Consider the following 257021-nt stretch of genomic DNA (forward strand, 5'->3'; position numbering starts at 1 on the left):
TATGAACTAATATTACAACCACCAATCTCACTCGTCTCTCTCGATCTTTTCCCCCTCTTCTTTTCTCTCTCTATCTCTCTTTTATATCTTTTCTCTTCCATGATCTCTCCTCTTTCCATCGCGTGTCGGCAGTTACCCTGGAGTTAAGGTTCCGCCCTCCATCACTCCATGTCTCGCAGCGATTCTGAGCGGTTGAGATACATGGATCTGATGCAGTGCGACTGCTGCCCCCCGCCTATACATCCGGTCCCATTGTGCCCACTAACATCCTATGTCATGTATACGTCCTATACACATACTATGATGGATTGATTGGCTAATCTCCCTAGAGGGAGAAATGAATCATTTTTCTTATGTTTTAGTTTAGTTCTTTTTCTATCATGTTTTAGTGTAAATCTCTTATTGAGTTTTTTATTCATCAATTGCTCTAACACTCCTAGCGGAGGTTAGGGGATCTTAGAGTAATTCATGATTATGTAGAGCCAAATACTACAAACCTAGACTCTTTTCTTCTAGTTTTTAGTGTTCTAGTGTGATGATTGAATTTTTTATGGCACATCAATTAGTTGTATGACATCTCAATTAGTGTTCTATAATTGTATAGTTAATACCACATATGAATTTTCAATGACACCTAGAGTTGTATATTGAATGTCACTTAAAACACAATTTGGTTAAATAGAAGATATCATTGGAGATTGAAAAAGTATATGATGGAAATGTAGAAAGCAAGTTGAAAATCACATATTATCATTATGGTTACGAGCATAAGGTTTGCAAATATGGTGTGTTTCTATTGATGATTTTACTAAGCATGATATGTAGATTCATTAGACTAATTCTAATATTTTGGTGAATTCATCTCTCCCGAGATATTTTCTCTCTTGATTCATATTCATATATTTAATTTTATTTAGTTTATGCATAGTTTAAATCTCAATAAATCAATTCAACAGTTATTCATTAGTGCTTAGTTGCATTTTTTACTTGCATCTATTAGAGTAATTTAGATTAGAACATTCTATTATCATCAATTCATAATTAAGAGTATGATTGATACCTTACTAGCTACTATATTAATCAATATTTAATAGGCTAAGTAAGATTTGCAAAGAAACGTAAAACAAACAACGACATCACAAATAATTACAAGTTTTACGTGTTTTTCAATAGTGTCATTGCCCGCTCTAAATTGATTAGGTGGTAGAATACTTAATTTAGATTACCTTAATTTAGGAATTCATATAGTATAAATTTGCATATTTAGCATACTTAGATTAATTTAGCTTCGTTCAATTAGATTTGCATAGTAGAAAATATTTTCGTAAAGTTTGGTGTTATATCAACAGGAATAGTACAGTAAAGTAAACGTATTTTGAAATTTAAATTTTGTAAAATTCTAAAATTTTACAAAGTCGATATGTACTGTATCAGTAATTTACTGGGCGTTTTTTCAAATTTTTCGTACTTGTTTTATTTTCAGTACCTCGTTTTAAGTTTTCACGACGCACACTACAGAAAAAACACTCAAGCAGAGTTATTTAGACCTTTAGAAAAAGTCTAAAATTTTACAGGAAGATCCTTGATACGTCAAGAGCTTCCAGTACAAATTAGAATATTTTTCCCGATCCGCTAATATTATTGTTTTTGGAAGGTGAAGCTTCCCCTTTTTCTCTTCTCTCCTCCCCTCCTCCTCCTCAATTGTCTTATTAATTATCTACGTTATTCTTTTCATTTCTCTGTATATATTAGTATTACTATCATTTTTATTTTTATTTGTGAGGGAGGAAATTACCATTTCTATGTAATACTACTCAAACCTAGAGCAATTGTATCCCTAAAGCATAAACTTGTCACCATAGAGAATAATACGACAATAATACTAACGATAGTAATAAGATTGAATATTTAAAGTCTCTTTTTGGTTAATTATGAAACATCTCAATTATGTAAGAATTAAGCAATAGAAATTCGAATTAGTAGCATACCTGAGCTCCAAGATACGCAAGCTCAGATGCCTCATCAAATGTCAAATGTGGTACAGGCATTTTCATATATATTAGGATATCAAGTTAAAACCCCATCCACATCCTTCCAAACCTGCCAGGAATTGAAAAGTAGTTCATCAAACATAATTTGTGGTCTATTAATCTATTAATAGGAAACTCAAAAGATAATAGACCCTCACATCTGGGACTAACATACTATATTCTTTTTGGAGATTGGTGCAAAGCAAGATGAAGTCAGATCAGTTCAATCTAAATTGTGGGATGCACCAATACTTTTGAAGTGAAAAGGTATGATCCGAGGTGTTTAACTTGCCTCGGAGGTATTAGGGTTTGTCAAAAACTAATATAATTAAAATCAAATGATATTTGAACCACATCTGTAGTTACTACACAACTGAATTTCAAATTTACAGTTATCGAATACATGTTGAGGTAGAACAATGTAATACCAGTTATAGAATTAATCAAGTACTTTTTCTTTTTCTACATTTTTTTCTTCTCAACAGTGGGTTCTGGACCCAAGTAAGCGGTAAAAACTACCACAAACTTTACCAACAAACTATTGGAAAGATTAGATATGTCAAAGAACTAAGAACACAGAGTGGAAGACTTTTCAAGATTGTTTGAGGTGTAGATGATCAAGGATTTAGATATGTTCAAAACGTGAACATACATTTCCAGCAAAGCCAAAAAGACATTACCAAAAAATTTGTGGATGTATTTAAACTTGACCTGAATCTCTCGCACTCGCAAGGCTTTACCAATTGTTGTGGCGGTTAAATCACTACCACCTCTACCAAAAGTAGTAACTGCGCAAGATTTCGAACCCTACAATTGAGATAGCAGAACATACAACGCAATAGTCAAAAAATGACAAAAATCTCCATTGATGAAACAACCATCTCAAAGAAAAGATTTTGATAACTGGCAAAAGAAAATAAAATTTCATTTATTAGGAAGACCTTTCCAAGGAAGCCAGTAAGAACAGGAATGGCAGGATCAGTAATCCAATCACCATGCAACCTCTTTGCAACAGCAGGATAAGTTGCTTCTAAGATGTTCGCATTTGTAAAGTCATCCGTGGTTATAAAACCAATTTCAAGCGTATCATACTACACATGGGAGTGAAAGAATTAGCAAAACAGAAAAGGAATCAGCATGCAATACAAGCGAATAGTAGGCAGGATTTTCATAGAGTCAGAGTTAACATTCAAAGCAAACAACAAAAGAGAAAAGGATACATCAAACAATACAAACGAAGAGTAGGCAGGATGAAGAAAGCAAGTCGATGTTAAAAACAAACCTCCCAATGCAGCATCCCATGTTGTATGCAGATAAAAGAAAACAATAGAAGACAATGACGAATAATAGGTAATAACCAAGGCGCGGATTAGGCTGTCTTTAAGGAAAGATTTAAGCCCTTCCAATGGTGCGTAAAGGCAACAAAGGACGGCGTCTTCCTCACAGGATTCAATGGTTAACAACAGCCTGACTTTGCACTAGAACAGACTACCCTCTAGAACAGCAATATAACTCTCTCTGGCGGCTAAAGGAAGAAGAGAAGAAGAATAGGGTATGTAATGGTTTCTGTTTTTTCTGAGATGTGTTTCTAATCAATTGTGTCTGTTATGGACGCACATCCCCTGTATTTATAGAGGTAAGGTGGTCGGTTCCAGATAGGATAAGGACTCACACTTCTACTCTAAGTCGGTTTCAAACTCTAAGAGATAAAGACTCATCCTCAAACTATAAAGAGATAAAGACTCATCATCCTCATCCTCAAACTCTATTGGTGAAACCGACTAGACACCGAAACTAGTATTTAGAAATACTCCTAGAAATTCCAACAATCCCCCACTATTTCAAAATACTAATAGTCCCCCACTATTTTGGAATAGGATATTACAAAAGAAAAGGGTTAACGAAATGCCAGAGAGAATCGAAAAACCAATGCATAAGATACTAGTGCTTTTCGGGCTTGAACCAGTCATAGGGTAACATATTTTATAATATGTGAAAGTGGTGGATTAAAAAATCTTTGAACCAACATTCCCTTGTAGTAAAATAGAGCACATGCACCCACATTGTTCTTTCATTATATATATATCGTTACATTATTGTTGCTTTTTTGGCCCTCAGGTCTTTGTGTGTTCCATGAATGCTCTAGAGTACTTGCCTGAATACTCATAAGAACCGACCCAATTCTACATTCACGTAGGTGGATATTCATCAAGTGTACATAGCAGTTAGAATACACTATCTCATAAAAATAATGGACTATGGATTCCATTAAGAGTAAAATAACTCATCCTTTCTCATTGCAATTCAAGTTATACAAAGTATACAATAATGCTATCTAGTCACAAAGGGGGCGCCTCAAAGAAAGACAATAGCATACCAGAGCGACGAGGTGACTTGTTTTTCCCTTTGAACCTACTTCATGAGATCTCCAATCACATAGGTGGGGTTGCCATCAATGTCGCCCTCTATCTAAGGCAAAAGTCCCATCCCCCTCGACGTTTCAACCACTTGTCTCCTGTTAAGCGGTTTTGTCAGAGGATCAACTAAATTTAACTCTGACCTCACATAATCTAGAGCCACAACTCCAGATTCTAACAGCTGCTTTATAGACTGTAGTCTCATACGAATATGCATGCTTTTCCCATTATACAATTTGCTCTTTGCCTTTGCTATTGCGGCCTGACAGTCACAATGCATAGGTACAACTGGAGGCGGTTTTGTACCAATAGGAAGATTTGCCAAGAGGTTTCTAAGCCACTCACCTCGACTTGCTTTTTATCTAAAGCAATAAACTCGGACTCCATGGTTGAATGAGCTATCAAGGTCTGCTTAGAAGATTTCCAAGCGACTGCACCTCCACCTAGGGTGAAAATATAACCACTAGTGGACTTGATATCATGAGAATCAGATATCCAGTTTGCATCATAATAACCTTCTATCACAGGTGAAGTTTGTCTAAACCGTATGTCGTAATTCATTGTTCCTCTTAAATACTTGGCTAGTCTCTCTAAAGCACTCCAATGTTCCTGGCTAGGACAATGAGTGTATCTGCTTAACCTGCTAACTGCATAAGTGATAAAACATAAAAATGTAAAGTTTACCTACGAAATGAACGATGAAACTCAAAACATAAGTAAACTAAAACTTATTACGAGTCTATATTTATCAAAGTTTCTACTCTCAAATCTATCGAAATAGAGTGGAGTAACAAGTTCGTTCTACTCCTAGTTCTCTAGCATGGAATGATTTCATAGTTAACTAATCGGTCTTAAGTCTAATGAGAGGTTTACGAGGGGGAATTATACTACGATGCAACTACCCACAAGATACAAACTATAATTGATTCAACTATGGAAATACTACGTTGATTCTATAATAAGGAATTAGGGGGGATTGATTCCACCTTAACTCAACTTAACTCACTAACGACGAATCGTCGTAATCCGAATTGAACTGCTACGCAGAACAATTGGTTCTTCCTAATCCCTAATTACACATGATATTTCTACCAATTCATAACTAGCATGTGAACGATTAAACCCATTCTCATGGCGAATTAATCGTTTCTAGAGTGGAATAGAAATTACGACGACTCTACGATAATCGAAATCAAGCTTTCATCAAGGCTTCTCAACCCCTCTAATGGAGGTTTAGCCGAAATCATTCCGCAATTATTTCTATATGAATCTAAACTAAACATAATATCAAGATTCGAAATTTACTAATCTAAATTAAACAATAATTAAATTCTAATTAACAACAAAGAAATGGTAACCAACAATAATTAAAACTAGATCTAATAGATTGAAATAAGAAAAATCAAAATGACAAGAATAATAACTATTTTATTTATCTAATGAATGATATTCAATGATTCAAGAAATTAATCTAAAACAAGAAATGAAATTCTAAAACTAAGTTCTAAAACTCATTAATGGAGGCTAACTAATCTAATTCTAATCTAGGTCTAACTATCTACCATTAACAAAGAGCTAAGCTTTTGTTTTTATACTTTCAGATCCAAAAATCGTGCATGGGCTTGGAGCCATATTTTGGGCCAGAGAATCAGGCCCAAAACCCAATTTCTTTAGTCCAAAATGGGCTCTTCAGCTGCAGTTGGCTTCGACAGATGTTTCTTCTACTTTTGCTTCTCTGATTGGGTCAAGGCTTGGACCATTGGAAAGCCCTTTCCGAGCCGGTCATTTTGACATAAGGTAGGCCCAATTCCGAGGTCTGAGTCCAAAGATATGGTCTTCGGAAGTTCTGCTGACTTTGTGTGATGTTTCTGCCCGCGTTGACTTTGACTTTTCAGCTTTGACCGGGCTTTAGAAAGGCTTTGTCTTCTTGAATCTTGGCCTTTAATCACAAAACTCCTTAGCAACCAACCATTGCTCCTTTATCTCGCTAAAGTGGCACATTTCTGCACATAATGGACTTTGAAGCCTGAAAGGCATAAAAACACGTAATCAGTATTAACTCTTACTTATTATTCACATAATTGGTTTAAAAGTATGATTATTAAGGGGTTAAAACTACAGTTTTGGGCTCTTATCAATAAGCAATGTCAGGTCTAGTGCAATTCATCAAGTACATGAGACTACCAATAATTTAGGCATATCTAGACTGAAGGACACCATGTTGAGCATTTTTCTGAAGTTCACTATTTGCCTCATAAGGTGTCGACACAGGCTTACTATCATAAAAGTTAAACTTCTTCAAAAACTTCTCAACATAATGCTATTGTGAAAGCGTATAGCCATCATCAACATTTCTCGATGATTTTGATTCCAAGAATCACATCAACTTCTCCCCAAATCCTTCATTTCAAATTGGGAGGATAAAAACATCTTGGTGTTTCTCACAACATTAAGGCTAGGACTCATGATTAACATGTCATCCACATATAGACAGATAATCACATATGTATTCACATCAAAAGATTTAAAGTAAATACATTTATCAGCATCATTTATGTGATATCCATTAGACATCATGACACTGTCAAACTTTTCATGCCATTATTTTGGCGCTTGTTTCAACCCATATAAAGACTTAACTAACTTGCATACCTTTTGCTCATTCCCTGGTACCATCATACCCTCAGGCTGCATCATATATATTTCTTCATCAAGATCACCATTCAAAAATGCAGTTTTTACATCCATTTGATGAATAAATAAATTATGAATAACAGCTAGAGCCATTAGAACTCTTATAAAAGAAATCCTAGTTCCAGGAGCATAAGTATCAAAATAGTCAATGCCTTTTTTCTGGGAGAATCCCTTGACTACAAGTCTAGCCTTGTATTTCTCAATGGAACCATCTAGTTTCAATTTCTTTTTGAAGATCCACTTGTAACGTATAGGTTTCGCTCCAGGAGGTAGATCAACTATCTCCCATGTGTGATTATCTATAATCGAATCTAATTCTGAGTTTATAGCATCCTTCCAGAAAGGTGCATCTCGAGAACTGATTGCCTCATTATACGTCACAGGATCATCATCAAGAAGAAACATGTAAAAGTCATCACCAAAATTGGTAGATTTTCTGTCTTTTTTACTCTTCCGAATTTCTTGTTCAAAAATTTCAGGATCTGTTGATTGTTGTTCACTAGGAGCAACCAACCTCTCAATGCCAATTTTCAAAGGAAACAAATTCTCAAAGAAATCAACATTTTTACTCTCTATAATAGTGTTAGCATCGACAAGGTTATTATCAGATTTTACTACTAAAAATCTATATGCAGCACTATTATGAGCATAACCAATGAACATACAATCAACAATTCTAGGTCCCAATTTTCTCTTTTTAGGTTCGTTCACTAGAACCTTTGCAAGACACCCCCACATTTTGAAGTATTTCAGGTTAGGTATATGACCTTTCCATAATTCATATGGTGTCTTATTCTCTGTTTTCTTGTTGGGTATCCTATTCTGTATATGGCAAGCAGATAGGATTGCTTCCCCCCACAAGTTCAGGGAAGCTCCAGAACTTACAAGCATAGCATTCATCATCTCTTTTAGAGTTCTGTTTTTCCGTTCGGCTACCCCATTAGACTTAGGAGAGTATGGTGGAGTAGTCTCATGAATAATGCCATTCTTGTCACAAAGTCCCGGAAGGGTTAGACTCATATTCTCCACCCCTATCGGACCAAAGTCTTTTAATCTTCAGCTTAAAGCCGGTTTTCAACTTCACTTTTGTACTTGAGAAACATCTCACCGCTTCATGCTTGTTTCTAAGTAAATATACCATGGTGTACCTAGAGAAGTCATCTATGAAATGTAATATAATAAAACTTCCCCTCTAGACATGGTACTTCTCGATTCACCAAACCATCACGAATAAGAGTTAGCAATCCAGTTTATCTCTAGAAACAGTTTAAAGGTTTTCTTTGTGGCTTTAGTCTCAAAGACATATCTCACATTTATCATTAGAAAAATCAGAAATATTAGACAATAAACCACATGCTTTCATTCTTTTCATATACTGAACATTCACATGTCCTAGTCTACCATGCCATATATTAAAAGAGTCAAGCAAGTAAGCAGAAGCATATTCATTTTTATTAATAATAATGTTGTCAAGTACATTCAACATGAAAAGACCACTGTTATTACAATACCCTTTCCTAACAAAACCCTCATTTTTCGTCAGAACGAACTTGTCACTCTCAAAAGTCACCTTGACGCCAGCTTTTCCCAGTAAGGACACAGAAATCAAATTTTGACGAATCTCAGGAACATGAAGAACATTAGTAAGTGAAAGGGTTTTCCCTGAAGTTAACTTCAGAAGAATCTTGTCTGTTCCCTCAATAGGAACAGACCTAGAGTTATCCATATAGACCTTTTTTATCTTTCACTAGTATACAGTTTGAGAAGGCTTCAACATCACCACAGACGTGGCGGGTGGCACCAGAATCTAGTACCCAGTTTTTCTTCCCAGTGGCCATGAACACTTGTGACACCACAGCAGCAATAATACCATCTCCCTCAACTATATTAGCATTGGGAGGATCATCAGTGTCTTTCTTGTGTCTGCACTGAAAAGCCTTATGTCCAGGTTTACCACAAACATAACAATTTCCATTGCCAGTACCACTCTTTTTAAAAGAAGTGTCTTTGACCTTGAAATTTTTATTTTTGTTGTACTTCTGCTTTTTAGAGTTTTTGTTGGATTTACTGGGATTACCTTCAACGATATTGGCTTTGGAATGGAATTCCTTAGACAACACGTCATCCTGAGTCTTGTTCTTTTCCTCTATGTGAATGTGAATGATCACATCCTCAAGAGTCATCTGTTTACGATTATGCTTCATACTGTTTTTATAGTGTTTCCAAGACTCGGGGAGTTTCTCAATCAAACATCCAGCAACAAAGGTTTCGGGTAAATCAATACCCTCAGTTTTCAAATAATTAATCAGCACATGAAAATCATGGATTTGAGACGTTACATCTCTATCCTCTCTCATCTGAAACTTTAGAAAAGTCCCAATTGCATATTTCTGAGTACCAGCATCCTCTATTACGTATTTTTTTGTTCAAACTCTCCCATATGTCATGTGCATTCTTATTTGAACAATAAATATCAAATATTTCATTGGACAAGGTACTCAAAATAGCATGACGACATACCTTATTCCCATTGAGCCAAGCAGCGTGATTTCTTTCGAAATCATTAGAATCCTCCACGGGCGCTGTATCAGTGAGATACTTTGCATAGTTGAGTACATCTAGAGCTGTGAACACCCTTTCTCTCCATCGCTTGAAGTGTGAACCGTTGAAGGATTCAATCTTTGACACATTAGGTAAGTTGCGAGCATTCAGTAGAGGTGCAGCATCTCTCATAGTCGAAGTAATTTCCATGACTCCAGAATTGGTTTCTTTGATCGGCGTGGTGTCAACTGGTGTAGACATCTTGTTCTTTCCTTAAGATTGTTGTATGCAGATAAAAGAAAACAATAGAAGACAAGGACAGAATAACAGGTAATAACCAAGGCGCGGATTAGGCTGTTCTTAAGGAAAGATTTCGCCCCTTCCAATGGTGTAGAAAGGCAATAGTGGCGTCTTCCTCACAGGATTCAATGGTTAACAGCAGCCTGACTTTGCACTAGAACATACTACCTTCTAGAACAACAATATAACTCTCTATGGCAGCTAAAGGAAGAAGAGAAGAAGAATAGGGCATGTAATGGTTTCTGTTTTTTCTGAGATGTGTTTCTATTCAACTGTGTCTGTTATGGACGCACATCCCCTGTATTTATAGAGGTAAGGTGGTCGGTTCCAGATAGGATAAGGACTCACACTTCCACTCTAAGTCGGTTTCAAACTCTAAGAGATAAAGACTCATCCTCAAACTCTAAAGAGATAAAGACTCATCATCCTCATCCTCAAACTCTAAAGAGATAAAGACTCATCATCCTCATCCTCAAACTCTATTGGTGAAACCGACTAGACACCGAAACTAGTATTTTTAGAAATACTCCTAGAGATTCCAACATCCCAGTGATAGGATCGGCCAAGTTAGAGATAATGAAGTCCCTAATCCCGGTGTCCCAGACCTTGCAAAACTGGAGAGGCGGTTGGGAGCTCAATGGCTTCAGTTCAAGTCCGGGTGCCCCGGCCCTTTGATCCTTCATTCGGTTCTCCTTCCAGTCGGTGACATAGGTGGCAACCCTTCAAATTTTTGGTTCTCAATGATTCCCACACCGATACTTATAGTGGTTTATAACGATGGTGCTTTGTGGCGAATTAAGGTACTGTACCCACTCCTCAAGTGGAAGTGGTGAACTACGCTCAAGAGTGGTGTCTTGTCGAGAGCATCTAGTCGCACAATAGACTTGTGCCTCTCTCGGGCTCTGTAGCCTACAAGTGTACCCTACCATAACTCCCCGCTTGAAGGAGGTAGGCTTAACCCCCGAAGGTCCAAAGCTGTGGCAAACGGTCCGAATCTCCCTATTGTTTTTGAAGATGAAAATTTTGCAACCAAGGACCGGAGAGAATGACGACTGGGTAACCCAAGTTAATTTTCTTCGGCTATTAGCGATGGGGAAATGGGAAGTAGAAGAATTCATCGACATCCATAAACGCCACCCATTTGCATTCACGCCTTGCCTTCAAGATGCAATGCAAAACCCCGCTTCTTGGCTTTTGATCCATGGTCATACATGTCCGCTAACATTGAACTTTTCTTGATTGAGCTCTTCAATTACTTTCTCTATGCCATCGTTACTATTATTATCATAGATGAACCAACGCCCACGCCAAGCCGGGCATGATATACTATCCATTCACGTAAAGAGGTGGCCTGATTCCACAACATGGTACACGCACAAAGCTCATACTTGTTCTTGGCTTGTTCTTCGAATGGATTATCATTGCAATAGAAGGGATTGCGGGATCATACCTAATGGCTTCACCTCGACCTCTACTTCCAACAACATCCCCGACTAGGATGGGAAGCAATCGATAGAGACTCCAAGTCCATGAGCCATGGTAGGGTATTTTTAAGGCTAAGAGGCAATGAACACCTAATAATTTCTGCAAGCGATAAAGAACAACATTAGTGTTAAGTGCATATTTTCCACTCTTTTCTGAACCATTCCAAACGAAGTGGCAGCTAAATTGCGCAGGATCAGATACTCGATTTGGCTAGGCAGGATGAAGAAAGCAAGTCGATGAAATTAGGATTTTGCGTTTTCTTTTCTTAATTTTCTTTTTTGTAATTTTGGATTCGGTGATTAAATTGGGATTTGGAGAGGTTATAGAAAATTAAGAATATATTAGGGAAAAAATTTAGTTTCCTTCTATGGCTTTATTTTTTGCATATTGGTACAGAATTTGATTGGGTAAACCAAATCAATTGGTGTAAATTTTCTATGGTAGGATTATAGCTTCAAAAGTGGGTTGAGTCCATAATGGTCAAGGTATGTGCATAAAGTTTTATACGGATAGTAATCCTGTATCACATAAATTACCTCAATGTACAGAGTACCTTGAATGAACAACCACTCAAGAGTTTGCAATTCTACTACATACCAGCAGAACAATATCAAAACAAAAAAAAACGGTTCACTAAGTCTGACAGGTCTAATAGAGGTAAATGAATATTCTAAGAGAGAAAAAGGACAGGAAACATTACACTATAATCACCATAAGCTAGAAAATAATTTAACTGACTGAAACACACAAACTTGCAAAGTATCAAGACATATTACAATTTAAAAAAAATGCTCTCCAAAAACAAAAAAAACTAACACCAACTTTCTAAAACTAACAAAACAGCAGTTGGTATTTCTTAACAATATCCACAACTAGCTCAGCAGCCAGCATATGTCCTTCAGCCTTGGACTTTGTTATCCATTTATGTGTTTGCAACAACCACACATTTGTCTTCCCAATCCATACTTTAACATACTACTCCTGATGCAGGTTTACTACTAAACCTGTCAAATCAAACATATTATTCAATTCAGCCAAAATAGACATTAGGAGAAAGAGGAAGAAACGGCAAGTAGGTGATATAAGGGGAATAACCTAAGAACGTGGTTTGGAGGGTTTATACAACAACACGCACACACACAGAGAAATTGCAAGGGGAAAGAAAGCCTATCACTAATCCAATTTGTAACACGAACATTTTAGGATTGTATGGACCTAGATGTGACCACCAGCGGGTGTGTATGGTACATGTGTATGCATCACTAAGAATGTGAAGTGACTCCATACAGATCCTCACACACTACAAATAGGAAGGGCACAAGGAATAAATAAGCAAAAGACATGTTAACTACTTATGTTCAATTGCCAAAACACTTAACCAATTTCCCTGTTGGAAGTGGGAATGGATCAATAATCCCTTCCAATTGCCTAAAGCCATGTCATCGATATACAATGCCCTTCTCTAATGCATTTGTAAGCAAATCCAACTATCACACCTACCCCAGGGCATGACAACTCAGTTAAACAACAAACAAAAATAAATAACCTTCGGCTAATCAAGATCATGCACACATATCAGAACACCACCCAAGGATAACTTGAAGAACTACTCTAACCATCTTCAAGAAGTTAATCAAAACAAGTATCTAAAATATAAAACAAGGGACCAATGCAAGAAAACGTTGCCTAGAAGATGACCTAGAAAATACTTAGGTAAACTGACAAACACAACCAAAGCTTGAAAAAAAATAACATTGCTCAAGCAAGAAGACATAATCAAAACAATAAAAAAATAAGACCTCAATTGTAGTAACAACAACCTTAATTCCGCAAGAGAAAAAACTGCAATCATATAAGGTCTACAATTAAAGAGGAAATTGGTATATGGGAAAAGAAGTCAAGATGGGACACAAGAGCAGAATGTAGAACAATTGGGATGTTGGATGTGTAAAATAGCTTAACTGAAAATCCCAAGGGTTTTAAAGGTAGAATTAAACTCAACACTTTGAAATTAAAAAAAAAATAACCTAGAGAATGCTTTGTTAGACAACCTGAGACAATACTTAGTAAACATATTAAATAGTACTGAAGCATGTTCAACAAAACTTCACTGAAACCAAAACCGTCCCCCTACACTAAATCACATGTATGAAATTATATGTTCAAGGATAAGTAGACTAATACATACATACCATAGAGACTAAGCACTAAATCAGCATGTATGAAATAATACGTTCTAGGATAAGTAGACATAGACTCACACCTCAAGGGGTGAAACATTTGCAATTAATCAACAAAATAATTAACACTTGAATATAAATTTCATTCCAATTAATCCACGTTCTTAGCCAAGGTATTGACCTTAGCTTCAGTAGGTACGACATTCATGAACCAAAAATGCTCATAGGATATAACAACTGTGAATACTCTATTTATCCACGACTTCATATCTTCCCTTAACAATTTATAACAGTGTCCCATGCCTTACATGGCGTTGCGAATAACCTCCACAGGAAGCATAATACAATGGATTCCAACACATTCAAAGAATATAAAAAACCTAACTGATGAAAACATTCAAAGAATATAAGATAAATGGGAAAGCTCAGCCACTTGATCTATCACTGTTTTTCCAACAAAAAAAAAACAAAACTACTTTAGCAGTTAATTCATCGCCAATAATAGGCGATGTTGCTTTCTTAGGATAATTGGGATAATTGTTGTAACAAAGAAAAAATAGTAATGAGAATAATTTGATTCACAAAAATCAAAACACAAGGATTGATATAGACATTTTCAAAGGAAAAAAAAATTGTATCCAACTCATTCAAAAAAAAAAAAAAAAAAAAAATAAAAATCAAACACAAACAGACCAACAAAGTAAGCAAAATATATTGATTATTGATTAATCATCACTGCAATATAGTTTCATTGCAATATAAATATTACAAAAATAGTCATTATACAATTACTAGACTATGAAGTCAAAAACTAACATAAAGATGAAAAAAAAAATCATAACTACCAAAATATACAAGTCTGCCAGAAGAAGTTTAGAGCAAAATCAAACCATACAAGTTCCTATTTAACCCCCAACTTAAGACATACAAGAGACGAACGACACCAAAATAAAAGCATCCAAAATCACCATCAAAAGATTCGTACCACAGAGCATCCAAAATCTGTTCAGCTGAAAAATAAAATAAAAAAATAAATACACCAAAAGATATTAATTATACTATAAACAAAGTAAAAAAATTATATGATAAAAAACAATTACCCATCAACAACTTTTATTGCTAAATTCTTCTTGGTCTTTTTTTAGTATTCACATTCCGACCACTTGAACTTCCTTCATCATAAAGCTCTTGAATGCTCTTTGTTTTAAGATGAGGACAAACAACCTCTTCATCAGATTCATCCAAATTAATATACTTCGTAAGAACTTCAACCAAAAATTCCATACAGTTTAAGAAAGTTAATCCTTCAAAGTTTTTCTTATAATACTCGAGTAAATTACCCACTTCATTATTTACCCAGAACATCTTTATACCATACAAATGAACACGAACACTTCAAAAAATAGAAAAAATAAAAAAATAAAAAAAAAATAATAATAACATTATAAGTAATTAAATTATATATATATATATATATATATATATATATATATATATATATATATATATATATATATATATATATATATATAAAATAAATAAAAAAAAACTTACTCATCTAATAGGCATCTCATCCTGAGAACCGACTTTTGAGTTTCACTATTTGCATAAAAATTACATACACCACCATGTATACAACACCTCTTCTGCTTGATTTTTTTAATCAGATATTCAAGAAAACCAAAACAAGAATGCAGTCATAATTATATTGAACAAACGTTTCTACTAACCATTTGTCTTTTGGAGAACCAAAATAATTACGAAATTTACATGAACAATCTCTACAAAACATAAAAAAAAAATAGACAAAGAAATTAGTAATCATTAAAAAAAAAAAAAAAAAAACATTTCAACATAAAAATAAACAGATACTAATACAAAAATAACTCAACTTACTCTTCCATTTTGATAAAATTCCAAGATAACCTGGAAAAAAAAAATAGTGCATTAATCAATGACTTCCTTATTTGATGGATCATATACTTAAATTTGAAAACTCATCCTAGCAAGGTCTTGCCATGATAATAATTAGTAATAAGAGTTGGTGAGGATACACTCAAAAATGAAATTACTACCAGAGATCCAAGCAAATTGTCTAACTATGGATAGTTCATGTGTATTCAGAGAGCACATCACCCCAATATGCCTTTTGGTATAATAAGAAATTGCAAAAGGTGCTTTATGAAAACGTAGTACTCAAATAGGCAGCAATAGAAGACGCACGCATGATTTCTCCTTATGTCTTCTTTATCCCAACATAAACTCACCACTACACAAAAATTAAACAATGATAACTCTACAAGGGCGATTCTTCTCCACCGGTAAAAAAACAACAATAATTTGTCCATTTTGTGGAGGATGGAAATCCCAGAAAATTGTCTAACTATAGTTAGTTCATGTGTATTAATAGAACCCATCACCCAAATACAGTTATACATACAGACATATAGTCATGCATACATACTTAATAAAAAACAACCGAGAATCAAAACAAAAATTTGAAAGGGATAAGAAATCTAAAAGAATGCCTAGCGTTCCCATTGTTTGTGGAATCCTAGAGTGCTAGCTAACTGATCACACAGATACCAAGTAAGTATCGGTAATGTACTACAAAATTATCACAATTGTTAGTATGATTGCCGACTATCAAAATGAGTTAAGAAATTGTCCAGTTCCAACAAAAATGTTAAGTTAAACACATGAATCCAAAGAGACAAAGATTCAAATATTTTATCAAGGTACAATAAAATCAAATAGAGTACCCAAATGAAAGTCTAAACAAAAATTACATCAAATAGTTGCTAACTAAATTAATTAATTAGCATCAACTAAGTACCATTATAAAAATTGGAGAGTTGGGTGAGTATTTTTTTAAAAAAAATAAACAAAATAAAATTACCTCAAATTAATATGTAAAAACAAAATAACATAGCACAAGCTCAAGTCAACGTTGGAGAAGATAAAATTGATTAAAATCTTACCACGAGAAATATGTTCACACCTGTCAAGTTTCTGTCGAATGAATCAAACAAATGGTAAAAACCTCACCACGTGTTTATTATAACAAAACATGGGCTTTTGGCTTAACAACAATAATTTGTCCATTTTGTGGAGGATGGAAATCCCAGAAAACTGTCTATGGTTAGTTCATGTGTATTAATAGAACCCATCACCCAAATACAGTTATACATATAGACATACAGTCATGCATACATACTTAATAAAAAACAACCGAGAATCAAAACAAAAATTTGAAAGGGATAAGAGATCTAAAAGAATGCCTAGCGTTCCCATTGTTTGTGGAATCCTAGAATGCTAGCTAACTAATCACACAGATACCAAGTAAGTATCGGTAATGTACTACAAAATGATCACAATTGTTAGTATGATTGCCGACTATCAAAATGAGTTAAGAAATTGTCCAGTTCCAACAAAAACATTAAGTTAAACACATGAATCCAACGAGACAAAGATTCAAATATTTTATCAAGGTACAATAAAATCAAATAGAGGAGCCAAATGAAAGTCTAAACAAAAATTACATCAAATAGTTGCTAACTAAATTAATTAATTAGCATCAACTAAGTACCGTTATAAAAATTGGAGAGTTGGGTGAGTAATTTAAAAAAAAAATAAACAAAAAAAAAATTACCTCAAATTAATATGTAAAAACAAAATAACACAGCACAAGTTCAAGTCAATGTTAGAGAAGATAAAATTGATTAAAATCTTACCACGAGAAATATGTTCACACCTATTAAGTTTCTGTCGAATGAATCAAACAAATGGTAAAAACCTCGCCATGTGTTTATTATAACAAAACATGGGCTTTTGGCTTAACAACAAGCCTAGAAATATAACAGGTCCAAATCATAGGATGTTTTGCCTATGAATTAAAGTATAAAATAGGAAAACAAAATTGGTTATTTGTCAAAATATAATCAATTAAAAAGAGTCAATAGTTAAATTTGGAGTTCAATGACTTTTCCAATTTCAATTTGTGCATAAAATTAAAATAGATTATACTTTTAAATTTTAGGATTTGTCAATGCTTTGGTCATAAATCAAATTAATTATGTTTGTTGAACTATATTTTTCTTTTATAATTATATATTATTATGCGTAAACACCCTTTCTACAAACCGGTTGTTCTACAATGAAATAAAATCTGAGACACATTGAATATTTTAAAAAAAAAATGTTTTGTTCAAAACTGAGATCATTAAAATATTGATGTCACATTCTTTCTTCCTAACATGACCTTCAGTTATCAAGCCAGAAACATATTGAACAAGTAAAATGGATTCTACTTCTAAATTATAGGATTTGTCAATGGTTCAGTCATATATCAAATAAATTATGTTTGTTGAGCTATTTTTCCTTTAATTAATATTATAGCCCATGGTTGTAGAATTTGTGTTTTTATAAAAAAAACAAAAAAAAACATTATAATATTCTATAGTTAAAACTTAATATTTAATTCAATTGCATGACAACAGTCGATGTTGATATTTAAGATATAAACATGAAAATGTTATATCTCATCCACAATACAACCGGTTGTTCAACCAAATTTATTGACTTTTCATGTGATATTTTTACATTTAACCAAATGAACTTGGAGGAGTCCTATTACCAGACGCGCATGATTTCTAATTTTGTATAAAGCACAAACATGAGGGACTCATAAATACATGATTGAGAATGTTCTATAATAAGTATTGTGCTAATTGTCATTGACACAAGAATTCATAAGGCAAGGTCACTCATTTTGACATACACGAGTACACATCATCACTCTCTAACCACTCTCTGTTTTCCATAATTTGCATTTACCAGTGGTTTGGTCATAAATCAAATTAATTATGTTTGTTGAGCTATTTTTTCTTTTATTAATACTATGTTGTAGTATTAGTGTTGACATCAAAATTTGAAACACTACAATATTCTATAGTTAAAACTTTTTGACACATAATAGTTCATGAAAATGGTCTCTATTCGTTAAAAACGCCTGGGATCACCTAACCAACAAACCTAAACGCCGCCCTTAAGAGATTCCTAAGATGGGTCTGTTATTAAGTTTGTAATTCATAATGTATACCATGTGAATTGCTTCTGCAATTATAGATATGCTACTTCAATACATTAGTTCCTCCATAAATGATAGAGACCACTACTTTCAGTGTTTATTTATAATTGCATCACTTGTTTTCTAAAGCAACTTAAAAAGTTCATGCTATGAAAGGAAATGTCTAGCGCCTATCCTCATCTCTCACAGCATAATTGACAACCATGGGTTAATAGAACATTAGCCCAACTTGATTACTATAGGAGAGGAGGGCATGAGGACATCCGTTTTTATAGTTTTTCTGATAAATGTAATAGCAAACAGTAGAATATAGATTTCGTTGCACAAGATAGGAAGCATGAAGATTCTCAAGGAGGTTTTCAGCGCTGATACCATGGTGTGAGATAGGCTTATCAAACTTTTCTTTGTTATTGTACCTCTCACTATTTTCTGATAAATGTAATAGCAAACAGTAGAATATGGATTTCGTTGCACAACTGCACAAGATAGGAAGCATGAAGATTCTCAAAGAGGTTTTCAGCACTGATACCATGGTGTAAGATAGGCTTATCAAACTTTTCTTTGTTATTGTACCTCTCACTATTTAAATGCAAAAACTTTCTATGTTTGTGATGTATACGACAAAATTAAAATATCCTTTCATGGTATTTAATTTTAGTTTTTATTTCTCCCTTTATCATATTAAGCTTTCCATGCAAGTAATCAGGATTAATAACTTGACAATTTGCATGTTGGTGTTAATAACCTTGCAGATTAAGGAAACATGCAAACTCTGTTCTTCCATGCAGATGGATGAGATTCAGACCAAGAGGTTAGGTGTAAGCTTAACCTCTCTGAATCAGGGGCGGACCTAGGAGAGGGCTGGACCAGGCTTCAGCCCGGGGTCCTTTTGCTACAAAACAAAAAATACTATACTACCTAAACTACCTAAAGCCCAACTGCCCAAGGCAAAAAAGTCTGCCCACATACTTAGAGCATCTCTAGGTGGTAGTATCACTTCTAAATTTGCTTCCAAAACTCGGAATTTTGCGAAAAACCAACTCTAGGTGGAAGCAAATCTGGTAGTATCACCTGTTTAGCCGCATCCTTGGATGCAAATTTTCGATTTCGGATGTGGATGCAGTGCTACAATGGTAATGTCGCGCACCATTCCAAATGTCACGTGGGGTTTTTTTTTTTTTTTTTTTTAACTTTTTCAATTTAGCACGACATTCGCGCGATTGGGAATGTCACGTGGGGTTTTTTTTTTTTACTTTTTTCAATTTGAGACGACATTGGGAGTGTCGCACGACAGTACCAATGACGCGCGGGGTGAAATTTGCGGCCACCTAGAATTGGTCAGATTTTGAGAAAAGTTTTGTCAAATTTCGGAGGCAACTACCACCACCTAGAGATGCTCTTAGAACTTGGGCTTGAAGGATTACACAATGACATGGCTATTATCTTTTAGGCTTTTAGCCCGGAGAGAGTTGAAGTCCTGGGTCCGCCCCTGCTCTGAATGACTCTCAAACTGATGCTGTCCTTAGCTGTATTTCCATAATGAAGTGCGAACACAGATCTACTGTAAAATTTGTCAGGGGTCCTCCTGGGACTGGGAAAACAAAAACTGTGAGTACATTGCTCTGCGCCCTCCTCAGAATGAACTACAATATAGTTGCATGTGCCCCAACAAATGTAGCAATTGATGAACTATCTACACGAGTGCTGAAGCTGGTAAAAGAGCCTTATCAGTTGGACCCTGGAATGAGAAATTCACTTTATTCTTTAAGAGATCTGCTCTTATTTGGAAATAATGAATATTTGCAACTGGATGGGGATCTTAAGGAGATTATTTTGGATTATCGTGTGGATAAACTTGAGTTTCTTGATAGAAATAGTTGGAAGTATTACTTCATGAATTTGATAGATGTTCTTGAAAATTGTGTTTCACAGTATGATATTTTTATATAGAATGCGTCAAAAAGAGAAAGTGAAGCCGTGAAAGAAAGTGGAAGTGGAAGGTGTTCAGGTCATTCATTTCTCAAGTTCATAAGAGAACGCTACACTGATGCTGCGCGCATTACCACTGAAAAGGTACGGTGTATCACTACTTTAGGCACCTGTCTGACTGCAGATTTCTTATTACAGTATAATTACAAAAACATGAGCATTCTTCTCGGTTTGCTTGATTCTTTTGAATGTGTGTTATCTCGAGATGACGTGGTTGAGGAAGAACTAAAGGAACTCTTTGCAGAAGAAGTTCTAAATAAGAATGCATCACTTTCCTCCAGGGGTCTATCTGGGAATGAAACAGTGAAGTGCCATAGTTTAGACCGTTTTTATAAGATCAGATGTGAATCCCTCATTCTTCTAACATCGCTTTCTAATGATCTCAACCTTCCCGGACATATGGATATTTGTGCTGAATTTGGAAGCAAGCCACGAGAGTTTTTTAGGGTAGACCAAATGACTGCTTAATAAGTAACACAAAATGCTATTTATGAACTTGGCTGAATTCTTGAAGAGGTAAAAAAAAAAATGACAGGAAAGAGTAGTGAAAGTTTTAGACACATACAAGGCTATTATCAAAGTACCGAAAGGTATAAACTAGAAAGAAAGTCGGTTGTTAAAACAAAATCGTCTTTCATTATTCAGTGGCTCAGCTCACTCCAGGTTATGGCGGATATATTAGCTACAACCAAGTTGCTTCTCCTTCCAAATCACACTGTAAGTGTGTTCGTTATCAATTCATGCTTTGCCACTGCCATTATCTTTTACTGAAGTCGAGTTTTATAATATAATAACAATATTTTGCAGGAATTGACGGCATTTAAAAGGAGTCTCTGCAGCCATACTTTTAGTGATAGTAGTGTAGGAAACGGAGAGAATGGCATACAATGAGATAACCAATAAAGTTGAGAAAAAGAATTTGAGAATCAAAAGAAGAAAAGCATGATGATTCATTATAAGGTTAAAAACTTACTATTTATGAAAATTACTCACTATTGAAACTATTCTTTTCAATTTAAATTTAGTCTACCAAATTACCAAATGGAACTATGTCATACTCAATTAGCAGATAATATAATATTTTTAGATTATGCCAATCTGTTTGTTTCTGTATCCACTTACTTACATATTATTATTATCCTAAGACTACTTGGAATGTGAATTACATTCAAATCTTGCATATAATGAATTAGCTATATAGAAAGGATAGTACTCCACGAAGACATAGAAGACATACATATGGGTAAAAATTAAAAGTCAAAACACTTACTCGGCAAAATCAAATTCTCAATCCCGGCCACTTGATGTAGAAGTAATAAGGAATCCAGAAGTTCATGCCTGAAACGAATGAACTTGAAAACAGACGGACATTAACCCAAATGTATATGATTATACTAAGACCTATTCTAGAGTACCACTAGATTTTGAACCTGAGGGTATATACCCGGAGATCTTATAAATATTTTGCCTACTAAAACAGTTGGTCAGAGATGGTTGTCACATTGCTTGGAAATGACATATTTGTGACTTGCATTGTTTTGAAAGATGGTCTGCCGCATCATAATTACCACACTATGTCATCTTTCTTTAGGGTTGTCTCCAATGGGGAACATAAAATTACACCTTCCATTTGATATGGATCTTACTTCCTATCTTCATGTAATGCTATTAGGATTTTACACCTCTAAACTTTATATATAGTATTGTATAGCTTATAAATATCCACACTATATATACTTTGTCTCGGGTAAAAAAAATAGATTTTAAATTCGACGTCACTCCAAGTGACATCCCTTTTAATTTAAACCGAAAGGACGTCCGAAGTTAAAAAAATTACTTTAGAATTAGAAAGGACGCATCCAAGTGAACGTCCAAAAAATTATTTCATTGATTTGATTTGTTTTGTGCATAAGTTTTTTATTAACTAATATATTTTAGATACAAGTCTCTATTAGATATATAATACTTACTATTATCAAAATAACATATAGAACCCCACGATAGATCATTTTTTTACATATTTGGAATGAAAATTTCCACTCTATAAGGTTTACACCCCCCATTGGAGATGGCCTGAACATGAGTTGTAGTCTGCCTTAAGAAACAAAACATAAAAAGTTTAGAGCAGGCCTATTCCATTTGATATGGATCTTACTTCCTATCTTCATGTAATCTCTATGGGATAGAATCCTAGTCACTTATCAAACTACTTATATGTAACTTTGTCACCCCTTATTAGACTATAAGTATGTGTAATAATGTTTACTGTTGTGTAGATTTAGAAGGCCCATTTTTCATTGATTGAAAAAAAAATAAAAAATAGACGATATTTTAATTTTTTAAATACAGTGAAACAAGACCAAAAAAACTAGATGTTGTTTTAGCTAAAATTCCCAGCAAGAAAAAAAAGCATGTCCCTCTCATCAACCGATTCTCCTCTAATAAAAATAGCTTCGGCCAATTTCTTCCCTCCCTTTTGTCTATCCACAACAACTATTTGTAAACCTCTACTTTTTTCCGATGCCACGTCATCAAATTCATTATCTATTAATCCCGAATTAAAAGGTATGTCTACTAGATCAGCTGCGTTCCCTTCTTCTATGAAGATTGCCGGCCTTCATTCTAATGCTAATGGTGGCCCTGCATTTGTTGGGCAAGTTTTTAGTATGTGTGATATTTCTGGTACTGGTCTTATGTCTGTTTCTTCCCATTTCGATATCCCATTCCTTTCCAAGAGGTAATTATTATTATTATTATTATTATTATTATTATGTTTATACAATCGAAATGCATAAACTAGTCAATTGTTTTCTTTTGTGTGTAGAACACCTGAGTGGATGAAAAACATGTTTTCAGTATTCACCAAGAGTGCTAGTAACGGTCCCGTGTTTCGCTTTTTTATGGATCTTGGTGATGCAGGTATTAGCTCATTGTCTATTCTGTATATACTAGTCCAGAAAGTTTGATTGGTAATGAATAAGTTTCATTGGGGAAGTTAAAGGTTTTAGTGAACTGTGTAATTGTACTATACGTTACTAGGAACACTTGGCATTCTAACATGTTATATTATTTTGGTACGGGTAGTATCATATGTCAAACGTCTGAACATTCCAACTGGCGTGGTCGGTGCTTGTCGCCTTGACCTAGCATATGAGCATTTCAAGGTATGACTCGTCTTGATCTAATTTTCTATTTTAGTGAGATCATACGTTCCTACGTTTACTTGAAGATTGATTTTACTGAACTTCTTGGTGTGTTTTTTTGTCTATGCAGGAGAAACCCCATATGTTCAAGTTTGTTCCAAATGAAAAACAGGTAGCACACAGTGCCTGCCTCTTGTGTTGTTTCTCATTTCTATGGAAATACTTAGCAATTAGCTTGTTACTATGCAGGTAAAGGCAGCAAAAAATCCTTAAAAAAATCCCACATAGTGGAAAGAGAAGAGTCGATGGTGTTCCTGTTTTTACTGCTCAAAACTTAGATATTGCAATAGCTACGACTGACGGAATAAAGTGGTACGCTATTTTTACCGTACATTTTATCATTTTAAAGAATGTCTGTAAGATTCTGAAGTTGCTTACTTGTTGTATTGACCATAGTGCTCATACTATATTTGTCATGAAATCTAGAAATCTCTAAGTGTTTTTAAGAAATCACCTTAAAGGCTTAGGTTCGATGATATTAGTCAAATATGCTTGTCCCCTTCGATACTTACTCCTATACCTTTGCGATTTTATGTGCATCCATGGTCCACGTCTACATTTATTGTTGTTATGAAATTTTTATTAAGTTTTTCAATTGTTAGATGTCTTCCCATATCTTGTTCTCACCTTGTGTAGTACTCACATATAACTTCTGAAATACTTTGTTTATTCTTATCTGTTGCATATTTGATCTTATCTTGTGGTGCTTATCTCCCTTAGGTACACGCCATACTTTTTTGACAAAAACATGCTAGACAACATCCTTGAAGAATCTGTTGATCAGCATTTCAATTCGTTAATTCAGACTCGTCACATGCAACGGCGAAGGGATGTGGTTGATGACAACTTAACCTCAGAAGTGGTTGAAGATAATGGGGACAGCCTGTTTGAACCTCCAGAGGTACCAACAACTTTTACAACTAACAATCCTTGTTCAAAAAGCGTTAAAGCGTTCATATATTTACAATTAATTTAATCACATTACCAATCTTACCATGGGCGGTTGGAGCTCCGTTTTTTATTTGAGTGTCCTTTGTTCTGACAGGTTCAAGAAGTTCTTGATGAGATGGGATATCCTGGAGTTCCATTAAGCGTCATATCCAAGGCTGCTGAAGTGCAACTCCTTTATGCCGTTGACAAAGTACTTCTAGGGAACAGATGGTTAAGAAAGGCCACTGGTATTCAACCAAAATTTCCTTATATGGTTGATTCATTTGAGAAAAGGTATACACCTTATATTTTCGTTTTTCGTTTTTTTCTCGCCTTTTGCAATATTTAGGATGACCAATCAACCAAAATTCCAGTGAATAGTGGGTCCTATCCCAATTAGCAAGCAATTTTTATTTGGGGTCCAGCATGCATATGTACGATGAGAAATCAAGTATAGAACCATTATTGTCCACCTTCAATATTGTGGGCATAATCATTTCATTTACTAACTTGGTGTATGTGATTATCCTCTAATTGGTTAGTCGTGTTAAGTTGATAATGATAAGTTCAGTTGAACAAATCATTAGCTAGTGAAATTACCTGACCTTGTGTTCCCATTAATGCGTTCATGCCTAGAGTGACTTTTATAAATATATATATATTTCTGTTCCTGACAGTAGCTTAGATCACTGTCTAGGAAGAAACAAGTGAATGACTTTACCATATCATCTACCTGGCAACCTCCATAGTGAATCTTGATTGAATAATGGGATATAATGGATGTATGTTGACAAGAAGAATGGTCCTTTGGTGTAGGATAATATGAAACACCATTTTTGGTGTAAAAATTGCTATAATAAATGACTAAATTAGCTATTTACTGTTTCTAGTAAAATGATATTTAATATAATTAGTAATCCTGATTTTACTATTTTAGACAAATGAGGGTAGAAATCTTTATGTTTCTGTTCCGTTATAAAGTCGATTTTGGGTAGTTTGCAAGGGAACAAGTATTTCCAGTTGTTGCTTTGAAGGGAAATCTCATTTGCTTTGTTTGATGCTTTGCAGTAGAATGATTAGCTTAGGATCCTCTACAAGTTGGATCAAGTGAGGATTCTCGGGACAACCAAACAAAAAATGGGAAACGACACAGAGTGTTGAGTAGATTTCTTAGGGTTTTTTAACGCGAGAGTTCTACTTCTCAAGAGTGTTCCCGAGAACCAGTTCCAGAATGAACATAAAAATAAAAGACAGATGATTTGCTAATTAAAATTTTCAATATGATTAATTCTTGGGACATGATTTATGTGGTTACATTTAGCTGCGGTTTACAACAAAAAAGAACTTGTAGACAAAGCACCAAAAGAGAAAACTTAATACCTCAATGACCCAAGAATGAAGTCTAACACATTCTTCAATAAGTTGACTTCTAGTGCCTTATCTATGTGATGGTGGGCTGGGCGTTTGTTGAACTGAACACACACAAAAAACATGGGAAATGCTAACTGCCTTTTCCCTCGTACTAGGTTTAATTTTACCTGTTTGCTTGACTATTTATGTAGCTTTTATGTGGATTGTTTTTCCTCGGTGATATATGTTGCCTGGTTGCAGGAGTGCAGCCTCTTTTATGAAGGCTGCTGAATTGACCAACACTGCTGGCTGCAAAGAAGTGGGCTATGATAAAGACGAGTATGTGAATGACTCTGCGGAACGTAGACTACAGGGCAGTACCCAAGGTGGTCAAAAGCAGCAAATTCAGAATGATGATTTTCGACTTCCATTTGGGGACTGGTTGGCTAATTTGCAGTCTTTTCAGCAAAAATCAGACACGCAAATTGAAGCAGATACAAGGTGGCACTGATTCATTGACATATTGTGTATGAATCTTTTATGTACATTAATATATGTTCAAGTGTATGTTGTTTTCATTTCTTGAATTTGGTTATTGTTGTTATTTTCAGTCTGACAGACGCAAGGGATGATTACATCAACCAACAGTTGCCATTGAGTCCTCTTCTTCCAAAGATTACGATGGTTGGAATCTCAACTGGGGAAGCAGGACAGATGAGCAAGGCCAACTTAAAGAAGACCATGGAGGATCTGACGAAGGAACTGGAGCAGCCTAGTGAGAATGGTAGGAGTAGTAGCGGTGGACCTAGAAACAGCAATAGGGATCCTCTCTTTGTAGCGAATGTAGGCATTTAGTACTTCATGATTGGTAGACTGGTTCTACCTTCTACCTTGAGGAGGTAACCACTAAACATTGCCCCCCCTATTCCACATGACTCTTTTCAAGAGGTTGAAAGATTCTCAATCACGGAATTGACGCAAGCAAGCACGTCTTTAGCAAGATGTCTAGCTGATTGTATGCATGGATTGATTGGGAGAAAGGGCATTTGTCGTGGATAGCTCACTAGGTGTATAAATGTCCATCTAGTGTGATACGAGAGGGTCTATAAAGGGTTACAGTACCAATGGGCGGTCAATTGTTGCTTGTACAGAAAACATTTCGCGAAAATACCAATCAAGAATGTACCTTTCTAAGTTCATTTATTATTTTGCCCTATTCCTATTTACCAGTGAAATGACATAATGTTCAGGCAGTTCAGACTTCAGAGTTCAGAGTGAACGTTTTCGTTGTTATTAAATGGGAACGGTTCGCTCCACAGTGAATACCCAATGAAATGGTATAATTAAATCCTGCATTATGACTAATTGTTATATAGACTACAATGATAACTGAATCAAATCAAACTCCTAATTAACAACTTAAAAAACTGGAATTTTGCTACAATTGATGAATCATAACATATTCACAAAATATTACTCTCTTGATGGTTTCAACACCTTCAAGCTGAATCGAACTGGTGGCTGCGGCTATTTTCGTATGGGATATTGATGTTCTCTAACAGAAATGAGGCTGCCAACATGAACAACCGGCTGAAGTCCATTCGGACGTGACTGGAGTTTATTGATCAGAATGTGTTTAAACTCTTTTTTTTCTATATCATAGTAACCTTGACACTCATAACCTGGAATCAAGATACTCCCGTTCTTCATTGTTCTTAAAGTTTGAAAAGAAACTGTCTGTAAAGACCCAATCATTTCTTTCCTAATATTGAGTTCTCTAGTCCATGACTCTTCCACCCCATAACATTTCATAATCCATATGACCATGCAATCATTAAATTCATCGATCACACAAAGATGTTCACGCAGGGAACTCAAAGTTCTCAATTTGAGTACTCTATTGTCCAAGTCCATAGGAGGCTTTCTGAATGATCTGAATTTTTCATCTGCTATATTTATAGCTCCAATACAACGATCTTCCTCCCATACTGAGTTTTTCAAACTTATTTCCCAGTGTAAAGATCCATTTACAAACACTTGGCATGTTGGCAACAATGTGTACGTGGGTACAATCTCACAAGGAATATCTTCTTCTATCAATTTCCATGTCCCAGAGGCAAGATTGTATATCGTAATTACAGTTTGAATTCTCGAAATATTGTCCTTGTCAGCGAAGTACCAAGCAGAAACGACCTTGTGTGTGTTAGTTGTTGCATCAAAAGCAAATCCATATGAACTAGGAAACCAAATTCCTCCCTCTTTATATAAACTAGGTGCTCTGGGGAGCATCAATTTGTCTCTGGTAATAGGATTACAGATATAGAATTCACCATCGTAGGGACATGTATTCAGACAGATGAAACCATTAGACGAACCCACTAATTCTATTATGAGTGTCACCCTATCGAATTTGATTTTGAGGGGGTTCAATGAGGTACGAACGTTATTACTGGTATTATAGTTTCCATTGTCTAGCAAGTAAAGCTTGCTTCTATGTCCGTGACGATCAGATTGGCAAAGTACAAGGAAACTATTTCCTAAATCGCGTTTGTTTATTCGAGAATGGTGCAAATTAACTAAAGTAGGATTCATAACAAAATTATACCAATCCTTAGAAACGAACCTGCATTGAGAGAGGGATTGAACTGGTAATCTGGACAATATATCATGCATGATTTCTTCAGGAAGGTGATGAATGTGAGACATTGTACACAGTGTTACTGATTATTCAGCTGAGTCTGATATCTTAGATTGAGATGGTAAGTCAGTGGTTCTAATTCTTTCCTGCCTAATATATAAATAGGAGTTAGGAACCGAATTCTATTAGGACCCGGCCACCCACATTCGTCCAAAAGACTCCTTTGATTAATTAAAGACTCTTAGAGCATATTTAGGAGAGAAACAAAAAAAACACCAAATTTTTTAACCAAACCTAAAAACACCAACAATCTTTGGGAAAAACATCAAATTTTCGATATCAAATGATACGGTTTTAGATAAACCGCGCCATATAAAAACCGCGCCACTGAAACTCATCTGACAGGCCCAAGCACAAACGGTTTTGGGAAAACCGGGAGATGTGTCGCACATTAACTTTCTTATTTATTTTCTTTCCAAATCTCTCACGGAGTTTTGGGAAAACCGCCCCATAGAAGCCCACTTATAAGCCCAAACTCATGCGGTGTTAGAAAAACCGTGTGTTTGCGTGAGAGATTTGATACAACATCTGGAACCAAATTTTGGTCGATTTGGTGTTTGGTTTGGTGTTTTTTTGGTGCTTTCATCAATATATGACTCTCCTGAAGATGAAAAAACACCAAATTGTTGGAAATTTGATGCTAGAAAAATATCTCTCCTAAAGATGCTCTTAATTAAGTCTAATAAAAAATAATAATAATAAAATACCAACGATATGGAAGGTGGCTACATATTTTTGTGACCCAGAAACGGCTGAGACGATACCACGAAATCCATCACGAGTTCTCTATTAGAAAACCGACCAGAAGCTGCATGGAGAGGTAATCAAGTCGAGACCATATATATGGAAGGTTACTTCTCAAGACGGTGGGAATTTAGTTTACCAGGGTCAATAGTCGAGTCACCGAAGGCATATACATTGGATATGCCATGAGAAGCTACGCTGGAATCATTACTGGCCGGAAGGAGCAGCCAAAAGGGGAAGAACGTGCATGACATAGGAAGGATTGTATATGCTGAATGATGGCTTTGAAGGCCTTTCTTATAGAGCAACAAAGATTTGGTTCATGTATTGATATTTGGACGTAAGTCACGATTTGAGGACATATATCAAATTGATTCATTAAAAAACAATTTATATAACTAAAAAAATTACCTTTAAACAAGTGAAACTACATTTCAACCGTAGTAAACATTTTAAGCTCATCATCATCCACCCTGCAAAATTTATCATCCCTCAAGTAATCTCCCCTGTTACTTTGTAACTTATTTTTGTTATTTTACTTAATTATTTTATTGTTTTGAACTTTATCGATCTCTATTGTAGATGGTCATATTCGTTTCTGGGTTGTAAGTGCTTGTGTAATACTGCAAATGTTACTCGTCTTTAGTTTGCATCTTGAAAAACACATTACTCCTCATTAGATTGCTTGGTCAAGGACGTGCGATGGAGTAAAAAACAACTGGAGTTCGCTGAACCTCCAAACATTACACCAAGGATTCAAAAACAAAAACAAAAAACGCGCACACCGCCTAGACTACAATCTGTTTTGCTAGAAAAGATACAGGGTCTAGCATGATATATAGTTCTAGGTTTCAATACCTTTTGTACAATGTAATTGTGTACTAGTTATTTCGTCATTGACAGAATATTTAGCTAGCTAGTTTCTTCAAAATAAAAGGTGTGAGGCACTACATAAACTCATTAGCTACCACATGAAAACCAGTGATCATTGAAGGGACTCAAATATATGTTAACATTCACGAACACTTGTTACATCTATGAAAACATATAATGGTCCACCAAGTGCGACAAACAGGATTCTGCTCTCACCCAGCTAGTACAGAAGGGCGTCTCTTTGCAAAATCAGAAGTTGTGGTTTCAAGGCAAGGAGCTTTTCCATTGCGGTTACGTACATCCCCTTCTTCTTGAATGGTCTCCAATCTCTTTACAGAGCTAGGCCTTCTTTCAATTGATATAACCCGCTGTGGAACTGTTTCCGTAGCTTGGAATGCAGCATTTGAATACTTGGACATGTATCACCTGGTAACTATAAGGCTCCTTTCTGTGTGATGATGAAGGAATGTGTTGTGTACTATGAAAACAATGAAAGAAGAATTTATTTATATAAGCAAGAAAACTCCTTTTCTGCTGTATTTTTATTCCCGAAATTGATAGGCATGAATCCCTTCCTCAAGAATCTTATCCACTGAGAATATTTGTCGTCACAGAATGTTCTCCAATGCTTTATCTGCTGATATATATATATATATATAGATCATAATACAGAGGAGCATCTTCAACTCCATGTTGAGTGCGATATGGTCCATACGTACATATCTCCAATGACTACTTTACAATGCATTTGAGCTTCATGGTGATGTTTGAGTATATCTTTCAGGAACTTTTTCTAAAGAACACCAAGAGTTGAAAGGCATATGGCTTTAGCGAGTAAAGCAGGCCGGTTGGTTACAATCACTAAAGGAATAAAGGATTTAGATTCTCCTCTCCTAGCAGAGACTACCGTCATCCTGAAATATCTTTCTGAATAACAAGTTGGTTAAATTCACTGCTGTCCGCTGTAGATGATTAAAGTTTAAGGAACTCCCCTCGTGTAAATAACTTTGACTAGGAGAATTTGCACCAATTGGATCAGAGTTTAATTTCATGTGAATAGTTGAAAACAAAATGGTACTGATAAAGTTCCTGTCATGTTCATTGTAATCTATATATATAGTTTTCTTTTTTCCAACAAGCTATCCACGGTTATCATTCATATTGCCTAAATATAGATGTTAGCTATACTCATCACTCATGTGAGAATCTTCTAATGGAGTTGTATGTGCATGCATGAGGCATCTCTGAAAGTCTAGAATGTTGCCATACTTTATGGCTTTAAGTTAGATGGAATCGAATTGTATAAAACCTACAACCTAGTAAGCTACTTTTCGATCAGTAATGCTAGACCGACTCACTTATTTGACCTATTGATGTATCAAAAGTCTTAATCATTGATTTATATATGTGTATTGCAATGCAAACCAATGTTATCCAACTAGTGGGTCGCAATAGTAGGTCCGTGTAGACTACTTTATAGAAATCCTCAAAAAGGAAATGCAGGAAATAGAATATCCTTCAATATTGAATAGTTAAGAACATGATAGCGTTCGAGGGCTAATATCCTGCTGCTGAGAATTTTGTTGATTAGTTCAAAGAATTCTCTATCAATCAATTAGTATCTTGTTTTCAATGCTTATAATTCATCCTTTTTGGTAGACTACTTTTAAGTTAAATTTTTTTTCCTTTTTAAGGATCGGTCCTTCCACCATGTTAGCTAGCACGCGACAGGTCAAGGCCTATTAGTCGGCTACTGTTTTCTTTATCGGACTACTGAACATTTTATGGCTAACGTACAGGCAACATATAAGCCTGGCACATCATCTAAGTTACATTCAGTATAGTACTCTAGTTTACCAAGTACCTGACTGGCTGACTACCTGCTGGTTGTACTCTTTGTTTTGGGCTCTGGTCTTGATCCCTAATCAATAGATACAAAATTGTAAGAGCAGATATCACTAATTCACTGGTTGCAAGCATGAACGGACTCAGAGTATAGGCAGGGTATTCAAGTGAATACTCTCAAGTTTCACCCAAAAATAAATAAATAAATAATAGGTTTAAATGTTTAATATTTAACTTAATCTATTAGTATTTAGCCAAAAAAAAAAAATTGGCTCATTAGTTAATAATTTTTAACATTTTGGATTAAAGACTTTGTAAGACTGTAATGTAGGCCAAGTCCACACTTTTACTTTTACTCCAATGAGTAATTCATTTCGTTTTTTTTTCTAGTAAACTTTTCAAATATTCTCGATTTCTCAATCACTTTCTCTATTATTTGGACATTTTCTCCGATTCATTTATCAAACCATCTCGAATTCTCAATTCAATTTCTCGCGGGTATCATTTTGCTTTTTGAAATCATATGTTTATACTCGTTAATTTTTATTTATTTATTTATTTTACATAACACTAAAAAAAAAATCGTTATTGAATTTCCGACTTAGCTTGAATACCCTCAACGAAACTCCTAAGTCCGTCTCTGGTTGCAAGCATACTAATTTGTGCTATTGTGATTGTCCAATGGCTCCTTATCCCTTTAAAAGTAGTGTTAAAGTCAATAAAGTAGAGCTAAAGTCAACAAAATAAAACTAAAGTCAACATATTTTACTCTCTATTATTATTTTTCTATATATATATCTGAATTTTTTTTTCTTTCATTTTACTTCTATATATAAAGATAAATATATAGAAAAAAAATAGAGATAGAGAGTAGAATCATTTATATATATAAAGAGGAAATTAATGATAGAGAGTAAAATCTGTTGACTTTAGCTCTACTTTTAAAAGGATAGGGAGTCATCTGACTCAGCCTAAGTCCGTGCATATGAATATATGATAAACCAAAAAATTGGATACCTTGGCGGGCCAAATCATAAGTAGGCCCGAATGGCAAAACCCTGAGACTGAAATTCCTTGGACGTGTGAACTGACAAGGAAATAAATAGTCTCATCATGGCCTCACATGTTCGGCCTCAAGTAAGTTTTACTATTACTTCTTTATCATTCTCGTATTACTAGCCTCACATGTTCGGCCTCAAGTAAGTTTTACTATTATTTCTTTACCATTCTCGTATTACTAGATAACTGGATTAACTGTGAAGGTAGTGGAGGCGTATCTGAAGGTGGAGAAGAGAAAGAGAGAGATAAGTTTGTGGGTGGGAAAAGAGAGAGAATTAGGGTTTGGTTGAGAGGAGAGAGAGGAATAGGTGAGGACAGACAGAAACCTACCAAATTATTTTTGTCCCATGTACTCCACTCCTCCTAAAAACGTTCGCTCCGCTCACTTGATTAAGTTGCTAGTTTTTTAATCATATGGTTTAATTTGATTGATAATTTCTCTTAGTATTTTCCTATCTAATTTTTATAATTTTTTTTTGGCAGGCATTTACAAAAAAATCCAAGAATGAGAAGAAGCCTAAGATTACTACCGAAAAAGATATACTCATTTCCAGAAGAGATTGTGATTGAAATCCTCTCACGGTTACCAGTTAAGTCATTGTTGCAATGTAAGTTTGTTTCCAAATATTGGAATAGACTCATTGCTAGTCCTCATTTTGTTAAGTTGCATTTTGAACGTGCAAAAATGCACAACTCAAGAATCATTTTCACAACTACTTCCAATAGAATAAATGCACGTACAAGACTAAGTTCATTAGAATATGATGTTGCATGCAGTGTCGCGACAACTTATGAAATTTCTTTTCTGCCTAAACTCATAATGGTTGGATCATGCAATGGGTTGGTTTGTTTATCCGACTACAAAACATTTATGGCTATATGCAATCCATCTACTACAGAATACGTTGAAGTTTCATTCGGTTTAGTTGAACAAGTTCCTGGACGATGTTATCGTATATTTGATTTGGGATTTGGTCATGATCCTCTTACCAATACATACAAAGTTGTGAGAGTCGATATCACTTATAGCAAACGTACTGATGTTAGTATTGATGTAAATGATTGTAAAATCCTTGTGTATACACTAGGCACCAAAGAGTGGAGAAGGATTGAAACAACTTGTCGTTTCAGTACTAGTGGTGGCAGAGTGTATGTGAATGGAGCTCTTCACTGGTTTACGATGGCTGATTATTGTAGATGGGATGACAAGCACTACTTTTACAAATGCATCATGGCCTTTAATATTGGGAGAGAAGAGCTCTATGAAGTACCAAACGTGCATCGTTATCATGCTTCTAAGACTAAGACGACAGACCGTACTCATCATTTGGCGGTACTACAAGGATGTCTTTCCAAAATTACTCTTTATTCTGATAAAGGTTTCACTAATACTGATATTTGGTTGATGAAAGATTATGGTGTGAAAGACTCCTGGACAAAATTACTCTCTATTGCATTTCCAGTGGAGGTTGGTTGTAAGATTAAACCATTAGTTGTTCGACAACAGGGCGGAATTTTACTAGAACCTAAAATACGATATGGAGATAAAAAGAGATATTTGTATGCATATGACCCGATCACTTGCAGTGTTAATGAATATCGTGTTGGTGGTGTTGTTAATTGGATTAATGTTTCTACATATGTGGAAAGCCTTGTTTCAATTGCCTCCTTTTCCGATGGCACACATACTTATGAAGAGACAAAGGAAGAAGGCAACACAGAAGTGGGAGTGGAAAACGAGTAATTGCAACATGATGGTACGTACTCTTTTACTTGTTGATAGTGTGTGAGGGGTTACATACTTACGTTTTCACGTTTTGTTATGAACAATGATATCTGCAGTTCTCTACTTTTATTTATTTCTTAGGTTTGATGAGTTGAATGCAACTGATCATTTTAATTAGCATACAAATTCCATGTGTTACGTGGATAACAGTAGTCTAGCTACCGTTCAACCTCCCCCTGGCGCCCACTTGGATCTGCAACTGGAATCAATTTGTTTAATTGCATATCCGAAAAAACAATTTGCTACCAGTGTTTATAATTGCTTGGTTTAGCAGGCTATGGATACAGAGCGGCACTGAGCAGATATGGACACAGCAAACCTATATGATCGACATGAGCTGCCGAAATGAAAAACAAGACGTCTCTTGTTCGCTTTCACCCAGCAAGTACAGAAGGGCGTCTCTTGGCAAAATCAGATGTTGCAGCTTCAAGGCAAGGAGGTTTTCCATTGTGATTAGGAACGTCACCTTCTTCGTGAATGGTCTCCAACCTGTTTATATAGCTAGTTCTTCTTTCAATGGATATCACACGAGGTGGTGCTGTTTCTGCGGCTTGGAATGCAACAATGGAAAACTTTGACATCTAAGCCTAGTTTCTGTTTGGGATGAAGGAATGTGTTGTCTTAAAACAAGAACGAAGAATTTATTTATATAAGAAACAAAGAATTTTCTTCCCGAAATATCTTATCCACTGAGAATATTTGTCTCAAATGAATCTTCTCCAAGACCAAGACTCCAATGCTTCTAGATAAACTCTTTCAGAGTTGAGTCAGATGTAGTGGTCCATATCTCCTATGACTATTATATCTGTAGTAGATTTGAGTTCCCAGCCACCACGGCAATTTGGAGATGGATGCTCCATCAACAACTTGGATGAGGAAGTTTAATATATCTTTCAAGAACGTTCCATGAAGGGGACCAAGACTTGAAAGTCGTATATATTTTTAGTGAGTAAGACAGGTTTGTTACAATGTGACTACTACAATTATAAAGGAATCAAATCTATGACCTCTTTTAGCTGGGAGAAGGCATTGTAGAGTCGTTCTATATAGACCACTATATAGACCACGAACCAAAGGATGGAGAAGGATTCGGCATATGTGAAACTTGATTTTTCTTTTTTCTTTTTCCGTATGGTTACGTGAAGGCAGTTGATCATTTTAGCATATGATGCCATATCTTAATTGGAACTTTCTTGTGCCTTGTTCTCAAACCTCAAGAAACTTTAATTCGTCTGATTATGCTATTAACATTTCTATTTCTTAGAAGGCCTAAATCTCCCCCATCCCTATCTCCTGCAATGTTTGTCAAGTATTCTCAGTACAAGTTCTTGACTGGCTGTCAGAAGATTCTAATGGCGCTGACAAGAAATCCTAATTGTTGATCTTACCCAAGTCCTGATAAGAAATCCTAATTGTTGATCTTGCTACCATGGCAAATTCTATATGCATGTTGAAGAGTAGAAATCTTAGTAAAGCTGTCAAGCAGGTACAATTTGATCATCCAATGATCTTTGCCAAGCAGCCTCCAAGGTTCGTAATGCAGCATTATCTCCTTCGTAAGCTCCTGACAGAGTGGCTCTTGGCTTACACAAACCCGGAAGCCATGTACCGAACGCTGGACATGGTGCATAATATACAGAGCACTGTGCACAAAAGTTTATTCTAGTTGTTGTCTGCAAACCCGAAGTACCTAGTTGTGGGAGCCCCACACCTCTCATGCTAGCAACGTGCGTTTTTCACTTCTCTGTTCCCATCTCGCCCATAGATTGGGAAAGCCCGCTTCCAAGTTCCAACAAGACCATCTAATAATAGATAATGTCTACAAAAACTCACGCACCACAATACTGATCTTCAGATATTATACAACAAATTCACCAAATACAGTATTAAATATTTGACACTTAATTGTCACTGGAAGAAGAAAACATCACTTTCCGAGCTATGACTACAACAGTATTCTTTTTCTTTGCTCGGTATGAGTACAACACAATGATACAAGTTTCATGTTTGCCAAAAGATCAAGTCAACTTTCACTTTTTCATAAGAAGAACCACAGTGTGAGCTGCAATGCTTCGATTTTCCCCGAGGCTGTCTACCTTCTCATGAGTTTTAGCTTTGAGATTTATCACAGATAGATCTGCTCCAAGAAGCTCAGATAAGTTTGCCCTGATAGTTTCCTTGTGTGGGCTCAGTTTTGGTTTTTGTAAGATCAAGGTTGCATCCAAGTTTCCAATTTCATAACCCGCTTCATGCATGAGCCTCACCTGAATAAAAAATAACACAGCAAATGGGATGACTAAGTACCAAGAACCGGGATGAATAAAATAAACAAGCACCCATTGTAAAGAATGTTTTACTTTATTTTCTTTTATATTTGATAATTGAATTTTATTGATAAAAGGAATTAGTTACATTCATACATATGCATACCAACACACAATGTAGTGGTATGCCGTGGTGACAGAGAGGATCACCAACAGCATAAACAAGACAAAAGCAAAGAACTACAACACCTAGGGGAATACTCCAACCTGAAAGGACCATGCACCACCAATTACACTGCACTATTTATGATCCCCTGCCAGTTAAGTAGCAACTCCCTGAACCTGTAATCCCTCCTTTCTAGTGTCGTGGAAGACCAATACCATAAGAAAGCCTTGACTTCCATGCAAGCTCTTTCAGCAGCAGTGGTCTTGTTCCTGAAGACTATTGTTTCTTGATTTCCACAAGACCCAAATCACTGCATACGGTGTCATCCTCCAAAGGTTAGCACCAAAGCCAGCTCCTCTGAGTTTGGGCCATGCCACTAGTCAGTCCTCCAAAGAATGTTAAACTTGCCTTTTCTATCTATACCATGTCCTCACATTCAAAACTAACTATTGATATATATATACTTATTCACTATATGAGAGAATTCCTGGCACAACTTTTCTATGACCTATAAGATGTATACTTGGTTTTAGACCCTCAAAACCTATAAGGCTCCAAAGCAGAACATCCCAAAACTCCGAAATATAGTCATAATCAAATTCAAATATCTACCTAATAGACTTATGTAAACTTCGTTTAACTTCTAGTTGCCTGCGGTGGCTTAGACCTGCTGTTGTTCTTCTGAAAACGTTAGTTTGGCTCCAGCCTTCGTCCCAGAATCCTGTTAAGTTGAGTCACTTCCCCACTTCTTATCACACTTGCTCATTTCACTTGAAAACTCCAAATGTCTTTACTACCCCAGTCTTATAAAACCATTCAGCTTATGTTAGAGGAACCACAAGTAGAAAATAAGTTTGCAGACTTTTAATGCATTTCCAGCCCATGTTATCTCCTATGTCCATTCAATATTGTCTCTCTCTAGTGCTCACTTAGGGGAATTGCAAACAAAAGCAGTTGTATAAGTAAAACGGCCCACAAGATCTTGTTCCTTCAATTGGAAACAGCAACCGATCTGCCAGAAACAACCAGCTTCCTTGCTCTCCTATCATTACTAATTCAATTCAAAAGTCAAAACCATAAACTTTGCACAAACATATTACGCAGTTACTCATATAACACTTCATCTCGCATTGACATCACTTCGCAGCTTAAACAGGGACGGAGCTGTGTGTGGGTGGTGGTGGTGGTGTGTGTGTTGGGGGAAGAGACAAACAATTTAACGCTACTATGTTATGTTACTAGCTGTGCAATTTTCTGAAACTAAAAGGCTTTGGCCCTTCATTTGTTTTTTAGAAAGTGTACTACTGCTCCCTCATATATTTTAACCACCCACCCTCCCCTTCAAGCTCGTATTCCTGGCTCCGTCCCTGACCATAAACATGGTCCATCAATAATTCCATTCCATAATTAGAGTTCCCAACACAGATCTACGAGAAAGAACCAGGTTCCTTGCTCTATGTTAGAGTTCTTGTAAGCCATGACAGATGGAACACGGAGCCAATGAAGGCTTTCGTGGGGATTAAGGGGGGACCACGAACCAGATTTTTTTGGGCTTTCTATATTGTAAACAGACTATTTTCCTATATAAGAAAAAGTGTGAGGAGGCTGAAACCTAACTAAGCCGTCCTCTTTTCTCTCTCAACTTTCTTCTTGATTAGCTATAATAAAATTTCACTCTCTCCTATCATTATCAACTCAATTCAAAATCATAAAGTTTACACAAACATATTATGCAGTTCCTTATATAATATTTCGTTATGTTAACATCACTTCACAGCTTAACCATAATCAGAGCTCCCAAAAAACAATTTACAGTGTTGATGTAGCAGATATCATCATGCAATATATCTGATGTCAACGTATAATTGGCAGAAAAAGAGATAAAATATACACTAATATATATCTAAAAAACCCATTATCAGATTCTCTAAAACTCGACATTATAGTATAACAGATTAAATCATGGCCATATGTAGTACTTGGTTGGCAACCTATGATTAACTAAGATGTCACATTGCAAAATAGACCTTAACTAAAGAACAACAACCTAACAGTTAACACAAACACAATAAACAAAGAGAGTTAAATGAGTAAACTCACAGCTTCTTGAACAAACACAGAAGAGCGACAACCCTTCCACTTAGGATCATTATCAGGAAAAATCTGACCAATATCAGGTAATCCCAAAGCACCTAAAATAGCATCCACAACACAATGAAGCAACACATCACCTGCAACATACACCAATATCAATATCTTTCACCAAATTCTTCAAAAAAAAACAGTCAAAATTGAGCACACTTGGGGTCAGTAGAATTATTACCATCAGAATGAGCTTCACAACCTTTTTCAAATGGAATATCAATACCACCAATAATTAAAGGGTATCCAAGTTCTAGTCTATGAAGATCAAAACCATGACCAACTCTAAAAGGTAAAATCTTTGGTGTGTTCTTAACATTTTTCTCTCTTTCAATGTCCATAGTACTAGCTGCTGCATTTGCAGAAGCCATAACTAAACTTCTTTTTGAAGAAAAAGATTGGCCCTTTACTGAAAGTTTTGTGTTATTGGAAAAATGAAGAAAAGGAGATGAAGAAGAAGAAGAAGAGGGAGTTGACTTTATGGGAACAGTTGAAGAGAAGATAGTTGTTATTGCTGCCATGGCCATTTTTGAGACTCTTCTTCTTTTCTTCTCCAATGGAAGTTTCTTGTTATATATATTCTGTTGTTTTTCCTGATCCAGTGGAATACGATGTATTGTGTTATTGGTGGAGTATGAGTTTAGTTCGTTGATTTGAGATTGGTAATTGAATCAATGGTTTGGAATTGGTCTTTTGTATAGAGAAGTGAATTGAACGTTGGCATTTTTTATATTTGAACGTGGTTTTGAGTTTTGACAGATTCTCAATCTATAGCGTGGTAGATGTGATTAGTCTGAATATTGATTTTTGACTTTATATATTGTTGACCAGTAGGAAGGAAGTGCGGGAAATCATCTACACACCCTTTGGGGCAGAATGCTAATTGGATTACAAAAAAGATTTTGCGATATGAATGATGTGTCAGAATGCTAATTGGATCACAAAAATGATTTTTCGATCGGAATGATGGGTCAAAAAATTTTTCAAAAAAGTTAATTATTGATTTTTCAATTGTGTCTAAAATAAAAAAATAAACACAATAAAAACGATAAACGCAATAAACACAATAAAAACGATGAACGCAAAAGTACATCTTCCCTCTTCGTCCTCACTGAATTGATGATGATTGTGTCTGTTGTTCTTAAATTGTGATGGCCTGACCAAAGGTAGAAATATCTGATCTGTATGCATATATTACAATACAGATCAATCAAAGACCATCTTACCTATATTAATATCCATTCTCCGAGAATGCTCAAATTGTAGCTGACACCTGCATTTCTACTTGCTCTGACCAACTCTTCGATCTCATTGCATTACCGGTTAGCACTCATTTTATATATATATATATATATCTCCATGTTGTTGTGCTACATATAATATAATTGAGTTTGTTGATTTTTTCAGGGAGGAATGCCGGGTTCAGCGAGATTAAGAGACTGATATTTTACGCAATATTACTAGCAAGCAAGCGGAGGAGAAGAGATTGTATGGTGCTATATGTGTTGCGCCTGCCGTTACTCTTCGGCCTTGGGGACTTTTGAAAAGAAAGCAGGTAATTTAAATACGTTGTAATATTGGTTATCTACTTTTTGTCAAGTGAGCTTAACTGGTTATAGTTATTTTTGCAAGACTAAGACCATGCCAACCTTTATCTGCTGCTCTTCTAGGAAGGTATACATAATTCAATAATTATTATTTCGTCACAATTGATAATGCTGTTGTCGCTGTTGTTGTTGTTTTTGAGAATTTGGATTGCCCAACTTTCTTAATTAAGGTTTACTTACATTTCGTCTCTCTGAGAATAGATCACGGGGACGGTGATGAGGATGAGGGACGTACAAGTAATCCAAGCAAAAAGTCTTATAGTGGCCCTCCGGAAAAGAGTGATTGGGACATAGTTAAAATGTTTGTTCAGTTTCTCCAAGATTATTTAGAATCAACAAACAACATATTTGGGTCTAACTATGTCACTTCCGATATTTTGTTTCATGAGTTTATCACAGTGAGGAGTAGTTTGAAACAATTATGCGACTCTGGGGAAATCCATTTATGTGAAATGGGTTTGAGGATGGTTGAAAAGTTTGACATGCATTGGAGCCTCGAAAATAAGATCAACCCGTTATTGTTAGTTGCGGTTGTTCTCGATCCTAGGTTCAAGTTGGAATATGTGAGGTTTAGTTTGATGGATTTATATGAAGCCTCGAAGATCGATTCGATTGTAAGGAAAGTGAAGACTACATTACAGCGTTTGCATGAGTGGTACGATATGCTGGGAATAGCTCAAGTATGACATCACAGAATGAGAGTGAAGAAATTGTCTCTGACGATAAGGGTCAACGACTTTGCTACTGAATAGAGAAGGTATATCCAGAAGCAACAAAGGTTGGGGAGTGTGTCAGAGGTTGAGAAGTATTTGACATATCCTCTTGAAGAAGAAAGTGGACATAAAGCTTTTGAAATCTTGGGTTGGTGGAAGAATAATGCCACCGAGTATCCATTCCTCTCTCTCTCGGGCGCTGGATGTAATCGCCATTCCCAGTGACTTCGGTTGCATTAAAGTCTGCTTTTAGCACAACAGGTCGTATACTTGATCCATTTCACAGTTCCTTGCGGCCTAACACGGTTGAAGCCCTCATATGCATGCAAAATTGGCTCCGGTCTAATGCAAAGCCAATCAATCTTCAAGCTTCAATGAAAGAAATAGAACAATATGACGCAATGGATGCGAGTACACTTTTCAAAGCAGCCTTTGTATCGATATCTTTTGTTTATAGCTTTAATTGGTTATTTATTTAATCAGAATTGTTCGAAGCAGCAACTTCATCGTTATTATTGCAGACTTCTTCTTCTCAAAAAGTTGAAAGTTCCATCTAACTCTATTGTTTCTTTTCAATATAGCCTTCAAGCCCCTGCAACGTTTTTTACATCGATCAATGATAACTGACTATCTCATCCCCAAGACACAGTCAGCGAGAATTATTTATTGGGGTCTTGGGGACCATATACACAACCAAACGCAGGAAAAAGGCTCAAAATCTAAATCAAATTAAGGTATGTGATGAAAAAAGGCTTAAGATCTAAATTGAATTAAAGTATGTGATGAAAAAAGGCAAGGTCAATATTTGTTATTTGAATTATTGTGTTATCATTTTTTTTTTTTTCTCTTCTCTTGGTTAGTTATTTATGATTTTTAGTTATTTATTTTTTGTATCTATTTCAAAAACATGCATGTTATTGTGAGGTTCTTCTTTGTTTTGCTTCTGGTAATGACTTGACTCTGTTTTGGTGTCCTTTTTCTATTTGAAGAAATGCTTATTGAGATGTATTGAATTTGGGCTAGAAAGAGCATACTTCTTGATCTTTTTTTTTGTCATTTAATTGTTTTTTAAATTGATGATGAAGTATGTTTAAATTCTCCTTTTGTTTCTAATATATTTTTTCTAAAAACATTTGTTATGTGTTATCATTTTTATTTTTTGATGGAGAAATTGCGACACTAGAGGGAATTCAAGACATGAGGTGGAAGTTCAGTGGGCAATACTACCGAGCAATGGTGCTCTCAAAGTACTAAACATATATATGCATATTAATGTGTTTATAACAATATTATAATTAAGAGATGGAATAGGAGACAACATAGTGGATGACAAAATTTCTTAGGATTTAACTTCTCAAGCTCTTCCGGAACAGACAATGATACATACCATAGATTGTTGTAAAGGTGTCTAGAAAAGGAGTTGCTATAGTAACTATTTTGTCATTAGTGAAAAATCTAGCATTGGGCTAGCTATTATATAGAGATATAGCTAATCTGAATAAGCATTAGCTATAAGCATGACTTATTGTAGGTATTTATTTGCACCTGCCTTGAGATACCCTGGATCATTTCTCCGCGGCAATAGTGCAAGCATTGGGTAGCAAGATAAGGAGATATATATACCCTGCGTCATGAAAACCAAATGGCTAAAAAATATGGGATCACTAATTATCATGTACTTACCTCTTCTAACTTTTGGTGTTCACCTGTTTAAGATCAATAAATTTTAGCCTTGGGGCACTTTATTACAGTTTAGACTATGCATGCTCCTAGGCATTTCTATGCCATAAAACATCTTGCATTCATTATTTTTCACTTCTTCTAATACAATTGCTGCTACTATGCAACTCTGGAAGCAAATTTAAAAAGTTGGAAAAGGAATTTTATGCAAGCTTCATGTATGTTATGTCATCTCTGATTTTTTATTTTATTTTTTTGTTAATAGTGGTATATCCAAGAAATAAAGTTTGGAAGCAGTGATTGTATGACATGCAGCTTGAGAGGTAACTATCAATATTTCATCCAATATTAAATCATGTTGTTTTCTGATTTTTATAAATTTATTTCTTAACCTCTTCCAAATGAAATTTTGATTTTCTAATAAGAAGCGAACCTTGGCTACAGTACAGGTGTAGTTTTTCTACCGAATTTTTATCAACAGTTTTCTGTTGCACACCATCATGTTTTGCTCGAGGATGGGAGGGAAACGTGTCTGCAAGTGTGAGACCTTATTTACACATTTTGACATTGTACATTCTATTTCCTTAAATCACAAATTAAGTAGTTATTATAAGCTTCCCGCCTACCTAATTTATGTCTTCCACGATTTAAATATCGATAGTGTTCTTTGTTGAAACTCTATTTGAGACCGCCATGGTTCTATATGTCAAAACTGTAGAAATGGTTCTTTGATGGGTATTTTCGTAGCTTAGACTGTACATTAATCATTTAAACCAAAGATTAAATTGAATTTTCTATTATACATATCATAGTTGATGTTAATTGCTATTGTTTGAAATAGTTCCATACCTTTGTCGGTTATTGTCATGAAAATGTTATGTATCTTGGAATGTTTCTCACGCATTATAAACTTATGGAATGGTAGGAAGAATCTTAGTTTTACTTTTTATTTAAATAAAATTACATTAGACCTCAAAATCTTAAACTGGAATGCGTATGGAATTATATTTTCATTTGTTAATGTAACTTCTATTTCTCATCAAAATAGTATTATATTATCTGACCCGGGCAGTTGAATGCTTAGCATTTTCTGGAGCTCTTAGTCATTGCGGTAGCTTTTGGTTGTCCCTCCTAATAATTAATAATATAGATTTTTGCTTTCTATAAAAGTTTGATTTTTTTTTTCCTATTCTTTAGTCATATTAATGGCTATTTTTTTTTATGTGATAAAATGGTTTTAATTGTGAGTTTGACTGTTTGAGCAGTTGTCTCATAAAATGGTTTCATTGCACTTTGTTACCTATGCTTGGGATGTCGGTCAGTATATATAACAATGACAAATGTGATAATTTGTTTACTCTTGCATTTAAAATTTCTAATATTGTTTTCATCAATAATTTCAGCAGCTATAGAAGCTTATAAAATCGAAGAACCAAAGACACTCGCTTGGAGGCTCTAGAAAAGCTATACAGTGATTTGAAACAAGACCATTACGAGCCAACGACCAGCAAAATGAGTCCAACGGGCTAACGACAAGCAAAATGAGTCCAACATACCCTGCTTAACAAATATTATGGTTGTGATCTATATGATATATGCAGTCAGAACTACCACTAAATATATTAATTTGCATTTGGCAATATATTAGATATTCCATTCAAGGTTTACACTAGACATATTGGTAACAACATAATTTGGCACAAATACAAAACTGACATGTACACAATATGTATGTTTGTTATATATATAAGCACATAACTTAGATTTTTTGTATAGACTTTTGAATTGGTGTGGTATATTGACCTTTTTTTGGCATTGCACGACGAGTGGTAGAACAAACTCTAGGGATGCAAAGATTAGTGGTTAATCACATGGCCACTTTCAAGGTGCACAACAGATATGTTCATGGTGCACAACGAATTGCAACTATTTATGGTCGTACAAGTACCAAACAATGAAGGATCACCGCAGAAAACAATTATATTATGTGGTATACTATAGAGAGTGATTAGACTATGCAGATAGATTTTTTGTATGAAAAAGCAAAAAAATAAAATGTACACTTGAACGAGTTTTTGAAGTATGTGAGAGTTTAGGACTACTAATAAGATCATTTAGTTATGTAAATGTATTGCTCTCTATGTGAAATGTGAAAGAGAAATATAAAGTTGAACGTGCAGAATTTTGTCGTATTTTTGTGTCTATTGATATTTTTATGTATCTACTTATATACTGATATATTCAATGGCAATGACAGTTCATTTTTGTGTTTCCAATAATCATCTTCTCTTTACTTCTTCAAGCTTTTTAGTCTTCTTTTAATTTTATGTTCTTTTCAAGGCAAGTTAGAAGTTTGCAACTACTCTTCAACATCAAATATCTCCTCTTTCACCAAGTTGCAAGCATCACAGCCCTTACCTTATCTTTTGTTTCATGGCTGGGATTGCATCACACAATCATTAGGTGAGATTCTTTGGCTAGCTATGAATAAATAATAGGAAAATAAAAGATCATTGATCGATATAAGACCATGTTAATTTCTTAGTGATGTCTACGTCTTAAAAGTTATAACTCATGTAATTTCCGTTCACTGAGAAACTTTGGATACAATGGTTTGCTAACATTGTTAAATAATATAACATGTGAGAACTTTCTTACTCTTAAAATTGTTCTTCAATAACATTCATTTTTCTCCATTGTTATGTTAACAAGTTTAGGATTAATTTGAAAGGAATTGAACTTATAATCTTCAGTTAATTATATTTGTAACTTCATAATGTTACTGTTTCGACAAAAGCTAACACTAGGAACTATATATATATATACTAGGTATTACCCGTGCCGAAGGCACGGTTGTACTTACCGATTTTTTTACAACCCAATTTGTGCCTAGTAAGCAAGTCGTTGTCGTTCACAATTTTGTCTCGTCATGCATTTTATGAAATTGTGTTAATTGTCTCCAACTCTCCACTCAAGAAAATTATTGTATTACAAAATTTAATCAAACAAAAATTAATGAAGAAAAAGAGATAATATTTTAAAAATAAAAATAATGACAGTAAATAAAAAGGAGTAATGAAAATCCTCTCTTCGCTTAAACAATTGGATATGTACGTACAAACCTTTGTACATGTGTAAATAATAAGTGTTTGAACCCGACTACTTTCATTTCATATCCGCCTTCAATCAAGAATGACTGCAAACACCAGGCACCCACATACCATCTTTCCCAGTTCATTAGAAAGAGATAATAAACACTAGACACCTTGTTGTGCAGGCTAGCAGCCTAATCTGGCAGTTCAATTGTATTCTCCATTGTGTCTTTCTCAAGAAAAGTTTGTTGTTGCAATGACTAACCATTTCCTTGTTCTTTGCCTCTCCTTAAGCTTTATGTCTATGATGCATGTTGCATCCTTATCATTTGTCTTAAAGTACTACTCTTCAATAGCAGCTTCCATTAACCAAATATAAGTATAGTTGCATGTGCACATACGAAAAGAGAACCATGAATCTTGAAGTTTTGCAATACTAATACTCATTTACCTATAACAAAAACAAATTAAAGTTAAAAATGGAATACACATAGTGCCCTACCAACTGCAAAAAAGAAAACATAATATACAACAAAAAATGTGTACTTGTTAGGTTGAACACAACAGAGAAAGACATTTGGATATTCAACCAAGGAAGGGTAGTATAGGAAGGAAAATCCTCCATTTTTGCAAGTAAGTTTCCGGTGAATATTGTGTGAACACAATAGGTTATAAAACCATCAGACAAACACAATAGGTTATAAAACCATCAGACAAAGAAACATCGTTCTGCTCATTGTACACATAGAATTGACCATTTTCTTTCATAAGTCAAATCTGGAGAACTCCCATCCAGTACTTTAGCACTTTAGTACATTATACTTAAATAGTGTATATCAAATGTCAATACCTTGTAGACATATATTAAAGATATAAAAACCAATAATTTACCAAAGATAATAAGCCAAACAGAAAGTTATTCATGCAAATATAAAAAGAATAAGCAATCAGTAATACATGCCCATAAACTGAAATTCTAAGTTCACCCAAAAACCAAGGTTACCAACCATGATGATGGCTTAAGAAACATCTCAAGGATCATATCAGAAGTGTTGTGCACATTTAAATGTATACAAATAGCAGCTCTTTCATACTTCTGCGTGGGAAATGAAGTCTTGTTCTTCCATGGGAAAAAAAAAATTGTTCCTAATATTCATCACGACAAATACACCATAATGAGTTGGGCATCAACTTGTGAGATTAGGATTCCACCATTGCCTCCTCCATTTCCTTTTGTAACGGTCATGTCTATTTTGGCTAATTTGAGATATGAATATTAACTCCATATCCTAGACATATTTCTTGGTCGTAACTACAGCACTACACTACCTAATGTATTTTTCGGTTTCATTTCTCCGACTATATATCGATTTGAAAACTGAATTTAGATCCCAAAAACCAATAATACCTCAGTACATTATGCACATATCAAAAATAAAATTCTTTAGTTTACATCATAAGTACTTGAGTGAAACTGTATTTCTATTTTCCTTTCTCTGAAAATGTAAGGACAATAAAACTTTAAAATATATATAGGGTTTAGTCTACATTGACACCCCTTATACATATGCTTTCACTGAATCATGCATGCACATCCTTTCGTGGAAGATCAAGTAATGGGACTATCTAATGTGATAGCCGGATACTCAGTTATAGACCTGATATGGGCTTCTAATTGACAATTTTGAAATAGAATCCTAAATAGATATAGATGACAATCCAAATCCTAACATGCTTTGCCATCACTTATGCAACATCTTTTTGATAGGAAATGTACATTAATTATAAGGCATACCTCAGTTGACATTCAAAATGAAAAAGTTAGCATGTGCCATATGGTGTCGCGACACCCAACACACTCGTCTCCAACCAAAAACCAAATCCTAAAATGAATATAATACTTATCGAAGAATTCAACCTAGATGCCCTTCCCGTAGCTTTCGAAGGAAAGAAAGACGACAAAATAGAGCAAGGGCAATTTGTTTGAAGAAAGGAAAAAACATATTTAAACTAAAGTGAGAGGGAGGCAATCAAATCTTTGGTGTAATAGACACATGGCCTGTTGGATATCTATATATCATAACACTATTATACTGCATCTATATAAGAAAAACGTTAAAGATAGAATTAATTAATATATTAACAACAATACTAACAATACTCAAAATAGCGCAAAATCGGTAAAAGAAGATAAGGTTTTTGGTGTGTTAGGTATGTACCTTGAATATACAATAAGCAATACCATCTACATATGCAAAGGCCTAAGTTCGAAACATTTCATTAGGAGTGCATGAAAGCCTCAAGGCCAGCTGCCTCTGTGAAAGCTTGAGTCGAACCTCAAAGGTGCTTGAGGCTTAAAGAAAAAAATGGGATTGTTGATGGAATATTTTGGTTTCTAAGAGAATGAGGTGTTTTGATGCACAAAACATGACATTATAAGGAGCTTTTAATCTTTTTAAAAAGTTATATGTGGTTAATTAGTAACAAAAAAATATTAAATAAAAAGTAAGAAAATATATACAAATATATAAGCCTTAAGGTGCTACACTAATATAACTCTTAGGCCTCAGTGTGTATTCTAAACCTTGGAGGTAACCTACGGTAAGGTGTATAGCTCAATAAGGTTGCAGTCTACCCCTATAGGTACGTATAGTGGCAATGGCAATGGCAATTTCAGCATCAACAAAGCTTCTAACTCGCTCGCTCATTGGTTGGGATCTTGCCAACATAACTTTTACAATTACATATATAACATATTTGGTCTTTGAAATCATACACTATGCAAAGTGCGACCAACACTCATTATCGAAAGTAAACTATGAAACACTAATCCTAATTACGCGATGTGTCCTAAAAAATAATGAAAAAATAATCCAGATATTACTACACACCAAAACAATATTATATAAATAGCCCTAACTTTGAATGAAACTTATGAAAGAACCACTTCCAAAAAATACAATTAAATTTTTTATTGGCTTTTCATTTCGAGGTTGGAAAATAATGTAGAAGAAGAAATAAATAAACTACAATTTTTAAATTTTCCTACTTTGGTTATACCTCGAAGCTACTTTGAATGTCATCCAATGCATTTTGCATATTTGTAATAATGCTCAACATTGACACTCTCCATCGAGTTAAAAATGGGGAAAACATTAAAGGGAGCACCACAAAATGCAAAATGGATATAGTGAATGGAAGAAATTGTTTTAATATGAAAGTTTACCAACCTTAAATGAGACAGATCATATCTAAGGAATTGATCTCGCATTTGAACCCTCGATTCCCCAAAACCCATAATTGATCTTGTGCTTAACCTGCAAGTTAAAGTGCCAGGATCAAAAGACAAAACTTGGTTAAGTTGAATATACTCGTAATATACAGACATTGGCTTTGCTCGTTTTGGAACTACTGAAAATATACAGACATTGACTTTGCTCGTTCAGGAACTACTGAAAATAGTACATTTTGGTATTGAATCATCAAAAATTTGGTGAAGTTCTTCTTGTTAAGGACTCGGCAATGTATTCTGTGGAATAGAAAAGCCACGTCCTCCATTCGCCATATCTACATGGTCACAGTTCTACACATGGTTGCATTATCTAGAACAATACATATCTAATCGATGTCTCCCGCTCGCTCACCTTCATTGTAATTCATAACATAACAAATTTACAAAGATGCAAGAGTTTGTATCAAGTCATTGATTTAATTGTTTTTTGCAACTGTTTTCATGGTCAAAATGAATGTAGATTCAATCTCATAGAACTCAATCATTTAGAAATACCTAAGCGGATAACTCAAGACAAATAATAATAGAATTGAGAAAATCCCTTTACAGCAGAACACCCAATTAGACTTAAAAGAATACAAAATATAACTTATAAAAGAATTGGCGAGTGTACCAACCAAGTTCCATCATGCATGTGCTGGGAATTGCCATTAAGCATATAACGGTTTGGAGCAACTGTTTTGATACACGTCTATAACACGTACAATCAAGAAGTAGTGGAAGGGCATCGTTAAGGAGGCGCAAGCTTGCTGGTTGAAACCAATAGGTGAGGGATTAGTGATCAAAACACAAAGCTGCCCACAAATCAAAATTTGAACCTTAATACCCTAAATATCCCAGGCAATCATAAGCCATGGAGAATGCAAATTATATGATCTAATCACTTTATCGATTAATATCTATATGCATTTCAGACTGCATTCAATTCATTAGTTTAGTCCAACTTTAGAGGAATATAACCATATCGAAATACTCTTTTTGGATTGCCATAACTTCGAGTATGACTTTTTCATCCATATAAAGAGTACTCCCTTCAAGTCAAATTAATAATTAATTTAGTTGTTTTGATAGGTTGAAATAAAGCCTACCAAATATAAATTAGCAAAACTAAAATACCAGCAATCACATGGTCCTATCACTCCTAGGTTCTAATGTTTTGAAAATAGATCAATGGTACTCCAACCAGACCACAAAGACCATCTAGTTCAACCCTTTGTTCACACAGTCATTTTATCTAAAGATGCGAAACCGCCACAAATTCATCAAACCTGAAACAATGACCAAGATAATTATTAGGAGACGAGAGTTTGCAATTCAATAATATAAACAAATCAATTTTAAGTGACGCTAGATTTTGCAAAGGGGAAAAAAAATTGGGATGTCGATCCATAAGTCTGGTCGTAGAAGTTTCAAATTCCTCTCTTAACCACTAAGATCTTACATCCATCCATGCCTCATTTCGAAACCACGCTTCCCACTGTTAGCAAAGGACACTGCTAGCAAATCTTTTATAAGTCCACACCTTGTGCATGTCACAAATTATCACGTGCAAATGTTTTTGTACTGGAGTTGCATTTGGCAAATTGCACGAACTCATTATGCAATATTGAGTTCCAAGTCATGCATGGAAATATAAACTGAAAAATCCTCAAGAACAAAATCTTTTAAAAAATTGAAAAACAATTTGGTCTAGAATATTTCAATATTTAAAAAATAAATCGTTGATGAGAGAACATTTAGGGAATTAAGTTCAGGACTCCCCAATCACCTGCTTTAGATACCTAGAGGTTAATGCTTTTGAAATATCCAAGGTAACACACGAAATATCTTCACCTTCATCACTTTATGCCTAATTAGGTGTAAAAAGCAACATAACCAATCGATCACTTTTGAAATATTCACTACCATAATATTTGTAAAGTGGGTATACACAACTCACTTTCTTGATGGCGCTTGTGATGGATGGTCTACAGTACAACTTAAGTGATAAGTAGGCTTCAGGTTATTCTTTACACTTCTCAATTTGTTAAAATTCTTGATGGAAGCTAATAAACAGTAGACTATCTGTACTGCTGAAAATAAACAAAAGAAATGTATATGGTGTTGACTAACAACATAAAGAAAAATAGTAAGAAACATAGCAAAGCTTCATTTCCTTGAGAAAGTTGCCTGAGATTTGTTGGATTTGAAACGGAGAAAATATGCCTGATTGAAGTGGCCAGCGCAATTTGCCAGAAATCTTGGACAAACACCAAGAAATACGTCTAAGCAAACAAACTAATTTTCATATCTAGAAGATAAAGAAGCAAAATAGAGGGCATTTGCATATTATTCCTTACAAAAATATAGGTATGGCTAGAGGAGGCATGTTAGTTTGTACCTTGTGAAGAATTTTTCTACATGGTTCCACCAAGTGAAATACAACTAATGAGAGAGAGAGAGAGAGTGAAATCCGAAAGTTGTGGCTAGAGGAAGCCAGAGGAAGATGACAAATGGACTCAAGGTGATGGGTGAAGGGAACTATTTTCATTAATAAATAAAAGAGTCTCTTTCATTAAAACTTTTTAATTAGGAACATGAAACTTCATATAGGAGAGAATGAGGCAGTAACGGATGGGAAAGGGGGAGGAAAAAAGGGGTAGGTGTTAATGGCATTAAAGTTGAAGAAGCGACGGTTACAACAAATGTTTAAGGAGGCCTAATGTTACGCCATTTCTCATTTACTTTACACTAAAGCCCATGCCCGAAGCCCGCCTTTTAAACATTTTTAGGAGAGAAATTAAATAAATTAATTGGCATTCATTTTTTTGTTTTTTGGGAAAGTTTTGGTTATTTTTATGAATGAATTCATGACTAAAGTAATTAAGTATAATTAGTGTTTTAATTACATGAAGAGTAACTCATGGGAAATTAATTGAGGAATTCAAGCCAACATTTAAAGCGATCCCCACCGCACATCTGCCCTCATCAAACTCAGATCCCTACAAAATCCCGACCACCCTTTGTCTACCCATTTTGTTTTATTATAATAGACTAGGTATAACCCGTGCCTTCAGCACGGTTGTCTTTAGGTTTCTTAAAAAAACAAAGTTAATATATATAATTACTCAATATAATTTGTTTAATGTTCACCAAAAAAAACATATATTCCTATAAGACATGTCAACTTTAACATGTGTAGTTGCAGTTTTTGACTTAATTGAATAATTTTTAATTATATTAATATGAGCTCTTATGGTCAACACAGTACATATTTTTATTTAGATACTTTAGTAGGATTTTTTTAATAAAAAAATATAGTTAATTGTTAATGATGTTATTATATCCAATTGATCTACATTTCTAGTGGCCATGTTTGTTGGTATAGTTTTTTAAATCATGGAATATGTCTAGAAACTTGACAATGGTATATGTATTTTACAAAATAGACCTCTTTAATTAAATATATTGCATACAAAGACACAATATATAGTTAAGGAGCTACTTAATGCTTACAATTTGCAAGCAATGCAACTTGTACAACTATGACTCCCACCAAATATCACCTTCAATAAACTTCATTAAATATGTGTCTACTCTTTGTACAGATAAAAGTAAAAACTTTGATGAAATAAAATACACAACAATACAATATTAACCAAATATGCATTAAGTTAAACCCATTCAAAGGTCAACCACCCATAAGGTCAAGCTTCAGTGATGATCCTTCAAAAAATGCCAACTTTTACTTATACTTCTAAATTCATTTTGGGAGGTTCATCAATTTCCACAATCCACTTGTATTCGATGGACTATAAGGTTGGTGGTACCTTGTTGTCAAGCCAATACAAACACCTTATACTAATTTCTCTTGGGCATTCTTGATTGAGACGTGTTTGATGCAACTGGGTGAATACCCATTCCAATATATGCATTAGCTAGGTGTTGCAATCCTGTGGAAAAGAGTAATGTTAGACTTTAGGAGGCTAAATTTCTCATCTAGGATTATCGGGAAAAAAAGAGCAATTTAACATCGCTCGACTTTAAGCTCGATCAAGTCGACTCAGCTTAGTGAAATTTCCACTATTTGAAAGTACTTATAAAAACAGATCTAGCCATCAACTTAATCAAATCTCAAAAAGTCTGCACTACAATAACTGTTTTTTGTTCCCAGTTGATTCGAAAATTGTATCGATTTCAAATACCATAAGAATTCTATAATTCATAGATTTTTTCCCAGCTTTCTTGATAAGAGTCCTAGGGATTCTTATTGTATTGTGAAAAAGAGATGCATATGTGTACATTTAGTCCCAAATTAGGTATGGGGATTGTGAAAATCTATTTACGCTTACCTTCCTCAAAAATTTTGGTTCTACATGACACCACTCATGAAACCATTTAATCCAACAATGGAGGATGAGTAACGACAACAACACAAAAATGAAATCCTTTCAACAAATTTGTTAGCATATACGATAAAAAAAACATTCATTCCATTTCAAAATCTATAAAGAAAAGAAAATGACCTTTATCTTGGAAACCACTATTGTGGAAGTCACAAACATACCTGTAAAAAAAAGGGAAAATAAAAAGTCTGACTTCAAATAGTGAAGAGTGACTACAATGAATACACACAAATCATTCCCAAACCAAAAATTGGTTTTATAGACATGTTGCCATTGCTAGCTTCTTATATACGTCTAGTCCATATAATATTCTACTACTCAAAAAACCCTAGCAAGAATCATTAACACCTACCATGCTAGCCACTACTTCTTCCACGAACAAATTCTAACTAAATCAGGGTAAACTATTATGCTTATATGATGACCCTCAATGCAATTAAAATTGAAAACGTCTTTGACAAAGAAAACAAAAGTACTTCCTACCATTTTCTTGGATACATGCTATATAAAAACAAAGTCAAAACATTTGCAATTAATTTAGGATCATAACCCTATTCATCAATAATAGGTTGGTGCTAACCTCGACCGGATTACCGGGTATGTCAAGACTCAATGCATGAACACTTCGATTGTAATCTTAAGCACATACATAAACTATTATTCTTAAAGATGTGGACCTGAAAGTATAAGATTCAACAAAAGTTTAGAATGAACATCCACACAAAAAAAAATGTTAAACCACAAAAACACGAAGTACAAAATTGGTCATATTATGAATAAACAAATTCATTCTTCAACCATATATGAACCGCATAAACAAACTAATATAAATGACACCCAAATGCCTCAACCCCACTAAGCTATATGTATATTAGAAAATAACATATTGAGATAAGGAACAGGAGTATTTCTATCCAATATTATCAGGTGAAAGGGAATGCCTGGTGCTCTAGGCTCCCCAAATTGTGTTTTTGATAACAATTTGCCTACGGAGACCAACCGGTTCAAACATGAAACAATGGCCACTACAATTATTAGGAGATGAGATCGAGTATCCCTTGTACAACAATAATCCTCTCTTATTATCTTCCTGCTCACCCCGCTTAAGCTATTATTGTTTTAAGGTTACCACCCCATGCTTTATGTTGCCTCCTCCGCTTTTAGGTAGTATCGCTTGTATGTTTGCCAACCTTTTCAACTACCAACTTGCCTCTCATGAATACACAATTCAATATGCAAACACGACCACTATATACTATGGCAACCCAAAGGGCATAGTTTTTTTAGTTCAAACCATACTATTTTGCAAACAGATATAATTAAGAAAATCTGACCCATGTAGAAACAACACGACAAACCATGGAAAGTATAGTCTTAAGCATACTGGAAAAGAAAAATAAATATGAAACATAACAAAGTCTATGTAAGGATCAAACAACTGCCGGTTGCAAGACTTTGAGTCTACGTGTGACATAGTTTTTTTAGTTCAAACCATACTATTTTGCAAACATATATAATTAAGAAAATCTGACCCATGTAGAAACAACCACGACAAACCATGGAAAGTATAGTCTTAAGCATACTGGAAAAGAAAAATAAATATGAAACATAACAAAGTCTATGTAAGGATCAAACAACTGCCGGTTGCAAGACTTTGAGTCTATGTGTGATTGGAACAATTAAAATTAGAAATAGGATGCCCATACCATTTCTATGGAATAAAATAAAACCTAGAAGCCTATGTTTTCTTACAATGCTTCTTGTCTCGCTTTTAAGGCTCACTCAACCAACTTCTTGTGTTTTGTATTCTTTCAATGGCTCTTTCCTAAATATATGAAGTCAAAGTAATAAATTAAGGAGGAACATCTAAAATTAATGTCATCTTTCACTTTTTGCTTTTTTTCCAAATCTTTTGGTAAAGTAAAGGCTATATAGTATGTAATTTTTTCATGAGTAGTATACCTTGTTTAGAAAAAACCAAAGTTTAGAAAAATACTACAAAAAGAAAAGAGAAAAAAGAAAAACATAATTAAGAAACCGTAACTTAAAATGAGCAAGTATGACACTTCACCCCAAAGAAAATCTGAGATCCATGAGAACTGATGAAGTGGGATAAGACGCGTCTTCAACTCAAATAAAGTACAGTAAGAAATGAAAGTATATAGTCCAATTCATGCCAATGAAACATTAAAAATCTACCGAAGTTTAGTCCTTTCAAAAAGAAAAAAAAATAAAATAAACAGAAAAATTAGTGGTTTAGTAACTATGCAAGGGTTTGTAACGTGTGTTTTGAATTTATTATCCTTGATAATGCTACTTTTCAAGCTAACACTATAAACTCATTCCCAATTCATATTGTCTTCTACTCAGTCACCTACACCATCAACATTCATAACTACTCTGAAAATTAGCATGTACTAATTTTTTTAGCTAGATCAAATAATTGCTTATGGATAGTGATGTAAAATAAGTCACTATCACTATTTGAACAATGATGATAAAGATATTCTTAATAGATAAATTCAAACATGCACGGTCTAATAAAATTTCATGTGATGTAAGCGAGATACCTCGACAAACGATAGGAACAAAATCGCAAACTACATATTCAAAATTGATATGGCAAAACAATACAACAAAAACTCTATTTAATATCAAACCTGGGTGGATATAAATTATTTGCCATGGAGAGAATACCAAGCACCAAGATGTTTCAACTCGGGTTTTATCTCATCAAATTTCTAACCATTTATTGATTCGCCACCACAACTTGTACCCGTAGGATCTCCACCTTGCACAACAAAATCCTCAATAATGCGGTGGAATTTGACATTGTCGTAATAACCTCTTCGAGATAGCTCAATGAAGTTTCTACAAGTTCTTGGAGCATGTTTGTAGTACAACTTCGATAGTAAAATGGACCCATGGAAGTTTCTAGTGTGACCTCAGGTGGTCCACCTTCTACACATGTTGACTGTACTCAATCCCAACGTGTTAAGATCCAGTCCACAAATGCATGGTTCTGCCAGAGTATAAGTTGACCAACAATGGATGACCTCTTAAGCTTATTAATAGTTTCTACACAATGTAGCACTTGTACTAAAATAAATAGCATAATACGACAAAAAAAATGGAAAAAATACAATTAGTAAAGTACACACTTTTATATATATATATATATATAAAAAAAAAAGAGAATGGGTTAGAGTAGTTAGTTAGGCAACTAAATTGATGCATATTTCATCGGAGTCGTTGCTTGAAAAATTGTCCATATGTAATATTTTAGAAAGACATGTAATAAAAGGATGAATCATAGTCCAGATTGCACAAAGTCTGTATAAATAATTGAAGATCAATTTCATCAAATAGATACTAATCAAAGCAAAGGAAGGACTCAAAGACACCATAGTGCTAACCCACAATGATTGCAAATCAAGAAGAAAGAAAGCACAAGTGTTAGTATTCAACACAAACTAATTAGCCCATCTCTCATTTCTCTCTACCTTACTCTTTCTTTCCTTAAGTTTCTAGTTCCAACCAAACCTCAAAAAGGCCACTGATTTCTTGTGTTTTTTCTACCAATTTTGTTCCTAATTAAACATACATTTATGTCTCTTTTTACTTCTTGTCGTTCTTATCTTTCCCCTGTCTAGCTATTTAGGTAACTTCTCTTAGCATATTTTTTTTCTCAATGAGTGCTACATCAAATTATGGCAGAGTGGAAGAAAAAAATATTTGGCATTCGCCCACAAACCACAAAAATAATAAAAATCACATGAATCACAACCAATACGCACCCAAAAAAATATATTAAAAATGTCATTTAAAAGTTATGTGCAATGTAGGAACAAAAATACCCAAATCTATATGTACACCAGGTTTCCCCAAAAATCGGGTGCAAACATAAAGTCTTATGTTTCTTCCAGAACATCACTACGCATACCAAAAGCAATGGACAAAGGTGACAAATTGCCACAGTGATTTAATCTTCGATGTACAATCCAAGGACTTCCCTGATGTAACTCTCATTTCCTCCATTAGAACTGAAATTGTTCGGTAAAGGGAATAATGAAATTCCTACTTAATTGGAACAACAAAAAATATAAAAAGGACCAATCATGGAAACGTGTACATCGAAAAACAGTTTTCACATTTATAGTTATGTACTATCTTGAAACTCATTAGAATTTAGAAGGAGCTATGTACCAAAGAAATTCTGAAATTTGGACGAAAATAAAACAAAAGCACAATAATTATATCAAATCCCATAATATTGAACTACTTAAATTTAGGGAATACTTTCGCAATTTGTACCTTTTGAAGACCTTTCATGAGATGGTTACAGCAAGTAACTTTTTGGAAATCAAGAACAGATAGAATATCTCACTAAACATGAGAGTGATTGTGTAGAGGCTTATATTTATAGTGGGAGAGTTAAGAGACTCCATTAGAGGCGTTTTCGGTTTTCAAGTCAATAAAGAAGAAGTTAATAGAGATTAGAGAGGGAGTTACGGCAAAGAGAGTTTAATTGCCCAAGAAGTTCTCGGGTCTTTAAAATTGGGCGTCGGGGTTTCTTTTCTAAAATACATGTTTTACTCTTATCCAAGCCCAAGCCCAAGCCCAAGCCCAAGACATTCATCTCACTTGAATCCTCCATCATATCTTAGGCCTAAATCCTAATACAATCTTGGCCACCCATTTTGGAGAAGGCAATGGGAGAGATGAACAATTTTGGGGCTTTAAACTTGACCTCACCAACCTCCATAGTAATTAGATGGAGAGCATTGAGGGTTCAAAATATATTGTTTGAGAGAAAACTTTTAGATTTCAAAAGCAATTCAATTCATCCACCCAAAAAAATTCCATTGTATTATGGTGGAAATGGACGTTTCAAAATTTCTTAAATGGTGTAGAAATTTAAATATAACTATTAATACAGCTGTATTTTTTTAGTAATTGATTAACTTTTTTTAATACAATCCTTAAAAGCACTTAATAAATGTCATTAATACTTTTAAATGGCATTGAATAGGAGTTTCAAAATGTTCTAGATCGTATATCTGTCCCAATCTAACTCAGATCCCCACGCGATCCCGATCTCTCTTTGTCTTGCCATTGTGTTTTATTATAATAGACGTAAGGGTCTGAAATCGAAAACTAATTGAAGGGAAAGCAAATTGAATCATGTAAAGAACCTGTTGGAATCCTGGCAGTAAGAGTTCGGTTAGCTGAGGCCGAAAATCTAGAGCAAGAAACAAACAGAGAACATGAATTGTTAAATGAACAATTAGAAAAGATGGACGGTGATGTAAAGAAATAGGCATTAGTAATAGAAAAGCACCTCTTTGAACAATGCCGAAACTGGAGCGAGAGTTTAGCGATTTGTGAGAGGGCGAATGATCCAAGTTTTATACTGAGAGTAGAGGAGCAACGTAAGGGAAAAATCATTGTTGTTTTAATAGCAGTCAGTATTGGTTATTTTGGAAGGCCAAATGAGAGAGAGGAGTTACAGTATCTGTGAAATTAGTCGTTGAGGATAGGCATTTTTATGAGGATGTGAAATTAGTGGTTGTGAAATTAACTCATGCCGTTTCTTTGAGAGCTTGAAAGGTGGGAGCTTAGAGTATACTATTAGTGGGAGATGAAGTTGGATCGTTAAGCTCAATTTTTAATTTATCGTGCTAGAGTGTAGTGTGGTTGAAGCCCAAGCCCATTCAAATTAGATCCGGAAGTCAGTGTTTAGAATGTATATATTTGAGAAAGAAAACTCATAACTTAGTCGTTAACTTTGTTTTAAATGCAATAAATAGGAAAGAGCCAAATGGGAAAGAAGAGCAATTTGATTTATGCCCATTATTTTTTAGTAATTGAAAATTTGATAATATTAAGAATCCAATGTACAACCAATGCATGCATTGCATTGAATTTGCATTAAAAGAATTCCCTCATCAATTAATAAGGGCCAATGAAATTAAATTGATAATATTAAGAGTCAATTCTCTCATCAATTAATAAGGGCCAAAATTAAATTGATAATATTAAGAATCCAATGTACAACCAATACATGCATGCATTGAATTTACAACATTTAATTCATTAAATAAATCTGTTTAAATGCCATTGAGAATTAGAAACGGTTTCAAAATGATATAAGTCATACACGTGTCTCTCTTCAGATCCCCATGCACACCTAACTTCGGATCCCCACGATCCCCCTCTCTTTGTCCTCGCCATTGTGTTTTATTATAATAGATATATATAGCGGTTTCCCGACCACAGGTATGGCTAAATGAATACTTGAGTAGTTGAGAATGCTCCTGTGAACCCACGTCACCCCTTTTTTTCTAAGAAACAATAATTCGGCATAAAAAAAGTAAATCTACGCCATTTTTTGCCGATTTCAATTGTTCGTAACCCAAAAAAACCCAAAGAAAAAGAAAAGTCTAAAAGGAAAACCTTCACGCCTCTTTTCCTTTTGGACTTTCCTTTTTATAATTCACAATTGAAAAAAAAAAAAACAAGTTTAGATATAATTCGAATAATTGAGTGAAATATGTTAGTATGAAATTTGTAAAACCTGAACCTTAAACCCTAAACCCCAAACCCCAAACTAGCTTATGATTCACAATTGAAAATAAAAATAAAAATAACAAGTTTAGATAGAAAACAAATTATTATTTCGAATAATTAAGTGAAATATGTTGGTACAAAATTTATAAACCCTAAACCCTAAACCTCCAAACTAGTTTATGATTCACAATTGAAAAAAAATATGAAAAATAACAAGTTTAGATATAATTCATATAATTGAGTGAAATATGTTGGTACGAAATTTGTAAAACCTGGACTTTAAACCCCAAACCCCAAACTAGTTTATGATTCACAATTGAAAAAAAATAAAAAAAAATAAAAAGTTTAGATATAAAATAAATTATTATTTCAAATAATTGAGTGAAATATGTTGGTACGAAATCTGTAAACCCTAAACCCTAAACCTCCAAACTAGTTTATGATTCACAATTGAAAAAAATATATAAAAAAATAACAAGTTTAGATATAATTCAAATAATTGAGTGAAATATGTTGATACGAAATCTATAAAACCTGGACCTTAAACCCTAAACCCCAAACCCTAAACTAGTTTATGATTCATAATTGAAAAAAAAAAAAAAAAAAAAAAATAACAAGTTTAGATATAAAACAAATTATTATTTCGAATAATTGAGTGAAATATGTTGGAACGAAATCTGTAAACCCTAAACCCTTAACCTCCAAACTAGTTTATGATTCACAATTGAAAAAATATATGAAAAATAACAAGTTTAGATAAAATTCGAATAATTGAGTGAAATATGTTGGTACAAAATTTGTAAAACCTGAACCCCAAACCCCAAACTAGTTTATGATTCACAATTGAAAAAAAAATGAAAAATAACAAGTTTTGATATAATTCAAATAATTAAGTGAAATATGTTGGTACGAAATCTGTAAACCCTAAACCCTAAACCTCCAAACTAGTTTATGATTCACAATTTAAAAAAAAATGAAAAATAACAAATTTAGATATAATTTGAATAAGTGAGTGAAATATGTTGGTACAAAATTTGTAAAACCTGAACCCTAAACCCTAAACCCCAAACCCCAAACCCTAAACTAGTTTATGATTCATAATTGAAAAAAATAAATGAAAAATAACAAGTTTAAATAACAAGTGCACTCAAACTAATTTAGATATAAAACAAATTATTATTTCAGATTTTGGCATGTTTGATTACATGTTTTAACATGGTTATATAAATACTAGAGGCCAGATCTTCTCCGCCCGGGTGTAAAAGTGGCTCTTTTACACCTTACAAAAATATAGTGACACCTGTTCACCTGTTTAACACCCATAACAAAGAGGTCTAATGGTGTTAGATAGAAGATACCAAAAAAATCAAAACAAAATCGCTACAAATAAAGAAGAATAAGGCAAGATTCTGTACGTGGAAAATGGGGGGAGGGAAATCTCCACAATCTCGCCCTCTTCTTCAACTCTCTATCCAAAAAAAAAAATATATAAAAATATATATATATATATATATATATATATATATATATATATATATATATATAAATAAAATATAAAATTCATCTCTTTAACTAACAATGGAAGATTTGTTATATGAGGGATTGGTTTTTCAATCTGAGGAAGAGACATATGCAAGTTATAATTCCTACGCTCGTAAAATCGGTTTTAGTATTAGGAAGGACAAAATATATTATAGAGCAGATAGAACAGTGAGGAGGCGATTCTTTGTATGTTTGAAGAAAGGTGTGTATAAAAAGGATAAGCGGAATGAAAATGTGAAAAATGATCGTAACGAAACAAGAATTGGTTGCAAAGCTCGCATGGCTGTTTCGAATGTAAAAAACGAATGGGTTGTTATTGAGGTGGTACATGAACATAACCACGAGTTGGCAACCCCATACAAGACGTATCTGTTGAGGTCTCAAAGGCATGTTAAAGAGCCATAAGGAGCAGAAATTAGTAGTTTAGATGCTGCAGGAATTGCGCCTATTGATGGTTATAAATATATGACGCATAAAGCTGGAGGACTAGAAAATGTTGGTTTTACATACATCGATTATAAAAATTATCTCCGTAAGAAGCGTGAGCAAGAACTTGGCAAGCACGAAGATGGGAATGCAATTATAGAATATTTTAAAAGGAAGAAAGCCGAGAATCCATCTTTCTTTTACGATGAGTTGCGTGATGATGAAAATCAACTATCAAATATGTTTTGGACAGATGCAACGTCAGTGATGGATTATAATTACTTTGGAGATGTTGTTGTTTTTTATACGACTAACAGAACAAACAAGTATGGACGACCGTTTGTGCCATTTGTTGGTGTCAATCATCATATGCAATCTATTATATTTGGGGGTGCGCTTTTGATAGATGAAAGTGCCGAGTCTTTTAAATGGTTGTTTGAAACCTTTTTAAAAGCAATGTCAGGAAAACCACCAAAGACTATTCTTACCGACCAGTGTCCAGCAATGGCGAAGGCTATCCCAATTGTTTTTCCCGAAACACAGCATCGTCTTTGTTTGTGGCATATATATATATATATCTAAATGCCGGAAAGCACCTCCACCATGTATACAGAGTTCCTGGGTTTCTAAACGACTTCAATAAGTGTGTATACAATTGTGAGACAGAGGATATTTTTTTATCAAGATGGGACAAGATTCTGCGTGATTATGATCTTTTGGAAAATAAGTGGTTGGTTGAATTGATCAAAATAAAGAAGAAATGGGCATTAGTGTATGGGCTTGAGACATTTTTGTGCGCACATGACCACTACTCGGCGGGAGAAAGTACCAATAGTCTCTTGAAAAATTATGTGAAGAGAAAGTATAGTTTGACTAAGTTTGTTCATCGTTTTGAGTGTCTACTTCAGTCTCGACGACAGGCAGAAATTGAAGCTGATTTCAATTCATCTCAGATGTCCCAAAGGTTATTTGTCTCTACACCCATGCTAAAGCAAGCGTCTGATATGTACACACATGCTGTTTTTGAAATATTTGAAGTTGAGTATAAGGAACATCTTATGTATAACATCAAGGAATGCAGTGTTGATGGTACAATATACACATATGAAGTTACTAGAGAAGGGTCTATAAGAAAGGTCGCAATTGATATGTCTAACTTTCAGACTGAGTGTAGCTGCAAAAAGTTTGAGTCCCTTGGCCTTATTTGTCGTCACATATTGAAGGTATTTTATCATAATAATATACATACGATTCCTAATCAATATATACTACAGAGGTGGACTAAAGCAGTGAAAGTCGGAGTTGTAAGAGACAATGGTAGCAAACCAAATTTGTCAAATTGCAATGCAGTTCAATCTTTGCGATACAATGAGTTATGTCATTTGGCAATGAAGCTTGTGACAAAGGGCGCAGTCAATGAAAATGGATATCTAAAAGCTAAAGATGCACTCCAAAAGGGATTGGAAGAAGTTGAGCAGGTTGTACCAATGAAAGAAATATATCCAAGACAATGCTCGAAGTCCAAAAGATCTGGTGTTGCCACAAATGTTGAAGAAAATGATGACGAAGTATTGGTTGTTGCATCTGGATCTGAAAAAGGGAGACCAATGAACGGGACTCGACCGAAAGGCGTATTGGAGCTTAAAAAGAAAAAGAAACAAACGAACACAACACAAGTGCCTTCAAAAAAGATAAAGAGAAACAAGAAAGATTTGTCATAATTCACGTACATTTTTATTTTGCCCATATGATTGCATATATTGTCTCATTTATTTCTCATCTAACATTTGCCTAACATTTTAACTTGTCTCATCTTATTTTTTTTTTAAGAACAAGGTGATATAAATATTGCTCAAGGACTACCTGATTTAAATGAAAGTGTTCATCCTGAAGAGAATACTATTGGAACTTAATACAGTCAAGTATGTTTATCTTTATATCATTTTATTTATTGTTGCTGAAATGTTTTACGTGCCAATACTTATATTTTGGTTTTGTAGCAATGTAGTTTATACCAAATTGGAGGGCAATCACAATCAACCAATATGTGGGGACTACCTGATTTAAATGAATGTGTTCATCCTAAAGATAATACTATTGGAACTCAATACAGTCAGGTATGTTTATCCCGATATCATTTTATTTGTTGTTGGGATATCTCTTTTACGCCAATAATATTTAGATTTTCATTTTGTAGCAATGTAGCTTATATCAATCTCTTTACTAATATAGGCTTTCAAATTTGAGGAATATCAATTACATACGTAGAAGGTTGGACTTCAAAGAATAATGAATCAGATTCTCGGGGTTGAGTGGATCACCGATGACCTCGACTCATTTAGCTTTCAAGAACTCCTTGACGGAAAATTTGATTTGGAAGACTCTCAAATTGTCAGCAATAATGACGACAAGAAAAAAAGAGGCCAAAAGAAAATTGAAGAGAAAACAGAAAAAAAAAAAAAAAAAAAAAAAAAAAAAAAAAAAAAGATAATTCTAAAAAAATGAAGACCTCGAGCATAAGTGGGAAAATATTTTTGTGCGACTTTAATCCTTTGATCTGCGATATGATTAAAGATTTGGCTGAGGTAACCCCAAATGGGCATTGTGGTTATAGATCCATAGCTACACTGTTAGGATATACAGATGATTTAGCATGGCGGACAGTAAGGGGTCTTATGCTGGAAGAGTTGATGCAGTATGCAGATTACTATACAGAGTTGTACGGTAATGATGGGTTTGAAAACCACAAAAGAAACTTAGAGTGTACCAAGTCTTCTACAATGAATGAGAAAGAATGGCTTGATCTCCCGGACATGGGTTCCTTAGTTGCAAGTGCTTTTAATGTTGTTTTTGTCACTATAACGCCACCAAAATTATGTGTTACGTACTTCCCGTTGAGGACAGGTCCAGAAGAAATGTTCCGGATAATCGCTATTTGCCACATAAATGAAGGAACACATTTTGTGCCAATTGTGCTAAAGGATAATGCTCCTCTACCTCCGGTTTGCCCAGGTTGACAGTCTGTTAGATGGCCAGAAGCAACAATGTGGGAAACTGTTCTAAAAAGAAAGTTGGACAAGTGGGCTGGATCAGTTCCGACCAATATGCAGAAGCTACAATATGTTTATCTAGATTAGTTTTAGTTGTTGGAAAGAAAAAAAAAAATAGTGCTTGCTTTATATTTCATTTATGTAGGAAGTCTTGATTTGTAGTTAAATGAGAAAACTTACGTACTTACATTTTGTTTTTATTTGTTGTTTGTTTAAAATTCAGTGAACTTGTAAACTGAGTGTTTTCACTCTAACTCTTGTGTTCTTGAATTATAACAATGGTATTTTGGACAAATATGACTTGCCGATGATGTTATTATACTGCCTTGGGATGCTACTAGCTAATTAGTGTTTTTTACCTAAAAGTGGAGGGCAGGACAACTCGAGTATCAAATGCAAACGTACTTTTCCACTTACAGTATCTATTTGGTGTTCTCTCCAGCTCATAAGTCTGCAGGCCCTAAAATGGACATTGCTTTGGAAGAAGATGGGCAGCAGACGGGTTTCCTTGCTTCAGATGTCGATGAGTATGCTGATGCCATCCTCCAACTTCTGAGGTTGCCAGTAGCAGAGAGACTTAAGATGGCAGCAGCTGCAAGGAAACGTGCCAGCCGGTTTTCTGAGCATCTTCCCAATCGTGTCCTATTCCAAGTGAAGAGTGGGAAAATTGTAAACATATCATATCAACGTTTACATGAAGAGTAGACTAATCCAACTTGTTGCAATTTTTCTAGAAGAATGCGGTATGGCAGTATTTCAGATTCTCAAATGCTTTGCAATCCCCTACTTTCACTATTAAGTGTTCTTATTGGTGGACAATAATCTAAGTTTCTTTATAACTCCTGCCCCAGTTCGCACCTGAGATCTTTTTTCAAGTTAATTCTTACATTCTCAGGGTTTTGTAGCGTTTACCATCTGCGATCAACTTTCAGAGCTTCATTTTTTTTGTTTTGTTTTCAGTCTGCTTATGACCCATCAGTGTTCTTCACTGAATGCTGTGAAGATATCATTTTTTTTTTTTTGATAATGATATGATTATTATCATTATGTTTGCCTTGTTGAAGAGCACTATATTCATCTAAATACCTACCAGAAGCGAATTCTTACAATGAACCTCAAGTCTATACGGTTAGCAGCTTATACATAACTAGAATATCTACAGTAAAAGGACTACTAATTAATGATTTGACATTTTGGAATCCTATCATAATGCACGACTCCTATGGAGGAAATCATTTCAAGTTATAGCTTAGCTCATTCACTATCTATGCACACAGCTAATGCTACACAGAAAAAATCCAGGGTCTGCAATCCCATATAGCTTTCCAATTGCAGTATCGATAATTCCAAGAGCAATGTAGGTTTTCATCATTAAAAAAATTACAACACAAACAAGAAGGCAGCCACAGCTACAACTGAAAACCAAATTTGGAATTTCAGAAAGGTTTGCATCATTATTTGGACTGCATAGTTCCTAATTTGTCCTCGATTGACATATCAGAAAGTTCCATAGACATCCCTATTAACTTCCTTATAGGCATGAGCAGCAGCAGTTGTCCAACTGTGCAAGCACAAGCTCCAAAGAATTAAATTTCCACTTTAATTTAGCACCCCCTAACTTACTGAACAGCTCTCAAAGAATTAAATTTCCACTTTAATTCTGTCAAGGCTATCCGTCAGACACATCTCAACACCTTTTTTTTTTTTTTTTTTTTTATTTGATGAAAAAAAACTTTATTGATAAGAACCATATATATAAGCTATAATCAACTAATATAAAAGTGTTTAAACCAGGAAGGACAAAGATAACTTACCTATACCAGAGTCTGACAGAAAGGCCAAGTGAGGGAGATTTTCATAAACCCAAACCAACAGACATAACCCCCTGTAAAGGACCAACTCCTACTTTACAACAATCGCCAAGATTCACTGCGAGGACCCCAAAGCAACACAGAATCACTAACAATTCAACGCGAGCTATCAAGAAGCACAGTCCCTAGCTCCACGCCTTGGCTAGTTAGACAATCTTTCTACAAATCATTGAAGGATCTTGGTGGACTTGAACCACCATCTCTTGAGATACATTGGAGACATGGTCCAATTCTCAAGCGCTTTTTCCATTTAAGCTAAAGATCCATTACACATAGTTGTTAAGTACATAATTGTAATGCTACTGCGGCATTTACTATATTTTGTCTCATAAAGGAGAATGCCACTTTTTAACTAGTTGCTAATCACGCACTATATCACAAAGTTGCTCCAAGTTTTAGTAGTCAGGACCCTATATGGGTAACAAGATGCATCAGGCCAGTGAAATAACTATGCAAATTTAAGAAATATGGGGCTTCAGTATTACTATCATGGAAATATAGAACTAAGCACAATAGAGAACTTGTAACTGAGATCAACAAATTAATGACCAAAGTATTTCCAGATGGAACATGGGGGAAGTTCACAGCAAAAATACTAGATGTTAGCCAAGACCTCATTCAGGCAAATGTTTGACTTCTAAACGAACTACAATCAGAGTACCATGGGTAAACATGAAGAGAATATCATCTAAAATGGTACCTCTTATAAACCAGCATAATAAAGTATCGGACAAAGGTGTTGCTCCTTGCTCCCACACCTTCCTTTTCACATCAAATGAGAATTAGTTCTGTTCGGAGCACAAACACACAAAAAAGAAACCAATAATTAAAAAGGTACAAGAAATCTCAAGACATTAACAACCAAAAATAAAATCTTGCTGTAGTTTTGGGTTGGTTGAATATCGAAGTGAACATGGTAATATTGAATCCACTAATTCGCCGATCTTTCCCTTCTCCATCCTTTTCCTCTTCTTCCCTATTAAACCATTTTTGCAACAACTATCACAATTGGTATTCTCCAACTTCATTCTGTTTGATGGTGAGAGGGAGAGAAATTGGTCAAAAAAAATATAATTGGGGGATTGCTCGTTCAAGAGAGGTTTTATTTTCTTTGGAGTATGAATATTTTTTTTTTCTTTTTCGGATAGAGAGTAGAAGTAGAGAGCGAGAAGTCGAAGAGTTTTTTCCCCATTTTCCTTATTTGTAGCGATTTTGTTTTGATTTTTTTGGTATCTTCTATCTAACACCGTTAGACTTCTTTGTTATGGGTGTTAAACAGGTGAATAGGTGTTACTATATTTTTGTAAGGTGTAAAAGGGCCACTTTTACACCCGGGCGGAGAAGATCTGGCCTCTAGATACTATGTTATAACATATAAAGAGTGCATGTAAATGTGTTGGTGCAACTAATTGTGTTGTTCCTAACCCAATTTTTTTAATTGGATTTCAATTTTGCTAATTCAATTGGGGTGTGTTAATCATTGATCATTACTAATTCAATTTTGCAGATCATTGTTTAAATAAATTATTGTACAATTATAATCGATTAATGATTTGTATTATAAGAAAAGTGTTCGGTGTTTATGTATAAGAAAAGAAAAGTGTAATTGGAGTTTATGTAATCAATTTTCATTAGTTAATCGGGCTAATCATTGGTTAATCAGGAATTTCCTTGTTTTAGTCCAAACGACTACACGAGGTCGCCCCATAGAAGTGCCAAACGACCCAAGAGCTCTGTCTCAAACGACATGATAGACATCATCATGTCATTTGAGTGTACACTAAAATGATATAACCATGCCGTTTGGGTTTACACTCAAACAATATGATTGTACCGTTCGAGTGTACACCCAAACGACACTATCAAACCGTTTGAGTGTATACTCCACGATATATTATGACCGTTGGATGGTATACGTAAACGATGCGGTGAGACCGTTTGAGTGCGCACTCAAACGACTGGAGGGTTTCGTTATGGCGAGACCGGTTGAAATGGTTTTTGGGCTGGGCTTCGATGGCAAATTTGTAATATTTCTTTTTTCTTTGGGAGGCTGCACAATCCAATTCGTGTGGCGCCGGATTGAATTACCAAAAGAAAAGGTCGCAACTTTGAAATTGGAACGAAGTGTCCCCCCTCCTCATTATTAAGCACTACCGTTTGTCCACAAGGTCTTGAAAAGAAAAGATCGCAACTTTGAAATTGCGACGAAGTGTTCGCACATATGACTATATGACTTTTAAATTAATTAATACGAGCCAGTTTGTAATTATTTGCCACTTTCCTAGATTTTGAACCTATATATGCCATATGTTACCACAATTTTCGAAAGGAAACATAAATTAATTAAAGCCTTAAGTTCTGGGATATCCACTGTTGTATCAGAAGTTATTAATAGATATGAATAATCTAGTTCGGCGTGGTTCCACAAGTAACAACAACAATAGAGTTGTTCACGCGCCCGAGGTTTTCGAGTATTCTTGCAGGATCGGAGACAGGGTTATGGCGATGAAGTGTCCTGAAACAAGATGTCTGGAGCGCCTGATGAACATAACATACATTGAAAAATGCCAACGATGTCTGGAGTGTGTTACTGCTGTACATGTTGATGCAGGATGGGTTGTTAGGGCTCAAGCAGCAAAGTGTAGAGAATGTGACGACAATCATTTCTACCGTCGACTAGAGTATCAATGCAGCAATGGCCGTGAATGACCGAGTATATTTCCTCAGTCTGCACTTGTTCCTCGAAGGCTCGAACGAGAATATATATCAATAAAGGTTAGCTATATCCATAACCTGCCATGGTTTCCATTCTAATGTTTTTGGTCCCATGGTTTGGCGCGCCATTGTGTTTTGTTTGTTTTGATTCCCTCCTTGTAATCGTGGTTTCTATTGTATGTTGTTTGTTTACCAGGGAATCGGACTTGACATTGGCGCGCCATTGTGTTGTTTTATTTTGATTCTGCTTTCTCCTTGTAATCACTGCACTATGGGAATCGGTTTTATTTCTAATCCAAAAATAGGAAAATAAACTAAAAATTTTCTATTGTAGTTTCAAATCGATTCCATTCCAATGGTTTCAATCTTCTATTCCTAATTATTTCCGGTCTAAACCACTTTGAATAACAATATAATATGTAAAATAACAATATAATATAAATCAAGTAGGCTCTGTTTGGCAATGTGAATAGAGAGTCCATATTCAGGAATTGGTGACATGGCAGTCATGTTTATCTTGTATAGGTGTTTGGTCTGTTTAAAACGTGGATACTATAGTAAGCCCCTTGAATTACGGGAACACAAAAGTGTGGATAAACAAATCCAAAGGAAATGCCCATATTCGATAAAATATGTTTTCAATCCATGTGAGAGAAAAAAATAATAATAATAAAAAAATACGTAAAGAATGTTCTCTCTCTCTCATGGGAATCCTAGTAATGGAACCATAACCTTATGTATTTTCTCTCTCTCCGCCTTATTTATTTTCTCGCATTAATTTTTTTTTTTTTTTTTTTTTCCAAAAAGTGGTGTTTAAATCTTCACATTATTCATCAAATTGGGATTTTCCTTTTTTTGGGGATGTTTTTGTATAGATCAATTAGGTGCTTATGTATTCAGTATTTAATTAGAGGTTTTTCCTTTTATTTGTTTATGAGCTTTTATTTGTTTTTAAGTTTTTATTTGCAAATTTTGTTTATGATTTTTTTTTTTAGTTTTTTTTTGTATGATATAAAAAATGAGTATATAGGTGTGAATGTCAACCAAACAGTAGCCAAGTAAAACATGTGACAGGATAAGGAGCAAACGCACAAGTAGTTCATCTCATGACTTGTATCACCTAATCATAATTAAGTAATACAATATCTCTTACAGCCAAACAAAATCGTACTGAAATTAAGAAGATGATGAAATTTGGATGCAAATTTTTTCTTCAACACTTCAAATTCTTTGATTGCAATACTATTACTTATAACAGTTATAAGTCTCCATCATACATTCTTTAAACAATTTTTTTTTTTTTTTTTTCCATTCTTGAAAATCCACCTGCCATTACATAATACATAATCATCACGAAAGAGGTAGTACAATAAACCAACATATCTTACTATATTAGAAAAATATATATGGGGTAAGAGGAATAGTATTTTGGTGTCACGTTTGTGTTCGTCACAGGGGCAAAATGGTAATTATCTTATTTTCAAAGACTTAAAAAAACCAAAATTGATGGCATAACGGTAAATACTTGAATGTTTAAGTCTTAAAGATAAAAACAGTGGGCCAAGAATAATAGTGTCCATACATTTTTTTTTTTTTGTCATTTTTGGTTTTTTTTATCTCTTCTGTAGACCCTACTAGAATAAAATATATATAAAAAAAAAAAAAAAAACTTTTTTTTCTCTCTCTCCAATTGTGGACCCTACGTATTATAAATATATTTTTTGCTCACGTGCATAGCACGTGCTGTTTGCTAGTATTTTGATAATGGACTAGATTTAGAGGTCGTTTGTTTTACTAAGCCTCTGAATGCTGAATGTTGGATGCTAAATGACCTATCCTCTTAATAAATGCTAAATCATGATTGCTGAATTCTGAAAAACATGTTTGTTTTCTGTTAGAATAACCTGGCTCTGAAGGTTGAATATAAATCATTCGGACAATTTTATTCATGCTATTTATTTTAAACACTAACTTGATTTCTTGTAAAACAAAATATATATTATATTTGAGAAGGGGAGATGTATTATCGAAGAAAAGAAATGATAAATAAATTTATTTAAAATATGCTTTCACAAATATATTTTAACGGTTTATTTTTATATTTTGTTTACTTTCAGCAAATATATATGTAACTCTATTTTTAACAAAGTGGATATCATTCACCCAAAAAAAATGAAAAAAACCCGTAACGTCAACATCAAATTTTGAAGAACCTATTTTAAAGCCATAAAAGTCAATGTAAGAAAGTAGATGGGTTCTTGAGATTGGGTTCTTGAGATTGGGTTCTTAAGAAAGGGCAAGAAGGGACTTCCTTGTTCCAAATATTAGAATTCAGCATTTAGGAGAAATTTTGGTGCTGAATGTTGAAGGCTGAAAATACCACTAAATGCTTAACTACTAAAAAAAAAACAAGTTTTAAACCTCTAAATGCTTAAAACTTAAGTTTAAGAGGCTCTGAATGCTGAATTTAAAAAAAAAAAAAACAAACAAACAATCCCTTATTGTGTCATTGGTTCATTGACTCTTGTCAGATATTCACCATAAAAAAAAACTCTTGTTAGATATACTTTTATTTAGGTCTAACCTTGCATTGTGTATATGGCTCCCGACAGATTGAATTCCAGTTACTCAGGATATAACTAAATTACTTTGATACCACTTGGAAGAAGGGAAAAAAAAATCACTTCGATATATACCTATCGAAATTGTTAAGGTATATACTGTATGTGAACCTTTTCATATTCTACTGTTTCGATCTGTTCCACCAAAGCATAGTTGGATCACATTATAGGATTTGATATTAGATGATCTGATTGGTTGGATAGTACACTGTGGGTTGCTAAATTACATTAATTAATAGTGAATTAATCTTCTTGTATAGTATCCCATGGAATCTTTCACTAGGAAGCTAATTGTTTGGTTGAGGAAGAATCATCTTTTATCTAAGACCCAACAATATTTTTCTTTTTACCGGAGTCTGAAATCGTTATAGTGTTTTTCCAATGTTTAAAACCAACCATTAAAGAGATGCCTTCTAAAATCGCGGAATAATTATACACTAACCGACCTACTAACTTAGGAGTTAGGATTCTTGGTAGAGAATTATTTCACGTAATACCAATTTCATATTTGGCAACTACTCGCTTTACATACTTAGTTTCTAATACCAAAATACAAATCTCTTCTCTATTCAAAACACTCGCCACCATAGAAGTGTTGGAATCTCTTGATTGGTACATTACTATTCCCAACAGGTAGGGCCGGTTCTACCCTATAGCAAAATAAGCAACCGTTTAGGTCTGCGCAGCCCAAGGGGTCCAATATATCCTACCCCACCTACAGTCTTAAGTCCATTATTGTTTTATTGTAAAAAAAAACTCACTATTTGTTTTTCATTTATTTTAATCTGTTAGATAAATAGTTTTACATTAGAAAATTGGAAATTAGAAAATCGCATTAAACCCTTTCATTTCTCTCGCGTTTTCACCCTCTCCAACAAATAAACGGTTTTACATTGGAAAATTGGAAATTAGAAAATCGCATTAAACCCTTTCCTTTCCCTCGCGTTTTCACCTTCTCTAACAAATAAACATGCACACCTCCATAACTAATTAAATTTCTTCATCACCCTATGACAATTTATCAAATGTGAGGCATTGAAGCCAACACTTCAATTTTATCTCTATCATTCTTTTGCCTTATTTGGTTTTTCTATCTTGTTTAATTTTGTGTACAATTCTCTCTCTCTCTCTCTCTCTCTCTCTCTCTCTCTCTCGTGTAATTTTTTATTAAATAAATCTATTGAAATTTCGAGTTTGTGACCTTGTTGTTTGGCCATGATTTGCTACGGTGTTATAGATGTAGGACATTTTTTTATTCTTCCACTCTTCCTCATGTTATTTATGGTGTTTTGTCTTGGATCTCTCTATATGTGAGGACCTCCCTAAAAAAAAGGTTTGTGGAGAGACAATTCAAGAAAGAAAAAAGAAAATGGTATGATTAATTTTTACAATATTTGTTATATTCTAAATTTTTGTTATTAAAAAAAAAATTTTTTGTGAGGAGACTATTCAAGAAAGAAAAAAGAAAATGTTAGGATAAATTTTTACAATAATTAATAATTGTTATCTTCTAAATTTTTTGCTATAAAAAAAAAGTTGAGAGACTATTCAAGAAAGAAAAAAGAAAAGAGTATGATCAATTTTTATATAATTGTTATCTTCTAAAATTTTTGTTAGATAAAATAAGGGTTTGCATTCATATGAAATAACATAAACAAATCATGTCTATAAGATATAACAATTTTATTGGAACTTTACTTAAGGCCTACGATTGCCTTGAGTAGGAGTGACATTGGATCGGATAAAGGATTTTCGGAAAAAAATTCAATTTTTTTCAGATGACAATATCCTTTCCAAATCCGATCCAATTATTTTTCGGATGACAATATCCTTCCTGAATTCGGAAAGTTCGGACAATCGGAAAATTTTAAGAAATTTCAGAATCCGTAAAATATGGAAATAAATTAGAAATTTGAATTATATAATCGGATTCTCTTTTACAAATTAACATTTTTTTTATCTAGTTAATACATTCATTTAGCAATTATTTTGAAATATATTAATTAAGCAAACAACTTAGACATTTTAACATGTTCATTCAGCAAGTTTTTTCTTTATGTCAATGCATTAATTCAATAAATAGGAATATGGGATAAATTGAGACATGTACTAGAAAGACAATATTAATTTATTGAAGTTGTGAGAAACAATGTTCTACTTCTCTAAAGTTTTTATTTGGTTTGTAAACTATATGTAGTTTTAATTTAATAACTATATGAAATAGACCATTATATGTTAAAAATTCGGAAATTAATCGGAAATCGGATCGGATCGGATTTTGAAAACATATCCAATTTCGAGCCAATTATTTTTCGAAAAAATTGGATATCGGAATTTCGAATACCGGAACACAAATATCATTACAATTCGGAAAAATATCGGATCGGAATTTGGAAAAATTGGCTTTTCGGGAAAAAAAAAGACACCCCTAGCCTGCCGCCCCTGCCAGTAGGTTTCCTTATCTAGTTTGGAAACCGAGTTTCTACTCCAAGTAGGATTACTACTTTGTTTTGGAAACCAACCTTACCTCTATAAATACCAGGACTATGAGTCTATAAAATTTACTCAAAGAAATACCAAAATAATTACTGAAAGGACACGCTCGGCCACCATAGAAGTCCAATCAACAAGTGAAGATGAAGTTGAGTATAAAAGATGAATTTACGGTTAATTTTTTTGCTGAAGAAGAAGATGATCTTTGGTCAGTCTACAATCTTATTTGTCAAGGTGACAGAGTCGAGGCCGAGACATCAAGAAAAATGGATTCCAACGGAATAAAGAAGACTTCGGCAACGCGCGTTAAGGTTAAGGTAGAAATCAAGGTTGCGAAGACAAAATACGATAAAGTAGGATCCGTCTTGAATATTAGTGGCAACATTGTTTCATCGGATACTGCAAGTGTCAGGATAGGTGGTTCCCATACCTTGAAGATCAAGCAACAGTTATCCTTTGAGTTGACTAAAAACGTATGGAAAGAATCAATACTGGAACAACTTACTCATTCTTCATGTGGGTGCTACTAACTTCGCCGTGGTTACGATCACGGCAAGGATTAGCAGATATATTCTTAGTGGGAAAAAGTGGAGCTTCTTCAACAACTCATTGTGCCAAGGTTCAAGGTGAAAAACCATGGGGGAAGAAAAAATCAACTAAGAACAGTCCTAGTATTGCTACTGCAAATAGTTTTTTCAAGACTGTATTGAAAGCTTTCATCGAGCATGTTGATCTCAGCTCCTTAACATCTGTAGTTCTTGCAAGTCCTGGTACTTTAAAGGATGAGTTCCATCGGTATTTGATTCCAGAAGCGCGAAGTTTGCAATTGAAACCGATTGTAAACAAAAAGGTGCGTTTTGTACTCATCAGTTCAACTTCACAAAGTCTCAAGGAAGTTTTAGATAGTCCTGCTGTAAAGAAGTTTGTTAATGATCGTGGTGAAGTAGAAGACTCAAAAATTTTCAACGATTTCAATGTAGCACATTTGAGTGACATGGGTCATTCTTGTTGTAACATGAAAACACAACGATCAATAATAGACGGTGCAAGCTCTATAGCTTGGGGATAAACAATGTGCTTCTGCATGCCTAGGAGCGAAGAGTCTTATAAGCACGTCTCCCCCCACATATCATCATCTTTTCAACTATTGATTAACTATAATTAATAAATATATAGCTAAAGATTTATCATATTCTTTCTCTAGATCATTCAATTTTTTTTATTCACAAATATATTTTTTTTCAAATATTTAATTTTTATTTGTTTCAACAACATGAAAATATTTGTTTCAACAACATGAAAAAGTAACAAATAAATTAGTTGATTTCAAATTTGGCACTAACATTCACATCTATCAATATGAAAAACTCTTGAATTTTATATCATCCTTAAAGAGTTTATTAATGTAAATGCAATTACAAATTGCAATTTTATAACAAACAAAAATACTCATAACAATAGCTATAATGAAGCTAGAATTTGTTATCTTATAACAAGCAAAAATACTCATAACAATAGCTAATGAAGCTAGAATTTGTTACTTTTTTTGAAACTTTTTCATAATGGTAGTTGAAGTTCTTATTTTATTATATAATTTTTTTTTGTTTTTTTGTTTTGCTAAAAAAAAAATGAGAGATTTGTTAAATAATTTGAAAGAAAATGACATAAATCTCTAGTTAGATTTTTATTAATTAGTATTAATCAATAATTGAAAAGATATTAGATATGTCGTGGATATGTGCTTAGGATACCAATGCCCACCAATAAAAAGATATAAATTTCTATACCCATTTTTTAATATTCATTTTTATGTAAATTTGCCGCAACTTTAACAGTATGTTGGTTCAGACCACCTGTATTGGGCTTAATAGTAGGGCTGTTTTCAGATAGCTCGTACTCAGATCCAAGTATTATTAGATTTATTGCCGTATTTTCGTTATTATTAAATCAGTTAATTGAAATTGGTTTTATCGGGAGAAAAAGATAAAATACAACGTTCTAAACTTCTGATAACTCTCACAGTTTGGTACACGTGTGAAACAATTTATCGTCAGAGTAAAACAACATAAATCCCTAACCTCACGCGATATCTCGCGAATATTAATAAACATATATTTCCAATCTTCGCGATAAATTAAATTATTGGTAAAGTCTACCATTACCGATTATCTCTCGGCCGAGAACATCTCTCCTTTCGTCTCACTGTCTAATCGTGAGTTTCTCTTTTTATCTCTCTTCTATTTTTTTGTTCCCTTTTAACGTTTCTTGTTTGTTACCTTAAAAAGAGTTGTGTCCTGAAAATCTAATAACTGAATCTAGTATCTTTGCATTCCACTTCCAAAACTCAGCTCACTCTCTTCTTCTATGGACACTGAGCACCATGGAGACATACATTTACTTCATCCAGCATACATATATATATATATATATATATATATATATATATATATATATATATAGACTTCTTCAATGTGCATCACATTGGTAGACTCAATTTTGTTGCCTTTGATTTGGCATCTTTTCATTGAGAAAAATTTTCAAAAAAATTTGACTTTTGTGCAATACATCCTTTGGTTTGTGGATGAGGGTGTGGATTGGTGCACATTGAGTGCATTTGAGTTTTGGCGCATTGAATAAAATGTCATATATATATATATATATATATTGGACGTGGGCAATTTTATTCATGAAAATAAAAAACTAATCTTTTTTCGGTCTCATGCCTTCCCGCACAGATTTAACCATGAATGAAACTGTTGCTGATAGTATACCAAGTAGAATTATGAGGATGTGTTATTTGAGAACTTACATTGCCTCATTGTTCATGGTGTCTGTTGTATTTATAGGCCAGCATAGTGGGAAGAGGATAAAGCTTTTATACCACCAGGCATCAGTAAGTGTTTTCGTTTTTATATATCTCATGAACTGTACAGTGTCATATAGCGTGTTACTTAATTCCTAGAATGCTTCATAAGATAGTTGTGGCTGAACTATGTTGGACAAGCAAGTGTGTTAAACAGAATGGTGATAAATTGATAATGTGTGGTTGGTTGGTTGGATAGTAGCGCTATGATCTGTAGAGTACCCTCAGGTTTTGCAATTGCGTTTAACTTTTTATGGCGGACCAGTTGGAGGGGGGATCATATAACTCATGACCCATTGAGTTTCTACTTCAGCTTTTAGAACAGAGAATTGTGACTATTTATGCTAACACTCTCCATAACAATTCTGCCTACATATGCCTATAATGGTGGTTGATTTATGCATGCAATGGATTCTTCATGATTAAATTTCTCATCAATATCATCCTACAGGATGATTCAGCTGATTACTATTACGTGTATTTCGTGCAAACTTTAGTTTTGAGCATCTTATGCCTTCTGGTTTGGAAAATTCAAGAAAAAAGAAGAAGTTCAACTTCAGAAAGATTGATCTTATACTTTTTGTGTGGCAGTGGTTAGAGAGAAAGATGTGTGTTGGGAATACTGTGAGAAGTTAGATGGAAACAAGGTGAAATGTAAGTTCTGTTTTAAAGTTTTGAATGGGGGCATTAGTAGATTGAAGCATCACCTGTCCCGGTTGCCCAGTAAAGGTGTTCTTCCATGTAGTAAAGTAAGGGATGATGTCACTGATAGGGTGAGAGCTATTATTGCATCAAAAGAGGATGGTAAGGAAGCTGCTACTGCTAAAAAACAACGTCTTGCTGAAATGAAGCCACTTCTAAATATGCCCACAAATAAAGCTCTCATGTGTATGGAGCCATCTCCTTTGGCAAAAGCCTTTCCTTCTGGCATGCAGGTGGGAACCTCATCTTCGTATGAGGGTGAAGATGCAGAGAAGAGTATTGCTCTGTTCTTTTTCGAGAATAAGTTAGACTTTTGCATCGCACGTTCTTCTTCCTATCAGCTGATGATAGATACAGTAGCAAAGTGTGGTAGCGGATTTAGAGTTCCATCGTCAGAAGCCCTTAAGACCACATGGCTCGAAAGGATCAAATCTGAAGTCAGTGAACACTCCAAAGAAATTGAGAAAGATTGGGAAATTACTGGCTGCACAATTATAGCGGATACATGGACGGATAACAAATCACGAGCATTAATAAATTTCTTAGTGTCTTCACCCTCTGGGACATTTTTCCACAAGTCTGTAGATGCATCAACATATTTCAAGAACACGAAATGTCTTGCTGATTTGTTTGATTCAGTTATTCAAGATTTTGGGGCAGAAAATGTTGTTCAAGTAATCACGGATAGTGCACTGAACTATGTCGGTGTTGGAAGTTATATCATGCAGAACTACAGCACTATTTTCTGTACCCCCTGTGCTTCTTATTGTCTAAATTCCATATTAGAAGATTTTTGTAAGATTGATTGGGTGAATCGATGTATCTTGCAGGCACAATCTATTTCAAAGTTTATATACAATGATACATGGGTACTTGATCTAATGAGGAAATTCACTGGAGGACAAGATCTTGTTCGTACTAGTATAACAAAGTCTGCGTCCAATTTTCTCTCTTTGCAGTCCATGTTGAAGCTAAGGTCAAGGTTGAAGCATATGTTTAATAGTCCAGAGTTCTCGAACAATCCAGCACATGCAAACAAACCACAAACCATTTCGTGTATTGCTATTCTTGAAGATAATGAGTTCTGGAAAGCAGTTGAAGAGAGTGTGGCTATTTCTGAACCTTTAATGAAAGTATTCAGGGAAGTTACTGGAGGAAAACCAGCTGTTGGATCTATTTATGAGTTTATGACCAAGGCTAAGGAATCTATAAGGACATATTATATCATGGATGAAAGTAAATGCAAAACATTTCTAGACATTGTGGATAGAAGGTGGCAGAACCAGCTTCATTCACCTTTACATTCAGCAGCAGCATTTCTGAATCCTAGTATCCAATATAATTCAGAAGTTAAATTTCTGGGACTTATTAAGGAAGAGTTCCTAAAGGTTTTGGAGAAACTACTACCAACCCCTGAACTGAGACAAGACATCACGGGACAAATGTTTGTATTCAAGAAGGCACAGGGGATGTTCGGCTGTAACCTAGCTCGAGAGGCACGTAACACAATATCACCTGGTAAGTAACCATCAGATGAGTTTCATTCTAAACACCTCTAATTATTTTCTTTAGTTTTGTCCCTGCAGTTGACATGTTTTTATGAATGTAGTAAGAATAGTCCATTGAGAGCCCAATTGAGAAATATACATACACATAAATTACAAAGATGCAACAATTTGCATTCTTTTGGTGATGAGCCTCATCATCTCCTCTTATTCATGCTTTCAACCATATGAGTAGTTTACTTAAGTTTTAGATGACATTTAACCCCTAGACTCAGTTCCTGGCATGTAAACAACAGGAATTGGTTGAAATCGTGGTTCCAACATTACTAGACCTTGTAATACTTGATTGGGATCACTGGGGTTCGTGATTTCTGTTTGCGCTAAAATATCTTGTTGTTTTCACATTGTTGATCAAATGATAAGTGATAGGAGACTATTAATAAAGTTGAAAGGAGAAAAGAAAACAGCGTTGTTTTTGTTTTTGTTTTTTGTTTTTTGAGCTTGAACTATGGAGTCATCACACGAAAGGGGGAGAGAGGGAGAAAATGCTTATGCTATTTATTTGTTGGGATATGCAGGTCTATGGTGGGAACAATATGGTGATTCAGCACCTGGTCTTCAGAGGGTTGCAGTTAGAATACTCAGTCAAGTTTGCAGTGCATCTACTTTTGAGAGAAACTGGAGCACATTTCAGCAAATTCACTCTGAAAAGCGCAATAGGCTAGACAAAGAGACATGGGGTGACCTCCTATATATTAATTACAATTTAAAATTAGCAAGCACAATGAAAGGGAAACCTGGGGAAACTGATCCCATTTTAGTTGATGACATAGATATGACTTCAGATTGGGTAGAAGGGACTGAAAACCCTCTCCCAACTCAGTGGCTTGATCGGTTTGGGTCGGCTTTGGATGGTGGTGACTTGAATACAAGACAGTTCACCAATGCTATGTTTGGTGCAAGTGACCACATATTTGGTTTGTGATTATAGTATTATACTGTTTTTAGTACCTCAATTGTTTAGTATGTGCACCTATTGTCACTTCTAGTGTACTTTTTAGTTAAATTGTTTCTTGTCAATTTCCTGTTCCTTACATCAGTGTATTTTACTTGATGTTTGTAGTTGTATATTGGTAGGATTGTTGTTGCAACCATTGTAAGGTTTTTTTTGGAGTGAATATCATAAATTCAGAAATGAGCAAGCATATATGCTTTAAAATAGCTTTCTTAATTTTATTTTATATACATTATCTTGTCTATGGTAATATATATGAATCATAATCTATCCATCTCATTCTCCATCACTCTGACAAGTATGAGTTTAGATATAGATATCAATATTATGCGTTAGATTATTTATACCGCATTGTCCAGCATGTTCTGTTTACTTCACAATTCTTAGTTTCTAATGTTTAAATTCTCACCAGTCCTTAACATTAGACACTTTTATGAAACTTTGCTGTGGTTGAAATGTTTGAGTGAGCTTCTTTGGTCACTTATGATACAAACCTTTGTTGATGATTTTGTTCTGCACAGTGGTGCAGTGTCTTTTTAGTTATACTGCATTTTATTTATACCGCATTGTCCAGCATGTCCTGTTTTACTTCGTGTCTTTTTCTAATTTTAAATTCTCACCAGTCCTTAACATTAATTTGAATGCATTTTTTGTTGTTTTTTGTCACTTATGATACAAACCTGAAGATATCCACATGATTTTGTTGTTTGGTGCTCTGTCTTTTTATAGTTTTAAGTTGTCTTTATAATTTGAATGCATTTTTTTGTTGTTTTGTACTTGAGCATGAAGATATCCACATAAAGTTTCTCTCTGACAATATTTTGTAGGCTATTTTGTAAGCATGAAGATCCCAGTGCCTAATCCAAATGCTTTGCCTAATAGTATGGGGGGCTCCATAGGAGCTACAGTGCTACACATATCGTGTCTTTGTGTGTGTATGTGACTTTTAATTTTGATTGCCTGCGTCTCCGGACTCCCTGTGACACTATTTTACGTTCTCAGCTTCTTTTCTTTGCATGTCTCATAAGGTATTTGTCTGTGGATTTTTATACGTTTAGACAAAAGTGAAACTAGTTTAATTAAATAACTTCATATTCATAATACTAACTCAAAGCTACATCCAATTTATCTCTCAAAGTTGCATATAATTTATCTTAGTGAAAGTTTGTTATTGAACACTTAGTTACTGCAGTCTTCATTATGCATTACTTACTACTAATTTGTTTCCTGGAAATTTTATATTTTATTTTATAAGCAACAGGAACTTTTTCATGGATATAAACTTTCATAGTGCCTGCCATAGTTGCTCCGGACCTTGTACGGATTGTATTTGTTAACCTGTACAATCATATATGTTGTATTGAACTGGTTATGTCAATGTCTTTCAGATGAAAGTAACACAGAGAGGATGAGTTCCCTTCTTAAGCCTGTTTTTACATTTTAATGTTGCTGTTGGATCGCATCCTTACATGGAAGTCATTCATAGTAGAAGTTCCGGTTATGAAAAATTCAGAGCTCATATGCTCACAGTTGGGTCCAAATTTCTTTCGTTCCTTACTTTGTATGACACCTGATATTTTTCAACAGAACTAGCAATACTCTGACATGCCCATTTTACTGGTTAAAGTTTTCTAGATTGGGCACTCAATAGCTAACCACTGAGGGCCTAATGAATTTGGTAACTTCGATATTGTTTGGATGGATATCTTACTGCCTTATGCTCTCTTCATTATTTCCCTTGTCAATCAGAAAATAGGTTGCCTCAAGGAAGTTCAGAAGACAGACAGGCAGGTTCACTTGTTGTATACTTGTATCTGAAGAGTTTGTGCTTTCCGTTTTAATGTATGTTGGTTATGTCATATTACTTGAGGATCAAAATTGTATGTGTATGCATTGAAAGAGAGAGCTTCTCCAGATTCTGAAAGGTGTGCATTAAGATGAAGAATGAAGAGTATGTACTAAAGTAATCAATTATATACTTTAATGCGTTCCAATGAGTTCCAATGAAGATCCAGGAGCAGCAATTTAATGCGTTCCAATGAAGATCCAGGAGCAGCAATTTAATGCGTTCCAATGAAGATCCAGGAGCAGCAATTTAATGCGTTCCAATGAGAAGAATTATGGAGTATGTACTAAAGTAATCAAGATGAAGCAGTGAGTTGTTGGAAGTTGGAATTCCGAGCAATTTTAAGACTTAGCCATAGATTCTACCGAGATTTCATTAGACTACAGTTTTGTCGAAAGTTACAATTTTATTTTTTTAATGGGAGAAAATATTACAACACATGGATATTTCAAACTTTTGCCACATGACATTTTGTTGCCTGTTCTTAAAACATTTTAATACAAAGGTCCAAAATTCAATCTCCCATTTCCCAATGTATTATTATAATACCATAATAATAATCAGATCGTAGGTCATTCAACGCGTCCAAAGTTTGCAAACTCGTGTTACTTGGTTTTGGATAGGCAATGGAGCATTGAATCCCGAACTCTCTCAAAGACTTTTTATACTCTTTAGGGCATCTCCATTGGAGGTGTAAATAGATTTTACCTAGATGCTATTCAGGGGCGGAACAGGAGTTTCATCCAGGGTATTCAAGTCAAAAAAATAGTGTTATCTAACAAAAAAAAAAAAATAAATCAAAAAATAATTCTATAAAATCTTGAGGACACTAAAAATAGATGGTTAAATATAAACATATGATTTCAAAAGGTAAAATAATACCCACGAGAAATTGAATTGAGAATTCGAGATGGTTTGAGAAATGAATTCGAGAAAAGATCCAAATAATAGAGAAACTAATTGGGGAACCTTTGGAAAGTTTACCGAAAAAAAAACGAAATTAATTACTCATTAGAGTAAAAGTAAAAGTGTGGACTTGGCAAGTTAAATACTAAGCATTTAAGCCTACTACTTTTTTTTGGGCAAACTTGAGGGTATTCACTTGAATACCTTGGTTATACAGTGAGTCCGCCCCTGATACTATTAGGATTTTACAACTCCAAATACAAAATTATTATATAGCCCATAAATGTCCACTTTTTATTGTTCCTAAGGGTATCTCCAATGGAGGGTCTAAACCGTATAGAGTGTAAAGTTTACACTCTAAATATCAAAAAATTCTTTCCAATATGAGTGTTATACCGTAGATAATAGAGTATTAGTTGATAGAAGAGGTGTGGAATTTTCCATCTCGTTATGAGTTGATAAATAGTTCGAGCGACACTTTAACCAATGTCCGAACAAAAATAATTTCGGACGTCACTTTAAATAATGTTAATTTCTAATTCTAAAGTGATTTTTTAATTCAGACGTCCCAATTTAAATTAAAGAGGGACGTGATGTCTGAGTTTAAAATCTAATTTTTTTTACACTTTTCTATTGGAGAATATAAAGTGTGAATATTTATAGGCTATATAATAATATACAATTAGAAGTGTAAAATACTAATAGCACCTACTCAGAGCCTAGGTGGAGGTGCAATTTTACATCTCCATTGAAAATGCCCTAATTGAAAAATATAAAAAGTTTAATTTTAAACTCGAAAAGTGTTATTTGAGTTTAAAATTTTCAAATTGTGATTTTAGAAATAGATAAGAGTGACATTAAAACGTTTCTTTTGTTCATACGGGTATTCAATTGTCGCCTAAACTATTTATAAACTGATAACAAAATGGGAAATTATTTACCCTCTCTATCATCTAATAGTCTATGTTTAGCACTTTTATTGGACAAATTTTTTATTTTATTTTTTTTATTTTTGACAATTTGGAGTGTCCATAAACTTTCCCTATCTAATCTATCTAATCTGATCTATCTCTTTCCAAATTATAAAGATAAATAAAAATGTTTAAAAGAACAGGTCATGATGACAAAAGCATTCCTCAAAACGAGGCAGGGGGTCAACAAGTACCCGACGACCATGCGTTCAGAGCGAAAAAAGAGAAGAGAAAATGAGAGAGGTCGTTAAAGTAGGAGAAAAACGAGTTTGAGGATTGCAAAATTAGACGAATCCTATAATTATAAGTTTTATATGGGTGGTGGAGGACTTGTAGACGGATTCGTTCGATGGTTTCATCGTCATCATCGCTCTTCTTCAAACAACAACAACAACAACAACAACGTTCATAATTTCATAAGTGACACCAACATTATTATTAATAACACTGAACAACAAGATAAAGATACACCAGCATTAAACCAACAACAAGAAGAAGTAGTAGAAGAAGAAGAAGAAGAGTGTTTTCAGATCGAAGAAGATTTTTACATTTCTGGATTGAAGGATATTAAAGTGCCTACAAGGTTGAATACATTGTGTACTACTACTACTGCTACTAATCTTGATTCTCATAAATCCAAGGTTAGTTCTTTAGTTTGTATCCCGTTTGGATCTTTGATTCATTTTATTCCCTCTATGCATCAGACGATTGGATATATATGTTTGGTAGTTAAGATAATGTTCAAATGCCTGCCAGAATTGGAAGCAATGAAGCATCATAATATTCCCACCTTTAAAAAAGTGATCTTTGGATTTGTATTGCTGTTCCATCTATCTGTGATTGGATTGATGCAAAAGGAGCAAAAGGAGTTGTAATTGTATATGTGTTTGGTAGTTAAGATAATGTTGAAATGCCTGCCAGCATGGAAGCAATGAAGCATCATAATATTCCCACCTTTAAAAAAGTGATCTTTGGATTTGTATTGCTTTATGTTGTTTTCTGATGATGTAAAAATCGAACAAGTAGTAATAAAAGATTTGTTTTTTCCAGAAAATGCCTGACACGGAATTCTTCACTGAGTATGGGGAGGCAACTCAATTCCAAATTTACGAAGTCATTGGCAAAGGAAGTTATGGTGTTGTTGCATCTGCAGTCGACACGCATACTGGAGAGAAGGTAGCTATTAAGAAGATAAATGATGTTTTTGAACATGTTTCTGATGCCACACGCATTCTTAGAGAGATCAAACTCCTTCGGCTGTTGCGTCATCCTGATGTTGTAGAAATTAAGCATATAATGCTTCCTCCATCTCGAAGAGAATTTAGAGATATTTATGTTGTTTTTGAGTTGATGGAATCTGACCTTCACCAAGTAATTAAGGCAAATGACGATCTCACTCCGGAACATTATCAGTTTTTCTTATACCAGCTTCTTCGTTCTCTAAAATATATACATACAGGTTAGCAGTTTTGTATAATGTTACCAAGATTGTTGTATTCTTCACCTTCAATGGCTGTCGCCTAACTCTTTCCGATTCTTGCAGCAAATGTGTTCCACAGAGATTTGAAACCAAAAAACATTCTTGCCAATGCGGACTGCAAATTGAAGATTTGTGATTTTGGGCTTGCTCGTGTTTCGTTTAATGATGCTCCATCAGCTATTTTCTGGACTGTATGTGTTTCTTGTTGTGCTATTATTTATCACCTTGGCACATCTTGTTGAGAAATTTTGATCTAATTTTCTCTGAAGTATATCAATCCAGACCGTTTCTGTATTATTTTCATTGAAAGTCAATTTTCAGTGGTTTTTTTGTCTTAGGATTACGTAGCAACCCGATGGTATCGTGCTCCTGAGCTTTGTGGTTCCTTTTTCTCCAAAGTAAGTTGGTTCATATTGTATTTGGATTGACATTTTCATATGTGCTCCTTTATGGAAACCATCACATTTTTTCATTAACTATGATGAAATGATTTTGGTACTTTCAAGCTTTTGATATGTTTTCTTATTATACCTACTATGAAACAAAAATAAATCTGCATGTAGCTTACATTCTATGCAGTGCTGGCATGTCTTGGCTTGTGAAATGGCTGATTCATTGCCTTGGCATGTAGAACCACTGTCTGAATTTCAAATGATAATCCAGGGATCCATCTATCTATCCAGAATCTAATTGTCCTTTATTTTGCAGTACACCCCTGCAATTGATATTTGGAGCATAGGATGCATATTTGCGGAAATGCTCACGGGCAAGCCACTGTTTCCTGGGAAGAATGTGGTACATCAATTAGACCTCATGACTGACTTGCTTGGTACTCCTTCGAGTGAATCCATCAACAGGGTCAGTTCTATTTTTGCTGATTTCTTTCAGTTCTACCTAACATGTGAAAAAAAATCGGTTCTCATAAATATGAGTTCATATTTAACAGTGCGAAAGTCTTCATTATAATTTTTGCTACAAGTCCCAGGAGTTGTTTAATTGTGTTACTGCACTTGGCATTGTTTTGATAACTTGTTTTCTCATAAATGTTAATGTTCAATTACAAATGTAGATTCGTAATGAGAAGGCTAGAAGATATCTACTTACCATGCGGAAAAAGCAACCAGTCGATCTCAAACAGAAGTTCCCTAATGCTGATCCATTGGCTCTCGGTTTACTGGAGCGCCTGATTGCTTTTGATCCAAAAGACCGTCCGTCTGCTGAAGTGGTAAGTTGAAGATCTAAGTTAGTTTCTGTAGTTGAGAAGATGAGAGAGAAATTTTTTTTCCTGGCCCTCTCTAAGTAAATTCAGAGAGTTGTACAATATTATGCATTTATACATAGGAAAGATCTATTTGAAGAATGATTTATGGCTTAGTTTCTTAGTCAAACAGAGAGATTGCAAGAAAAAAGGCATCTTTGAGCAAAAAGAGAAAAAAGAAAGGCCTTCTATTTTTTAAAAACATATGGAGTCGTTAATTACTATTTTCAGAAGCTGTCTACACCATTTGTTCCGTTGGGGCGATCTCAGCTCTTAAAAATATTATGGAAGATTATGAAGATATGTCTCTGGTCCGTGTGTGTTGAGCTTAGGTGAACATGGGTATCTCTAAGGCTCAGGCAGTCAGGCACACCTGAAGCTGAAGCCTTGAACGTTTCCTCTGTTTTTAACTTTTTAGTCATACCCTACTAGCCTAGTCTTGCAGAACTTTTATTTCCCAGTCTTAGGTTTACTACCTGATCATTGTGTTTTCATATTTTACAGGCGCTAGCTGATCCATACTTTCAAGGTTTGGCAAATGTGGATCGCGAACCATCAACACAACCTATTTCGAAACTTGAGTTTGAGTTTGAACGGAGAAAATTGGCGAAAGATGATGTGAGAGAGTTAATTTATCGAGAGGTACAAACAGCACGATCCTTTTCTGATGTTATCATTGCTCACATCTATCAAAACTTTTACTTATAAGGGTTTTCACTGTAAAGTAAACAGATATTGGAGTATCACCCACAGATGCTGCACGAATATCTTCGTGGGGCAGATCAGACTAGCTTCATGTACCCCAGGTCAGTCAGTTGCTAAAATATCTAATAAACTATACTTGTTACTTATCGTGGATCAACAACACTGTTCTGCATGTTTTGTCATGATAGATTGATAGATGATCAATTATGTAGATTCCTTGTGTTTTTTACGGGTGTTAGTTTTCTCAAAAGAGTAAGAAAGAACATTTACTTTGGGATTACACAAGAGTTAGTTCTTATAGCTTACATGGGGTAAATATTGTTGGTTTAGAATATTGATATTAGTATATTACTCTTTCAGTTCATTAAGTATCTATTCTGAATGAGAGCTGATCCTTTTTCAAACCATCTCCAAAGGGTGTGATACTCCTTCACCCTAATTCACTTTCTCAATTGGGTAATTGGTGAATAAAATCACTGTCTAAATTTCCCTCTCTAGTTTTTGTGTTGTCAATTTCATAATGTGTTACCGGAAGTTGTAGCCTATCCAAATCATTGCATACTCATTTTCTGTCTATTGTGCTTTGCAATATTTAACCTATTTTGATGTTCCTCTAGTCCAGAGTAGAGATACCATGTTTCGTGAGATACTCTCAATGGTCACTCTCAAGAATGCTTGTGACATTATGGTGCTTAATTTATACTCTTTTTTGTCTTAGATTAGCCTTTGTCATTAAAATTATTCATCTCCTTGCTTAATTCCAGTGGAGTTGATCGATTTAAAAGACAATTCGCCCATCTTGAAGAGCACTATGGTAAAGGTGAGCGAAGCAAAGGTGAACGAAGCACTCCACTTCAGAGGCAACATGCTTCTTTACCAAGGTAAATTGTCGGATTAAGAAGGCTTCAATCTTTAATTACCCAAGTTTAATTCCACTTTATCCTGTATATGATACTTTTTATTCCTTTCTTTTCTTTTCTTCTAGAGAACGAGTATGTGCTCCGAAGGAAGAAACTGACACAAATAATAACATGGACAACCGAGGTGCTGCATATATTGCCCACAATACCCTTCAAAGTCCTCCAAGATTGAATGAAAACGGTGGATTGGAAATTGCAAATGGAAGCGGAGCAGCCATGCAGAATGGCCCAGGCAAAGATATCTATAGTCGCCGCAACCTGTTAAAGAGTGATAGCATCAGCGCTTCCAAATGTATAGTTGTAAAACAAAGAAGAGATCCAGAGGTAAATTGTAGTTCTTATCCGTTTCATATTTACATGTTTTTTCGTGTTGCATCATGGGAATCACAGAACACTTCGTAATAGTGATATTTTGACTATGGATTAATATGTGAATTGATGTATATAATCTTGACGTATATATATTTATACATATGTATATTTTGGTTCAAAAGCTTATCTGCTCCAGGTGGAGCTCATCCCAAAGATCAACTCATATACAATTTTTTCGTAATGTAAAGATGTAGGGATGCAATTATTTTGAGACAGCCTCCAGATGGTGGCAATCAGCGTCTTCTTAAGTCGTCTCCTTGTCGTGTTGTGAGCACGTCATTAAGTTGTCAGACATTCTGTTTATATGGTTTCATTTACATGACTGCCTACACGACTTCGATTTTTCTGGAAAATGAAGTTGGATTTGGATTTGTTATCTATTTATTTTCATTTTCATTTAATCAATACATGTTGGCGCCAATGTGCCATAACATCATTCTTGCTCTACTGTACGACTCAGAAAAGAGAAGGCCACACTAAGAAAATTCACTAGTAAGTTAGATTAGGTATCCCATTCGGGGGGTGGTTCTGAAAACTTTTTGTTTTCCCCATCAACAGGAAGAGTCGGCTGCAGATCAAAATGATAAGGTGGTGGAGGGGTTGTCTCAAAAAGTTGGAGCACTGCATGCCTAATTATTTACAGGAAATTGTGGATGGACTGGCCCCATTCTTTCATGCCCAGAGATATACGCTCGTGCAGATTGGAGGAGCTCTCTACGATTAGAATTGAATATTTTTTTACGGGTATTCAGGTAGATTTTAGCTTTTTTTGCTGAATCACTAGTGTATTATTGTTGTCATTTTTATTGATGAATCGATGTATAATTATTTCTTCATTTGTATTACCACAAATTACAAAGAAGGCAACTTATGTTTAATTTTGGATGGACTGTAAACTTCGTTTCCACCTTATTGTTTTTCGGAAGCTCAGAAGTAAGAGATTATTTTAGAGAAGTTGGTTTATCTGATGCTCATGACCATCTTTGGCCCTTAATTAAGTATTCAGAAGTTTGTATCATTGTAAATGCATCCTTGAGTTCTTGATTGCTGTGAACTCTTGTATGATGGATTGTGTTGATATGTCCAAAAAGATTAACCATTCTGCTACGGTTCCACATCCGCTCAAAAAATTGTATGCATATGATCCCTTGTTTTACAACTCAGACCCCAGGTTTTATAAGTTAAATGAAGAAATGGTTTAGAACTTGGCAAGTCAAAGGAGTTTACAACTAATCAAATTCAAAATGTCAAATTGGTGTACTCAAGTTCTAAAGCTTGTATTAGTGAATCTCCTCCTCAGCTAAGAGCATCCCCAATGCAGGGGATTATGAGGGGTTTGTAAAAAAGTTGCCAGTTTTTGGGGAAAATGGGTGTGCAATGCAGAGGTGAAAAACTGGTGACTATTTTCCCCAATTGATTTCAAGGTGAAACCTTTTACCGAGATAGTGGTTGATTTGTTTACTTCGGACGGGATGTTGGATTTTGTCTTGTGTTTTAAAAAAAAAATCGATTTTTTTTTTCAAACGGAATGTTTTCATTCTATCTCGAGTGTTTTTTCGATTTTTTTTTAACTTTAGATAAAATACTAGACGGGATGTTACATTCTGTCTCGATCAAAAAACCTCCAGACGGAATCCAACATCCCGTCCGAGATTTTTTTTCCACCTTTGCATTGCACAGCTTCACCTTGTTTTTCACCAAAACGGTGAAAAATTGGTGAATTAAAGGAGAGATTATTTTCACTTGCATTGGGAATGCTCTAATGGAGCCAAGCACGTTAACATCCTTTGCTGAATAAAATTTGCTAGCAGTATGGGGAGTGGGGTTGTTATTTGTTAACTCTGTACTTCTGTACAGGGGCAGACCTAGGAGAGGGCTAGACCAGGTTTCATCCCGGGGTCCTTTTGCTACAATTTTTTTTTTTACCATACTACCTAAACTACCTAAAGCCCAACTGCTTAAGGCAAAAAAGTATGCCCACATACTTAAAGCATTTCTAGGTGGTAGTATCACCTCCAAATTTGCTTTCAAAATTCAGAATTTTGCGAAAAACCAACTCTAGGTGGAAGCAAATTTGGTAGTATCACCTATCTAGCTGTATTCCTGGATGCAAATTTTCGATTTCGGATGTGGATGCGACGATACAGTGGTAATGTCGCGCGCCATTCCAAATGTCGTGTGTGTGTGTGTGTTTTTTTTTAACTTTTTCAATTTAGCACGACATTCGCGCGACTGGGAATGTCGCGTGAGTTATTATTATTATTTTTTTTTCCAATTTGGAGCGATATTGGGAGTGTCGCGCGACAGTACCAATGACGCGCGGAGTGAAATTTGCGGCCACCTAGAGTTGGTCAGATTTTGAGAAAAATTTTGTCAAATTTCGGAATCAAATCTGCAGGTGATACTACCACCACCTAGAAATGCTATTACAATTTGGGCTTGAAGGGTTACAAAATGGCATAACTATCATCTTGTAGGCTTTTAGCCCGGAGAGAGTTGAAGTCCTGGTCCGGCCCTGCTTCTGTAGGTGCTTCTGGCCAATATAAATAAACTACAACACATAATCCATCACACAAAAACACTTGACCCATTTTTTTTTTGTGGGACCCTTAGTTCTATCCATAAATAAAAGTATACGGATATATGGAGGGCCCTATCAACTTATCGAACAAATCAACATTTATTTTACCTTTTTACGCCAGAAAGGCCATGTGGATGCTAGAGTCACATTCGATTCATTGATGGAAACACAAAAGGTTAAAGTTATGAATACATGAATACAGGCATGGCATGGTGGCAACTGGGCATCCACATACATTCCACCTTTGGTTAATCTCATTTCATATTTACTTTTTTACTTTTATGTTTTTTAGCAACTTAATTAATTTATTGTATGATATTTTATTCACTTCCTCATTTTGTCTCTCTCTCTCCTCTACCTGGGTTTCCAAACAATGGTGTCTGAACCTCCAGCTCCCCCTCCTCCTCGTAAGTTTCTCCTCTTAACCATATACACTACTTACGTCTTCTTTCTCACTAGCTTCTTCTTGTTGCATGTTTTTTTTTTTTTTTTATGGGAAATGAAGTTCGTTGTGTTTGTTTTATACTCTTTTTGTTTGTTAATTTGACGAGTTAAACATCTTAGTGCCTAAAAATAATGCAACTTTATCTGTTTTTCATTAAAGTTAGTTTTTTTATTAGCAATTAGACCAATGGTCATCAACTCAGTGCAAAAAAGTTGCTGACTTGGATTTTATTTTTTTGTCTACCCTGTGGTCTAATCTAATTGAAGTCATGATGGACACAAGTAGTACATTCTCAACTTTTACATTGTTCAAATACTGGAAATTTATGTGATACTAATGCTAGAAACTCTTTTTGAGTGTTTGTGTAGGTATCCCAGATGAATGCATGCATAAGAACCGATTGCAACAGTATGCTCAGAAATCCAAATTGCCACTTCCGACCTATACTACCGAAAGCTTTGGAAAAATGGCCACAATTTAGATCTTCTGTTTTGGTTGATGGGGTAAATTATATGTCGGCTGAGACATTTCTACATAAGAAAGAGGCGGAACAGAATGTTGCTAAAGTTGCTCTGGAATCTATATTGAAGAAGATCAAAGACGAAGGATGTCTAATAATAGATGAGGTGCGTTGCATGCATGTGTGTGTGTGTGTGTTTTGCATGCGCACTCATAAGTTATATGACGATTAGACTGTTTCACTTGGTTGACATGTCTAAAATCCAAATCATAGTGTCGTCCAGTGGCCTACTGGTCAAGACTTGGGAGGTTGGTATCAAGGTCTTGGGTTAAGGACTTAAGGGGAATAAATAGAATTAAGAAAGAAAAGTTTTAACTATAATTGAAGGACATGTCCAAGTCATAGTTATGCTGTGACTTGATTTAATTAAGCCTTACTTATGCTATTTGATCTAGTTATGCTATAATTTATATCATGTTCTGTTATTCTAACATGACATATATTTTGTAATCTGTTATGATAAATACGTTAACATGAGACACCTTGTCATAAGAAAGATCACATTTCTATCTATGTGAATTATTACTTTTATGGGAGTTGTTTTGTTTTAAGTGATAAAAATAAAACTCATATGCAACTATGCAAGCTTGTAAATACTCTTCTGGTTAATGTTGATAAAAGTATGCATCTGTTTGCAGCTTGAGTGCCTAATTTTGTTTTCTTATTGTTTTAGATAAAACATGAAATATTATGTAGTCTTGTGTTGGTTGGGGATGAAAATGGTTAGTGTTCCCACCCACCCAACCAACAAAGAATGTCTGCAAATTTCTTGTGAGTAGTGCCAAGGTTGCCACTAGTAAATTAGTGAAGTATGTTTCGACTCTCAAGGAAATAATACTCAATAAACATTTATTTGAAAAAGTTGTCTGGAAAAAGTCAATCTTAGTTTTTGTATATGGTGCTCCACCGTGAAGTATAAACAAACACCATGTTCACATGTTACAATAATCAGTGGTTACGATTGAACTAATATTTGAACTATTTTTGGTTTGTTGAGTAATTTTACTATTATGTTAAATCCTGTTCCACTTTTTCCTCTTATGCAAGTTATTTTAATGAAGGCATGTTGGTGTTAAATTCTCTTCCAAGTATACTGTAGTTAGTACTATGTCAGTATGTTGCTGTCATACCATTTTTCTTTTGTGATTGTTCATTATACAGTTAGACTACCTTATAATAATACCTCCCCTCTTTTCTTGACTTCTTGATTTCATTTGCTTTCATTATAAGAATATTAGATTGGTAACCACCTAATGAAAATAGATGGTATTATTGGAATTTTTGTGGTCTTTTGGCTTGTAACTTTTTGTTGTTTCTTTACAGTTTTATTCTTTATACATTATTGTTGCACTTGGGAGATATTTTATTTTATTTTATTAATAGAATGAAAGATGTTTAAAAGGTCTAGAAGACTAGAATATGTTCTAATACAATTTTAGCCTAGGGATGCTATATTGATTTGTCTCTATTTAAAGTACAGTTGGTTATTATAGACTAGGAAGTCACAACAATCTTTAGCATTCAGCCAAAGTTTGTGAAATGCACTATAGTTCCTTGTGGCATCCTATGGTCTTTACTTTTTCTCGTAATAATCATATTTTATATTTTTGGTGGTTCTAGAGAGATGCATAATATGTGTTAATTCATAGTCACTAGAGACTTAAGCTTTGGTTGTCTGCTGGAGAATCGGGGTGATTGTGGATCATGATAAAGACATGAATGTAGGATTGATCGTTATAAAAAGGTAGATATAAATGCTAATAATTTACTTATTTTTGTAAGAAAAGTGTTAAACTGTTAATAACCACTCTTTATTTTTCAATCCCCTCACTGTTGAAGATACCATCGTCTTTGAATAGTTATTTTTTTGTAACCCAGCATCTGAAGAATCCGTTCCATCTCATTTAGGCTTATGCAATGAAGTATAATTTGTGTGTAATGAAGTATAATTAGTGTGAGAGAATGCCAGCCTTTGATAGAAGTACCTTATGCAACACGAACCCAAATACTTCCCCCCCAAATGACCCTCTTCTCTCCCTTTCCAAGCCCACCTCTCTAAGATCTGGTCTTCTCGGTCTTATGGGGTCATAATTTTTTTTTTTCTTTCAGTGACTCTGTTCCGCGTCTTTTTTCTCTTTTCCGGTGTGGTCTGTCTAGTTCTCTGGTATGGGAGAACTGCAAATTGAATCTAAGGTGTTCTGCGCTGACAAGGACTCCAAGGGCGCTGAAAAAAGGTTCAGAATTCATGAAAAAAAGAAAGGTAGAAGAGAAATCATGATTTTTACTCCAGAAGTGGTTGAATGGTTTTGTGAAACTTTGGAAGATGCAGTTAGACCAGGCATGTAGGACCAGCGAAGATGGAGGATAACAGATCATCTGCGGCGATGTTTTCTGGGGGAGATCATATCAAACAGGGCTGTAAAAGCTTTTAGGCTTACCGAGTTTACCTTAAGCAAAAGAAACAGGGTGTTAATTATCCCATACAATGGGGGTTATGGGTGGAAAAGATGGTTGAGTTCTTGGCCACCAGATGTAAGCTGAAGAGGAAGAGGGTGACTGGTTCAGGTGATTTTAACTGTGATCCCTTGGATTTCCCAGAACTTCTAGTGCCAACAGTCAAGTGCTTAAAATTTCCACCACAAAGTGTGTCGGCAATTACTGTAGAACCTCTCTCTACATGTACTTGGATTCTGATTTGGGGACTATCAACACATCTTTGGAAGCCAGGGGTTATTGAGAAATGTGGAAAATTACTTGGGGGTTTCATACAATATGAGATACGGAAGCAAGACGAATCCAAACCCCCTCTCCTCTATCTCTGTGTTTGTAAGATTCCTACAGAAATTCCTAGCGCTCTGCAATTATTCTGGAATAAGGTAACATATGATTTGAGTGTGGATCTGGTAATCAAGGAGGAAAAGATCAGCAGCAAGACGTCTGGTCGCAGATGGGTTGTTGATACCGTTCTTATGCCTCCTTTGAATGTAAAAAAGTTCACCGGAAAACAGACAGTCTCAGCGCCAAGGAAAATGGTGACTGATCGACGAAAAAGTGGGGTAGAAGTTAATAAGATGATCACGGAGCACCATAACGTGTTTGCTGACCTTGTGGATGGGGTTGACGTGGCAGAAGATAGAACTCAAATTAAGAACCCTATCGTATCTCGAGACAAGCAAGATAAAAATCATGAGAGGAGAGAGAAGGTCAGTAATGGTCAGACTGGGGCCAACTCTGAAATCGAGTTGGTAGGTACGCTAGTACCATACACCTCTATGTTGAACCAACAGGTTGATGGAGATGGGAAAGACTCAGAGAATTGGGTATCTGATTTCAAAATTCAAATGAAGGGTAATGCTGTAATGTTGGAAGTCGCGAAACAAGAACCTTGGAGTATCTGGAGATTGATGTGGACCCATTTCTGTATATGGGTTGGAGGAGATGAATAGACTCAGATAAATCAGCGTGGGCTAAGAACAGTGTGGGCTTTGATTTAAGTTATGAGCCCAATGGGTATGTAGACCCCAGTAAAAGGAAAAAAGAAATGGGTCTAATTTCTACAATCTTGAAGGCCCAGATAATTGATGGGCTGGAAGAAGATAGTTTGTATTATGATCTGAAGAATTGCAACGTGGGGAAAACAGGAGACTTCAGTGGGATTGCATGTGGCGAGTCATCTGGGCTTGAGAGTGAAGATATGCACGTGACTGTTTCTTCATCCCACGATTCTAAAAGGATCAAGAAAGACAGTTGCAGTTCTGGAAGTAAACAGAATGAGTGCAAGATGAAGGTCTACAAAGGGAGAAATCCATGTGATGGCACTGTTATAACTTATAAGGGAGTCACCACCGACTTGTCCTCCTCTTTCTGTCCCCCTTGATTCTGGTCTACCTATCGTAAAATTTGCTCTCAATTCTACTTTTTCTGCTCTTGATTTACATTATTTTAATCGGTTCACTCCCTTAAAGGATTTGGGAGCTGACTTCTGTCCTTTTTCCTACTGTACGATACAGGAGAAAACTGGTTTACTGGGATATCAATCTTCTAATCAGGGTATTGTGCCGGTAAGAGGTAAACAACTCGATGTCGTGCCATCAGTCGAAGCTAAAGCTTTGATGATTCCAATATCTGAAATGCAATGCGAAAGCCATGATCTGGAAATAAGTCCTCTAGCTCTAACCATGTATTCGAAAATTGAGGATACAAACTTAAATGCCAAGAAATGGTCAGACAGGTTGATTTGTGCCTTGGAATCTCTTTCTGGAGGTATGGTCTTTCAAGAGAATGACGTCTTGGGGGAAGGTGAAGAAGGGTTGGGTAGTCCGTCTGTTGTTAAACCCATTTCGATGCAGGGTTTGTTAGAAGATTCCATGGAGGAAGGGACTGTTAAATGGCTTTTGGAATGTGTGAATGAGTTAGCTAATATAGCGGGTCTTTCTTATGGTGAGAGAGAGCAAGAGGCATTGTCTCTACTAAAAAATATCTTGTGTAAGAATCTTAGAATATCCGAAGGCGCTCATACTTTGGAACGTGATCATGTTGTTTTGGGAAAGGCTGGTCAATCTCGGTCAGAGACAAAAGATAGTTGAGCAAGGAGTTGTGGAGGTTGTATAGTTCTGTTAATTATGGGGATGAGTTGTCAGTAGGTAATGGTCGTAGAGGGAGGGTGATTAAACTTAATAATGAATCATAAAATTCTCTCTTGGAATGTGAGGGGTCTTGGTGCGGAATCGAAACATCCCGCTATCAAGGATTGTATTCGTCGGATTTGGGCTAGTGTGGTCATCATTCAAGAAACCAAGTTGGAATGTATTTCTTCCCATTTGGTTAATGATATTTGGGGCATTCCTAATGTTGATTGGATTTTCCTTCCATCTATAGATGCATCTGGGGGTATTTGTGTTGTTTGGGGTAAGGATAAGTGTTTGAGTCCGCTACCGGTTCTTTTTCTGTGTCTATTCTATGTGTTTAAGGGTGAAACCCTCCATAAGGTTATCACTGGAGTGTATCGTCCTCCTTGTGGAAAGAACTTAGATATGTTTTGGGGTTAATTGGACGATACTTTTGCTTTTGCTAGCGGGTTGCCTTGGTGTATAGGTGGGGATTTCAATATTATGAGATTTTCCCATGATAGAAAAGGTGGGAGTTTTATTAGTAATAAGATGAGAAGTTTTGAGGAGTATGTGAATAGATGTGAATTCATGGACCTCCCTCTTATAGGTGGTAAGTATACTTGGTCTAACCATCAAGACAATCCAATTCTTTCAAAATTGGACCGTTTTGTGGTGAACATCGAGTGGGAGGAAGAGTGGCCTAGACTAATCTAGTCTATTGTCCCATGTGCAACCTCAGATCATCATCCGATTGTTTTTGGAGTGTGGGTGTGATGCTAGGAGACCTACCCCGTTTAGGTTTGAGCTTATGTGGTTCAAGGATCTGAGATTCATCATTAATATAAAAGATTGGTGGGATTTGTTTCATTTTGAGAATATGCCAGGTTTCATTTTTGCTAATAAATTGAAAGCTCTAAAAGAAAAGATTAAAGTGTGGAATAAAGAAATCTTTGGCCGGGTCGATCGGAAAAAAGAAGTTTCTTAAGGAGATAAAAGTCCTTGATTTGAAGGAAGAAGAAAATATTTTGTCTTCTCCAGAGAGGCGAAGAAGAGTTGAGATCAAGTTGGAGTTTGAGATTTTGGCTAGGAAGGAAGAGATTTCTTGGAGACAGAAGAGCAAAACTAAATTACTTGTTGAAGATGATCTAAATACGAGTTTCTTTCATCAAATGACTAGAGTTAGAAATATAATAATCCACTTAGAGTGTCTTAACATCAAGGGCAAAGATATTAGAGGGGAAGATTGCCTTAGAGAAAAAATTGTGAATTTTTATTTGGATCTTTATACTAAGCCGACTTAGGCACGACTTTTGGTGGATGATCTCCCTTTGGCGGGTATATCGCTGCAGGATAGAGATGAGATGGAAAGAGATTGATGAGGATGAGGTTTGGGCTGCCATTTGTAGTATAGGGTGTGATCGTTCTCCGGGTCCAGATGGATTTCTTGTAGAGTTTTATAGGAAATGTTGGGAGATTATCAGAGTTGATTTTATAAACATGGTTGTTGTGGATTTTAATCGGTCGGGTTTTCTTGCTCATACCCTTAATAACAGTTTTGTGACTTTGACTCCTGAGGTTGATGGGGTGGAAAACATTGGGGACCTTCGCCCTATCAGTTTAATTGGGAGTGCTTATAAAATCATTTCAAAAGTTCTCTCGTCTAGACTGAAGAGTGATCAGTTGTGTGATCTCCCAAGAGCAAGGAGCTTTTATGTATGATAGACAAATTTTGGATGGTATTCTTATTGTCAATGAGGTGATTGACGATCGAAATAGGAGGGGTGTGGGTGGTATTGTTTGTAAAGTGGATTTGACGCGTATGACCATGTGAGTTGGAAGTTTCTTGATTATGTCTTTAGATAGAATGAGATTTGGTATTAAGTGGAGAGGATGGATTAGAAAATGTATTTCTATTGCCTCTTTTTCTATGTTTGTGAATGGGTTTCCAGCTGACTTTTTTAAGAGTACTAGAGGTCTTAGACAATGAGATCCTTTATCTCCGCTCTTATTTATTTTGGTAGTGGAGGTGTTGGGTAGAATGTTTTCAAGGGCGAACGAGATGAGAGTATTGTTAGAGTTCAGAGTCGGTAGGGAGGATGTGCTCATTTCTCATCTTCAGTTTGCTGACGAGACGCCAATGTCTTTTTAGGGGATGATATTGGTAAGGTGGTTTAGGGGCATTCTCGGGTGTTTCGAAGCTGTGTCGGGTCTCTGTGTTAACCTCTCAAAGAGTAAGGTGTTTTCGGTGGGGGAGGTGGGAGACATTCGCGTTTTAGCCTCTGTGCTTGGATGTGTTTTGAATTGTTTGCTTTCTATGTTTCTAGGCCTTCCTCTTGGTGCTCCTTTTCGATCTAAGGCTATTTGGGATCCTGTAGTTGAGCAGTTCAGTAAGAAGCTTAGCGGTTGGAAGGCTAAGAATTTGTCTAAAGGGGGGCGTCTTGTACTCATTAAGAGTTCTTTATCCAACCTACTTGTCTATTCTTTGTCCCTTTTTTATGCGCCTCTGAGTGTTGTTCATAGGATAGAGTCGATCATTAGGAATTTTTTGTGGGATGACACAGACGAGCACCACAGGTATCACCTCATCAATTGGAATTTGGTTTGCTCGTCTAAGATGGATGGGGGCTTGGGTGTTCGGAGTATACATACTTTCAATCTGGTGTTTTTAGGGAAGTGACTTTGGAGGTTTGGTATAGAGAGGAATAGTCTATGGAGAAGAGTTATCGTGTCTAGGTTTGGTGAAACTCATTTTGGTTGGGAGAGTGGTCCTGTTTGCATTCTTTATGGGTGTGGCGTTTGGAGAGGGGTATTATGAAAGTGTTACCCATGTTTAAAAGAGGTATTAAGTATAGTTTTGGTTCAGGAGATAAAATATTGTTTTGGGAAGACACATGGCTAGGAGATAGACCTTTAAAAAGGTGTTTAATACATTGTTCAACATGTCTGAGCATAAGGGGCGCACAATTAGCGAATGCATGGTTAGATTTGATGGAGACATTTCTTGGAACCTTGGTTTTCGTAGGGTTTTCAACGATTGGGTTATCGATGAGTTTGCCTCTCTTATGGCTCGGCTTGGAGAGGTAAATCTCAACCAACAGGACTTTGATTCGATGGCTTGGTCCCCCGACAAGAAAGGGATCTACTCTACCAAGTCGTTCTATCTTGTTATTCGTTCTTGGTATCCCCAAAATAATGGGGTTGTTTCCATTTTCCAGGTTTAAGAATTTGGGGTTCTAAAGTCTCTACGAGAATTGTTTTCTTTGTTTGGTCTGCAACTTCAGAGCATATTCTTACTGTTGACAATCTCAGGAATAAAAATTTTAGGGGTCAAACTCTAGATTTTTGTCCCTTATGCTCGATGGTTGAGGAATCGGTTAATCATGTGCTTTTGCATTGTCTCTTTTCCTAGACAATTTGGTCTTGCTTTCATTGGGAGTCTGGTATGGTTTGGGTCAGTCCTAGTTGAGTGGTGGATCTCCTTACTCAGTGGTGCAGAAGGCCCTTTTCATCTAGAGGGCAGAGAATATGGAACATGCTACCTTTTGCAATTATGTGGGGTATTTGGTTGGAACGGAATTGACGTATTTTTTAGGGCAAAACTATGGTGATCCAGAAAGTCGTACTAGATATCAAAGGGCTCCTTTGGTATTGGAGTAAAATTTTTGTGGACCTAAGAAACATTCATTTTAAATAATTTGTAGCTAGATGGGAAGATATTATGTATAGAGAGTCTTGAGTAGGGTGGTTGGTTTATTTTTGGGTTGTTTTTATATTCCTGTTGTAGGCTATCTTGACCTACGTTTTCTTTGATTAATACAATTTAACTTTTACTGAGCAAAAAAAAAAAAAAAATTGTGCAACTTTGAAACTATTTTTGGTCCCCTTTAAAGTAAGCGGTTTCTCAACACACGTATCCATGTCAATGTAACTTAGGTTATATATTTTTATTTGTTTTTGTCACTCTTGCAGGATATGACCTATTGCAAATCCATCCTTAATGAATTTGCTGTGAAGATTGGTTTGGAAATGCCTATTTATACAACTACCGAGTCAAATGGTCTTATTCCAGTGTTCACCTCAACTTTGGATTTCCATGGTAAAACATATACCGGTACTCCTGCCAGGAGCAAAAAGGAGGCAGAACAAATGGGTGCACGTTCTGTTATCCAGTTCATTTTAGGTAGTTCTTTATGTTTTGATTCATGTTGATTAGATTTGAGGGTACATGGATTTTACTTTAACTACCTCCTAGATGATATTATCATGTAATTATACCTGTTTGTTGGAATGTTTTGAGTTGGCTTATTGAAGTAATTTGTAGGTACTGAGGCGGAATCAATTCTATCTCAAATCATCAAATCCAAAAGGAAATTTTTTGATGCATTGCCCAAAGTCAGTAAGAATGCAATGTTGCCAATAGTTCCGTGTTCAAAAAAATCTGCACAAATTAGAGATGCCTCAGAAATACATTCGGATGTCCAACCATTAAAAAGAGCAAAGTTGGAACATTTGTGTATATGTAGTACGGGTGTGGTTGAAAATTTAACATCTGACCAAACAGAACTAATTGGTGGCCTGGTGACAGCTGCTGGTACTAGCGGAAGTAAGCACCCTCGCAAGAGGAACAAAGAGAAGGGACAAAGGCAAATGATGACTGATGGATGGTATGTCTCTCTCGCTTTTTTAAGCGTGCAGTCCTTGTATGTTTCCATTGGAATCCAGTATGTGAGAAGTTATCTGATCCTTATTATGTCCAGACCATGGGTAATACTTTCATGTTTTCGACAGTTCTTTTTTTTTTACCTGTTGTGTGATGCGGGATCAAAGTACATTTCCCTTGAGATTGTTGATTAAATTGTTTAAGATTTTTTTTCCCTCTGTGCATTAGCGAAAACATTCTCTCTCTTCTTCTCTCCTTTTGAGCTTATATTCTGATCCGAGTTTCATCATCAGAAAAGTTGAATAAGTTTCTTCATAAAGATGAATACTTGGCAATCTTGATTGAGACCGTGTCATAGATTGTAATACTTTTAACTGTCAGCTCTAAATGCCTTCTCTTCTTGGACTCTTTGGTTTCTTTAAAACTTATTACAATCATTGAAATTTTACATTTTTTGTTTTCCCCTCATTCTATTGGCAGTGTTGATGATTGGTTGCCGTTGATTATCTACTAAAATCTGTCATTTTACATGCTGATAATTTATCTGAAAAATTGCAGTTTACAGCAGAATGCAGACTCCATAATACTGGCGTCACCATGTTCCATTGCCCAGTGATTGGTCAAGTCTTCATCAGGTTCTTTATCTGTTTTTGTGATGCGACTATACGGCGATGTTGATTCTCAAGAATGTGGTATCTGCTGACAATGTTATATACTTGCAAAGTGGTTGGGACACCAGTTATGTGTTTTCAGTTGGTTCCAAGTTTATTTATCTACCAAAGACCTTCCACGAACTTGTTTACTTTCTTGTCTGACTGTAAGATACTGATGTATAAAAAAACAGACTGGGTGGGCAGGGTCCGTGTTTTGCAGTTTGTGACACGCCCTTGAATGATGAAAGGTAATTATGATCAATTGACCCAGACTGCAGATGATTTTGTCATGATAGGCTTTCCATGTCATTTTTATCAAGGGAAAAAACACCCTCATGTTTGTGCTTGATCGTAGCAAATGATTTTTAAGTCATGTTCTATATGGAGGTTTGAGGGGTTTGCTCCTGCCTCCTGGTATAAGTTACAGGCCAAAAAGCCATCATTAAGTTCCAGAGGAAAACAAAAACTCGCTATATTTCTCTTAAGGTAAGGTCTGAGCTATGGCTCTTTCTTTCAACTCTTAAGGTAAGGTCTGAGCTATGGCTCTTTCTTTCAACTGTTTCTTCCTTGTGTTTCTCTGTGTTTTTGTTTCCTTTTCAACTGTTTATTTCCTTTTTTGACAACTGATAGACTGATAGGTGACTTTTTGTTTACTTTGTTCATGTCCCCATGGATGCCAGTTCAGATGTTGTCGGGTCACTGGTGGTAGCAAGTTTTATTGTAATAATTCTTTCCGCTGGTCGTGCTGAATTTAAAGGAGCACCTGGAAAGGCAGACTCAGAGCATTGCTTCAACTCTTGAATTTTGCCATAGCAAACTTACGCTTTCTTTTGGGTTGCTATATTAGAGATAACTTTAAATATGGAGGTCATCACCATTATCATCATTGCCAATTCTAAAGCCTTTCTTTGCCAGTCTTGGGGAACTTCACTTATTGCCTGCAACTGCAAGGGAGCTGGCTAAGGCTTATGTCCCACTTTGGTGACTGTTAGATGCCCTCACGTGTTGCGAGTCAAAATTTTATTACTTTCATTAGATAAGTAGGACAAATTAGTGCACAATAACCACATGCTTAGGAGATAATGGCTGATTTTTTGGTGAAAGTTATTTCAGCATATTACAAAGTTACAAACACAGACAGAAAACTTGAGATGAACCGGAACTACAAAGTTAGTTGGTATATTACATTTCTGTTTGTTTTTTTTTTTTTTTTTTTTTTCGTTTGTTTGTGTATACTACAATTTGGGTTATATCCAACAATGAAGGCACAACTTTGAAACAGAATACTTGTAAGAAAACTAGTATCAATTGATCAATTTAAGACTAAAAGGGTATGCCCGTGCCCGTGCCGTACGGCACTGATACAGAGTCTTGCGGCACTACCTATGTAGAAGCAGCCTAAACCACCCCCCCGCACTGATATAGTCTTGCGGCACTACCTATGTAGAAGCAGCCTAAACTTGTACCCCCCCTTTTGATTGTATTATATTGGCTATTGTTCCATTCATGGTCAAGAATGAATATGACACTAACTTGAACCGCCTGAGGGGTAATTTGGACTGAACCTCCCCATTATTTGACGACTTTCTAAGGCAGTATGTCAAGGAAGAGTTCACCTTTCACAACAAAAAAAAGAAAAGTTAACAGACATCATAATATTGCTGCACACATTAACAAAGAAGTTGTATATCAACCGTCTTCTTGACATGTTTTACTCAATAACACATTCAACAGTTACACCAATGAAATTTCAAGAAAAACCTTTCAAGTCGATCAACTGTTACATAAATAGAGATTGGTGACTTCTAGAGGTACACAAGAACGTAGGATTCCCAAATGGAATAAAACTACATCTAAATGTCCTCGGAGTAGACTTATTTGTAGAAATCGAAATCAGGTCCGATTTCTTAACATTCGCCCCAGATCCCTTCTCAAATCCTTGGGAAGAATTACATATCGATTCTTGTGGGCAAAGATGCATACCAGACTTCTTGACAAATGGCGTAATCTGCGTTTCATGTGGAAAAGTGAAGTGTTACACAAGGTGATATATAAATCATAAAGGATAAGATAGAGCCAAAACAACAAAGGATCTCTCTAATTTGAAAGTACGTCAAGCTAGAAAGCAAACCAACATACACGCACCCTTGAATATATTAGGTGAAAGACTTGCATACAAGACAATGCAGGTACTACTGATCAATACAGAAGATACCACTAAGTAACTTAAAGAAAAGTGATTCACTGAATAAATTAAAGGTGGTTAAGAGCTCTCTTAATGGTACAAGAACACAATCCATTCCACACCCCTTCATTGAGTTACGCATGGCTATTGCAAAGCATTGGGAATGACTTGTGAAAAGTCAGTGACATAGTGCCTAGATGGTTAACTTGTGAAGTGTCAATTCCCAACCAGCCAACACACGCAATAAATAATTTCTTATGTTTATGCAGGATGAATTTTGTTAAACTTGGAAAAAATTTAGTTTGAAAGTGAAGAAACTTCATGAAGACAGAACTGGAGGTCCTACACCAAGGGAGCCTAGAGAGTTTCCAAAGCTGGAGGAGAGTTTCTACGCTAATCCGTATCCAGGATGTATATGTGAAACAACATAAGAAGTTAAGTAAAGACTGCAATTACACGCTCTGTAATTTTTAGTGATGGCTTAGGCCTTGCTCAAAGTCGAGGATTACAGCAGTTCTCGCGTTGCTGCAAAGCTCGTCTGGCGATATACTTTAAGATTAATAGCCAAAGAAACATCAATTATTTCCATCCGATAAGTATTTATTACCAAAAAGAAGAACAGATGCTTTGGGCAGTTTGGGGGCACATTTAATTCTAATTCTCCATTGATTTCTAACAAAATAGATAGTAATAAATACAAAAACTTGCGCACACACCTTTTTGTGCCAACTGCATCAATTTCATCGATAAAAACAATAGAAGGCGAAAGATCATCCGCGACTCTAAAGAGTGCCCTCACTAATTTTGGACCTTCTCCTAAGTACTTTTGAATCAATTCACTCCCAACAACATGCAAGAAAGTTGCTGATGTTGAGTTTGCTACTGCCTGGGGAACAAAAAACAAACTTCCATGTCAGCACATGCCAATAGTCCAATACCTAATACATATATCTGGAAAATGGAAACAACTAAATTGTATTAATAGACGTGAAGAAAGAGCAAATGGAAAAAGTGAAATGCCCCACTCAAAGAGGATGCTCAAACATATGATAATACAGTACTCCAAGCTATAAACAATGTATTGATAGCTATAAACAATTCTCATAACTATAAACAATTCTCATAGCTATAAACAATGTATTGATACACATGCTTCTAAGGGAAACCTACATCCCCCTAAAACCAAATCTTAAAAACAACACTTTCTTTTTAGCGAAACATTGACTGGAGTTAACATTATCCTCAAGTAGGAATAAACTTACAGGTTCTGGTCGAGAAACGGTATTTCGAGATCCCGTAGCTTTGTAGAGTTCACAAAGCTCCGGTCATCGGCGTTCCATAATGATGTCTAACTCTTAAAAAATGTGGGAGTGACGGCGGCAGGAAGGATAGGGCATACATAGTTTGTTTGAAGAATAAGATCCAGTAGATCCGAGTGTTAGGGCTTAAGGAAGCATACTCTTTGGGATTGGCTTATTTTGCCATGTCACAACTTAGAAAAGACAATAACAACCATTGGATGGAGGCCCTACGGGCCCCACACCATTGTTTTTTATTAGATAGATGGAGCATGTTCCGTTTACCACATTTTTATACCATAGTTTATATCATGTCTTATAACATTACCTACAACGTGAATTATAACCTAGTTTTTTGTAGATGTGTTTAACTAACTATGAAGATCACCTCTATACAATTCGAAAATGTTTAACTATGTCAAAAGATTATAAATTCGAAAATTTTGAGCCGTTCAAAATTAACAACCATTTTTAACTAGGTTAGAGATTTTCAAATGAGATTATTTTTTGTAGAGATGTTATCTATGGTTAGAAGATCATCTCCACAAATTATTAGCACTTCACTCATCTTGTAGGGGGGTGTAGTATAAACTATGGTGTAAAAAGTGTGGTAAACGAAACTTGCTCGTTCATCCGGGGGACCTAAAAACAAGATTGTCTGTCCTGAAGTAAGCTACTCATACGGACCATGCATTGTGCTTAGTACCCATTGTCGGAGATTGTTTGTCCTGAAGCAAGCTGTTTCCTGATTAAGGTTTCAGCAACAAAATCCGTAATATATTCAAACAAACCAAGCATTGAGCTCAGTACCAATTGCAGTAGTTTTCCTGATTGTTTACACGAAGAGGGCCTGAAAAATTATGATTGAAGAACACACTTAATCTCTACTCATGGAATAAGATAGTCTGCAACAAAGTTTAGTAGTAGGACTTACTGATCAAAGGATAGGTGGGTGAGTTCATTTCAGTAGTTCTTCCTCAAGACTTGATGAATCAGACCTCATAGCAGATCTGAAATTACAAATACTACTTAAAATGGTCTAAATACACCTGTCCACTGTTTCCTTTTTCTACATGCGCACCTCAAGATATTTGAAAAATTCTCAAGTGAAACTCGATATTCATGATTTTATCTTCCTACGTGCTTTGTGATCACTAATTAACTGTCATCCTTGATACACAATCCAGTTCTTTCTCTAGAGTGGTACTCGAAATCCAGATTTGAACCTGGTGCAGATTGGTTGACTAAACTTTCCCATCCCATCAAGATAGCAAAAACCATCCATCCCTTATCTGTTATCTTTTTAAGTTTCCACTAGAGAAATCAATTTTTTTCTCTTTTGAGTCCAGGCAATGCTTGTAGAAAAAACCCATTTCTCGGCTTCCACTGCAAGAGTAGCAGAATAGGCACCCTGATCTTCTGCTAGGATTCACAAAGCTAGACATCTTGCATTAATGAAGGACAAATACACATGGAGTGGAGCCAAAAGCTCAATGGAACATGGAAGGCTCTCCAATTGGAATCTTGACACGCTTTATCGTCCTTTCATCTCACCAAGAATCCCCACACGAACAGGAACCACAATTGAAATGGTGGAAACGGTTGGAATCTCTTAAAATAATTAGCCTTCCAACTATCTTTGATATGTATTTTATAAGCGTTATGACAATCTTCGCAGACCCTTAGGTTCTTGATAACTTCGGATTGGTCTCCCTGTTTGGTACAATCAATAATCCATATGCCAACGCTATTTTTTCACTATGGTACTTCAAAGCATATGCTCATTCTCTTCCTCTTCAACATCATGCAAAACCATCTTCGTCTTAGAAACATAGCCTTCTTTCTTCAAGCGCCGATCCAAATCTTCTAGGAAAGCATAAATTTTGTCCTTCTCTGGATGCACGGAGTCCCCTACCGAAAACGTATGAACCTTGTTCTGTACCTCAATCCAACTATATCCAGGAACCTTCTTTACACCTCGATCTCTCATAACCACTCTCATCTTTCCAACATCACTCCATCTACCTAAATCCGCATATAAGTTTGAGAGGAGCACATACATACCTGAATTATCAGGCTCCATTTTGAAAATCTTCTCTGCCGCCTCCTCTGCTAGTTTTGTATTTCCGTGAACCCTACTTGCACCAAGCAGTGCTCCCCATGTTGCTGCGTCAGGTTCAAAAGGCATGTTTCTCATAAGAGCTTCGGCTTCTTCCAAAGCATACGATCTGCCTGGAAGATCAATCATGCAAGTATAATTAATGTCGGCTTTAGCTGTTATACCATATTCTTGACGCATTGAATGGAAGTATCCTGTGCCTTTATCAATTAAGCCAGAATGACTACACGCAGATAGAACACCAACCTGAGGATATTTAAAACCAATTCACAAAAGAAGTTAAGAGATGGCATTTGAGGGTAATGATGTGTGTGTTCGCGTGCAAATTTTCCATTGAACCTATTAAACGTTTACCTCAAATAGTTGTTGGTTTTGTACTCTGCATAACTAGGGAGAACCCACTTCGTAATAGAAACATAGAGCAAGTTTCCTAGTCCTAGATGAACCCTTTGGATTCCTCACTCATGGCACACATGATCCACAATTTAAGTGCCACAACATATTGCATTTAGCACACCTAATTCAGGAAGGATAATCTTTTACCATTCAAGTTTAGAGGTCCCAAGGTGAGGCGGTGAGCACAAACGAAATAGATGAGGGAGTGTGGACCAGGCAACAACGCCTGGTCTCTAATGCTTAAAACAGAGAACTAGGAGGAAGGCAACAGGGGTCGCTGAAATAGCATATAGCACCTAAAACTTTCCAAAAATTCAACGATCTTTGATCACTGCTAGAGTCATTTGAGGATCGGGGACATTGAATACAGGAAATCACATGGAAACCATCCTTTCCCCAACAACAAAAGCACGTGAAACAGTGAAAGGACAGAATGACACGAGATCCATTTTCCTGAATATATCCCAACCATGGCCAGACTTTAGTCTGACTATTCTTCCGTGTTTCAATCATTCTAGAGTAATGTCTTCGTTCGTTCTCTATAATGCTTATAGTTTAAAATAAATATACAAATTAGTTCCCTTCTAAATTATCCCTATAGAGACAAATTTCACTAAGCTGAAACTCATTTTACGTCTTAACAAAATTATAAGTATTCAAAGTGACGTCAGGTAGAAAAGAAAAAGATGATGGAGGGTTACCATAGTGACGTCGTCCGGTTTAATATCCTTCATCGTCATTGAGTCAAAAACTTTTAAGGCCTCCTTGCCAAACCCATGCTTGGCGTAGCATGTGATCATTGTGTTCCATGTGACTAAATCCTTCTCTTGCATCGATTCAAAAACATCATAAGCTTCTTCCACGCTTCCACATTTTCCATACATTAGAACAAGAGCATTACCAACATAGCAACCCATTTCATATCCTGCCTTTACAAGCCTCCCATGCACTTGCTTGCCAAACTCCAAAGCTGCCATATCAGCACATGTGCTCAAAGCACAAGTAAATGTAGATCTGTTCATTCTTTCTCCATCTCTCTTCAACTCGATAAAAAGACGAAGAGCCTCTTCACTGTGACCACTCTGAGCATAACCAGAAATAATAGCTGACCAAGATATGGAATCACGCTTAGGCATCTCATTGAACAGATCTCGAGCGCAATTGATCTCCCCACTTTGAGCATAACCAGTAATCATAGTATTCCAAGAACTAGCATTCTGACATGGCATTGCCTCAAACAACTCCCTAGCCAGATCCATCCTCCCAAATTGTGTGTAACCCACTATAATTGCATTCCAGAAACAACATTTTTTTCGGGCATTTCATCAAAAGTTCTTTTAGCTTCGTTCAACATTCCATTCTCACATACCCGGATACCATTGTTTGTCCAAGTAAAAGCGCCTCGACCGGGAGACCCTTCGAACAATTTACGTGCTTCCAACATTTGCCCATTCGGGCATAACCCGAAATCATAGTATTCCACGAAATTTCATCCCTCTCCGGCATTCTATTAAAAGCCACCTAGCATCAAACAATCTCTTTTTCTCACATACCCAGCCAACATTGAATTCCAAGAAACAATCTCCCAATCTGATTTAGCCTCAAAAAGTTGTCTCATGCACTCAAACCTCCCATTTTGTAAATACGCGCAAGTAACCCGTTCCACGATATATAGAATTCTTATTAGGCATTCTCTCAAAAATCTCCGTCGCCTCATCAACATCCCCATTCTCACAAGATACCCGGATAACATAGCGTTCAAGAAACAATATCTCTTTCCGGCATTTCATCAAACAATAATCTAGTGAACTTAACTTCTTATTCCTAACATAACCAGTCAAGATTACATTCCAAGAGACTAAATCTCTTTCGGCATGTCATCAAAGTATTTACTGCCAAAGCTCAAAGTTATTATTGTTCAAATAGCCGAGAAATCATCGCGTTCAAGAAACCGATGTTCGGCGAGGCATTTGGTCGAACAGTTTGTGTGCAGAATCTAGTTGGGCATTTCTCATGTGTTTTGATATAGCCATGTTCCATTTTATAACTTCTGAGTCTGTAATGGATGATGGGGTTGGTTTTTTGTGGAATTTGTTGATTGGTGTGATTTGGAGTGAACGAATTGAGCTGGAATGAAACTTTCTCAAACGGTTGGGACACTGCATATTTTGGCGCGAATAATTATTGTTCTTTCTTTTCCTTTTTTCAGTTTAAAGAAAATTTTGCTATTTGTTTTTTTAAGGTTTTATAAATGTTTTTATAAAAAAATTTATAACCGATATAAAAGTTGGTTTACGGCGACTATAACACTTGTCGTCGATATTTTTGTCCTCTCATAAGAAGTAATGGTCTTAAATTCAATAATAATATTTGAAAGTTATCTAAAAATTTTAAATACATTCTCATATATTATACGCATGTGTATATTTTAAATCGAACATATGTATATTATACTATACGTAATGCGTCATATATAGAATAAATACCACATGTACCACAATTGTTAGTTAGCATTGCACGTATTCGTTATCTAATATATATACATGTAATATATTAAGCACGTACACGTTCATGCATTAGTTAATATAGACAGTGCATTAGTTAATTCATAGTATACAACTATATGTGTAGACGTAGACACGTAAACATTATTATTAATATTTATAATACACATATTTAATATAATATTATAAAAGGTGTATTTAATAACACACATTCACTATTATGCTAAATGTTATATATATAGTTAGTATAATTTTACACCTAACAAATATAGACTATACATAATAATAATGTTTGGGTTTGTCTTTATTTAGTGTAATATAATACTAAATTCTATATATCAAAATCAAACTAATCGGTTTCGGTTCGGGTACCCATCGGTTTTTTACTATTCGGTTATAATCATAGTTCGGAATTTTGGAATTTTCGAAATTCCGACAAATTCAAAAACCGAAATTCACTAAATTTCGACCCTTGTTGTATTCGGAATTTCGGATGATTTCAGAATTTCGGATATTTCGACTCTATATTCGGAATTCCGTTTTTTTGAAAAACCGAAATTCCGGGCGGAATTTCGGAGTTTCATTCGAAATCACGAACTATGGTTATAATTAACGGTTCTAATTCTTTATCGGGTCGGTTCTTGAAGACCCACTTTAAATGGGTCTAACATTTTAGGACCCAAAACCACTATAAATGGTTCCGATTCCGGTTCCAGTCGGGTAATTGGGTACCCATGCACACTCATATTATTATAGACGGTTATTTGACAAATATAACTTTGTTTTACATTACATTTAACTTGAATATATTAATTTAAAACAAACATATAATTTGATTTTCGTTTTCAAATCAATTTTGATAATTAAAATATCGATTTTAAAAAGCTACCTTAATAACAAAGTGGTGGTGGTGGTGATAGTGGTCTTAATATTACAATGGTGGTGGTGGTGGTGGAGGTGATGGTATTGGTTTTAATAACCAGTAATACTATACCGACCCACTTATTTGACCTATTATTTGTACCTACTAATGTGTCAAAAGTCATAATCATTGATTTACATAGAGATACGTATCCGTGTGTATTGCAATGCAAACCAATATTATCCAAATAGTGAGTCGCAATAGTAGGTCTAAAAATAGGTCCGTATAGCACTACTCTTTAATAACATGGTGGTGATGGCGGTCTTAAATCTTAATAGTACGGTGGTAGTCTCAATAGTTTGGTGGTGGTGGTGATGGTAGTTAGGGCAATGGAGTTATTTAGAAAATAAGATAGTGAAAATAAAATAATAGAAAAATGGGGCTAGGGGTATATAGACGAGAGTGTTTGAGTCATTTTTAAAATTATAAAACTTATAGAATTGAAATAAATCCAATTTTGATACTTATAGAATTAGAATCTTTTAAAACATTTATAGTAGAATGCCAAAAATTATCCTAAATCACTATCACATATTATCAGAGGTTGATAATACATTGAGGTATTATAAGACGCAAAAACAAATGACCCCTCACATTGGGATGTTACCCTACATGATAAAAGTTGTTATGTTTTAATGCTGCGCGGTCTGCATTGGGAATTTTCCAGGCTTAATTACAAATATGACTGATGTTAATCCCTCTGTTTATGTTATTTAATTTTACAATTTATAATGGGGATGTAGCTCAAATACTGGCAAAACTCGCAGTCGAGCTTCACGAAGTTCAATTCCTCACATCCCCTCTATTTATTTTTGTAGAGAAAATTCTGTTTCTCACGGGTCGAGCTACGCTATAGTGAAGCGCGACTTCGCTCACTACTCCGATGTTTTTAGCGCCCATCTCCAAAAAAGCGCCAGCTCATGGCTTTAATACTTTTTCAGAGTAAGTATACAGCCAGTCTTTTTTGCGGGCCTCGCTACAGTAACCGCGATTTTTGGTTTTTTGGTATAAAAACAAAATCAGTTTTTTGGAAAACCTAACTTTTCCAAAACCAAGAAAGAGAGTGATTACAAGAGAACAATTCTTTTGTGAGTTGAGTGTTCATTCTTTGTGAGTGAATTGAGAGAGACTTGTAATCTGTTACTCGGACATCTATTAAAGCTTGAACTCGCAGATGTGGATGTAGGCAAATTGCGAAACCACGATATATCTCGCCTTGTGGTTTGTTCTTCTTTACATTGATTGTTTTATTTCATATGCTTGTTATTTGATATTGAGAAGTGTTGGGATATTGCTTGGAGGGTGTTGAAGTCTTGTCTATTGAGAAAGATCAATCTTTGTGTAGGATTGATCTTTTGGTGGGTAACGTTGTTTCCGCAGCTTATTTATTCACAACAATTGGTATCGAGGCGTAGGTATACCACCCAGGATTTTGAGTTTAGTACTAAAAATTGTGTAGACAAGGTGTTCGATTAAATTCGAGGTGAAATTGTTTCTTTTGGGTTATTGTGTGTAACTTGAAAGATGGCTCCCAAGATGTCAAACGCAAGGTTTGAAGTAGAAGTTTAATGGGAAGAATAACTTGGGATTTGGCAAGTCCAAGTAAAGGACATCCTTATCCAACAAGGTTTGCACAAGGCCTTGAAGGGATTAAATCTAAAGGCGGCGAAGTATGAGCAATGATGATTGGGAAGAGTTCGATCTTCGGCTTGTTCATCAATCCGGTTATGTCTTGCTAATGAGGTCATGTATAGTGTGATGGGAGAAAATACCGCCGCCGGTATTTGGCTCAAACTAGAGTCTATGTATATGACAAAGAGCATGATTTGAACAAGATGTACCTTAAGAAGCGTCTTTATCGGTACATGATGGTCGATGGTTCAACGATGCAAGAGCACGTTAGTGAGTTCCGTCGACGCCTAGCGGATTATTTGAATGTTGGTATGAAGATGGATGATGAGGATCAAGCGGCATGTTTGATATTCTCCTTGCCGAAAGTTATGAGCATCTAATGACTACATTCATGAACGAGAGAAGTCGCCGATCTTGATGAAGTTCGAGTGCACTTCTTTCTTATGAGTTGATGAAGAAGACACGTGTAGAGAATAGCATTGATGCAAGTCGGGGCTAGTGGCAAGAGGAAATTGGATGCGAATTATTCAAGTAATGATAATTCTAGGTCCAAGTCAAAGAAGCCTTTAAAACATGTACGCTGCTACAATTGCAATGAAAAAGGACATTACGCAAGTAATTGTCCTCACCAAGAAAGAGAACAAGAGAGATGGTCGAAGAAAGGTAAGGCAAAATTTGAGGCAAATTATGCTTCCAGCTCAAGAGGATTTAGTTCACTCTGTGTGTCCACACAAGACTATATGACCGAGAGGTGGATTCTTGATTCGGATGTTCCTATCATATGTGCCCTAATAGAAAGTGGTTTACTTTTATGAGAGCATTGATGGCGGTTCTCGCTTTAATGGGTAATGACGCTGCTTGTAAGACGGTAGGAATTGGAACTATACGGTCAAGATGTATGATGGTGTAGTGAGGACTCTAACCGATGTGAGACATGTTCCCCGAGCTAAAGAAAAGTCTTATTTCTCTTGGTACCTTGGATTCCAAAGGCCACAAGTTTGTGGGGCTAAGGTGGAGTCCTAAATATTGTTCATGGCTCTTCGGGCTGTTATGAAGGGTCAAAAATATGGAACCTTGTATACTCGATTGGTAGTAATGCGGTGATAGGCGATGTAGCGATGGGTGCATGTAGTAATGATTCCGAGTGCACTAAGATGTGGCATATCGTTTAGGGCATATGAGTGAAAAGGGTTTGTCCGAAGTTATGCAAGCGAGGGTTCTTGAAGAACTTGAAGAAGCCAAGTATGGGGTTCTGTGAGCATTGCGTCTATGGGAAGCAGTGCAGAGTCAAGTTCAAGTCAAGCAAGCACACGACAACAGGCATCCTTGATTATGTGCATACAGATGTTTGGGGACCCTCCAGGGTGGCTTCCAAGGGAGGTAACCGCTATTATGTCTCATTCATTGATGATCATACTCGCTATGTGTGGGTGTATATGATGAAATCGAAAGATGAAGTGTTTGAGACATTTAAGAAGTGGAAGGCAAGGGTTGAGAAATCGCATGATAGGAAGGTAAAGACATTACGGTCCGACAATGGTAGTGCGAGTATACCTATGGACCTTTCCAAGAGTTCGCGGCGCGAATGGAATTGCCGGACAATCGATACCAAAAGCACGCCACGCCAGAATGGAATGGCGAGAGGATGAATAGAACTTTGCTTGAAAGAGCAAGATGTTTATTGTCTAATGCCGTCTAGGCAAAGAGTATTGGGCGATGCGTCCCATGGCATGTTACCCGCATAATAGGTCACCGATTACAAATTTATAGATTGCGGGACACCTTATGAGGTGTGGTCGTAACCCAACCCACCGACGATTATAGTATCTTTATGAAGTGTTTGGATCGACAGACTTACTACCATGTGAGGGACAGCAAGCTAGATCCTGTGAGCTAAGAAGGCCATATTCTTAGGCTTCGCAAATGGGGTAAAGGGATACAGATTGTGGTGTCTAGAAGCCCACAAGTTCCCCGGTCGTGAGAGATGTTACTTTTGATGAGACTTCCGTGTTATCTTCAAGCAGTTCCGGAAGTAGTAGGGCGCATAATGGTGAAGTCTATAGAAGTTCAAATCTTGAGCTTGAGTTGTTCGATCGCAGCAGATGACCGGTTAGATCATGATGAGGTACCAAATCATGGAACCACACAAAGAACAGAAGAAGAGCAAGAGCATCCGCGAACTTGTAGTGGCCGACCCTAGGCCCACGAGACAAGTTAAAGAAGTGCACAAGTATGGGCACGGCGAAGCCGGTGAAACACTATGGTCGGTGGATTTAGTGGCATATGCACCGAATATCGAAGATGATGAGCCGATAGCTTCAAGGAAGCCGTTAGAGATGCTCATTACGTAGATTGGTTGGTAGCTATATGCAAGCGAGAGATGGAATCTCTTGATAAAAATCACACATGGGACCTAGTTTTATCACCAAAGGGCAAAAGGACTATCGGCGGTAAATGGGTGTTCGAAAAGAAAGAGGTCCTTCCCGAGTCCGACAAAGATCGGGTACAAGGCAAGAGTGGTAGCAAAGGGTTTTTCACGAAGGAAGGAGTTGACTACAATGAGGTATTTTCCCCGTGGTCAAACATACGCCCATTCGGTGTTATTAAGTTTAGTTGCTCACTTCAACCGGGAGTTAGAGCAACTTGATGTGAAAACCGCTTTCTTGCATGGGGACTTGGAAGAAGAGATCTATATGAGACAACCCGAAGGGTTTGTCGTTCTTTGAAAAGAAGATTATGTATGCAAATTGAATCGGTCATCATGCGGTTAAAAGCAATCGCCCGTGCAATGGTACAAGCGCTTTGACACATTCATGATGCAACATGAGTACACCCGGCGGTATGACCTGGCTGTGTCTACTTTAGAAGCGCTTCGTGGTAATGACTTCATCTATCTCCCCGCTTTATGTGGATGACATGCTTATTGCTTCCAAAAGCATGGTGGAGATAGACAAGTTGAAATCTCAACTTAGCTCGAAGTTTGAGATGAAAGACTTAGGTGGAGCCAAGAAGATCGGGCATGGAGATTGACAGAGATAGGAAGAAGCGGCGGATAGTTGTATCTCGAAGAAATACATCCGAAAGTAATTTCTCGATTTGGTATGGAGAATGCAAAGTCGGTTTCTACTCCTTTAGTTTGGCATTTTAGGCTTTTCAAGTTCTCTCCTAGTTCGGTGGAGGAACAAAAGCATATGGCTAATGTTCCTTATGCAAGTGCCGTGGGTAGTTTGATGTATGCTATGGTGTGCACGCCCGCACATTTCACGCGAGTGCGCTAGTGTTGTGAGCGGTATATGGCAAATCCTGGAAGCAAAGATTTGGGAGGCGATGAAATGGGTACTAAGGTACTTGAAGGGTACTTTGGATGTGGGATTAGCTTATGGTGGAGGCACTTGTTATGTCGGTGGGTTTGTGGATTCCGATTATGCAGTGATCTAGATAGACGACGATCGACCACCGGTTATGTGTTTATGATGCATGGTGCACCGGTTAGTTGGAGGTCTATGCTACAGTTACGCTTGCTCTATCTACTACCGAAAGCGATATATGGCGTCGGCAGAGGCGAAGGAAAGAGGCACTATGGCTTCGAGGTCTTCTAGATGATTTGGGTATTGAAAGCGAATGTTGTTGCTGCGGTATTGTGATAGTCGAAGTGCTATTCATTTGGCGAAGAACCAAGTTCATCATGGTCGGACCAAGCATATTGATGTCCGATATCACTTTATACCGGGGATGTCGCTGAGGATGGTGATGTAGCACTGAGAAAGTAGACACCCATGACAACCCCCGCCGATATGTCGACGAAAAGTTGTCACCGGAGTTAAGTTCCAACACCGTTTGGACTTGCTCCAAATCCTACATGTTTGAAAGAGCCCCGTGTGGGCATAGCCGCTTCGGGCGGTTTCGCGAAGTCTTCCTTGGCCGGAGGTGTTCCTACCGGATGTGATCTTGTTTGGATGTGTTCGGCTTGGTTTTATGTGTTAAAACCTCACCGAGGGAGGAGAATGTAGAGAAAATTCATTTCTCACTTTCACGGCCGAGCGCCACCAAGCTCATAGTAAAGCGACTTCGCCACTACTACTCCGTTTTAAGCGCCCTCGGCCAAAGCGGCGCCACCAGCCATGGCTTTAATACGCCAGTATCCTGCCAGAGTAGAGGCGCCCAGCGCCAAGTTCTTTTGCCTCGCTACAAGAACCGCGATTTTTGGTTTTGGTATAAAAAACAAAATCGCTTTTTTGGAAAACCTAACTTTTCCAAAACCAAGAAAGAGAGCGATTACAAGAGAACAATTCTTTGTGAGTTGAGTGTTCATTCTTTGTGAGTGAATTGAGAGAGACTTGTAATCATACTCCGGACATCTATTAAAGCTTGGAACTCGCAAAGGTGGATGTAGGCAAATTGCCGAACCACCATATATCTCGCCTTGTGGTTTGTTCTTCTTTACATTGATTGTTTTATTTCATACGCCATATTATTATCGGTAGTGTTGGGATATTGCTTGGAGGGTGTTGAAGTCTTGTCTATTGAGAAAGATCAATCTTTGTGTAGGATTGATCTGTTTGGTGTGGGTAACGTTGTTTCCGCAGTTATTTATTCACAACAATTTTATTATTATCCTTTTTTTTTTAATGCAGAATTTCCGCTGCATGCCTGCATCTTTGCATATGCAAATTTGATAACTAAAGAAAGAAGTTGCCACATGGTAATGCGCTAATGCCTTCTTGATCAACCCGATTTGATACTGTCCTCGTGGTGCAATAAATTTTTCGTACACTTTAGGGGTTGTATAAACCTAACTTAAGGTAGTGTGGAGTTTAATCCTTTAGCCGGATTTGCTAAATTATAAATTGCTATAGTTACACACTTGTACTACTCTGTACTCTACACTAACTAGCAAGTGTTCTAATTTCTTTTATTAGAAATCTGAGTAATGTACTTAACTGTATCCATGTTTCACATTAACTTTAAACGTCCAGCTTTGATTAGAGTCATCAAGGGCACAATATTAGATGTGTAGGTCACAGTATCAGGGCCCCTATTTAGAAGTCGATCACAATATTAGCTGTAGTTAATTAGTTATCACTTATCACTTGTTCGACATACCAAACCAAAATCAAATGGCACCCAGAGATCTCGTGACACTCTTATTCAGAAGAAAGTTTCATGTCTTGAATGAAAATCTCTACAAACTTAAAATCTCACCTCGAGTACTATATGACTCTATGTAACCAACTGTGTGGGAATTAACATGAAAGAAATATATATAGGTCCTTTAGAGTTCAGAGTTCAGAGTTCAGACCTTGGTCATGTATTTCATATGCCAATATTAAATTATTAACACATTAACTTGTTTCATATTGTGCAGTTATGATTCTGAATCCTCTATCCTTGCACGTTCCTCATGAGTGCCACATAAATACATGTCCTGATATTGACAATTTAGTTGGTCGTGAAGTTATTCATTTAAATATGGTATCAAATAAAAAAAAAATGATGCCAATCTATTACCCCCAAATACAATATTTGGTCAAGTGGAGTCATTTCTTTTTCCACAGCATTTTAGAAAAATGACTAGGACAAATTTTTCATCACTTAAGAATGATGATGGTGAGTTTATGCTAAGTACTCATCAGGAGTCACACTTTGTTAACCTTTAGAAGCCGTCCCGAAGTGAATTGGTTCATGATCGGCTCTTGCATTTGACATGCAAACTAATGAAAGTTATGCAGTTAAACAATATGCAAACATCTCGTGCCATTTACAAATATACTAGTGGCATCAGTTACGCCACAATTAAATTCTACACATAACTGTTGAGATAAGCATCTGCTACTCTGCTATCAGCTATCCTGCTATTATTCTGATACAATTAAATTCTGAGCTGAGACTGGAGGGTGATGTTGTTGATCATATCTCAAAATTATATACCTCCTCTCCTCTAAACAAAACTGTCCTGACAATGATATCTTCATCATAATACAGCCACTAAGCCCACTGAACAGTATTCTATGTTTTCTAGCTATATAAACCAACACAAACCAACAAATTCATCCAACCTCCAACCCCACCCCACCATCCCCACTTTCATTTCTCCCAACACTACACTTTCCCAACTTGGAATGCACACTTAAACAGCCATCCCCAGACCCATCATTCCTTCTTTCTCCCCTCTCCAACCACACATAACAAACCTTCAACCATGTTCCAAATCACCACCTGTCCACTTTTCTTTCTTCTGTTTCTCCACATTCCTTACTATCTCTTTGCACTGCCAACCTTGCCTGAACCAGACCCAGCTTCAATACAACCTTTTCTCCCTACCCCAAGCCCGCCCGACACGATCTCGGCATTCCCCGAACAGTCCAACCTTGCAACCTGCCCACTAGACCTGCCCGACGAGCTTTTCCACGGCATAGGCCATGCTTGCAGTGGAAAAAATCGGGCAGGACAGTTAAGCAGGAGCAAATGCTGCCCAGTATTAGCGGCATGGCTGTACTCGGCTTATGCCGGTACAGCATTGGGCAGAGCGGGCAAGATGGCAGTGACGCCTTATAACCTTCCCATTCTGCCCGAAGACTCCGAGTCTTGTGTGGATAATTTGGGTAAGGCATTGAAAGGTAGAGGAATTGAGTTGAGGCAACCAAATGAAACATGTGATGTGGTCTATTGTTATTGTAATATTAGACTGCACCCATTGAGCTGTCCAGAGGCGTTTACGGTGTCGAAAGAAGGGAAATTGGTTGGAGATAAGAGTGTTAGAATGCTTGAAAATGATTGCCTGAACAACAACAAAAGTCATCTAAGTCTTGCTAGGTGTTCTAAGTGCTTGAACAGACTCTATCAGGTAACTACAGTGTTTAATATGATCAACTGTTTTTTTATGGTTTAAGAATGCTAATTTTATTTGTGAGCAATTAGAGTTTTTATCATGTGAACATCAAAACAGTATATGGACAATTAATGCAAGCAAAACCTTAGATGAGTTTATGTGTGGTCCTAAAGTTTTTGCATTGTTGGTAGAGTTGGTTTTTTATGTAATTGGTGGTAATTGGTTTTTATGAAGTTCTTTTCCCATTGTTGGTAATTGGTAAAGTGATAGATAAAGTCTGAGGTCTTTCACTTTATCTTTTCTCATTCTTTTTGAACAGTTTACTTTTGTGTAAGGCAGTGCATCCCACTACAGTGCACTTACTAAGTGCGCTGCATATGAACCAAAACTCTATTACATACCTACATGATACATGATCACATCACACATGCCTACGTGCTACTCTGTTTTTGAACTGATTTCTAGCTGTTAAAATATGTTCAAGAGTATAAGACCATGACACAAATGGTAGGGGTGGTCATAACTTCAGTTAATCATATGCCCCTTTTCTTGGAGCAATTTGGTCCAAACGGTACTGTAAAACCTAGTCTGGTCGACATCTTAGACGTTTGTTGAACCTGAAGTCTCTTTAGGCTTTCCTCGGACACAACACAAAGGCTCAAAGTGTTAAGTATTGTGCCTATGCCTAGGCACTTATATTAGTTGTATGGTAAAAATAATGTCGCAGCCCTCCTCCCTAATGCATTGGAGTTGCGACCATATTCCCATTGGCAATGTTCCTTATTTCATTGGATGACAAGAAGCTCCTATCAATGCCTAAAGACAAAGTTCTTATTTTACATTGTGCGATATTTGCAGCTCAAAGAGGAAAATAGTATGGATACGACAAGAAAATCTGATAGGAAGAGCAAAATGCACAGCAGAGATTGCGAGCTAATGGGTCTAACATGGCTCCTTTCGAAGAACCGGACTGCTTATATTCATACAGTTACAGCAGTTCTCAGAGCTTTAATGCTGAGTCCTGATGGTTCCCATCCTCAATCATGCAGTCTAGCTAGCGATGGATTGCCATTGGCAGTTGATTCCGCTGAACTGGACGACAAATCATCGTCCAACAAGCGTCTGTTGACTACATCCGGTGCTTTAGTCCATGTATGTGCCATCATCATATTTGTCCTCTCATTTAGGTTTGATAACACATAACTCTCTTTGTACTATTATTCAGGTTCTTTGCTCATGTAATATGGTTCCATGGCGTTGCAATACTGTGCTTTAATTTTGGTAGGATTTTTTTTTTTTTTTTTTGCGATAATCCTTTGCTTTTGGTAGTAGAAATCGGAAACTAGAAACAAAATTTATACAATTGTTGTGGAATGTGCTGTTGTTATTCTACTGACATGTGCTGTTGGGGCCATTTGTATTGTCACGGAGAAATAATTGTCACTGTTGGACAGACAATGTCACTATTAATGGTACTATGAATACCCCAAGAAAATAAATGGTTGAAGGGTACTATCCAATATTCAACAAAATAATTGGCTAACTATGAGTATGCTTAGCTCTCCGGGAGTACAAAAGAAAGAGCAGCTAGAAATTGAACAGCTAAAGTGGTTGGTTTAATGGCCTACAATTGCTATCTATCGTCCAGAATATGTGTGACTGTGTGCAATCTAGAAAAGGGTGGACCATGGGTTGTTTAATCAGATAATTAACTTAACAAAAGTTTAAATGCATGATTTGAAGAGGATCGATAGTGCAAAACTGTGCATGCATGTTGATTGAAATGCAGAGAGCCCTTGGCTCAATAGTTGTGATCCCCAACATTAGAGCTGGGTGGTTCGAAAGTCACTAGTGTTGCCTAGACGTATGAGAACTCATGTAATCGAATCCAACTTTTAGCCATTGCATCCTGCAGGGTACGCTCACGAAGCTTTTCAACGCCATAGCAGTTACGATTTCACCTCTGAGAATTCTATGGCATTTATCTACTACACAGAAAACACTATATTTCCATCCTATATAGCCTGGGCCCTTTGTTAGGTATAAATGTATAATCAGGGACAGTTGTGATTACACTACATGCCATAGAGAATTTATGGAATCAAAATAGATAGCAAGCATTTATGAAATCAGAAAGTAGAAACAACAACGTCTGTCAGAATAGAGACTTGCACCACAAGTACAACAGTTTTAAAACTTAGAACACAACAAACTTGACAAACAATTAAACAAAAACACAGGCATAAGCAATGAAACGCACAAGTACAACATTTAAGTACTAAACTTGAGAAAACGGTCCCTAAATGTTCCTTTAGCGCCTCTTAGTCATAGGCTTCTTCTGAGCGTTGAAGTAAACAGTGGCCGCTGGGAGACCAAGGTCAAGTTGATTGGCGAAATTGCGGGTGCTGAAGTTGGCACGTATTTCTGGCGGCTCGTCAATGTTTAGTGAGTTCTTTTGTCGAAATAGCACAAGTACATACCTGTGTATGCCCACTGGTGGGCTTGGACCCATATAGGTAAGAATCTCCTTCCCTGCGCCACAATAACCAAATCGATCACATTGAACTGCTGAAGACATGTTCGTACATTTTGAGATTATTCCACCCCATTTCTAAGTTCTAAGTGTGTTCCGTCTATGTTTACTTCTAAGTTCTATAGTTAGTCATTCATAATTCTATATCCTTTGGATGTGTAGCAAATCCCCATAGTTCATCATGGTTTGTGTAGGCCGCAATATTATTGCTATGATGTGTGTGTGTGCGCGTGTTTTTTTTTTGAATAGCAACCTAAAAGTAAAGGGGAGCAACGCAAGATTTGAGTTTATTTTTCTCAAAAAATTGACTCTCTGCCTACAAAAGTAAATGAACATTTGAGCTTATTAACCGATGGGGGTGTGTTTCAAAAAAGCTGTCTACCTAAAATTGGAGACGCATGTAGAGTTCTAGACGAACTGATCTGTATGTTAGATAGCTTTTTTATAAAAATATTTGTAGGCAATGAGATTCCTTAGCTCACAATATACCATGTGGGGGATTAATTCTAGGGTGATTGGTCGCGCGCCCATAGACCCTGGGCTATGTCAATTCAGTAACTGATGCGTCCTCCAAGAGTGTCGAACTCGAGACCTCTTGTAAATGCTCTTGTGAATTTAGAAGAAGCACATAGGCCCACAAAGCGATATTGTCCTCTAAAATACAAGGGGCCCCAAAATACATAGTTTGTGTTCAACCACAAAAATTTCACTTAAGTTTTCCGAATATCCACAAATAGCTTGCCTTTTTATAGGATAGCTCCCTAGCAATTCTGGTACCTTTGGTAAAGATTTTTTTTTTTCTTATTTGTCCCCTTCCTATTTGGAGAAATTAAGAAATGGTATGTCCAAGTATAACTTAAGCACTACCCAGGTCTCATTTACATACTCAAGTCTACAAACTCTCTTAAACAGACATGTTCGTCGGAAACTTAGCTTATATAGTGTCTTTATAAGTTTATACACAGTGGCGGAGCTAGGGGGGGCGTACACCCTGACATACCCTCAGTTTGACCAAACCAAAAAAAAAAAAGTAGGTATCATTTATAACAAAAGCGCAAGTGCTAAGAAGCAAACAAAAAAAAGGATTGATGTGTGAATTATGTGAATTGTAATAAACTAAGGCTCTGTTTGGCAGTGTGAATAGAGAGTCCATATTCGGGATATATAGTCATGTTTACCTTGTATAGAACATGTCCGTTAAAACGCGTGGATTTAATAAGAAAATTGCGCACAAAAGTGTGGATAAACAAATCCAAAGGAAAAGCCCGAATCTCAAAACGTGTTTTCTATCCATGAGAGAAAAAAAAAATAATAATAAAAACAAAAGAATGTTCTCCTCGACCAGCTCTCTGTTTCTCTCCCAGAATCCTAGTAATGGAATCATAAACCTTACCAATTTTCTCCATTAAAACCTTTTTTTTTTCCTCCTCCAAAAAATAGTGTTTAAATCTTCACATTATTAATCAAATTGGGATTTTTTATTTTTTTTTGGGATATGTTTTGTATAAATCAATTAGGTGCTTATGTATTCAATGTTTAATTAGAGTTATTATTATTATTATTAACATTATTATTATTATTATGAGTTTTATTTGTTTTAAGTTTTTATTTGCAAATTTTTGTATATGATTTTTTTTTTTTTTTTTTTTTTTTTTTTTTTTTTTTTTGCATGATATATATATATATATATATATATATATATATATATATATATATATATATATATATTTTTAAAGCTTTTCTTTTGTATGATATAAAAATGGGGTATGAATGTCAACAAACAGGATCAAGTCAAACATGTGACCTAAGCACCACACAAGTACTCCATCTCATGACTTGTATCACCTAATCATAATTAAGTAATCCAATATCTCTTGCAGCCAAACAGAGCCTAAACAAAAGCCCATGTACTGATGTGCTAATGTGTGAATATATTGTAATAAATGAAACAAAAGCTAATGTGCTAATGTGTGAATGTATAGACTAATATCTCGTATACCAAAAAGGCAACAGTTCCAAAAAGGCAATAAAATAAAATAAAATAGAAAACCCAACCGTATTGGTGCTCCTGTTTATCTCGTATTTATTCACCTATATATAAATCCAAAAAAATCCTTTAGTATCTATCAAAATAATAATAAATAAATAAAAACTGGTTATTGTACTTAGGAACCATTGTTAAACAGTGTTGAAATAGGATCCTCTTCAAAGTGAAGTCACAAAACATGATGGTAACAACAACCTATTCAAAGCTTTCAACATGAAAATCGTGGAAGAACTTTATCTTAAATTTGAATTTACATTACTATCGTGTTGGATTATTCTATCACTTGTCTTGATTTTCAACTTTATGAGTTAAACTGAAACACATAATTACTTCTTTGCATGGCATGTCTTAATCCTTGTGAGTCGTTTGCTGCTTTCGATAAGCAAAAGTTGATCCATTTAGCTCGACTTTATCCCGATGATTTTTCAGAGATAGATTATATGGAATTAGCGGATCAGCTTGAGAATTATATTATTGATGTGCGTTCCGATACTAAGTTTGGTAAAATAAATTGAATTAACGGCCTAGCCAAAAAAATAGTTGAGACGAAGAAAGACATTGTGTACCCACTTGTGTGTTTGTTGATTAAGTTGACGTTGATTTTACCTGTTGCTACTACTACCGTGGAGAGGACATTTTTTGTTATGAATATCATAAAAACCGTCTTACTTATCGGATGGCTTAAATAGTTGAATGATTATTTAATAACATATATTGAAAAAGCTTTTGATAGTTTTGAGAAATTGATCTTGCAACTTTCAAAAGATGAATATGGATGACAAAAAAAATGTGATATGAAAAGTGTTTAGATTTATATTGAAAAATAAGTTTTGATTTTGAAATTGATTTTGCAATGCTTCCAAAAAAACTGAAGATGGATGACAAAAAAGAAGGTTCGTTCATTTGTTTTGTTTAGATTGAATTATTCTTTTCTTTTCTTATTTTTTTTATATTAGATTTATTGTAATTATTTTACATTATTTTTTATGTTCAAATATACTTATTTTGGACCGGATTTGAATTTTTAGTTAAAAAAAAATTAATGTATTTTTTTTTATGCTTGGCTTCTAGGTGGCTCACCCTCATTTACAATCCTGGCCCCTGCTTATATATAATTTAAGTTCACAGCCATTAAACAAGTTAATAAGCCGTTAATAAAAGGTTTTGAGACAAAAAAAAAAAAATATATATATATATATATATATATATATATATATATATATATTAAAAAAGCTTTTGACGAACATGTCCGGTAAGTTTAAGAGAAAGCCTGATCAAGGATATTCCATTTGAATCTCATTCCAGAGTTCCTGACTAAAAAAAAAAATGCAAGCGAACTAACCTCGAACAGCGTGTGTCCCACCTGAATATCTACCACAACCTACAAATTAAATAAGAATTGAAAGCACATAAAAATGCTAGTGAGCACAATTTTTTTTTTTAAAGAAAATATACATGCATATGAGACTTGAGAACAAATATGCATGCATGAAGTGATAATTACCAGTGGATCCACTCTCTCATGCTTAGTTCACTTGGGCTAGGTGCATCAGGATCAGTCATTACCTGCACCACACGTACACCAAAAACACCATCGTCGGCCATTTTTGGTTTAAGCTTCTCATATTGTTTCTTTAAGTAAGAAAGTTATATGGATAAAGTTACATACCAAAGTTGAGATCATCAGCATAACCAGAGATATGAACAGTTGGTGGTGCAGTTGTCATCGAAGGTTTGATATCACAGCCATTGGTTACATGTTTAGGACCATAATAAACAGACATGCTGACAGCAGGCACAAACATGTCCACAACATCACCTATTACTCTTCCAACTACAAGAGGATCAACTTGTCTTGGTTCCACTGAATAAGCCATGATCACTTAACCTCAACAGAGAAACTGATGGTGATAATGATGATGAGTAAGAGATGGTGTGATGAAAAATGTGTGAAAAACAAGAGAAAATATATGAGAGTTATAGGAGGTGGCAGCTTTCAACACCTGTAAGCATGCCCAAAAACTTACTTACCTCCTTATATTGTACATACACGTGTTAGCCCAGCTTTGTTAGTTTTGGAAATTAACACTATTTATCTTGCAATACAAATGTGATTAAAGTGTTTAGCAAAAACTAAAAGATCCTATTTGTTTTAAATCATTTTAATTCTAGAAAAAACTGAAGTGGGTGGTTCGTTCATTTGTTTGTTTGCAAAACTGTGCTCTGTAGTCTGTAAGACCCTCGGAATCAAGTGAGGATGGACTGAGGACGAAATACTATGCATGACTAGTCTGTAAGACCCTCGTAATCAAGTGAGGATGGACTGAGGACGAAGTACTATGCATGACTTGTGGGACCTCTCCAAGATATTTTGTCTGTCTTCTTCTCACTTTCATGGTGTCTGCTGGATGACTGTTATTTTTGGAGTATGCTTTTTGCTACAAAAGTTGATCGCTCAGCCCAATCGCGCCCCGATAGGAGTAGCACAAAACAATCTAAACTTTTATTCAGTGTTTAGCTTGGTTTTGTTTTAAGAGCAAGTCTAATGAGTGGTATATGGGCTGCTAAAACGTAATATATCACCCTAACCACCAAAATGTCATTCCAATGGAACTGTTAAGTTTTAAGTTTTAGGAGACGGACCGCATAGTTTCTGCCTGGTTATTTATGTACAGACGGTAGAAACTATATCGTCTGTCTTCCGTTTTAATTAATTTAACAGAAAGAAGGCAGAATTCATTACCCGAACTTAATAGCTGTTAAAAAGTGTGATTGGAATGGTTTTTTGATTTTGGACTGCCAAATATGACTGGCATGCTAAAAGGCCAAAACAAACTTGGGTGTGATAGCTCAGTGTTTAGCTTGGCTTTGCCTCCTCGCCACGATTGGCCAAATTGGGTAAAACAGCAGCAAACTGAGTCCAAGTTTTGTAGCAAAAGGGATCCCATCTATTTGATTTGAATTGATCTCATCAGAAAAATTAAACTACAAACATTTACAACTGGGTGAACTGACTAATTACTAAGTTGATGTTGAATTTGCTACAAAGTTTTAATTAACATTGCAAAACACATTGATTTATTCTGCAACGATGTAGCACCCAAATTTCCTATTTTTAGAAGTGGAATTCCGAATTTCCGATAATGTTTTTAGGTTGACAAAATAAAGCTAAAAGGTCCCATAGTTCCTAATTATCACTGGTTGAGATTAGAAAGTGATTGTACTTTTGAATGATTTTTTCCCCATGTTCCTGCAGAAAGAAACTTCAGTTGAATGAAACTGATCCAAGGCGACTATAGCCTAAACAAGACCTCCTTGGAACAAAACAAAGCATGCGGGGAATAGTGGATGAAAGCCAATATTTCCCAAAGGGATATTGATTTCCAAAATTACAGCTCTAAAAAAAAAATTACAACGGAGGTAGGATACATGTCAGACTCCATTTACCTTAATATTTATGCATATCACGCCTTCTGAACTTTTCCACAAGCTCAGTCACCCAGAAGACAAAGGGGCTGGCGCATGCTAAGTTCAGCCTTGAGCTTTGGGAAGCGCTGAAGATCATGAGAAGTGCCCAAAATTTTCTACATATTGGAGAAAACAGCTTTATAAGTAAAATGATTATATGAAGAACCAAACAACAAAATTCGTAGCTCAGACGTGTAATAGACATGCATATATACGAAAACATGATGCATGTATTTCAAATTATAAGGTTCAGTTAAGAATAACACGTACCAATGCAGCCCGATGTGCTTCTTCTAGCATACTGCCATCAATCTCCAATCTCGCTATAGGAAACTCTGGAATATGTCCAGATTGTTTCTTACCAAGCAAATCACCAGGTCCACGAAGAAGAAGATCCACCTTTGCAAGATAGAAACCATCAGATGATTTCTCCAGCACCTTCAATCGATTTAGACCACTGGCACTAGATACGAGAAAGACACATTTGGACTTCTTAACTCCACGTCCCACTCGTCCTCTCAGTTGGTGTAGTTGAGCGATTCCAAATCTCTCAGCATTCATAACAACCATCATTGACGCATCAGGAATATCGACACCAATCTCAACCACTTGAGTTGAGAGCAGAATATTTGTTTCACCCGACCTAAACCATCGCAAAGCCTCGTCCTTCTCATCACTTTTCATCCTTCCATGTAACAACCCACACTGATAGCCGTCAAACACTTCCGATATGGTTTCTAGATCCGAAGAAGCAGCACGAAGCTGAGGTAGCTGCTCGGATGCTTCTATGATTGGATATACAATATAAACTTTTCCTCCGGATATTAATTCTTCCCGCATCATCTGTCGCACAGGAGACCCGTAGCAATATTGCATCAGATACAAAGAAAACAATGCCCTTTTTTTCGTACGAATGCAAAAGACCTCCATTGGCAAACAAACAAAGACTAGCATGCTGTTCTAACTATTCACTAGCAAATAAAACCAAGACGGTTTCTTTCCATACTGGCTCTGAGAGTGTAGCTGAATCAGAATTAATTGGCACATTGAAATGAGCAAAGAACATTTGTTAGGTTTTACAAAATAGAAGCTGTTTATGTTTGTGACAAGTATACCGAGCCTGTGGAGAACATTTTTGCCTGGTAACATATAGATCAAAAAGATCAAAATAAACAAATAGGGTGATATATATCCATCCACATACAAAGTGTCTTCCAATTCCCTACCAAATCTCTCTGAGTTCTAGCACATAAGTGAAGGGATTGAAGCAATGTAAAAAAAAAACATCTTAGCTTCAAGGTGCTCCATCATTGTGATGCTTGGGGCAAGCCTCAGAGGCACTCGAAGCTTAAGCCTAAATAGCATGGAAAACTTAATTTCACTGTATTTCTTTATTTAAAATTGACCAATTTCTCATAAAAAATAAGGTTACTCTGTCCATTGATTGAAGGTGGTTGTGAGGAGAAACATAAGAGCAGATTCTGGAAAGTAGAGAGGTATGAATTATGTCTCTTACTTTTTTAAAATTTTAAGATGCATTTAGTTATTACTTCTAATTATTAGCACCCAGTAGAATGGTTCTCTTTCCTGTTTTAGTATATTCTCATTCTCGAAGTCCCATAAAAGAGTGCCTGATCACATTTGGCTATGCACTTAGAGAGTTGGAGGGAGAAAAATAACTATATGGCAAACCCCATTCATATATAAGTATGCAACTAAAACTACCACGAAGAAACACTTTTACAACCAAAAGAAAACCCAGTAATACGACATCTAGTAAATTTGAGCGGACATGGAAGGTCACCTGATACACACTTTCATTACCAGCATGGGTTCCTTCAAAGATATATGTCTCTACTGGTATTCTCCCGGGAGGTAAATCAGTTATCTGTCACAAATAAACCGAATATAGGGGTTATGTTAATGATATATATAAGCAAGTTTTAAATGAACTGAAACAAACCTTTTAGCATTGTACTTAAAAAGTTTGCATGTTACATCAGAAGTTCGCTAAAAACCTCATCCAAGAAGGAGTACTGAAATTTCTGACTTAAATATCTCCACATGTACAGTCAAGGAAATATTACCATTATTTGAATAAAATGGATCTCGTTTTTATTCTAGTACTCAAAGGAGTAAAATCAATAATATAAGATGTTTCATCATTGTTATAGAATCAATTCTTAGGGAGATCAATAAGCTCAAGGGGCGCAGCACAGCAGTGTGAAATGAACCTAAGTACAGCAGTGTGAATCACTCATAACACCATTATTAATAAAGAGCTATTAAATGAGGACTAAGAAACTAAAACATGTGTTAGGTACTTGGGTCCAATAATTAAATGCTCACTAATGGACGCAAAGTTAATCATAACTTTGCAACCAATACCTAAGGAAAATATTTGGTGTGATTATGCACTCTTCAAACCACCAACAACAACACCAGATTCCCCCAAAATGTTACCTTCAAAAGTAGCTAATCAAGAAGTTTCTCTGCAACAGTTTGATTCATGTCCAGCAGAGCTTAAAATGCAAATCAAAGATCAAAGGAAATACTTCCCTCAAGTTCTACAATCGGCTTATGAGTATCGACATAGTCCGAAGGAGATTATCACTTCACGTTTACAAGATAGTATTCACACAACTAAAGAAGTGGGACAAGCAAACATGAGCAATGTGCTATAAAGGTTCTAAAAGTTTCATTCTCAATAAACTAAATATGCACATTGATCACAAAAGTTGAGAAGAATGAAGTCTTAATATTTGAAAAATATGAGAGAAAGGGACATACTTGAGTGAGAGACATATCACCATATAAAGCCAAAGCAAGTGTCCTTGGGATGGGTGTTGCCGACATAGCAAGAACATGAGGAGCCATAAACACGTCATCTTTAAGGGATCCCTCTGTGCCCTCAGGATTCTTCCTCAAGCTAGTGATAGAAGATATAACTGCAGTAGCAAGATAACATTAGGAACAATGATAAAAAAAACAATGATGGTCATAGAAAGACAATTATAAGAACCAATAAATATGTAAAACTGAAACCCTACAAATAAAACAGTAATGAAGGGAACGAATAAACTACTAAACATCAAGTCCGTTGTATGTCAGATGACATAATTTATAAACTACTTTAGTCCACCAACATACTTGTAGTAGCAAAAACACCGTAAAAGACATAATTCCTAGAGTTCAACAAAATACAGAAAGAAGGCATGTATACATATTTTTTTATGCAGAAAAGATAGCAGTTCATATAAACGCTACATAATTTGCAGACAAGGAGTAACAAATGACATGGCTTTACATAGAGTTGAATAAGGCAGCATGGTGAGTAATCCAGTGACTGTGACAATGATATACTAAACCAATGGAAGTATTACCTTACTGTTAAACTTCCCTCTCTGGATTACACCAAAGCGATGTTGTTCATCTATTACAGAAATCCGTAACGCTGAGAATTCTATTTTTTCTGCTATTAAGCTATGTGTTCCAATCACAAGAGAAATATCTCCATCTTGAAGACCCTGTCAACAAACATCCGATTGAGAATATCAATTTTTAATCGCAATTGACAAAGACCAAAACTGTGATAGCACACCTTACGAACAATGCGTGATTGTTTTGCTGGGGTTGAACCTGTTAACAGAGCAATAGAAGGTTTACATGGGTCCTCAATATTGTTTAGCAAATTGAGCAAATGTTTATAGTGCTGGACTGCAAGTAGTTCGGTGGGAACCATGAAAGCTGCCTACAGAAATACAATGTTAATCAATTCATTGGTTAGAAGGAAATAGCACCAAAATATGAAAAAAGTGTGAATCACAGAAATTATCTTAATGTGGCATCACCAATTTGAGGAATGAAATTCAAACAAAACTCATTAACACAAATTACTACCTTAAGGATCAATCCGAGAAAATAGTGATTCACCAGGTATTGACATGTAAAGAAACTAAGACAAAAATAACATCTACGTCGCCAACCTGATAGCCTGAGCCAATAACCTCCATACAAGCCAAAAAAGCAACAACAGTTTTTCCACATCCAACGTCACCCTGAAAATATTCAATATTATTCAAAAAAGTTCAAGGTAATATCCCATTGATCTAATAATTTTAGTACTGTTTCCCTGTGAAAAAGATTATTATATTATTATGAGAAGTTCTCTCATGGAAGTACACGATATATTTCTTATTTTATTAACATTTTTAACTTTATTATCGGACTTTTCAAAAAATGTATTATTAACATTTACTTCCACGTAGTTAACATGTTGCAGAAAATATAAAGTACCTGTAGAAGTCGATACATAGGCACAGGCTGCTTTAGGTCCCAAATAATTTCTGAAACTGCTTTTAGCTGACTTGAAGTAAGGGAATAAGGAAGAACTTTTAACAATTTATGGGTTAGTGCGCACCAATCCTCAATTAGAGCACCATTTAGATTGCTATTTCTATAACTGTCCAACAAGCCTTCTCTTTCTACCCGGTTACCAAGAGATTCAAGCATTTGAAACAATCTCCCCAACTAAAACCAAATGTAAATTAGATAAGTCATGTAAAAGTGCAAAGCTCATCAACAACAGAAAAAATTTAACAAACTCCATTGACAGTTTGGACGGATATAACCCTAAAACTGTAACAGATATAAGGTCTTAAGGAAGGGAATTGAGTATGAGTCTGTTTCTGTTTCTGAAACATGTCGGGACTTGATTTGTCTCCCCAAAAAAAAAATCCAACAAAAGACAAAGATCATTTAAATATAAACCAAGCTTTCATTCCCACGCCATAGAAAGATCATTTAAGAAGTTCCCAAGAAAACTGACAAAATACAGCTAACCAATCTACTTTCAAGTGATAATGGGGTACTTAGTTTAGCCCATATATGTGGACAAATAATTAATTAGTATTCATGCATCTATGTAAAAGTACACCATCCCATATAGTTATATAGTTTTGGTTATTAGATATCAGTTTTGGCAGTCGCAACTCACCAACTAATTCAAAAGGAGATTTAGCCTTGCATAGTTAGTAATACCTGTAGGTAGAAAAATTCATCAAACAATAGCCTTTTGCGAGCTAAATCAGCCTCACCTAAGTTCTTTGGGTGGTGGATTACCATATATGCCTGCATTCACAACTGAAAATAAATAAATATCGCAACTCCATTGCAAGAGTAGCAGAATAGGCCCGCTGATCTGCTACTAGGATTCACAAAGCTAGATATCTTGCATTAATGAAGGAGAAATACACATGGAGTGGAGCCAAAAGCTCAATGGAACATGGAAGGCTCTCCAATTGGAATACTGACACAGTTATGCATCCTTTCATCTCACCAGTAATCCCCACACGAACAGGAACCACAATTGAAATGGTGGAAACGGTTGGAATCTCTTAAAATAATTAGCCTTCCAACTATCTTTGATATGTATTTTATCGCGTTATGACAATCTTCGCAGACCCTTAGGTTCTTGATAACTCGGATTGGTCTCCCTGCTGGTACAGTCAATAATCCATATGCCACTGCTATTTTTTCACTATGATACTTCAGCATATGCTCCTTCTCTTCCTCTTCAACATCATGCAAAACCATCTTCGTCTTAGAAACATAGCCTTCTTTCTTCAAGCGCCGATCCAAATCTTCTAGGAAAGCATAAATTTTGTCCTTCTCTGGATGCACGGAGTCCCCTACCCAAAACGTATGAACCTTGTTCTGTACCTCAATCCAACTATATCCAGGAACCTTCTTTACACCTCGATCTCTCATAACCACTCTCATCTTTCCAACATCACTCCATCTACCTGAATCCGCATATAAGTTTGAGAGGACGCATACATACCTGAATTATCAGGCTCCATTTTGAAAATCTTCTCTGCCGCCTCCTCTGCTAGTTTTGTATTTCCGTGAACCCTACTTGCACCAAGCAGTGCTCCCCATGTTGCTGCGTCAGGTTCAAAAGGCATGTTTCTCATAAGAGCTTCGGCTTCTTCCAAGCGCCCTGATCTGCCCAGAAGATCAATCATGCAAGTATAGTGTCGTGCATTAGCTGTTATACCATATTCTTGACGCATTGAATGGAAGTATCCTGTGCCTTTATCAATTAAGCCAGAATGACTACACGCAGATAGAACACCAACCTGAGGACATTTAAAACCAATTCACAAAAGCAGTTAAGAGATGGCATTTGAGGGTAATGATGTGTGTGTGCGCGTGCAAATTTTCCATTGAACCTATTAAACGTTTACCTCAAATAGTTGTTGGTTTTGCACTCTGCATAACTAGGGAGAACCCACTTCGTAATAGAAACATAGAGCAAGTTTCCTAGTCCTAGATGAACCCTTTGGATTCCTCACTCATGGCACACATGATCCACAATTTAAGTGCCACAACATATTGCATTTAGCACACCTAATTCAGGAAGGATAATCTTTTACCATTCAAGTTTAGAGGTCCTGAGGTGAGGCGGTGAGCACAAACGAAATAGATGAGGGAGTGTGGACCAGGCAATAGTGCCTGGTCTCTAATGCTTAAAACAGAGAACTAGGAGGAAGGTAATGGGGGTCATTTGAAATAGCATATAACACCTAAAACTTTCCAAAATTCAACAATCTTTGATCAACTTTGCTAGAGTCATTTGAGGATCGGGGACATTGAATACAGGAAATCACATGGAAACCATCCTTTCCCCAACAACAAAAAAGCACGTGAAAACAGTGAAAGGACGAGAAATGACACGAGATCCATTTTCTGAATATATCCAAACCATGGCCAGACTTTATTCTGACTATTCTTCCGTGTTTCAATCATTCTAGAGTAATGTCTTCGTTCGTTCCCTATAATGCTTATAGTTTAAAATAAATATAGAAATTAGTTCCCTTCTAAATTATCCCTATAGAGACAAATTTCATTAAGCTGAAACTCATTTTACGACTTAACAAAATTATAAGTATTCAAAGTGACCTCAGGTAGAAAAGAAAAAGATGATGGAGGGTTACCATAGTGACGTCGTCCGGTTTAATATCCTTCATCGTCATTGAGTCAAAAACTTTTAAGGCCTCCTTGCCAAACCCATGCTTGGCGTAGCATGTGATCATTGTGTTCCATGTGACTAAATCCTTCTCTTGCATCGATTCAAAAACATCATAAGCTTCTTCCACGCTTCCACATTTTCCATACATTAGAACAAGAGCATTACCAACATAGCAACCCATTTCATATCCCGCCTTTTACAAGCCTCCCATGCACTTGCTTGCCAAACTCCAAAGCTGCCATATCAGCACATGTGCTCAAAGCACAAGTAAATGTAGATCTGTTCATTCTTTCTCCATCTCTCTTCAACTCGATAAAAAGACGAAGAGCCTCTTCACTGTGACCAATCTGAGCATAACCAGAAATAATAGCTGACCAAGATATGGAATCACGCTTAGGCATCTCATTGAACAGATCTCGAGCGCAATTGATATCCCCACTTTGAGCATAACCAGTAATCATAGTATTCCAAGAACTAGCATTCTGACATGGCATTGCCTCGAACAACTCCCTAGCCAGATCCATCCTCCCAAATTGTGTGTAACCCACTATAATTGCATTCCAGGAAACAACATTTTTTTCGGGCATTTCATCAAAAGTTCTTTTAGCCTCGTTCAACATTCCATTCTGCACATACCCAGATACCATTGCTGTCCAAGTAAAAACGTCTCGACTGGGAGACCCTTCGAACAATTTCTGTGCTTCCAACATTTGCCCATTCTGGGCATAACCTGAAATCATAGTATTCCACGAAATTTCATCCCTCTCCGACATTCTATTAAAAAGCCACCTAGCATCAAACAATCTCTTTTTTCTCACATACCCGCCAACATTGAATTCCAAGAAACAATCTCCCAATCTGATTTCGCCTCAAAAAGTTGTCTCGCAGACTCAAACCTCCCATTTTGTAAATACGCTGCAAGTAACCCGTTCCACGATATAGAATTCTTATTAGGCATTCTCTCAAAAATCTCCTTCGCCTCATCAACATACCCATTCTGCGCATACCCAGATAACATAGCGTTCCAAGAAACAATATCTCTTTCCGGCATTTCATCAAACAATAATCTAGCTGAACTTAACTTCTTATTCCTAACATAACCAGTCAGCATTACATTCCAAGAGACTAAATCTCTTTCAGGCATGTCATCAAAGTATTTACGTGCAAGCTCAAAGTTATTATTGTTCAAATAGCCAGAAATCATCGCGTTCCAAGAAACCGATGTTCGGCGAGGCATTTGGTCGAACAGTTTGTGTGCAGAATCTAGTTGGGCATTTCTCATGTGTTTGGATATAGCCATGTTCCATTTTATAACTTCTGAGTCTGTAATGGAAGATGGGGTTGGTTTTTGTGAAGGGTTTTTTTGGAATTTGTTGATTGGTGTGGTTTGTAGTGAACGAATGGAGCTCGAATGAAACTTTCTCAAACGGTTCGGACACTGCATATTTTGGCGCGAATAATTATTGATATTTTTTTTTTTTTTCTTTTTCAGTTTAAAGAAAATTTTGCTTAAGGCGTTGTGCCTATGCACCCCCTTCTAAAAGACAAACAAAAATCGTAAGTGACACCCGACCCTAATGGGCTATTTGTTTTTTTAAAGGTTTTATAAGGGTTCTTATAAGATGTTTTTTATCCAAGAAATGGGGCTCAGCCCTTTGGTTTTAATCCGGATGAGTGTAAATCCCTTCATATCGGCCCATACCATATAACCTCCCTATTTATCAGCTCATATCACAAAAACTCCCTGTTTTCCAATATCAACGAAAATTCCAAAAGATTTCTATTTCCTATTTTATTTTATTACCTTTTTACCCTTCTTCCATATTTGGATCGATCTCATTTTTTCATCCAAATTAAAACCTCCTTCTCCATTTCAACTACCTCTTCAAAATTTCAACATCATTTTTCGCCCAACTTCTCAACAAATTTCGGCATCCAACTTCACAATGAATCGTCATCACCACTTATGATCATATCGTTGATTTGAACAAACCAATTATAACACCAAGAAAAAGGCCAAGCATGAGGAGTAAGGAAAGGATGGAATGCTTAGGTGGAGTGATGTCTGATTGAAGTATAAGAGTGGCCCAGAGCTCATGAGAGTGACTCCTCCAAGATGTTGGGAATTTTAAAAAAACTACTAAAGATACCATTTGGTGGTTTTGAGATGTGTTGTGTTGAAGATGTGGTGTCTTTGGAATGCTATGATTGATGGGTATGTGAAATATAGTGAAATGGAGCTAGCTAAGTTGGTTTTTGAGAGAATGGTGTGTAGTAGAGATGTTGTGTCTTGGAATACTATGATTAATGGATATGCATTGGTTGGGAGTATTAAGGAAGCAAAGAGGTTGTTTGATGAGATGCCCGAAAAAATGTGGTTTATTGGAATTCTATGTTGGCGGGGTATGTTAAATGTGGTGATTATGTATTAATCATGTTGATATGCATGGAATGGTCACAAAACAGGCTTATATCTGGATGCAAGGCTATTATTGACATGAAGGAGAAGGAGCGTCCAGTCTACCCATGTCATGAATGATGAAACCTTGCATGAACATGTGGAAATGGTTGGCGAACACTTACTTTTTCCGAGAATGTCAAGTTGTGTAACAAGGTGTTGGCAAGTGAAGACTTTGCTTTCTATCAAGAAGTGATTCGGTGTAATGTTTAGTATTGGAATCATAAATGAGGAGTTGGGTTCAGTTCACTTTTATTTTTTCCTTGATGAAGATGCCCTTCCCATCGGGTTTCCCACCCAAAGATTTCGATTTTCATGTGGAAATTTAAATTTACATAGTAGTTTGACATATGAAAATTTAATTTTACATTGTAGTTTGATATATGAAAATTTGAATTTACATAGTAGTTTGATATAAGAAAATTAGAATTTACATATGAAAATTTAAATTTACATAATAGATTTGTGAAACAAAACATGTCCCATTTAAAACATTTGTACTATGCAAACTTAAATTTACATAGTCACTAGAGCTATGAAAACTTAAATTTACATAGTAACTTGATCTATGAAAATTTAAATTTATTTAGAAGAGTGTGTTTTACATGCAAGTATGCAACACAAATAAGAAACTATGCATGATAAATTGTTTTCACATAACATTTCTTTGAAATTGACCAATCTAATATCGACAAAACGAACTCATGTAATTTTATACAACCCGTTAAAATGTATTTTCACATAACTTATCTATGTAAATTTAAATTTGCACAATAATTTGATCTATGAAAAGTTAAATTTTCATAGAGAAAACAAATCATAACCTATGCAAAATTATTTTTACACAATATATTTTTTGAAACAAAACAAACCCAACCTGCTTTTACCAACCTAAAAGATAAAAAACAGTTTCCCATTACATCATTCACCAACAACACATTAAGCCAAATCAGCCTTTTTACATCCAGAATTCTAACAATTATTGTCATTACATCAAAGATCTAATAACAAATCCACCAAGAACTGATTAAACAAAAATCAACTCATCATTTCTTGCATTCTTCTTTTAGATCCCATATTCATTGTTGAGATATAGTCCTCAGCTCTAAGCCTTTTCTTAAAATCTACTACAACCCCAAGCGTAGGTAATGCAGAAGCTCTAAAGGTCTTGTACGACTTATTATCGTTTTCCTTCTGTTACAATGAGAGAAAACCAATTAATAACAAAGACTATCTATGCAAAGTTTAAAATAACATAAATAAATTAATACGCAAATTTAAAAGTGCAGAGTAAAACTACTATACACATTTAAGAATGCAGAGTAAAACTACTATACAAATTTAAGAATACAGAGTAAAACTATCACCACATATTACACAAACATGAAAAAACAGAGTAAAAACACTACATAAATTTAAGAATATAGAGAAAAAACTACTACTTAAAATATAAAAAAATAATAGTAAAACTACTACATACACAAACATAAAAATTCATAATAAACCCAAACTTGAAATTGCAAAACTATGAAAACTATAAAATACAGAGTGAAATCACTAAACAAATGTAAATTCGTATTTACAAACTAACTCACATATGAAAATTCATTTTTTCATACAAATTTCTAAAAATAGGATTAAAAGTTGAAGATTCTCACCAGATTTGGTTTGTTTGCCGTAGTTTTTGGAGTAGCCATCTTCTTAATTTAATCTCCATCTCTTCTAGAACTTGAAAGTTTGATTTTTTGTTTGCAAAATTATTGTTTTCCCAAAGAAGTCGGAGATTTTACAATGGGTTATGGTTTAGATATGCTTTTTAAATAACCAAACTTCTTGTTTTGATTTTGGTAGTGTTTTATGACAAAGAAATTGATATTTCACATCTGAATAGCGAGATGTTTCTACACTAATTCAAAAATGAGAAATTTTTGGAACTGAAATAGAGAACAGAAGAAGGTGGACTGGTGTAGATGACGGGGGTATTTATGTCATTATTAGTTTTATTTTCTTATTTCGAAAAACAGGGAGGTTTTGTGGATTAGTCCGCAAGCGAGGGTTTTTTAAGTAAGTGAATCAAGTTGAGGGAGATTTATCCCAAAACCTGGTTTTTTATCAAGGACCAAAATATCAATATCGGTTAATATATCAGTGTACCAAAAAAGCGATATATATTGGATATATCTATTTTTTTTTGTGACCAGTCCAAACTATTTAAAATATCGGATATATCAGAAAAATAATATCATAAATATATTGGAAATATCGGATTTATATTAAAAAATAGTCAAAAAGTCAAACGATATATATCGTATATATCGATTATATTGGCAATATAAAGTTTTATATCGGAAATTCCGATATATATCGGGAAAAAAGGGTTCAATATTCGGTGGATATATGTCGAAATATCAATGTCGGTGTACCAAAAAAACAATATATATCGGCGATATATTGGATATATCGGCGATATTTTGGTCCTTGGTTTTTATAAAGTGGTTTGTTTTTCATTTTAAGTTATTTTTAAAAACTAGAAAAAACAAATACACGGCATATTATAGATGGTTATTTGACAAATATAACCTTGTTTTACATCACATTTAACTTGAATAGATTAATTTGAAATAAGCGTCATAATTTAACTTTCGTTTTCAAAACAATTTTGATAATTAGAATATCGATTTTAGGAAATTACCTTAATAGCAAGGTGGTGGTGGTGGTGGTGGTGGTCTTAATAGTACGATGGTGGTGGTGATGGTACCCATTGTCTTATATTCATACGGACCATGCATTGCGCTCAGTACCCATTGTCGGAGATTGTTTGTCCTGAAGTAAGCTGCTTCCTGATTATGGTTTCAGACTTTCAGCAACAAAATCATAATATATTCATACAAACCAAGCATTGAGCTCAGTACCAATTGCAGTAGATTGTTTATACGAAGAGGGTCTGAAAAATTATGATTGAAGAACACGCTTAATCTCTACTCATGGAATAAGATAGTCTGCAACAAAGTTTAGTAGTACAACTTACTGATCAAAGGATAGGTGGGTGAGTTCATTTAAGTAGTTCTTCCTCAAAGCTTCCAATGGCCTCCAAGACTTGATGAATCAAACCTCATAGCAGATCTGAAATTACAAACACTACTTAAAATGGTCCACCGTTTCCTTTTTCTACATGCGCACCTCACGATATTTGAAAAATTCTCAAGTGAAACTCGATATTCATGATTTTATCTTCCTACGTACTTTGTGATCACTAATTAACTGTCGTCCTTGATCACACAATCCAGTTCATTCTCTAGATTGGTACTCAAAATCCAGATTTGAACCTGGTTGCGATTGGTTGACTAAACTTTCCCATCCCATCAAGATAGCAAAACCATCCATTCCTTATCATGTTGTCTTTTTAAGTTTCCACTAGAGAAATCAAATTTTTTCTCTTTTGAGTCCAGGCAATACTTGTAAAAAAAACCCAATTCTCAACGGCTTCCACTGCAAGAGTAGCAGAATAGGCCCGCTGATCTGTTGCTAGGATTCACAAAGCTAGACATCTTGCATTAATGAAGGAGAAATACACATGGAATGGAGCCAAAAACTCAATGGAACAAGGAAGGCTCTCCAATTGGAATAGTGACACAGTTATGCGTCCTTTCATCACACCAGTAATCCCCACACGAACAGGAACCACAATTGAAATAGTGAAAATAGTTGGAATCTCTTAAAATAATTAGCCTTACAGCTATCTTTGATATGTATTTTATTGTGTTATGACAATCTTCGCAGACCCTTAGGTTCTTGATAGCTCGGATTGGTCTCCCTGCTGGTACAGTCAATAATCCATATGCCACTGCTATTTTTTCACTATGATACTTCAGCATATACTCCTTCACTTCCTCTTCAACATCATGCAAAACCGTCTTAGTCTTAGAAACATAGTCTTCTTTCTTCAAGCGCCGAACCAAATCTTCTAGGAAAGCATAAATTTTGTCCTTCTCTGGATGCACGGAGTCCCCTACCCAAAACGTATGAACCTTGTTCTGTACCTCAATCCAACTATATCAAGGAACCTTCTTTACACCTCTATCTCTCATAACCACTCTCATCTTTCCAACATCACTCCATCTACCTGAATCCGCATATAAGTTTGAGAGGAGCACGTACATACCTGAATTATCAGGCTCCACTTTGAAAATCTTCTCTGCCGCCTCCTCTGCCGCCTCCTCTGCTAGTTTTGTATTTCTGTGAACCCTACTTGCACCAAGCAGTGCTCCCCATGTTGTTGCGTTAGGTTCAAAAGGCATGTTTCTCATAAGAGCTTCGACTTCTTCCAAGCGCCCTGATCTGCCCAGAAGATCAATCATGCAAGTATAGTGTCGTGCATTGGATGTTATACCATATGCTAGACACATTGAATGGAAGTATCCTATGCCTTTATCAATTAGGCCAGAATGACTACACGCAGATAGAACACCAACCTGAAGACATTTAAAACCAATTCACAAAAGAAGTTAAGAGATGGCATTTGAGGGTAATGATGTGTGTGTGCGCGTGCAAATTTTCCATTGAACCTATTAAACGTTTACCTCAAATAGTTGTTGGTTTTGCAATCTGCATAAATAGGGAGAACCCACTTTGTAATAGAAACATAGAGCAAGTTTCCTAGTCCTAGACGAACCCTTTGGATTCCTCACTCATGGCACACATGATCCACAATTTACGTGCCACAACATATTGTATTTAGCACATCATAAGCTTCTTCCACGCTTCCACATTTTCCATACATTAGAACAAGAGCATTACCAACATAGTCACCCATTTCATATCCTGCCTTTACAAGCCTCCCATGCACTTGCCTGCCAAACTCCAAAGCTGCCATATCAGCACATGTGCTCAAAGCACTAGTAAATGTAGATCTGTTCATTCTTTCTCCATCTCTCTTCAACTCAATAAAAAGACGAAGAGCCCCTTCACTGTGACCACTCTGAGCATAACCAGCAATAATAGCTAACCAAGATATGGAATCACGCTTAGGCATCTCATTGAATAGATCTCGAGCGCAATTGATATCCCCACTTTGAGCATAACCAGTAATCATAGTATTCCAAGAACTAGCATCCTGACATGGCATTGCCTCGAACAACTCCCTTGCCAAATCCATCCTCCCACATTGTGTGTAACCCACTATAATTGCATTCCAGGAAACAACATTTTTTACGGGCATTTCTTCAAAAGTTCTTTTACCCCTGTCGAACATTCCATTTTGCACATACCCAGATACCATTGCTGTCCAAGTAACAACATTTCGACTAGGAGACCCTTCGAACAATTTTTGCACTTCCAACATTTGTCCATTATGGGCATAACCTGAAATCATAGTATCCCACGAAATTTCATTCCTCTCTGGCATTCTATTAAAAAGCCACCTCGCATCAAACAATTTATTTTTTCTCATATACCCAGCTAACATTGAATTCCAGGAAATAATCTCCCAATCTTCTTTCGCCTCAAAAAGTTGTCTCGCAGACTCAAACCTCCCATTGTGTAGATACGCTGCAAGTAATCCCTTCCACGATTTAGAATTCTTATTAGGCATTCTCTCATAAATCTCCGTCTCCTCATCAACATCCCCATTCTGCGCATACCCAGATAACATAGCATTCCAAGAAACAATATCTCTTTGCGGCATTTCATCAAACAATATTCTAGCTGAACTTACCTTCTTATTCCTAACATAATCAGTTAGCATTACATTCCAAGAGACTAAATCTCTTTCGGGCATGTCATCAAAGTATTTACGCGCAAGCTCAAAGTTATTATTGCTCAAATAGCCATAAATCATCGCGTTCCAAGAAACCGATGTTCGGCGAGGCATTTGGTCGAACAGTTTGTGTGTAGAATCTAGTTGGGCATTTCTCATGTGTTTGGATATAGCCATGTTCCATTTTATAACTTTTGAGTCTGTAATGGAAGATGGGGTTGGTTTTTGTGAAGGGTTTTTTTGGAATTTGTTGATTGGTGTGGTTTGTAGTGAACGAATTGGGCTCGAATGAAACTTTCTCAAACTGGTTCGGACACTACATATTTTGGCGCGAATAATTATTGATATTTTTTTGTTCTTTTTCTTTTTCAGTTTAAAGAAAATTTTACAATCATTTGCTTAAGGCGTTGTGCCTATCCACCCCCTTCTAAAAGACAAACAAAAATGGTAAGTGACACCAAACCCTAAGCGGCTATTTGTTTTTTTAAGGTTTTATAAGAGGATCTTATAAGATGTTTTTATAAAGTGGTTTGTTTTTCATTTTAAGTTATTATAAAAACTAGAAAAAACAAATACACGGCATATTATAGATGGTTATTTGACAAATAAAACCTTGTTTAACATCACATTTAACTTGAATAGATTAATTTGAAATAAGCATATAATTTGACTTTCGTTTTCAAAACAATTTTGATAATTAGAATATTGATTTTATGAATTTACCTTAATAGCAAGGTGGTGGTGGTGGTGATAGTGGTATTAATGGTACGATGGTGGTGGTGATGGTACCCATTGTCTTATATTCATACGGACCATGCATTGCCAGTACCCATTGTCGGAGATTGTTTGTCCTGAAGTAAGCTGCTTCCTGGTTAAGGTTTCAGCAACAAAATCATAATATATTCATACAAACCAAGCATTGAGCTCAGTACCAATTGCAGTAGATTGTTTATACGAAGAGGGTCTGAAAAATTATGATTGAAGAACACGCTTAATCTCTACTCATGGAATAAGATAGTTTGCAACAAAGTTTAGTAGTACAACTTACTGATCAAAGGATAGGTGGGTGAGTTCATTTCAGTAGTTCTTCCTCAAAGCTTCCAATGGCCTCCAAGACTTGATGAATCAGACCTCATAGCAGATCTGAAATTACAAACACTACTTAAAATGGTTCACCGTTTCCTTTTTCTACATGCGCACCTCACGATATTTGAAAAATTCTCAAGTGAAACTCGATATTCATGATTTTATCTTCCTACGTGCTTTGTGATCACTAATTAACTGTCGTCCTTGATCGCACAATCCAGTTCTTTCTCTAGATTGGTACTCAAAATCCAAATTTGAAACTTTCTCAAACGGTTCGGACACTGCATATTATTAATGGTACGATGGTGGTGGTGATGGTACCTATTGTCTTATATTCATACAGACCATGCATTGCGCTCAGTACCCATTGTCGGAGATTGTTTGTCCTGAAGTAAGCTGCTTCCTGATTATGGTTTTAGCAACAAAATCATAATATATTCACACAAACCAAGCATTGAGCTCAGTACCAATTGCGTAGATTGTTTATACGAAGAGGGTTTGAAAAATTATGATTGAAGAACACGCTTAATCTCTACTCATGGAATAAGATAGTCTGCAACAAAGTTTAGTAGTAGAACTTACTGATCAAAGGATAGGTGGGTGAGTTCATTTCAGTAGTTCTTCCTCAAAGCTTCCAATGGCCTCCAAGACTTGATGATTCAGACCTCATAGCAGATCTGAAATTACAAACACTACTTAAAATGGTCTAAATACACCTGTCCACCGTTTCCTTTTTCTACATGCGCACCTCAAGATATTTGAAAAATTCTCAAGTGAAACTCGATATTCATGATTTTATCTTCCTACGTGCTTTGTGATCACTAATTAACTATCGTCCTTGATCACACAATCTAGTTCTTTCTCTAGATTGGTACTCAAAATCCAAATTTGAACCTGGTACAGATTGGTTGACTAAACTTTCCCATCCCACCAAGATAGCAAAATCATCCATCCCTTATCTGTTGTCTTTCTAAGTTTCCACTAGAGAAATCAAATTTTTTCTCTTTTGAGTCCAGGCAATGCTTGTAAAAAAAAAGCCAATTCTCAGCGGCTTCCACTGCAAGAGTAGCAGAATATAGGCCCACTGATTTGCTGCTAGGATTCACAAAGCTAGACATCTTGCATTAATGAAGGAGAAATGCACATGGAATGGAGCCAAAAACTCATTGGAACATGGAAGGCTCTACAATTGGAATACTGACACAGTTATGCGTCCTTTCATCTCAGCAGTAATCCCCACACGAACAGGAACCACAATTGAAATGGTCAAAACGGTTGGAATCTCTTAAAATAATTAGCCTTCCAGCTATCTTTGGTATGTATTTTATCGCGTTATGACAATCTTCGCAGACACTTAGGTTCTTGATAACTCGGATTGGTCTCCCTACTGGTACAGTCAATAATCCATATGCCACTGCTATTTTTTCACTATGATACTTCAGCATATGCTCCTTCACTTCCTCTTCAACATCATGCAAAACCATCTTAGTCTTAGAAACATAGCCTTCTTTCTTCAAGCGTCGAACCAAATCTTCTAGGAAAGCATAAATTTTGTCCTTCTCTGGATGCACGGAGTCCCCTACCCAAAACGTATGAACCTTGTTCTGTACCTCAATCCAACCATATCCAGGAACCTTCTTTACACCTCTATCTCTCATAACCACTCTCATCTTTCCAACATCACTCCATCTACCTGAATCCGCATATAAGTTTGAGAGGAGCACGTACTTACCTGAATTATCAGCCTCCATTTTGAAAATCTTCTCTGCCGCCTCCTCTGCTAGTTTTGTATTTCTGTGAACCCTACTTGCACCAAGCAGTGCTCCCCATGTTGCTGTGTTAGGTTCAAAAGGCATGTTTCTCATAAGAGCTTCGGCTTCTTCCAAGCGCCCTGATCTGCCCAGAAGATCAATCATGCAAGTATAGTGTCGTGCATTGGCTGTTATACCATATTCTAGACACATTAAATGGAAGTATCCTGTGCCTTTATCAATTAGGCCAGAATGACTACACGCAGGTAGAACACCAACCTGAAGACATTTAAAACCAATTCACAAAAGAAGTTAAGAGATGGCGTTTGAGGGTAATGATGTGTGTGTGCGCGTGCAAATTTTCCATTGAACCTATTAAACGTTTACCTCAAATAGTAGTTGGTTTTGCACTCTGCATAAATAGGGAGATCTCACTTTGTAATAGAAACATAGAGCAAGTTTCCTAGTCCTAGACGAGCCCTTTGGATTCCTCACTCATGGCAAACATGATCCACAATTTACGTGCCACAACATATTCTATTTAGCACACCTAATTCAGGAAGGATAATCTTTTACCATTCAAGTTTAGAGGTCATAATGTGAGGCGGTGAGCACAAACGAAATAGATGGGGGAGTGTGGACCAGGCAACAACGCCTAGTCTCTAATGCTTAAAACAGAGAACTAGGAGGAAGGCAACAGGGGTCGCTGAAATAGCAAATAACACCTAAAACTTTCGGAAAATTCAACAATCTTTGATAACTATTACAGTCATTTGAGGATCAGGGACATTGAATACAGGAAATCACATGGAAACCATCCTTTCCCCCAACAACAAAAGCACGTGAAACAGTGAAAGGACAGAATGACACGAGATCCATTTTCCTGAATATATCCCAACCATGGTTAGACTTTACTTCTGACTATTCTTCCGTGTTTCAATCATTCTAGAGTAATGTCTTCATTCGTTCTCTATAATGCTTATAGTTTAAAATAAATATACAAATTAGTTCGCTTCTAAATTATCCCTATAGAGACAAATTTCACTAAGCTGAAACTCATTTTACATCTTAACAAAATTATAAGTATTCTAAGTGACCTCAGGTAGAAAAGAAAAAGATGATGGAGGGTTGCCATAGTGACGTCGTCCGGTTTAATATCCTTCATCTTCATTAAGTCAAAAACTTTTAAGGCCTCATTGCCAAACCCATGCTTGGCGTAACATGTGATCATTGTGTTCCATGTGACTAAATCCTTCTCTTGCATCGATTCAAAAACATCATAAGCTTCTTCCACGCTTCCACATTTTCCATACATTAGAACAAGAGCATTAACAACATAGTCACCCATTTCATATCCTGCCTTTACAAGCCACCCATGCACTTGCTTGCCAAACTCCAAAGCTGCCATATCAGCACATGTGCTCAATGCACTAGTAAATGTAGATCTGTTTGTTCTTTCTCCATCTCTCTTCAACTCAATAAAAAGACGAAGAGCCTCTTCACTGTGACCACTCTGAGCATAACCAGTAATAATAGCTTACCAAGATATGGAATCGCGCTTAGGCATCTCATTGAACAGATCTCGAGCGCAATTGATCTCCCCACTTTGAGCATAACCAGTAATCATAGGATTCCAAGAACTAGCATCCTGACATGGCATTGCCTCGAACAACTCCCTAGCCAGATCCATCCTCCCACATTGTGTGCAACCCACTATAATTGCATTCCAGGAAACAACATTTTTTTTTGGGCATTTCATCAAAAGTTCTTTTAGCCTTGTCCAACATTCCATTCTACACATACCCAGATACCATTGCTGTCCAAGTAGCAACGTTTCGACTGGTAGACTCTTCGAACAATTTCTGTGCTTCCAACATTTGCCCATTCTGGGCATAACCTGAAATTATAGTATTCCATGAAATTTCATTCCTCTCTAGCATTCTATTAAAAATCCACCTCCCATCAAACAATCTCTTTTTTCTCACATACCCAGCCAACATTGAATTCCAAGAAACAATCTCCCAATCTGATTTTGCCTCAAAAAGTTGTCTCGTAGACTCAAACCTCCCATTTTGTAGATACACAGCAAGTAATCCCTTCCACAATTTAGAATTCTTATTAGGCATTCTCTCATAAATCTCCGTCGCCTCATCAACATCCCCACTCCGCGCATACCGTGATAACATAGCGTTCCAAGAAACAATATCTCTTTGCGGTGAGGTGATTTTATCTCGATATTCATGATTTTATCTTCCTACGTGCTTCGTGATCACTAATTAACTGTCGTCCTTGATCACACAATCCAGTTCTTTCACTAGATTGATATTCAAAATCCATATTTGAACCTGGTGCTGATTGGTTGACTAAACTTTCCCATCCCATCAAGATAGCAAGACCATCCATCCCTTATCTGTTGTCTTTTTAAGTCTCCACTAGAGAAATCAAATTTTTTCTCTTTTGAGTCTAGGCAATGCTTGTTAAAAAAAACCCAATTCTCAGCGGCTTCCACGGCAAGAGTAGCAAAATAGGCTTGCTGATCTGCTGCTAGGATTCGCAAAGCTAGACATCTTGCATTAATGAAGGAGAAATAAACATGGAATGGAGCCAAAAACTCAATGGAACATGGAAGGCTCTACAATTGGAATACTGACACAGTTATGCATCCTTTCATCTCACCAATAATCCCCACACGAACAGGAACCACAATTGAAATGGTGAAAACGGTTGGAATCTCTTAAAATAATTAGCCTTCCAGCTATATTTGATATGTATTTTATCGCGTTATGACAATCTTCGCAGACCCTTAGGTTCTTGATAACTCGGATTGGTCTCCATGCTGGTACATTCAATAATCCATATGCCATCGCTTTTTTTTTTTTCACTATGATACTTCAGCATATGCTCCTTCACTTCCTCTTCAACATCATGCAAAACCATCTTAGTCTTAGAAACATAGCCTTCTTTCTTCAAGCGCCGAACCAAATCTTCTAACAAAGCATAAATTTTGTCCTTCTCTGGATGCACGGAGTCCCCTACCCAAAACGTATGAACCTTGTTCTGTACCTCAATCCAACTATATCCAGGAACCTTCTTTACACCTCTATCTCTCATAACCACTCTCATCTTCCCAACATCACTCCATCTACCTGGATCCGCATATAAGTTTGAGAGGAGCACGTGATTTACCCTGAATTATCGACCTCCATTTTGAAAATCTTCTCTGCGCCTCCTCTCGCTAGTTTTGTATTTACGTGAACCTTACTTGCACGGCGGTTGCTCCCCATGTTTCTCAGTCCAGTTTCAAAGGCATGTTTCTCATAAGAGCTTCAAATTTCTTCCAAGCTACGATCGCGCCTTAAGATTAATCATGCAAGTATAGTGTCGTGCATTAGTTGTTATACCATATTCTAGACACATTGAATGGAAGTATCCTGTGCCTTTATCAATTAGGCTAGAATGACTACACATACGCAGATAGAACACCAACCTGAAGACATTTAAAACCAATTCACAAAAGAAGTTAAGAGATGGTATTTGAGGGTAATGATGTGTGTGTGCGTGTGCAAATTTTCCATTGAACCTATTAAACGTTTACCTCAAATAGTTGTTGGTTTTGCACTCTGCATAAATAGGGAGAACCCACTTTGTAATAGAAACATAGAGCAAGTTTCCTAGTCCTAAACGAACCCTTTGGATTCCTCACTCATGGCACACATGATCCACAATTTATGTGCCACAACATATTGTATTTAGCACACCTAATTCAGGAAGGATAATCTTTTACCATTCAAGTTTAGAGGTCATAAGGTGAGGCGGTGAGCGCAAACGAAATAGATGGGGGAGTGTGGACCAGGCAACAATGCCTAGTCTCTAATGCTTAAAACATAGAACTAGGAGGAAGGCAACAGGGGTCACTGAAATAGCATATAACACCTAAAACTTTCTGAAATTCAACAATCATATCTTTGATCACTACTACTGTCATTTGAGGATCAGGGACATTGAATACAGGAAATCACATTGAAACCATCCTTTCCCCAACAACAAAAGCACGTGAAACAGTGAAAGGACAGAATGACACGAGATCCATTTTCCTGAATATATCCCAACCATGGCCAGACTTTACTTCTGACTATTCTTCCGTGTTTCAATCATTCTAGAGTAATGTCTTCGTTCATTCTCTATAATGCTTATAGTTTAAAATAAATATACAAATTAGTTCCCTTCTAAATTATCCCTATAGAGACAAATTTCACTAAGCTGAAACTCATTTTACGTCTTAACAAAATTATTAGTATTCAAAGTGACCTCAGGTAGAAAAGAAAAAGATGATGGAGGGTTACCATGGTGACGTCATCCGGTTTAATATCCTTCATCTTCATTGAGTCAAAAACTTTTAAGGCCTCCTTTCCAAACCCATGCTTGGCATAACATGTGATCATTGTGTTCCATGTGACTAAATCCTTCTCTTGCATCGATTCAAAAACATCATAAGCTTCTTCCACGCTTCCACATTTTCCATACATTAGAACAAGAGCATTAACAACATAGTCACCCATTTCATATCCTGCCTTTACAAGCCTTCCATGCACTTGCTTGCCAAACTCCAAAGCTGCCATATCAGCACATGTGCTCAAAGCACTAGTAAATGTAGATTTATTCATTCTTTCTCCATCTCTCTTCAACTCAATAAAAAGACGAAGAGCCTCTTCACTGTGACCACCCTGAGCATAACCAGCAATAATAGCTTACCAAGATATGGAATCGCGCTTAGGCATCTCATTGAACAGATCTCGAGCGCAATTGATCTCCCCACTTTGAGCATAACCAGTAATCATAGTATTCCAAGAACTAGCATCCTGACATGGCATTGCCTCAAACAACTCCCTAGCCAGATCCATCCTCCCACATTATGTGTAACCCACTATAATTGCATTCCAGGAAACAACATTTTTTTCGGGCAATTCATCAAAAGTTCTTTTAGCCTTGTCCAACATTCCATTCTGCACATACCCAGATACCGTTCTGTCCAAGTAACAACGTTTCGACTGGGAGACCTTTCGAACAATTTCTGTGCTTCCAACATTTACCCATTCTGGGCATAACCTGAAATCATAGTATTCCACGAAATTTCATTCCTCTCTGGCATTCTATTAAAATGCCTCCTCCCATCAAACAATCTCTTTTTTCTCACATACCTAGCCAACATTGAATTCCAAGAAACGATCTCCCAATTTGATTTCGCCTCAAAAAGTTGTCTCGCAGACTCAAACCTCCCATTTTGTAGATACACTGCAAGTAATCCCTTCCACGATTTAGAATTCTTATTAGGCATTCTCTCAAAAATCTCCGTCGCCTCATCAACATCCCCATTCTGCGCATACCCAGATAACATAGCGTTCCAAGAAACAATATCTCTTTGCGGCATTTCATCAAACAATAATCTAGCTTAACTTAACTTCTTATTCCTAACATAATCAGTCAGCATTACATTCCAAGAGACTAAATCTCTTTCGGGCATGTCATCAAAGTATTTACACGCAAGCTCAAAGTTATTATTGTTCAAATAGCCAGAAATCATCGCTGCGTTCAAGAAACCGATGTTCTAGGGCATTTGGTCGAAGCGGTTTGTGTGCTAAAATCTAGTTAGGCATTTCTCATGTGTTTTGATATAGTCATGTTCCATTTTATAACTTCGAAATCAGAATGGATGATGGGGTTGGTTTTTGTGAAGGTTTTTGGAATTTGTTGATTGGTGTGATTTCTGATGAAGAACGAATTGAAATGGAATTAAACTTTCTCAAACGGTTCGGATCTTTGCATATTTTGATATATAAATATAATTATATATATATATATTTATATATTTAAAGAAAATCATTTGCCTTAAGGCGTTGTACCTATGCACCCCTTCTAAAAGATAGACAAAAATAGTAAGTGACACCAGATGACTGATGTTAATCCCTCTGTTTACACTAGATAATTGCAAGCACTGGGGAGTGAGCGGAGGTGGAGAAGAAAGAGGGAGAGATGGGTTTATGGTGGAGAGGAGAGAAATTGGATTTGGTTGAGAAGGAAGGAGGGTGAGGGAGAGTGAAGGAGGGAGTTTGAAAGTGCGTGGAGAGGGAGAGGGAGAGGGACGAAGAGAATAGAAGATATGAAGACAGACAGAAACCAACCAAACACTTTTTTGTCCACGTACCCCCCCTCTGCCCGACAAGAATATTCGGTCCGCTCACTTGATTAACTTTGAACGTCCAGCTTTGAATCTTTGATTAGAGTCATCAATGGCACAATACTAGTATATCTGCTAAGCAGTGGGGGCGTGAGCGGAGAGGGAGAGGGAGGACTGGAGAGGGAGAGGGAGAGGAAGAACTGGAGATTTAGAGTGTGTGGAGAGGGAGAGGGAGAGGGACGAAGAGAAAGAACAAAATAGATGAGGATAGACATACAGAAACCAACCAACTTGGTTTTTGTCTACATAACTCCCTTATGCCAAGATCGTTTGCTCCGCTCACTCTATTAGCTGTAATTAATTAGTTATCACTTATCAGTTGTCCGACATACCAAACCAAAATCAAATGGCAACCAGAGATCTCGTGATACTCTTATGACTCTATGTAACCAAATGTGTGGGAATTAACATGAAATATATATAGGTCCTTTAGACTTCAGACCTTGGTCATGTATTTCCCATGCCAATATTAAATTATTAACACATTAACTTGTTTCACATTGTGCAGTTATGATTCTGAATCCTCTATCCTTGCAAGTTCCTCATGAGTGCCACATAAATACATGTCCTGATAATGACAATTTAGTTGGTCGTGAATTTATAAAAAAACAACTAAAAAATATATCAAATTTTACACCTTTTGACAATATAGGGACTAAACTTTTTTTCCTGACAATTTGGGGACCAAACTATTTTATTTTTGCAATGTAGGAACTTCCGTCAAATTTCTCTAACACCATTTCTAATTTTTATTATTATTATTTTTCTTTTCAACATTGCAAATTAAAAATTTTATATTAATTTTTTTCAACATTACATATTAATTTATATATTTTTTTTTTGCAACATTAGAAATTAATTTTCATTTGTATTAATTTATAAAATGAAAATTAATACATCCCATCCCCACTTTCATTTCTCCCAACACTACACTTTCCCAACTTGGAATGCACACTTAAACAGCCATCCCCACCTGTCCACTTTTCTTTCTTCTGTTTCTCCACATTCCTTACTATCTCTTTGCACTGCCAACCTTGCCTGAACCAGACCCAGCTTCAATACAACCTTTTCTCCCTACCCCAAGCCCGCCCGACACGATCTCGGCATTCCCCGAACAGTCCAACCTTGCAACCTGCCCACTGGCATAGGCCATGCTTGGAAAAAATCGGGCAGGACAGTTAAGCAGAAGCAAATCCTGCCCAGTATTGGCAGCATGGCTGTACTCGGCTTATGCCGGTACAGCATTGGGGCAGAGCGGGCAAGATGGCAGTGACGCCTTATGACCTGCCCATTCTGCCCGAAGACTCGGAGTCTTGTGTGGATAATTTGGGTAAGGCATTGAAAGGTAGAGGAATTGAGTTGAGGCAACCAAATGAAACATGTGATGTGGTCTATTGTTATTGTAATATTAGACTGCACCCATTGAGCTGTCCAGAGGCGTTTACGGTGTCGAAAGAAGGGAAATTGGTTGGAGATAAGAGTGTTAGAATGCTTGAAAATGATTGCTTGAACAACAACAAAAGTCATCTAAGTCTTGCTAGGTGTTCTAAGTGCTTGAACAGACTCTATCAGGTAACTACAGTATTTAATATGATCAACTGTTTTTTTATGGTTTAAGAATGCTAATTTTATCTGTGAGCAATTAGAGTTTTTATCATGTGAACATCAAAACAGTATATGGACAATTAATGCAAGCAAAACCTTAGATGAGTTTATGTGTTGTCCTAAAGTTTTTGCATTGTTAGTAGAGTTGGTTTTTTATGTAATTGGTGGTAATTGGTCTTTTATGAAGTTCTTTTCCCATTGTTGGTAATTGGTAAAGTGATAGATAAAGTCTGAAGTCTTTCACTTTATCTTTCCTCATTCTTTTTTAACAGTTTACTTTTGTGTAAGGCAGTCATCGCACTACAGTACGCTGCATATGAACCAAAACTCTATTACATACCTACATGATACATGATCACATCACACATGCCTACGTGCTACTCTGTTTTTTAACTGATTTCTAGCTGCTAAAATATGTTCAAGACTATAAGGCCATGACACAAATGGTATGGGTGGTCATAACTTCAGTTAATCATGTGCCCCTTTTCTTGGAGCAATTTGGTCCAAACGGTACTGTAAAACCTAGTCTGGTCGACATCTTAGACATTTGTTGAACCTGAAGTCTCTTTAGGCTTTCCTCGGACACAACACAAAGGCTCAAAGTGTTATGTATTGTGCCTATGCCTAGGCACTTATATTAGTTGTATGGTAAAAACAATGTCGCAGCCCTCCTCCCTAATGCATTGGAGTTGCGACCATATTCCCATTGGCAATGTTCCTTATTTCATTGGATAGCTCCTATCAATGCCTAAAGACAAAGTTCTTATCTTACATTGTGCGATATTTGCAGCTCAAAGAGGAAAATAGTATGGATACGACAAGAAAATCTGATAGGAAGAGCAAAATGCACAGCAGAGATTGCGAGCTAATGGGTCTAACATGGCTCCTTTTGAAGAACCGAACTGCTTATATTCATACAGTTACGGCAGTTCTCAGAGCTTTAATGCTGAGTCCTGATGGTTCCCATCCTCAATCATGCAGTCTAGCTAGCGATGGATTGCCATTGGCAGTTGATTCCGCTGAACTGGACGACAAATCATCGTCCAACAAGCGTCTGTTGACTACATCCGGTGCTTTAGTCCATGTATGTGCCATCATCATATTTGTCCTCTCATTTAGGTTTGATAACACATAACTCTCTTTGTACTATTATTCAGGTTCTTTGCTCATGTAATATGGTTCCATGGCGTTGCAATACTGTGCTTTAATTTTGGTAGGATTTTTTTTTTTTTTTTTTTTTGCGATAATCCTTTGCTTTTGGTAGTAGAAATCGGAAACTAGAAACAAAATTTATACAATTGTTGTGGAATGTGCTGTTGTTATTCACTTATTCTACTGACATGTGCTGTTGGGGCCATTTGTATTGTCACGGAGAAATAATTGTCACTGTTGGACAGACAATGTCACTATTAATGGTACTATGAATACCCCAAGAAAATAAATGCTGGTTGAAGAGTACTATCCAATATTCAACAAAATAATTGGTTAACTATGAGTATGCTTATCTCTCCGGGAGTACAAAAGAAAGAGCAGCTGACGTTAAATCAATTTCATTTACCCTTTATTAAAATTGAACAGCTAAAGTGGTTGGTTTAATGGCCTACAATTGTTATCTATCGTCCAGAATATTTATGTGGCTGTGTGCAATCTAGAAAAGGGAGGACCATGGGTTGTTTAATCAGATAATTAATTTAACAAAAGTTTAAAATGATGATTTGAAGAGGATCGATAGTGCAAAACTGTGCATGCATGTTGATTGAAATGCAGAGAGCCCTGTTAGAATAGTTGTATGAACACAGCAACTAAAGTATAACAGAAGGAACAAGAAGAATAATAAAGAAACAAGGACAAAGTGGCAAGAAATAACCAAAGTAGCGGATTAGTCAGTCCTAAGGAAAAGATTTCGCCCTTCCAATGGTGCGAGAAGCGCAACAATGGCGCCTTCCTCTCACGGATTCAATGGTTAACAACACCGACTTTTCACTAGAGCACGTACTACCCTCTGTAACAAAGAATATAACTCTCTACGGGCCGACGAAGAAGAAGAAGAAAAGAAACCGGTTTGAGTTTACGTTTTCTCCGAGTTGAGTTCGATCAAGTCTGTTTTTCTCTATGAACTCACAAATCCTATTTATAGAGGTTAGGAGAAAGAGAGACCAACTCCTAATAGAACACCTGAAACTTGTCCGCTTTCAAGAAAAAGGCAAAACAAGTTTAAAGCTATTGGTCAAACCACTACCCACAACAAGAAGCCCAAGCCCAGCCCGAACCCCACCCGATGTGGTGGATAACCAATGTGGGACTATCTACTATGCACTAAAGTGGAGAGAACACCATTTGTTCATCTCCTCCACTTTGCAATACACACAATAATAATACATTAGTATTTAGAAATACACAAGAGATTCCAACAATCTTTTGTGGATTTCCTTCATATAGATAACATGAACATAATATGACTATGTTTAATATGATCCGGGATCATAGACTTGAGTAAAGTATATTATTCTTGTCATAAGAGTGCATATTATTGTTGTTGTTTTAAAGTGTTTGTAAGCGGTATAATGTGTTTTGCATGTAAGTTTGATTAGGTTGAAAGAACTATTGAACTGTGGGGGTGGTGATACGATAACATAACATCTTTTTTTACCATAGTTCATCTCACAAGATAATTGGAAAGACAATCAACTACAAAATATGGAAAGGTCTTGGGCCTATCCAAAAATGCTTCAAAATGTGGGGGTGTCTTGCCAAATTTATTGTGAATGAATCTAAAAGAAGTCTTTTGAGACCTAGAATTATCTAGTAGATATTCATTGGTGAAACTCATAATAGTGATGTTTGTTTTCGGTTGTCATGAGTGATAACAATTTTGTAGATACCACACTATTATTGAATGTCTTATATGCTAATTTTATTTGAGGTTGTGCTTTTCGAGAAATTGGCATAGAGTGGTTGAATGTTCATAATGAACTACATAAGATAATCCCATTATTTCGCGACAAGAAATTTGGAAGACTATCAATGAGTATTTCCACCATTCACGGTGATGATGTTTATATGTTTCTTGAGGAAGATTCATTAACCTATAAGGAAGTTGTCTGCGTCTATGAGAAGTGTCCTTTTTGAAGGATACAACTCCTCTAAACCGGACTCTTGATTTATTGGGGATCTATAGGTTGAATTGGATCTTCAAAAGAAAACTAAAACGCGATAGTTGTATTGCAAAATACAATGCTAATAATAATAGCCAAGGGGGTTTCAATCGAGGAGACAAGATTTATACTATTTTGAAACCTTGCTCATATAACTAAAATTTCTTCTACGAATTCTAAAGACTCTAGTTGAGTAGTTGTCTTGAACTACAATACCAAGTAGTACCGGTGTGATGAAATTTGGGGTATACAATTTAGTTAAATCTTTGTATGAGTTGATTCAAGCCTATAAATGGCATGAGCAATTCAACAACATATTAGTGTCATATGGATGTCAAAGCACCGTTGTTGATAAAAAATGTGTACTTTCTTTAGAGCAAAGCAAGACATATGTGTTGATCTCTTTTTTTAGATGATTTAATATCATGAGTGCTAGCATTGAGAATGTGTATGAGACGAGAAAATTCTATTTGAAACACATCATAAACCGGCCATTGAAAATGATAGTTTATTATGTTATTAAACTCATTTCAGAATCGCTATATTCAGGTTGTCAAGATGTTGACGTTTGAATATGGTTGAAGCCACATACCTTAAACCGGGATGGTATAGGGAATTTCGGCACACCTTCTGAGAATTGAATGACCGGGTGAATATAGGAATTAAAACTCATGTTGGTCTCATTATATTGTTATAACACTTAGTAGAAATATTTTTCATTGAAAAGTATGGATATTATGATAGTAAGCATGTGTTAACACCTTTTGTGGGCAAATATCCATCTTATGAAAAAAATAATCTCATTGTGTTTTTTCTCATACTAAATAAGTCAATATCATTGGTAGCCAATTGTACTTGATGGATAATGTATGTGAGACATGACATTGTCTACATTAATGGCATACTTGAAATGATAACCCATCAGTCCCTATAAGGAACTTTGATGTATATTGTCGATTATCCAAGTACTATAGCAGAGCCATTGATTATGGATCGATATTTAGTAGATTTCCATCATTGTTAGAAGGGTAATATGTTATAAACCGGATCCAAGAATGTTTATGTGTTTACCTTTGGTGGAAATTGAGTGTCTTGGATATCATCCAAGCTAATCGCCTTTAGAAAAGGCATGTGATGATGCTAAGTGGGTTAGCAACCTCTTGGCAAATCTTCTCATTGGCTCTAAAACTTGACCTCCTCGATGTGTATATGCTTTGGTAACCGCCTTATTGCAATAGCTAAGACATGTTAACTTATATGCAATGGGAAAAGAATACATGTAAGTTGAGATATAACTTAATCAAGCAGCTGCTAGAGATTATGTTAGGTTGGACTTAGTTTGGCCACATGTCTAACCGCACCACTTCTTTGGAAGCAAGTGGTTATATCACGAGGGGATGGGACTTTTGCCTTAGATAGAGAGGGCTTACAATCGACGGCAACCTCACCTATGTGATTGGAGATCCCATGAATTAGGTTCAAAGGGAAAAACAAGTCACCTCGCCGCCTGGTATGCTATTGTCTTTCTTTGAGACGCCCCACCCTATGACTAGATAGCATTTTTGTATACTTTGTATAACTTGAATTGCAATGAGAAAGGATGAGTTATTTTACTCTTATTGAATCCATAGTCCATTTTTTTTATAATGAGATAGTGTATTTTAACCGCAATGTACACTTGATGGATATCCACCTACGTGAATGTAGAACTGGGTCGGTTCTTATGAGTATTCGTGCAAGTACTCTAGAGCATTCATGGAACACAAAAAAATGCCAGGGCCAAAAAAAGCAAAACCGCAGAAACGCATATATAATGAAAGAGCAATGTGGGTGCATGTCCTCTATTTTATTACAAGGAATGTTGGTTCAAAGATTTTTAATCCACCACTTTCAATGCATTATAAGACATGTTACCCTATGACCGGTCAAGCCAGAAAAGCACCAAGATCTTATGCATTGTTTTTCGATTCTCTCTGGCATTTTCGTTAACCCATTTCTTTTGTAATATCCTATTCCAAAATAGTGGGGACTATTAGTATTTTGAAATAGTGGGGATTGTTGGAATCTCTTGTGTATTTTCTAAATACTAGTGTGTGTGTGTGTGCAAAGTGGAGGAGATGAACAAATGGTGTTCTCTCCACTTTAGTGTGCATAGTAGATAGTCCCACATTGGTTATCCACCACATCGGGTGGGTTTCAGCCCGGGTTTGGGCTTCTTCGTTGTGGGTAGTGGTTTGACCAATAGCCTAAACTTGTTTTGCCTTTTTCTTGAAGCGCCAAGTTTCGGTGTTCTATTAGGAGTTGGTCTCTCTTTCTCCTAACCTCTATAAATAGGACTTGTGAGTCCATAGAGAAAAACAGACTTGATCGAAACTCAACTCGAGAAACGTAAACTCAAACCAGGTTCTTTTTCTTCTTCTTCTTACTTTCGGCCGCCCGAGAGAGAGATTATTGTCGCTCTAGAGGGTAGTCCGTTCTAGTGCAAAATCAGTGCATTGTTAACCATTGAATCCCCGTGGAGGAAGACGCCACCGTTGCCTTTCTCGCGCACCATTGGAAGGGCTTAAATCTTTCCTTAAGAGGACGGCTAATCCGGCCTTGGTTATTCCCGCCATCACCGTCCTTGTTTCTTTATCAAGCATCGTTCCTTCGGTTTCTATTTTAGTTCTTTGTGTTCATACAACTATTCTAACAAGCCCTTGGCTCAATAGTTGTGCTCCCCAACATTAGAGCTGGTTGGTTCGAAAGTCACTAACGTCCACATGACATATGGGAAGCCATCGGTAGGAAACTAACTAGCTAGTGTTGCCTAGACGTATGAAAACTCATGTAATCAAATCCAACTTTTAGCCATTGAATCCTACAGGGTACGCTCACGAAGCTTTTCAACGCCATAGCAGTTACGATTTCACCTCGAGGATTTTCTGCTTACCAAAAACCTGGCTATTGATCAATTCTGGACCATATTTTCTGTTTGGGCTCGAATTCAGTAATTCTATGGCATTTATCTACGGGGTCGAGATCTCTACAACCGGGTACAGAGATCATCTCTGTAACCGTGTTATCTCACCGTCCATTCAAATTCGAGATGTGTGTTTGTGCCTCGATATCTGTGTGTGTATTCCGAGATGTGTGTGTACGTCGAGATACGAGATGGGTGTGTGTGTAGTACAGAGATTGATCTCTGTACCGGGTTATAGAGGAACCGAACTCTCAATCTACTACACAGAAAACAATATATTTCCATCCTATATAGCCTGGGCCCTTTGTTAGGTATAAATGTATAATCAGGGACAGTTGTGAATACACTACATGTCATAGAGTATTTATGAAATCAAAATAGATAGCAAGCATTTATGAAATCAGAAAGTAGAAACAAGTCAAACAACAACGTCTGTCAGAGTAGAGACTTGCACCACAAGTACAACAGTTTTAACTTAGAACACAACAAACTTGACAAACAATTAAACACAAACACAGGCATAAGCAATGAAACGCACAAGTACAACATTTAAGTACTAAACTTGAGAAAACTGTCCCTAAATGTTCCTTTAGCGCCTCTTAGTCAAAGGCTCCTTCTGAGCGTTGAAGTAAACAGTGGCCACTGGGAGACCAAGGTCAAGTTGATTGGCGAAATTGCGGGTGCTGAAGTTGGCACGTATTTCTGGCGGGTCGTCAATGTTTAGTGAGTTCTTTTGTCGGAATAGCACAAGTACATACCTGTGTATGCCCACTGGTGGGCTTGGACCCATATAGGTAAGGCTCTCCTTCCCTGCCACAATAACCAAATCGATCACATTGAACAGCTGAAGACATGTTCGTACATTTTGAGATTATTCCACCCCATTTCGAAGTGTGTTCCGTCTATGTTTACTTCTAACTTTTCTAAGTTCTATAGTTAGTCATTCATAATTCTATCCTTTGGATGTGTAGCAAATCTCCATAGTTCATCATGGTTTGTGTAGGCCACAATATTATTGCTATGATGTGTGTGTGGGCGTGTGTTTTTTTTTTTTGAATAGCAACCTAAAAGTAAAGGGGAGCAACGCAAGATTTGAGTTTGTTAACATGTTTGTCGCAAAGTTGCCATCTATCCTAATTCATCATTTATTTTTCTCAAAAAATTAACTCTCTGCCTACAAAAGTAAATGAACATTTGAGCTTATTAACCGATGGAGGTGTGTTTCAAAAAAGCTGTCTACCTAAAATTGGAGACGCATGTAGAGTTCTAGACGAACTGATCTGTATGTTAGATAGCTTTTTTATAAAAATATTTGTAGGCAATGAGATTCCTTAGCTCACAATATACCATGTGGGGGTGGGCTATGTCAATTCAATAACTGATACGTCCTCCAAGAGTGTCGAACTCGAGACCTCTTGTAAATGCTCTTGTGAATTTAGAAGAAGCACATAGGCACAAAGCGATATTATCCTCTAAAATACAAGGGGCCCCAAAATACAATACTGTATATATATAGTTTGTGTTCAACCACAAAATTTCACTTAAGATTTCCTCATATCCACAAAAAGCTTGTCTTTTTATAGGATAGCTCCCTAGCAATTCTGGTACCTTTGGTAAAGAAAATTTTCTTCTTATTTGTCCCCTTCCTATTTGGAGTAATTAAGAAATGGTATGTCCAAGTATAACTTAAGCACTACCCAGGTCTCATTTACATACTCAAGTATACTGTATACAGGTATTCTCTTAAACAGGCATGTGTTGTCCATTAAACAAGTTAATAAGCTGTAAACTAATAAAAGGTTTTGGGACAACACTGTATAAGCTTATGAAGACACTGGGTTATGTTATGTTATGTGTTGTCCATATATATATAAGCTTTTGACGAACATGTCCGTTAAGTTTAAGAGAAAGCCTGCTCAAGGATATTCCATTTGAATCTCAATCCGGAGTTCCTGACTAAAAAACAAGAAATGCAAGCGAACTAACCTCGACCAGCGTGTGTCCCACCTGGAATATCTACCACCAACCTACAAATTAAATAAGAATTGAAAGCACATAAAAAATGCTAGTGAGAACAATTTTTTTTTTTAAGAAAGTATATACATGCATATGAGACTTGAGAGAGAGAGAGAGAGATCAGAGAAGCATGCATGCATGAAGTGATAATTACCAGTGGATCCACTCTCTCATGCTTGGTTCACTTGGGCTAGGTGCATCAGGATCAGTCATTACCTGCACCACACGTACACCAAAAACACCATCGTCGGCCATACACATGCAAATTAGTAAGCTTCTCATATTGTTTCTTTAAGTAAGAAAGTTATATGGAGCAAAGTTACATACCAAAGTGTAGAGATCATCAGCATAACCAGAGATATGAACAGTTGGTGGTGCAGCTGTCATCGAAGGTTTGATATCACAGCCATTGGTTACATGTTTAGGACCATAATAAACAGACATGCTGACAGCAGGCACAAACATGTCCACAACATCACCTATTACTCTTCCAACTACAAGAGGATCAACTTGTCTTGGTTCCACTGAATAAGCCATGATCACTTAACCTCAACAGAGAAAGTGATGGTGATAATGATGATGAGCAAGAGATGGTGTGATGAAAATGTGTGAAAAACAAGAGAGAAATATATGAGAGAGCTATAGGCGGTGGCAGCTTTCAACACCTGTAAGCATGCCCAAGCCTAAACTTACTAACCTCCTTATATTGTACATACACGTGTTAGCACCAGCTTTGTTAGTTTTGGAAATTAACACTATTTATCTTGCAATACAAATGTGATTAAAGTGTTTAGCAAAAACTAAAAGATCCTATTTGTTTTAAATCATTTTAGTTCTAGAAAAAACTGTAGTGGGTGGTTCGTTCATTTGTTTGTTTGCAAAACTGTGCTCTGTAGTCTCACTAGTCTGTAAGACCCTCAGCTCGGAATCAAGTGATGACTGGGGACGAAGTACTATGCATGACTTGTGGGACCTCTCCAAGATATTTTGTTTGTCTTCTTCTCACTTTCATGGTGCTGCTGGAAGACTGTTATTTTTAGAGTCCGCTTTTTGCTACAAAAGTTGATCTCAGTATTTAGCTTGGTTTTGTTTTAAGAGCATGTCTAATGGGTGCTAGATGGGCTGCTGCTAAAATGCCATATAGCACCCCCAACTACAAAAATGTCATTTTAATGGGACGGCTAAAAGACTCTTAAATTTGAAAGGTGTCATAAACCCAGCCAAAATTAAGATCTTCGCTAACAGCTACCATAATAAGTTTTGGGAGACGGACGACATAGTTTCTGTCTAGTTATTTATGTACAGATGGTAGAAACTATGTCATTTGTCTCCTGTTTTAATTAATTTAACAAACAGACGGCAGAATTTCTGCCGTCCGTTATCCGAACTTAATAGCTATTAAAAAGTGTGATTGGAATGATTTTTTGATTTTGGGCTACCAAATATGACTGGGCATGCTAAAAGGCCTGTGTAGCACCTTTTAGCAGCCCAATTTAGCAGCTCTCCATTGGACTTGCTCTAAACCGTAGCACAAAACAAATTTGGGTGTGATTGTTCAATGTTTAGCTTGGCTTTGCCTCCTCGCCGGGATTGGCCAAATTGGGTAAAACAGCAGCAAACTGAGTCCAAGTTTTGTAGCAAAAAGGGGATCCCATCTATTTTATTTGAATTGATCTCAACAGAAAATTTAAACTACAAACATTTACAACTGGGTGGACTGACTAATTACTAAGTTGATGTTGAATTTGCTACAAAGTTTTAATTAACATTGCAAAACACATTGATTTATTCTGCAACTATGTGGCACCCAAATTTCCTATTTTTGGAAGTGGAATTCCGAATTTCCAATAATGTTTTTATGTTGACAAAATAAAGCTAAAAGTCCCATAGTTCCTAATTATCACTGGTTGAGATTAGAAAGTGATTGTGCTTTTGAATGAGTTTTCCCCATGTTCCTGCAGAAAGAAACTTCAGTAGAATGAAACTGATCCAAGGCGACTATAGCCTAAACAAGACTTAATAGATCTTGGTTCTGGTATGCTATGTAGCAAATTCTTAATAAGATTAAAGATAACTCTATCTGGCAAACTGGAGATGACAATACTATCAACATGTGGACAGACTCTTAGATTCCAGGTATATATCAAGGGAGAGTACCAAACTCTACCAAACCAGTCTTACAAATGTGTGTCAGAACTCATCAATCACTCCACCAGAACCTGGAATAATATCAACCTACTTAATCAACTCTTTGATCACTTAACCAGCCTCCACATACAACAGATATACCTACCAAGATCACAACTAGTAGACAAACTTAAATGGTCTCTCACAAAGAAAGGTTCCCACTCAGTCAAGTCAATATATCACCTACTGAGTTCTCAAAATACACAACCAATCATTCCTACAACCAACCTAGTTTTCTGGCACAACACTCATTGCCCAAGAGAATCACTTTTTGTTTGGAAATGTTATCATGAAATCTTACCAACTAGAGAACATCTTGCTCAAATTATTCATATCAATGACAAATCTTGTTTACTATGTAGAATACCTGTGGAATCTGTACATCATATATTGTTAGTTTGTCATTTCACTAGGAAAATATGGGCAAATATCTCCTGGAGTGTCAGATCATCTCAATTTCAGCACTTGCAAGTAAAACAGTGGATGGATTTGTGATTAGAAAACTTTGGACCAAATTTTGTTTGTACTTGTACTACTAGAAAATTTGGTTGGAAAGATGCTCTGTTTTTCATGAAAAAAGAGCACCAAATTTCTTCAAAATTTCTCTGCTTGTTAAATATTTTTGATTCCACTGAGAACTAGAACTTACAGGAACCACAATTGAATCCCAAGGAGACCGCCTGCCATTAATCATGTTAAGCTAAACACTGATACATTGTACATACAAGGAAGAGCCTCATGCTATGGGTTTATTCTAAGGGATTCTAATGGACGTTTTTTGGCTGCAGGAACAGAACATGGGAGAGATAGCAACCCAGAAGAAGTAGAATGCAGAGGAGTGCTCCAAGGCATCAAATGGAGCTTAAAGGTTAACATACAGAACTTGGAAGTAGAAACTAACTCCCAAATTGTCAACACCTTTTTGGAGAAGAAGAATGCTAACATATTATGGTCTTCTCAACTACTACTTTTGGATGCTTTCGAACTATTATCTACTGTGGATAGCTACTGTACAAAATGGGTGAACAGAACTGGAAATAAAGTTGCATACATGCTTGCAGTGCATGCTAGATCTAATTCTGTTTTCACAGAATGGGTTGAAAACCCGCCACCATGGCTATGGAACATTCTGAACAGTGATAGATTTTTTGTAATCTTTGGATTATAATATATATATATAATATCTGATGATTAACAAAAAAAAAAAAAAAAACAAACCAAACAAGACTTCTACTCTAAAAACTCAGTCCGCCCGACCTCCTTGGAACAAAACAAAGCATGCGGGAATAGTGGATGAAAGCTAATATTTCCCTTTGGATATTGATTTCCAAAATTACAGCTCTAAAAAAAATTTACAACGGAGGTAGGACACATATCAGACACTCCATTTACCTTAATATTTCAACCAAGACTTTCATGTATATCACGCCTCCTCCTGAACTTTTCCACAAGCTCAGTCACCCAGAAGACAAAGGGGCTGGCGCATGCTAAGTTCAGCCTTGAGCTTTGGGAAGCGCTGAAGATCATGAGAAGTGCCCAAAATTTTCTACATATTGGAGAAAACAGCTTTATAAGTAAAATGATTCTATGAAGAACCGAACAACAAAATTCGTAGCTCAGACGTGTAATAGGCATGCATATATACGAAAACATGATGCATGTATTTCAAATTATAAGGTTCAGTTAAGAATAACACATACCAATGCAGCACGATGTGCTTCTTCTAGCATATTGCCATCAATCTCCAATCTCGCTATAGGAAACTCTGGAATATGTCCAGATTGTTTCTTACCAAGCAAATCACCTGGTCCACGAAGAAGAAGATCCAACTTTGCAAGATAGAAACCATCAGATGACTTCTCCAGCACCTTCAATCGATTTAGACCACTGGCACTAGATGCGAGAAAGACACATTTGGACTTCTTAACTCCACGTCCCACTCGTCCTCTCAGTTGGTGTAGTTGAGCAATTCCAAATCTCTCAGCATTCATAACAACCATCATTGACGCATCAGGAATATCGACACCAATCTCAACCACTTGAGTTGAGAGCAGAATATTTGTTTCACCCGACCTAAACCGTCGCAAAGCCTCGTCCTTCTCATCACTCTTCATCCTTCCATGTAACAACCCACACTGATAGCCGTCAAACGTTTCCGATATGGTTTCTAGATCCGAAGAAGCAGCACGAAGCTGAGGTAGCTGCTCGGATGCTTCTATGATTGGATATACAATATAAACTTTTCCTCCGGATATTAATTCTTCCCGCATCATCTGTCGCACAGGAGACCCGTAGCAATATTGCATCAGATACAAAGAAAACAATGCCTTTTTTTTTGTACGAATGCAAAAGGCCTCCATTGGAAAACAAACAAAGACTAGCATGCTGTTCTAACTATTCACTAGCAAATAAAACCAAGACAGTTTCTTTCCATACTGGCTCTGAGAGTGTAGCTGAATCAGAATTAATTGGCACATTGAAATGAACAAAGACTAGTCCATATACATTTGTTAGGTTTTACAAAATAGTAGCTGTTTATGTTTGTGACAAGTATACCAAGCCTGTGGAGAACATTTTTGCCTGGTAACATATAGATCAAAAAGATCAAAATAAACAAATAGGGTGATATATATCCATCCACATACAAAGTGTCATCCACTTCCCTTCCCTACCAAATCTCTCTGAGTTCTAGCACATGAGTGAAGGGATTGAAGCAATGTAATAAAAAAGCCTCTTAGCTTCAAGGTGCTCCGTCATTGTGATGCTTGGGGCGAGCCTCAGAGGCGCTCGAAGCTTAAGCCTCAATAGCATGGAAAACTTAATTTTACTGCATTTCTTTATTTGAAATTGACCAATTTCTCATAAAAAATAAGGTTACTCTGTCCGTTGATTGAAGGTAGTTGTGAGGAGAAAAGTAAGAGCAGATTCTGGAAAGTAGAGAGGTATGAATTATGTCTCTTACTTTTTTAAAATTTTAAGATGCATTTAATTATTACTTCTAATTATTAGCACCCAGTAGAATGGTTCTCTTTCCTGTTTTAGTATATTCTCATTCTCGAAGTCCCATAAAAGAGTGCCTGATCACATTTGGCTATGCACTTAGAGAGTTGGAGGGAGAAAAATAACTATATGGCAAACCCCATTCATACATAAGCATGCAACTAAAACTGAACCACAAAGAAACACTTTTACAACCAAAAAGAAAACCCAGTAATACGACATCTAGTAAATTTGAGCGGACATGGAAGGTCACCTGATACACACTTTCATTACCAGCATGGGTTCCTTCAAAGATATATGTCTCTACTGGTATTCTCCCGGGAGGTAAATCAGTTATCTGTCGCAAAATAAACCGAAAATAGGGGTTATGTTAATGATATATATAAGCAAGCTTTAAATGAACTGAAACAAACCTTTTAACATTGTACTTAAAAAGTTTGTATGTTACATCAGAAGTTCGCTAAAAACCTCATCCAAGAAGAACTACTGAAATTTCTGACTTAAATATCTCCACATGTACAGTCAAGGAAATATTACCATTATTTGAATAAAATGGATCTCGTATTCATTCTAGTACTCAAAGGAGTAAAATCAATAATATAAGACGTTTCATCATTGTTATAGAATCAATTCTTAGGGAGATCAATAAACTCAAGGGGCACAGCACAGCAGTGTGAAATGAACCTAAGTACAGCAGTGTGAATCACTCATAACACCATTAATAAAGAGCTATTAAATAAGGATTAAGAAACTAAAACATGTGTTAGGTACTTGGGTCCAATAATTAAATGATCACTAATGGACGCAAAGTTAATCATAACTTGATAACTTTGCAACCAATACCTAAGGAAAATATTTGGTGTGATTATGCACTCTTCAAACCACCAACAACAACACCAGATTCCCCCAACATGTTACCTTCAAAAGTAGCTAATCAAGAAGTTTCTCTACAACAGTTTGATTCATGTCCAGCAGAGCCTAAAAAGCAAATCAAAGATCAAAGGAAATACTTCCCTCAAGTTCTACAATCGGCTTATGAGTATCGACATAGTCCGAAGAAGATTATTACTTCACGTTTACAAGATAGTATTCACACAACTAAAGAAGTGGGACGAGCAAACATGAACAATCTGCTATAAAGGTTCTAAAAGTTTCATTCTCAATAAACTAAATATGCACATTGATCACAAAAGTTGAGAAGAATAAAGTCTTAATATTTGAAAAATATGAGAGAAAGGGACATACTTGAGTGAGAGACATATCACCATATAAAGCCAAAGCAAGTGTCCTTGGGATGGGTGTTGCCGACATAGCAAGAACATGAGGGGCCATAAACACGTCATCTTTAAGGGATCCCTCTGTGCCCTCAGGATTCTTCCTCAAGCTAGTGATAGAAGAATATAACTGCAGTAGCAAGATAACATTAAAAACAATAATAAAAAAAACAATGATGGTCATAGAAAGACAATTATAAGAACCAATAAATATGTAAAATTGAAACCCTACAAATAAAACAGTGATGAAGGGAACAAATAAACTACTAAACATCAAGGTCGTTGTATGTCAGATGACATCTATCTAACAAAATAGGGAAGTGTGGGGCCCAAAAGGCCCCATCCAATGGTAGATAATCATTTTCACCAAAATATGACTTGGCAGATCCAAGTGTTTGAAAGGTTTGTGCAATTTTATTAAGTGCAATCAATACCATGAAATCTATTCAAAAATCAGCCAAAAGTCAACAATTGCGGCTGGGCTTATAAACTGTTGGGCTAGCCCATAAACCGTTGGGCCTCCAAATTTGACATGGTACTACACAATTGGCTGGCCCAATTGATGCTATGGATCAGCTATGGATCAATTGGGCTTATGGATAATGGGCAATTGGGTTGGCCTTGCGCCGCGACGTGTTGTTTCACGCTGAAGCGCGGCGACGCCACAGACGCCCCGAAGTTAATGTCGGGGTAAGCGCCCGCCGAGGTCTCATCTCGCGAGCGTGAGGCACGGGCATACCCTAGTAATTTATAAACTACTTTAGTCCACCAACATACTTGTAGTAGCAAAAACACTGTAAAAGACATAATTCCTAGAGTTCAACAAAATACAGAAAGAAGGCATGTATACATATGTTTTTATGCGGAAAAGACAGCAGTTCATATAAACACTACATAATTTGCAGACAAGGAGTAACAAATGACATGGCTTTACATAGAGTTGAATAAGTTAGCATGGTGAGTAATCCAGTGACTGTGACGATGATATACTAAACCAATGGAAGTATTACCTTACTGTTAAACTTCCCTCTCTGGATTACACCAAAGCGATGTTGTTCATCTATTACAGAAATCCGTAACGCTGAGAATTCTATTTTTTCTGCTATTAAGCTATGTGTTCCAATCACAAGAGAAATATCTCCATCTTGAAGACCCTGTCAACAAACATCCAATTGAGAATATCAATTTTTAATTGCAATTGACAAAGACCAAAACTGTGATAGCACACCTTACGAACAATGCGTGATTGTCTTGCTGGGGTTGAACCTGTTAACAGAGCAATAGAAGGTTTACATGGGTCCTCAATATTGTTTAGCAAATTGAGCAAATGTTCATAGTGCTGGACTGCAAGTAGTTCGGTGGGAACCATGAAAGCTGCCTACAGAAATACAACGTTAATCAATTCATTGGTTAGAAGGAAATAGCACCAAAATATGGAAAAAGTGTGAATCACAGAAATTTTCTTAATGTGGCATCACCAATTTGAGGAATGAAATTCAAACAAGACTCATTAACACAAATTACTACCTTAAGGATCAATCCGAGAAAATAATGATTCACCAGGTCTTGACATGTAAAGAAACTAAGACAAAAATAGCATCTACGTCGCCAACCTGATAGCCCAAGCCAATAACCTCCATACAAGCCAAAAAAGCAACAACAGTTTTTCCACATCCAACGTCACCCTGAAAATATTCAATATAATTAAAAAAAGTTCAAGTTAATATCCCATTGATCTAATAATTTTAGTACCGTTTCCCTGTGAAAAAGATTATTATATTATTATGAGAAGTTCTCTCATGGAAGTACACGATATATTTCTTATTTTATTAACATTTTTAACTTTATTATCGGACTTTTCAAAAAATGTATTATTAACATTTACTTCCACGTAGTTAACATATTGCAGAAAATATAAAGTACCTGTAGAAGTCGATACATAGGCACAGGCTGCTTTAGGTCCCAAATAATTTCTGAAACTGCTTTTAGCTGACTTGAAGTAAGGGAATAAGGAAGAACTTTTAACAATTTATGGGTTAGCGCGCACCAATCCTCAATTAGAGCACCATTTAGATTGCTATTTCTATAACTGTCCAACAAGCCTTCTCTTTCTACCCGGTTACCAAGAGATTCAAGCATTTGAAACAATCTCCCCAACTAAAACCAAATGTAAATTAGATAAGTCATGTAAAAGTGCAAAGCTCATCAACAACAGAAAAAACTTAACAAACTCCATTGACAGTTTGGATGGATATAACCCTAAAACTGTAACAGATATAAGGTCTTAAGGAAGAGAATTGAGTATGAGTCTGTTTCTGTTTCTGAAACATGTCAGGACTTGATTTGTTCCCCCCCTCCCCCCCCCCCCCCAAATCCAACAAAAGACAAAGATCATTTAAATAAAACAAAGACAAATAGAAAGATCATTTAAGAAGTTCCCAAGAAAACTGACAAAATACGGCTAACCAATCTACTTTCTAGTGATAATGGGGTACTTAGTTTATCCCATATATGTGGACAAATAATTAATTAGTATTCATGCATCTATGTAAAAGTACACCATCCCATATAGTTATATAGTTTTGGTTATTAGATATCAGTTTTGGCAGACACAACTCACCAACTAATTCAAAAGGAGATTTAGCCTTGCATAGTTAGTAATACCTGTAGGTAGAAAAATTCATCAAACAACAGCCTTTTGCGAGCTAAATCGGCCTCACCTAAGTTCTTTGGGTGGTGGATTACCATATATGCCTGCATTCACAATTGAAAACAAATAAATATCTCAACTCCTTTTCACTACAGCTCTTATATTTCAGATCTTTTTTTTTTTTTTTACTAGACTGTTTATAACTTCAGCCTTTGAGGTAGAGTAAACCATAAATGGAATGACTACATTCTCAGATATATAATACACACTTATGCTAAATATAATCAAAAGGCCTTAGGAGAATAAAGCATACGATAACATCTGAAGTGAACTTACATCATGAAGACTTAAAAGGTCAAATTCCTCACGAATATCTTGAGGGACAGGATCGATATCTATTGACAGGACTTCTAAGGCTCTGAATGCAACAAACGAAGATTAAGATTAGAGGGGGGGACTAAAAAGAAGGTATTGACATTAACAAAAGTATACAACTATATATCATACATGTATATATACATAAACAGATGAGTATAATTGTATTGTTCTTAATGGAGAAGAAGTTGGAGAAAAAGAGAATACGGACCTTAATGGTTTTGGTTTTGACCTTATATCACTTCAATATATATATATATATATATATATGAAAATAAGGGTTTACAATATGAAACTGCCTAAAATATTCGGGTTGGGGGCGCTGCCCCCCAACCCCCAGTGAGCCTACCCGCACACAACTAAATTTGCATTATGGGGCCCAATCCGCCCCTCGGGAGATGTCCTCCTAGAACTCTAACAAGATGAGTGTTATAATTTGATTAGCAGTCGAGTGTAAGGTACATGCTTCTCTGTTCTAAATTTCTCATTGACTAGAAACTAAGAATTGATATGTACCATAGCCATAACAGCACAGATTGAATTTAAGGCAATAAAGTTATTCCAAAATGATCGACTTTCAAATTGCAAACTCAGAGTATAGCAAAGACCATACAAACCTCTCAACTAGATAATTATTACGAATATCCCGACATATTAACTTGAAACATTATAAGCAAACTCCAAGGCTAAGTAGCTAGTGTACAGTTTGTAGATTCATTATTCAAATCTACGGCGTGTTGGATATATGAACGAGGAAAACAGATGCTCCAACCAAAAAAAAGAATATGGCTGAAGGGACAGACCTTGAAATCATCGCTCTAAAAAAATCTGGTTTCACACCTCCTTTAGAGGGATATAGAGGGTATGGCCTCCTTTCTCTGTGAAGAGAGGATTCTTTCTCATCTTCAATCGCATCAACATTGTATTCCCTCATTTCATAATGATCTTCTTTACTCATTGCCTTGACCTGTATGCACAAAGTACTGTTAAGTGTGCACATGACAAAGATCAGGAGGAAATCGACATCTTTGTTTGTGTGAATGCGTCTGCGCCAGAGGGGGTCCAAATTCAACATTTTGATCTATTTTTAGGCCGGAAGGAATTACACATAAATTTTAATGAAGTTAGAAATACGAGAATAATCTGATTTGGTTATCCTTAAGAAAATCAGCTCGAATCAACTCTCAGTCTGACAAATTTGAAGAGCAGAATAAGATGTCAGTAGACAAATAAGACACACCTTACCACTAACACACACATAATCTCCCTCTTTATGCTTGGACTGGATGCTTTTGAGAAAATATGTATTTGTGAACCGAGCACCACGAAAGAACTTTTTCAGATGTAAATAAATTTTCTTCTTTGCCTCCGTAGCATATTGATCATTCTTACATTCTGAAGCTGCTAGGTCATTTGCAATATCACAAGCAACAACAACCTCAAGGAATGAAAAAGATGAACTAGCTCTGATTCCTCTGCAGAAACAAGGAACTATTGCACTATCCATAAAGACATCATTAAGAGCATTTAAGAATATAGCTTAGGCCTTTAAATGAAAATAGGAAGATATGTACACAAGATGGAAAGCCAATACCTGGGCCTACAACAATAATCGTGATACCCTGTGGATATAGCCCAAGGGGTATATGTTGGAAAGGGGCCTATCCCGTGAGTGGTGATGGCAGAGCCAAGGTTTAGTCCCACATAGGTTAGGAACTTGTCCTAGATATCTCTACCACTGACTAGTGTCGAAGCCTTCTCAAACATGAACTACAGTGTTTGTGCAAGTTAAGTGGTTAACAAATTATCTTCCAAATGCAGTTTTATAGAAAACTACACTAACATAGTCACACCATACATGCTAAACTTGCAGATAGTGCAAGGAATGTTCATGTGTGACCATCTTTTACGAGTGCAGACAGGGAATCTCGGTGTTTTAGATTAGTACTGCACTTTTCCAATTCAAACACCATGAATAGGCCTGCACCCTGCTTATCTACACTCTTACATGCATGAATATGACACCCAAGTGTTCATGTCAAAGTGGCAAAAGCATTTTGAAAAAGAGATGGGGGAGAGTGGGAGACTCATAAGCGAATATCAATTGACGCCAGAAACATCTACCATCTTCAGGGATTACCAAATAATATATCACAGCAACTGAGAATAAATTGACACTTTCCCAAATTTTAGTATTAATAAAGTACTGTTTATATCTATCATTCACAGATTCTATATCTGCTGTTTCTACTTTATATTTAGTATAAACAGAATATTACCTTTCCCTTTAAAGGGAAAGGCAAACAGAGGGTACAAATCACAAACAAATAACTCAAAGTATTTGTCCTTATGAGTTCTATTCGTAGACGCATAGTCGCAAACACGAAGGTGATTAAAGAATGATAGGATGAAAATACTTAAGTTGGACCCCAGTTATTCATATGTATCCCAAAGCTTTAACTAGTTCATGGAACATTGAGTTGTTTTGAGGTTGCACTACAGTTTTTACTCATAGCAATGATATTTTTTGAAATCAAAATTTGTTTCTTTGGGGGGGGGGAACTCTTCCTAGTAGGGGTGACCACACCCCGAAGATTTGGAAAAACTCCAATAGTAATTACCTATAAAAATATCCACACTATAAGGACTCGCACCCCCAATTTTTTTTCAAAAGTTTTGTTACTGCATCCCCTAGTTGTATAATACAAAACATTTAGCTCCGAATGACATAGTGTGACAAACAATAACAACAACAATAAGAATACAATATTGCAATCAATGCATATTTTTGTGATATCATCAGATATTGCCACACATGTACAACATCATGCATTTTAACATGCTCAGACAGTATCAATATGTATTAAACAACAATGCACAATCATAGATGACAAATTTACCTGGAGGATAAGATTCTTCCAAAAGATATCATATAGTTCCCATCAACAATCTCACCATGAGCATTTTGAAGATCAGCATATGTCCGAGGGAAATGGTGTAACAATTGGCGTAACTACATGGACAAAAAGATAAATGATATTTCAAGACCCATAAGAAATACCGTTGCATGAAAAGTATTTGATAGAAACATTAACTAGAGTTTAGCACACCGTATGAATGTCACATTTTTCAAGTTGACAACATTGTTTGCTGCTCATTCCAGGTATACTGCTGAGGGGTTTGTCAAGAATCAACTCGATACTAATTATTTTTTGTTCTGATTCAGAAGGCAAAGTGAAGGTCGGTTTCTCTGCAATATCATAAGAAACTGGCTTCCGTTCAGTTTGCAAAGGTACTGATTGAAGAGATATTGGCAGTACATCAGAACTCTTCTCCTCCAATAAGCATAAGTCCTCAACAACAGGAGAATCCAATTCCTTGAGTAAGGATGAGTCCACGGCAACAGGAAAGTCCAGTGAAGGCTCTGTCATTCTCTCCACATCAAACATTTCCCCACCTATAGAACTTGGGAGACAAATATGACAGTTTTGATCTATCATATGGTTTATCCCTTCTGATTTACATGCAAGCTCATCAAACAGTAAAATAGGGGAAGAACTACCCATGATGATAGATGAGAATCTTTCACAGGCCAGAGAGACTTCTAACTCATTCAGTATATCCTTAAAATTTGCACCAGACAGCTTCTGACCACTCTCATTCTCAACTAGATCTTGTACACTTTTATAACCCAGTAAAACTGACACCTAAAATGGAAAAGAGAAGGTAAGACCGTATGAAATGTTTTTATTAGAAATTAAGGAAAATTTCAGGGCTACTCCATCAAGATATAATAGCAATGTACTAAAGGTTCGCTTATGCAGATGATTAAGCATTTAGAAGTTTTTATGAATATAAGAAAATCTCAATTGCTTGAGGGGAGAATTTTTTTTTTATTGTTTTTTATTCGACTTTTAAACTGTTTCTATTATATGACACCTCTGTCATCCATATCATAAAATTATTTAACCTCAGTAAAACCATTATATCCAGTATATGTTTGTAAACATATATTTGCAATAAAACATAAGAGATTCATGTGCATTATACTGAATATCATATTCATACACTCTATTTCTAAAAAACCTAATTGAGATCCCATTGGGAACTTAAGAGACATCCATGGAAATATATCTGGGGTTGCGTTGGGATACTAGATTGATCTAGTAACAAGAGAAAAAGTTATTGTAAGATGTGTACTACGGACGTAAGAGTTCATTTCTATGAGAAGATGTATAAAGAGCAAGTGAAAGATATAAAGAGAGAAATTGAAAAATATAGTTATCAGTATATACATCATCATACCTTATTAAGCAACTTTGATCGATCTGATACGCTTGCTTTACCATAGCCATTTACTTCTTCCAACAACTTGTGAGCACAATTTTTATTTGATCGAGAACACAATTTCAAAAGCTTAGATTGAAGAAAAGTGCTAAACCTGCAAAATAATCATTAAAGGGATGAAACATCTTCTTTCTGGCTCAAGTTTACATTAGGCAAAAACAGAAATTCACGCATCCCATCCTCCAGTGCGACCAGTGGACGTATATAAATTCATCTTCTCTTAAAACCAGACCTTAATTCATTGTGTGAGTCGGTGGACAGGGAGTGACTTTCTGTGTCTCCACCACTTGACTAGACTTAGTTTCATCATGGACTGGTTTCCTATTATTTTGGCTCAAAGTGGACAAGGGCCATGACATAGCATAAAAATCCCAAGTCATCCCAAGGTATACTAACAATGTATTAAAAGTTAAAAGTGCAGCTGGAAGATTGAAGGGGTGGCCATTATTTAAAAATTCTAATTAACAAGTATAGTAATGTTACCTCATATTTCTACCAACAGCATTCAGGTAACCCTTTGCACTCTTCAAGTTCTTTTCATTGCAACACTGTAAAGATAATTACTTTTAAAAAAAAAACACATTTATATCAAATTATACAATTATTTGATGATTCTAGGTTGCCTATAATAAACTTTGATCTTGTATTGAAATAAAACATGCACTTTACAAAAAATATATACACATAAAATGGAAAAATTAAAGTTATAGGAAATGTAAATAAATAAGAGCATACCAAGTAATGAGAGTTCACACTTAAAGTTGCAAGTGCCATCAACAAATGACTGACTGAAGAGTTGAGAGTTAATAACGTTGGAATGTACTTGCACAGTTGCACGTCCTCAAAGGGGTGGCATGGAGCAACCCTGCTAAAAAACAAACGTAGCCGCCAATGGACCAGGAATGCCGCGAAATATATCTCGCATATGCCATGGGGCATTTTGACACATGCATGTACGTAAACACCATTCAAATAACTAAAGTGCCCATGCTTAATACACTATATTCAGATAAAACTATCAAAACTATCAAGACAAATATGTAAAAGAAAAATAACATTGTTTGTTATTAAGATATATTTCCAGTTACAATGATCAAACTAATTAACTAACAATGTTTCTCATATCAGTTTCTGCAAAATCAAACACAAAAGAAACAATGCAGATGGAAAGCTAGCCTAAAGAATCATTCAATCATCTAAGAAACAGTACTTGCATTAGTCAGCATGCACTTGAAAGAAACATAAAACTAATTCTTGATTGCTTCTTCATCTTCTTCTTTGTCGCCACCATTGCGGTAGTCTTGTTCTTAAAGAATTCAAAAATCTAAGAAACATCAGTTTCTTCAATGCACTTAAAGCCAAGCATAAGTAGTTCTTGGTTTAAAGCTTCTTCTTTAGCTTTCTTGATGCTGTCTTGTTTTTGAGCTATTTCTTCTTCTTCTTCTTCTTCTTTCTCATTAATCAGCTTCATAAGATCAAGACCAACAAATTCTTCTGGTGTTTGTGTAAAGAAAGAATCTTCATCATCATACATTACTTCATACTTGTCACAAAAATACGCCATGAATGACACTATTGCTGAACTACTAAACATCTTCTTTAGTTTTTTTCTCTTCGATCACTTTCTTGCTTGCTTTCTTTCAATGTATGTCTCTATTCTTATTAAGTTGATGAATGAATTTATAAGAAATCAAAATAGAAGTGTTCTTATAATAGAAGTTCATCAGTTCGGACGAAATAAGAAGTTTATATACGTATTGTAAGTGTTTTCTTGATCAGGTGCACCATGGAGATAGTTAAGCTAACTAAAACGCTATTGGACAACTAGATCAAATGGCTGATAACAAGGTAATGTGTGGGTCGGTGGGTTCAAAGAAAACCGTACGAAAATTTCGTGTGAGGAAGTTTCGTGTAAGAGTATTCCCAATGCAAGTGAATATAATGGGAATGTGAAAATATTTACCTCCAAATAGTTTAAAATTTTTTGCCTAATGTAAATGTGAATATGAAGGTGACTATTTTCCCAAGTCAAAACGAGGGTGTGCGTGAAACCTTAAACCGAGATAGTGGTTGAGTTGTGAACTTCATACGGAATGTTGGATTCCGTCTCATGTGTTTTTTTTTTTTTTTTTTTTTTTTTTTTGGTATGTTGGATTTCATATTGCATGTTTTCAACTTTTGTTCGGTTTTTTTTTTTTAACTTCAAACGGATATTTTTCATTCCGTACGGCGCGTTTTTTCAATTTTTATATTCAGACGGAATCCAACATCCCATCCGAGATTATTTTTCACATTTGCATTGGGTAGCTTCACCTTGCTTTTCACCAAAACGGTGTAAAAGAAGAGAAATACAGCCTACGTAGAGGTGAATAATAGTGGCTTACATTGGAAATGCTCTAAGAATAAATGGTTATCCAGTACCTTGTCTATCAAGAATATTTAGCCTTTTATTGGGTTGGGCTTGGTCAATGAAAAACTTTTTGAAAGTTGTTAGCTTCTGATTAGTCTATTAAGATAATCCAGCCTTTCTTGGATGGGACTTGGTAACGAAAAGGTCCAACTCAGGCCCATTCACAGTCTAAACCTGGTCCAATATTTTTCATCTTTCAATTTACATGGATATTTGGCAAGATTATCCAAAAAATAATAATAATAATATTTGGTTACAAAAAGAGTGCGCCGTATTAATCGAGGATTAAAGTTTTAACAACGAATCTCACTTCCAACGAGTAGATGGATGAGTCGTCTAGGGTAGGGCTGTCAATGGATCGGTTTGGATCGGGTTTTAGAAAATCCGAACTGATAAGAAAATTGGGAACCCGAAATTAAACCGAACCGATAATATTACTTTTAATTTGAAACCGAACCGAACCGATAAGATATATTACAAACCGAACCCAAACCGAAAACTATAAAATCAATTAAATTTTAAATTAAATTAATTAATTTTAACCACACAATTGATAAACATATACAAAATTAATCATAAATATTACTAAAATGCTATTTTATTGGTTCGGGTTTATATTGGTTCGGTAAAGGACAAATCTAAAACCAAACCAATATCTTATTAAGTTGATGAATGAATTTATAAGAAATCAAAATAGAAGTGTTCTTATAATAGAAGTTCATCAGTTCGGACGAAATAAGAAGTTTATAACTTTATATACGTACTTCGATCACTTGTAACTTTGTAAGTGTTTTCTTGATCAGGTGCACCATGGAGATAGTTAAGCTAACTGAAACGCTATTGGACAACTAGATCAAATGGCTGATAACAAGGTAATGTGTGGGTCGGTGGGTTCAAAGAAAACCGTACGAAAATTTCGTGTGAGGAAGTTTCGTGTAAGAGTATTCCCAATGCATGTGAATATAATGGGAATGTGAAAATATTTACCTCCAAATAGTTCAAAATTTTTGCCCAATGTAAATGTGATTATGAAGGTGACTATTTTCCCAAGTCAAAACGAGAGTGCGCGCGTGAAACCTTAAACCGAGATAGTGGTTGAATTGTGAACTTCATACGGAATATTAGATTCCGTCTCGTGTGTTTTTTTTTTTTTTTTTTTTTTTTGGATGGTATGTTGGATTTCGTATCGCGTGTTTTCGACTTTTGTTCGGTTTTTTTTTTTTAACTTCAAACGGGATGTTTCATTCCGTACGGCGCGTTTTTTCAATTTTTATATTCAGACGGAATCCAACATTCCATCCGAGATTATTTTTCACATTTGCATTGGGTAGTCTCACCTTGCTTTTCACCAAAACGGTATAAAAAAAGAAAAATACAGCCTACGTAGAGGTGAATAATAGTGGCTTGCATTGGAAATGCTCTAAGACTAAATGGTTGTCCAGTAGCTTGTCTATCAAGAATATTTAACCTTTTTATTGGGTTGGGCTTGGTCAATGAAGAACTTTTTGAAAGATGTTAGCTTCTGATTAGTCTATTAAGATAATCCAGCCTTTTTTGGATGGGGCTTGGTAAACGAAAAGGTCCAACTCAGGCCCATTCTTAGTCTAAACCTGGTCCAATATTTTTCATCTTTCAATTTACATGCATATTTGGCAAGATTATCCAAAAATAATAATAATAATAATATTTGGTTACAAAAAGAGTGCACCGTATTAACCGAGGATTAAAGTTTTAACAACGAATCTCACTTCCAACGAGTAGATGGATGAGTCGTCTAGGGTAGGGCTGTCAATGGATCGGTTTGGATCGGGTTTTAGAAAATTCGAATCCGAACTGATAAGAAAATTGGGAACCCGAAATCAAACCGAACCGATAATATTACGTTTAATCTGAAACCGAACCGAACCGATAAGATATATTACAAACCGAACCCAAACTGAAAACTATAAAATCAATTAAATTTTAAATTAAATTAATTAATTTTAACCACACAATTGATAAACATATACAAAATTAATCATAAATATTACTAAAATGCTATTTTATTGGTTCGGGTTTATATCGGTTTGGTAGAGGACAAATCTAAAACCAAACCAATATCTTATCGGTTCAATTCGGTTTTGGGTCGGTAGAAGACAAACTAAATTATCAAAACCCAAACCGTTTTTTATCGGTTTGGTTCGGATCGGTTATTGGGTTATCGAAACCCATTGACAGCCCTAGTACTCTAGGGTCTAGGGCACCACATGAGCCGATTGTTCAACCAAGGCGCAGATCAGATGGGCTTGGACATAATCGACATTCGCAGCGTCGTTTCAAGTTCAAGTCTTGTTGAGGTCGGACCTTACCCGTTGGTTAGGCTGGTGATTGCTGGTTGGACGAGATGAACACGAGTGCCTAGCATCTGTAGTATGGAGTATGGACCACTTAGCAGCACCACAATACATAATGTCGCATGTAGTCATTGCATGGCCGGCTCAACCCAATTTGAGGCCTAAGGGAAGCTCAAAATAGCCTTTGTTAAATAATAATAATAATAATAAAATTCTACAAAATAAAAGTTATTAACTGAAATAAAAAAGAAATACTTTTTTTTTAAGAATATTATAGAAAGAGACCTATTTGTTAAGAATATACTAGTTGTAAACCAAATATTTAAAAACAGTTCATAAAATTATGTTCACTTAAAAATCTTATTTTTAGTAATTTCTGTTTAATACCCATAATAAACTTTTATTAAACTTCCCGTTATAAACCCCGTCCTGCCAATTAGTGACAATACATATAGTGCTCCATCAATACTTAATGGTGTTACATTACTTGACTTGCGCACATGTAGTGCTCCGTCAATACTTAATAGTGTTACATTACTTGACTTGCGCACATCCATAGGAGTACTCTAGTTATAGACATAGTTCAATCAATCAGTTATTCGGTGCACTGTACACATTGGCACATGCACTGATGCACGCAAAATTGATCACAACTACCGTACCCCGTGCTCACAATCTTACCATAAGAAAGCGCTCAGTACTATTGGTCAATGCCTCTTAGCTTTGATATGATTAGACACAAGATTTTGTGTGATCAAAGAGCTCAGAAGAAACATAGAGAGTTCCAATCATTTCACCAGCCGACTGTTAAAACCGACAAGGCAACTAGGAAACGCCTAAAACAGGAAAACTTGCCGGCTACTATGCTACCACCATCTATTCTCGTGACACTCGTAATTATTAATCAGTGGTCATAAAAACCTTTTGACGTAATTATAGATAGCACAGTCAAATTACCCATAGTCCATAGGGAACATCACTCACACTACTGATGCATTGCTACACTTACTCTCTGTCCTTAGCTTCTTTCTTGATCCTCTCCAAGTCCAACCACTTATATTTACTATTCATCATCTCTTTTTCACATTCTTATTTTCTCTTCCTCAGTCTTTGCTAGTTTTTCATGGCAACTTCTTCTTTACAATTATCTATCTCTGTACCTGGAAGTACCACTACCTCACCCCTTCATTCTTCAGGTAGAAATGTATTGACATATGCATCTTATTTTCTTTTTATTATTACTATATCTTGTGTGTGTTTAATTATGTTAACTACTCTTTCATATATACGCTTTGTTACTTTTTGTGTTAAAGAGTGGCTTTTTTTTATTTTTTATGTATTCTTAACTCAACATTGCTTGGGGCCGCATCATGTTTTGTTTTTGGTGGTTTAAGGTGGTGCATGTGGTATGAGAGATTTTGACATAAATGAAGTACCTTCAACCATGGATATAGGAGATTGTCCAGAAGAAATTACCGGAAAGTACTGTGAGGAAGATAGTGGTGGTGATACTGGTGGTGGATCTCATAAGAAACTCCGCCTAACCAAGGAGCAGACTACTTTGTTAGAAGAAAGCTTTGGACAAAACCACACCTTGAATCTTGTGAGCATGCAACACCTCTCTAGCTCTCTCTAGCTCTCTTTTTTTCGCACGTTAATGTTCTCTTTGTGTGTGTGTCTTGCTTTCTTTTGCAGAAACAGAAAGATGCTTTAGCGTCTCAACTAGGTCTGAAACCACGCCAGGTCGAGGTTTGGTTTCAAAACCGTAGAGCAAGGTAATACTCATTAGTCATTTCTCAATTGCTAATGTACTAAAGATCCCTTCACTAGTTGATTAAATCTCAAAGATGGTGTATCTCGTAAGATACTTGAGATTCACGAAGATAATCATCGTGTAATACAATGTTTATTTGTTAGCTCCTAATCTCCTATAGGCCAGTTCAATTTCCGCCTAAAACTAAATATGAGATGGTTAACTCGGCCAATTACTGACCACCCCCAACAAAGGTACATTTTAAGCATTTTGTTTGTTGTGAAGGGTGCCAAATATTTGCAGGTGTTTTGGCATAATAATTTGTCGGATTATTAAGAAACATATTCCTTTTAACCAAAAAAAAGGAAAGAAACATATTGTATATGCCCCACGAAGTTTGGATATGGTTGTCTAACCCTTGGACAAGCGCAAGCAATGTCATACATTGCCATATCTAAATTGAATAACTTCTCTGTTGCATGGGTATGCCCTAATTTCTTTTGTACCGCGTACCTGTGTCCTGCAGACACGGACACCCGACACCCGGACACAAGCAAAACAGACTCTAATTCTCAGATCTCGCCGTGTCCAAATCATCATACCCGTGTCCAAACCAGACACTCTGTCCCGTACCCATACAACACAGAATAACTCTGTTCAGAAAAAAAAAAATAACTTAAAAAGTGATTAAAATTCTTAAGTTACGGAACGCAGGACAAAATTGAAGCAAACGGAGGTGGAATATGAGCACTTGAAGAGATGTTTTGGATCATTGACAGAAGAGAACAAAAGATTACAAAGAGAGGTGGAGCAATTACGGGCTTTGAGAGTAGGCCCGCAAAGAATGATATCTGCCAACAGTAACGAGCCTTTTCGCGCATCAATGCTTACAATGTGTCCGCGTTGTGAGCGTGTGACCAACAGCAGTGGAACCGACAAGGGACCCATCAGTACGAAATCATTGTCGTTGAAGGCCAATCCAGACAACGTTAGGCTGCTTGTTAGGCTATCATAATTGTATACATTTCATGCGGAATGTGTGATAAAGTTTCTGGTCTTTGCAGCCTTCACTTGTTTCACGTAGAAAAATGTACAGAAGAAATGTTGTAGGTCGAACTAAAAGTAACATTTGTTTTTGGAAAGATTTATTAGAGAAATGTCTGTTTACTTTACTTCTTGATTAACATTCATAGTTTCACAACACAGCATCTTGAAAATAATGACTCTAAAACAAGTTAGCAAACATGTAACATGCTTTCTTTTAAACGGACTATTCGTTAACAGATATTATATAGACATAGTGTCTGTCTTGAGCAGTTTATATAGTGTTTTGCACAGCTTATATAATGTCCTATATAAATTGTCCACGAACGAGTTAATAAGTGTAAATTTAAAAGCTGTTCAAGACACTATAAACTGCCCCATGATCATATCCATTTAAGAGAAAGCCTGAACATGTGTAAAAACTAATGGTAGTGAGGCATGCATGGGACCAACGCTTTAATATTGGTAGTGAGAGACAGATTTGACACGAACTCATCATGAACATGAAGGCATGCATGCATGCAACAACATCCGCAGAAAGACCAATACCCATGTATAACAATAACCTAAACACATGTATATCAGTAGATATCATGCCACAAAAGACCAATACCCATAGAAAAATCCTTCAGACAGTTTTTATATCCAAAGACCAAAATGCTCTAAGTTAAAAATCAAAGAACAGAATTCAAATTAAGACAGTAACCCAGCAAAATTACACCGCTGTAAACTAGGGAGAATAGAGATGAGGAATCATAGTAAGAACCCTTAAACCACAAATACTTGATTATCTTTCTCCAAACCACTAATAGAAGAGGTGTATTCATTGTGAAAAGAAGGTCGATAGGGCTATCCAGAGAAAACTCTGAATTTTCTTTATAGGCGAGCTATCACGGCCTCCACCTCCGCAGGAGAGTAAAGATGGTAGGTTGGAGCGACCTTAGCAATATCAACATTATTCGGAGTCACCTAAAAACAAAAGATACTGGTCATTAATTTATTGTGAACCCTCGAGGGATATCAAGAGAGGGAGGGAACAAGCTACATATACAGAAATGCATTTTTCGGACAAAGATTAACCTTTCATGAAGACTTACCTTCTCTTCCATTACTTGCTTCAAAATGGACAATGCTACTGTTTCAGCTTCTTCAAGCTTCATTTCCTGCACACCAGATCGTACTTACACTCTGCTGCCAAAATTTTAATAATATAGAAAAGCATAGGAGCACCATTCCTTGAGTTAAACGACAAAGAATGCCTTGGTCCACGAGGAACAATAGAACCACAAAAACCATGGTATTTTCAAATTTCAGGGAATAAAACCTATAGAACTCTAATTGGAATAATCCATTTCCAATTATAAGTGCACTTTCTATCGATAAAAACCTTGTATCATCCCAAAAACAAAATGCTCAATCAAGCATCTGAGTTTTCTCATCTCAATCAAATGTTGGGAAAGGATATTGGCTTGTCTTATCATCATTTATATCATCTCCCAACTACTAATCAAAAGATTTTAAAAACACCCTGCAATAGTCTAACTAAAGCTACTCAAATGTGCTACAGTAACTATGTATGACTTCATTTAGAGTACGAAAACAAAATTTTCACCAAAACCTAGCCAATAGTTGCAATAAAATTAGAGGAATCTATTATTTTCAGAAGCTATAATCTTGCTTGAATGCAAATCTATTACTTATGACGTAGGGCACGCCAGTGGCACGTTACCTGTTATCAGTGCCGGAAGGCACATGTCACCACTAATGATTAACAAAGGAAGATAATAAAAAAGAAAAGAACAAACACAAACAACATATAGCTACCTTGTTGTATTGCTCCTGCAGAGAGCTGTCCGCCCCTTCAGAACCTGACCCAATGGCTTTTGCATTGCATTGCCAAAACGTACCAGATGGATCTGTATAATACCTGTGTGTCACAAATCGCTATCTTAAGTCCCCCAGTTCAAACATTTTTATGGTGGAAATTGTTAAGAAACACCATCTTAATCAAGCAATAACAAAGTCCCCAGATACGAGCTTTGTTTTAGAATGGAAGAGTTGAACGATGAGGAAAGATAAGTCCACAAATGCATGAAAGCAGCGTTTTTTTTTCCACTCCTAAAAAAGGCTACGACATGGTTTCCTTTCTCTTATATTGTTTTCACATCTACACGAACCTACAAGCAGCTTAAAGACAAATTGACAATTGGCTCATGCAGATCATAAAAAACAAATGTCACCATCAGTATCAGTGATCCAGATTGAAGGCTGGTTATGGGTGAGGATGTAGGAAAAGAATCCCATATACAAGTTAGCAGAAGTTGCATGAATGCAAGTAGGCAGATCCAGATAGTTACAGTAAAGCACATATGAAAGCCAATATGGCAGACAAAGATTTCATTGATTAAAAAATTGCAGTGGAAAAAAGATGTTTATAGGTTTAGAACGCTCCTCATTGCAACAAGGTTTTGATTTTGGCCAATCTCACTTATGTTAAACTTTTCATACTTGAATTCTATTGAATTAAAACTGGATTGTATTGCCTACTGTCATTCCTTACTAAGGGAGCAAGAGAGGGAACGGCACCTGATGAGTAAGTTAAGGAGTCTTCCTACTACTCATACAGATGTCAATCCAACCCTTATTTTTCCATTTTGCTTCGTTTCTATTTTCTTTTGAACCAGTGGAATCAGATTTCCAGCTTGGCAACGGTGGACATTTGAATGTGCTTCTAAAATTTTCTGAGGGCATTTGAATGTGCTTCTAAAATTTTCAGAGGAAAAAGAGAAGGATATAATCGATTGGAATTAGGACTTGAATTCATTACTTCCATTTTTCAGTTTCTATTTTGAAGTGAATATCTCTTAAGTTGTAGAGACTTGTAATGGTAAAGGAATAAGAAAGCACACTAATGAGAGGACTTGACTAAAAATATGGAATGCCGGCCACTTTTCTTCCAAAGTTGCTTTACTAAGAGTCTGCACACCTTACTCTCGTTTTGTTTTATATTAGGGAAATGTTATCTTCGGAAAGATTACATTACTTCAATCGTTTTCTATCTTTTTTCTGCCTCTTGCAGTCTTGCTTGTTACTCTTTAGTTTGCGGCTCCTGCCTTTTCATTTTTCCTTTTTAAATTTAGTGAACTAAAATGCAGAACAAGAAAGCATTCAAGTTCAGAAAACAGAAAACCACACACACACAGACACACATTATAACCTCAAAAAAACAAAAACTTACAGGCTTGGCCCATTTTCGTCGTGGCCAGCAATCAGAAGAGAGACTCCAAAAGGTCGAGACTGCATAGAACAGAAAGCTTACACATGAGAAAGGCTTACAAGCAAATAAATAATTTTCAGCTGGGTGTGGTTTGAGATGATGATACAAATAATCTTCAGCTGATCATTAATAGTGGTATTGACAACTACTATTTCTGAAACACAAAATATGTTCATGTACTAATGATGGTATGACAAAAGAAACTGTTAGAAATTAAAACTAAGATGAGAAAAGGTTCTAACCATGGATTCTTCCTCGCCTTCACCAAATCGCAGAGCAAGATCACATATAGCTTGTGCAGTTGAATCAACAGTCATTGGTTCACCATATGAGAACCTGTGATTCTGATAAAGGTAAAATTTCAGAGTAAGTAACTGGAGGATGTACTCCGCGTAGGAGAAGTATAAACAATTAAGTGAGACTCGTGATACCTGAGTTTCAACTCGTGCATGTTCAACAAGTGTACGAGCATCAGCAATCAACCCACTCATTGCACATCCTACGTGATCATCGATTTCCATGATTTTCTCCACACTGCTGGGCTCCTGAGATAGAGCAAAACATGGATATAGGGCTTCAACTAAAATTGTAACTCCACTAGGTTAAAAATATCAGTGCAGCTATGGCTTATTTATCCATGACTCCAACTATTAGACACGAATTTAGCAGTATATTAGACCTATATATTTTATATATCCACCCTGTAGAGCACTTACCACATACTAAGCATACAGTGATATTCTGTGCTATGTACGAAAGATGGGGAGATGGTATGTTCATTTAAAAAAGGAGATGTGTAACCTGGTGTGTGGTGTACATTGTGAAGCTACCATGCAACATAACAAAAAAGTGTTTGGTGTTGCTAGAAGACGGTCAGTCAGACTCATATATTATCTTGGTTACTCATATTCATCATACGATATTATCATGCTCATAACTTTTACTATCATGTGATGAGCAAGAGTAGCCAAGCTATTTCAAAATTGGTATGAAGCCTAGCATGTAAGAGAAATATGTTACTGAGAAGTGAGTACAAGCCACAATTGACATGTGTCTTCTTACAGTTATATAACTGCTCGTGTTTGGGATACAAGAGCATCAGGATTGAACATGAACATTTCACATATAAGTAACGTGATTTCATTTACTATGTGGGTATTACCATCTTAATTTTATATCACTTCCACTTACTGTTTGGTGGTTCACTACGGATGTTAATCCTATTTTATAACTAAGGCATACTGCACACATGCTTGTATAATGTACACTGCTGGATTAGTCCATTCTGTTGCACTCTGTTAAGAAGTTTAAATCGTATCTTAGATTTATAACAATATGGTGACAGAATCACATCTAAAGAAGATTTATAATCTTAGGTATCTTATAACAACCAAACGTAGATACACCTACACGTTATTTTGCAATGACATAACAATGTTATCAACTTATTACTACGCCCAACAACTTATTTTCATTGGTTTTGCTTTCCACATTTTTCAAAACAAAATTCTCACAAGACCATTGTCAGTTCAATTGTCTATAGATACGGTGAGTCACTCTTCTTCTTTCTCTATTTCATTGGTTGTGCTCACTCTTCTTTAATTGTGGGATTGGATTCTCAATTGTTTCCTATCTTATACATTCTTTACTTTTGGTTATATCAATTGCGCAAAAAACCTATGACGATCCACCTCTTAAAATATTGGCAGTATCAATTGTTTTGCGAATTGGTAAATACTACTGTTCTTTCTCTCTTACCATCTAAATTACAATTTTTATGGCAGTTAAATTGTTTTGGTGTTTTCCGAACTTCTAATCATTGCATTTAAATTGTTTGATAAGAAGGCCCATAAACGACTTCTTCTTTTATCTATTTCACACTTTGCTTCACTCTGGTTCCAGTGTTAACAATTGACAATAGTTGCAAGTCTATCGTAAACAGGTCTTTAATGCCAACATGGACACAAGGAATCATCATAGCGTCTCTGAAATTGATGCTACTCAGCAGCCATGGAAAATGGTCGGCAGATTGTCAAGAGTTTGGAAATTTTTTGACTACCACAATACCCTCCCAGTAAAAATATATAAATATAGGAAACAGGAATAGAAAGAGCCATGGCTTCCACTAGGTTTGCTTTCCAGGTATCAACAGTTCACAAAGCATCTTTCTCTCCCACGCTTGATTATCTAAGGACTTCTCTACCTTCTGTCTTGAAGGTAAATATCTTTTCTTTTATTTATGTATTTTGTACTTAAAATCTTTGTATATAATGTCTCTAGATAGAAGACACTGCTAAATGATACCATGGCACTCTTATAACATTGCACTATTACAGTAGTTTACACTAAACATTGACGCACCCACGCGGTACGTCACCTGTTTGGAAGTACTTCGTTATTCGGTATAATAGAAGGAATGCATGACACGTTTTCGAGGAAAAACTTGAGAAAAAAAAAGGGCTAGATAAGAAGAAATTGTTGGGAACAGGCATACTGATATGTTTTAGTTCTTATAAGTCTTTTCCAGAAAGAGGTGCTGCATGTGCCCATTGGACTCGATGTTTCCAAAACCATTAAGGATACTTCTAGGCAGCTGTTAAGTGCTTTCGTGGATTCAGTGTTAAGTAATTCTTGATGGAGAGTTGCAAATAGGCATGTTTAAATGTTATATTAATCATGTATATGTTTCATTTCTTAAACATATGTTGTTGGCATACTACTCTCAGTGTCAGAAATAGATAAAGGAGACAGAAGCATTTCCTAAAAAAATAGATATTTTTCTACAAGATGAAAGGTATAAAAAAATGTATAAAGTGAAATGTAGGTGTGTGTGGAAGAAAACTCTGTTAGTTTAGTAACTTTCTCATTAATTTTCAGGTACGATTACTCAATTTTTAATTTCAATATAAGAATGATGATATCATTTCCAGTGTTTTAGGTTTCACTGCCATAAGATTAATATAACTTATGTTGATTTTGACTACTATAATTTTTTCAATAGAGTAGCTTATAATTTATTAACATTTAGCAATGGTAAATCACTTTGTTTACTGACTTTTTTTTCTTACGATGTGTTCTGTTGAAGCAACTGTTATATATGCATATATAAAGCATACTCGAAATGCTCGATTATTAAGGGGCTGTTAGATTGCAGTATATACATTAAATACACTGAAGTATAATGTCCAAGCAAAACTTGGTTTTTTTCTAAAAGAACTGCAACTGGATTATGGACCAACCACTCTTTGAGAGGACTACATGGACATCAAGCGGATTATGGTAACACACAAAACATTATTAGATTCTATGTATTTTTAAGTGAGCTTAGCACAAATGAAAGGTACAATTTGATTAGAGCTGGCCATCTGTATCAACAGTACGCTCTGTTGCATGGGTACGCCCTAATTTCCTCTGTATCGCGTACCCGTGTCCGTACGGACACGGACACCTGGACACAAGCAAAACACCCTAATTCTCAGATCTCGCCGTGTCCAAATCGTCATACCCATGTCCAAACCAGACACTCCGTCCCGTACCCATGCAACACATACAGTACGTAATGAGTGTCTACACATAAACACATATATTGAAGATGTAATTTTAAATTGTAGGTGGGCAATGCCCCCAATAAGTAAGGATAAAAAATTATAATTACCAGCAATGGGGAAGTAATACGCTTTTCGACAGCAAGCACAACACCTTCTTTAGTTTTCAAACCAATTGCAGTTGAACCCAACTATATAACAAAATAGAGACATAAAAATCAAATTTTGAAACAACCCCATTACTTTTAAAAAAATAAAAATAAAATATACATACCTTAATTGCTTCAATAGCATATTCAACTTGAAACAACCTTCCTTCTGGTGAGAAAGTGTTGACCCCTCTATCATATTCAGTCCTGCAAACACAAAAAAACATGAAATTAGTTAAAAAGAATCAAACTTTAATATTTTTTGGGAGTAATAGTAGTACCTGGTTAGAAACATTTTGGAGATCGATTGAACTGATGAGTAAAGGTCTGTTTTCTTGCACAGAAATTTATTAGACTTCACTTGTTGGTTTTCAACTTATGATTCAAGTAAACACGGATTTTGAAACTGGCAAAAGCCCAAAACTAGACTACTAACCCAGGCCCAATTGAACAAAAACCAGACTAACCAATTAAGAGGTCCAATTATATTAACGTAGATATGTAATGCAGTGTTTTATTAAAAAAATTTATCAAAAATACTATTTTTTTCAAATTTTAAAATAGTGCATGATTTTTTCTCTTATCTTTTATGTCTTTGCCGCCATTAAGCCTCTTCATTCACTCCCTCTTAATTTTTACATCAATAATTGATATAATAAGTAAACAACATGTATGATAACTTCAAAATAAAAAATTATGTATGGAGTTTGTATAGAAATTTTAAAGCAACATTATAATTTGGATAAATACTTTTAATAAGAGTGTTTATTGGTTTGATAAGATGAAGAGAAGAAAATGATAATGACGAAGTGAATAAGAGGATCGACTTAGAGAGAAAGAAGATAATGGACATAGAGATGATAATATTTGAGTGAGTTGTTTTCTATTATTAAACAAATTCTAACACTTTTAATTAAAGCCAAATATGATCAAAACACTAAGTGGTGAAACAAAAAAAATAGAGATGAAAACGATAAAATGAATAAAAAAAGCGATAATCTTTTTTATAATAGGGAATTATTTTTATTATAACGAGAATTCTTTTCTATTAAAACAAATTCTAGCATTCTAATTAAACCTCTTCTCATTAAAATGGTGATCTAGAGAATGATGATACTATACCTTTCGGTTGCCTACGTGCCCAAATTATTGATGGGATCAAGTCTCAATAACGTAATTATTTATGAAAAATAGTTTTGTATTTATATGTGTAGAGTAAAGACTTCTTGTAACTCAAGTAATTGTAATTGAATATGACTCTTAGTTGATGATTATATATTTGCTAAGAAACAAATCTGAACATAAATTAATATACGTAAGTGGTAAGTCGTGTGGTTAGGGTTCAGCCCTAAGCACATGAGTTAATAGGCATGTACATCAATCTATGATATTGCACATTGGGCCTTAGCCCTATCGATTAAGTGAATAAAGTGGAAATCCCTACCAATGGATGTTTGCCACGTAGGTGGGGATCGAAACACCTCCCCCTATTTGGCATGCGAACGAAATTCATATGGCAAAGAAGATAAAAGAAAATTAATGAGGAAAAGTAATGAGAAAATAATAAGCGGAATGAATAACCAGAGAGTGTGTGAATTTAAACGAATAATTATATGTGAAAAATGTAATTTTGATAAATATGTGTGAATCAATGTAAACTATATAATTTCAAACTAATCTATATTAACCAAAGTTTGTCGTTGTTTAAATGTATGAGTGTTAGAGACAATGTTGTAAGAGCTAAGGTAACTTTTTCATTATGTGAGTCGATTTGTAGACATTGCGAAAAACGTGCGCAGCGGATATTCAGTTTAAACTTCGACTATTCATTCATATAAATAAACTTAAGACGTCTGACAACATGAAACAAGGCCAATATAATGCAATTTTCTCAATGCAAGAGTGTCTCGATTCAACTGATATATATATAAGAGTCTTGCTAATAAAAAATATTATATGACTATCGGCACTATCAAATGACAATGTACAAATATGAATTCAAAATATTTTGCGGAGATTTATGAAAAGTAACTAGTGCGAAGTCCGTATTTATCGTTTTGAACTCGTAGATAACCATTGCGAACAACGAAAATCTAATCATCACCATGTAAATGATCCCCTACACAACTATGTTATTGGCGTGTGTTACGTTGTGGTAATGTGACAGATACAACACCATTTTCGAGAACTGGTGGATGACCGAACGTTGGGAACAACGAGAATCTCATCCTCACCACGTAAACAATCTCACACGCTACAATGTCGTTGGCATGTATTATGTTGTGGTGCGATAGATTTCACATCATTTTCGAGATGAATGGCTCGTTGCAGACGACGCTTGTAGTAATTATTTTGTTTCCATACACACTTGAACTATCGAAGAAGTGTTTCATTCTTGAGACATTGGACTAATATTATCAGTATCAGATTGCGGATAATTTAATGAGGTAATATATTCGTGTTGAACCATTTCACGCATTGATGTACATGTGGAACAGTAGTAGTGTCGCATGGTGTAACGCCCGTATTTAAAATACGTATTTATTTATTAATTATTTAATTTAATTATTTATTTAAAATTTGCTGGATTGGATTTGTGATGTGGGCCTGATATCTGGGCCCGAGTCTGTGTTGGTCTTAGGTTTCAAACCCAGATATATATTCATATTGTTCTGGAGAATAGGGTTCTTAGATAATAAAAAATAATAAAAAAATGGAGGCAATTTCGTTGGCTGGAAGGCGTTGGGCCGATTTATCCGGACTAGGAGGAATTCGGCCGAAATTTAATTAATTAAGGTGAGTAGATTAGTTTTCTATTTCACGAAACATGTTAATTATTCTGTTATTAATATTTGTCCTGTCGTTGTTAAACACTTGTTAAATTGTCGTTGTTAAATTTTGTTAAACTGTCGTTAGTTGTTAAAACTCGAAAATCGACATTGAACTGTCGAAGCTTGATTGGGCTTGTTAACGACGGTGCGAGCCCAAACAAACAATTGTCCGGTATTTTTTTTGTTATACTGTGTTGTTGAAGTGGATTGATTAAACTGTGGTTGGGATGAGTTGTTGGTGATGGGGTAGCTAGTGTAGAGTGTGTGAGTGCTGGAGATGGGTGCTGGTGGAAGCTTGAAGCAAGCTGTTAATGGCGGCCAGAGAAAAATCGCCAGTTTATGCTTTGAACTGTTTTGTCTGAAACTAGATAATGGGTTTTAGGTTGTGATGTTGGTGGGATGATGTTTGGTGGTTGAGGTTTGAGTGAGTGCTGGAGAGTGATGTTGAAGCTTGGGACAAAGCTTCGACAGGCGTTAATGGCTGACGAATTCAGTGTGGAGAAAGGGTGGTCGATGTAGATTATATTGTAGTTGTTTTGATTGATTTGAATGGGTTGTTGATGATGGGGTAGCTCGTGTAGTGTGTGTGAGGGCTGTCGGAGGTGGTAGAAGCCATTAATGGCGGACGGTCCAGATCTACTTTGGAGGAAGGGGTTTGATTTAACTAATTAGAGTTTTTGGTTTTATTAAAGTTGTAGGGTTTGTGTTTAGGAGTGAAACCGCTTGGTTGAAAAGGGGTGGTGTGTGGAGGAGTGGTGGCCGATTTTGGTGGCTGGTGTGGTGCTGGATCTGTTGGAGGGAAAAGAAAGATAATGTGATCCGGTGCTCCCGGACGCATTATAGTTTCTCTACACCTGTTAATTGTTGGACCTTGGGCCGAAATGTTTAAGTTTTGGTTGGGCCAAGTTATATTTTTGTTTTGGGCCGAATTCTATTAGTGGATGGGCCAGTTTCTATTTTGTTTTGGGCTAAATTCCATTTTGTGTTTTGGGCCAGTTCAGTTTAAGTTTTTGGGACAGTTTCATATCTTTTGTTTGGGCCAGTTCTATCTTTATTCGGACCGGTCCATATAACTTAAAATAGATTTATTTGGGTCTTTAAATGTTTAGACTTTTGGGGCCGAATTCTAAGGTTTGGATTTGGGCTTGGCTAGTTGGGTCTGAACCATTTCCTGAGTCATGAGCCCATGAGCCATGCACCTTTGCCCTTAGCCATGAACCATGGCTATGACCCTGAACCTGTTGAACATGAAAACGATAGTTTGACTTTGACTATGACGTGTTTACTTTGACTTTGACCGTTGACCATTGACCGTTGACTGTGGAATGCTGACTTTTTTTTACAGTTTTTCACATATTTAAGAATATGGACAAATGTAGTAATAAAATATTGTCGAAAATTGTATAACTTTGTTTGTCATTATCTAATTAAGATTTGACGTGAGTAGTGGGTAAAGAATATAAATATTGGCACGTAACAAGAGGGAAATTCTTATAAGACTTAGATATATACGTTTTTATGTGGATTAAATTATATACGGACTTAGATTCATGGACTTTAGTATTAGGATTTGAGGGTGACTTGAGTTCACATAAATATATTGAACGAATACATTACATGATTGAGTACTATTATGAGTTGCTACTTAAATGAATGGTAGTATTTATGAAGGCTTGAGATATTCCATATGGTGTAGTGCAATATATGATCGACACGTGAAATAATAAGTTTCGAGATTTGATATAGAGATACTTGGATATCGTGCAATGAATAGTATTGACACGTGATAATGTGGATTGTTTTATAACGAGAAACGTTGAGCTTCAGTACAATTAAGTATACTGACATGAGATATAATAAGAATTATTCTGAGATATATATGCCTGACACTTGAATAAATTATGTAACGAAAATCCTATAACCTAGCTAGCTACCACAACTCATGGGATTTGCCTTGGTGATGGGCGTATGTGATATGATTGGCCCTTTGGGCATTTCAGTGAATCTGAATGGCCCTTCGGGCGTAAGTAATGTGATTGACCCTTCTGGCATTTCAGTGAAGCTGAATGGCCCTTCTAGCGTAGCCGAATGGTGGCTTGATTATTCCGTTCACAAAATTAGAACGAGATGCACGATATTTTATGCCGAATAATGGCAGTACTCACATAATGGCTTCCGTGTGAGGGTTACCTGGTGTGCGGCATCCTGTTCAGGGTAGTTACGCACGGAGTGGTTCATTATGTGAGGGGATGCATGTGGATGTACATGTTCGGCGTTGGAAAGCGATTGTGGTAGTCAGGGAAACTAGGTAAGACATAGATACGACGTGATTTTATGGACATGCAAAGAAATCCTAAATTAATATAATTATGGTAATGTGTTGGTTAATGATGTATCTTTAGATAGATGATTGTATATGGTTTTGTATAAGTGTGGGTCAAACTAATTACTTGGGCGAGACTAACCCACTTCTCAGAATTGAGCATGAAATGCGGTAAGTATAGAATATGTTTGGTCGGGTTAGTAGTTTAGTTAGAACCTAAGGCGCCTCGTGGAGGAACTAAATGCCTTTTTATATATTATGCGTATGGTTTGTTGTGTGGTTAGTGGGAAGTTAAGGCGCCTCAATAGAGGAACCACCTGCCTTACTTATTGTAGTTAAGAATGTTGTATTAGTTGTTGGAAGTTAAAGGCGCGGTGGAGAAACTAACCGCCTTATGGATTGTGTATGTATATGTATAAATATATGTTGTATTTTAGAGCTACTCACACCAGCATTTTTATAATGCTGACCCAATTTACATGTTTGCTTATCGAGTGTGTTCATTAAATGAACATAGTTGATAAGTCTTGACATGTTTAGTGTTGAAGAATATTGGTTGTTGCTTGTGGTTTAAGTTAGTGTCGCATTTCAAGATAGGTTTTGTTTTCCCTTGAGGTGATATAGATTTTCAGTTGAGACAATATTATTTGCATTTTCATTTGTAATTTTAAATAAATAGTTATTGAAAAGAGATTTGTATCCTAATCTTATTTGTGAATTTTTGTAATGAAGAGGACTTTTGTTTAAGTTAAAAAAAAATTTGGTTTTTAATTATCCGCATATTTAAACTGTTTATGGGTTTTTTTGAGTTGAGAGTGCGTCACACCTCGAAGATTGAAGAGTCAGGAACAAATATTGTTTTTTCCGAATTCTATCGAAATTCGGGGTGTGACACGTGGAGTCTGGCGCTGAAGAGGAGTAAAAAGGATTTTATTTTTTTGTCCGTTGTCGCCAAGTTGGCCTTAAATATCATGTTTGGAATATTCGTCAGTAAATGCATCTTGAACTGTTGTAAAACGTGATCGAGGGTTTTGAATAAGAACCGAAGCGGCGCCAATTGTGTTTCGACCAAATACGATCAAAACACTGAAAGTGGTGACGAAAGAGATGAAAAACGTAGAAAAGTAATAAAAAACGATGATGATCTAGAGAATGATGAGATTGTACATTTCGGTTGCCTACGTACCCAAATTATTGATGGGATCAAGTCTCAAGAATATAGTTCGTTCTTTATGAAAAATAGTTTTGTATTTATATGTGTAGAGTATAGACTTCTTGCAGCTCAAGTAATTGTAATTGAATATGACTCTTAGTTGATGATTATCTCTTTGCTAATAAACGAATCTGGACATAAATTAATGTACGTAAGTGGCAAGTCATGTGGCTAGGGTTCAGCCCTAAGCACACGAGTTAATGGGCCTGTACATCAATCTATGATATTGCAAATTGGCTCTTAGCCGTGTCGATTAAATGAATAAAGTGGAGATCCCTACCAATGGACGTTTGCCACGTAGGTGGGGGTCGAAACACCATGTTTGTGATAGGGTTATATACTCAAATCATTACTTCTGCATTAACTCAAATTCTTTATACTTTGAATGAAAATCATATGGGAAAATATTATGCATATTATATATGCTATTAGTTATATGCATGTGTCTAATACTTTATGTTGTAGTGACACACCATATCATCTACACACAGAAGATCATATTATCAGTACCTTATAAAGTATAAGTAAATATTCACAGCCTAAATGGATTTGGACAAACCATTGGTACGGTTGTAGTATAATCTGGTATTAGTCTATCTTGACTATAGGATTACACTAGTACACTTTGTGTGTATTGAACATGACTAAGTGAGGTTGTTTCTTTTTATATTGACTTTATAAGAGAACAAACGCCTCTGTTATTATGGATATTTGTATTCTTAATCCGGATATAATAACGGGCACTTACGTGCATTGTACATTGCTTTAAATCATCAGTGAGTGATATTCATTTGTGAATCAACAAACTCGATGGATTGGGTAATGACATTGTATGTAAGGTGTACTGTTGATTATAGAAGGAATATGTGTCCCGCAAAAGTCGGGCCGATGATGTCCCCTTGAGGAGCTTCATAAGGATTGTCATGTAAATCCTACGGTAGATTTGATCCGACATGACAATGAGGTTGAGAAACTACTACTCAAGGACATAAGAAGTTGATTAATGTAGTTGTCGAATCCTTGACTTAATCAACGGACATTCGATATCTTAAACACGGGGAGATCAACGAGCATATAATATGGAGCCCATAAATGTTGACACGTAATTTGGGATTAGGGCGGTAGTGCAATAATGACCTTTAGTGGAATAAGTCATTTGTTGACGAACTTAGGTCGTGTGTTCTGGGCGAATATGGAAAGCCCAAGCCCGTGAGGAGGCCCAACCCTAATTTCTCCTCATGGTCCCTGTTGTAGCCTATAAATATAATCTCTTCTCTTCTGGCCGAAATTTACTATTCACTGGATTGAAAAAAAAAACAAGGAAAGATAGATCCAAAATTGGATCTAGCTTTGTGAGAAAGAAGGGGGTTGGTAGATCGTTGCCCACACAACGTCCAATATATTGAAAGGAATACAATAGTAAGATCAAGGGGTTGATTGTTGATTTGATTTAATAGTTATTGGATTCTTAGAGATATTAAGAAGCTGATTTACATGTATGTTTTCCATTCCAAAATCGTGAGAACCATTAATTCCGCGCTCGTGGTTTTCACGGTTTGTAAAAATATTCATTCTGAAATAACGGTTCCTACAGTTTGGACCCCCAATATGGAGATGGGCCCAATATGTTCTCTATAATGAAGAATCCTCATCAAGCAAGAAAACTATTTGTCCAAGTACAACGCACCATAATGAGATAAACACCAAATCACATTAATTAGAAGATCATCATCAACAAGTTTAAGTTCTATCCAATCACTACCTATTGTAATCTATATAATTAAGACCTTCATGTAAAGAGGGGAGGGAGGAACTCTTATTCTCTTCTTCAATCTCATGTAATCTCCAAGTAACACCATTAACAAATTAAATATCAGTGTGGACGTAGGCGCCTTTGCCGAACCACGATAAAAGTCTTGTGTTATTTTTTATTTATGCAATATCTTTATTATTTTAAGTTTACTGTTGAGTTTTTGGTACTATCACTTTCGTTAATTCTATTGTGTTTGACAAGAAATTGTGTCGAAACATTGGTGCCGTCTGTGGGGAAATAGCGAAAAGTCATTGTGAGGGAGAAAACTAATTTCAAGTTTCATCAATAATTAAGTTATCCGTAGCAATCCGCCAAGACTCAACTTTTCACTCAATCAGATAAGTATTTTTTACTTTTAATATTTTGTTTACAATAGTGTGGAACATGGAGATTTAGTCGAAATCATATTCAATACCAGTTCTAATTATGTAGTAGGTATTTTTAAATGAGTATATTTCTATGCCAATAAAGAATCATCAATGCATGTATAAGCATATTCACACCGATATACTCCAAAATCAATATGGCTCGCGGTAGACTACCGGACACACCTTCTTAGCTTATATCAGCTTCCATCAGAGGGCTCCGTCGTACAAGTCTCGCTCCACGCATATGACTCGTGGAAAACAAGCACCTAAAGTATATCATTTACAATTTCATTATCTTTACGGCTGAGGAAATAACATATTTAGAGTGCCCACTACACTACTATTAATGTATCAAAATCCCACTTGGGGACATATTTATAATTCATATTATCTATTATTATTTGGTGACAAATTCCTCGATATCTCTATCTACTAGCAGCAGCAATTTATTCTAATATGCAATTGTCTCGTTGAGATTTGACATTGACTATTTAAGGAATATGACGTACATGTCTTTATTCTTTCACTTCAATTCTTTGCCCCATAGGCTGAAGCCCATGCACCAAAGAGGGGACAATGTTTGGACCCCCACTATGGAGATGGGCTCAATCTGTTCTCTACAATGAAGAATCCTCATCAAGCAAGAAGACTATTTGTCCAACTAATTCATATTATCTATTATTATTTGGTGACAAATTCCTCGATATCTCTATCTACTAGCAGCAGCAATTTCTTCTAATATGCAATTGTCTCGTTGAGATTTGACATTGACTATTTAAGGAATATGACGTACATGTCTCTATTCTTTCACTTTTTTGCCCCATAGGCTGAAGCCCATGCACCAAATAGGGGACATTGTTTGGACCCCCACTATGGAGATGGGCTCAATCTGTTCTCTACAATAAAGAATCCTCATCAAGCAAGAAGACTATTTGTCCAAGTACAACGCACCAGAATGAGATAAACACCAAATCACATTAATTAGAAGATCGTCATCAACAAGTTTAAGTTATATCCCATCACTATCTGTTGTAATCTATATAATTAAGACTTTTATGTAAAGAGGGAAGGGAGGAACTCTTATTCTCTTCTTCAATCTCATGTAATCTTCAAGCAACACCATTAACAAATTAAATATCAGTGTGGACGTAGGTGCCTTTGCCGAACCATGATCTCATCAAGCAAGAAGACTATTTGTCAAAGTACAATGCACCACAATGAGATAAACACCAAATCACATTAATTAGAAGATCATCATCAACAATCACTACCTATTGTAATCTATATAATTAAGACCTTCATGCAAAATATGGAAGGGAGGAACTCTTATTCTCGTCTTCAATCTCACATAATCTCCAAGCAACACCATTAACAAATTAAAGATTAGTGTGGACGTAGGCGCCTTTGCCGAACCACGATAAAATTCACGTGTTCTTTTTTATTTATGCAATATTTTTATTATTTTAAGTTTATTGTTGAGTTTTTTGTACTATCACTTTCGTTAATTCTATTGTGTTTGACCCAAGAAATTGTGTCAAAACATGAGTCACTTTCCAGATTTGAAAAAATGGTAAGATTGTTAGTTGTTACGAGAAAAAAATAATAATATTGAAAAAAATATTTGGGTAAGGGTATTTATGGAAAAAAATTAATTTACGTTATTTGAGTTAGTCTTACCTGTCTCCTTTTAATTAGTCTGGTTTTTTATAACAAAAATTATAGATTACTATTTGACTGGTCCTAAAAGTTAGACCACCTAGTTTTTAGTCATACAAATTTTCTTTTGGTTTTACAAGGGCCCAATATAATAGCTCGCCTAAGGGCCCCACAAACTCAGAGCCGACCTGGAAATATCAATGTTCATTAAACCCGCTACAGTAAAATTTTAGCATTTACACCATAGTACAAAATATCAGGATATGAGTATTTATCGATATTCAATTTCTGGATATGTATCGTGGATATATCCTCTCTTTGGAGATATTTGATATTGTTTCACATGCAAATATCGTAGATATATCCAAAATATCAATAAATATAGTAGATATTGTAGATATTTATTAATATATCATGATACATTATTTATATTTATTTGAAATATAATGGTAAATATTAAATAAAATTATTATATACACAAAATATCGCCAAATATATCTAAATAGTGCAAAATATCATCAAATATCGTAAATATTATTGAAATATCGCCGATATTTGCAGTCGTATATATTTATGAATATATCGTGATATTTATATATATTTTTTTGAAATCTGGATATATATCTCCAAATATCGCAATATATCGGGATATTTTGTACTATGATTTACCCAATGAACATAGTTTTCTTTGTTGTTTTATAATTTAGTTTTCTCCCATACCACATTTTTTTTTTATACGGCATTAAAGTGACGATAGAAATGTCAAATAACACTGACAAAATTTTAGAGTAACACTGAAAATTACCGAAATAATGAAATAGTACGAAGTTTATCACAAAGCCACGATTCATATGAGATTAAAAAAAAAATGAAATAACATGAGATAGAAAATAGTACAAAGTTCAAATCACATGTAGTACAAAAGCTTAACTATTCTACCAGGTCTTTCTCTGTGGATAATGAATCAGATTCTATCTTTGAAAAATGAATCAGATAGAGTTTCAACTTTCAACGTTCAACCTAGATAGAAAATAGTTAATTAGCTTATTAAGACTATCACTGATCTTTGAACAAGGACTAATGGTGACCGTGCTAATAGTCTTAAAATAAACTTCGCACAACTCAAGAGAGTGGTTTTTATTCAATAGTCCTTTGACACGTACTTGATTGCTCCTACTACTAGGTAGAGGTCTACTCATTCTCGAGCCATGGTTATTATAGTCTTATAGATAAGGTGCCCCAAATAAAATTATAATATAAGCTAATGAAATGAAATACTTTAATGTTGTACTGAGACTAAGGTTACGTGCTCTTGGGGTTGTTAAATATTGTTTCATTTCATTCTTCCTAGAAAAAATTCACCATGTGCAAGAACATTCTTTGAGGAAGTGTCTTTAGAATAACCATCAAAGTTAAAAGGTGTCCCATTGTTGTCACCCGTCACTTTGGGCGTTTATCAATCAGCGCATTCACGTACACAGTAATCAAAACTAGTTTGCTGAATACCAAGAGAATGGTAAAACGTTGTTTCTAGGAGAGGTAGGGACATTGATCATAGGACTTAGGTTGGTGTATGATTTTGAAGTGGGTTGCTTATGGTGGCCCAATTTTGGCCCAAGGTAAAAGTAGGATGCACATGTTGGGCATGCTAATAGTATGGGTCCTAAAAGATCTAGTTAGGTCGTGGGCCCGACTCCTAGTGTATTTTCGATTATTATACCAAATTGAAATCTTAGTCATTTCTTGTGGCATTTGCGGAAAACACGAGGACTCCCATCGAAAAAGCTATGATTTTTTTTTTTTTTATTAACAAATCTGTTTTAAATGAGATCCACTAGCTCACTGATGCTAACCAATTTTAAATAAGATTATTAAGTCAGTAACTTGTTGATGCCTGTGGGTCGGGGTTTGATCCCCAGACTTCTGATATCACCACCTAAAGATTTTACCAACTCTATGAAGACCTTCAAACTGTGAAGACCTAAATGGTAATATGATGGATAATGATTTTACATCGTCTAATTTGCATATGCAATATGCATTGTACTCCTTGTTACATTGTACGTCATATATTTTACATCTTTTTGTATACAACTAGGGTTTGCCCCATGTTGTATGACACTGAACTACTCGGTCTGACGCCGAAGGTGCCAAAAAACCCAATCAAGGCCAGCCCAATTTCCCATTTTCTATAAGCCCATCATGTCAAATTTGGAGCCCAACAATATATGAACTACCCCAGTGTTTAAGCCCAACCGTAATTGTTGATTTTTTGATAGATCCGATGGATACTGAGTGATTTAACAAAATTGCACAAGTCCCTAAATCATTTGGATTCGCCCATATTATTTTGTTAAAAAATATTTTGAGTCGTGGGATAGGACCCTTTGGGCCCCACACCATTCTGTTTTGTTAGATAGAAGATAATTAATTCAAGTCGCAAAGCCAAAGGTGCACGCACATGTGCTAGTTGGACCCAATGTAGTAATGCATAAGTCAATACAAGTACAACAATGAGTGTATTCCATAGCCACTAAATGACATCACTTCCAACCGCGAAGAACTACATTGTAGACACTCCACATAAGGATCCAACACGGGTGATGGTAAAACGTACACCACCTGAAAACATTGTCACCAAGTTCGGTGATTTTTTTTTAAAAACGCGTTTAAATCCTATAAGGCGTCTTGTTCTAGTTTAAAACCCGGGTTTTAAAAAATATCGCGTTTTAAACTTAAAAAACGTTTAAAACCCCGAGATTTTGAAAATCTTATGTTTAAAACTTTATTATTATTATTATTATTATTATTATTATTATTATTATATAAATAAAAACGTGAGAAGAAAAATGAGTTTTGGAGTTTACCATTTTGAAGAAGTGGGCGTTAGATCAACTTATTGATACAGTTCTATTTTGCTTTCGACTATTAATATTTGAAAATTTTAAAGCTATTTATTTATTTGTAGTACTTGATTATGCAATTATGGTTAGATATAATTAGTAGTATCTTATTTAGGCTCGTGTTTTGGTATTGAATCTTAAACTTTAGTATTTTGACAAGCAATTGATAATTTGATACTTTCATGTATTTGAATTTTATTTTATTTGTATTATTTGTGCATATTATTTTTTTCACTCTTATAAAAAATCAAACTTATTATCCATCATATTCTTTATCATCGGTTTTTACCGTTTCTTTTACATATTATACATATTAGACGTTTTAAACCCGTTTTTTATGCCTCACATTTTTTTCCATTTTTTCCTCCCAAGATATTCCGATTCAAACAAGAACTAAGTTTTTTTTAAATACGCCGTTTTAAACCCATACCATACTTGGTGACAATGACTGAAAGAACACGAGCGTACAGACTTAAACCAGAAATGGTGAATCAGCCTTATTTAAGCAGCAGTTCAGTAAAAGTATCTATTTGGGCATTTGGTTAAATCTGATGTTGAGGGCAGTGTCACGGGTAGAATAGATATACTCAGATATATATATTAACTTAACTAATTAAAGCACTTCTTGTGTTAAACTCAAATCTTTCCTTAATTATTTTTATTCTCTCTCCTATATAATTGAACTCAAACTTACGCACCTTCTTTAATTAAACACAGGGACACACACGCTTCTCTCATCTGCTCTCCCTATACTTCCCTATCTTTTCAGTTGCAGCAGCAGCAGCAGCAGAAACGCTTGTACCATACCCTTTGTTAGTTACCAAACGGTTGCTCCATTTATAACCATTTTACCTTCAATGCAATTCAACTACTATCAATACGTCCACCTTATAAGTTAGTTAGATCTATCTGAGCAAGAAGAAAAAAATTCTTTCCTCTTTTCAAAATGATCACATGGAAAGATCTTTACACAGTCTTAACTGCTGTGGTTCCGTTATACGTTGCCATGATATTAGCCTATGGTTCAGTTAAGTGGTGGAAGATATTCACCCCAGATCAATGTTCCGGCATCAATCGTTTTGTCGCAGTTTTTGCTGTCCCACTTCTTTCATTTCATTTTATTTCTCGTAATGATCCTTATAATATGAACTTCAGATTCATCGCGGCGGATACTTTACAGAAAATCATCATGCTTGTGGTTCTAGGCCTATGGACAAAGTTTACCAGGAATGGTAATCTTGAATGGATGATTACTATTTTTTCTCTAAGTACACTGCCTAACACTCTAGTTATGGGAATTCCATTATTGATTGCTATGTATGGCGAATATTCGGGTAGTTTAATGGTGCAAGTAGTGGTTCTACAGTGTATCATTTGGTACACACTTTACTCTTCTTGTTTGAGTATCGCGGGGCGAAGATGTTGATCATGGAGCAATTTCCAGAAACCGCTGCTTCGATTGTTTCGTTTAAGATTGATTCTGATGTGGTTTCGCTCGACGGAAGGGACTACTTACAAACTGATGCTGAGATTGGAAATGATGGTAAACTTCATGTTACTGTAAGGAAATCAAATGTCTCTAGACGGTCATTGGGACCTGCATTGACACCACGACCGTCTAATCTCACTGGAGCAGAGATTTATAGCATGAGCTCTTCAAGAAATCCAACGCCAAGAGGATCAAATTTCAATAATTCTGACTTTTATTCCATGATGGGATTTCAAGGAAGGCCGTCAAATTTTGGTGCAACTGATATGTACTCGGTGCATTCCTCTAGAGGGCCTACACCAAGGCCATCGAATTTTGAGGAAAATTGTGCGTCAGCTGCACCAATTATTACTGGTGCACAGGGGATGAATTCCTCTAGATTCGGGATTCATCCTGCACCAGTACCAGTCACAGCAGCCGCGAATCCTTATCCAACACCGAACCCAGAGATATCCAGTACTGGAACAAAAGTACTGAAAAATCAGCAAATGAACACAGTGCAGCAGCAAGCAAAAGCAAGCCATGATGCAAAAGAGCTTCACATGTTTGTTTGGAGCTCAAGTGCTTCACCTGTTTCAGAAGGTGGACTACATGTATTTGGTGGTAATGAATTGGATCAATCAGGGCGGTCGGATCATGGTGCCAAGGAGATCAGGATGTTAGTTACTGATCATCCTCAAAATGGGGACAGTAAAGGTACTAAACTCCAAAGTTAATCAATAATATCTTAAAAGTATCTTAATGCTAATTTTTGTCTTTATTAAAATCCCATTTATTTTTTTAATTATGTAGGAATACCGGAAACTGAGGATTTTGCTGCCGAGGACTTTAGTTTTATGGGGAGCAGAGAGGGGGATGAGGAGAGAGATAAAAATGAGCCTGGTGCATTATCTAAACTTGGGTCCAGTTCGACCACTGAGCTACACCCGAATACCGGCGGTGGGTCGGAATCCGGTGTTGGTAAACAAATGCCTCCAGCTAGTGTCATGTCACGGTTAATTTTGATCATGGTGTGGCGCAAGCTTATCCGCAACCCGAACACATACTCGAGCCTTATCGGTCTTGTTTGGTCCCTCGTTGCTTTTAGGTATGCATCCAAAAGTCAAAAACAAAACAACAAACAAATTTATGACTCATTTATAGTGCAATGTTTATATTTTACGTAAATGACGTTGATGAAAGTTGTGTTTTCAGGGACGACAATCGCAATGCCCTATAGAAACTAAACATTGTCTATAAATCAACTTCATTTGACTTTAGTTTTGAATCAACTTTCTTGTTGTCTATTTTACAAATTTATATGGCATGATTGGAATTTTTGATAGTTTGCCAGTTGCAACTCATAGTGTAGTCTTATCGATCGTGCTTGCTTTCTCACTGAATCTCAAACTTAACATTATTGCCTGTTGTCTTGCTGCCAAAAGTCTGGGTTTTTGAAGCATTTTGTGTTAGGATCCTTCCGCATATGGGTCCCTGATAGACTTTTATACTTGTTGATTTTCTGGGGACCCCCTTTCTTTAAGGGGTTGCTCATTTCTTCCTAAGAAAAAATAAGTAAAAGAAAAGGATGTCTAGTTTTTCTCCTCCCTTTTCCTGCTTTTGTAATCTTATTTTTTACCAAACCTCATTAGTCATCACCTATCTTTTGGTTTTTTGTTTAATTTGTTCATTTTGCAATATATTGAGTTTAAATTCTGATTTCAGGTGGCATGTGGCAATGCCAAAAATAATAGAGAAGTCAATATCCATACTCTCAGATGCTGGCTTAGGAATGGCCATGTTCAGCTTAGGTGAGTGATTGTTACTGTCTGTAGTTGTTGCTGACTTCCTTCTATGCCATTCTCGTTATGTCTGGTGGTTTTCTTCACTTCCAGCTGTTTGCCTACTAACTACGGCGCATGCACAGTATGTCTTTATTAGGACCACATTATCATATGTCTTAGATAACCAAAAATTTGATTATCAGATGGTTTTTCAAAGGGCAGTCTGGGCTTTCCGGTTAGAATTAGATAGGTACATATTTAAACTGGTGTGTGACCATCCGACATATGGGCCATGAGGAAGGTTGGTTTCTGTGGTCCTAGAATTTGGGTGGGTAAAAAATATCTGTTGAAGGACCAAAATCTTTCTTCAAAGCCACCCTCCCACCACTTACTGCACATGATAGTTATCTACTTATTTATCCATGCAATATCGACGAATTTTTTGTGATCCTCAAACGCTCAGCTGCTATGCGACTTGCAAGTGAAGTGAAGTCGGCAAGGCGAGAAACCTAAGACTAACGGCATCCTACAAGAGTTTTTATGTGACGAGTTGGTTAAAGAAGTCTTAATGCAGTGATATGACCACTCACTCGCAAGGATTCTTGTGGGTGCCAAGTCTAATAAATTTAGAGAATTTTAACAAATTTATTTTATGTGTTTCTTCTGAAAAGTTAATGGAACAGGGCTGTTTATGGCACTTCAACCAAATATAATTGCATGTGGGAAATCTGTCGCTACCTTCTCAATGGCCGTTAGATTCCTTACTGGACCGGCAGTTATGGCTGCAGCTTCTATTGCTGTTGGTCTACGTGGGGTCCTCCTTCACGTGGCAATTGTACAGGTAATAATGCACATTATAAAATTACACAAAAGATTACCATATTAAGTTTAACAAAAAAAGCCTGGGCTATCCCAAGGATATCTTCATAGGACCAGGGTTTTGAAACCCTTGGTTCACACATTTTGTTTTTGATTTTTAGACCGTTGGAATGCATCGAACGGTTTTGAATCTCGTCCCTATAAAGATATCCTCTGAATAGGCAACCTAAAAAAAATGAAATTCTGATTTCACATTTTTGTTTCACATAATTTACCTCAGGCAGCTCTTCCTCAAGGTATAGTCCCATTTGTGTTTGCTAAAGAATATAATGTTCATCCTGCCGTTCTCAGCACTGCGTAAGTCACCGCGCTTCTTATTTTATTTTTCGTTAATTTGTCAATTATGTAGAAATTTTAATTTAATCAAAATAAGCGTTCAATTTATTACAGGGTGATTTTTGGAATGCTAATAGCATTACCAATCACATTGGTCTACTACATTATTCTTGGAGTGTAAATTTGTGGAGAAGTCGCACTCAGTATTACGCCGAAGAAAAAGGAGGAAAAGATTGCAATTGGATTTGTCATATTATCAACGACAACACCATTTTGCCTACCAAAGTACTCGCGTATTGCCATGCTAACGCCTAACCGCGTGACGCCCGAAATGATTGGTTGTAAAAACAGGAAGCATGTCAAGTGGAAGAAAAATGTTGCATGGTATTTTATGAAGTTCCAAGCCAATATCAGCCATCTGAGTGCCAAAGAATTTGGAAGGATATTATCATTTTGCTCTATTTTTGATTGGTGTGTACAACACTACAGTGTGTAGCAGTGGTTTCAGTCTGTTTTGTTTTTGCATTATTTTGTGTTCTCCTTTTTTTTTTCTTGTTACGCATTAGGTATTTGTGTAATGTCATCACTCATGACTCATCAGTGATAACTTATGAATACAGAAGCTAGGTTTTTCTCTTGTAAAATCTTCTTTTGGCGGAAATGATATCACGAAGTAGCTCCTTGATCAACAGGTCTCATTGCGAAGCCCGGCCATGAGGAGATGTTTGCATCATCAGTTCTTTATACCATTTGCTCTTTTTCCCACTTGTGCTAGCTCCAGATTAGGTTCACAATGCAATATTAGTCTGCATATAAAATTGTAGAAGTGAAGCCTACATCCTCAAGAATTGTATGATTTACATAGCCAGAAATTAATACCAAACATTTCTCCATACTTTCTTCTCACTTGGTCACTTAGGTGGATTTGTCACTATACTTTTCTCTTCTGACAACCATTGGTGTCAAACGCATAAATTATACATCAAGGTGACCATATTAACACTTTTTTAGGTATGTGTCATTCAACTTCGAAAGCAAAGCATAAGGGAAGAATGGAGGGGGTTAAAGGCCTAAAGTATAAAGCATGTTTTCTTTCAGTCTCTCTTTTCAGATGGCACCGAAACTTTGAAGTGTTCAAAAAGTCAAAGCTGCTCACTTCCATCTTTTTTGGTCTATGTCACTTGGCAGCTTTATGAACAAACAATCTTTCGGCTTTAACAATCTTTTGAAAGAATGGTGGGCTCAATTTGTTTACTTTCAACATGGAGCCCATGTGCTTTCTCACCTCCTTTTAACTCATAATAATTGTTGTACTTAGTACTTGCTTTTTTTTTTTTGGTTTTTTGTACTAATCCCCCATTATTGTGTGGTCGCCTTTGTGAAGACCCCCAAGAGTAACAATCATCACAGTCTGTATCGAAAATATTAACAGACTATTTGTTTTTTTGAAATGTCAAATTTACCCCCAAATTAAATAGTCGTTAAGATTTCATTCGTATTCCTTTATTACCAATGACTTTCTTCATAACCAAAGTCAGTTTTTTCACTCGTGGTCTAAAATCTTTTCATGGGAGGTAGTTTTGATAAGATAATTCCAATTCAACTTATTTCATCTCTTATTCTTCTTCCATTATCCATTTTATCTTCTTGCAATTGGTTCATCTGAACTAGAAAATTGTGTGTATAATAAAAAAAATTCAATAAATTTGAGGGTTTTTCACAAATAAATTTGAGAGTAGATTTAGTATATCAAAAAAGCAAACGGTATGTTAATAGTTTCGAGACAAAATGGAGGGTATTTTGTGATGATTGTTACTTCGGGGTGGATTTTTCACAAACACAATCATACAATGGGGGGTTAGTACAAAAAAACCTTTTTTTTTTCGACGAATAATAGTTGCTAACTTGTTGATCTTTAATAATTTGCTCAAAATTCTTTGTATACAATATACTCATATGTTTTTCTCATCTATTATTAAATCATAAGGGAGGAGTTCTATTATATATATATATTTAAAAAACACGTAAACAAACTCAAAATCGTTAGGATATTTATAAGTTTTAGATTACGCTAATTTTTTGTACATACGATCTCCTAACTATTCTAAATATTATAACAAAAAACTCAAAACTTTTTAAACTTGCCAAATATAGTATCAAAAAATCGTGAAAATAAACGGTCTACAATTCTTAATTTGTTAACTACATTTGATGGGATTACAAGTTTCATATTTTAATAATTTTTTGTGACAATATTTAAAACAGTTGAAAGATCAAGTTTCATATTTTAATAATTTTTTGTGACAATATTTAAAACAGTTGGAAGATCATATGTACAAAAAATGAACCAAATCTAAAATTTAGAAATGTCCTAACAATTATGAGTCTATTTTTGTGTTTTTGAAATACATGTCCCTAGAACCCCTCTCAATTCATAATTGTTGTACTTAGTAGTTGCTATATTGATCTTCCATAATTCGCTCAAAATTCTTAGTATACTCATATGACCATTAACCACCCAATTGTTCTTTTTTAACTTTGATAGCAACTGATAGAGTGGAGCATTAGAATCAATTCTCTAAGGTAGTCCTAGTTCGATGAATGGAACTTGGTGAGGCCCATGGGCATCCAAATAAAAAAAACTTCACTTTTGGTAGGCCATGGCTGGAAAACGCTCTGAGCTACCTTAGCAACATATTACGAAAAACTTGTACTTCATAATCCATAATCCATAATCCATAAACAGTAGTCAATAGTTGCATTTATAATGCTTTTGCTTTTGTATAAGTTAGTGACGGTAGGAAATTGGGCTCTCAGCAAAGTTTGCTTTCTAATTTGTTTGATGGGTTCTACCTATGTTAGGCTTGTATCCTGTCTATATCCCTTTTATGTGAGGACGCGAGGTACGAACTTGGCCACTCCACAGTCCACACTAAATATTTGGGCCTTATTTGTTGGTCTTAGATGACTTATGGATCCTCAAACGATAAGTCTTGGGGCAGCACATGGTTAGCTTGCGTATTGCACATTTGCACCTTCGTAATTGAACGTGCTACTGAATAACCAGGTGACTCATATGGACATCAATACAAAACTACTACTACAAATTAAGGAAATGCCTACTAATACAACATAATACATTTGTGGACAGGCAACTGTTTACTGTCCACAAAACATCAAGTACAGATTGGTGGTTTAGCCGTCCGAAAAATGTGTTTTTTTGCCCAAAAATTAATTGACCAATGAAAAGTTGATGTTTGTAGATAAGTTTGTCCACAAATTCATAATTTTTCGTTATTCTATTATGTTTCAGAACAATTTTGACGGATAAATGCTTAAATCATCTGACCAAAATATCATCTTTTGCTTGTGCTGACCCAAAATAAATCATGAATTTGACCATTTGAGGATTGAGTACAGCTCACTGGCATTTAAACATTTGAGAATAGCAACTGGTGGCGAACCCAAAATAACAACTACACACTGAGCAATGTTCTAAAAATCGGTCTACCTCGGTCTCTAGGTGATTCCCAACCGACTCGTTTAGGCTCAAATTGTTTTAAAAATTGGTAGACCGATTAGGTGGGCTAGACAGACTAATCGGCCTCTAGGTGGTCCAGTCAAAGTTTATTGTTTTTTTTTTTTGAATGATTAAATATCGAAAATTAAAAGTATGTGTAGGCTTAAGATTTGAATGAGTTTAAAATACTAAAATCTAATATAAATTATATGCCACTATAAGAAAAATTATGTTTTTATATAAAATTGATATTCTTCAACTATTACGCATTTGTATAATAAGTATTTTTGTTTGTATTTATTTTTTAAGTTATTGTAAATGATTTTATTCATTTATTGTAATATAAATGTGTATTACTATATATATTATAAGATATATTAAGAAAATAAAAAAACGTTTACTAGACACTGTTTAGAAAGCCTAAGCCTAGTCGCTAGGCGATCTTCCACCGCCCAAGTACTGTCTGGCATTTTTTTAAAAACTAACACGGAGTCATTTCCAGGTCAATTAGAGATTTAGAGGTTATCATTCATATCCAATTATTTCATTCATGGCCCATTTTGATTTGATCTTTCCATGAAATTTGAGGTCAGTTGTTTAGCACTTTAGCACATGAACGGAAGTGGTATCAACAGTACGTACGGTCGTGACAGGCCCTAAATGCTGCCCACATTGATCCGTTTATGGACCCATTTCATTTAAAGGTCTGACTACAACCGAAGACAAGAAAATCGATGACTATTAGCGAGCACAAAAAAGTGCGCACATTATTTGATCTCACGTTGATCAATTCTCACTGACGTCAACATGCTCTTCATCTTTGGAAGTGTTTTTTTTTTTGATAATATCATATATATTACTTATCCATCAAACCAGAACAGGGATTAACTTGTCTTTTAAGATACACATGGGAAGCTGGTCGATTTGCTGCTTATAGACAGCTCATTGTGTAAGCAAATGTGCCTCTCCATTAGATCTCCTAGAAATCCACTTAAACTTGCAGAAAGCAAAACTAGAGGTTAACTTAACTACATAATCTCTCAAACTCTCAAACTTCCAAGAACATGTATGGCTATTAAGAGCCTTAGTGACTTCTAAGCAGTCCCCTTCTATATACACAGCAGTCCACCCATGAAGCTTTGCAAGTCCTAGTGCCACTTCAGCAGCCACTATCTCTGCTTCTTCTGCAGACTTTGCTCGGAATCTCCTAATACATGCCCCTACTACCTTTCCTTCTGAGTCCCAAGCTATAGTACCAGCTGCTGCTTCTCCTGACATACCCTGAAAGGCAGCATCATATCTTATATTAATGCACTCATTAGGTATAATAGGGAACAATGAATCGAACTCAAAAAAATTATGATTTAAGTAGTTTTCAGAAGGGAAAGAGTTCTCATTCTGCTTTCTGGTAGTAGCAAAGCCCTTGTAGCAGTTGCATGCCTCCACCTCACTCCTTATGAGAAGTCTTTCTCTATTAGGGAGCCTTTGTTCAAATTTGGCTTCATTCCTAGTTTTCCAGATGTTGTATAGGATGTAACAAGCTTGAACTCCTGCCTGAGCTATGTGTTGGCTCTTATTGTTGCTCCAACTTATGAATTTGGAGATCCAATCCTTAGTGTTGTTCCTACCCTGAATCTCCATTCTTAAGCCCAAGCTTGAAGTGAACCACAATTTTCTGGTCCAATCACATTAAAAAAACAGATGGTTTTCTGCCTCCAAACTGGTATTGCATAGGGGGCAAGAAAAGTCCCCCTCCATCTTCCAAGGAGCCAACCTATCTCCCATAGGTAAGACATTCATATAGGCTTTCCATAAGAACATCTGAATGTTGGCTGGTATTTTGGTTTTCCAAAGGAGCTTTACTGTTTTAGTATTAAAACTAGAGCTCTGTCCTTCACCACTATCTTTGGCTAGGTATTTGTATACAGATTTCACAGTCAGTCTCTCAGCCTTTTCTCCACTCCATTTCAGCCTATCCTTTCCCCGGACCCGAGAGGTCTCGATCATAATTTCTTTGATTCTTGCCACAAGGAAAGGTTTGAAAAAGAAGCTTTGAAGCTTGGCCTCATCCCATCCAGTTCTATCCTCCGGAAAAAGGTCACCACATGAAGGCCTTCTAATGCGGGGTCCTCCACCCCTAACTCTCTCTCGTGAGTCCGGGGTTTTCCATTCTGAGATCACTCGAGGGTCATCTAGAATAGAGGTATTATTACCATTTGTGAATACCCGGACTATCCCTCCACTTATGAGATTGAAAGTATTATGGATTCCTTTCCAAAAGTAGGAGGCATACCGTGAGGTTTCGGACATCCCCTATCCAGTTTTTACTATAAATACTAGCAAGAGTTTTTGTCCGGACATCGACTCGATTCTCAGAGCGGCTTTCAAGGGAGCTTGGCTAGCATTGCTACATTTATATCCCTCATCTTTCTAAACCCCAACCCTCCTTCAGGTTTGGGTTTACATAACTTGTCCCACCCAATGGTATGAACACTGTTAGAATTTTCAGCACCATGCCAGAAAAACTCTCTGCATGCTTTATCTATCTTGTTGCAAGTAGACATGGGAAGCATATAGGTAGACATAGCATAGAGAGGAGTAGCTTGTACCACAGATTGGATCAGGGTAGCCCTTCCAGCCTGTGAAAAGACTTTAGCCTTCCAACTTTTTATTTTCTTATGGATCTTATCTACTAAAAAATCAAAGTCCCCAGCCTTTTTTTTTGATAGCATGATGGGTATACCCAGGTATTTGTCTTTTGGATAAAAAAGCCTCATTTTCCAAAACTTCTTTAGCTTTATTTTATTTCGAAACTTGATGTTTCTACTGAAAAAAATGCTAGACTTGTCAAAATTTATCAGCTGACCAGAAGCAGCACAATAGTCTTGGAGGATATCTTTAAGATGCCCCCCATCCCCAAGATTTCCTCTGGTAAACAGGATCAGGTCATCTGCATACAGAAGATGGGATATGGGAGGAGAAGCCCTCCGGATCTTAATCCCATGGATTTTCTCCTCCGCCTCAGCTTTTGCAATCATCCTAGAAAGGGCCTCAGACATGATGATAAATAGATATGGTGATAGGGGATCCCCCTGTCTGAGTCCCCTTTCAGGGATTATCTTATTCAGAGGATTCCCATTAAGAAGAACTTGAAAAGAAACAGTGGATATGCATTGTTTTATAAGATTCCTTCACTTCTGACTAAAACCCAGTCTATCAAAGATGGTGTCCACCAGGGACCACTCCACTCTATCATAGGCTTTTGCCATATCCATCTTCAGCGCTACCCAACCATGTTTTTTATCTTTCATGTTTTTCATGTGATGGAAAAGCTCACAAGCTAACCCAGTGTTATCTCCTATATTTCTACCTTTGATGAAAGCCCTTGGAAGGAGAGATAATTTTATTTAGATGTTGCTTGAGTCTATTGGCAAGGATTTTAGAGATCACTTTGTAACAAAAGTTACAGAGACTTATAGGCCTAAATTGTGCCACAGCCTCTGGGTTATTTATCTTAGGGATGAGAGCAATATACGTTTCATTAAAAACATGGCTCAGCTCCCCCTTATGGAAGAAATCCTTCACAAAAGCCACAATACTATTTCCCACAATCTCCCAAGTATTTTGGTAAAAACACCCTTGGAACCCATCTGGCCCAGGGGCCTTCAGGCTTCCCATCTTATTAACAACTCTCCTAATATCTTGAGGAAGATGGGATGGCGATAAGCATCTCATTTTCCCTTTTAAGTGATACAAGGAGTGAAACAGTTGAGAATACTATCATTTTGATGGGGTTGGTCTGATTTGAAAAGAGTTTGGAAGTAGGAGTTAATGTTATCTCCCACTTCAGCTCTTCCTTCACTCCATCCCCCCCTCTGCGACCTCTCAATCTTTGTTTTTCCTTCTTCTGAAAATGGTGGAGAGATGGAAAAACTTTGTATTTTTTCCCCCATCCTTCAACTAGTGAATAGTTGATTTCTGTTTTCAGAAACTTTCCTCCTTAACCAACCATTCAAGCAGCTCAGATTTAAGTCCTTTTGCTCTCTCATAGTTGGCTAGGGAGAAAGGTTTTGTTAGGACCTCTTCCAGCTCCTTGTTCACTTTTTTCAGATTTGTAAAGATGTTACCAAACACCTTCTTATTCCATATAGTAAGATGTTGTTGTGTCAATTTGTGTTTTAGGATCACATTAATGTCAGACAAATCATGATAAATAGAATTCCAGGCAGTTTCAATAACAGGCATACATGCATTATTAGTAAACCACATATTGTAAAATCGAAAGGGTTTTTTATGTGTGGTTCTATTTTCCTCCTTTTCTCTGAGATTTATCATAATAGACAGATGATCTGAGCTAGCATTAACCACATTGTGCACATGCATGTTAGGAAAAAGGACCACCCAGGCATCAGTAGCCAGAGCTCTATCAAGTCTCTCTAGGATATGACTGTTGGGGGCTCTGTTATTGCTCCAAGTATACATAGGTCCTTTAAATCCTAGGTCAATCAGCCCAAGGTCATTTATCAAGCCATTGAACTCTACCATACTGTTATTAAACATGCTTCTTCCCCCTATTTTTTCATTTAGCGAGGTAATGGCATTGAAGTCCCCAAACAGACACCAAGGTCCTGGGATCAGGGTTGCCACATCCCTAAGTTCAAATTTCGGACGATGTGGATGCATTGCATGCAACAGGTTCCCCATAAACAAAAGAGAAAAACCAGGTTTCAGTGCAAAAAAAATTATTTAGTTTACCTGTCACTTGATTCCTAGTAGCTCCCAAAATTTCCAGGTCCACCCCTTCCTTCCATAAGATCGCAAGCCCCCCACTTCACCAACCTGCTGGAACACAAAACAACCCCTATACTTGACCATTCTACTAATACCTTTCATCTTATCTACACCAACTTTTTCGTTTGCATGACATATGATATCGGGATCAAACTTCCTATTAAGTCCTTTAGATTCTGAATTGCCGCGGGAGGAACCTATTCCTCGGCAATTCCGTGCTTGTATCATGGTCTGGTGAGGGCATTTGTTGTGGGGCGGCTACGCCATGAACCCCGGAGGAGAGAACGGACCCCCACTTGTTTCTAGACTTCGATACCACTCCCATATCCACCACCTTACTACAACTCCCTCCTTACCATTTGGCTGCCTTGAACTTTCCCCTTTCTCCTGTTTATTACTCTTAACAGATCTCTTGTGTACCACTGTGGAATCATCAACCGCTAAAGGCTTTGGCTGTGGAATCATCACCTTCGAGATGCTGTCCTCTGATACATACCCATCTCCTTCCATACTGCCTTGCGCAAGATCCCCAGGCACATTTCCAATAGATACTTCCTCTGGCCTTTCCTCATTTCCTACCTCTATATCATTATAGTCTTCCCCCCATTCCGTAAATGCATCTGAAGGGATCTGATCTTCTGGAATTGAATGTCCCAAGAAGTCAGATGGGTTAGTTGAGTCCAGAGATCTTCCCGAGTTAGATGGCTCAGTTGAGACCATAGAATCACTTGAGATGCTAATCACTGGGGCTTCTTCTGGGATGAGTAAGTGTCCTAGCCCTCTGGCCCTTAGATCATCTGCTTCTCTTTTTGCTCGTTTCGATTCTCTTGCTATCTTCTTTAGACAATACTCTGTCCACTCTTTATCATCCATTTCTGCCTTACTTCCAGATCTAGTGCAATTTTTTCTTTTTTTTTTCCTACTTCATCCTCTCTTCCTAACTCTTTTCTTTGTTTGAGTGCTCCTTGACGCCTTCCTCGAGACACCACCGTCTTAAATCCCCTTCCACGTGTTGGTAAACCAGAGAATTTGAAAAAAGGTGGAGCTTTTCCAGCTGTTGGAGTGGACTGGTATAACTCATCTCTGTTGGTCTTCTCAATGCTTAGTATGATTGTATTGGAGACTGGTAAGCTAGGTAGCGGCACAGTCTGCTCATTTCCAGCTCTATTCTCTGTTTCCAAGGAGTCCTCTCTCAGAGCTAGAGGATCTAGGTCTCTCATGTTATCGTCTTCCAGATATGCGAATCCAAACCCTTGGGCCTTATCCACTCCATCCTCGTCAGACTTTTTTCTATTGTCCAGATCCATTTCCCTAGAGACCGTAACCCAGACAATTAAGGCTTGTTCCTTCTGTTCCATCCCTTGTCCTGACCCACAGCTGCTTTCTTGGGCTTCTATCCTTTCTGACTTTTTGGCCTGGGCTTCTGGCATATCAATCCTTTGGGTTTGTTCCAATACTTCCATTATCTGGATTTCTGCATTTTGGCCTGCCATATCTGTTTCCCCAATCCGCTCTCGATCAGGCCTTCCCCATCCCGAAGTCTACCGTTCTGACTTCTGTCCTAACAGACCGTTGCCCCTCAACCTCCTCTGTCCTAGTCAGCACCCCAGCCCCCTCCTTGGCTGCTCTTGGCGGTGTAGCCAGGGTCCCCGTCCCTTGCCATGAACGTCTACCCATTGAGCCCCTGTCCTTAGCTAGTATTTGATCAGCTCGAGGCTTTTTTGGCGTCCCCGAAATGGTAATAATTGCTGGAAAAGAAGCTGCAACTCCATTAAAGAATACATTGGCCCGTTGGAGGAAGGAGAAATTGTTTTTGATATCTCTAGGAGATCCCCCCAGGCTTCTCATCTCTACACAGAGTTTCTCTCTTAGGTTGCAATAGTACAAATCATGCTCTATGCAGCCGCATAAATAGCAAAAAATGTCCAATTTTTCATACTTGAAAGTCACTGGAATAATTTCCCCCAGCTCCGTGCACAATTCTATTCCCTTTAGTAAGCGTTCCTTGATGTCCATCCTCACTCTTACCCTGGCCACTGGGTTTTTAAACTCCGATGAACATCCAGTATCAACTCCCTTCACTTTGCCTAGATTCATCCCAATGGTTTTGATATTCTCTTCATTTATCCGATCTCTTGGAAGACCATATATCTGGATCCAGAAGTCCACTTTGTCAAACTTCCGATCATCTTCCAGGAGGTCTACATATTTTCCTTTCTTGATGGATAGGATGAAGCCTTGTATCAACCAAGGCCCATTCTGTCTAACATAGTTGTATTCATCTCCATTTTCAAACACCATCTTGTACATTCCTCTTGCAATCATCTCTATACTTGTCTGACCTTTTGTTTGCCAATTTCTATGTACCTCCTCCGCAAAGACTTGCAGAGGAATGTGTTTACCTCCAAACAACTTCCCTATCAGGGTCGTGTGCTCTTTTGGGTCTACCTCTGAGTTCTTGCATCCTATCGCAACCACTTTTTTTTTTCTTTTGAACAGAACAGATTTTTCATATCAGCTTGGAGTTTGTCTATTTTTTGTTTTGTGTTTTCCTGATTTTCCTCTTCATTTTCCTCCATCCCATCACCTTGTATCACTTCCATCTCCTACCACCCCAGACTCCCAGGAACCCAGATCAGAAAGATTGTTTGGGAAATCTGTGTTCAAGAAGTTGAAATCCAGAGCAGGAAGAGAAGAAAAGACAAGACAGAAAGATGGAAGAAATATGCCCCAAGGGAACCTAAGAACTAAAAACAATATCAGTAGGATTTTCCACCTTGCTACTTTATCTTACACATTCAAAATTCAAAATACAAAAGAAAAGAGGGGGAAAAGAGAGTAAGAAACTCAGATAGAGAGAAAACTGCTTTCAGCCGCAGGAGAGCTCGCGCATGCCCAAAATTTTCATTTGTTCTAATTCCTTTTCGAAAGTGTTATTCACTTCTTTTTAAAACAAAAAGTGAATATTCTTCAAGAACTAAACTATGTAATCAACCTTGCATACTTTACGAATGAGTTTGTCCTTTCTTTGACAGATAATATAGTGTGAACTGTGTGATACTGTGATGTGCTTGATGTAAATTGGATCGATCATTATGAATTACCCATAATGGGCCAGGAAGTAGTTAAGTTTGCGGGAAGATATATGTTAGCGCACTTTTCTAGTTCTTGAGAATGATAAGCCATCAAATTTCTCAACTTTTTTTTTGTACTATGGGAATTTTAAAGGAGGGGACGACGGGTGCTAAATTTTAGTATTTCAGTGTTAATCTGTGTTGAAAATTGTAAAAATATGTATTTTTCTTGCCAATATTTAGTGTTGTAGCGACTATATGAGATAGAGCCACTCCCAAGTCATTCCATTGACTTACAAATTGAATTAAGATCTCATTTTTTACAAATTGAATTAAGACTATTTTTTGTGGATATGATTTTCTCACAATGGATAGCATACACACAAAATTGCGAGTTTCCTGCATACCCTCAAGTAAACCCCTACAATCCTTTCGTGAATAAATTGAATCCCTATGGATTCCACTGATTGCCATCTCAAGTCCATATGCCAATCTAAATACTTATTTCCTAATATAATTTCGAATTGATCACAGAATGCGCTATTTGCCGATCAACTTAGGACCATAAAGAATTTTTTCGATCATGGTACCTTGAAACATTATCTTTGGTCGGTAAGTTTTTTTTAGTGATTTATTTTCTTCAATATCAATCAGTTCAGATTTTCTTTAGTGAAATGTATATGATTATACTAAGACCCCAACAAAAAAAACAAAAAACAAAAAACAAATTCAGAAAGGACTTGAGGTGCAGTTTGTTGCCCCAACAAAAAAAAAAACATGGTCAATCCAAGTTGACTTTTTTTTTTGTGTACTTGGCGGGGGAGGGGGGAGCCCCTAATTTTCCCATCTAGTGGGGGAAATCCTAATTAACTCATCTAGTGTGTGTAGGGGGGGGTAATACTAGTTAACCTTTATCTTTTTTTTTTTGAGTAAACTAAATACTGATGGTGCATCTACTGTTGTGACTGATGTAGGAATAGGCCTTTTGGGCATAGATGAAGAGGAACATGTCACTTTTGGAAAATGTTATAATATTAGTAAAGCTTCCAATTCAATGGCAAAGTTATTTTGAGCAAGCAGCATGGACTTTAAAAAAAAAATCGTTGAACGTGATTCCCAATTCACTATTAATTTTGTAAGTGATAAATGTTCTTGTGCATGTACGTTTAAAAAGTTGTACTGTGACTGTCTGAGCCTAATCCCTCTTTTTTAGGAAGTTAAGTTTATATATGAATGTTGAAGCCAATATGGATGTAGATCTGCTCTCTAGAAAGGCATTACTACCAGGAACTTGTAATGTGTTTTGTTAGCTGATCTTCTGGGGAGGGTTTTCCTCGGAACTGTAAAGCCCACTAGTCATATCATATTATTAATATCAATCAGTTCAGATTTTCTTTAGTGAAATGTATATGATTATACTAAGACAAAAAAACAAAAAACAAAAAACAAATTCAGAAAGGACTTGAGGTGCAGTTTGTTGCACGCTTGTCCTAATCATTTGTAAAACTCGTTATCATTATTAATAAAATTTTTACTTAAAATAAATATAATTTTTTACGTTTAATGTTAATATTTTATAGTTTTCTCCACATGATAGTAAGATTATATAGACTTATAGCATTATAGAAAGTTAACAATATGTTGAATTGTTGTAGACTAGATTATGTATGTAGATATATATAGACATAATAGTATCAATTAATGAGTTAAGTGTTTAAGTAGTGAACTTCGTCAGTCCATATGCAATTGCTAGTAGTCAACGCGCTATAGTTTTGTGAATTGAAATAAATGCATGATTTTGTTAATCTTTATTGTTTAGACATTTTGACAAAAATAAAATAAAAATGGATATATATATACATATATATTATTTTTTGTAGGGTGGGGTGTTCACATAATCTCGCACCCCTAGCTTAAAATCTTGGCTCCGTCCCTGTTCCCGGTGCTCATGAGTGAGGTGCGCAGAGGCTTTAATTCGTGCAATCTTCAACATTTTTAGGCAGTAAATATTTAATAAGGTATATATCTAAAATTTAAATTCTAGGAAAGTGTCTGTCTACAATGTGTGTCCATTGTGTCAATGTCCTCATGAGACTTCCTCTTATTTATTTATACTATGCTTCAAATCGAAACAGTTATGGACACTATTTACATCTTATACTTAACATGACCCCCCGCCTTTTCTTCCTCCATGTTTTATACATTTCTTGTCTACTCGTGAATCTATTTATCCGTATATGGTTGCAGATCTGCTCTCTAGAAAGGCATTACTACCAGGAACTTGTAATGTGTTTTGTCAGCGATCTTTTGGGGAGGGTTTTCCCCAGAACTGTAAAGCCCACTAGTCATATCATATTATTAATATCAATCAGTTCAGATTTTCTTTAGTGAAATGTATATGATTATACTAAGACAACAAAAAAAAAAAAAAAAAAAAAAAAACAAATTTATAAAGGACTTGAGGTGTTGTTTGTTGCACGCTTGTTCTAATTATTTGTAAAACTCGTTATCATTATTAATAAAATTTTTACTTAAAAAAAATATAATTTTTTACTTTTAATGTTAATCTTTTATAGTTTTCTTCACATGATAGTAAGATTATATAGACTTATAACATTATAGAAAATTAACAATATGTTGAATTGTTGTAGACTTGTGGACTAAATTATGTATGTAGATATATATAGACATAGTAGTATCAATTAATGACTTAAGTGCTTAAGTAGTGAACTTCGTCAATCCATATTCAATTGTTAGTAGTCAATGCGCTATAGTTTTGTGAATTGAAATAAATGTATAATTTTGTTGATATTTATTGTTTAGACCTTTTGACAAAAATAAAAATAAAAATGCATATATATATATATATATATATATATATATATATATATATATATATATATATATATATATATATATATATATATATATTATTTTTTTGTAGGGTGGGGTGTTCACATAATCTCGCACCCCTAGCTTAAAATCTTGGCTCCGTCCCTGTTCCCGGTGCTCATGAGTGAGGTGCGCAGAGGCTTTAATTCGTACAATCTTCAATATTTTTAGGCAGTAAGTAGTTAATAAGTTATATATCTAAAATTTGAATTCTGTGAAAGTGGTTTGTCTACAATGTTTGTCCATTGTGTCAATGTCCTCATGAGACTTCCTCTTATTTATTTATACTATGCTTCAAATCGAAACAGTTATGGACGCTATTTACATTTTATACTTAACATGACCCCCCGCCTTTTCTTCCTCCCTGTTTTATACATTTCCTGTCTACTCATGAATCTATTTATTCGTATAAATATGAAATGTTAAAGGGTTCGGCTTTTGCCAATGGGCACTTTTTTTTTTTTTTTTTTTTTTTTTGGCCATGTGACGGAAATGCTCTCTTTGTTTGTATTTACTAGGTATAGATGTAATGATGTTCATATTCTGCAGATTTGGAGGGAGGTGTATTCTGATCCGATTAAAGAATAGATCTTTAGATATAATGATGTGTATTTGCTATAGATTTGGGGATCGGTTGATATTTATCCATTTGGAGAGAAGGTATTTAATTGAGTTGGTGTTAAGGTGTTGAAGATTGAAAGCTTTGTGTTGCGAAAGTGTGTAGAAGGAGTATTTTTAGATATAGAATGGGTTGTGTTAAAGTTGGGGGAACAAGGGCTGATTGATTGAGATGGTTTAGAGGTTCGGATTGTAGGTTTTCTGCGTTGACATGACTTATATTCTGACACAATCCTTATGGAAAATCTATCCGAGGTAATGTTCTCTTGTGTTTCACAGTATGAGAATTCCATTATTGATTGCTATGTATGACGAATTTTAAGACTATTATTTGACAGAGAATATAGTGTGATACTGTGATGTGCTTGATGTAAATTGGATCGATCATCATGAATTACCCATAATGTGATAATGGGCCAGGAAATAGTTAACTTTGCAGGAAGATATATGTTAGCGCACTTATCTAGTTCTCGAGAATGATATGCCGTCAAATTTCTAATTTTTTTTTTGTACTCTTGGGGAATTTTAAAGGAGGGGATGAGGGGTGCTAAATTTTAGTATTTTAGTGTTATTCTGTGTTAAATTTTTAAAAAAATATGTATTTTTCTTATCAATATTTAGTTTTGTAGCGACTATAGGCTGGCTCCTAAAAGGACTTTAAAATAAGTACCAAATATAAAATAACCCACAACTTTACCTACAAAATGATTTAAAACCTAATTTTTTGTAGATATGATCTACTGATCATAAAGATCATCTTTACAAAAATTCAATTTATTTTAAAAATTTTAACATTGGCAAAAGATGATTGCAAAAACTCGACATTTCTGAACCGTTAGATATTTTTTCAAAAGTGGATAACAATTTTTATTTAAGTTAGAGAATATCAAACGAGTTGATTTTTTGTAGAGATGTTTTTTTTATGGTTAATAGATTATATCCATAAAATATTAGGTTTTAAATCATTTTGTAGGTGAAGTTGTGAGTTATTTTAGATTTGGTACTTATTTTAATGTCATTTTAGGAGCCGGGCTGTATATATATATACATCATGGTTTTCATACCATACTTTATACCATGGTAAATGAATCTCTCACTTTTTTTTTAACCCAAATTATTTAGAAGTGTGGCGGCAAGTCAGAATCATTTAATCATATAGCCAATCAGTAATTTTTATCCCCTTCTATTCTATTTGTTATTGACTAGTATATTGCCCGTGTTGTACGGTACTAAAAAACCCAACCGAAACCCGACTAAAAAAACTCCAATCGAAGCCTAATAGAAGCCCGATAAAAAACACCCAACTGAAGCCCACTAAAAACCCAACCGCATTTGTTGACTTCAATAATATGATACAACACTCTTGTTCCACACTATTAAACGACCCACACCTCAGAGGCCCTTAGATTCGCCACATCATAAGCTAGGTAGATCCAAAAGTTAGGGAGTGGTGTTAGATGTCCAGCACTACCCTAATTTGTTATATTGATTTGTCTAAAAATATCTTATGTTGATCAAATCAAATCAACTTGTTTGTATTATTGTTACTATTTTATTCATGTTTTCTAAGACTATTATTTTTCACCGATGATGACTCACATACAAGTTAAGTATAAATCAAAATTTAAAACTAGTCAGGTGGAATGATTAATCCATTTGATTGATACACAGGTACGCAACTATGTGTTTGTGAAAGAGATTAGCAACACACAGTATTTAATTGTGGTGATGAGGCAGAGAGTTAAATAACACATGGGGGTTTAGAGACTTGGGGATATCTGTGATAAGCTCATCAATTCCATGCAGGGGAACAATACAATCTCCTTAAAATAAGGAATTTCACTTCCTTCAATGTCCAGCTTTGTTTTCAATTCCCTTATCAATTTTCAACTAAAGACAACCAGACATGTGGAAGATGATCTTCATGGGGACCAGAAAAAGATAGACTTCCATGCTCAAAATGAGCAGCCAAAATTTGCTTATTGGATAGTTTAATCCGCAATGTTAGGGACCACGCTCAATTGTTGGAAACCATTGCTCAAGCTTGTTGACTAAATTAGTCTCAAGTAACAATTAAACACACTTTTAAGTTCTAACTCATTTAAAAATATATAATAATTTTCTACTAAGTCAGTTATTGAGTTGTAATATGCCATGGAAGTTGACATTGTGTCAGATTAACTCAAACTATACTATTGCTATCCTTCATACCTCGCCCAACTTGAACGTTGTGGGGGGTGTCATTTGTGTCAACAATGTCTGAACTCTGAACAGGGTTTCCCTAGTTAATAGCATGGGTCTTTTGATATAGATTGAGGACTTGAGGTGGACAGGGCCATAAAATAACATATACTCCTGAAGTCCTAAGCATCGCCGCATACAATGGGTGTTTGACGTACATTTTTCATTGAGAATGGAACAACTATACGTACGGTGGGATGGTAGGCAGGGGTAGAGCGAAGGGCTCGTGGTGGATTTGAAAAAAACCATAATGTTATACCATAATCAGTACAAAAAAATTTCAGGCTTTGTTTCTTGCTTTCTCAATTTTTTTTGAATAATATACTACTGTCCCCTCATAAGCATTGGCCTCTCAAACCCAGATTCCCGGCTCCGTTCCAGCTTGCCCTGCCTGGCAGGTTGGGTGCTCGTCAAAAGTACGTACACGTTTAGTAGTTGATACAAAGTACATACGTAGAAGAATGCATAAAGCATACATACAAAAAATTTATATAAATATATATGGCGTGGGAGTATGACAACTAACCTTGAACTAATTAGTGTTCATGAATAATTGTACACAAAGTTATAAAATTAAATACCAAATGGTATGTGTTCACGTGCTTAGGATTTTATGGAAGCCAAGGAAAGAAGGAGAGTGAGTCTTAAATGGTCCAGGTACCTATATAGTTTCATTAGAGGAATCTGAGACGTGGGAGTGCGAGAGAACCGGCGTAGCTTCTGCTTGCTCTTTATCTCTTCATCCATTAATCTCTGCCAGCTAACAATCCCCAAAAAATTCATCAACTTTCATTACTAATTTATTTGTTATAATTCCCTTACTAGTACTTAATGAACTCAGTTTCTGAAACATTTATGTAAGTGTATATCACAAGTTCATTTTTCACCTCCAGTACTCTTGCAGTTCATATGTGAGTTTGGCTATCCATACGTACCCTTTACTTGTTTTAAGCACTGGGTTGTGTCGATCGAGCTTCTTTCAATGGCACTTGCCAAGGAGAGAACTTCTCAAGATTCACATATGAGCTTCATTCAGGGGTGTTCATACTTGTATGGAGGAGGTTCCGTTCAAGATACTCCGAACGCGTCTTTGGTTGGATTACTAGGCCTTGAGAATTATCACAAAATGGCGGTCGATGAAGAAAATGGAGATGGGGATGAGACTGCAAATAAGGTCCTTAGAAGCTTCACAGTAGGCCGTCTTCCATCTCTTACTGATTCAACCAGCAATCAAAATGGCATCATGTTTGGAGACTTGATCAATTCTCAAGAAGAAGAAGCTCAAATTGTGATAAACTTTAAGGCTGGGTACAACAATTCCGTTCAGCCCTGTGGACCATTGCTTAATTTTGAGCTAGGGGAAGACACTTTACATAATTGTGGTCCAAAAAACCGAAGTGTTATCGACCATAATTACCAATGGAATCAATTTAGTTCAAATAACCGCAGAGAGTCTCGCCTGTCGTCTGAGGATCTTAGTTGTTTTGAGACAACGTCTAGCAGTAACTATCGCACTGTCAAGGACAACCAACTTCTGGATGAAGGGCTAGGCTGGTTCTACTCGGATGGTGGTGCTATCGAGGGCCTTGAAGAGTCCACAGGGACGGATTCGCATAAGCGTTCTCACATGGTATTTTAATCTCTCAAATGCACTGTCATTGTTCTACGTATCTATCCATTAAATTGTCAGTATCTGTTTGATGCTGGACTTGTTTTAAGATAATGCATGTACATTTGAAAAGTATATATGCTCATGCATAGATGATCTATCTTGAATGATGACAAAGATGAAGTAACAATAAGTCTATTGAGACTTGAGAGCACAATATGAAATGGCAAAATTATCACTTCATCAAATCACTCGTGATATACTAACAACAGTATAATGGCAGCAGGGAAGTGAAATACAATGTCGTAAGATGCAGCAACTCCTTGATGGCTCTAAGAAGCTTAAATCCAACAAGTCAATATCTTCCAAGGATCCTCAAAGTATCGCCGCAAAGGTTTGCTTGAATTTGCATAATTTCCCACTTTGCGAAAATTTTTTAAAATTCTCACATTAAGCACAAGTGCTTTTCTGCAATTGATGTTGCAGAACCGAAGAGAGCGGATTAGTGAGCGACTCAAGACACTGCAGGATCTTGTTCCCAATGGTTCAAAGGTGGTTTTTATATATGTCTCTCCAAGTCCTATAGATCTAGATTTTTTCAATATAAAAGTTAATGTATCTAGTTTCATTGATGACATTATTTGTAATTGCACAGGTTGATCTGGTAACCATGTTAGAGAAAGCCATCAGCTATGTAAAGTTTCTTCAGTTACAAGTAAAAGTAAGAAATCATGCAATTAAGCTACATACAATCTCATTTTCAAGTTATATATCAATCTTAGTCCAACAAGTTTTTTTTTCTTAATGCAGGTTTTGGCCACTGATGAGTTCTGGCCAGCGCAAGGTGGAAAAGCGCCTGAAGTTTCTCAAGTTAAGGAAGCCATTGATGCCATCTTATCTTCTCACAAAGACAGAAACTCAAGCTCCAAGTGAATAACCCACATCAGAAATTAAGAAGTCAAGAACTATGAGGGACAAATAAGATAGTCAATTGAGACAAAGGGCCTTGCATGGGATTTTAATGTATGTTCTGGCTTTATTCTCAGTATTTCTTTTCTTTTTGATTTTCTAAGTGGGTTTTCTTTGGATCTTAATGGTTCTGATTGAGATATGAGATCTAGTGGTACTAGTGAATGAAAAGAATTCCATGTATCAGAAAAATAAGCATGATGCATGAATCATTCCTTTGATCTGTAATTTTTGTTATAAATAAAAATGACAAACCAAACGTGCATTATTGAAACCAATTTGATTTTGATGTTTTGGAGCTCTATATGTGGTTAGAAGTCAATAGCTAAGAGAGGAATTAAAGCAGTTAACATGATAAGTTTGGAATCTATTATGGTTAATTAGTGAAGCTAAATTGGCATATTCTAAATTTAAATAGATGAACTAGTGAATAATCAAATTGGGCCTAACACTAATATCTGTACATAAATTCACTATATTATTATGATTTTAATTTGTACTATATTTTTGGCATTATTAACACTCAAGTCAAACCAATATAATTACTTGAGAGAAATATAAAATACATGTTCATCTACGTGGAGACCCAGGGATAAATATTCCATAAACAAGAAACTATCTGTCAGAGTCAATCATCTCTGGACTCTGGTATACCAATATATACGGTCAAGAACTAGGCTAAGTTTGTCAATTGAGTAATTGTCGTAATCAACCAAACAGTTTGTGTAACTCTGGTACGTGCCACTGAATGCACCTAGGCAAATGAGGGCTGAATTATTATATTGCAACGAGCACTTCTCCATCTCCAGGATAGTTTTTCTCGCCACATTTACACACTATTTTGCTGTTCTATTAGGTAAGGGTGGAATTTGAACTGAGGGCTCGGAGCTCAGCTCATTTAGCTCGGCTCAAATTTGCTTGTTTAACTATATAAGCCAAATTTAAGCTCAAATTAAAACTTGTGTAATAAATGAGCTTGACAAAACTTGGCTCGTTTACTTCAAATAACATATTTATAATGTAAAATAACTGAGCGGCTCGGATTTAGATTGGGCTTGACTCGTTTAAACTCGGCTCGAGCTTGCTTATTTAACTATATGAACCGAGCTCGAACTCAATTTAAAACTCATGTAATTAGCGAGCCGAACTTGAACACAGTAAAGTCCGGTTTGTTTAGCTCGAATTCCACCCTTAACGCTCAAATTCCACCCGACATTGTCCTCGACTATACCGCAGCTAGAACTGCGTGGTTTTAAGTTTTAACACGAAAGACACCAACGCTATTAAGGGTGAGAGCTCATTTTGTTATTAATTGGAGCACAACCTCCTTGCTATTCGGTCCACACACCCAACATAAACATCAATTCGATACTGATTAGTGAAGGTAATAAGTATAAGTGCAATTAAATCTATATGAAAAGTGCATTCCTCTTACTGATTTTTTTCAGCTAGCCATTAGAGACTTTATAAACAGAAAAAAACAATAGATATAAAAGAAGAGGCTGATGAATTTCCTCTCTTTACATCTGTCTCTTTGTCTCTACGACATCTACCGACCTACATGTATCTCAGTGCGGATCTACATGTATTTTGAGGTGGGATCGAAATAGTTAGTGCTGCTGGTATAGATTATCTCACGTGGATTTCAAGGTATGAGAGTTAGGTGCCAACCGGCAAATAGGTAACAGTTAGACACTTGTACACATACCAAAATGGAAATGAAGAGACTGATTTATCTATTCCATAAACAGTCATTTTTTCACCAAATTCCGTAGTTTGCTACCAAAAAGCAAGCAATGCCCACCAAACTTGAGCATTTACATATTTCATATTTGCATCGTGCAGCACCAAATGTGAATTTTGATTCATTGCTTTGCTATGATGGCAGTTCATGTAATCATGTCTTATAATGTGAAGGAAAAGAAACATGCATATGGAATCAATTATACAACACTCATTGTTCAAACATTCATTGGAAGAAAAAAACACATTGATCACGCACATATATATATTTTGTTCAAAAAAATATTTGATAAGAATTGTAGCTTATAACATGTAATAATTAAACACATAAAAAAACATAAAATAAGAGCCTATTTGTCAAAATTTTAACTAACTAAAATGAAAAAAAAAAAAAGAGCGGTCTATTATGAAATGGAATGAAAACAGTTTTAAAATTGTGTCTGTTTTGGTAACTCATGAAAAAAAATAAGGATATGTTTGTTAAGAAATGAAATCTTTAAAAAAAAAAAAAAAAAAAAAAAAAAAGTTCTTTTTTTTTTCACAGTTTTTTTTACACCTGATTTTAAAATTGTTTCCATTCCATTCCATTTCTTTCCGTGGACCACTTATTTTATTTCTTTTCTATTAGTTAAAATTTAACAAACAGACTATAATGGATTGACTGAAAATTTACATTTGTAGAAAATTGATATTTTTTCGTTGTCCTAAGATAATACAAGTTGCACAATCCTGTCCAGAATTCCAGTGGCATATTCCTCAAGTTAACGGTCAATTTTGTACCATCTAAAATACTAGGATAAGAATAAATAACTGCTCCATTTTTTCCCCCACTTTTCAGCTCCTGCCTTATAAAAACTCTCTCTCTCTCTATCTCTCTCATCATAAAAGTATCCAAAGTTCCAAACTCAACTCATAAAAGCCGTTAAAGTGTTAAACTATAACAACAACCAGTTACTTACAAGTTACAAACCAACTGTTCCTTGACACAAACAATACAAGGAAACATCTCTCTCTCTCTCTCTTCTTTTTCTCTCTTATGGAGTCTGAAAAAACAGCTTCATCCTCAATAGTAAACCAGACCATAGAACTAATAAAATCCAACGACCCATATTCAAAAATCCAAGCAGCTAAAGAAATCAGACGTTTAACAAAAACATCATTAAAATACAGACGTCACTTTTCTTCAACAATTGAACCACTTGTTTCCATGCTCAAATCTGCTTCACTTGATTATATTGAGTTTTCACTCCTTGCTCTTCTCAATCTTGCTGTTAAAGATGAAAAGTAAGTCCGGGCCTTCCTTTATTTTATTCTAAATTTTGTTTCATTTCATAAAGATTCATACTTTATCTTGTTCTTTGCTTGTTCTGATTGTACTTTTACTTTTTTCTTTATTGATTTTGATTAGTTTTTGGTGTTGGGTGTGAATAATTCTTATTAGAAGAGAATAATTTGAGATTAAAGTTGGAATTAGGAGTTAAAGAGTATTAGATTAAGGATAATATGCAAAAAAAAAAAAAAAAAAAAAAAAATTGGTAGCTTAAAAGAAAAAAAGTATGTGTCGGTGAAAATTCAATATATATGTCCTATGGAACATGATTGACTGAAACAGAAAAATTCAATAAACTTGTCTCAGGAAGTGTTTAGGGGTGTAATTACAAGGAGGATATTGAAGTTATTTCTCATTTGGCTATACGGTGTTTGTGTCTTTAGTTAATAATACACTGCTGCCGTGTGCTACGTCAGCGTTTTGTCCAAATTAGGATAGCTGATTTGTCATAATGAATGCTTCTATGCTGGATTCACGTTGTTGAGTCATGTTGATGTGGTTTTATATGGGAACTACACCGAAGATTTTGGTTCTTGTTATTGTGTTAACACTGAATAACTTGGTTAGTTGTTCTGCTAACTTGTATGTGGTTAGTTGCAGTATTAAATAGGAATTCGGTGATAAATATAGGTACACCTGTATTTGTTTCTTATATAGGAAAACTGATGAGGAAAAGAAGTTGATATTTTTATTATCCTTCTCTTATCTGTAAGCCAACGAGGATGAACTGAGGAATACTTTGTCCCGTTTAGTGCACTGGATAATATCAGATCTTAAGCAGCAGTAGAGAACGTCATTTAGACAGATTTTAGCAGCGAAACATTGAAGCATGAAATTTCTGCCACCCAGTTACAATATAAGTAGAATGATCGATAAGTCTAGGTAAGTGAACAGAAGCTGGTGTGCAAATAACTTGGGGTCTGAACTTGTAACTTGATGTATCATTAAATGACTTATTTAAAATAACTCGATTTCGAAAGATGGTATTCTGACAAAATTTTGGAGCACAAATTAAAATACACAATTGAATAATAGTCTGCAACTTTTCACCTCTAATGAAACTGGCAGTGGATAAGATCACGCCCGCAATATGGGAATTTCTGTGCAGCTATGTGTCCTTAATGATGATCTTAGAAGGAGAAGGGGGCAGGGCAGACATGACCAGGGTTCATTTTCTGACTGTAACCATCCTCCTGTTCGTAACCCATCTGGATAATTCTGTTGAAAGGGATGTAGGATGACTACATAATTTACAGTGTTGAAGTTAAAACTTGAGTAGGTTTATGAGTTGTCCAAGTACCTTCAATTTCCAATGACAAAGAAAGGAGAGGACTATGAGCAGTCAAAGTGTCTCCAATTTCCCTTGACAAAGAAAGGAGGTGATACATTTTCATTGCATTTCACCATTTTCTAGGAGGATATATGAGTTTGTTAATAGCTTTTTGTGATTAGGATGGAATGATGCGGAAACTAGTGTGCATACAAATCTCAGTACGTAATACCAAAGGGGCGGTGCAGATAAATAGATATAGATGTGGTTTTTAAACTGTCTTAGCTCCGCAAGTCCAATGGTTCACCACAAACCTAAGTGGCCCTGTAAAAAATCTGGAGTATCTTGACTTGGGATGTTACGAGGTGGGACAAAAGTGACTTGAAGTAGGATGAGAAACTGAGACAATAAGGATGTGTTGGATTCCAGAGTCAGCAGTTGATGCAGAAATTGCATTTGGAATCTGAGCATAAAGTTGGATTCTCTAGAGGTTGAACTAATTCCTGAAGTTTTATTCACGTTTTTTTTTCCTGGTATGTTTTGCAGGAACAAGATCAAGATTATAGATGCTGGTGCCCTTGAACCCCTCATCAGTCTGCTTTGGTCTGGTAATTCAAATTTGCGGGAGTATGCTACTGCTGCCTTTCTTACACTTTCTGCTTCTGCTGTCAACAAGCCAACCATCACTGCTTCTGGTGCCATCCCTCTCCTTGTTGAAGTACTAAGAGACGGAAGCCCACAAGCCAAGATTGATGCGCTGATGACACTATACAATTTATCCACCCATCGAGAAAACCTGAGCATCATTCTCTCGGCGGGGGCCATCCATCCTATAGTGAACTTGCTTAGGAGCTGCAAAAAATCATCAAAAACAGCTGAGAAATGCACTGCTCTCTTAGAATCTTTGCTGGGTTTTGATGAGGGAAGGAATGCGTTGACAGCTGAAGAAGGTGGAGTACTTGCAGTGGTCGAAGTACTCGAAAACGGGTCTCTGCAGAGTCGAGAGCATGCAGTTGGTGCCCTTCTGACGATGTGTGAGAGCGATAGGTCTAGATATAGAGAACCAATTCTAAAGGAAGGTGTTATACCTGGCCTTCTGGAGCTCACCGTCCAGGGCATGCCCAAATCTCAGTCAAAAGCGCATACTCTTTTGCGATTGCTGAGAGACTCTCCCTACCCAAGGTCCGAGCTTCAGGCTGACACCCTGGAGAACATCGTTTACAATATAGTCTCTCAGATTGATGGTGAAGATCCAGGTGGGAAGGCAAAAAAGATGTTAGCTGATATGGTGCAAGTTAGTATGGAGCAGAGCTTGAGACACTTACAGCAGAGGGCGTTAGTGTGCACACCAACTGATTTGCCTCTCAGTAGTCATGTCTCCAAAGTTTCTTCAAAATGATTGTGTTTTACAGTTGTTTCACAAATACAAGATCTGTTCTTAGTTGTTACATACTGGAGAAATAAGTTGTTAGTGAATGCCAGTCCTGGCTTTGACAGTATCGAGCTTCAGGCTGACACCCTGGAGAACATCGTTTACAATATAGTCTCTCAGATTGATGGTGAAGATCCAGGTGGGAAGGCAAAAAAGATGTTAGCTGATATGGTGCAAGTTAGTATGGAGCAGAGCTCGAGACAATTACAGCAGAGGACATTAGTGTACACACCAACTGATTTGCGTCTCAGTAGTAATGTCTCCAAAGTTTCTTCAAAATGATTGTGTTTTACAGTTGTTCACAAATACAAGATCTGTTCTTAGTTTTTACATACTGGAGAAATATGTTGTTAGTGAATGCCAGTCCCGGCTTTGACAGTATTGAGTGACTGGTTAGTGTCAATAGTTACAGTTGTATTGGGTCGTGTTTGTTTTCTTGGATTGTAAAATAAAAGCTCTATTGTTATACAAATAAAAAAGTTGTCCTCTCTTTCTGTAATGTTCATTACTTCATTGCTATGCGACCGTGTTGCTATTTGAGCAGCAGTGACTTGTATGAGAAGATAGACAAAATAAAAACCATTACATATTTCATCAGCAGCTTCTACTGTTTGTTAGTTTGGCTTGACGCTAAGTTCTCTATTCGGGGTGGATTGCTTTCACCTATACAATACTTTAGTGGTCATGTGCTTCTTCACTTTCACGTTCCTTTTTAAGTTTATGATATAAGTATGATCCAGAGGTATGTAACAGAACTACACAAGTTCGGAAAGAAGGTAGAACAATACGTGAAAAAAACAATACCCACATGATATGGGCAACGGTATTGCTTATATTTCACTAGGGTGTGCCCATGCCCAAGTAGCCAACACCTCTCATTTGCGGCAACACTGCATGGAGACGCAAAAGAACACCATGTCCATTCTATTTTACGGGTTTATTTGACCCGTTCATATAGCCATCAAGAAGTAGCCCATCATATTAAAATAGTGTGTTGTCCCCATCAAAAAAGTAGTAAATGGGATGTTGAACTGTGATAGCAAACTGGATGTGCCATCCTTCAAGCACCTAGATTCCACCCCATCACAAGTTGCTGAAAAAGAATGACACCACACCAACCCTTTTTATTAGATAGAATTTTCAATATCTTCTGCCATGAGGCCACACACGTTCTTATTCTATCAATTATATTGCTTAATAAATGATTGTAAAATGGTCGAACAGCATACTGAGAAAGCGTGAAAGACCATACCCATTTGCGTAGCAACATTCCACATGGGTAAGTATTCAGATTAGCTCCTCCACACAGGTCTCGGGTTCCCAAGCCCACTCGTGTATTTATAAACAGAAAAGAAGTGGCCGGCCGGGAATTGCAAGAGGCTGTTGTTTTGCCTACTTCTGCTATATCATGGGTAAACACTCAAACTTTAAGACTTGCTCAACAAACAGAACCAACACTAAATGTTCCTAATCCTACTCTACTCATAGCCACGTATGTATAACCAATGGATGCGCATTCAAGCAAAGCTATATAAGCAATACTCATTAATGCTCAGTCTACTTGGCTTTGTTTAGGAGTCTTATTAACTAATTAAGAGCCTGAAAAAATGTCTGTGTCTCTCTTAGCCACCCAGACCATCCCTTCATCAACCTCAACAAACACTCTTCGTAGCAACCCCAAGACGACACGCTCATCAGTGCAGGTTGGCAAGGCTACTGTTTATATTTCATGCAACCAGAAACAAATCAAAGAGGAAGCAGAAAATCAAGCCGTGCATAGGCGAAATGAACTACTTGGGATGGGACTTGGGAGGACTTTATGGTGCCACTGCTACTATTGCTAAACACAGCAACATGGCTCGGTAAATTTGTAGATTAATTGTGACATATAACACTATTTGCCAAGATATAGCTAGCTCATATGAGAAGTTAAACATATCTAGTGCCAAAATTTTATTGTAGTTTACAGCTTTTATCTAATTTATTATGATTTTTTTTCCTAATTTTATTTTGGGACCAACAAAGATGAATGGGTAGGTTAACGAGTATTACCCCTACTAGATGAGTCAATTAGGATTTCCCCGTGTTTTTTTGTGCCATCTAGGGAGTATTATAGCTAGTTAACCCAAGATGAATTGTTGCCCAACTTACGCACAGATGCAGTCATAAAGTACTTCGTTCCTCCAAAAGAACAATTCTTACGGGTCAGGAAACCAGCTCACAAGATGGACCATGAGGACATAAAAAAGTTTGAGTGTGGCATTGCTAGAATGAAGACACTTACGGCTAGTGATCCATTAAGCTTCTCTCAACAAGATAGCATTCACTGCACTCACTGCACCTTCTGCAGTCAGGCTTTTGATCAAGTGGGACATGAGGGTAGTATCGGTGCAGTCACCTTCTGCAGACGTTCCTCCCGATCTATTGGTTCATGGAAGCTGGATTTTCACCCCGTGGAACCGATACTACATGTATTTATGGGAAAAAAAACTTGGAAGCCTCGTTGGTGATCCCACCTTGGCTATCCCTTTCTGGAACTGGGATGCCGGGGATGGCATGCACATGCCGAAGATGTACCTAGCAGATACAGCCTCACCTCTCTATGACGACAGACGTGATCATGAACGTTTCTCGATCTGCTGTAATGAATTATTTTGATTTTAAAATTGGAGAACCAAATCCGACTCCTGAGGAAGAAGACTGTTAAAAAATCCAAGCTGGACAAGATGTTTAAAATCTCTAATGAAAATAAAGGCAATCCTTGTGGATTCCTGGGGGCACCTTTAAGAGCTGGTGCTGAACCTACTCAAGTTGGTCAGCTGTAACAAAACCATAATATAATCCACACGTTGGTTAATGGAGATATGGCCTTATGGGTGATCAAGATCCTGATTGGCTTCAAGCCGGCCTCTTTCCTCTTTTACAATGAGAAGCGCGAGTTGGTCAGGTGTAAGGTAACATACTAGCTATACTACTGCATATATATGTTGGAGAGTATCAGATCTATAAAACTCTGCTCTCTCTTGTTTATCAAGGACGGAGAAAAGCATTACAAAAATCCATGTCTGGAGTACACTGAAAGTTTCTGCAGAGCAGGTCATTGGCTGGTGCTTCGCTCTTCCGCTGTTGTATCCTGGAAGACGTACGTTTGAGGCCGGCAGCAACTATACCGGCGGCGTTTTTTGTCTTAAGGAAATTGTGCCGAGCACAATCCTCAGTAATAAGTTTTATTTGCATTCTTATTACTGTTTTCGATTACTATATAATAACAATATATATATACGCATGCATATTGTTTAGAATATATTTTCGATCGGCATTCTGAATTGATCATATATATCTGTTTTACCTGTCACTTGTGGTGGTGTACTTGTTTGATGTTGTACAGATGAACTACTGAAAACCTCGGATACACATATCAAAATGAGCCACAGGAATGGGATTAGGAGGACCGGAAGATTAGTACCAGGAATATATCTAAGAGATCACCAAATATCAAACCCGGCCTTTTCATTAACATCACTTGACGATCCAATCCCCGCTACTCGAATCGGGGAATTTTACCTCAACTCTAGTACTATATTCGAGTCCTGGTACCGAGACCCAAGACATTGCGCTCGAAAGACGAGATAGAAGTACTTGTCTTTGACAATGTCAAATTTATTACAGAAGGTGATGGTCACCGGTTTGATGTGTATGTTGATAAACCAAATGGAAATAATTCTGATCATGGTGAGCTAGCTGGGTCCTTTGTGACGCTTCCCTACGCACATGATGATTCCAAGAAAAAGAAAACGAACTCGGTAAAATCTTTGGGTGATAATACCAGAAATCTGGGGCTCGAACTCCGCCAGCATCAAAGACTTACTAATTTCATTTAAAACAGGCTTGCCAATAAAAAAATAAAATAAAAATAGTCGTCATCACTGTGTGATGTAGATTAAACTGGCAGAAGCTTCACTTTATCAAATCTACTCTTGAATTAAACAAAACAACTAAAACTAAAACAAATATTTATTTCTCTTTGAAATATTCTCAATAACACAACCCCCCCAACCCTAATTACAAGCTCATTATTTATACTAATCCTAAAAACTATAAACCAATAGGAATACGACATGTGTCAACAACTAAAATAAAATAACTTAAACTAGTGGGCTCACGACCCATGGGCTTCGACTCAGCTAAGGGGCACACACGTATAACACTTGACAGATGAACTAATGCTCAACATCATTCTCCCCAGTTTGAAAAGAACTCGTCTCGAGTTTGTATCACATGATTGGTCGATGAAATTACATTTGTAGCTATGCTCATCACTCTTTTGCTGTTCAAACGAATTCGACCTCGAATTTTGCCCAGATAATTACTCACAAGAATAAGAATGCAACATAATGTATGCAAGTTTGCAAAATCACCATCATAATTTCTCTGCTCTATGGGAATACTACCATATCCCAAAATAGCAAATACGCATACCTCAAATTGTAACTTTAGAGGAATAGAAAGAAGACTTTAAAATTTACTTTTTCATGTTTTCATAAAAATTTAGTTCAAACTCTAACTAAATTAAAACTGGAATTGAACATAGTGTGCAGAAATTATTTTCTGACACACTGTTTTCTGTCAACCAAACTTCCAGACATCATATCCATCACCACATACCTCGGAATGCAACGAGGCCAATTGGGTTGGAAATAAGACTTAGAAAAATCATTTTTTCATGTTTTGGCGAGAGTCTGAATCTGACGCTAACTAGGTGAAAACTCAATTCCAAACCAGGCACAAATTCGGCCCAAAAACAAACTCTAACCCAAAACCCATCTCAATTAATTGAATCCGGTCCACTTAAAATAAAAAGGACCCAACCCAACAACTCAAGGCCCAAAACCATGAACTACTTAAGCCCAAAAGTTTATAAAACAACTCAAGCCCATCATTCAAATTCGGCCCAAGCCCAACTGAAACAAAACTTAAGCCCACAAGTTCTAATTTCGGCCCAAGTCCAAACAAAAAAAGAAATTGCTGGTCTCCTTCTTCCTCACTAGCGCACCACCTCTACCAATCAATCACCACCACTCTCACTCCCCATCACACCAAAACAATTCGGTTTTGATCCCTCTCAAAAACCCAACTCATTGCCACCTTCAAAACCCAATTCCATCACTTTCAACAAAATCGACCTCGACCCCATTAACACCCGTAGGAGCTTCAATAGCACCTATTCAAACCACCAAACACCACCGAAATAGTTCGGTTTTGTTCACCAACAAAAACCCCACCCTATGATACAATAAAAACTCGATTCCTCGCTTACCCAAAATCGAGTTCGACCTTGTAAACAACCCTCTCTCAGAGCTTCAACAGTACCAAACTCAAAACCCTCAGCATATCCAACTCAACCAACAACCAATCGAAATCATTCAACAACCCATAAATAATCCAAACATTTCAACAATTTCAACGAATACAAATCGACAGTTCACACAACACAATCCAATACAATCAAGCAAATAAAAATCAACCCATTCAAACATTTAAACCCCCAATAAAGGTTTGTTTCAACTGTGGAACCTCATGGTATCGACAAAAATCGTAACTTATACAGAAACTTATGTTTGGACAGAATAAACAAATTTTAAATAGACTAACATACGTAGTAATGTGAATGTCGATAATTTCAGTGAAAAATAACAGTATCTATTCACTCGTGATACGCTCTGACAACTATCTATCAGTAGATTTCCAGCAAGAATCCTCCCTTCTCCTTTATGTGAAAAACCCCATTTTTATTTTCTTTTCTGTGTAAATTAAACTCTACGTGTGAACTCCTTTTTGTTTTAAAACCCCCCGAAAAACAGGAATGGGGTTTATCATCTTTACCCTATCTCTTTTAAATCTTTATCCATTTTATTTTATTTTATTTATTATTATTATTAATATAAATCATATATTATAAAAATAATAAATAGAAATAGTCGAGTGTTATAATGGTGATGCTTATGTCGTGCCATTAAGTATTTGTACTGCTCGTAGAGAGTCAGTACAAACTTTAACCTTGAGTAATCCGTGTTGCTGACATAGATGAAGTCCCACTTCAATGGCTTTTAGTTCATGAAACAACACAGATCGTTTATGACCTCCTCCTGCGTAAGTAAATATAACATTACGAAGATGGTCAATAGTTAACCCTCCATACCCAACACTATCCTGTTTCATGGATCCATCTGTGCTCAATTTTATATATCCTAGTGAGGAGGTAGCTTTCATTTGCAATGAATAAGGACCTTTCTCTTGAATTTAACTTGAACATCCAGTCTGTCCAACAAGTTCCTGGTCTTTACAGTATCAATGATCGTGTCTATCCTTATTCCCAAGTAAACTTTCATTTCTTTGAGAATAGAGCTAGCAACATGCCTCTGAGTGTTGGAGCAGTTTTTGAACCTTCAACCATTTCTCTCATTCCAAATATGACCTATTGTGGCGCATACATACACCTTATATATTTATGCTAACGGTGTATGTTTCCTACAAATATTGATGATATCACACCACTCTCCATTACACTACTAAAAATAGGACATTTGATGACAGCTTTTATTACTAGGGGTAAAAAGCATCAAGATACGTATAATATGTTTCCTAGGGGCAAACATATTTTATTACTAGGGGTAAAAATAGGACATTTGATCACACCACTTTCCATTACACTACAAATATGTTTCCTACAAATATTTAGCTGTCATCAAATACGTATAATGACACTTTCTAGTTGAAAAAATAGTCGTTATTACTAGGGGTGTCATAAAAAGTCTACCAAAACCGTCATAAACTCCATGACAGTTTTAGTAGAAGTGTCAAGAAAAATCCATTTTTAATGTCAAAAATTACCTCAAAAACCGCATCATTAGATGGAAAGTATTTATGACGGTTATCATAAAGCAATCAAAAGTTAGTGGTAAAAAGCATCAAGATATAGCTTGGCTTATGACTTGTATGACAAAAACGTCATGAAAATTTCTTGATTTTTCAAAAAAAAAAAAAAAAAAAAAAATATATTATTACCAAATTTATCATATAATCAATTTGCTAGGAATTGCATTGCAAATAATTTAGACCAAAACATAACATAAAATTTTTCCATTTTTGAATTTATCAATAACATAACAGTAAAAAAAATGACTAAAATTCAATTACATTTGTCCACATGTATATATCTTAATTAAAAGTACATGCTGAACTAAAAAAATGGAGTTTTCCATAGTCTGACTAAAAAAAGAAGCTTTCCACTATTTGACTCTATCGAATTTAAATAAGCTTTCCACGGCTTGACTTTTTCAACCGAATCTAAAACAAACAAAGTTAGGAACAAATGAGTTAGTTTGTTTTTATAAGAAAAAAAAGAGTTACCAATTAATCAATTATATAATACATAGAATCAGTAAAAACCTCACAACTAAAATAAAAGGTTGTTGTGTTGGTTTTTGGTGTGACGGGTATGTAAGAAACTGACACATCAACTTTTTGTGTCGGTTTGAGGTTTGTTTGTATTAGAATCAGGTTTGTTGTGTCACTTCTTGGAAAACCGACACTACAAGTTTTTCAATTGTCAGTTCTACTAAGTTGTAGTGTCGCTTTGGTGAAGACTTTGAGTCTAGTGTTTTCGATGCTTCGTGAGACCGACACATCAAAATTTCGGCAGTGAAATGTTTGATGTATTCCGCTCCAAAAATATTTTTGTCTCTCTCCTCTTCGTCTCTTTCACACTAAAAAAACTCTAGCTTCATGTAAATAGTGGTTTATATTTTGGGTAAAGTCGATGTATCGTGGGTAAAACCCTCTCACTAGAAAAAAAAAAGGAAAGGGATCCACTCGAAACTGTTGCGCACTCAAGCTATTTTTCTCTGCAATTTCGAACCCTAACTTTCACAAATCAGTTTGATTCACATCATTTTCAATTCATCTAGTAAGAATTTCTCGTTTTTAGGTCAAAATTTATTACGAGTTTCTTTTTATTGCGATTTCAACATTTTAAATTAAATTTCTCTTTTTAAATTCAGAACTCATGGTGCATAATCCCTGATTATCATCACATTACTGCTCCTTTGAGAAATCCTGATGAGTCTTCTTGCCAATGAACTTTGAAAGAGTCGTCCTTTTTATGTTCTTTCCTTGTTGGTTTGGGAAATTTTATTGTAGTTGTACCAATCTGAAACTTAGATTGCATCCTCTATAAGTTGTCTTGTTCTTAACATCTTAATTTGCTTAACTGAAATAATGTGTTGGTTGGGTGAAGTGGTCTAGATCAAATTAGACAGCAACAGACATAATAACACATTATCTCTCTGTGTTGGTTTTTCAGTCCATCTACAAAGTGTTTAACTAATTATAAAAGTCACAGTAATGGCGTATAGTTTAATGGTTTTCACAGCCATTGTTTTTCTTCCCTCTTTGCAGTAGCCGCTTAAATTGTCTACCCTAGCTTGTCTTTGATTCATTGTTGCAGCAGAAATATATAGAAGCAAGATGGATTGTATTAGGTAATATAATCAAATTAACTTTTAGCTAATCCTGCAAGAAAACTGGTTTGGGGTTTTTAGTGCAACTGTTTGGGTTTTTTGAATGGGCGTCTACTTTGATTTGTTGGTATGAATTGGAGCATAATTTAGTTACCTTTTTTATGAGAAAGCCTGGTTTGATGAATGCGTCTTTATAGCTCCTTTTGTTTATGGATTTTTGTATGTAGCTCCTTTTGAGTTAAGAATAGTTAAAAGAGTATAAGACTATTGTTGGAGAGAGATAGAATTATTTGAGTTAAGAATAGTTAAAAGAGTATAAGACTATTGTTGGAGAGAGATAGAATTATTCAGGAAGTGGTTAACTATAGTTTCTACTTTCAATTACTTGTTCTATTTATTAGTGACCTATTTATTTTGTTTTGTTTGATCATTCTTGAGGGTTGGTTAGATTTGCAGGTGTCTCAAGTTCAAGAGCATACTCTTTCAATTGCTATATATAGATTGTTAGGTGTTGGACAACCTACATCATAAAGGTTAGTTTATATACTAGTCCTACTATTGGCCATAGTTCTTACCCAAAGACCATGAGTCCATGACTATAGCTTATAACTACTTCAGTTGCTTGAGTATTTAACTCATAGCTTATTGGTCATTGGTAGTTTGTTAGTTACTTGTTTTATGGTGGTATTTGAGAATTGGTGCGCAAGGAACCGGTAAGTATTCATTCCATCTTTCTTTATGTCATTAGCTTGGGTGATACATAGTCTGATGCTTGCATCTTCTACTTGAATTATTTGGTTCCACTCCTTAGAACTTTGTGAGTGTGAGTGGATATGTGGAATTAGATCCTTAACCATACTATAAGTATTGCCGGTTAGCTAGCTTAGAAGTTTAGAATACTTGTCCTGCAATTTGCCCAGGCAGCTGCGCTGGACTGACTTTGCACTCGAATTTGTCTTAGGATGAAAAGTTAGTTTTTTCAGTGACCTAAGATGAAAAATTAGGTCTGTGTATCTAATTTCCAATGGTCCCAGTTTCATTATCATTGGATAACTGAGCTGGGAGTTATGGGTTTTGAAAGTTGGACTATTCCACCTCAATTTCCTGCACCTTTTGCATATAGTTATTGTAATCTAATCACCACCATGCGCTGGTCTGATCTATTCTTGTTTTCTTTGTATCTTGGGATGTTTGAGGGTCAGGTAAGTAGTTACTCTAATGTATATATCCATAGTCTTGGTTTACAACTTGTAGGCTTAATAGAAGGATGAACACACGTGTCGTAGGTTGACCAGTTCACTAGTACTGGACTGATTTCCAGCTGCGTTTTAGCATAGTTAAGAGTCAATTTAAGCTTCGGTGACCTAGCTAGATAGTTCATTTTTTTGTCGTTGGGTGTGCTGTGTAGGGTATCAATTCGATGAAAGAGGGAAAAGCAAGAAGAGCAAATGTAGTTTCAGTTTGCTAATTCATTATCATGAGTTGATTGTTTTGCTTCTTCCCAGGCATTGTATCCGGCATAGAAGCTTTCCTTAAAAATCATGGGTAAGTATTTATTGTCTACATCATTTTTTCAAGTTCGTGGGTAAGCTTAGATTTTTTATGGTAACCCTGTGTGAAAGTCAATGTATTGCTTGAAGTGTTTATATGCTTGATTTTTTTTTTTTGAAGTATCTTGAATAATACATGTATGAGAACTATAAATTTTATGTTATTGATGTTAAGATACTTTGGTTTTCTTGGGTGTTTCTATGGTCGAGAATCGGCAAGGCTTTATTTGCTTGAAGTGTTTCATGTTAGAACCTTTGGTTAAGCGAACTCCCAGTGGCTTAGGAAGCGGTTTTGAACGTTGAAGAGAAAAGAAAAAGATACGGTAGAGGAAGCTTATCCAGGGTTTCGAGAGACTAGCAGAGGCAAGGGACTAAAATTGGTTTCAAGAAGAGAGGTCACAGTGCATAGGAATTCTATTCTTTTATTTACTTTTTGTGCTTTATCTTTTCTTTTCTCGTGAGACTGTGAGAGGCTTGACCACTTGACTCCCAAAAGCAAATAACTCGGCGGGTTCAAACCCTTACTGACGGTTAACCTAAACTGTGTCTTAAGTGACGTCATAAATTTCTAAAGTCATCGTAACAAAGAAGTCAACTTGATAGTTTTAGAAAACTTGTCATAAAATCATCATATTTTCTTGACAATTCTATCATACCTGACACAATCTTACGATAGTTGTCATAATAATTTCACTAGGGACCTTATCTTGACGGTTTTTAACAAAGCCATCAAGATAGAAAAACAACCGTCATAATATGTCTTTTTTTAGTAGTGTTAGAGGCCTTCACTACCCTTACTACCCAAGCCAATTTCATGCTTAACTGCTGACCACATCTTTGGAGTCTGGCAATCAAAGAACAAGTGTTTTGAGTTTTTCCTTGCAAAGTCAAAGAGACAACATAAAGATGTTGTAAGGACTTTCTTATGGATAAGTCTATCTTTTGTAGGTAGACTTCCGAAGAAGAGTTGCCACCCATTAAAAGAATATTTCAACTGAACTAGCTTTCCCCAAACCAGTGTGTACCAATTTGATTTGCTGTGTTTTCTTCTTAATGCTTGGTAAGCTACTTTTGAGGTAAAAACTCCAGAAGGTGAGTTCAACCATACCACCCTATCCTCATTCAAGTAATTGTTAATATATGTGGCTAAGATTCTATTCTTGATGCCTGCTTCCTGGAGATTCAGAACATGATGGTTCCATTGGCCATTTGAAATAAGAATACTAACCTTTGCATTCAAAGGAAAATTCCAGTTATTTCTTGCTTCCTGGAGGTTGATCAATGGCTCCTCTCCACACCATGGATCATGTCATAGAAGAGTCTGATTACCTGTTGCTATGGTATATCGGAGAAGCTTCATATCATATTTTATGTTGTTCAGGATACATCTCCAAGACCACGAGCAATCCCTAAGCATTGACATAGACCAAAAAAACTTTTCTTTAATATGTTCAGCCCAAGTACGTCCATGCATGTGATCCACAATCCTGATTCTTTGCATGCAAGTTTGTAAATAAGACCACAATAAGCTGCTCGATTCCAAATGATAGGATCATGTATATGTATTCCAAGTCCTCCTTCCTGTTTAGGATATTGGATATTCTTCTTGCTTGATTGGAATTAAAACAATCATTTTACAGTTTTCTCGGGTTTGTCTCTTTTAGTGGTTAAGTTTCAATTCCCCAATCATTCGATCATCTCCTTTCCTCTCCTCTCTTCTTTGAACTCTTTTGAGGTTGTTGTGAAAAACCATTCAATGTTTATGGTACTAAGGATTATGAATGGCGTTTTGTTTATTTTGTATATTAGAATGATTTGTTTTGTGCGGAGTTGATGCGTTCATTTTCATCAGTTCATGTGTAAAAAAAAAGTGTCCATGTGTACAAAATATCATGTAATCATAGTACAAAATATCGTGATATATCATGATAAATATCGAGATTTCAACAAAAGATATATAAATATCACGATATGTTTAGAGATATATAAGACTGCAAATATCCACGATATTTCGACAATTTTTATTTGTGATATTTAGATATATTTAGCGATATTTTGTATAGGTAACAATTTTATTTAATATTTACCATTATATTTCAAATAAATATAAATTATATATCAAGAAATATTCACAATATCTATGATATTTATCGATATTTTGGATATATCAACGATATTTGCATATGAAACCATAGTACAAAATATCCCGATATATCGCGATATTTGGAGATATCTATCCAGATTTCAAAGAAAGATATATAAATATCATGATATGTTCAGAGATATATACGACTGTAAATATTAGTAATATTTCGATGATATTTGCGATATTTTGTGTATATAACAATTTTATTTAATATTTACTATTATATTTCAAATAAATATAAATAATGTATCATGATATATCAAGAAATATCCACAATATCCACGATATTTTGGATATATCCACGATATTTGCATGTGAAACAATGTCAAATATCTCCAAAGAAGGGGATATATCCACGATACATATCCAGAAATTGAATATCGATAAATACCCATATTCTGATATTTTGTACTATGTATGAAACAATGTCAAATATCTCCAAAGAGAATGATATATCCACGATACATATCCATAAATCAGGGATCAATATTTTGCCATATGTGAACCTTATGTTTTCCGTGTTCTCAAGTGTCATGTGTCCTTGTCTGTCAATCTTGTGTCCTTTTCTGTCAATGAAAGTTCAATTTTACAAAAAAAAATCGTTGTTAATTGTTTTTGTCTATGAAATAACATTGGAGTAGTTTGTTTAGTTGTTGAATTTCTGACTTGAATACCCTCGCCAAAACTCCTAGTCCGTCCTTGGACACATGCATAATTCAGTGGGATCGGAAACTTGGAAAGGTTGAGATTATTCACCCTCGTGGTACTCAAACTATGTTTAGAGCCCAACCATATATGGGGAGCCTTGTATCACTTAAATCAGGTACCTATTTGGGGAAAACATGTGCACAGATATGGAAAAGATATAGAGGGTGGGAAGATTAGGTAAAACCTATATATGATTTTTCATTTTCTTTTTCTTTTTTCTTTTTATTATTTTTATCAATCTTCTTATTTTCCTTGCGTGAGAAAAAACATCCCACCAGATGTTAAGTTACAATGGTCTCACTTCTCAATGTGTTGTGGATTTCAACATTACATTTTTGATATCGATTCACTGACTCGGGTGGTTATTCCTCCTTTTACTCAGGGAAAATGTTCCTCTGGTACAAGCTGTACAAAGAAGAAAGTTTATACCGAAGAATTGAGGAGGTAAAAGTTTTAACGTGTGATGTATACTCTTGTTACTACGTGTTTAATTTTACACTCTATTATCTTTTTTTAGCTACCTTGTCTTGGTGGAGGCTGTGTATTGAGATCTTTTTTTTTTATTCAATTGGGAATTTTATTGATAACGAGTATTATAAATAATTAGAACAAACGTGCAACAAACTGTGCCGCAAGCTCTTTCTGAATAGTAAATCCTATCATTCGAAAAACAAACTTATTAGAACCAGTTGTTATAATGTTATTGTCTATAACTTTTTGAAGTCTTTTGAGGAGCTTAACAGAATGTTGTTCCAAGAACCCAAAAGTATCGAAACTAAACGGAATAAAACAATGTTGGTTAGCCCTACAACCTTCTTCATGATTCTCCATCTTCCCTGTTGCTGCTCTCTTAGCTGTTTCTCCTACCTCAAAGTCACTATCCCCAACCCTACTAACGGAAAACTCCAGTTACATCAACACATGTATATTTTTCCTCAGATCAACTATAAATCAAGACATTCGCAGGCTAAAGTGTCGATCTGCCCTCATTCGGATCAATAAGAAAGTTAACAAGAGCATCTTTCTTCACTTGTACCCTAGCCCTCCGAAATGCATCACACAAAATGTCTCTAACATGATTGTGTTCGTATTTAAAATCGGAAAAATTTCTACAATATGTTGCATGATCCCCAAAAGCATCTAATCTACTCTTTTTGCATACAGTGCAAAGACCACCATCAGAGTACAGAGAGAATCATAAGACGGTACCGGAGAATGGCACCATACTCCACCTGTGATATACGTTGTCCAAGTCCCTCTATTGTATTAATTTGTACAAAATTTTTGCATGTTCAAAACAAACAACAAACATTTTTTTTTTTTTTTTTTTGTGATTAAAATTATTTGTTTCTTGCTTTTTTGTGGACTTATTGTCATAGATTGCCCTCAAGACCTCAATGGACGTATCAACCATATCGTTCAATGCTTTTTGGAAACCCCATTTTTGTATTCATTTTGGTGGTTAGTTGCATGGAAGTTGTTGCTTGTGATATTTGAGAGGCAAGTTAGGTACTTTGGTTTCCTTGATAGGATTCAGTGGTGTTGATTCTCTTCGCAGGAAATACCACAGGTTTTGATGTTTCGTTTTTTTTTTTTTGTGTTACTTTTTGTTGAGAATCTCTTTCAAGTCCTGGAAATTTGCATTCGCTTTAGTTTGTAGATGACATGATGAGGGGAAAATACTAGGTCAAAGAAAATTCATGCCTTCAAGGGGGTGCTAAATTTATTTATTTTTAATGTATGGCTTTGAACAAATCCTGCAGTTTCATTATTTTGAAAGCTAAAATCATCATCGTGCATACAATAATCTATGAGGTTTTTTTATCTGGCCTATCTAACTAATCTAACGTCGCCAGTGATCAAAATGGAACGGGTTCCCCAACCTCCCGAATATAGTTGTCACAACTCACAATCGTAAACCCATACTTATTTATAGCTTGTCTTGAGATAGTGTAAGATCTTTTTTTTTTTTAATCAATTGGGAATTTTATTGATAACGGGTATTATAAATAATTAGAACAAACGTCACAAAACCCACCTCTTTCGATCTATCCTTCAAAACAAACTTATTAGAACCAGACCAATTATTGTCTATAACTTTTGAACTCTTTTACATACAAAACCCAAAAGTATCGAACTAAACGGATAAAACAATTTTTTAGCTTTTTTTTCTTCTTCCATCTTCACTTCTAATTAGTAGATCTACCTAATCAAAGTCACTATTTTGGGTTGTGGAGGAAAAGAATGGTAAGCTCAAGGTGGATAAGAGATTTTTTTCTCGAATCAATCAAGGGGTATCAAGACATTCGCCCCTTAAAGTGTCGATCTCTCATTCCCTCAATAAGAAAGTTAACAAGAGAATCTTTCTTCACTAAACACAAAAGCCCTCCGCTTTTGCATCACACAAAATGTCTCTAACATGATTGTGTTTTAACAAAAGTCCAAAATTTGTAACCATATGTTGTGTGATCCCCAAAAGCATCTGGTCCACTCTTTTTGCATACAATTGAAAATGCCACCATCCAAGTGAATGACTTTAAGACGAATGGGCACCATACTCCACTCCACCCTGATATCGTTGTCCAAGTCCCTCTATCAGAATAGCAAGTAGAAAATCTTTTGCATGTTCCGACTACAAACATCCAATTTTTTTTTTTTTTTTTGTGATTATTATTATTTGTTTCTTGCTTTTTGTGGACTTGTTGTCATAGATTGCGCCTCAAGCCCTCAATGGACGTATCAACCATATCGTTCAATGCTTTCGAAAATTTAGTTTTTGTATTCATTTTGGTGGTTAGTTGCATGGAAGTTGTTGCTTGTGATATTTGAGAGGCAAGTTAGGTACTTAGGTCTCCTTGATAGGATTCAGTGGTGTTGATTCTCTTCGCAGGAAATACCACAGGTTTTGATGTTTCGTTTTTTTTTTTTGGGTTGTTACTTTTGTTGAGAATCTCTTTCAAGTCCTGGAAATTTGCATTCGCTTTAGTTTGTAGATGACATGATGAGGGGGAAAATACTAGGTCAAAGAAAATTCATGCCTTCAAGGGTGCTAACTTTTATTTATTTATTTTTAATGTACGTTTCAGTAGCTCCTGCAGTTTCATTAGTTTTGATTTAGGAGCTAAAATCATCATCGTGCATACAATAATCTATGAGGTTTTTTTATCTGGCCTATCTAACTAATCTAACGTCGCCAGTGATCAAACAGGACGGGTTCCCCAGCCTCCCGAATATAGTTGTCACAACTCACAATCGTAGGGAGTTTTATACTTATTTATGCCCCCCAGTTCTCTCTCGGTTTCGCCATAGATATTTGGTCTGAAAACAGCACACTCATGAACTTTGGAGGCACTTACAAGTTAGCTAGTTCTGTAGACGATGATTTCCTAATTATGTAGCAAACATATCCACCAAAAAGAAGAAATTTCTATCACCATTGTTAGCAGATTGCCAAATTGTGAACAAAGCATTTTTAGCAGTAATTGGATAAGTTTCTCTATGGAATTCTTCTTCTTCTGTAAAGAGTAGAGAGATGAAAAAACTGTGTTCCAGCCAGTGTGAACTAGATTTTTGCTTCCACAAACTTTCCTCTCTTTAAAATTTTCCAGCCATTCAAGGAGATCAGCTTTGAGCTTAATAGAGGACGCAGGTGAAAAATATGTTGCGTTTGGAAAGGGAAAATGGGGTCCAACGTATTATACACATGAACAGAACCACGTCGATTTAATTCAATGTTCAAGTTTTTCCGAAATTGATTACTGGAAAAAGCGTGAAAATTGCAAGTTCAATTTGGAACTATTCCTAGCCGCTCCATTAGATACGGAGCAACAGGATGACAGGCCATTACAAAAGGAACAGACAAGACTCATCGAAACTTCAACGTTCATATCCAATTCAACATTAAAAAAAAGGGACTCTTAATCCCACTGGACATCAAGTGGGGTTCTAATATGGAACATAAAAAACCCTGTAGCAACATACAAACGCCAGTAAGAAATTATCAAACTATATACAACACCAAAATTGCTAGCACACGATCATAGCTCCAAGAAGCAAATCCCAACAGCCGCACAGCTAACCAACAATCTGTCCATAACTATATTTACGCTTAGTTCATAATTAAAATGCCCACGCTGAAAAGCTACATGCTATAACAAAGACTTGGGGTAAATTTTACTGATTAATGAGGTAAATCAGAACACATCATCTCGAACAGATAATTATTTAACAAAAGGGAACCGTCAATTTAATAGAGTATCTTCAAAACAAGCATCAAGCTTCCTTGGTTTCCCACAGCTACAACTTCTAGACAACAACTGATAAGAAGGCATACACACTACAGAATACACGTAACAGTAGTAGGCAGTGTGCCCTTTTATCAAGCGCGGGGGTGGGGTGAAGTAGGGTTAAGATTGTAGGTATAACCACCTGTGATGCTGCCATCACATCTAAAGAGCACCTTACACACTAAAGATTTTTTTTTTTTTTTTTATTTTTTTTTTCTTTTTCACAATACAAGTATATAAACAAGTAATACAACTTCCTATATGCAGACCTACAATTCACCGAGTCGTATTCAAGATTTCAAACCATTCATGATACAGCCGTTCTAGCTACCTACACATGATGCATGGTAGCAATTGAAAAAAGCTGAAATCCTGCAATCATCCACAACTCATGTTAAGACTGCTAAGACGGTATCTCCCCCCCTCCTTCCAAGGTTATCCCCTACCCCGTCACCCTTCTCTATTTCAAAAAACAAATTACTATTAGCAGTGTTTCGATCACAGTGTCCTGTTTAATAGAATATAAGCAATCTTTCCTTCTTCTCTCTCGTTCTCCCGTCTCACTCTCCTTTAAGTTTCTCTATTTTAAGCTAGAAAAATTAAAAAGGAAAATTTCATTTAACTGGTAAGAAACTAGTTGCAATTAGGTTCATACAAATAGATAAATCACTTATCAATACTTTATGTTCAATCAATAACAATTCAACCAAAAAAGTAACACTTTCCTGAAATTCATTTACTATTGAAGCTCAGAAATCAACAGATATATCACACCCAGCACAAAATCATAAGGCAAAATCACAGATGTTCTGCTTAAAATCCAGACATCCAAGTCAGAACTTGGAAGAAAGATGAGCAGAAAAAATTGCAATAGCCTCCAAGGAAGGAAGTTCATTTTTGTTCACTTAACCATAAAAAAAAATCAGAGTGCATTAGGCAATTATAAAAAGAAGGGCCTCCATTCAGCTATTCTTCATGTCAAAGACCAAAGTATAGAGTTCGGTGAATATCTCGATGTACCTAAAAACTGAAATATATCGGAAATATCGGAGATATCTATTTTTTTGTTGACTAATCAAAATTTTGTTTTGTATGTCAATATATCAGATATATCGAAAATATTGTCAATTATATCATAAATATCGTCAATATATTGGTCAAAGTCAACAATTTATATCGTATATATCGGTCAATATATATCGTTATATCAGAAATTATATATCATTATATCAGAAATTGTGAAATATATCGAGAAAAAACATATTCAATATTCGGTTGAGATATATTGGTTATTTCTATCTTGGTATACTCAAAAAACAAGATATATCAGCAATATCTCGGCGATATTTTGGGCCTTGCTTCATATCAAGTAGTTAACACTTGACAGTACATGGTACATGATACTAGATAGATAAATATAATTCAATGAAAACTTAAGATGCTAACAATATATCAAATTAATAATCCAGTATTAAAGTTTAAAACTAAAATAATCATAGGAAACATCAATTTTTTTCTGATCAGATCCTCAATTCACCAACTCAAAGAAGGATTTTCACAATACTCAGTAACAAGTTAATGGTACCATCCAACAACTAAATAGATAAATATAATTCAAAAACGACATATGCTTCATCTTTTCTTGAAACCATACTTTTTGCGTTCATAAAAGAGATCAGTTTTGGCACTTCCTAAATTGACAATTTTAGGACAGCCATCCCTATCTTTCTCTTGTTGAGTACACTCCTTGCAGTAATAGGCATCAGATATACCAACTCCCCCACAGATGACGCAGCGACCCTGAAAAGATCCATAATTACATTCATCACAGACGCGAACAAGTGTGCATGGGCGCACGTAGGAGTCACAAATTACACACTTGCCGTCACACTTTTCACAAAGGCGTCCAATGGCGATTCCTGGCTGCTTCCTGCACATAATCAAATCTGGATGATGCTTGGCCATGCTTTCTATAAAAGTATATGTCCTGCAGATATATATGAACAATTGTCAGAAAGTTACATCACTAGAGGTTTGTAAAACTTCTATTGTCGTAATAATACATGTTTATTTTATGCTAAAACTTCCCCTGTTCTAATGTGTTAAGGTTTGTAAAATTTGCCAATAATAATGGAAACCCAGAAAGAAACCTAGATTAAAAATAATATAAACTAAGTAGGAAAAAAAAAACTGACCTGATGTGAAAGAGAACCAAAAGGAGGAAAGGATTCTTGGAAAAATAACAATGAATGAAAGTGTAAAATTGTGCTGGGAAAAGAAAAGAGGGCTTGTGTTTTTATACTATTATATATTCATGTCGCGAATGGATTCGGATAGACTTGGGCCTGGGCCTTTGGGTTTGTCTGTCCATTAACCAGGTTCTACCACCAGTCCATGCTTAGGGATGGATGGAAATCCGGCGAGTCCAAGCCCTGCTCTACGGGTTTTTATTTTTGGGCTTAGGCTTCGGGCATCCTACTTGTGCACAAAACATCATCTACCCCTATTTCAAACAAGCATCCTTGCCCTTTAGGCTACGCTATTTTTGGTGAGTTTTGTATGTCATTGGTAGCCCAACCAGGTCTACCAAAAATGAATTATTCAAAGAAAATTAAATTTTAATTAATATTAATTTTTGGATCTGATATTATCCGAAATCGGATTCGGATAGAATTTTTAATAACCATCGAATTCATATATCAATATAAATTTTCAGATTCAGATTTGGATACAGTCATATCCGAATCCGAACGTATCCATCTGCGCCCCTGGCCCTCCCCAACACAACAACGTCATACCTAGTGCTGGCTCGTCCTTTATGGGAAAAAGGTGACCACTAAGGCCTTACTCTGAGAAAGGGCTCGTAAGTTGTTTGGTTTGTTTCCCAAAGTTCACCTTAAAAATAGGCCTTAATTTTGTTTATATCATAAATCCCAAAATAAGTTTCTAAAATTAGGACTCTAAACATGTAAATCTCTTCCCAAAAAGAAGGTCTCCACTAGAATAGTGGAAAAAAAAACTTTCCAAAATTTATAGGCCTCAATTCTTAGTTTCTTACGCCTTATATAATGCTAGTACATAGCCCGTGTCGTGTGCCACTGAAAAACCCAACAGAAACCCGCCTACCAAAAAGTCAATTTCAATAATGATCCACTACTCTTGTTGCCACTTATTATCCAGTCCACACCCCATAAGCCTTTAGATCCGCCATGTCGTAAGTTAGCTAGATCCAAAGGTTTAAGTTGTTTTTGGGGGGCCCATACCATTTCTTTTTATTAGATAAATTTTTATTTATTAAAATTTTGAGAAAAAATGCCTCAATATGAAATCCGCCTTAGGCCACACTTTGGGTTGAGCTGGCCTTGGTCATACCTTCGTGGCCCCATGCATTTAAAAGGGCCCAGGCTTGGTGAGTTTTTTTTTAGAAACATCATACTTAGTTTTCAATTTCTGATCATTTAAACTGCCAAATACAGACAATAAGCTCAACTGAAGAGTCTTGAATGTAAAGTAACTTACTCTCAAGTTGTTAACTTTTAGAAATCCAAGTTTGAGCTTAGCTTTCAGAAGTATAAGTGAAAAGTAATTGTTAAAAAAAATTACTTATCATTTTTAATACTTTTTCAAAATTGGTGTGTGTTTGGATATAAAATGACCTATCAATTCTATTTTATTTATCAACAAGTCCAAATTCAACATAAAAAGTGAAAAGTGAAAAGCACATATTTTAGAGTTTATTAAAAAGTATAGTTTTTTCTTTTCGCAAGTAACTTTTTGCAGTGCTGCTATCCAAACATATTTTTTTGCTTTTTCACTAAAAAGCTAAGACATAGGTGAATGGTCGTGGCGACGATGAGGCTAAAGCCCAAAATTGTCCTCCAACTGGGCCTCTCTAGGGTCAAACAAACCGCAATGCTCGCACCCATCAACGTCTAGCCCAGATTGACCCAATGGATCCTCCATGAACAGTAAAACCTGGATTTGATTAAGTGTGCACACTTATCCATAATAGTTGGTATGAGGTGAAGCATTGACGATACTACTTGAACGATGTCGTGCTCATATCTTAAAATCGTCTTCAACTAAGTTAGGTTGGTTCAACTTTTTCTCTTGGAATCTCCTTCCTCATGTGTTAACTAAAAATGAAGATGTTTTCATCAAATCTTGCAAATCACAAGCCATAAATTTGTATCAAAGTAATGCATGGAAATGTCAAAGTGTAAATTATTGTTTGTTTGTATTAAAATACTTTTAAATCTAAACAAAACTAACATGAAAATATCCAAATTGTTGGACCTAAATAAGTGTTGTTGAAGAACCACAATAAGTTAATGCCAATGGCAAACAATATTTGAGAATGTAATGAGCTTTTATGTTACTAAGGCTAAGTCCAATGGTTTGGTGCGCCATCCCGCCAAACCACAATAGCATAGTGTATATAGTTAGCGGCTTAGCGTTTCCCAACCCAATGGTTATTTTCACAACCGCCAATGCCTACGTGGCGGGATAGATTTTTTTTTTTTGGGACTCTCCAACCGCCATTCCCAGGCGTGATAAAAAAAAAAAAAAAGTTTTTTTTTGGGACTCTCAACCGCCCGTGCCTATGGCGGGTAGGATTTTTT

General features: G+C 36.0%; 24 protein-coding genes, 5 long non-coding RNA genes and 7 pseudogenes across 41 annotated transcripts; 17 read left to right on the forward strand and 19 right to left on the reverse strand.

The window, feature by feature from the left end:
- Positions 1-10719: 10719 nt before the first annotated feature.
- Positions 10720-15012, reverse strand: LOC147479175 (glycosyltransferase family 92 protein RCOM_0530710-like; annotated as a pseudogene).
- A 288-nt stretch (positions 15013-15300) lies between these two features.
- LOC147479176 (uncharacterized) lies at positions 15301-15928 on the reverse strand. The gene is made up of 3 exons (XR_015204583.1): positions 15723-15928; positions 15544-15573; positions 15301-15428 (listed from the first exon to the last, which is right to left on the reverse strand). It is a non-coding gene; the product is annotated as an uncharacterized LOC147479176 (long non-coding RNA).
- A 7119-nt stretch (positions 15929-23047) lies between these two features.
- LOC147479177 (Tic22-like family protein) lies at positions 23048-27407 on the forward strand. The gene is made up of 9 exons (XM_086578184.1): positions 23048-23462; positions 23550-23644; positions 23810-23889; positions 23999-24052; positions 24128-24240; positions 24649-24829; positions 24974-25152; positions 26470-26709; positions 26820-27407. The coding sequence occupies exons 1-9, from the start codon at positions 23137-23139 to the stop codon at positions 27061-27063; spliced, it is 1512 nt and encodes a 503-aa protein (XP_086434310.1). The 5' UTR covers positions 23048-23136; the 3' UTR covers positions 27064-27407.
- Positions 27408-27735: 328 nt separating this feature from the next.
- LOC147479178 (F-box protein At3g07870-like) lies at positions 27736-30942 on the reverse strand. Its single transcript, XM_086576393.1, has 2 exons — positions 30740-30942; positions 27736-28831 (listed from the first exon to the last, which is right to left on the reverse strand). Exons 1-2 carry the CDS (start codon positions 30940-30942, stop codon positions 27736-27738), a joined length of 1299 nt encoding a protein of 432 aa, XP_086432519.1.
- A 2428-nt stretch (positions 30943-33370) lies between these two features.
- LOC147479179 (F-box protein At3g07870-like) lies at positions 33371-37403 on the forward strand. 4 transcript variants are annotated; one of them, XM_086575854.1, is made up of 3 exons: positions 33371-33505; positions 33911-35184; positions 35488-37403. In XM_086575854.1, exons 1-2 carry the CDS (start codon positions 33492-33494, stop codon positions 35169-35171), a joined length of 1275 nt encoding a protein of 424 aa, XP_086431980.1. In that variant the 5' UTR covers positions 33371-33491; the 3' UTR covers positions 35172-35184; positions 35488-37403. The 4 variants fall into 4 exon arrangements, with proteins under 4 accessions (XP_086431980.1, XP_086431981.1, XP_086431982.1 ...); XM_086575855.1 differs by having other exon boundaries at positions 33441-33567; XM_086575856.1 differs by lacking the exon at positions 33371-33505 and adding an exon at positions 33585-33798.
- ISPF (isoprenoid F) lies at positions 37048-40521 on the reverse strand. Its single transcript, XM_086575858.1, has 3 exons — positions 39967-40521; positions 39744-39874; positions 37048-37477 (listed from the first exon to the last, which is right to left on the reverse strand). The coding sequence occupies exons 1-3, from the start codon at positions 40310-40312 to the stop codon at positions 37244-37246; spliced, it is 711 nt and encodes a 236-aa protein (XP_086431984.1). The 5' UTR covers positions 40313-40521; the 3' UTR covers positions 37048-37243.
- Positions 40522-40970: 449 nt separating this feature from the next.
- Positions 40971-44398, forward strand: LOC147479181 (uncharacterized). The gene is made up of 5 exons (XR_015205183.1): positions 40971-41107; positions 41193-42516; positions 42687-42839; positions 44051-44108; positions 44235-44398. It is a non-coding gene; the product is annotated as an uncharacterized LOC147479181 (long non-coding RNA).
- Positions 44399-46781: 2383 nt separating this feature from the next.
- LOC147479182 (uncharacterized) lies at positions 46782-51179 on the reverse strand. The gene is made up of 3 exons (XR_015206570.1): positions 50787-51179; positions 50108-50194; positions 46782-47328 (listed from the first exon to the last, which is right to left on the reverse strand). It is a non-coding gene; the product is annotated as an uncharacterized LOC147479182 (long non-coding RNA).
- An 11523-nt stretch (positions 51180-62702) lies between these two features.
- On the forward strand, positions 62703-63071 carry LOC147479183 (protein FAR1-RELATED SEQUENCE 5-like). The gene has a single exon (XM_086576394.1). It carries the CDS (start codon positions 62703-62705, stop codon positions 63069-63071), a length of 369 nt encoding a protein of 122 aa, XP_086432520.1.
- Positions 63072-63131: 60 nt separating this feature from the next.
- Positions 63132-64813, forward strand: LOC147479184 (protein FAR1-RELATED SEQUENCE 5-like). The gene is made up of 2 exons (XM_086576399.1): positions 63132-63639; positions 63759-64813. The coding sequence occupies exons 1-2, from the start codon at positions 63132-63134 to the stop codon at positions 64811-64813; spliced, it is 1563 nt and encodes a 520-aa protein (XP_086432525.1).
- Positions 64814-76317: 11504 nt separating this feature from the next.
- LOC147479185 (protein PELOTA 2-like) lies at positions 76318-76911 on the forward strand. The gene has a single exon (XM_086576401.1). The coding sequence runs from the start codon at positions 76318-76320 to the stop codon at positions 76909-76911; it is 594 nt and encodes a 197-aa protein (XP_086432527.1).
- Positions 76912-77913: 1002 nt separating this feature from the next.
- LOC147479186 (hAT transposon superfamily) lies at positions 77914-82131 on the forward strand. The gene is made up of 4 exons (XM_086580827.1): positions 77914-78054; positions 78689-78735; positions 79297-80925; positions 81491-82131. Coding segments are annotated over exons 2-4 (2037 nt in total). The 5' UTR covers positions 77914-78054; positions 78689-78734; the 3' UTR covers positions 81898-82131.
- Positions 82132-85674: 3543 nt separating this feature from the next.
- Positions 85675-91348, forward strand: LOC147479187 (mitogen-activated protein kinase 9-like). The gene is made up of 11 exons (XM_086580828.1): positions 85675-86291; positions 86701-87109; positions 87194-87321; positions 87469-87528; positions 87839-87988; positions 88200-88355; positions 88893-89030; positions 89121-89194; positions 89858-89974; positions 90079-90337; positions 90944-91348. The coding sequence occupies exons 1-11, from the start codon at positions 85965-85967 to the stop codon at positions 91016-91018; spliced, it is 1893 nt and encodes a 630-aa protein (XP_086436954.1). The 5' UTR covers positions 85675-85964; the 3' UTR covers positions 91019-91348.
- Positions 91349-93218: 1870 nt separating this feature from the next.
- Positions 93219-105041, forward strand: LOC147479188 (double-stranded RNA-binding protein 4-like). 5 transcript variants are annotated; one of them, XR_015203931.1, is made up of 6 exons: positions 93220-93373; positions 93780-94037; positions 102511-102721; positions 102863-103205; positions 103760-104102; positions 104535-105041. XR_015203931.1 is itself a non-coding variant. In XM_086576270.1 (5 exons), the coding sequence occupies exons 1-5, from the start codon at positions 93248-93250 to the stop codon at positions 103815-103817; spliced, it is 732 nt and encodes a 243-aa protein (XP_086432396.1). In that variant the 5' UTR covers positions 93219-93247; the 3' UTR covers positions 103818-104144. The 5 variants fall into 5 exon arrangements, 3 of the variants coding, with proteins under 3 accessions (XP_086432396.1, XP_086432395.1, XP_086432397.1); XR_015203932.1 differs by having other exon boundaries at positions 104540-105041; XM_086576270.1 differs by lacking the exon at positions 104535-105041 and having other exon boundaries at positions 93219-93373; positions 103127-103205; positions 103760-104144.
- A 3846-nt stretch (positions 105042-108887) lies between these two features.
- On the reverse strand, positions 108888-111892 carry LOC147479189 (pentatricopeptide repeat-containing protein At4g02750 pseudogene; annotated as a pseudogene). Its single transcript, XR_015203974.1, has 3 exons — positions 111805-111892; positions 110554-111716; positions 108888-109702 (listed from the first exon to the last, which is right to left on the reverse strand). The product of XR_015203974.1 is annotated as a pentatricopeptide repeat-containing protein At4g02750 pseudogene (transcript).
- An 8904-nt stretch (positions 111893-120796) lies between these two features.
- LOC147479190 (putative GPI-anchored protein At4g28100) lies at positions 120797-123113 on the forward strand. The gene is made up of 2 exons (XM_086577012.1): positions 120797-121754; positions 122598-123113. The coding sequence occupies exons 1-2, from the start codon at positions 121110-121112 to the stop codon at positions 122940-122942; spliced, it is 990 nt and encodes a 329-aa protein (XP_086433138.1). The 5' UTR covers positions 120797-121109; the 3' UTR covers positions 122943-123113.
- Positions 123114-123861: 748 nt separating this feature from the next.
- On the reverse strand, positions 123862-128253 carry LOC147479191 (protein MOTHER of FT and TFL1-like; annotated as a pseudogene).
- A 1267-nt stretch (positions 128254-129520) lies between these two features.
- Positions 129521-134968, reverse strand: LOC147479192 (ATP-dependent DNA helicase homolog RECG1, chloroplastic/mitochondrial-like). Its single transcript, XM_086577013.1, has 10 exons — positions 134828-134968; positions 134084-134317; positions 133774-133845; positions 133389-133538; positions 133171-133314; position 133050; positions 132578-132735; positions 131592-131675; positions 130058-130630; positions 129521-129903 (listed from the first exon to the last, which is right to left on the reverse strand). The coding sequence occupies exons 1-10, from the start codon at positions 134921-134923 to the stop codon at positions 129811-129813; spliced, it is 1605 nt and encodes a 534-aa protein (XP_086433139.1). The 5' UTR covers positions 134924-134968; the 3' UTR covers positions 129521-129810.
- Positions 134969-135119: 151 nt separating this feature from the next.
- Positions 135120-138385, reverse strand: LOC147479193 (pentatricopeptide repeat-containing protein At4g02750-like; annotated as a pseudogene). The gene is made up of 2 exons (XR_015204367.1): positions 136786-138385; positions 135120-135927 (listed from the first exon to the last, which is right to left on the reverse strand). The product of XR_015204367.1 is annotated as a pentatricopeptide repeat-containing protein At4g02750-like (transcript).
- A 4142-nt stretch (positions 138386-142527) lies between these two features.
- Positions 142528-145291, reverse strand: LOC147479194 (pentatricopeptide repeat-containing protein At4g02750-like; annotated as a pseudogene).
- Positions 145292-147338: 2047 nt separating this feature from the next.
- Positions 147339-155258, reverse strand: LOC147479195 (uncharacterized; annotated as a pseudogene).
- Positions 155116-157036, forward strand: LOC147479196 (putative GPI-anchored protein At4g28100; annotated as a pseudogene). Its single transcript, XR_015204582.1, has 2 exons — positions 155116-155677; positions 156501-157036. The product of XR_015204582.1 is annotated as a putative GPI-anchored protein At4g28100 (transcript).
- Positions 157037-162207: 5171 nt separating this feature from the next.
- E12A11 (PEBP (phosphatidylethanolamine-binding protein) family protein) lies at positions 162208-164499 on the reverse strand. The gene is made up of 4 exons (XM_086577139.1): positions 164171-164499; positions 163998-164059; positions 163814-163854; positions 162208-162637 (listed from the first exon to the last, which is right to left on the reverse strand). The coding sequence occupies exons 1-4, from the start codon at positions 164378-164380 to the stop codon at positions 162417-162419; spliced, it is 534 nt and encodes a 177-aa protein (XP_086433265.1). The 5' UTR covers positions 164381-164499; the 3' UTR covers positions 162208-162416.
- Positions 164500-167172: 2673 nt separating this feature from the next.
- LOC147479198 (DEAD/DEAH box RNA helicase family protein) lies at positions 167173-178500 on the reverse strand. Of its 2 annotated transcripts, none has more exons than XM_086577217.1 (17): positions 178412-178500; positions 178160-178224; positions 177635-177770; positions 176440-177036; positions 176230-176342; positions 174570-174804; positions 174133-174296; positions 173291-173372; positions 172969-173058; positions 172228-172461; positions 171918-171989; positions 171533-171682; positions 171315-171458; positions 170276-170434; positions 169284-169367; positions 167731-168303; positions 167173-167576 (listed from the first exon to the last, which is right to left on the reverse strand). In XM_086577217.1, exons 1-17 carry the CDS (start codon positions 178448-178450, stop codon positions 167484-167486), a joined length of 3030 nt encoding a protein of 1009 aa, XP_086433343.1. In that variant the 5' UTR covers positions 178451-178500; the 3' UTR covers positions 167173-167483. The 2 variants fall into 2 exon arrangements, with proteins under 2 accessions (XP_086433343.1, XP_086433344.1); XM_086577218.1 differs by having other exon boundaries at positions 178160-178239; positions 178412-178448.
- A 3523-nt stretch (positions 178501-182023) lies between these two features.
- On the reverse strand, positions 182024-184032 carry LOC147479199 (uncharacterized). The gene is made up of 2 exons (XR_015203904.1): positions 183896-184032; positions 182024-182580 (listed from the first exon to the last, which is right to left on the reverse strand). It is a non-coding gene; the product is annotated as an uncharacterized LOC147479199 (long non-coding RNA).
- On the forward strand, positions 182701-185339 carry LOC147479200 (homeobox-leucine zipper protein HOX3-like). Its single transcript, XM_086576157.1, has 4 exons — positions 182701-183615; positions 183814-184022; positions 184115-184194; positions 184887-185339. The coding sequence occupies exons 1-4, from the start codon at positions 183543-183545 to the stop codon at positions 185185-185187; spliced, it is 663 nt and encodes a 220-aa protein (XP_086432283.1). The 5' UTR covers positions 182701-183542; the 3' UTR covers positions 185188-185339.
- Positions 185340-185832: 493 nt separating this feature from the next.
- Positions 185833-192614, reverse strand: LOC147479201 (proteasome subunit alpha type-5). Its single transcript, XM_086576156.1, has 9 exons — positions 192469-192614; positions 192313-192394; positions 192149-192229; positions 188925-189038; positions 188736-188837; positions 188455-188513; positions 187041-187143; positions 186314-186379; positions 185833-186185 (listed from the first exon to the last, which is right to left on the reverse strand). The coding sequence occupies exons 1-9, from the start codon at positions 192480-192482 to the stop codon at positions 186093-186095; spliced, it is 714 nt and encodes a 237-aa protein (XP_086432282.1). The 5' UTR covers positions 192483-192614; the 3' UTR covers positions 185833-186092.
- Positions 192615-206106: 13492 nt separating this feature from the next.
- On the forward strand, positions 206107-210345 carry LOC147479202 (auxin efflux carrier component 3-like). Its single transcript, XM_086576919.1, is given in 7 exon segments — positions 206107-206676; positions 206679-207479; positions 207576-207870; positions 208488-208573; positions 209230-209387; positions 209646-209722; positions 209816-210345. Coding segments are annotated over 7 exon segments (1920 nt in total). The 5' UTR covers positions 206107-206240; the 3' UTR covers positions 209883-210345.
- A 3818-nt stretch (positions 210346-214163) lies between these two features.
- Positions 214164-214862, reverse strand: LOC147479203 (uncharacterized). Its single transcript, XM_086576405.1, has one exon. The coding sequence runs from the start codon at positions 214860-214862 to the stop codon at positions 214164-214166; it is 699 nt and encodes a 232-aa protein (XP_086432531.1).
- A 48-nt stretch (positions 214863-214910) lies between these two features.
- Positions 214911-215531, reverse strand: LOC147479204 (uncharacterized). Its single transcript, XM_086576406.1, has one exon. It carries the CDS (start codon positions 215529-215531, stop codon positions 214911-214913), a length of 621 nt encoding a protein of 206 aa, XP_086432532.1.
- A 1674-nt stretch (positions 215532-217205) lies between these two features.
- On the reverse strand, positions 217206-217766 carry LOC147479205 (uncharacterized). Its single transcript, XM_086576407.1, has one exon. The coding sequence runs from the start codon at positions 217764-217766 to the stop codon at positions 217206-217208; it is 561 nt and encodes a 186-aa protein (XP_086432533.1).
- Positions 217767-227687: 9921 nt separating this feature from the next.
- LOC147479206 (uncharacterized) lies at positions 227688-229701 on the forward strand. Of its 2 annotated transcripts, none has more exons than XM_086577963.1 (5): positions 227688-228467; positions 228730-228840; positions 228933-228998; positions 229102-229167; positions 229257-229701. In XM_086577963.1, the coding sequence occupies exons 1-5, from the start codon at positions 227820-227822 to the stop codon at positions 229377-229379; spliced, it is 1014 nt and encodes a 337-aa protein (XP_086434089.1). In that variant the 5' UTR covers positions 227688-227819; the 3' UTR covers positions 229380-229701. The 2 variants fall into 2 exon arrangements, with proteins under 2 accessions (XP_086434089.1, XP_086434090.1); XM_086577964.1 differs by having other exon boundaries at positions 228733-228840.
- Positions 229702-232036: 2335 nt separating this feature from the next.
- LOC147479207 (ARM repeat superfamily protein) lies at positions 232037-235680 on the forward strand. The gene is made up of 2 exons (XM_086577538.1): positions 232037-232442; positions 234305-235680. Exons 1-2 carry the CDS (start codon positions 232195-232197, stop codon positions 235155-235157), a joined length of 1101 nt encoding a protein of 366 aa, XP_086433664.1. The 5' UTR covers positions 232037-232194; the 3' UTR covers positions 235158-235680.
- Positions 235681-236403: 723 nt separating this feature from the next.
- LOC147479208 (polyphenol oxidase E, chloroplastic-like) lies at positions 236404-239071 on the forward strand. The gene is made up of 5 exons (XM_086576413.1): positions 236404-237029; positions 237321-237569; positions 237607-237831; positions 237945-238000; positions 238766-239071. The coding sequence occupies exons 1-5, from the start codon at positions 236798-236800 to the stop codon at positions 239069-239071; spliced, it is 1068 nt and encodes a 355-aa protein (XP_086432539.1). The 5' UTR covers positions 236404-236797.
- Positions 239072-242864: 3793 nt separating this feature from the next.
- LOC147479209 (uncharacterized) lies at positions 242865-248866 on the forward strand. The gene is made up of 4 exons (XR_015205123.1): positions 242865-243156; positions 244166-244242; positions 245215-245254; positions 248496-248866. It is a non-coding gene; the product is annotated as an uncharacterized LOC147479209 (long non-coding RNA).
- Positions 248867-254020: 5154 nt separating this feature from the next.
- Positions 254021-254666, reverse strand: LOC147479210 (PHD finger-like domain-containing protein 5A). The gene is made up of 2 exons (XM_086578268.1): positions 254595-254666; positions 254021-254386 (listed from the first exon to the last, which is right to left on the reverse strand). The coding sequence occupies exon 2, from the start codon at positions 254362-254364 to the stop codon at positions 254032-254034; it is 333 nt and encodes a 110-aa protein (XP_086434394.1). The 5' UTR covers positions 254365-254386; positions 254595-254666; the 3' UTR covers positions 254021-254031.
- Positions 254667-257021: the final 2355 nt, after the last annotated feature.

Source organism: Coptis chinensis, chromosome 8 (genome assembly GCF_015680905.1).
Source record: "Coptis chinensis isolate HL-2020 chromosome 8, ASM1568090v1, whole genome shotgun sequence".
NCBI classification, from domain to species: domain Eukaryota; kingdom Viridiplantae; phylum Streptophyta; class Magnoliopsida; order Ranunculales; family Ranunculaceae; genus Coptis; species Coptis chinensis.

Bases quoted from the DNA above. Each gene is read 5' to 3' on its own strand.
- LOC147479177 (XM_086578184.1), top strand. From the start codon at position 23,137: ATGTCCCTCTCATCAACCGATTCTCCTCTAATAAAAATAGCTTCGGCC. The intron at 23,890-23,998 runs GTATGACTCGTC...TTGTCTATGCAG, and splicing joins TAGCATATGAGCATTTCAAG to GAGAAACCCCATATGTTCAA. The intron at 24,241-24,648 runs GTACGCTATTTT...TATCTCCCTTAG, and splicing joins ACGACTGACGGAATAAAGTG to GTACACGCCATACTTTTTTG.
- LOC147479178 (XM_086576393.1), bottom strand. From the start codon at position 30,942: ATGTCCAAGTATTCAAATGCTGCATTCCAAGCTACGGAAACAGTTCCA. The intron at 28,832-30,739 runs GTGAGAGCAGAA...CTCTCAATGCAG, and splicing joins CGCCCTTCTGTACTAGCTGG to GTTCGTTTCTAAGGATTGGT.
- ISPF (XM_086575858.1), bottom strand. From the start codon at position 40,312: ATGGCCATGGCAGCAATAACAACTATCTTCTCTTCAACTGTTCCCATA. The intron at 39,875-39,966 runs GTAATAATTCTA...TGTATGTTGCAG, and splicing joins TTGTGAAGCTCATTCTGATG to GTGATGTGTTGCTTCATTGT. The intron at 37,478-39,743 runs GTGAGTTTACTC...TTTTTTATTCAG, and splicing joins CTGTGTTTGTTCAAGAAGCT to GTGAGGCTCATGCATGAAGC.
- LOC147479183 (XM_086576394.1), top strand. From the start codon at position 62,703: ATGGAAGATTTGTTATATGAGGGATTGGTTTTTCAATCTGAGGAAGAG.
- LOC147479184 (XM_086576399.1), top strand. From the start codon at position 63,132: ATGACGCATAAAGCTGGAGGACTAGAAAATGTTGGTTTTACATACATC. The intron at 63,640-63,758 runs GTCTTTGTTTGT...ATTGTGAGACAG, and splicing joins TTTTCCCGAAACACAGCATC to AGGATATTTTTTTATCAAGA.
- LOC147479185 (XM_086576401.1), top strand. From the start codon at position 76,318: ATGGAAAGAATCAATACTGGAACAACTTACTCATTCTTCATGTGGGTG.
- LOC147479186 (XM_086580827.1), top strand. The intron at 80,926-81,490 runs GTAAGTAACCAT...TGGGATATGCAG, and splicing joins ACGTAACACAATATCACCTG to GTCTATGGTGGGAACAATAT.
- LOC147479187 (XM_086580828.1), top strand. From the start codon at position 85,965: ATGGGTGGTGGAGGACTTGTAGACGGATTCGTTCGATGGTTTCATCGT. The intron at 86,292-86,700 runs GTTAGTTCTTTA...TGTTTTTTCCAG, and splicing joins TTGATTCTCATAAATCCAAG to AAAATGCCTGACACGGAATT. The intron at 89,031-89,120 runs GTACAAACAGCA...TAAAGTAAACAG, and splicing joins GAGAGTTAATTTATCGAGAG to ATATTGGAGTATCACCCACA.
- LOC147479188 (XM_086576269.1), top strand. From the start codon at position 93,248: ATGTTTTTTAGCAACTTAATTAATTTATTGTATGATATTTTATTCACT. The intron at 93,374-93,779 runs GTAAGTTTCTCC...GTGTTTGTGTAG, and splicing joins TCCAGCTCCCCCTCCTCCTC to GTATCCCAGATGAATGCATG. The intron at 102,722-102,862 runs GTAGTTCTTTAT...AGTAATTTGTAG, and splicing joins TGTTATCCAGTTCATTTTAG to GTACTGAGGCGGAATCAATT.
- LOC147479190 (XM_086577012.1), top strand. From the start codon at position 121,110: ATGTTCCAAATCACCACCTGTCCACTTTTCTTTCTTCTGTTTCTCCAC. The intron at 121,755-122,597 runs GTAACTACAGTG...CGATATTTGCAG, and splicing joins GCTTGAACAGACTCTATCAG to CTCAAAGAGGAAAATAGTAT.
- LOC147479192 (XM_086577013.1), bottom strand. From the start codon at position 134,923: ATGCAGGCATATATGGTAATCCACCACCCAAAGAACTTAGGTGAGGCT. The intron at 133,846-134,083 runs GTACTTTATATT...GAATATTTTCAG, and splicing joins CTATGTATCGACTTCTACAG to GGTGACGTTGGATGTGGAAA. The intron at 129,904-130,057 runs GTACGTGTTATT...TCCAATATGTAG, and splicing joins AAGCACATCGGGCTGCATTG to AAAATTTTGGGCACTTCTCA.
- E12A11 (XM_086577139.1), bottom strand. From the start codon at position 164,380: ATGGCTTATTCAGTGGAACCAAGACAAGTTGATCCTCTTGTAGTTGGA. The intron at 164,060-164,170 runs GTATGTAACTTT...CGTGTGGTGCAG, and splicing joins CTGATGATCTCTACACTTTG to GTAATGACTGATCCTGATGC. The intron at 162,638-163,813 runs GTTAGTTCGCTT...TTATTGTGGCAG, and splicing joins TGGGACACACGCTGGTCGAG to GGAAGGAGAGCCTTACCTAT.
- LOC147479198 (XM_086577217.1), bottom strand. From the start codon at position 178,450: ATGGCACTTGCAACTTTAAGTGTGAACTCTCATTACTTG. The intron at 177,771-178,159 runs GTAACATTACTA...ATTATTTTGCAG, and splicing joins GCTGTTGGTAGAAATATGAG to GTTTAGCACTTTTCTTCAAT. The intron at 171,683-171,917 runs GTTGGCGACGTA...GTATTTCTGTAG, and splicing joins TTATTGGCTTGGGCTATCAG to GCAGCTTTCATGGTTCCCAC.
- LOC147479200 (XM_086576157.1), top strand. From the start codon at position 183,543: ATGGCAACTTCTTCTTTACAATTATCTATCTCTGTACCTGGAAGTACC. The intron at 183,616-183,813 runs GTAGAAATGTAT...TGGTGGTTTAAG, and splicing joins CTCACCCCTTCATTCTTCAG to GTGGTGCATGTGGTATGAGA. The intron at 184,195-184,886 runs GTAATACTCATT...TACGGAACGCAG, and splicing joins TTTCAAAACCGTAGAGCAAG to GACAAAATTGAAGCAAACGG.
- LOC147479201 (XM_086576156.1), bottom strand. The intron at 192,230-192,312 runs GTATGTATATTT...TTTGTTATATAG, and splicing joins ATGCTATTGAAGCAATTAAG to TTGGGTTCAACTGCAATTGG. The intron at 189,039-192,148 runs GTAATTATAATT...GCTCTATCTCAG, and splicing joins GTATTACTTCCCCATTGCTG to GAGCCCAGCAGTGTGGAGAA.
- LOC147479203 (XM_086576405.1), bottom strand. From the start codon at position 214,862: ATGGAGATTCAGGGTAGGAACAACACTAAGGATTGGATCTCCAAATTC.
- LOC147479204 (XM_086576406.1), bottom strand. From the start codon at position 215,531: ATGTCCGAAACCTCACGGTATGCCTCCTACTTTTGGAAAGGAATCCAT.
- LOC147479205 (XM_086576407.1), bottom strand. From the start codon at position 217,766: ATGGTAGAGTTCAATGGCTTGATAAATGACCTTGGGCTGATTGACCTA.
- LOC147479206 (XM_086577963.1), top strand. From the start codon at position 227,820: ATGGCACTTGCCAAGGAGAGAACTTCTCAAGATTCACATATGAGCTTC. The intron at 228,841-228,932 runs GTTTGCTTGAAT...TTGATGTTGCAG, and splicing joins CTCAAAGTATCGCCGCAAAG to AACCGAAGAGAGCGGATTAG. The intron at 228,999-229,101 runs GTGGTTTTTATA...GTAATTGCACAG, and splicing joins TTGTTCCCAATGGTTCAAAG to GTTGATCTGGTAACCATGTT.
- LOC147479207 (XM_086577538.1), top strand. From the start codon at position 232,195: ATGGAGTCTGAAAAAACAGCTTCATCCTCAATAGTAAACCAGACCATA. The intron at 232,443-234,304 runs GTAAGTCCGGGC...TATGTTTTGCAG, and splicing joins CTTGCTGTTAAAGATGAAAA to GAACAAGATCAAGATTATAG.
- LOC147479208 (XM_086576413.1), top strand. From the start codon at position 236,798: ATGTCTGTGTCTCTCTTAGCCACCCAGACCATCCCTTCATCAACCTCA. The intron at 237,570-237,606 runs GTAGTATCGGTG...CAGACGTTCCTC, and splicing joins TGATCAAGTGGGACATGAGG to CCGATCTATTGGTTCATGGA. The intron at 237,832-237,944 runs GTAATGAATTAT...ATGAAAATAAAG, and splicing joins TGAACGTTTCTCGATCTGCT to GCAATCCTTGTGGATTCCTG.
- LOC147479210 (XM_086578268.1), bottom strand. From the start codon at position 254,364: ATGGCCAAGCATCATCCAGATTTGATTATGTGCAGGAAGCAGCCAGGA.